Source organism: Gobio gobio (assembly GCF_949357685.1).
Source record: "Gobio gobio genome assembly, chromosome: 13".
NCBI lineage: Eukaryota > Metazoa > Chordata > Actinopteri > Cypriniformes > Gobionidae > Gobio > Gobio gobio.
Window position 1 is genome coordinate 43,320,547 of NC_137106.1, and position 225,895 is coordinate 43,546,441.

The 225,895-nt window shown below is 40.2% G+C and overlaps 2 protein-coding genes and 1 long non-coding RNA gene across 6 annotated transcripts; 1 reads left to right on the plus strand and 2 right to left on the minus strand.

Moving 5' to 3' along the window:
* Window positions 1-45,248: 45,248 nt before the first annotated feature.
* On the plus strand, window positions 45,249-46,145 carry LOC307136591. Its single transcript, XR_013817806.1, has 3 exons — window positions 45,249-45,353; window positions 45,442-45,963; window positions 46,046-46,145. It is a non-coding gene; the product is annotated as an uncharacterized lncRNA (long non-coding RNA).
* Window positions 46,146-78,219: 32,074 nt separating this feature from the next.
* On the minus strand, window positions 78,220-192,402 carry LOC307136522 (connector enhancer of kinase suppressor of ras 3-like). Of its 3 annotated transcripts, XM_079833636.1 has the most exons (26): window positions 192,123-192,375; window positions 165,948-166,111; window positions 149,450-149,652; window positions 146,749-146,836; window positions 143,761-143,800; window positions 137,347-137,388; window positions 134,870-134,989; window positions 131,764-131,823; window positions 129,200-129,268; window positions 128,750-128,896; window positions 125,784-125,908; window positions 123,718-123,899; window positions 123,042-123,128; window positions 119,086-119,339; window positions 115,428-115,465; window positions 112,327-112,372; window positions 101,603-101,656; window positions 101,425-101,464; window positions 95,949-96,118; window positions 95,645-95,718; window positions 95,378-95,449; window positions 93,476-93,537; window positions 93,261-93,379; window positions 91,079-91,430; window positions 90,684-90,880; window positions 78,220-78,893 (listed from the first exon to the last, which is right to left on the minus strand). In XM_079833636.1, the coding sequence occupies exons 5-26, from the start codon at window positions 143,764-143,766 to the stop codon at window positions 78,711-78,713; spliced, it is 2,499 nt and encodes an 832-aa protein (XP_079689762.1). In that variant the 5' UTR covers window positions 143,767-143,800; window positions 146,749-146,836; window positions 149,450-149,652; window positions 165,948-166,111; window positions 192,123-192,375; the 3' UTR covers window positions 78,220-78,710. The 3 variants fall into 3 exon arrangements, with proteins under 3 accessions (XP_079689762.1, XP_079689760.1, XP_079689761.1); XM_079833634.1 differs by lacking the exon at window positions 143,761-143,800 and having other exon boundaries at window positions 192,123-192,402; XM_079833635.1 differs by lacking the exons at window positions 90,684-90,880; window positions 143,761-143,800 and having other exon boundaries at window positions 78,221-78,893; window positions 192,123-192,402.
* Window positions 192,403-208,624: 16,222 nt separating this feature from the next.
* qpct (glutaminyl-peptide cyclotransferase) lies at window positions 208,625-225,679 on the minus strand. Of its 2 annotated transcripts, XR_013817778.1 has the most exons (9): window positions 225,536-225,679; window positions 215,945-216,091; window positions 215,575-215,856; window positions 212,113-212,280; window positions 211,767-211,866; window positions 210,362-210,478; window positions 209,831-209,999; window positions 208,949-209,152; window positions 208,625-208,886 (listed from the first exon to the last, which is right to left on the minus strand). XR_013817778.1 is itself a non-coding variant. In XM_079833390.1 (8 exons), exons 1-8 carry the CDS (start codon window positions 225,629-225,631, stop codon window positions 209,137-209,139), a joined length of 1,095 nt encoding a protein of 364 aa, XP_079689516.1. In that variant the 5' UTR covers window positions 225,632-225,679; the 3' UTR covers window positions 208,631-209,136. The 2 variants fall into 2 exon arrangements, 1 of the variants encoding a protein (XP_079689516.1); XM_079833390.1 differs by having other exon boundaries at window positions 208,631-209,152.
* Between the last annotated feature and the right edge of the window lie 216 nt (window positions 225,680-225,895).

Genomic DNA, 225,895 nt, shown 5'->3' on the forward strand with positions numbered 1-225,895 from the left:
CTTTACCAGACAAACTTTACACATTGCATTTTCAGTTAGACCCATTTTGTGCAGTTTTAATTCTGAAAATATGATATTATGCCTTATACAAAAGTCCAAATTTCCCATTCCTGCATCCATATACCATTTCCACAGATTTTTCCATAACATCTTCTTATCAAAATCGTTAAAAACTTTTTCCCAAAATTTTACTGCCGCTGGTTCTTTAAACACTGAATTCCTAAAAAACACATAAAATTCCTTCACTGAACTTTGATTAAAAGGAACATCTTCTCCTTTCTCTTTTATAAATACCTTCATTTTTCCCCTTTCATTTCCATTTTCTTTCTCAATCGTCTTAACCCATTGCCCAGGAATCGCTTCTTTCACCTGTTCATATTGTCTTTCCAAAATCTTTACATTTATGTCGTCATCAACCTCTTTCACCTCATCCACTATTGCTTGGAACGGAAAGAATCCTTCTTTTACCTCATATAATACATCCCTCACTCTCCTAAATCCAGCCTTAATCCATTTATTGAAGTACAACTCTTTTCCATTATATAATACATTGTCATTTAAGAACAATGGTTGATTTAACATTTCTTCTCTGCATCTAGGAATCATGCTTACATTTATTTTGAATTCCCCCCATGCTTCTAAAACCTCAATATAAAACTCTGGGATTCCAAACATCAAAGTTTGCTTCAATTTCATCCCTAAAATATCTGCCCCAATGTTCATATTTCCACATTTGTTTAAAAACAACTTCATTATCTCTGGCCATTGTGCCTGATTTCCTTCACTCAAAAACTTTTTCACTATTTTGACTCTAAAACTCTTTTTCTTTAATTCCGGATCCTGTAGCCCCAATCCTCCATCTTTCACATCCCCTATTATTGTTTCATATGCGATCTTAGATGGCTTTGAGTCCCATAGGAACTTCAAAACCACTGCTTTTATTCTTTTGCCTATCCACCTTGGCATCGGCGTAACTCCCAACACGTACCACATTTTCGCTAACATTAAGGCATTCAGTACTAACACCTTCCCTCTCAATGTTAGAGCCCTCGGTTTCCAAAAATTCAAAACTCTTTCCATCCTTCCAATCACCTCATCCCACATCATGTCCCTCATTACTCTTTCATTTTTCCCTATTCTAACTCCTAACACCTTTAAGCCCTCTTCTTCTTTAAAAGGAAACAAGCTTTGAATATTCTCCCCCCCTCCTATGTTCATATAAACTGTTTTCTGTATGTTTATTTTGGCCCCCGATCCTTTACAGTACTTTTCTAAAATTTCCATTGCCTTTTTAACACTGTTGACATCCCTCACTATTAGCGTTGTGTCATCTGCGTATTGATAAACTTTTTGTAATTCCTCATTTTGTCTTAGATCCACCCCTTTGATTTCCTTTTCTCCCATTATTGCTAACCCCAGGGATTCAGCTACCAAACTATATAGTAGGGCTGACAAAGGACAGCCTTGTCTTATTGACCTTGAAACACTAAAAGCTCCAGTTAAAAACCCATTGCATTTTATTTGGCTTTTCGCCCCTTTGTATAAAATCTTCAACCATTTTATAAAATTCTGTCCAAAATCAAACTTTTCTAAAATTTCAAACAAAAATTCATGCTCTACTCTGTCAAATGCCTTTTCTAGATCTAGGCTTATTACATATCCCTTTTTCTTTCCCTCTACCATATGACTCACCACATCCCTTATGCTACACACTGTGTCTGTAATATCCCTTCCTTCGACAGCGTACGCCTGATTTGTTTCAATAATATTTGGCATAATTTTCTTTAGTCGGTTTGCTAATATCTTCGCTAAAATTTTATAGTCTGTATTTAGCATGGTTATTGGTCTATAATTTTTCAATTCATTCTTATCTCCTCTTTTCTTGAAAATTAGCTTAATAACCCCAATCCCCATAAAATGACTCGTTTCTTCCCTTTTAAATATCTCATCATACACTTCCTTTAAAATTGGTGTCAACACATCCTTAAAATGTTTATAAAACTCACCCGACAGCCCATCCCTTCCAGGACTTTTCCCATTATTTAATTGCATTATAGCATTTTCGATTTCTTCCTTTCTTATCTCCTCATTACTCATTTTTTTATCATCTAAATCCAATTTTTTCCTTATTTTCCCAATTAAAAATTCTTTTTCTGTCTTTTCGATTTGTCCTTTGCTAAACAACTTCTTATAAAAATCTATTATTTCTTTTAAAATCTCTTCTGTTTCTTTCACTATCTCGCCACTTTCTCTTTTTATCTCTTTGATTATCCCTTCTCTCTGCCTACTTTTCTCCAAATTAAAGAAAAACTTTGTGCATTTTTCCCCTTCTATTTCATATTTTGCCCTGCTTCTTATCACCTCCCCTCTAAATTTCCTTTCTTCTATTTCTTTAAGTTTTTTTTCCAATATTAAATATCTTTCCACATTCCCACCTCCCTCATTCAGAATATCTTTTAATTCTTTTCTTATTTTATTTTCTTCACAATTCCTTACCCTCTTCAACATTTTACCAAAGTTTTTTGCGTATGCCCCAATTCTGTATTTAACATTATCCCACCAAATTCTTTTGTCTTCTTTGTACAATTGATCCTTCTGTTCTTCTTTTATCACCTCTTCTACTCCTTTCTTAAAACTAATTTCCTTTAAAAATTCTGTATTCAGAATCCATAACCCCGGCCCTCTCTTCATCCCACTTGAGTCAATCTGCACCCATACAACTTTATGATCACTTAGTGATGTTTTTTTATAATAAATATTATCAACCGTATTCATAAATTCACTCTTACACATTGCAAAGTCTATTCTGCTAGCACACATACAATTTTTAACCACCTGTTGTCTTGAAAATTCTCTAGCACCTTCATTTCTTTTCCTCCATATATCCACTAAATCATTTTCTTCCATTATACACTTCAGTTCTTTCCTCCCTCCGTCTGATTTAAAAACCATTCCCTCTGCTAAATCCATCTTGCTAAACACCGTATTAAAATCCCCAATTATTAAAAACCTTTTCCATTTTCCCATGCATACCTTCAGCTTTTTAAAGAAGTCCACTTTTTCTTTTTCGATAACCGGTGCATGTACATTACATAAAATAATTTTTTCTCCCCCCTCTTCTATTTCCACAGCCATACACTTCCCCTCCTGATCATTATACACCTCTTTTACATCCTCACACACCCCTTTTTTAATTAAGATTGCTACTCCTCTCCCTCTCCTCCCATCTCCATGGTTGCACAAAACATCCCCTTTCCATTTCTTTTTAACCTCACCCATTACATCGTCTCTCCAATTTGTTTCTTGAATCATTATAACATTTGCCATTTTACAACCTTCTTTCAGCCTTTCAAATTTTCCCATATCTAATAACCCACGAACATTAATGGTTGCAATACTCAGAACCATTGTACAAAAAAGAATCCACATTTCCTTCATCATTTCATTTCATCACCCCTCCCCAATAATACCCCAAATCTATTTTGAACCCCTCCCCCTCCCTTTATTCCTTCATCCTCCATTCCCCTTTTCATCAAATGTCTTCTTTTGGCTTTTTCATGCTTTTGCATTACCTTTAACAGACGACGTCTTGTTGTTTTCACCTTTTCCCAGTCTTTTTTACTGTCCTTCATTCTTTCCTCCTCCATCTCCTCCTCCTCCTCCTCCTCTTGGCTCTCCAATGAAACCTGCTCCCCTTCTTTACTCTCCGCACTCTCCCCTTCTTGTCCTTTTTCCCCATCGTTCTCCACCGTCTCTCCAACTTGTTCCCCTTCCTCTTGCTCCATTTCTTCCATTAGCTCCTGATCTTCCTCCTCTTCATTTTGTGTTTCCTCCGCTGCTGCGTTGTTTCCCTCCACATTCTCCACATTTTCCGCCTCCAACTGGCACTCACATTTAACGAGCACCTTCTTACAGTCAGGACATCTTGCCGCATCGCATTCTCTTGCAAAGTGCCCCAGCTCGTCACACTTATGGCACCTGAATTCGGGACAGTCTTTCATTACATGCCCGGGATCCATACACAGACGGCAAATCTTCACCTGTCTGTCATGTATCACTCTAAAATACTGTGCTCCTTCCGCAGTTTCAAACCTCGTGCTGTATGGAAGAGAGGGAACGTCCCTTGGGAATTTAACCCTCACATACCTAGTCCCATCCGTGATACTCATGCCCGGATAGTACCTCCTTCTGATCTCTGATGTTGTTGAGACGCCCCATGCATTAAGCTTGCTTTTAATCTCTTCATCCGTTATGTAGGAAGGCAGGTGCATAAAAGAAACAATGCACTCCCTTGTGCTCAACCTCCTCACCTCACAGCGGATCCCCTTGATCATTAAGCCATCCTCAAAATTTTCACAAATGTCCTCATTTTCCAAAGTTATTTCAAATTCATTGTTCAATCTTGGTCTCACCGCCAACACCTTTGTCACTCCCACCTTTGCTATCAGAGCAACGATCACATCCTCCGCTTTTCCTCCATCCACCTCAGCCATATTTACAATCAATGTTGCCTCCTTTGCATACTTCTTTTGTTGTTCTCGCTTGCTTCCTTCTTCCCTTCTCTCCACTCTTCCTCTTTGCACTCTCCCCTGCTCCTCCTCAATTCCTTGCGCTTGTTCCTTGTCCTTAGCCATTTCTTTGTCAATACCAGTTGATCCGTCCATAGTGAGCAAAATGCTCATTTTGCCCTCCCCCGAGCAGCTGTTTCTGCTCAGGGTAGCACAACCAAAAAACTAAATTAATTCCTACAAAAGAAATCCGGATAATATTCCACTAAAACTTAAATCAAAAAGTTTGGGAGAGCCTTTCTCTCCCTCCTGCTGCCAACTCACTTCCTGGATCGTACCAAGTGCTCAGAGTGGTATGGCCATAAGCGAAAGCTGCTGCCAAATTCTGGCTATTTAAGAGTTCAAGAACTCTTCTTCTTCTTCGTACTCTGATCGGGCTTGCTCAGGGTGGTATGGCCATAAGCGAAATCCGCAGCCAAATTCTGGCTATTGCACAGGCTCAGGCACTCTTTTTTTTTGTTTTTTTTTGTTTTTTTTTTTGGAATTCTTCTTCTTTCTAAAACAAAAATGCTTATAGCACCTGGTTTTCCCAGGCGGTCTCCCATCCAAGTACTAACCAGGCCCGACTCTGCTTAGCTTCCGAGATCAGACGAGATCGGGCGTGCTCAGAGTGGTATGGCCATAAGCGAAAGCTGCTGCCAAATTCTGGCTATTTAAGAGTTCAAGAACTCTTCTTCTTCTTCGTACTCTGATCGGGCTTGCTCAGGGTGGTATGGCCATAAGCGAAATCCGCAGCCAAATTCTGGCTATTGCACAGGCTCAGGCACTCTTTTTTTTTGTTTTTTTTTGTTTTTTTTTTTGGAATTCTTCTTCTTTCTAAAACAAAAATGCTTATAGCACCTGGTTTTCCCAGGCGGTCTCCCATCCAAGTACTAACCAGGCCCGACTCTGCTTAGCTTCCGAGATCAGACGAGATCGGGCGTGCTCAGAGTGGTATGGCCATAAGCGAAAGCTGCTGCCAAATTCTGGCTATTTAAGAGTTCAAGAACTCTTCTTCTTCTTCGTACTCTGATCGGGCTTGCTCAGGGTGGTATGGCCATAAGCGAAATCCGCAGCCAAATTCTGGCTATTGCACAGGCTCAGGCATTCTTTTTTTTTTTTTTTTTTTTTTTTTTTTTTTGGAATTCTTCTTCTTTCTAAAACAAAAATGCTTATAGCACCTGGTATTCCCAGGCGGTCTCCCATCCAAGTACTAACCAGGCCCGACTCTGCTTAGCTTCCGAGATCAGACGAGATCGGGCGTGCTTTTTTTTTTTTTTTTTTTTTTTTTTTTTTTTTTTTTTTATTATCAAAAATATGAAAATTTTACATTTCACATCTCATCACATTCATTAGCCTGTTACATTAGGTACATTGCTAACTGCTTAAAAGTTTACATGCATTTTTCCCCCGTCATCCACATTTATAAGATTGCAATCTTTTACAAAAGCTTTATCAAACACATCCTTATCCAAATATTTCCACATAAGACATACATTTTTCCTCAGTACGTTTTTGATCATTGCACAGATTTCTAAATTTTTCCCTTCATAAAACGCTAAGTTCCTCCTTGCCCATACTGCGTATCTTGCATGACTCAGTACATAATTGCAGAGATTTACTTTCTTATCTTTATAGTTTACACAATCTCCAAATAAAAACAGTTTCTTCCATTCATCTTTTTCAACATTTTTACCCCAGTTGTCCTTGATTAGCTCTTTTAGCTTTCCATGAAAGCCCTCAAGTTCTCTGCACTCTAAAAAAATATGCATCAACGTTTCTGGAGCAGATCTACACACATCACAATCCCTATTTATGTTCTTGTTTATCTGTTGGAGTACCACTTTCGTGTAGATTCTGTTGTGTCTTAATTTAAAATCCAGGTTCTCACATTCTATTGCATTGTACTTTACACATAGATTTCCCCAAATTTCCTTAACCTTTAAGCCAGGGAGCACCTTAGGCCACACATTTTCTGATGCCGGTACTTTGATCTCTTTTTTCAAAAGAAATTTGCACATCATACTTGTGGATACTCCTTCCAGCAGTCTTTTCCCATCACCTCCATCAAAATACAAAACTGGCAATCCCCATTCCCCAGGTTTAACAGTTTCATTTTCTATACTCTCTACCCAGGCTCTGGGCAGACTCGTCTTGATATTTTCACACATTGAGTCCACTTTTGACATCTTTATTTCATCATCCCACCCCGAAACACAATCATATATAGCTCTGTTAGGTAAGAACCCTCTTACATATTCATATGCTATATCTTTAACTTGTCTCACTCCTGCTTTCATATATAATTTATCATAAAACACTCTCTCCTTCATTCTGATTTTTGGATTTAAAAATATTGGTTGTTTTAAAACCTGATTTATATTTTCACATTCATACTGTATATTTCCTATGACCTCTGCCCACACACTAAGCACTTCCTGATAAAACAGCGGCATTTTGTCATACATCGGCTTTTTCATTGCCATAAAAAGTCCTTCCTCCCCACATCCACTACATTTGTCCAGCACATTCTTCATATAACCTTTCCACCCATACTCCACTTTATCACATAGATACTTTTTCATCGTTTTTACCCTTATGGCCTTCTTTTTAACCTCTAAATCAATCAACCCTAATCCTCCTTCTTTATAACTTGCAATTAATGTTTTCCTTGATATTTTAACTCCTTTCTCTCCCCAAATAAAATCATTTGTTATCTCAGTCATCTCGTTCATTACCCATTGTGGCAAATCAACTGCACCTAAAATATAGTTGCACTTGGAGAGCAACAAAGAGTTCACAACCACAACTTTCCCTCTTAACATTAGTTCCCTTAATTTCCAGAACTGTAGTACTTGTTTTATTTTATTTAAAATCCCTGTCCATGTGGCATCCCTTGCATCCTTTGCATTTCCTCCAATTTGAACTCCTAAAATATTAACATTGTCTTTTGCAATTTTAAAAGGTATATCGCACCCTCTCAAATCCACATCTCCTATGCACATTATTTCAGATTTTTCAATGTTTATTTTTGCCCCCGATGCTTTCCCATACACTTCTATGTGCTTCATTACTTTTTCTATGCTCTCTGCATCCTTAATCGTGAACGTTGTATCGTCCGCATACTGGTGTATAACACACTCAACACTATTTGGTATTTGGATACCCTTAATCTTTTTGTCTGCTCTAACCATTATGGCTAGAGGTTCAACCGAGATTGAATATAACAGAGCAGACATCGGACATCCCTGTCTCACTGACCTTTCAAGCGGAAAAGGGTCAGTCAAAACCCCATTTACTTTTACACAACTTTCCGCTTTACTGTATAGCAGATGTATCCACTCCAGCATTCTATTCCCAAACCCAAATTTCCTCATTGTTTGCTCCAAGTACTCATGTTCCACTCTATCAAAAGCTTTATTTAAATCTATACATAAAACTATCCCACCCTCTTGATCCTCCCCCATGCTGCCCACAACATCCCTTACTGTACAAATTGTATCCGTTATATCTCTTCCTGGAATACTATAAGCTTGGTTTGGCGCAATTATGGTCCCTATGACCTTTTTGATTCTATTCGCTAAAATTTTGGTTAAAATTTTATACTCTGTATTTAATAAACTTAGAGGCCTGTAGTTTTCTAATTTTAGCCGACTGCCCTTATTTTTAAAAAGAATCGTTATCATCCCCATACACATTGATTTTGGTACTTCCTTATTTTCCTCCATCTCCCTATACATTTTTAACAATATTGGTGACAAAATTTTAATAAATACCTTATAAAATTCATGTATTAATCCATCTGCTCCTGGGCTTTTATTTGGCTTTGTCTGCTTAATTGCTTCTTCAACTTCTCCTAGAGTTATGTCTCCTTCACACAACTCTCTATCTTCTTCAGTGAGGCTTATATTAACATTGTTTAAAACTCTATCTACATCCTCTTGTTTTATATTCCCTTTTTTATATAAATTCCTATAGAACATATCTACCCTTTCCACTATTTCTACATAGTCTGTAACTTTCTCCCCAACCTCGTTTTCCAACTCTGTAATGAATTTTTTCCCTTGTTTTCTCTTCTCCAAATTCAAAAAATATTTTGTACATCTTTCCCCTTCTAAAACATATTGTGCCCTGCTTCTTATTTTTGCACCTTCACATTTTTCTTTTTCGCACGCCTCTATTTCTGCTTTTATCTGACAATAATGTTCTTTCGTGTATTTAGGATCATTTTCAATTTTCCCGACTTCTTCCTCTAATAACCTATGCATAGCATCTAATTTGCATTTTTCCATGTGCTTTCTCTGTTTGGAGTACCTAATACTTACTCTTTTAATTTTCTTTTTTAATATACCCCACCATTTACATATATTTTCTCCATATAACGAATTTTCCATTTCGTCTTTAATACACTTCTCTATACTACATCTATACGCCTCTTCCTTTAATAAAGCAGAATTTAGACACCACGTTCCACCACCTTTCCCTTTAGAGTTTCCCCCTATACTCACTGTCATTACAGCATGATCACTTAAACCTGTGAAGTTATAACTCACATTCTTTATATATTGTAAAATATCCCTTTTAACCAGACATAGATCTATTCTACTCTGTTTGAGTTCACCCATCACTATTTGCCTCCTTGAAAATTCCCTCTTATAAGGATTTTCCTCCCTCCAGGCATCTGCCATATCCTTACTCACCATTAACAATTTTAAACATTTTCTAGAAGAATCCTCATTATACCTCATATTTTTTGCTATATCCAGTCTTGTGCATTTCACATTAAAATCTCCCACCACTATACAATTCTCGATACATAAAGATTTCAGCATCATAAAAACCTCTTTTCTTTCAGTTTCCACGTTTGGAGCATACATATTAATTAATCTATAACTATCTTTTTGCATCATGAAATCTATCCCTAATACCCTCCCATTTCCATCATTTTGTATTTGTTTTATGTTGTACATCCTCCCACCTCTAATCAAAATAGCTACTCCACGGGCTTTTTGGGTGCCGTGGTTTACATATATCTCCCCATCCCAAGCATTTTTTATTCCTTTCATTAAGTCCTCTGTCCAATTTGTCTCTTGCAGACATATCACTTGGGCCTTAAGCCCACTTATTGCCTGTTTAAATTTGTCCATGTCCCTCAGGCCATTACAATTCCAACAAGCAATGCTCAGTACTTCATCCATAATGAAAATAAAAAAGATAATAACATAAACATTAATGTACCTCATTAGTTGTTTTACTTTTTGGCACTGCCTTCTCCACCCTTTTCCATTTTCCTCTTGAGCTTCTTTGAGACAGCTTCATTTTCCCCAGTTTCGTCCATAAGGCTTATCAAAGTAACGTTAGTCTCTTGCACCATCATCCCCTCTTCTTCTTCCTCTTCTCCTCCTTGTATTCCTGTCGGCTCTCCTGCTCTTCCCCCTCTCATTTCTCGTTGATTCCTGTTATCATCCCTCTTATTTCCTCCATCGTTGGTTGTCATCTCCTTGTCCATCCTTCCACTCGCTCTCCTCTGCGTCCCGCTGCTTTTTCCAGACCCTCCTACCTCCATTACGCTCTCCAGCTCGCTCCATTCCTCACCTCCTTCTTCACCACTTGATAGTTTGGACTCTTCCACCTCACTGTACAGATCTAGGGAATCCCCCATCTCCTCTTTGTCTTCATCCTTCTCTACTTCGTTGCATACACACAATTCCTTACTCTTCCAACACACGGTGCAGCTCCCTTCGCTGCACTCGCGTGCATAATGTCCTTGCGCGCCACACTTAAAACATTTAAAATTCGGGCAGTCTTTAACAATATGCCCTGGCTGTATGCACAGGCGACATACCTTCACCTGCCTGTCATGTAACACCCGGAAGTACTCAGTTCCTCCCAGGACCTCAAACTTCGTTGAGTACGGGAGAGATTTTACTTTTTCAGTGAACTTGACTTTTAAGAACCTCGTCCCGTCAGCGATTCCAGTCCCTGGCCACATCCTTCTTTTCACTGTGGAAGCCGCTGTCACTCCCCAGTCTGTTAGTTTCTTTATTATTTCCTCATCTGTTATATATGTTGGCAGGTTCAGGAAAGAGACCACAGTCTCACTGTTGTGGATCTCCTTCGCCACTATACTCGCGTTTCTGATCTTTATTCCGTCCAATATCTTCCTTTTCCCTTTCTCTTCTCGCATGGTCAGTTCATACTCCCTTGGGTTCTTGAATCTACAGCCAATGACTTCACCGCACTCTTCCTTTACTTTCCTCAATAATTCCATCATCGTAATTCTTTCATTTCCAACAATTTCCACCAACACTGTTAGTGTCAGGGTTGCTGAATGACACAAACAAGTAAGTTGAAAGGATATTTATTTAACACAAACATATAATGGTCACGGCAGACAGGAAGAAGTGATGAGATAAACTGGAGCGGTAACTGATGAAGTGTTCTGAATGAGTCTCTTATCTGATGCAGGATGGAAGTCGGGATGGTGAAAGTTCAAGGCTGGTGATCTGAAGAAGGCAGGCTGGTTGAGGAAGGATCGTCGGATGAAGGAACACAGGTAAGTCTTCTGAAGGTAAGGATCGAGTGAGTGAGTCAGTATGGCGATGTAGTATCGACGAGACCTGACAATGACTGTAGGAACTGAAGGTGCTTATAACAGGAAGTGCAGTGATGGGGAAATAGGGACAGGTGATGAACACAGGTGCGATGAATCAGAACTCGGGTGAAGCGGAGCGGATGGGCGGAGTGTAGAGGTCTGACGCTGATGCATCTGTGACAGTACCCCCTCCTCCACGGCCAGCTCCTGAGGGCCGAAAGACCCGACGACGGGGCCGACCTCGACCTCTCGGCGCCGGACGATTGGGATGAGATGAGTGAAAGTCCTGTAGGAGCATAGGGTCTAGTATGTCATCACGATGAACCCAGCATCTCTCCTCAGGTCCAAAACCCTCCCAGTCCACGAGGTACTCCAGTTGATTGCCCCGTCGTCGGGAATCGAGAATGCCCTGGACCTGGTAGATGTTCTCGTCAGCGGGGTCCACGGGAGGAGGAGGTACCTCATCAGCGCCAGGCTCTGAGGAGTGAGGAAACAAAGGATCAGTATAGGGTTTGAGCAGGGAGACATGAAATGAAGGTGAGATGCGGTAGTGTGCAGGGAGTGATAACCGGTAGGTGACGTCGTTGATCTGCCTCTGTATTGCGAATGGACCTATATATCGGGGACTCAGCTTACGACAGGGCTGACGGAGACGGATGTCCCGGGTGGAGAGCCAGACCTTTTGCCCTGGTTGATACCTCGGAGTCGCAGATCTTCTAGCGTCGGCCTGACTCTTGTGTCTCCGAACAGCCCTTTGGAGATGAACATGAGCTGAGTCCCAGACCCTCTCGCTCTCCTGGAACCAATGATGGACTGCTGGAACATCTGAAGGCTCACCTGACCAGGGAAACAGGGGCGGCTGGAAGCCGAGTATGCACTGAAACGGTGTGAGACCAGTAGTAGACTGTTGAAGGGAATTCTGTGCATACTCGGCCCAGGGTAGATACCTGCTCCAGCAGTCTTGATGGTCATGGCAGTAGGATCGAAGATACCGTCCGACCTCTTGTATCTTCCGCTCAGTCTGGCCATTGGACTGGGGATGGTATCCTGACGTCAAGCTGACTGTGACTCCCAGAAGGTTGAAGAAGGCTCTCCATACCCTGGATATAAACTGAGGTCCGCGATCGGAGACGATATCTTCTGGTAACCCAAAGTGACGAAAGACTTGGTTAAATAATGCTTCTGCCGTTTCGAAGGCAGTGGGTAGACCTGGCATAGGGATGAGTTTACAGGCCTTCGAGAAACGGTCAACAACCACCAGTATACATGTTTGAGATTGAGAAGAAGGGAGATCGGTAACAAAGTCTATCCCCAGATGGGACCACGGCCTGGTTGGAATAGGCAAGGGTACTAATTTACCTTCTGGGAGCCGACGAGGGACCTTGGCCATGGCACAGACTGAGCAGCCCTTAACGTACTGGGACACATCCTGGCTCATACTGGGCCACCAGTACCGACGTTGAAGGAGCGAGAGGGTCTGTTGACTGCCTGGGTGTCCAGAGCCCAGCGAAGTATGGACCGAGTCCATGAGGGACGGACGTAGACGCGTGGGAACATAAGTCCGTCCCACTGGCCCTCCCGGCGGAGCAGGTTCGGTACGGGTGGCGTCGGCTATATGGTCATCTATACCCCACTGGATGGGACTAACAATCAAGGCTGGAGGGAGGACAGGTTCTGGTTCTGGAGTGAAGGTATCGGGTTGATGTATACGAGATAGTGAATCAGCCTTGACATTTTTGTCCCCTGGACGGTATGTTACCTTGAAGTTGAATCTTGTAAAGAAAAGGGACCAGCGAGCTTGACGAGTGTTGAGTCTTTTGGCCTCTCGAAGGTATTCCAGATTACGGTGGTCTGTGATGACTATAAAGGGATGTTTCGCTCCCTCCAGCCAGTGTCTCCATTCCTCCAGAGCTAGCTTGATAGCCAGCAGTTCCCGGTTGCCGATATCATAATTCTGCTCCGCCGGGGACATCTTCTTGGAGAAGAAGGCACATGGATGGAGTCGAGGAGGCTTCCCCTGCTGTTGAGAGAGGATCGCTCCTACCCCAGTGTTGGACGCATCCACTTCGACGGTGAAAGGAAGATCTGGATTGGGATGCACAAGGGTAGGAGCGGAACTGAATGATTGCTTCAACACATCAAACGCTTGGGTGGCTTCAGAGGTCCAGGACAGAGACTTGGCCCCTTTTTTCAGGAGTGAGGTGATAGGAGCACTGATTTGACTGTAACCTTGAATGAATCTACGGTAGAAGTTTGCGAAGCCCAGGAATCGTTGCAGCTCTTTGATGGTGATGGGTAATGGCCAGTTGGCAACGGCATCCACCTTCCTCTGGTCCATGGTGACTCCCTGAGGAGTGATCACATACCCTAGGAAGTGGAGGGTTTCTTGATGGAACTCACATTTCTCAAGTTTTAGATACAGCTGATGATCCCGAAGACGTTGGAGAACTGACTTGACATGAAGGCGGTGCTCAGACAGGCTGGTAGAATATATAAGGACATCATCGATGTAGATTATAACGAACTGGTTCAGATAATCTTTAAATATCTCATTCATAAACCCCTGGAAGACCGCTGGAGCATTGGACAGCCCGAAGGGCATGACGCGGTACTCATAGTGGCCTGCAGGAGTGATGAATCCGGTCTTCCACTCATCTCCCTTTCTAATTCTAATTAAATTATAAGCACTACGGAGATCAAGTTTAGTGAATACCTTAGCACCACGAAGCTGTTCCAAGGCGGCTGGGACCAGAGGAAGAGGATACCTATACTTGACGGTGGAATTATTGAGGGTCCGGTAATCTATACAGGGGCGCAAGCCTCCGTCCTTCTTACCGACGAAAAAGAAGCTTGAAGCAGCAGGGGAAGTAGAAGGTCGGATGTATCCTTGGTGAAGTGCCTCCTCGATGTACTCCTCCATGGCCTTCTGTTCTGGGATGGACAGTGGGTAGATTTTACCACGCGGTAGGACCGCCCCAGGCAGTAGGTCAATCGCACAGTCCCATGGCCGATGTGGTGGAAGTTTCGTGGCCAGCTGCTTATCGAAGACATCCTGGAACGCCCGGTAACTGTGAGGAATCTCATGATGGTCGTTAATAGCTGGGCTTTCAATGGAGGTAGTACACATGGAAATCTTTTGGACGGGTAATGAGTGATGGTGAGACACCCTTTTAACCTGAGATAAACAGCGTGAAAAGCAGTTACTTCCCCATTGACGAACCTCTCCCGTAGACCAGTTGATATCTGGAGAATGAAGTTCCAACCACGGGCGTCCCAGGATGATATCTGCCGTAGAACCCTCCAACACCAGAAAAGACAATTCCTCTTGATGAAGACAACCAACTTTCATTGTTACAGAGGGGCTGCGGTGACATATCCTCCCACGACCGAGCGGTCTGCCGAGGATGGAATGCACTTGAAGAGACTGCGGGATGGATTCATGGTGGACTTGTAGCTTTTGAAGAGTGGAACGGGAGATAAAGTTACCAGCGGACCCAGAGTCGATTAGCGCTTGTGCTGGAAGAGAGTGCTGACGATGTGAGATCTGAACAGTAGTGTATTTCAGTTGAGAAATGGGTGATGGAAGATGTACTGTACTCACCGCCGGTCGTGGGGGACGAACTAGACAAGAGACTAGCAGGTGGCCAGCGGATCCACAGTATAGACACAGGTTGTTAGAGATACGTCTCTGGCGTTCAACTGCTGATAAATGTGCAGAACTGAGGTCCATGGGTTCTGGTGTTAGAGGGTTGACTGTGGTGGAAGGACGAGGAGGAGGCAGTGCAGGTTGAGCGAGCAGACAGGCAGTGCGGCGTTGGTCCACTCTGATGGAACGCTGAATGAGACTTTCCAAACCAATGGCATCATCATGAATGGTGAGTTGTAACCGGATCTCATGATCTAACCCTTGCCGGTAGGCGGTGATTAAAGCCGGCTCATTCCATCCACTAGAGGCTGCTAGGGTTCGAAACTGAAGGGCATATGAAGAAACAGATGACTTGCCTTGTCGTAGATGAAATAATTGATCATGAACTGATAAAGCATTAGCGACTGGAGAAAATACAACCCGGAAGTGACTAATAAAGTTGTTCAGGGTCTCAGTCACAGCTCCTTTCGCTTCCCAAAGCGATTGTGCCCAAAGCAATGCTCTTCCAGTGAGAAGGGAAATGAAGAAAGCTACCTTAGATCTCTCGGAGGCGAATTGTGATGCGTTCATCTCCATGAACAGCTCGCACTGCAGGAGAAATCCGCTGCACTCCCCCTCCTCGCCAGAGAAGGGCGCTGGCCGGGCCATGGGACTGACAGAGGCAGACGAAGAAGAATTGATGGCGGGTGATGAAGTGACAGGTGAGGATCCAGTGGTGAAGATCGGCGTGGAAGCTTCTCCGTCGCCGTGACCAGATGGTTCGTGCATGTTTGGTCAGGTCTTCTGTCAGGGTTGCTGAATGACACAAACAGGTAAGTTGAAAGGATATTTATTTAACACAAACATATAATGGTCACGGCAGACAGGAAGAAGTGATGAGATAAACTGGAGCGGTAACTGATGAAGTGTTCTGAATGAGTCTCTTATCTGATGCAGGATGGAAGTCGGGATGGTGAAAGTTCAAGGCTGGTGATCTGAAGAAGGCAGGCTGGTTGAGGAAGGATCGTCGGATGAAGGAACACAGGTAAGTCTTCTGAAGGTAAGGATCGAGTGAGTGAGTGAGTATGGCGATGTAGTATCGACGAGACCTGACAATGACTGTAGGAACTGAAGGTGCTTATAACAGGAAGTGCAGTGATGGGGAAATAGGGACAGGTGATGAACACAGGTGCGATGAATCAGAACTCGGGTGAAGCGGAGCGGATGGGCGGAGTGTAGAGGTCTGACGCTGATGCATCTGTGACAGTTAGTTTCTTCTCATAACTTCGATCTGTTGCTGCATTTTCATCTCCCCTTCTCACCACACCCTTGTCCTTCTCCTTGTTAGCCTCCATGCTGTCCACCGCTCACCGTGGGTAACCCCACTCCCAGTGGCACCCCAAACAGCTGAGTGCTGTTTGGGGAGAGGAATTAATCCAACTTATAAACTTCTCTGTTTTTCTCCAATATTTTAAACAAGAAACAAAAGAAATAATCAAAAAAGTTCCTTCAAACAAACTTTCTGTCTGTTTACCTCGCTGAATCCACTCACTTCCTGTTTAGCTCAATAGCGCCGTTCAGGGTGGTATGGCCATAAGCGAAAGCTGCTGCCAAATTCTGGCTATTTAAGAGTTCAAGAACTCTTCTTCTTCTTCGTACTCTGATCGGGCTTGCTCAGGGTGGTATGGCCATAAGCGAAATCCGCAGCCAAATTCTGGCTATTGCACAGGCTCAGGCACTCTTTTTTTTTTTTTTTTTTTTTTTTTTTTTTTGGAATTCTTCTTCTTTCTAAAACAAAAATGCTTATAGCACCTGGTATTCCCAGGCGGTCTCCCATCCAAGTACTAACCAGGCCCGACTCTGCTTAGCTTCCGAGATCAGACGAGATCGGGCGTGCTCAGAGTGGTATGGCCATAAGCGAAAGCTGCTGCCAAATTCTGGCTATTTAAGAGTTCAAGAACTCTTCTTCTTCTTCGTACTCTGATCGGGCTTGCTCAGGGTGGTATGGCCATAAGCGAAATCCGCAGCCAAATTCTGGCTATTGCACAGGCTCAGGCACTCTTTTTTTTTTTTTTTTTTTTTTTTTTTTTTTGGAATTCTTCTTCTTTCTAAAACAAAAATGCTTATAGCACCTGGTATTCCCAGGCGGTCTCCCATCCAAGTACTAACCAGGCCCGACTCTGCTTAGCTTCCGAGATCAGACGAGATCGGGCGTGCTCAGAGTGGTATGGCCATAAGCGAAAGCTGCTGCCAAATTCTGGCTATTTAAGAGTTCAAGAACTCTTCTTCTTCTTCGTACTCTGATCGGGCTTGCTCAGGGTGGTATGGCCATAAGCGAAATCCGCAGCCAAATTCTGGCTATTGCACAGGCTCAGGCACTCTTTTTTTTTTTTTTTTTTTTTTTTTTTTTTGGAATTCTTCTTCTTTCTAAAACAAAAATGCTTATAGCACCTGGTATTCCCAGGCGGTCTCCCATCCAAGTACTAACCAGGCCCGACTCTGCTTAGCTTCCGAGATCAGACGAGATCGGGCGTGCTCAGAGTGGTATGGCCATAAGCGAAAGCTGCTGCCAAATTCTGGCTATTTAAGAGTTCAAGAACTCTTCTTCTTCTTCGTACTCTGATCGGGCTTGCTCAGGGTGGTATGGCCATAAGCGAAATCCGCAGCCAAATTCTGGCTATTGAACAGGCTCAGGCACTCTTTTTTTTTTTGGGGAATTCTTCTTCTTTCTAAAACAAAAATGCTTATAGCACCTGGTATTCCCCAAGCAAATTCTCCTCCAAGTACCTAAGCGATCGTCAGCCGTCCAATGGTTGAGCAATGCTGAGCAGAGCTCAGCGCTCAACAGACCATTCATTGAGCGAGGACCGGGAAATGTCATCTAGCTGTTATTGATGACCGAGTGGACTGTTTATTTACTCTCAGGTACGTTTGGTATAATTATGTGCTAAGTAATGAATGAAACTCGATATATTTTTGGATAATATGCCTGATGTTCAAGGATTTACATGATAATATCTCCTTAGCGCCGTACTGACGAGCTCCGCTTCTTTTCATTAAAATGGCTAGGTTTGATCTCTCTGAAATGAGTTTAAAATGCGACCAGACAATCGATTTTAAATGTAACATTAGAGACCTTGAAGAATGTACGACTACTGTGTGGACTCGAAATGTAAAGCTTAAATATGCTTTTGATGCGTTAGAATATCAACCGCGAGTACTCTAAATGCATTGAAAATGAATGAATGAGCTTCCAATCGCCGCTGTAATGACCTGACAATCTCTGGAAATTCTTCAAAAACATGATCAGACACTCTAGTTAACTTCTTAAGACCCTAGAGATGGTGTTACAACAGTGTGGAGTTGAAATTCAACGTGTAAATATGCTTTAGAAGTGTAAACATGTCAACGGCGATTTGCATGCTAAAAACAAAGTTATGAATGAATGGGCTGTTTTTGGATAACGTTACTACTTTTACGAGGGCTACACTTCTCTAAAAATGTATTTAAGCCCTCATCTGCTTTTAGTTTTACTTATTTATTCAGTAACACTTTACAATAAGTTTCATTAGATAACATTAGTTAACTACATTAGTTAACCTGAACTAGTAATGAACTCCACTTATAAAGCATTTATTTATCTTTGTATTTCCACTGTAATTTATGATTAATTCAGGTAGTTATAAAACATTTAGTAGTTGTCACTATTTCTGTGAGCTCATCTAAAGTGAGAACTATTTATGCCTTGTAAAGCTTTTACAAAGGAGATATAAAGTCTCAGTTCTCTTTTGACACTGCAAAACATCACAAAAATAGTTAACTGACAACTACTAAATGTTTTATAACTACCTGAATTAATCATAAATTACAGTAAGAATACATGTTAATAAAGTATTTATTAACACACTGAGCAACTATTACTATATTTCTAAATAAGAAGATGTATAAATGTACATTTAAATAGTTTATTAATCCTTTACTTACACTTTATACATGATCTGATGAACCACTGACAACTCCTAAATAACTGGTTTGTAAATAACGTAATACTTCATTTGGAAATGATAAATTGATAATTTATAAAGTATGAAAATACAATTATTAAACACATTATAGATATGCTTATAAATCAAGAATAAAGCATTTATAGCTGTTTTTATAAACTGCTTAGTAATGTCTATTAATGCGTTATAAATGATGAATTAACTATTTACTAATGCTTAACTAATGCTTCATAGCGTGTAGTTATTATAAAGTGTTCCAATTATGGTATTTACCTGTATGTAAGCACAGTGCAGTGTTAATGTACAAACTGTATTTACAATATTAAAGTGGACAACAATACAGATTCTTTAGGAATTAGAAATAGACTGCCTAGTTTTTTAACTGTGCAGAGCTGTAGCTGAATAGTTAGGCCTACTACGCCACTGTATTTTAATATTGGTCATTATGATGGTACTTGGAGAGCCAAATATTTTCTGAGGTGGTACATGGTATTAAAAGTTTGAGAACCACTGGCCTAGCCTATTTAAACATCACTCCAGCGTCAAGCCAAATAATGGTTAATCTGCAGACATTATTTATCCAACATTGTTTTAAACAGTATTATTGTCTTGTTTGCGCTATGGTTAGAGTTGCAAAACCATGGTTAATTTGTGGTTACCAACCATGGTTTAACTTTAACCATGGTTTTTTGGTTTTATTAGTAAAACCATGGTCCATTTTCGTAAGGGATGTCTTGCTTACAGGATTACTGGATTACTGCCCACCTGAAGTCTTCACAGAATCTCGATTCCACGCTGTCCCAACAAATGTCTGGGCTCTAGGAGTGTTGTTGTACGAGATGGTGAACGCATGTTCTCCCTTTGTCAGTAGAACGGAAATCACACGAGCCAAAGTTACATTTCAGAACTCCAAAGGTGAGTGAAAAATATTGATAACAATTGATAAACACACACATAAAGCAAAGGCTCTGTTTAGAAAATGGTAAAGGTGAAGTATGTAAGATTTTTCAAGTTTAAATACATTCAGTTTATTCTTCAGTTTATCACATTCCCAGTGAAATGCTCTCAGACAACAAATGCAGTGAGTTTGCTTCCTTCTTCTCCGAGAAAATCAATAATATCAGAAAGGCGATCAGCACACCCTTGAGTTGCTCTGGGGTCAGTCAGATCAGACCACAACCTCAGAAAGTCACTATGTCTGTTTTCGAAGCAATTGATGGGAAAATTTGAGAAGAAATGGTACAGCACCTTAAAACATCAACCTACACCCTTGACACACTCCCCACTTCTTTTTTCTAAAGTCTGTTTAACTGTTTAGAAGCAGATCTGCTAGAAGTGGTAAACGCCTTACTTCTTTCTGGGATTTTTCCAAAATCCCTTAAAACTGCAGTTGTTAAGCCTCTCCAGAAAAAGAGAAATCTGGATAACACCATATTGAGCAACTACAGACCAATCTCAAATCACCCCTTCATAGGCAAGATCGTTGAAAACGTTGTCTTCAATCAGCTGAACAAATTCTTAAACTCAAATGGATACTTTGACAATTTTCAATCTGGTTTCCGACCACATTACAGCACAGAGACAGCGCTCATAAAGATAATAAATGATATTCGCCTCAATACAGATACAGGTAAATTATCAGTGCTGGTGCTACTTGACCTCAGTGCTGCATTCGACACTGTTGACCACAACATACTTCTTGACAGGCTGGAAAACTGGGTCGGGCTTTCTGGGATGGTCCTTAAATGGTTCAGGTCATACTTAAAGGGAGAGGTTATTATGTGAGTATAGGTGACCATAAGTCTGAGTGGACATCCATGGCATGCGGAGTCCCACAAGGGTCAATTCTTGCACCACTCCTATTCAACCTGTATATGCTGCCACTGAGCAAATAACATGATAAACAACATAATGTAAAATAACAAAATTGCTTACCACAGCTATGCTGATGACACCCAGATCTACTTAGCCCTATCACCTAATGTCAAATCAAATCAAATCAAATCAAATCACTTTATTGTCACACAGCCATGTACACAAGTGCAACAGCAGGTGAAATTCTTGGTGCAGTTCCGAGCAACATAGCAGTCATGACATGTACAACATTTAAAGCAGCATCAGATTACACATCTGATGCGCCCACAATTACTCACAGCACAGTAAACACTACAATAAATAATTTACACAATGTGAGTGTAGTTCTCACAGCTTTAACCAATATACACATACTTACAATATACATATACTTTAAACAATATACACTAAACATACATTAAACAGTATACATTAAGCTATAATAGTAATAATAATATACAATGTACAGTATCCATTATTATTCACAGTAGAGATCCAATGTACAATAGGTGCTATATGATAAATGATAAATAATAAATTATAATAAATGTGTATATAATGTGTGTGTATCTACAGTGGGTTGTGCTGAGTGATATTCTGTCCGGTGTGTGTTATGATCCTGATGGGTCAAGAGTTAAGGAGTCTGATTGTTTGTGGGAAGAAGCTGTTCTGGAGTCGGCTGGTGCGTGTTCTGATGCTGCGGTACCGTCTGCCTGATGGCAGCAGTGAGAGCAGCCCATGGCTCGGGTGGCTAGAGTCTCTGATGATCCTCTGAGCTCTCTTCACACACCGCCTGGCGTAAATGTCCTGGAGGGAGGGAAGCTCACCTCCGATGATGCAGCTGGCCGTGCGCACTACCCTTTGCAGGGCTTTGCGGCTGCGGGCGGTACTGTTGCCGTACCAGGTGGTGATGCAGCCAGTCAGCAGGCTCTCTATGGTGCTGCTGTAGAACCGTGTGAGGATGTGGCGGCTCATTCCAAACCTCCTCAGCCGTCGCAGGAAGAAAAGGCGCTGATGAGCCTTCTTCACAACGGCCTCGGAGTGGACGGACCATGAGAGTTCCTCTGTGATGTGGACACCGAGGAACTTGAAGCTGCTGACTCTCTCCACCGGTGCTCCATCGATGGTGATGGGGCGGTGTTCTCTCTCATTCCTCCTGAAGTCGACCACCAGCTCCTTGGTCTTGCTGACGTTGAGGGAGAGGTTGTGCTCCTGACACCACCGTGTCAGAGTGTGCACCTCCTCTCTGTAGGCCGTTTCATCATTGTCAGTGATGAGACCTACCACCGTCGTATCGTCAGCAAACTTGATGATGGTGTTGGAGCTGTGGGTTGCCACACAGTCATGTGTGTACAAAGAGTACAGGAGTGGGCTGAGAACACAGCCCTGAGGGGCTCCAGTGTTGAGAGTCAGTGGTGAGGAGATGTTACTGCCCATTCTGACCACCTGGCGTCTGTTTGACAGGAAGTCCAGGATCCAGCTGCATAACAGGCTGTTTAAGCCGAGAGCCCGGAGTTTCATGTCAAGTATGGAGGGCACAATGGTGTTGAATGCTGAGCTGTAGTCTACAAACAGCATTCTCACATATGTGTTCCTCTTTTCCAGGTGGGAGAGAGCAGTGTGAATAGTGGATGAAATGGCATCATCGGTGGAGCGGTTTTTGCGGTATGCAAACTGCAGTGGGTCCAATGAGGGGGGGAGAACAGAGCAGATGTGGTCTCTGACTAGTCTCTCAAAGCATTTGCTGATGATGGGGGTCAGAGCAACAGGACGCCAGTCGTTTAAGCAGGTGGTTTTTGCTTGCTTCGGTACAGGAACAATGGTGGACAGCCCCATTGACTCCCTGTGCAAATGTATTGATGAAGTTAAAAACTGGATGTGCTAAAACTTTCTTCAGTTAAACAAAGACAGAATTGAAATCACTACATTTGGAAATAAAGATGAAATTCTCAAGGTGAACGCATATCTTGAGGCTAAAGTTCTAAAAACAAAAAAATCACGTCAGGAATCTTGGTGTGATTTTGGAGTCAGACCTGAGTTTCAGTTGTTGTGTAAAAAATAACTAAATCAGCTTACTATCATCTGAAAAATAATCGCAAGGATTAGAAGCTTTGTATCCAGACAAGACTTAGAGAAACTCGTCCATGCTTTCATTACCAGCAGGGTGGAATATTGTAATGGTCTGCTCACCGGCCTTCCCAAAAAGACCATTAGACAGCTGCAGCTCATACAGAACGCTGCTGCCAGGATTCTGAGCAGAACCAGAAAATATGACCATATCACACTAGTCCTCAGGTCTTTGCACTGGCTTGCTGTAATGATATAGAAGCAGGAACTATAGAATGTTGTCTTTAACAGGATTAGAACCCCTGTCTCCTGGACTCCGAGCTGATGTTCTTCCTGAGTGAGCTAACTCAAGGTTGAGGATTTTGAGACCCAAGTGCAGAGGAATAACAAAAATATCAAGGAGACGAGCGGTATAAACTCAAAGTAGCTTTTACTTTGTAGAATGATAAAGAAACAAAGTACAAACAAAAAAACTAGCATCAAAGCTTTCAATGGTCACAAAAAGGGAAACAAAACAAGCACAATGGCTCACAGGCAGGTTGTGAGTGCGTTGTTTGTGTTTTGAGCTCCGTCAAATTGATTCATAATCCTTGATTTTCTTCTTAACACTCGCTTACAAACGAATACTTTCTATTATTTAGAGCGTGTGAACATATCTCCGATACGATTCTCTATAAAAAAAACAATCGGATTGCTTTGACATCGCTACTTATATCCGAACTTCCGCTACTAGCTGTAGCCCGCTAGCATTGCACGCGTGGTAACTTGTTTACACCCAGTAACCACTGAAACCTACAATTCGCCATCGTAGCACATCTGCTACAATGGCGAATAACTCGGATGTGTGTCTAATGTTACCTTTGAGTGCAGGTGAGGACACGTTCGAGCTGCATTCGGTGGAGTTGGAGTTGGAGTCGTTGAAGAAGCAGATTCGCGGCCTACTAGACAGACAAGCCGTGCTGAGAGAGCGACAAACAGCGCTTGAAACATCGCGCGCCGATGCTCTCAAGTCAGTGGATAGTAACCTTTTGACTCCGACCTCGTCTACTCCGCGTGTTTCTCTGCACAGGACCCAAGCACCCAGGACGCAATCATCATCCCTGGTTTCGTTTACTCCGGCACGACACAGCACCATGGACCCTGGGTGTTTCCACAGCGGAAGACGCGAGCCAGGACCAGAGCTAGGACCTCTCCGCCCCTCCCGGTCTTCGAGATCTCCAGCCGGAACCGCTTCTCCCCTCTTCGCGAGACGGAACGCGACGCTGTGGTCATCGGTACTTCCATCGTCCGGCATGTCCACACTACCTCAGGTAAAGGCAAGGTTATCACTCACTGCTTTCCTGGTGCTCGTGTTCTCGATGTCGCTGCGCAGGTTCCCGAGATCCTGAACGGTGACGAGCGCATCGGAGCTGTCGTGCTGCAAGCGGGAACGAACGACACCAGGCTGCGGCAGACGGAGGTTCTGAAGAAGGACTACAGGAGTCTGGTCGAGACGGTGTCCAGAACATCGCCTGAAGCAACGATCATCGTATCTGGACCGCTTCCCACGTACCGACTAGGACATGAAAAGTTCAGTAGATTATTTGCTCTAAATTAATGGTTAATGTCATGGTGTAATGAACAGAAGCTGCTCTTTGTAAATAATTGGAATCTGTTTTGGGAGCGACCTAGGCTCTTCCGTCCTGATGGCCTTCACCCCAGCAGAATCGGAGCGGCTCTTCTGTCGGACAACATCTCCAGGGCGTTGAACACAATATGACTAGTAAGTCAAAGTCCAAATCACAGTCTTTGCGGTCCTAACTTAATTGACATAAGTACCAATGTAGAACATTATATAGAAACTGTGTCTATTCCTCGTTTAGTGAGGTCAAACATTAAATCTACTGTAGGATCTAGGAAAAATCTAATTGTGATTAAACCAGAAAATCTAAATATTAGTGAACAAAAACAATTTCTAAAACTAGGTCTTCTAAACATTAGATCGCTCACACCTAAGGCGGTTATTGTAAATTAAATGGTCACAGATAATAGTTTCGATGTACTTTGCCTTACTGAAACCTGGCTTAAGCCAAATGATTATTTCGGTCTTAATGAGTCTACTCCACCAGGATACGGTTATAAGCATGAGCCCCGTCTGATTGGTTGTGGCGGGGGTGTTGCAACAATCTATAGAGATATTCTTAATGTTACCCAGAAAACAGGTCACAGGTTTAATTCATTTGAAGTACTAGTGCTAAGTGTTACGCTCTTAGATGTAAGAAAGAAATCCGTATTATCTCTAGCCTTGGCTACTGTATATAGACCTCCAGGGCCCTATGCTGATTTCCTAAAAGAGTTTGCAGACTTTCTCTCAGATCTATTGGTCAACGTCGATAAAGCATTAATTGTTGGAGATTTTAACATACACGTAGATAACACAAATGATGCGCTAGGGGCTGCGTTTACAGATCTATTAAATTCCTTTGGGGTCAAGCAAAACGTCACTGGTCCCACTCATCGTCTTAATCACACACTAGATTTAATTATATCACATGGAACCAACCCAACTGATATAGATATTATACCGCAAAATGATGATTTCACTGACCATTACATGGTAACTTGCATACTGCGTACTCCTGTAATCTGTCATGTTGCGCCACGTTATCGGCCAGGCAGAACAATCCTTCCAACCACTATAGATAGATTCTCAAATACCTTACCTGATCTGTCTCAGCTGCTAAGTGAACCCAAACAAACAGATGAACTAGAGGAAATGACTAGCAGTATGAGCACCATTTTCTTTAGTACATTAGAAATTGTTGCACCAATTAGATTAAAAAAGGTTTGAGAGAAAACTAAAGCACCATGGTACAACAGTGCTACACATGTTATCAAGAGAGAAACTGTCTTATTAACTAATTAATAACTGTCTTATTATTCAACCGCAATTATCGCCCCTCAAGAACTACTACACCGCTTTACAACTATAGGACAGGAAGAGCTAAATAAACGTATCATTGCATCTAAACCAACAACATGTTTATTAGATCCAATACCCACTAAACTACTGAAAGAGTTGTTACCTGTAGTGGAAGAGCCTCTTCTCAATATTATTAACTCGTCTTTATCTTTAGGCCATGTTCCAAGAATATTCAAGTTGGCAGTCATAAAACCTCTCATTAAGAAGCCACAATTAGATCATAATAACATAGCAAATTACAGACCAATTTCAAATCTTCTATTCAGGTCTAAAATACTAGAAAAAGTTGTGTCCGCTCAATTGTGCTCTTTCTTGAAAGAAAATGATATCTATGAAAAATTTCAATCAGGATTCAGGCCGCATCACAGCACAGAAACCGCGCTCGTTAAAATTACAAATGATTTACTTCTAGCTTCTGACCAAGGCTGTATCTCAATACTAGTTCTACTCGATCTTAGTGCTGCGTTCGATACTATAGATCATAAAATACTATTAGATCGACTTCAAAATTACACTGGTGTTCAGGGACAGGCATTAAACTGGTTTAGATCGTACTTATCAGACCGCTACCATTTTGTCTGTCTAAATGGGGAAAAATCAAAGATAACGTCAGTAGACTATGGGGTGCCGCAAGGATCCGTGCTAGGCCCTCTGCTATTCTCTATATATATGCTGCCACTTGGTAATATTATAAGAAAACATGGAATAAATTTCCACTGTTATGCTGATGTCACGACCAGATGAAAACGCTAAATTATCTAAACTGACAGCGTGTGTTGAAGATATTAAATACTGGATGACGTGTAATTTTCTGCTATTTCAGATAAAACGGAGGTATTACTTATTGGTCCAAAAAACTGCCCACAAAACCTCTCACAATACAACTTTAACTTGGAAGGATGTCCTGTCACTTTATCCACTACAGTAAAAGACCTGGGTGTTATATTAGACCGCAACTTGTCTTTCGAAAATCATATTTCATATGTTACAAGAACGGCATTTTTCAAGAAACATTGCTAAGCTACGTAACATGCTATCTATTTCTGATGCAGAAAAGTTAGTTCATGCATTCATGACCTCGAGACTAGATTACTGTAATGCTTTATTAGCTGGTTGTCCTGCATCATCAATAAACAAGCTACAGTTAGTCCAAAACTCAGCTGCTAGAGTTCTTACTAGGTCAAGAAAATATGATCATATAACACCAATTTTATCATCTCTACACTACTTACCTATTAAGTTCCGTATCAATTACAAAGTATTGCTACTATAAAGCCCTGAATGGTTTAGCTCCAGTATATTTAACGGATCTTCTATCGCCCTACAATCCATCGCGCTCATTAAGATCACTAAACTCGAGGCTTCTGGTCATTCCTAGGATATCTAAGTCCACTAAAGGAGGGAGGGCATTTTCACATTTAGCTCCTAAACTCTGGAATAGTCTTCCTGATATTGTTCGAGGTTCAGAATCGCTGTCCCAGTTTAAAACTAGATTAAAGACGCATTTCTTTAGCCAAGCATTCACATTATAATTACCTTTTACACTACAGTTAAATCGGATCAAAAGCATTAATATTCTGAACAGCAGCTATGCTAATTATTTCCCATCTGCTTTTCTGTTGTTATCTCGGGACACTAATCCAGCCTCTCATGGAGACTTCAGATTCCCCGACACCTGTGATGAGACGACTCAACGCCAGCGTTGTTATGGCCTAAAATAATACATGATTGATAAACTTATTCTAACATTTTTCTGTAACATTCTCTTTCTAACATTTTTCAATGTACATTTATGAAATGCACTTTCTGTAAAGCTGCTTTGAAACAATGTGTATTGTGAAAAGCGCTATACAAATAAATTTGAATTGAATTTAATTGAATTGAACTGAACAAAAGACTCACGGAATGCACTGGGATACACAGGTAGGTAGGCAGGCTCAAGACTGAACAAAAAACAATGACTGAAGGCAAACTTAAATAGGGCCCAACACAGGTGAGTATCAGCAACACTGATTGTTAAGTACAACTAAGAGTCCTTGCCAATGGTTTCCCCCTGGCAACTGGGAGGAGGATTGCAGGCAAAAGACCTCCTGCGCCCCCTTGTGACTGGGAGCCATACCGCTGATCATGGCAGGAGTGTGACCCCTAGCGGTTGGAAGTAGTATTGCTGGGTGAAGTCTTACAGGAGCCCCCTCTTGATGAACGGCTCCTGACGTTCCTCTTAGTGCTGTTCGACTGTTGTCTGTGGAAGTCCCTGATGAGGTCCGGGTCCAGTATGTCTCTAGCTGGTACCCACGAGCGCTCTTCTGGACCATAGCCCTGCCAGTCGACCAAATACTGGACCCCTCCCCGTACATTATAATAATAATAATAATAATAATAAAAATTTATTTATAACGCGCCTTTCTAGACACTCAAGGTCGCCTTACAACAATAGTAAAAACACAATAGCACATAATTAAAATACTCAAGAATAACAAATAGAAACAACATATTAAAAAATAAAAAATAATAATAATAAATAAAATAAAATAAGATTATATTGATGACAGGACAGTGCAGTTATGGTGGTAGTGAGTAGGCCAGTCTGAACAAATGTGTTTTGAGTTTGGATATGAAATGTGGCAATGTGTCTGTGTTGCGGAGGTCAGCGGGGAGAGAGTTCCAAAGCTGGGGAGCAGAGTGGCTGAAGGCTCTACTCCCCATGGTGACAAGACGGGCAGGAGGGACTGAGAGCCGCAGAGAGGAGGAGGAGCGGAGGGAGCGGGCGGGTGTAGAGATGTGGAGGAGCTCAGAGAGATATGGAGGGGCAAGGTTGTGTATGCCTTTAAATGTGAGGAGCAATATTTTATAATTGATGCGATATGTGATGGGGAGCCAGTGGAGCTGTTGCAAAACGGGTGTGATGTGATTGGTGGAGGGGGTACGTGTGATGATGCGGGCTGCTGAGTTCTGGACCAATTGAAGTTTATGGAGGGTTTTTTGAGGGAGACCAAACAAAAGGGAGTTGCAGTAATCCAGGCGTGAGGTGATGAGGCTGTGCACAAGGACGGCAGTAGAATGAGGGGTGAGGGAGGGGCGGAGGCGGTGGATGTTGCGAAGGTGAAAGTAGGCAGAGCGAATTACATTATTGATGTGGGAGGTAAAGGAGAGTGTGCTGTCGAGGATGACACCCAGACTCTTTACCTGAGGGGAGGGGGTAATGGTAGAGTTTTCAAAAGTAATGGCGAAGTTATTCATTTTGTTTAAGGTGTTTTTGGTGCCTATTATGAGTAGTTCAGTTTTATCACTGTTCAGTTTAAGGAAGTTTGTGGTGAACCAGGATTTAATTTCAGAGAGGCAGTTGATTAGGGAGGAGGGTAAGAGTGAGGAATTTGGTTTGTTTGAGAGGTAGAGCTGGGTGTCATCAGCGTAGCAGTGAAAGTCAATGTGATGTTTCCGGAAAATGTGACCAAGGGGGAGAAGGTAGATGATGAACAGTAAGGGCCCTAGTACCGAGCCCTGAGGTACACCAGTGGTGACGGGGACAGGATGGGAGGTGAAGGATTTGAGCTGGATAAACTGAGTGCGTCCTGAGAGGTAGGAGTGGAACCAAGTGAGGGCTGTGTCTGTGATGCCGATAGAGGAGAGCCTGTGCAGAAGAATGGAGTGTGAGATGGTATCAAAAGCTGCAGTTAGATCCAGCAGAAGTAGGATGGAAAGTGAACCGGAGTCAGCAGAGAGGAGAAGGTCATTAGTTATTTTAAGGAGGGCAGTTTCAGTGCTATGGAGGGGTCTGAAGCCAGATTGGAATTTTTCATAGAGATTATTGGAAGATAAGTGAGTATGAATTTGAGCAGCGACTGTTTTTTCCAGAATTTTGGCAATGAAAGGAAGATTAGAAATAGGACGAAAGTTATTAAGATTGTTGGGGTCTGAACCAGGTTTTTTGAGTATTGGTGTGACAGCAGCAGTTTTGAGAGAGGAGGGAACAGATCCAGAAGAGAGGGAGGCGTGAATAATATTTGTGATGAGAGGGGACAGAGAAGGTAATGTGGCTTTGACGAGGACAGTTGGGGAGTGGGTCCATTTTGCAGGAGGAGGATTTAGATTTTTGAATTAGAGTTGAAATTTGGTTAACAGAGGGCAGGGAGAATGTGGAAAATGGATGGATAGAGGCAGATGGAATAGGGGTGTGTGAGTAAGGGGCAGAAGGGGGGGTGAGTTGCTGGTGAATGTGGTGAATTTTTGAATTGAAAAATGAGGCCAGTGTCTTACAAAAATCTGAGGAATAAAGGTGAGGGGGAAGTGAGTCAGGAGGCTTTGTAATTTTAGTAATGAGTGAGAAAAGAGCCTTGGAGTTACCTTGATTTGAATGTATTAAACCGGAGTAGTGTGTGGATTTGGCTTTGGAAATGCAGTCTCTGTAGTGGAGAGTGTGGTTTGAGTACATGTCCTTGTGCACAGTAAGTCCAGTTTTTCTGTATAATCTTTCCAGTTGTCGTCCTTTTGCTTTTAACTGTCTGAGTTCTGGAGTGAACCAGGGTGCAGAGTGAGTAAATGAGACAGATCTCGTTTTGAGTGGAGCAAGATTATTTAGGATGTTATGAAGGTGTGTATTGTAGTGTGAAAGTAATTGTTCCGGGGAATGAAGGTTGTCTATACAGGGAAGGTTATCAATGTGAAGTGATAAGTTGTCCAAGTCAATGTCCATAATTTTGCGAAAATTTATAGTGCGTAAAGGGTTGGATTTGGATAGTGACAGATTGACATTGAATGTGAGTAGTGAGTGATCAGAGAATGGGAGGTACTTTGCTTTACAGTCAGTAGGTGTAATGCCGGAGCAGCAGATGAGATCCAGAATATGTCCTTTTGTGTGTGTGGGAAAATTGACAAACTGCTGAATGCCAAAACTGTCCAAACAGGATGTAAAATCTTTAGTGAGAGTGTTATTGACAATGTCCATGTGAATATTGAAGTCCCCCAGGATTATTATGTTGGATGAGAGTGTAGATAAATGTGTGAGAAGTGTTGTGAAGTCAGTAATAAAATCCTTATTTAACTTTGGTGGTCGGTAGAGGATGGCCACAATAGTGGGAACAGATCCAGACAGTTCAAAAGCAGTGGCCTCGAATGAATGGTAGACATCTAGACGCACCGGCGCTGTCTTCCAGTTCTCGCGGTAAATTACCCCGGTGGAGTTGCGTCGTTGAGCGGTGTAAAATCCTTCGGCTGCTGCCACGTCTCCGTTAGACAGAGAAAGTCCAATTTATGGTCTGTCAGGAGATCTTGGACGAGTTGGCCCTTATTCGTGAGGGCACGGATGTTAAGAAGACCAAAGTTGACGGTGGTGGTGCTCTGACTGACAGCCGTAGCCGTCCTCGGGACACGGATCAGCACACTAGGATCAGCGCGTTGACCGGTGTTCTTCCGTGGGCGGCGAGATGCGGACCAGAAAGACTTGATGGGGTTGGAGTTGTCATATTGGAAATTCCGACGTGAGCCCCGGTGAGTACATCTCCGTCGGGGCACGTATAGGATGTCCGGTTGCTGGAGCAGTGCTGGCAATGGTGGATTATGAATCTTAAACTCAGTGGTAGGGTACTGGAACAGTGCAGCTGAAGGATGGTAGATTAAAGACAGTACGAACCAGAGTAACACAAGCCACGAATAGATATTCCACATAGTTGTCGCGGGTTTTAGCGGCAGGTAGGCTTGAATAATGTTGAGTAACGTACGTACAGCAGGTAAGCTAGTCGTAACTCATGCACACATAAACAGATGATAATCTGTATATGTCAGCAGGATGATGGATTCAAATAGATAGCCTACTCATAAACCACAAATACAGTATCCACAAACATATATATATTTCTTGGGGAAAGCTTAAAGAGCAGATCAGCGGCAGCCAAAAAAAAAAAAAACGCGCCAGCATGACATTGCGCATGTTCAATAATCTCTGCACGGAGTAAACACGTTGCCCCTGCACCATCCGAGGAACTGGAGGTAGTCTACCTACAGGAGACAAAGGAGAGTAGATGACAGGTTTGAGGCATGAGACATGGAATGTGGGGTGTATGCGCATGGACCTGGGCAATAGGAGTGGGTAAGAAACCGGGTTTATTTTCTTGAGAACTTTGAAAGGTCCAATGTATTTAGGACGAAGTTTCCGTGACTCGAGGCGCAATGGCAGATTCCTAGTTGAAAGCCACACTCTCTGTCCAGGATGGAATGATGGACCTATCCGTCTACGTCAATTGGCCTGTTTCTGTTGTTCCTGGGACGACTTTAACAGGGCTGCCCGAGCTCTCCGCCAGATCCCCCGGCACCTCTGGCCTAACTGGGCCGCTGCTGGAACCTGTGCTTGTACGTCCTGTTCAGAAAATAGAGAGGGAGGGAACCCAAACTGGCATTCAAATGGAGACATACCCAATGATGAGTGATGGAGAGTGTTATGGGCAAATTCCGCCCAGACCAGCTGGGAACTCCATGTGCTCGGGTTGTGCGAAATAAGACACCTGAGGGTCTTCTCAATCTCTTGGTTCACTCTCTCTGTCTGACCATTGGATTGGGGATGAAACCCTGAGGACAACCTGATGGTGGAACCGATTAGACGTCCAAAAGCCTTCCAGAATCTTTAGGTAAACTGGGAACCCTGATCAGAGACCATATCCTGAGGAAAACCATGAATTCTAAAGATATGTTGCATGAGAAGTTCTGCCGTCTGGCCTGCTGTAGGAATTTTAGAGGTGGGAATGAGATGACATGCCTTAGAAAATCTGTCGACTACTACAAGAATCACTGTGTTACCTTGAGAGTTGGGTAGGCCATTAACAAAATCCATGGATATGTGGGACCAAGGTCGTCTCGGGATAGGGAGGGGATGTAGTTTACCTTGAGGGAGGGCTCTAGGTTCCTTATTCTGGGCGCAAGTGGAACATGCAGCAACAAATCTCCGGATATCAGTCCCCATGTTGGGCCACCAGAACTTAGATTGGATCCGCTTCAGGGTTCGAAGGACTCCGGGATGTCCAGATTAAGGTGCGGCATGACCCCACTGCAGTACTTTGGACCTGATGGTGTTTGGCACAAAGAGGAGACCCGATGGGCCATTACCTGGGTCAGGTTGGCGATGTTGAGCCTTTCGTACTGCCGTCTCCAAGTCCCACTGGATGCCTGCCAGCACTCTGGACCTTGGTATGATGGGTTCCGACCTGTCCTTTTCTCCCTGTGACTCGAACTGCCTTGACAGAGCATCAGGCTTTATATTCTTGGAACCGGGTCTGTAAGAGAGGACAAAGTCGAAACGATTAAAGAAAAGGGCCCACCGAGCCTGGCGAGGATTCAACCTTTTGGCTCCCTGGATGTAGGTGAGGTTCTTGTGGTCTGTCCATATCAGAAATGGGTGTTTTGCCCCCACCAACCAGTGCCTCCATTCCTCCAATGCCATCTTAACCGCCAGCAGCTCCCGATACCCAATATCATAATTCTTCTCCGCTGCTGTCAGCCGACGTGAAAAGAAGGCACAAGGATGGAGTTTATTATCCCTAGTCACTCTCTGGGATAGAACGGCTCCCACACCAACATCTGATGCGTCCACCTCAACAATAAACGGTAACTCAGGATCTGGTAGAGTCAATGTGAGAGTTGAAGTAAATAGCCGTTTGAGTTGTTCAAATGACTGGTTAGCCTTCTCAGTCCACTGGAAGGGTGTGCCAGACTTCCTGGTGAGAGCTGTGAGAGGTTCTGCAATGGAACTGAAGCCTTGAATAAATCTCCTATAAAAGTTGGCAAAACCCAGGAAGCGTTGGACTTGTTTCAATGAATCAGGGCGGGGCCACTCCAGGACTGCACAAACCTTGCTGGGATCCATCTGCACACTGCCACATGAAAGGATGAAACCCAAGAAAGAGACAGTAGTGACATGAAACTCACTTTTCTCCAGCTTGACGAAGAGGTAGCAGACGAGATAGAACTTGCCGAACGTGTTGAATGTGGTCTTCGTAACTCTGGGAAAATATTAAGATATCATCGAGATAAACAAACACACATTGGTTCAACATCTCTCTCAGGACATCATTAATAAGGGCTTGGAAGACAGCCGGGGCATTAGCTAGCCCGAAGGGCATTACCTGATACTCGTAATGCCCAGTAGGGGTGTTGAAAGCCATCTTCCATTCATCCCCCTCCCGGATTCTCACCAGGTGGTACGCATTCCGGAGGTCCAACTTAGTGAAGATGGTAGTGCCCTGGAGGAGTTCGAAAGCTGTGGCCATCAGTGGCAGTGGATATCGATTCTTTACTGTGATGTTGTTTAGGCCACGATAGTCAATGCATGGCCGAAGACCTCCATCCTTTTTACCCACGAAAAAGAAGCCAGCCCCTGCAGGTGACGTGGAAGGCCGAATAAATCCATTCTCTAGTGCCTTCTGAATGTACTCATCCATTGCCGACCTCTCTGGAGCTGACAACGAGAAAAGTCTACCTCTTGGAGGGCAAGTTCCTGGCAGAAACTCAATGGCGCAATCATAGGGTCGGTGAGGAGGAAGAGTATCGGCCCGCGACTTACTAAACACATCCTGGAGATCAACATATTCCTGAGGAACTCGAGATAGGTCAGGAGAAGGAACAACCAGAGCAGGGGGTGTAAGTTTGACCTGAGGAACGGCTAGTACCTTAGTTCTTGGCATATTAGACTCATGCTGGATCCTGAGTTGTCGTTTAGGCCCCAAAATAGAATCAGGAGATGAACGAATTCCAGCAGTTGGACATGCACACCTCCATCTGGTGAAACGGCTAGTTGGCCAGTCAATCTGAGGATTGTGAGAAATTAGCCAAGGGTAACCAAGAATAACTGCGAACTCGGGTGTGTTAATGATAAAAAAAAAGTGATTCTTGATGAGAGTCTACTTCAACTGAAATGGGAATGGTACGGTGTGTTACCTGGCCAGACCCCAGAGGTCTGTTGTCTAAGGAGGTTATCGTGAGCCGATCCTGGAGAGTTATGAGTGGTACCTTCCAGCTCTTGGCCAGAGTACTGTCCATGAAATTGCCAGCAGCACCTGAGTCGATGAATGCAGAACTCGTGCCAACCATTACCCCAGGAGAAGTGAATCACCATCGAAAAGCCAGCTGAAGATCGGGGGTCAGTTATTTCTCTTGTCTCAGCCCCCCTCTCTCTGGACGAGAAATCTCTTTTCCCACAAGCTCAGGGCAATTTGTTCGAAAATGCCCCAGTTCTCCACAATACAGGCAGCGCCGCTCCCGCATACGTTTGTCCCGTTCAGATTGTGAGAAGCGGTTTTTGCCAAGCTGCATGGGTTCCTTTGTGCAAAGAGTTTGGAATGCAGGTTGAACTGGACTGACGTTGCTTTGGGCTGTGAGTCGGTCTGGTTTTTCAGACCTCCTATCCCTAATTTGGTTATCCACTCGGATGGCAACATCAATGAGAGAATCTAAGTTAGACGCAGGATCCCAGAAGACCAATTCATCTTTTAACTCCGGTGCAAGGGCCTGATGAAATGCTGCTTGAAGAGCCTGCTCATTCCAGCCACTCTCCACTGCCAGGGTACGGAACTCAATAGCCATTTCTGCTACACTGCGCGTTCCTTGAGTGATTTGAAGTAATCGTTGGTCATTTCCGACTCCTCCTCCTGGATGATGGAATACCCTCCTCATCTCTGCTAGGAATTGCTCAGAGTTAGAAGTAAATGGAGAACAACGTTCCAAGAGAGCTGTAGCCCATTCCAACGCTCTTCCAGTCAGTAAGGTGATGATATAAGCCGCTCGACTGCTGTCAGTAGGAAAACTACTGGGTTGAAGTTGGAAGGCAAGAGCGCACTGAGTGATAAAGCCCCGACAGCCCCTGGTATTTCCATCGTATTTCTCTCAGGAGGTGGAAGCCTGGGCTCGAGAAGAGGAACTGCCGGAATAGGTTGAAAAATTGGAGGTACCAGAGGTGGCGTGGGTAACTCAGAGACCTCCTGGGATGGAGGATTTTGAGGCAAAACTAGAAGGTTCAACCGCTGAAGAATCTCTGCGAGCATCTGTTCATGATGCTGAATAGCGGTTGCTTGATTGGTGAGCTCAGATAGTATTCTCTCCACATTTGATGAAGGGCCTTGACTCTATGCTGGGTCCATCGTTTGGTTCAGTCTTGCTGTAATGATACAGAAGCAGGAACTAAAGAATGTTGTCTTTAACAGGATTAGAACCCCGGTCTCCTGGACTCAGAGCTGATGTTCTTCCTGAGTGAGCTAACTCAAGGTTGAGGATTTTGAGACCCAAGTGCAGAGGAATAACAAAAATATCAAGGAGACGAGCGGTATAAACTCAAAGTAGCTTTTACTTTGTAGAATGATAAAGAAACAAAGTACAAACAAAAAAACTAGCTTCAAAGCTTTCAATGGTCACAAAAAGGAAAACAAAACAAGCAGAATGGCTCACAAAAGACTCACGGAATGCACTGGGATACACAGGTAGGTAGGCTCAAGACTGAACAAAAAACAATGACTGAAGGCAAACTTAAATAGGGCCCAACACAGGTGAGTATCATCAACACTGATTGTTAAGTACAACTGAGAGTCCTTGCCAATGGTTTCCCCCTGGCAACTGGGAGGAGGATTGCAGGCAAAAGACCTCCTGCACCCCCTTGTGACTGGGAGCCATACCGCTGATCATGGCAGGAGTGTGACCCCTAGCGGTTGGAAGTAGTATTGCTGGGTAAAGTCTTACACTTCCAGTTACATTTAGGATAGATTTTAAAGTATTATGACTTGTTTATAAATCACTCAATGACCTAGGACCTCAATACATTGCAGATATGCGGATTAAATACAAACCCAACAGATCACTCAGATCATCAGAATCAAGCCAGTTAGAAATGCCAAGGGTTCACTCAAAGCAAGGAGAGTCTGCGTTTAGCTATTATGCCAGCCGCAGCTGGAACCAGCTTCCTGAACAGATCAGATGTGCTCCAACATTAGCCACATTGAACATTTTCTAGTGACTGATCACATCTAAATTTTTCAGTTGGCCAAATTGAATTTCTGTGAATTGATGCAATTTAATTAACAGAAATTCAATTTGGCCAACTAAAACATTTAGATGTTATCAGTCACTAGAACATTTTCAATTGGAGACCTGATTTATTTTTTTACAGTGTAGGATTATTATAATTTATCTTCAATGCTGGATCATTTGTAGTGAGGTTTTCAAATTTGTGTTCATTGTTGTGTTCCTGTTATAGTCAAGTCAGCTTCATATACAGCATTTTATACAATACAGATGGTTTCAGAGCGGCTTCACAGTAGGCTAATGAACAGGAAAATAACACAATTAGTAATGGAATTGCAAAAATCAGTTGTAAAATCAGCTCTAAAAAACATTCATGAGTTCACATGTTTATATAATCTTTGTATTGTATAGGAAAAAACACTTGCTGTCCTTGGTGGAGGGCTTGACCTCGAGACTTGTCCAACCCCGACCTGACAGGAACCCAAGCCGCCGCACCAGAGATCAGAGCCGGCCCACGTCTGAGCAAGAACATGAGAGACTGAAGACTGGAAAGAAGTCATCAAGTCATCTCAGCCACATTTGCTTTGTTTTTAAAGTATTTTTTTGCTTTGTTTTTAAAAGTCAAGACAACTCATCTTTATTTATATAGTGTTTTATTTATGACCTGTATGATCTGTATATATGACCCCTTTGAATAAAAGTATAATTTGTTTGTTGAATGCACAGCCTTGCAAAGTACTACTTCTTTTGACTTGTACACTTACACAGGCGTTTGACACATGCACAGTTTTGAGCAATCTCTCGCCACGAGTTACAACCCATGTAAATATCTTCGTATTCTTCTTTAATGCTAGAGTTGTATAAATGAGGGAGCGTACTCCTAACCTCTTTGCACAATCTCTCGTCTGTTTAGGCCTCCATTGTCACTGTATCTTGCAAGCGTTCCGGTCTGTTCTGTTTATGCAGTTTTTCTTCGACTACCTTGTGAATCAACTCACCCAGGGCACGGTTGCCACATTGTGGATAAACTAATTACTAATAAAATTTGTGTCATGCGCACTGCACGCTGACCTTCCTGTATACATTGGCCTTAAGGCCGTGCGTCCAGCAAAACGTTTTTATCCAGCTGAAAATGCTAGGCGCTCTGCTGAAAATGTCTCGCCGTGAGCGCTTGAGAGCGCTTTGGCAGCACAGTGTTTTTTTCAGTTGAGACTCTTTGCTTGTTATGATACGGAATATCCGTGGAAGTGTTACTAGTATCTCATTTCACAGATAGTTTGTTTCTGTATTGATTCTATATAAAAATGCTGATACAATGTAAAGCATTTGCTCAGGCTCTTGTTTTTTTTTAATTATTTTGTTCTGTTATTATACTGCTTTTATCTGTTGACGTTGTACACACAGAATGTGGCGGTTGGTCTCTGTTTTATTTGTCCCACCCCTCCTCCACTGTGATTGGGCGGCTGGGTGAAAAGTGACAGTGATGAGCGCTGAATTTTGCTCAAAGTTGAACATTCTTCAACTCTCGGCGACCAGTAAAAAACGCTGAACGCTCAGTCCTTGAGTGTGAAATACTCGCTCAGCGCCTCGTTGCACTCACGGCGTTCTAAAAACCCGGGGCTCCCATTGAAAACAATTGAATACACCAGCCAGCTGCGTGAAAAAAAAACGCTTTGGTGGACACACGGCCTTAGAATGATTTAGGTCAAAGTTTCCCAAAAACAAATAAAAAGTTCTGTTCTGAAACTCTAGATGGGGCAGGCTGATAGTTCCTTAAAGGTGCAGTAAGGGTATATTCCATAGACTGTAAAAAAAATATGGACGTAGTGTCTGTGACGTCACCCATAGGATTCTGAAGAGCAGTTTTGAAGCGTAAAGTAGGGTCGAGTTGGCCGTTGCCATCTTGGCAACGCATCACAGCACGTCACTCCTCGATAACAGAAAATGGGAGGCGGGACGTGGCCGGAGCAGAGGTGACTTGATGACTAACAGACAGCAGACAATCATCCTGTCACTCAAAGTGGCCACGCCCTTAATTATGCAGAACTTTAAGGCTTTATATAATGTAAACGAATGAGTTATAAAAAAATTCACCCCCCTCACAGTTGTGATGAAGGGCAAAATTAGCTATATATACCAAAACCACAATTTGTACCAGGCTGTAAACATGTTTTTTCTGTAAAGTTGGGCATTTTAACATTGGGCTCAATGAGATTCTGCTCACTTCTGGAGCATGTCCCTAGCGGCCAGTTGATGAATTGCAGGTTAAGTCACTTCCGTATTGGCTTCAAGAGATACTGGGGGAGGTTGCCACTTGGTATGTTCTGAGAAACGCTGTTGAAAGTGGATCGGACCGAGCACTAAAACACACTTGTAGCCAACTAGCAGTGAGGTGCGTGTCCACTCATGAGGACCCAGTCAACACGTGAGATCATACGATGATCACAGTGACATCACACAATCCTCATACTGTGATCCTCAGCATGTGTGTAAAGCGTGAGCTCAAGGTGAGTTCATCTGATCCTCATACTGTGATCCTCAGCATGTGTGTAAAGCGTGAGCTCAAGGTGAGTTCATCTGATCCTCACACTGTGATCCTCAGCATGTGTGTAAAGCGTGAGCTCAAGGTGAGTTCATCTGATCCTCATACTGTGATCCTCAGCATGTGTGTAAAGCGTGAGCTCAAGGTGAGTTCATCTGATCCTCATACTGTGATCCTCAGCATGTGTGTAAAGCGTGAGCTCAAGGTGAGTTCATCTGATCCTCATACTGTGATCCTCAGCATGTGTGTAAAGCATGAGCTCAAGGTGAGATCATCTGATCCTCAAACCATGCACGGCGCCAGAATTTTTTCTCTACCGGTGCTAAGGGGGGGCTAGACCAATATGTGGGGGTGCTAAGAAAATAATCAGTATTCATGACGTCATAGTTAATTCATAAAGAAATTGTTGTTTTCTTTTCTTTTTTTTAAATAAAAGCAGCTATGGTACACACCACATTCATCAGAAGCGTAGTTTAAAATTATATTTGGTCAAAGAATAGGCATAATCAACAAAATAGATTTTTTAGGTGACCACAAGACAGACAAAAACCTTTTACATGCAAAGGTGAAAGACCATTGGCAGATAGTTTAGCTTGTTTTAAGCAAAAACAACATTTTGAAAAGAAGAAAAAATATATTTTGTCATTTTACTTATCTAGTAAATGCATCTTGATTTAAGAATGTTTAGATATTTAGATCAGAAAAAAGACAAAAATACTAAGTAAGAAGAACATTTTTTGCAGTGCGATTGCGTTTAGATGAATAGCCTATATAAGAAATGTAGGCTATTAAAAACAGAAAGGCATAGCCTATTGTTTCAGTCTTAAAGGCCGCGGAAACAGGCAGGTTTCGTTAAGCATGTCAATCCATTCCCGACATTCTTGGTTGGTTTGCTTCTTTATTGATTCAAGTAAAGATACAATTTAAACAAAACGAAATTCACTTAAAAAAATGGCTTTCTGCATAACAAAACGTAATGAAGTCAAAATCATGTCTGATCCATGTCCCCCGAAATATTGGGATTCTTAGTCTTATGATGTAGTGATCTTGCTCAAGCTGTTCACTTTTGTAACATAGATGAAATAATATATATTTTTTAATATAGTAGAGCCCTGCACGGGCCTCAAAACTAAGCCCTAGCCCGGCCCGTGTCCGACAGCTCATCAAAATTATCAGCCAGGGGTGCGTTTCCCGAAAGCATCGTTGGCCAACTATGGTCGCAAGTTCCGTCGTTATCAGCATAGTTCAACGATTTGGTGTTTCCCGAAACCATCGTTCCAACGAACGTTCGCAAACTGCATCGCAAACTTGTGTGGTTGGAACGACAGCTCTTGACCTGTGGTTAGAAGTAAAGTTCCTTGTTAGTTTGTCGTATCGACGTCATTGATTTCGCAGCAGCTGGGATGTGTTCTATTCAGAGCTATCGACCCTATAGCCTATTTCTTTCGAAGGTTTTACCATCTACTTTAAGTAATTTGGATGACTTAAAGTCGAGGTGCCTAGGTTTTACACAATTTGCTTTCTTCATTACAAATTATTTGAAACGATATAATAGCGTGACGATAGCAATTATTCTCCCTTCGATGTGCCCTCCGAAAGGATAATTTATGCTGGTTGGGACGCAGTCTTGGTTTCGTTTGTGCGAAGAAAGGAGTGTGCAAGTGAGTAACTTTGTTAAATTCCCAAAGACAAATAGTCATATAACAATATTTTACAAAAAGGGGTTTACCCTTAAATATTTAATTGTATATGTAGGCTACTGTAGCATTACACATATACGCAACACATGCAGTGCTTAGCGCTAAGGAAACGTAGGCAGATTCAGATTGGTTTTATTCTGACATTTAAACATTTAACAAATGATGACATAAATCAACATAAAGTCTGAAAAGGAATAGGCAGAAGCATTTATTTTTTGGGTGATTTCTGCCCAGGATTTTTTTTATCAGCATTTGTTACACAATTTTTCAGCTTTGAAAATAGCAGTTTTTTTTTTTATTCTCCACCTCCAAAAGAACTGTAACTTCATTTTTTGAAAATTGTGGTTTTCGCGTCATTTTCATAGGTCATATGAACACATAGCTGAATGGCAAGGGGACTTAAATAGGTAGGCTAATGATCTTAAGCAAAATATGCAACAACAGGTGTACACAATAGTATAACAATCACAGTGATCATTGATCAACAGTAAAACCCATCATTTATTTTCATTTTAATTGTGCTGATCTATCAATATTCAATAAGTAATTAATAAATATGAAATTGTGAAATTAATAGTTATAGATTTTTGGGATCAGAGAAGACAACATTGTGTTTATATTTTATTGTGCAAAGAATGAATGTTGAGTTGTTAACGTAATTACTCCACATCGTCACTAAGAAAGCGCAGTCGAAAAGAGAAAAGAACCAAATTTACAGCAGGTGGCGATATGTGCTCATAGCACCAGTCCGCCATTAGATCGAAGAAGAAGAAGAAGAAGAACGTCATAACGACAGCTCCAACCAATGTGGTTCAAACCATGGTTTTGCGACACAGGTACCATGGTTTCGGGAAACAGTAGTGACTAGCTAGTTGATTTCTTTAAAGATGCATCGTACTATGGTAGTTAAACCAGCGAGTTGCATCGTTGTACGGGAAACGCACCCCTGACTGGATCCCGTGTTTTTTTTTATCCTCCCTATTACACATTAGTTGCAGCCATTAAAATAGTTCAGTTTTGTTTTTAATGTCAAAGTAGTTATATTTCGTTTTGTTTCTTTATTAAGTTAATTTAGAAAAATATTTGAAGCATTTTGTTGCTTGTTAAATTAAAGTTTTTGTTATTTAAAGTGACGACCAAGCGGCCAGCGGCCGACAGTGAGTTAACCCAACGCTTTAGCCTCTGAAATCAACACTTGACTTGTCTTGCTTATAAAATCCATATAAACACTTAAAGCATCGTTTAAACATTTAGCCTACTATCACCACCATCACAGTAAAAATAATTTTTGACAAGATGAGGCAGGCAGATCGCAACGGCGCGCAAACGAAACGGGCTACACAATCTAAACATAATTAAAAAAAACATGGTTGTCTTGCCTTACACCTCTCCGCGAAATGAATATAAATCCGATCTTCAATTCCCGTGCTATATGCACATTTAATGGAGTTCATGTCAACGAAAGCAACAGATATGAGCTGCATTTATTCATCAGCTCATTTCAACATCAAAGACTGCATTATGAGAACGAGCGACCTAAACACTGGTAAGAGCCTTTAGTCTCATTAGTTTTAATGAAGATGGTTGTGTTTTTGAACATCTCAGACTTAGCTTATTTTCAGTAGGCCTATCACTTGTGGCAGTTTGCTTGTTGGCTTGTTTTACTCATTTGCGGATGCGTGTTGCATATGCCGTCCTCTAAACACTGCGCGAGTCAGTCTTGACAGCTGCAGACTCGCGATATCATGGTCTCATGTTGTTTCCACCAGCGCAGCATATCTCATTGTTTCTTTTAATTATTGAATGTCTAAAATATAAAATTAAGGAGAAGCCTAAAAAGGCCCGAAGCCTTTTTTTTATAAAAAAGTCGGGGCCGTCGGGCTTGGGCAGAAATGCAGGGCTCTATAATATAGGCTAGCCTACTATTTAAACATAAATATGAAAATAAATAGGCTATACGTTTTCTTTAACCCTCTGGTCGACGAAAGCGGCGGCACATTCTGATGGATTTTTTTCCTCATGACAGCGGGAAAAACTCACTTTAGCCTACTGCATAATTTTTAACCGGGGCTAAACCGGGGCTATTCAAAATTCTGACGGGGCTTTAGCCCCCCCTAGCCCCGGTGTAGCGCCGTCACTGCCTCAAACTGTGATTCTCAGCATATGTGTAAAGCGTGAGCTCAAGGTGAGTTCATCTGATCCTCATACTGTGATCCTCAGCATGTGTGTAAAGCGTGAGCTCAAGGTGAGTTCATCTGATCCTCATACTGTGATTCTCAGCATGTGTGTAAAGCGTGAGCTCAAGGTGAGTTCATCTGATCCTCAAACTTTGATCCTCAGCATGTGTGTGTAAAGCGTGAGCTCAAGGTGAGTTCATCTGATCCTCATACTGTGATCCTCAGCATGTGTGTAAAGCGTGAGCTCAAGGTGAGTTCATCTGATCCTCAGACTGTGATCCTCAGCATGTGTGTAAAGCGTGAGCTCATTGTGAGTTCATCTGATCCTCATACTGTTATTCTCAGCATGTGTGTAAAGCGTGAGCTCAAGGTGAGTTCATCTGATCCTCAAACTGTGATCCTCAGCATGTGTGTAAAGCGTGAGCTCATTGTGAATGCTTCACACTCCGGTCCAGTTGGCGGTGGTAAATGCACCATCTAAGCTGGTCTTCCAACCACCATAAAACATGTAAAGAAGAAGAAAAAGTTGTGCATGGTATTGTTACACCGCAGAAATGGTGAGTGGCCTATTTACATACTTTTAGATTTTAGAAAAAAAAAAAATTCTTCTGCATGATCTATCTTTAAAGATACTCTTCAGAGAAGTGGGAAAAAAGATGAGGATGATCCCAAGCCCACAAGCTCTGATGTCTCAGGTGATTTAAACATATACACACATATACAAAAGATAAATGAATGTATTAATGGTGTGTATAATGTGTTACTATGCAGAGTTTTTTACACTTTATATTGCCAAAACCCACCATATATGATGAACCTTTAGCGAAGGAGTAATGTTGGACATGTAAACCTGAAGATAAACATTTTTAGTTCAAATTTATTAGTTTTATAGAAGCTTTACAAAGAATTCTGTTTTACAAAGAAAAACAAATCCCATACTACAGATAAAAAAAACAAATATAAACACTTAAATGTCTCTATCAAGAACTTAAAAATGTGACTGTAACAATGTTTGAATATATTAATATTAATGTTTTTTATGAATTTTATGAAGACCCTTACAACCTTCTGGAGGCCTGTTGTGGGTCCCCTGACCCCGGTTAGAAAACCCATGCATTCATGTATTGATGTACATTAAGCCACTTACTTCTATATCTTCCTCTCAGAATTTCATGATCTTCAACAACATCACATGACTTATAAAGAAATTACAGTGCAAACCAGGATACCAGGTGTGTATACATTGTTTATTCATTGTGTATACAAGGTTTGTTATGGGAAAAGATTAGGTGATCATACTAATTTTAATGTGATAAACAGATGATGTGCATTTAAAGAAGTCAAGAAATGCAATGAAGCGAGTTGGTCTGAAGACAAAGAATGTTCAGCTGGCCATAACTCCCAGATACCATGGTAAGCTTGTGTTTTAACTTATCTAAGGAACTCAGCAGAATCAGCTTTATAATTTTATTTGCAGATTTTGAATGTCTTATGTCTTTTGTTGAAAGTAGTCAAGAGTCCACTTATTCAGAAAGCTCTGTGTGTCAAAAAATCTGGTGAGTATGAAACACTTTTTCTCTTAAATTGAATCTGGTTAAGCTAATTTGATCATTCTAATTCACATTGTTCAGGTGGCTGTCTGGATGATAACAATGGAAGCCCTGATGACAGTTATTTAAACTCAAGCCAGCCCAACCCAGTATTCTAAGGTGAGACAATAGATATTCCCTTTAACACATGCAAACACATCACAAGGTACCTTATAAGATAATTTTGTGTCATGACTCTCACAGATACTCTTCAGGGAAATGTGGCAATGCATGAGGATGATCATCCCGAAAGCTCTGCTTCTTCAGGTGAGTTATAATTTAATATAATTTATTGTGTGTGTGTGTGTGTGTGTGTGTGTGTGTGTGTGTGTGTGTGTGTGTGTGTGTGTGTGTGTGTGTGTGTGTGTGTGTGTGTGTGTGTGTGTGTGTGTGTGTGTGTGTGTGTGTGTGTGTGTGTGTGTGTGTGTGTGTGTGTGTGTGCGCGTGCGCGTGTGTGTTTTTTTTTTTTTTTTACATTGTACCAAATGTCCCCACAATAAAAGTGAACCACCTACATGTGCATTGTGGATAAAACGATCAGGGAAAAAATGGTTTAATTGATGTAGAAAAATAAATATAGAAACAATATAACTGATTTAGATAAATGCAATTTCACTGACCTTATGTATGTAATTTTGATAACAGGAAAGGAACCAAAGGAAACAAAATGCAAAGTCACCATGGAGAAATTGTTTGGTATGTGATATATCAATTAGACATTATTTATTTATACAGACATAAAACATCCTTTGCTATATAACAATCTAACTTTACAATTTTTCAGATCTGAATACTAAGATACTCCAACAAATTCAAATGCTGGAACAGAGACAAGCTGTCATCATGAATGACTTGGCAAAAGTTAAGTCTGTTCTCATGAAGCGGGCAGAAGAAGATGCCCATGAGGAACTTTTTAAACAACAACAGTGCTCCAGCTTTGAAACGTTTGAAGCCTTCTGTCAGAGGCTTGAAGAAGACAAAAATTATCGAGAGCTTTATGTTAGTACTACTATATAAATTTAGCGTTTATTTTTACAACAAAGCCACAGTTTTATTTTTTTATTTTTTTGCAGCAGATACCATGTAAAAGAAATGTTGAAGCCTGGTATATTTTAATCATGACAATATTATGTATGTTTTTGTCAGGTACACTATCTCATCCATACTCACGGCAGCTCCAATATAGGTGAGATGGTGAGACAGGCTTTAAAAAGCATAGCGTCAGACAATGTTCTCTGTCTGTATAACAGAACGGGGAAAGATGGGAAGAAGGTGTTGCCACCTGTGCTCCTGACATGTTTGAAAAGTAAGTGTTTAAGTTTTGGTTTGTGCATCTGGATGCTGCTATAGAAATTGTAATGTTAACACCTTGCTCTTTGTGTTTTTAGAATGTGTCAGGTGTTTTCACAAACAAAATGAAATAGAGGTGAAGAAGCTAAAAGTAACCACCAGAACAACACCAGACGCGGAATGTATTCGCCAAGTAGACTTTTTTTGTCCAACGCCAACACCAGGCTGAAAAGGAAACCAAATAAAGGAAAAAGCTGACTTTTTGTTTGATTGTTTTTATTGATGGAAATAAAGAATGTGGGTGTAAAAGTTTGAGTTAACTGAATCATTTTAGATAACAGTGAACTAACACAATTATTGCATAGTGGTGTTATATGGTGATCTCACAGTATGAGCACACAGTGAGCACAGTATGAGCACACAGTGACCACAGTATGAGCACACAGTGAGCACAGTATGAGCACACAGTGACCACAGTATGAGCACACAGTGACCACAGTATGAGCACACAGTGATCACAGTATGAGCACACAGTGAGCACAGTATGAGCACACAGTGACCACAGTATGAGCACACAGTGAGCACAGTATGAGCACACAGTGACCACAGTATGAGCACACAGTGAGCACAGTATGAGCACACAGTGAGTGTGATGTGACCTCATATTTCCACCACAGTATGAGCACACAGTGAGTGTGATGTGACCTCATATTTCCACCACAGTATGAGTGCACTGTGATTGTACAGTGACCTCATGTTGTGAACAAAGTATGAGCACACAGTGAGAGCTCTGTGTGGTTACACTTTTAGTTCACTGTGACACTCACATTATGACCGCACCATGAGAATATTGTGAGCTCATAGTGTCATCATTGTGAGATCAAATTGTTGACTGGGGAGGGAGGTGCCTGTGCAGCATAGCATGTTCGTGAATTTGGGGGTGGAGCTATCAATATTGGGATGTGATTCTTTTGGGTAGGGGCGAGCTTGTTTCGGTGATTTCAAATATCAACAGTGTTTCTCAAAAATTGCTTGCTAGCACCTTTAACTCAATCTGCTTGCAATCACATTCTCTTTAGAGCACATCTGATTGGTTCCTGCTGTATCAGTCGCCAATAAGCTGTCATGCTCAACATTCAAATGCTGTGTTAGCATTTGCTGTAGTTGTAGCGCGATTTTAGAAACCCTCCACCTTTCCCAGCTCCACCTGTATTAACTGAAACCAAAAAGAATAAGATTAAATCTGACATTTTTGGTAACTTTACATGCCAAATTACACATAAAATGTGTGATTTCTAGTAAATTGTTTAACTTTGTTAAACTTTGATTAATCAAGTAGTCTAGCAGGAGAAATAGTTTCCCACGTATCCGCTTGGCAGTATTTTGTAACCTGTTTTTTTTTGTAACCCTAATGGTTTCTTGATTTTTGATGTTGCCGAGGTCAACATATGTCCCATGGGGTTCGTTTTGCAGCCATCTTGAATTGATGTCAATGCGAGTGGTGAAAAACACAGATTTCTCCAAAACCACACAACATACAAAGACAAATGAACCCACTTGTTAATATAATTCTGACACCAGGATTCAAATGGAAAGGTCATTGACATGGTACAACCACTCTATTGGTGAAAAACAGGCAAATAACACATTTAAGGCTCATAATGATGTAACTTTTGCTATTTTGTTTTGCAAATTTAGCCACATAAAACTAATTTATTCTGTTATAACAACTGCAAGGTTTTTAAATTGATCACTATTAAATGGACCATCAATCATTATCGTTGTTTATCATCAATCTTCACCTCATCATCATCACTGGGGACACTAGCAGCAAACAGGTCGATGAGAGATGGGGCCAGAACTGGTCCACAAGACCAGACAGGCTCCAAAATCCCTCTGTCCATCTTCTTCCCTCCCTGACAGGGTTTAGGCCTCCAGAAGATCGGCTCAGCTGTAATGGTTGAACAAAGTTGGTAATAAGGAGGAAGGCGGGCTCAGCGTGACTGGGACTTGTGTTTATTCAGAACTCTCAGATACAAACAAAATAAACTTGTGCTGACAGCGCTCTCACAACTCAGTACAATATCACTTTGCTAGCAATCTCTCCGTTTCTGGTCCATTGATGTCCGGTTCGCGAACGAATCGTTCATTTGAACCGGTTATTTTTAGTGAACCGAACTAGTTCACTAAATCGGACTGAATTGTTCTAAACGGTTCGCGTCTCGAGTCAGCGCTGATCCATCATTTACTAAAGTTACTAACTTTCTGATATGAGTGACAGTCCCTCCGACTAGAAATAAACTAATAACCTGGAGTATATGCTAGTAACTACAACAGTTCACTGAACTGAGACGTGCTGAGAGAACTGATGAAAGGTGACATATGTCTCTCTGGCAGCAGGCTTGTGCCTCGTACACCTAGTTAAACCACGCCCCCTCCGCTCATTTCAAATGCAAAGATGTCAGCCAATCACAACAGTGGGCGTTTTTACTGAAGTCTCACAGCAGACATGCCCCTTGAAACAGGGCATTCAGCCAGAGGGCAAACATCAGTATAGAAAAAAATTCCTTTTATTTCTAAATTATGACATTTTATGATGTAAAAATCATACTAACAATATAAGTACACCTCAGAATACATTATAAAATAAAATAAAAAATCCATGCCATGGCACCTTTAAATATGGATATTTTTCTTACACAAACGCATCGATTCTCTTTAGAAGGCCTTTATTAACACCCCAGAATGCAGAGGTGTAAAAAGTACTCAAAAATGTTACTAAAGTGAAAGTACAAGTACAGAATGAAATTTTTACTCAATTAAAAGTAAAAGTATCTGGCCAGAATCATACTTGATTAAAAGTCAAAAAGTACCACATTAAAATTGTACTTGAGTTTAAAAAAAGTAAAAGTAGCATAAAAGTACAAAACTAGAGAAAGTATGAAATCTAGAGATTCTTCTTTAAGCTTTTAATCTCTAAAAACATGAAGTGAATGAACCACATACACGGTTTTATCCTGCTTTAGAACTGTTTGAATTGAATGGTATTTAATTATCAAAAAACTATAAGACTACTACCTAATGCCAGTATGCAACATGCTACTCAAAGTTGTAAAACCCCGGATTTAACTTAAAGGGATAGTTCACCCAAAAATGGAAATTTGATGTTTATCTGCTTATCTCCAGGGCATCCAAGATGTAGGTGTCTTTGTTTCTTCAGTAGAACACAAATGTGTCATGATCCTGGTTCTTCCTTCTTTTCCCCCCTCTGCTGGTCGTTCTCTGACTCACACTTTCCCTCTGGGTGCTTGCACGCACACATGTTGATCAGCTGTCGCTCGTTATCTGCTGACAGGCTGTTTCTCGCTACACCTGTTCCCTGTTCTCCTCTGATTGGGTTTTCTATTTCTAGTCCCTGCCTGTCCTTTGTTCTTTGCCAGATTATTATTTCTGTAGACGTATGTGTCGATCGTTATTCTTCCCGTTTGGTTCTGTCTTGTCTGGTAAACACTACCTTCGTATTGACCTGCGCTAATGCTTATGCTTAGTCTGTGCTCTGCCCAGCTCGCCTGCCGCTGAATGCTGATATCAGGACACTGAGTGCTACTATCGACGGCCGCCTGCCTGTCACCACTGTTTTCATCTAAGGACTGGTCTACCAACCCAGATCTCCGGCAGCTTTGGTTATCCTTTAAAGACTTTCTGTTTGATGGTGCCAGCGGCTGTTTAGCCTATTTTTCCATTAAAAGACTGAGTTACTTGCCTTCGTCTCTGGGGTTCTCTCTCTCACACCTGACAAAATGAAGATTTTTAACTCCAACAGTTGCAGGACAAATCCATATTAAACCCCGCAGCTCGTGACGACACATTGATGTCCTAAGACACGAAACGATCGGTTTGTGCGAGAAACCGAACAGTATTTGTACATTTTTTTCACCTCGAATACGTTCTATGTCCGACACCCGTTCTGCGTGTCATCACTTCCGGTAAGTGAGGTCAATGTACACAATCTGGCGTAGAGGTACGTGCGAGAGATTACTTCTGGAACTCTGTCTAATCATTTGCCAGCAGCCATATCACCCTTTTGCCCAAGACTTGTTTCCCACTGAAGCTAAGCAGGGCTGAGCATGGTCAGTACCCGGATGGGAGACCACCTGGAAACCAGGTGTCTGCTGGTAGATGTGTTAGTGAGGCCAGCAGGGGGTGCTCACCCTGTGGTCTGTGTGGGTCCTAACGCCCCAGTAGGGGACACTATACTGTCAAAGAGCACCGTCCATCAGATGAGACGTTGAGGAGATTTCCCCCTTCTATATGTAAAGCGATTTGAGTACCCAAAAAAGCGCTATATAAATGTAACAAATTATTATTATTATTATTATGTACATTGACCACACTTACCAGAAGTGATGCCGGGCTGAACAGGTGTTGGACATGGTCGATCGTTTTTGAGGTAAAAATATTATATAAATACTGTTCGGTTTCTCGCACAAACCGATCGTTTCATGTCTTAGGACATCAATGTGTCACGAGCTGCAGAGTTTAATATGGATTTGTCTGTGCAGGTTTTTTTACTCTCATAGATGATGCTAGTAGTCATGTACCATTCACATGCATTATACAACTGATAGACTGCAACGGTTGGAGTTAAAAATATTTATTTGTGTTCTACTGAAGAAAAAAAAACACCTACATGCAAGCAGATAAACATCACATTTTCATTTTTGGGGGAACTATCCCTTTAAGCAGAAGCTGATTTTCAAAATTGTGAGTGTCAAGTGTCTTTTGGGGCTGAAAAGCTCTCTTGCAGTGCTGAAAAGCCTCTCACTCTAATTTCCAGGGCTGCATTTCCCAAAACCATCGTAAGCTTACAATTGCCACCAATGGTCTCTATGATCAACTTAGGCTTATGATGGTTTTGGGAAACGCAGCCCAGGTCAAGGTGCTGCATTGTGGTAATTGATGCGACATGACGTCACTTCCAAAGGACCAATTAACATGTCTGACCAATTTCATGGAATGTGAAAATGAATCTCATTGGCAGAATAAATACATTTAAATTAAACTGGGCATCAGCGCAATTCAATTGGTTTGGTAATAGCAAGGGAAAATAGAATGAAGTGATCTCCAAAAAATAAGTACTTTTTGACTGTAAATAAAATTGTAAGGAGTAAAAAGTACTTTTTTTCTTAAAAAATTTAATTAAGTAAAAGTAAAAGTATTGATTTTTAATTGTACTCAAGTAAAGTAAAAATCCCCAAAAATAATACTTAAGTACAGTAATCAAGTAAAATTACTCAAGTACTTTACACCTCTGCCAGAATGGAGCATGTTATTTGATGGGCAGATGCACTTTTTATGGACTTCAAAAACAGAGCAACTATTAATCCAATTCTAATGCTTGGATTAGCCTGGACTTTTGTAATATAACTCCGATTTTATTCGTCTGAAGGAAGAATGTCATATACACCTAGGAGAGTAGCAATTATTGAAAGAGTAGCTATTGGAAATATTTGTGACTTTTTGAGTCTTATTTTGTCATCGATAAGTGATGCTCTGCTGCCCTCTTGCGTTTGGATCCCAACTTTCAACCTTTATATAAAGTAAATGGCTAAAGTGAAAACTGACGATGCTATTTTACATGGAGAGACACAAAAATGTGGTTGGTCTTTTACAACAGTGGACGCGCTGCAGGAATGACCATTCTAAACATGACGTCACAACACAGACTCGAACAATGTGCAGTATCTGTAGGCACATCTCTAGGCAATAGAAATACATAAGATAACCATTAACTGAAATGGTTATCTTATGGCTGGCTAATGGCTGGGTTTGGCCATTTTTTGCCAACATATTTTTTGTATTTTTAACCCAGCATTTATTCGAGTGTGGTTAAACATGTATTTGTCTTACAAAATACAATTAACCTGTTGTTATAAACACTGCTTTGTTCTTAGATTTTTAATTTTTGAGCCAAATCTCAAAATTGTCCTATGGTGTGACTGCCTCAAGCATGGTTCAATAAATTACAAAAGAAAGGTATAACAATGTTAATAAATAGCTCTGGTATAATTTTACAGAAGTGTCTATTTTAGTAAATGGCAATCTTTTTTTTTCATCCATATATTTCTAAAAGCATAGGATCTTGATACATTTTGTCACAGAAAATGCATGTCCTCTGGTGTGACACCATATACTCATTTTAAATCGGGCAATTCCACAGAAAGTTGACTGACCCAATTCAACGTCATGTTACTGAAGCCCCATGTGAAGCCCATGACATGTGCACATGGTTATTTTTTTGTCCCAGAATTGTTCAAATATTTAACTTATTTGGAACCGCTATAAAAGTGTTAAGTTTTGTTGTCCTTTGGTGTGACACCCCTAAATTATATATATTTTTTAATTAAAAAATGTATGTTAAACCACATAATCATGAAAAAATATACAAATGTGTCTTGCTAACTGCTAATGACAGGTTAGCTATAAATAGCAAGTTAATTAACTGCCTCAAAAGGCTGAAACTTCCTATTGTGTGACAGATAATGTCCACCGGTGTGACACTACTGTACACCGCAGGACAAAGATGTCCCACAAGAGGACAAGGTTTGTCCAACTCCTTTTTATTCTTTTTTTGAACATTTTCAGTGTTCTTAAATGCAATAATTACATTCAATAATTTTTTTTCTGATGTTTTGCAGAAACTTTTTTCTGTTATAAAGTGTCATGAAAATAAGCATAAAATGTGATAGTCTTTGTTTTTTAGATGAATTGAGGGAGAGAAATGAGTGGGAGGGAGAGGACATGGAAGTATAGAGAGATAGAGAGAAAATTAACAGGGGTCCATGCAGAAGGGAGGAGATCCTAAGAGAATGATGCAAAGTAAATCGAAATGATGCCTTAAAAAGAGCAGCCATATACAACCCCAAATTAGAAAAAGTTGGGACAGTATGGAAAACGCAAAAAAAAAAAAAAAAGAAGTGATTTCTAAATTTACTTTGACTTGTATTTCATTGCAGACAATATGAACACAAAATATTTCATGTTTTGTCTGGTCAACTTCATGTCATTTGTAAATATGCATCCTTTCCTGTCATTCAGACCTGCAACACATTTCAAAAAAAGTTGGGACAGGAGCAACTTAGGGCTAGTAATGAGTGTTATGTGGGAGTGTTTAATCTGTGTTTCATTGCAGTTTCCCTGATCCTCACCTGCAATCAACCGGCTAATTGGTGTCACCTGAAGGGAGCCTTTTTCAATCTAGGACACATGCTCTCTCGGTCTCTCTCTTGTCTTGCAGCAAGCACTGCAGTAGCAGTGGCACTGTTTTGTCTCTACAGTCCCTTTTTTCTTCTTATATTTAATAAATTTACTTTTGATTGACAGTTTTCTGTCTTTGTGTCCTTTATGTTGCATCCCTAGAGCCAGGGTTGTAACATAATGGGGGCTCGTCCAATTTGGTTGGTAAAAACATTTGTTTTTTTTATACTTTGGGACTGTAGGCTTATTTGTTTATTCCCTTTGGTTGAGATATTTTGGTGAGTATGGTTGTTTGAGTATTTTCGAATATATGCATGAGTTTTCCCGGTTGGGTAGGGTGAGAGTTCCAGCTGGGTTGAATATTCAATCCTTCCATCGGTTCACTCTTGTTATTTTTCATTTTTTGTTTTCGAGGTTATTCTGGGTGGAGACTTGTTCTCTGTTGGGGGTAAGCATTCAGAACTGTGACCATTTGGTTCAGTTGCTGAGCCCAGTACACCTCAGAAGATAGATAGGAGTTAGAAATGTTAGGCAGGTATCCGGGGGTGTCTCATGTGTTTTGTAATGTGTTTGGGCTCAGCAACCATGCTCACTTTTTTTTCTGATGGGAGTGAAAGGGGAATACTTAAGTTAGGTGAGTTAAATTTGATGTATTTTCATGTTTATTTGATCCATGATCCTAGCTTTAGTCTGTTAGCCATATTTGTGTGAAGTTCCTTAGTGGACTTTAGTGTAGACTAATGCCAGAATTGTCTACGGTGAGTAGTCTTCGGTGTTTGGGTTAGTTCTACTTCTGTGTTATAAATACTTCGTTTGAGGGTATTTTTGCCATTTTTGGTAGCTGTGCTTCTGGATCTGTTGTTTGGCTGAACTTCTGTGTAGGAAGTAGTGTTACTACTTAAGTGTAGTTAGTGTTGAGTTTAGTAATGGCTTCCTTAGATGATTTCTTAGAGGAACCTTCAGAAGAGTTACTTGAGGGTTTCACAAAGGATCAACTTTTGCAGTTGTGCTCACATTATGATATCCCTATCACGAGTAGTGAGAAGCGACTGAAGGATAGTGTAAAGGAAATCATTAAAAGTGTTTTGATTGACAATGGTACTTTGAAAGTTAAGCAGATTTCCTCAAAATTCATGACTGCTCCTTTGTCTGAAGCTGCAATTGAGCTTAGGCTCAAAGAGCTAGCGTTTCAGGAGAAACCGCTAGAGGTTGATAGAAAATTAAGAGAGAAACAAATGGATCTTGAACATGAACGGTCTCTTAAAGAGTTAGAATTGAAAGCTGCTGCTAGAACTCCAAGAGGTGACGTTTCTCTATTTGATGTTGGCAGATATATTAAGTTAGTTCCTCCCTTTTCTGAGAAAGATGTGGAGAGATATTTTTCTCATTTCGAACGGGTGGCAACCACATCAGAGTGGCCTAGGACTGTGTGGACTTTGCTTTTACAAAGTATCCTGGTAGGTAAAGCTCAAGAAGCTTATTCTGCTCTAAGCCTTGAGAAGAGTGCTAATTATGATGAGGTGAAATCCGCTATATTGAGGGCATATGAGCTGGTTCCTGAAGCTTACCGCCAGCGCTTTCGAAGTTGTACCAAATCTTATTTTGAGACACTTATGTTGAGTTTGCAAAACAGAAAGATCATCTGTTTGATCAATGGTGTACATCTCAGATGGTGGAAAGTAAGGAACATCTTAGACAGCTCATTTTGCTTGAATTTAAAAACTGTTTGCCTGATGTAGTGTCTGTTTATTTGAATGAGCAGAAGGCAGTGACTTTAGAACAAGCTGCAATCTTGGCAGATGAGTTTGTCTTAACCCATAAGGTAAAATTTGGTGACAGACCAACTGAGGTTCAGATCCAGAGTAGGCATAATAGGTCTCAGTTTGTAAAGTCTGTGCCCTTTGCCTCATCACCTGCCAATAAAACGAATATTGATGGTTTGATTACAGAGAGGGCTTGTTTTTATTGTAAGAGACCATGTCATCTTATCGCAGACTGTCCTGTTCTAAGTAAGAAACAGAAATCCGCAAAGACTTTAGCATTTGTAAGTCCTTTGCCAAGTCTTCCTCTAGCATCTTCAGTTGCTAATGTTTCATGCAAGAAAGATGAGTTGGCTGGCTCATCATCATTCTTGATGGATGGTTTTGTGTGTTTGTCTTCCGATCCTGAAAACAGGCAGGCTATCAAGATCTGGAGAGATACTGGAGCTTTTCAGTCTGTGATTCTACGTGATGTCTTGTCCTTCAATGAAAAGTCAGATCAAGGTTCAGAGGTAATTGTGAAAGGGTTTGGTGGAGGTTTTTTGTCTATGCCTTTGCACAGCATTCATTTCCAATCAGATTTAATCTCTGGGAATGTTGTTGTTGCACTTTGTTCCCAGATTCCCATAGATGGTGTGTCCTTTATTCTAGGGAATGATTTAGCTGGTGGGAAAGTTCTAACTGTTCCTGAAGTATCCTCTACTGTCCTCAAGTCAGATGGTCCAGATGAACTTGAGTTGGCATTTCCAGAAACTTTTCCTGTTTGTGCAATTACTCGTGCAATGTCGGCTAAGAGGCATGCTGATGATAAACCTTCCGACAGTAAATCTGTGATTCCACTTTGATACCTTCATGGCCCATGGTGACCTCAACTTGGCAGGGGGTGGAAAGATGTTTCCATCTCGGGAAGAGTTAATCCTTGAGCAGCAACAACAAGATCCCACTTTGTCACCGATGTTGGAAGATGTGGTGTCCGATGAAGTACTATTGAATGTTGCTTCTGGCTATTTTGTTAGTGATGGGGTTTTGATGAGGAAGTGGACAGATCCAAAAATCTCATGTGAGGATGACTGGAGTAGTGTTTTTCAAGTAGTGGTTCCAGAAGTTTATCGATCTGACATATTGTATCTTGCCCATGATCATTGCCTGTCTGGCCACTTGGGTGCCAGGAAGACTTTGGATCGTGTGTTAAAGCATTTTTTCTGATGTGGCTCAGTATTGTAGGTCATGTCATATTTGTCAGGTTGTAGGTAAACCTAACCAGTGTATTCCTGCAGCTCCACTGCATCCTATTCCTGCCATTGGAGAACCATTTGAGCATGTTGTGATTTATTGTGTTGGACCTCTTCCCCGTACTAAGTCAAGTAATAAGTATCTTCTAACAATTATGTGTGCTGCCACTAGATTTCCTGAAGCTGTCCCTTTGTGGAAGGTCACAGCCTCTGCCATTTCCAAGGCCCTTAAGTTTTTTACACTGTTTGGACTACCGAGAGTTGTTCAGTCTGATCAAGGGTCTAATTTTATGTCTCGCCTTTTCTCCCAGGTGATGAAGCAGTTGTCTATTCAGCATAACATTTCCTCTGCGTATCATCCAGAGTCTCAAGGGGTACTTGAGAGATTCCACCAAACTCTCAAGACTATGTTGAAGACCTACTGCAAAGAGTTTGAAAGAGACTGGGATGACGGCATTCCATTACTACTCTTCGCAGTTAGAGAGGTGGTTCAGGTTTCAGTCCTGCTGAGCTTGTGTTTGGCCATACTGTGAGGGGCCCTTGAAATTGGTAAAAGAGAAATGGTTAAATGTTGAGCATTCTACTCCTACTAACCTCTTGGACTATGTGTCTAACTTTGGTTTCAGGCTTAGTAGAGCCTGTGAACTGGCCAAAGAGAATTTGAAAGTGGCTCAGGAGAAAATTAAGACTTGGTATGATCGAAAGGCTAAACATCGTGTGTTTTGTTCAGGAGACCAAGTGCTTGTACTCTTACCAATACTGGGTTCTGCATTGCAGGCTCAATATAGTGGTCCATATATCATTGATCGGAAAGTTGGAGAGTGTAACTATTTGGTTAAGACTCCAGATCGTAAAAGGAAAACCCGCATGTGCCATGTGAATTTACTCAAGCCTTACTTTGACCGTAATCAAACAGCGTTTACAGAGGTCAAGGCCTTGGCTGTGCTGAATGCTCCATCTGAGACCGGAGAAGGAAGTGTAGCTGTTTCCAAGATTGCTCAGAGCAGATTGCCAAATTCTGAAATTCTGGCTGATTTAGACTTTCACTTGTCGTATCTAAATCTTTCGGAGCGCCTTGATGTTGTTCAGTTAATTGGTCAATATTTGGCCTTATTTTCTGATGTTCCTTCTTGCACCAATGTGCTTGAGCATGATATTGATGTAGGTCAAGCTAACCCCATTAAGCAACACTCATACAGGGTAAACCCTGTGAAACGCCAACTCCTGCGTAAAGAGGTAGAGTATATGTTAGAACATAACATCGCTGAACCAACTTCTAGTGCTTGGAGTTCGCCATGTTTATTAGTTGAGAAGTATGATGGTTCATTTCGGTTTTGTACCGATTTTCGTAAGGTATATGCCATCACTAAGCCTGACTCCTATCCTCTTCCACGCATAGATGACTGCATTGATCAAGTTGGTTCTGCATCCTTTGTTTCCAAGTTAGATTTTTTGAAAGGCTACTGGCAGGTTCCACTTAGCCAGCGAGCCCATGAGATCTCTGCTTTCGTGACACCGGATAACTTCTGCCATTATAACGTCATGGCCTTTGGAATGCGAAATGCACCTGCCTCTTTCCAGCGTCTAGTGAATAAGGTGTTGGAAGGAGTTGCAGTGTGTGAGGCTTATCTTGATGACTTAGTCATCTATAGTTCTACCTGGTCTCAGCACTTGGCCCAGCTTGAGGATGTGTTCAAGCGGTTAAAGGCTGCAAATTTGACCCTGAACCTTTCCAAGTGTGAGTTTGGGCAGGTCACAATAACTTACTTGGGCAAAGTTGTTGGCCATGGTCATGTATCTCCAGTAGGAGCAAAAGTGGAGGCCATTGTGAATTTTGCAGTACCATCTCGATGGGAACTAAAACGTTTCCTGGGTATGGCAGGATACTATAGGAGTTTTTGCGGAGGGAGTTTTAAGGGTGGGAGTGTTTAATCTGTGTTTCATTGCAGTTTCCCTGATCCTCACCTGCAATCAACCGGCTAATTGGTGTCACCTGAAGGGAGCCTTTTTCAATCTAGGACACATGCTCTCTCGGTCTCTCTCTCGTCTTGCAGCAAGCACTGCAGTAGCAGTGGCACTGTTTTGTCTCTACAGTCCCTTTTTTCTTATATTTAATAAATTTACTTTTGATTGACAGTTTTCTGTCTTTTGTGTCCTTTATGTTGCATCCCTAGAGCCAGGGTTGTAACAATGAGGTAAAATGGTTAAATGATGTGATTTGAAACAGGTGATGTCAACAGGTGATTGTAATTATGATTTGGTACAAAAGCAGCATCCAAGAAAAGTCTAATCCTTTAGGAGCAAAGATGGGCAGAGGATCGCCAGTTTGCCAACAAATACGTGAGAATTATTGAAATGTTTAAAAACAATGTTCCTCAAAGAAAGATAGGAAAATATTTGGATATTTCACATTCAACAGTGCATAACATAATTAAAAGATTCAAGGAATCTGGAGGAATTTCAGTGCGTTAAGGACAAGGGCACAAGCCTAAGCTGAATAACCGTGATCTCCGATCCCTCAGGCGGCACTGCATCAAGAATCGTCATTCATCTATAAGCGATATCACCACATGGGCTCAGGACTACCTTGGCAAACCTTTGTCAAGTACCACTGTTACGATCTTTAAAAGGCCTAGGGAATGTCGTAACATCAACATATTAAAATGCTGCTATGATGTGACGTAGGCTGGAAGAACATGACAGACAAATCTTTGCAAGACAAAATTACTGGATTTATTCACTTAAAAGCCGAAGCCACTAGTTCCAGTAATATAATGATGAGCTATGTACAATGCAATAATGAAGAAAAGATTGGGAAGACAAACAAAAAGTGGCGCCAAAGGAAAGAACATAATATAACAAAAATAATCCTTAAACTAACCCTAATCCTCCTCAAAGCAAAATGTGAAAAAGAAACCGAAATCTTCACGCACGCGGCGCTGACTAACCTAACTAAATAACAAAAGTACAAAGGGTGGCGCTCACCACTAACCTAGTGGGTTTAACAGAGAGAGACCTACGGGCAGTGTATACCGTGGCATATTGACCTACCATTCGTCTTCCCGTGATTTAGAACAAACACACTAACACAGCACACCACTCAGTTCGCTACACAGAGCTCAATACTCAATTCGCTACACAGAGCATTACACGCCACAGGAGAGAGAGAATGAATGAACGCGCCATCCTCTTAAAACCAGCTGAACGGCCTCTGATTGGTTCTGGAACGTCGCCTCAATGATGACTGATGTCCAGCTCAGCCAATCACAGCAATCCTACGAGCAGAGATAATGAGCTAGGGACGAAAGAGAAACAAATAAACATAATGGCCAACACGTGCAAATTACCCCACGTATACAGATAGTGAAAACAAAACAAAACACACGTGGAACGTAACAACCACAATACGTAGTTACATCCACAAATGCCAGTTAAAACTGTACTGTGCCAAAAGGAAGCCCTATGTTAACAGTGTCCAGAAGCACCGTCGACTTGTCTGGGCTCGGAGGCATCTGGGATGCACCATCACACAGTGGAAACGTGTACTGTGGTCAGATGAATCAGAATTTGAGGTATTTTTTGGGAGGAATGGACGCCGTGTGCTCCGGACCAAAGAAGAAAAGGATCATCCAGACTGTTACCAGCAACAAGTCCAAAAGCCAGGGTCTGTCATGGTATGGGGTTGTGTCAGTGCCCTTGGCAAAGGTAACTTGCACTTCTGTGAAGGCACCATTAATGCTGAAAAGTACATAGAGATTTTGGAGCATAATATGCTGCCTTCAAGAAGACATCTTCTCCAGGGACGTCCATGCATATTTCAACAAGACAATGCAAAACCACATTCTGCACACATTACAAAGTCCTGGCTGCGGAGGAAGAGGGTACGGGTACTTGACTGGCCTGCCTGCAGTCCCGACCTGTCTCCAATAGAGAATGTGTGGCGCACTTTGAAGCGCAAAATGCAACAACGTGGTACTGTTGCCCACCTTAAGACTTGTTTGCAGGAAGAATGGGACAAAATTACACCTGAAACACTTCATCACTTGGTGTCTTCAGTCCCTAAACGTATTTTAAGTGTTATGAAAAGGAATGGCAACATTACAAAGTGGTAAATGCTTTACTGTCCCAACTTTTTTTGAAATGTGTTACAGGTCTGAATGACAGGACAGGATGCATATTTACAAATGACATGAAGTTGACCAGACAAAACATGAAATATTTTGTGTTCATATTGTCTGCAATGAAATACAAGTCAAAGTAAATTTAGAAATCACTTCTTTTTTTTTTTTTTTTTTTTCGTTTTCCATACTGTCCCAACTTTTTCTAATTTGGGGTTGTACTTTAAAAACATGGTTTATGTTTTAACAAAATTAAATGTTATTTCCTATAATGTCCTATGGTGTGACACATAAAAGAACCGCAGATTTGGTTTTATAAAAATATCTTAAAAGAACAGTTGAAAATTACTATTTGGAAGATATAATCATCACTCATCTTTAATTTATTTATTGTAAATGTCCAACAAGTCCAACAAGTCATGGGGAAAATGTTATTCATAATTTCATATCATATAAATAGCACTATATGAAAATAAGTGTCTGACAATGAATTAATGAATATTGATATTAATGAATATTATTAAGATTTGTTTTATTTTATTTAAATTTTTGCTATATCACACCATTTACGGTACAGTTCAGTAAAAATGTTAAAAAAAAAAAAAAACTGTGAAAGAATTGATAGTTAGTGACCCCTTATCTTTTCTCAAACATCAGACTTCACACTACATAAATATATGTATTTTTCTTCAAAAAGGATGTTTTTACAAAAAAAGCATTTTTTACTGCCCAGATGTCAACTACCCATCAACAGTACGCTACTGTTTGAGACACCTCAGTGACAACGGGCAAGACAAGTCACTGATACATTAAGGTAGGTTCAATAATCCAAATTTTTACTCCATAATCTAAATGTTACATGTAAAAATGGGAACATTGAGAGGTATTTGATTAAAAGGTAACACTTTAGAATACTGTTCCGTCATTAATGAATAACTACACAGGAACAAATAACACACTATAAACATTATAGTAACTACTATTAACTAACAAGAAACTGATTAACAAATTAGTAAGTGCTCAGTTAAATGTGTTAGAGCACTATTAGCTAATCTGTAACTACTATCTTTTTCATATCTTCCAGAGGACTACAGAACTACTGTATACAGGTTCATGAATAATGCATAATATATAATTAATTCTAAAGTGAAGATCATGGTAACCCACTAACTCAAATATTACCAAATCCTTCAGAAGGAAATACTAATTACTTGGATCATTAAAATGAAAAGCATGATACCTCCCTAATATTGACTGAAGTCATTGTAGCTTTGGAGTGTTTTGTAAAGTTTTGTATGGTAATGACTCAAGTGTTACCACATCCTTTTAAACGAAATTACAAATTATTTGGATCAGTCTTCTAGTGAAGACCATTGTAACTTACAAGTAATGACAAGTGTTACCAAATCCATCAGAGGGAATTACATTTCAAAACTTTACAAAAACTTTACAATGATTTAAGTAATTTCTAGGGAGTTATCCTGCTGTTCACATTCTGATCCAAATAACTAGTAGTTCCTTTAGAAGGATTTAGTAATACTTGAGTCATTACTATCCAACACCTTACAAAAGACTCAAAAGCTTGCAATTATTTCAGTCATTTCTAGAGAGTTATCATGCATTTCACTTTAGAATACTAATCCAAATAATAAGTAATTCCTTCTGAAAGATTTGGTAATACTTGAGTCATTACTAGTGATCTTCACTTTAGAATTAATTATACATGATGATGCATTATGTTGACTATGAACCTGTATACAGTAATCCTTAGTACAGTGGCATGAAAAAGTATGTGAACCGCTTGCAGAATCTGTGAAAATGGGAATAATTTTAACTAAATAAGAGGGATCATACAAAATGCATGTTATTTATTTAGTACTGTCCTGAATAAGATATTTTAAATTTTTTTTTTTTTACATATAGTCCACAAGACAAAAAAATAGCTGAATTTATTAAAATAACCCTTATAAAAAGTTCATGAACCATTGATTCTCAGTGCTGTGTGTCGTTCCCTGGATGATCCACGGCTGTTTTTTTTGTTTTGTGATGGTTGTTCATGAGTCCCTTGTTTGTCATGAGCCGTTAAACTGCCCAATGTTCTTCAGAAAAATCCTCCAGGTCCTGCACATTCTTCAGTTTTCCAGCCTCTTTTTCATATTTGAACCCTCTCCAGCAATGACTGTATGATTTTAAGCTCCATCTTTTCACACTGAGGACAGTTGAGGGACTCAAACACAACTACTTAAAAAGGTTCAAACATTCACTGATGCTCCAGAAGGAAACACAATGCATTAAGAGCCTGGGGGTGAAAACTTTTGAACGTCCAAATTGTTCTTATTTTGTTTAAATATAATTTTTTTTCATTTAGTACTGCCCTTCAGAAGCAACAGAAGATACTTGCATGTTTCCCGGAAGACAAATTAAGTACAATTTACCTTGATTTTCAAATTCAATAGGATTTCACCCCCCGGCTCTTGACAGTGACTAGACAAAGTCCGTTTCTCAATAAGCGTTCTTGTGTTCTCGTGGACTTGTGAAACTTCATCGGTCGCTGCCCAAGTACTGTTCCAATTCAAAGTTCACATCTAGCCAAGTACAGTTCAAATCCCCGGATGTGTACTTGATTTGCCCCTTTTATTGAGGATGTATCGAGAGGTGACTTGTGGGGACTTCAGACAGACCGGTATCCCAGAATGCATCTTGCACCAACAAGCAAGCGTCAATAGCGGTTGAGAAAACCAGCATAATTTAAAAATACTACTGTTAATGTGTCACAAAATGTAGTTTTAAGACTTTTCAGGCTAGAATGTAGTTGTTTAAAGCTCAAATCTGTGGTTTATTTATAAAGAGAGCGCCTATTTGAAAATTTTATCTGCCGTTTTCGGATTTGTGAGATCCAGGCAATCACCGGGCGTTCAGCGCTCGTTAACCCCACCGAGAGCAGCCTTGCCTCGGCTTGTCCATCTGACGTTTGCCACTGCTCTGGTGTCTCTGTAGTGGTTAAACATGAGATTGTCTTGTGTAGATCTAACAGGCGATCTTTGGTCTCATGAATCTATAATTTGCTCCCTGCCAAATCGTTACCGCTGTAGCCTACTAGTGCTGACTTTGTGTGTTTGACTGAATTGTTTGCCTGAACCACATTTGTGTCTGGCTATTAATTTAAGATTTTTTTTAATGAAAATGAAAAGAGGTTTTATGCCATATTTTGTTTAATTGTTGCCTAAAATATACATACAGAGATCACCGGAGTGAGAGTGAGCTGAGTGACGCTATCGAGAACTCTGCTGTACCATTAGCAGAATTACCACAATTACTACAAGTTCGAAGTTTGTGTACTTGGTATTGAGAAATGACCTCTAGCTTTCTCTCCCATCACAGACCTCGCCAAAACCATGCCCCCGGAGAGCCACCCGGCCTGCAGCCCCCCCAAAATCACACGTACATAAGTATTCACAGACTTTGCCATGCCACTCAAAATTGAGCTAAGGTGCATCCTGTTTCCACTGCTCATCCTTGAGATGTTTCTACTGCTTCGAAAAAAGAATTAGTATGTCCCAAATCGTAGTATGTTGAAAAGAGTATTCCAAAGATTCCCAGATGGTCTACTATTTCCGGTCAGAATTCGAAGTGCAGATCGATGCGTACTCTAACGGCTGATATTGCCCACAACCCATTGCGAGATGGACGAGGATTCGATTAGAACTACAAACACGGATAAAAAGTGTAAAAAAAAAAACTTCAAACATGACAGATATGCGAGTCCGGTTAAGTAGAGAGGGTTAGATAAAGGGGTTTGAGTGAGCAATTATCAGTATTTAACCTGGCGAAAAGATATTTGGTTTCACTTTATTTTGATGGTCCCTTTAACACATTCTGTTGACTATAAATAACATTGCACCTACATGTCTACTAATTCTCATTAGAGTGTTAGTAGAGTATTAGTAGACTGGTAGGGTTAGGGTTAGAATAAGTTGACATGTACTTGCAAAGTTACTTATAGTCAGTAGAATGTCTGTTGGAGGACCATCACAATAAAGAGTTAGCAGACATTAAGCAGACAGTCTACTGATAATCTAATGAGAGTTAGTTGACATGTAGTTGCAAATTTATTTATAGTCAACATAATGTTCAAAAGGGACCATCAAAATAAAGTGTTACCAGATATTTATTCAATATTATCCACATTATATTTCACCTGCAGCAGCATTGAGAACTTTTGTAATGATACGTTTGGCCATTAACTTTTAAATGCATCATTATATTTAAACTGCAAACACGAGGGGAGTCTCTGCATTAAAGACCAACGAATGGCAGATCAACGTGCTACTACATTTCTCTCCAATACGGTAGGAAATTAAATTGAATGTGGAGGATTTGAACTGTGATGATGATTGACAGGGCAGTTTAAACGGTGACGGGATGAACGTAACTAAGCGACAGAGTCCGTTAAAGATGACGAAATAGTATGTCCCAAAGCTTGCATACTCTTCTGCTACACACTCAAAAGTATGTACTTTTTCTTCACAAAAAGAGTACATACTTTTAGGTCGTAGTATAAGTAGGCGAATTGGGACGCAGCATACAACTTGATTGGAGTCCACCTGTGGTAAATTCAGTGGATTGTACATTATTTGGAAAGGCACACACCTGTCCATACACAGTTAACAATGCATGTCAGAGCACAAACCAAGCCATGAAGTCCAAGGAAATGTTTGTAGATCTCCGAGACAGGATTGAATCGAGGCTCAGATCTGGGGAAGGGTACAGAAAAAATTCTGCAGCATTGACGGTCCCATTGAGCACAGTGGCCTCCATCATCCATAAATGGAAGAAGTTTGTAACCACCAGGTCTCTTCCTAGAGCTGGCCGCCCGGCCAAACTGAGCGATCAGGGGAGAAGGGCCTTAGTCAGGGAGGTGACCAAGAACCCGATGGTCACTCTGACAGAGCTCCAGCATTTCTTTGTGGAGAGAGGAGAACCTTCCAGAAGAACAACCATCTCTGCAGCACTCCACCAATCAGGCCTGCATGGTAGAGGGGCCAGACGGAAGCCAGTCCTCAGTAAAAGGCACATGACAGCCCGTCTGAAGGACTCTCAGACCATGAAAAACAAAATTCTCTGGTCTAATGAAACAAAGATTGAAATCGGTGGCCTAAACGGCAAGAGTCATGTCTGGCAATACCATCCCTACAGTGAAGCATGGTGGTGGCAGCTGTGAAGCTGTGAAAATTTTCCGGATGCACTGTACATGCACATGAGGCTTCATTCTTTATCCGTAGGTCTTAATATGGAGTTGGCCCACCCTTTGCAGCTATAACAGCTTTAACTCTTCTGGGAAGGCTTTCCACAAGGTTTAGGAGTGTGTTTATGGGAAGTTTTTACCATTCTTCTAGAAGCACATTTGTGATGTCAGGCACTGATGTTGGACGAGAAGGCCTGGCTCGCAGTCTCAGCTCTAATTCATCCCAAAGGTGTTCTATCGGGTTGAGGTCAGGACTTGCTTTGTGCACTGGTGCGCACTCATGTTGGAACAGGAAGGGGCCTTCCCCAAACTGTTTCCACAAAGTTGGGAGCATGAAATTGTCCAAAATGTCTTGGTATGCTGAAGCGTTAATTAGATTAGATTAGATTAGATTCAACTTTATTGTCATTACACAAGTACAAGTACAAGGCAACGAAATGCAGTTTAGGTCTAACCAGAAGTGCAATAGCAGCAAGTGCAGGATATACAATGGTTGCGTAAGTGCAGGACATAAAAATGTTCTGAATATATATAAATATGTATAAGTAGAGAGATGGTTATTACTATAAGTAGAACTGAATTTACAGATGAATATATACAGTGAATAAATATACAGATGGCTATTACTATAAACAGAATTTACAGGTGAATATGTACTAGAATATAATATACAGATGGCTATTACTATAAACAGAATTTACAGGTGAATATGTACTATGAATATAATATACAGATGGCTATTACTATAAACAGAATTTACAGGTGACTATGTACTATGAATAAATATACAGACGGTTATTACTTGAACAGAATTTTACAGTTAGAGGTATACAATAATATGTTAGGCTAATATGAGGAATATAGCAGTGGATTAAGTTAGTACAATAAATTATGGACAGAGCTATCCGAAAGAAAGTGTAAAAGTGCAGTGAAAAGTGGTTGCATATTCCAGTTAGAAGTACGGTGCAAAATGCAAATGTAAACATTGTTACTGTAAATACAGTCGGCAGTGCAAATGAGCATAATCCAGTTACGGTATGGTGGTGCAGAATGCATAAGTAAACAGTTGTTACTGTAATAAACAGTCGGTAGTGCAAATAACAAAGTGAATGTAGGTGTGAGGTAGGAGAGTTCGCAGTTTATGAGGGAAGTGGATCAACGGGGGTTTGAGTTCAGTAAAGAGACAGCTCTGGGGAAAAAACTGTTCTTTAGTCTGCTGGTCCTGGTCCGGTGGATCCTGAAACGCCTGCCGGAGGGCAGGAGAGAAAACAGTCTGTGGGCTGGGTGAGAGGAGTCCTTGAGGATGCTGCGAGCTCGATGCAGGCAGCGTTTCCTCTGGATGTGTTCGATGGCAGGCAGTGGAGTTCCTGTGATGCGCTGGGCAGTTTTCACCACCCGCTGCAGTGCCTTGCGCTCCGCAACAGAGCAGCTCCCATACCATACTGCAACACAGTTGGTCAGGATGCTTTCTATTGCGCAGCGGTAGAAGTTCACCAGGATAGCCGAGGAGAGCTGATTCTTCCTCAGTGTCCTCAGGAAGAAGAGGCGCTGGTGAGCCTTCTTGACCAGGCTGGAGGTGTTGGTCGTCCACGACATGTCCGCCGAGATGTGGGTCCCCAGGAACTTGAAACTGGAGACACGCTCAACAGCCATTCCATTGATGTGGATGGTGTCGTGTGTGCCTCTTGACTCCTTCCTGAAGTCCACGATGAGCTCCTTCGTTTTGGTGGTGTTGAGGAGCAGGTTATTATCAGCGCACCATGTGGCCAGGTGCTGGATCTCCTCCCTGTAGGCAGTCTCATCGTTGTTGCTGATGAGACCAATCACCGTAGTGTCGTCCGCAAACTTGACGATGGAATTAGTTCCATACACAGGCTTGCAGTCGGAGGTGAAGAGGGAGTAGAGAAACGGACTTAGCACACAGCCCTGTGGTACACCAGTGTTAAGAGTGATGGATGTGGAGCAGGTGGATCCTGATCGAACATTCTGGGGTCTGTCAGTTAGGAAGTCCAAAATCCAATTGCACATTGAAGTGTTGATGCCCAGGTCTCCAAGTTTGGCAATTAACTTGGATGGGATGACAGTGTTGAATGCTGAGCTGAAGTCAACAAACAGCATGCGTGCATACGTGTTCTTATGGTCCAGATGGGTGAGCACAGAGTGCAGTGCCATGGAAACGGCATCCTCTGTGCTCCTATTGCTGCGGTAGGCAAACTGGTGTGAGTCCAATGTGGATGGTATAGAGTCTTTTAGGTGTTCCAGGACCAGCCGCTCAAAGCACTTCATAATGATGGGTGTGAGTGCTACAGGGCGGTAGTCATTAGGGCACCTCGGGCTGGAGTGTTTCGGCACTGGCACAATGGAAGTGCGTTTAAAGCATGATGGTACAGCTGCTTGGGCGAGAGACAGGTTGAAAATGTCTGTAAAAACCCCAGCGAGCTGCTCCGCACATGCCCTGAGCACACGTCCAGGGATGTTGTCTGGTCCAGCAGCCTTGTGTGCGCTGATCCGGCTCAGTGCCTTGCAGACATCTGTGGAGGAGAGTGTGATTGGTGGGTGGTCAGCTGAGGGTTTGAGCTTGGTGGCAGTTTCTCTGTTGTCTCTTTCAAAACGAGCATAAAAGTAATTTAGCTCATTCAGGAAGTTGACATCAGTGGCTGCGGGGGTGGAGTGGGGGGGTTTGTAGTCACTGATGGCCTGGATGCCCTGCCACATGCGTCGAGGGTCAGAGTTGGAAAAGTGACCCTCTATCTTCAGCTTGTAGCAGTGCTTGGCCTTTTTGATGCCCCTCTTCAGGTTTGCCCTGGATGCGCTGTAGGCTTGTGCATCTCCTGATCTGAAGGCAGTGTTGCGTGACTTCAACAGGAGTCGTACTTCCCTGTTCATCCAAGGCTTCTGATTTGGGTATGTGGTGATCTGTTTCTGGGTTGTAACACTGTCGATGGTGGTATTGATATGATCCAATACTGAGGAGGTGTAGGAGTCAATGTCCGTGTGAGCGCCACTGGTGGCTTGAGAAGCAAACATACTCCAGTCTGTGTTTAGAAACCTTTCCTGGAGTGTGGAGTCTGCCCCCGCAGGCCACACCTTGATGGTTTTCATTGATGGCTTCACGCGGTTGATGAGGGGTGAATATTTGGGTCTGAGAAACAAAGAGAGGTGGTCTGACTGTCCCAGGTGGGGGAGGGGTGTCGCAACGTAAGCTCCCGCCATGTTTGTGTAAACATGGTCTAAGGTTTTGTTTCCTCTGGTGTGGCAGGAAACATGCTGGTGAAACTTGGGTAGCACTGACTTTAAGTTTAAGTTTAACTTTAAGACTTTAAGAGTGATTAAAGTCACCTGCAACAATAAAAGCAGCTTCCGGGTGATCAGTCTGTTGTTTACTGATGGCTGCGTGAAGTTCTTTCATAGCAAGCTTGGCATCAGCATCGGGTGGAATATAGGCTGCTGTGATAATGGTGGAGGTGAACTCCCGGGGTAGATAAAACGGTCTACATTTAACCATGAGAAACTCCAGGTTAGCTGAACAATGACTCCCAACAATAGCAGAGTTTGTGCACCAAGCTTTGTTAATATAAATGCACAATCCGCCCCCTCTGCTCTTCCCGGAGCCATCTAATGTTCTATCCGCCCGGAGTGTGTGGCGTCCCGCTAGCTCGATAGCGGTGTCCGGTATTCCGCTGTTTAACCAGGTTTCCGTGAATATTAGGACGTTACAGTTCAAAAGTTTCTTACTGTGTGTGATGCTGAGTCGAATCTCCTCCATTTTGTTCACTAGCGACCGTACATTGGCAAGGAAAATGCTGGGTAAAGAGAGCCGATGAGGAGTAAGCGTTAGCTTAGCACGCGTTCCTCCACGTCTCCCCCGCCTTTGTTTACGATCACGCCGCCGTCTGCGTGCACTTCCGCCCGGCCGGGTAGAGTGCAGAGTCACCGGTGTCTTAGCGATCTCGGGAAGGAGTTGTAGATTGTCCATAAAACTGTCGGAAATTCGCAAACCAATATCCAAAAGCTCAGCGCGGGTGTACGATGTAAAGGCACAACTGTTCTGTGCGAACAGACCCGAGAAGAACAGGAAAAATACCGCAAAATTGCAGAATCTGGAGAGAACCAGAGCCTCGCGATCTACTCGCGCCGCCATCTTGGTCAATGAATTGGTTAAGAGTTCCTTTCAATGGAACTAAGGGGCCATGCCCAACCCCTGAAAACAACCCCATACCATAATCCCCCCTCCACCAAACTTTACACATGGCACAATGCAGTTAGGCAAGTACTGTTCTCCGGGCAACTGCCAAACCTAGACTCATCCATCAGATTGCCAGACAGAGAAGTGTGATTGGTCACTACAGAGAACACGGCTCCACTGCTCTAGAGTCCAGTGGTGGTGTGCTTTACATCACTGCATCCGATGCTTTGCATTGCATTTGGTGATGTAAGGCTTAGATGCAGCTGCTCGGCCATGGAAACCTATTCCATTAAGCTCTCTACGCACTGTTCTTGAGCTAATCTGAAGGCCACACGCAGTTTGGAGGTCTGTAGCTATTGACTGAGTTGGCAACTTCTGCGCACTGTGCGCCTCAGTATGTGCTGACCGAGTTGCTGTTGTTCCCAATAGCTTCCACTGTGTTATAATACCAGTAACAGTTGACCGTAGAATATTTAGTAGTGAGGAAATTTCACTGTGGCGGAGGGGGCATGGTTTTGCGAGGTCTGTAGCGGGAGAGAGAGAGCGGAGCCAAGCGGTCGGTAAGTAGGTCAAGTGCGAATGACGAACACTGAAAAGTGTGAGCAATAAAGGTCGCAAGTCCCAGTCACGCCGACCCCACCTTCTTCCTTCCTGCACATTATAACAACGAACCCCTTTACAATGGTGCCAAAAACCCGGGAGGGAAGAAGATCGCCGCCGCCATGTAGACTCCGCCAAGAAAGCCACTTACGGAAATCGTCCAATCGCTCACCGGTCTTCACCAGGAGCGCCACCAAGACCAGCAGAAACGTTTCGAGGCCCTCCTTCACGCCCAGCATGAAGACCGCAAGCTGTTCCGGAGCTGGATGGACCGGGAGATTCGGGCCGTCCCCACCCCCGCCACAGACTCAACCGCCGCCGTGTCTCTCTCCAAAAAGGGTCCTCAGGATGACCCAGAGGCCTTCATTGACCTTTTTGAGCGGTCTGCCGAGGTCCGGGGATCGCCCCAGATGGACTGGTCAATGCGGCTCCTGCCGCTGTTATCCGGAGAGGCACAGGTAGCCGCACACCAACTACCAGTCCAGAATCTCCTGGTCTATGAAGACCTGAAGCGCGCCATCCTTCAGCGGAACAACACCGCCAACGCTTCCGGACCCTGGCACTCGACGAGTCCGGCCGGCCCTTTGCGTTCGCGCAACAGCTCCAGGACTCCTGCCGCAAGTGGACGGAAGCGACGGAAGCGACGTCGAGGGAATCATCGACCGTGTGGTGCTGGAGCAGGCCATCCAGTTGGCGGAGGACCAGATGGTGGCGTGCCACGGGGTCGGCGAGCCCCTTCCTTCGGCTTCTCTCTCTCTCTCTCTTGTTCTCCCCCCTCCTCTCTTCTCTCCAAACCTGTCCCCCTTCCGTGGAGGCCCCAAGGTGGAGGACGGGACATCCAGCCAAGGCTCCAACAGCTCCCAGACTGGCGCCTAGGGGAGGGGGAGTGACCAACGACCTGTTCTGCTCCACATCCGCACCGGCGCTCTCTCCACGCCAATGTGGAGAACCACTTCCAGCCACTAGGGCGGCGGGGAAGTCTGGGCCGTCTTGCTGGCGTTGCGGGGACCCAGGGCATTTCATCGATCAGTGTCCGGTGATGGAGGTGGGGACACTGATCCGGGTCCCCAACAGAGGTGTAAAGTAATTGAGTAATTTTACTTGATTACTGTACTTAAGTATTATTTTGGGGAATTTTTACTTTACTTGAGTACAATTAAGAATCAATACTTTTACTTTTACTTAATTACATTTTTTAAGAAAAAAAAGTACTTCTTTTTTGGAGATAACTTCATTCTATTTTCCCTTGCTATTACCAAACCAATTGAATTGCGCTGATGCCCAGTTTAATTAAATTTTTTTATTTAAATGTATTTATTCTTAGCCTGGATGCCAGCCGAATTTAGCCCCGCCCACATTTTTTTTTGCTCGGGCAATTCGGTCTGGACTCGCTCCATAGAGGAGTAATTATGCTCGAACAGAAACTGTTCGGACCAATGAAATTGTCAGGGCGGGCTTTAGACGATGATGGACAGATGATAAACAGTAACGTAATCATCCACGTCATCGAAGGCTCTTGGGTTGAATTTGCTCTTATCCTAAACGGAGAACTTGTTCGTATATGCATTCACCTTCACTATTTCTCTCAGAAACGATGATCATGTTGGTAAGTACTCTGTGTATCCTTAAATTATTTTATTACTGGCAAAGATCGTTTACACTCATATTTTTCTTGTAACGTTACTTAATCCAGCGTGCGTGCAGACAGGGTTTCCAAGTGTTTTTGCAATGTCGCGCACAATTGCTACTCAAAACTATAGCCCAAAACAATAACTTTCCGGGGTGTTCTCCGGAAAAAAATGGCATTTGGTTGGCAAAATATGTTATTTTGGCAAGGTTGCCTGCTAAAATTCGCATTCCTGGGTTTATATAATCACATAATTGGGGTCGCTTCAACCCGCGGACAAGGAGAAAAACACGGACTTGGCAACACAGTGCAGTTGAGTTCTGTTGACATTTGACAACTAACGTTACGCGTCGCTCCGTTGCTCTGATTGGTTGTGGGTCTATCCAATTGACGTCTTTCCTGGCTCGGTTGAAACACACCCCATAATCAAAGCTCAATGGAGCGGTACCAGACTCAAATTCTGACTAGAATTGAGTATGGCCACGCCAGGCTAATTTATTCTGCCAATGAGATTCATTTTCACATTCCATGAAATTGGTCAGACATGTTAATTGGTCCTTTGGAAGTGACGTCATGTCGCATCAATTACCACAATGCAGCACCTTGACCTGGGCTGCGTTTCCCAAAACCATCATAAGCCTAAGTTGATCATAGGGACCATTGATGGCAATTGTTCTACGATCAACTTAAGCTTACGGTGGTTTTGGGAAACGCAGCCCTGGAAATTAGAGTGAGAGGCTTTTCAGCACTGCAAGATAGCTTTTCAGCCCCAAAAGACGCTTGACACTCACAATTTTGAAAATCAGCTTCTGCTTAAAGGGATAGTTCCCCCAAAAATGAAAATGTGATGTTTATCTGCTTACATGTAGGTGTTTTTTCTTCAGTAGAACACAAATGAAGATTTTTAACTCCAACCGTTGCAGTCTATCAGTCGTATAATGCATGTGAATGGTACATGACAACTAGCATCATCTATGAGAGTAAAAAAACCTGCACAGACAAATCGATATTAAACTCTGCAGCTCGTGACAACACATTGATGTCCTAAGCCATGAAACGATCGGTTTGTGCGAGAAACCGAAAAGTATTTATATAATATTTTTACCTCAAAACGATCTATGTCCGACACCCGTTCAGCGCGCCATCACTTCCGGTAAGTGTGGTCAATGTACATAATAATAATAATAATTTGTTACATTTATATAGCGCTTTTCTGGGTACTCAAATCTCTTTACATATAGAAGGGGGAAATCTCCTCAACCAACACCAATGTGCAGCACCACCTGATGATGCGACAGCAGCCATATTGTGCCAGAACGCCCACCACACACCAGCTTATGGTGGAGAGGAGACGGAGTGATGAAGCCAATCGGTATATGGGGATGATTAGGAGGCCATAATGGACAGAGGCTAATTTGGCCAGGATGCCGGGGTTACACCCCTACTCTTTTTCTGAAGGACATCCTAGGATTTTTTTAAGACCACAGAAAGTCAGGACCTCGGTTTAACATCTCATCTGATGGACGGTGCTTTTTGACAGTATAGTGTCCCCTACTGGGGCGTTAGGACCCACACATACCACAGGGTGAGCACCCCCTGCTGGCCTCACTAACACATCTACCAGCAGACACCTGGTTTTCCCAGGAGGTCTCCCATCCTGCTTAGCTTCAGTGGGAAACAAGTTTTGGGCAAAAGGGTGATATGGCTGCTGGCAAATGATCAGACAGAGTGCCAGAAGTAATCTCTCGCACGTACCTCTACACAAGATTGTGTACATTGACCTCACTTACCGGAAGTGATGGCACGCTGAACGGGTGTCGGACATAGAACGTATTCGAGGTGAAAACAATTTTTACAAATACTGTTCTGTTTCTCGCACAAACCGATCGTTTCGTGTCTTAGGACATCAATGTGTCGTCACGAGCTGCAAGGTTTAATATGGATTTGTCTGTGCATGTTTTTTTTTACTCTCATAGATTTTGTTTCCATTAACATGCATTGTACGACTATCACACTGCAACTGTTGGAGTTAAAAATCTTAATTTGTGTTCTACTGAAGAAACAAAGACACCTACATCTTGGATGCCCTGGGGATAAGCAGATAAACATCAAATTTCCATTTTTGGGTGAACTATCCCTTTAAGTTAAATCCAGGGTTTTACAACTTTGAGTAGCATGTTGCATACTGGCATTAGGTAGTAGTCTTATAGTTTGATAATTAAATAACATTAAATTCAAACAGTTCTAAAGCAGGTTGAACCTTGTATGTGGTTCATTCACTTCATGTTTTTAGAAATTAAAAGCTTAAAGAAGAATCTCTAGTTTTCATACTTTCTCTAGTTTTCTACTTTTACGCTACTTTTACTTTTTTAATACTCAAGTACAATTTTAATGTGGTATTTTTTACTTTTACTCAAGTATGATTCTGGCCAGATACTTTTACTTTTAATTGAGTAAAAATTTCATTCATTACTTGTACTTTCACTTGAGTAACATTTTTGAGTACTTTTTACACCTCTGGTCCCCGATGCGCCACAAGCTGCCCCCGATCAAGCTGGCCTGTAACATATACCCGTGAGTATCAAGGGGGGTACTTATCAGGCTTTGGTGGATTCAGGTTGTAACCAGACCTCCATCCATCAAAGTCTGATTCAACCTAAGGCATTGGTTAATGGCCGCACGGTTAAGGTACGGTGTGTGCACGGGGAAGTGGTGAACTATTGTTGTTAACCGTGGATATTCAATTTCGGGGACAAACGCATAGTGTTGAAGTTGCAGTTAACCCGCACCTCCGGCATCCGCTAATTCTGGGTACCAATTGGCCAGCGTTTAATAAATTGTTGGGGCACTTGTGTGCGGATGCCTCTTGGGGAAAACGTGTAAAGAGGAAGGAGACGGTTGCTCACGTGGGAGAGGTGGATTCGGGACCCGGGAGCTGTTCCGGGGGAACAGAGCGGTCTGGAGGTGCCCATTCTCACAGACTGTGATGACTTCCCTTGATGACTACCCCTGGAGCAGTCCCAGGATGAAACGCTCAAACACGCGTTTAGTCAGGTCCGTTCCATCGACGGCCACCACCTCCACCCTGACCAGCCGCTCTCTTATCCGTATTTTTCTGTTATAAAAGATAGGTTGTATCGGGTGACCCAAGACGCCCAGTCAAAGCAAGATATAACACAGTTGTTGGTGCCTAAAAGCCGCCGGGAAATGCTTTTCCAGGCGGCTCATTCTAATCCAATGGCCGGGCATTTAGGACAAACGGCTACATTAAACCGTCTCATGGCCCGGTTTTTCTGGCCGGGCATTCACGAGAATGTACGCAAGTGGTGTGCGTCTTGTCGTGAATGTCAGTTGGTGAATCCACCGACCAACCCAAAAGCACCATTGTGCCCTCTTCCGTTGATGCAGGTCCCCTTCGAACGAATTGGTGTGGACCTTATCGGGCCATTAGAACGGTTGGCACGGGGACATCGCTTTGCGTTAGTCCTGGTGGACTACGCAACGCGATATCCTGAAGCAGTTCCGCTCCGCACTATTTCAGCGAATCCCAAAAGATAGTTCTCACCGATCAAGGCACGACGTTCATGTCACGGACGATCCGCGAGCTGTACGAGTTATTTGGCATTAAATCGATTCGCACCAGCGTCTATCACCCACAAACAGACGGTCTGGTGGAACGTTTTAATCGCACGTTGAAAGCCATGATTCGTAAGTTCGTTCACGAGGAAGGCAAAAATTGGGATAAATGGTTAGAGCCTCTGTTGTTCGCTGTCCGCGAGGTCCCCCAAGCCTCCACGGGGTTTTCCCCATTCAAGCTTCTCTTTGGTCGCCAGCCTCGGGGGGTGCTGGATGTCCTTAGAGAGGCTTTGGAGGACGGACCTTCTGCGAGTAAAAATGAAATTCAGTATGTCCTGGACCTCAGAACAAAACTCCACACTTTGGGGCGGCTGTCAATGGAGAATTTGTTACAGGCTCAGGACAAACAACGACAGTTGTACAACAGGGGCACTAGACTTAAAAAAAAATAAAATAAAAAAATAAAGTGCTTGTATTACTCCCTACTTCTAGCTCTAAGTTACTCGCAAAGTGGCAAGGGCCCTTTGAGGTCACACGGCGAATTGGCGATCTCAACTATGAGGTCATTCGATCAGATAGGGTCGGGGCACGTCAAATTTACCACCTCAACCTACTAAAGAAATGGTCTGAGGCGGAGTCAGTGATGCTAGCGACGGTAGTGAGCGGAGAGAAGGATCTCGGGACAGAGGCGGTCCAAAAGCCTCAATCTCTTGCTCTGGCCTCTGGGGGAGACCACCTTTCACCCTCGCAGCTCACTGACGTGAAACATTTACAAGCAGAGTTTGCTGATGTGTTCTCGCCCCTACCTGGTCGGACAAACCTCATTCAACACCACGTTGAGACGGAGCCGGGAGTGGTTGTTCGCAGCCGGCCTTATCGCTTGCCTGAACACACAAAAAAAGTGGTTCAGGCTGAATTAGAGGCTATGTTAGACATGGGGGTAATAGAAGAGTACAGCAGTGACTGGGCGAGCCCGATAGTTTTGGTACCTAAACCTGACAGCTCGGTCCGGTTCTGTGTGGACTATCGTAAGGTGAACGCGGTGTCAAAATTCGATGCTTATCCAATGCCGAGGGTTAACGAATTGCTTGATCGGCTAGGGACCGCTCGTTTTTATTCGACACTGGACTTAACAAAGGGATATTGGCAGATCCCCTTGTCTCCCATGTCCAAAGAAAAAACAGCTTTCACCACGCCATTTGGATTACGCCAATTTGTGGTGTATTCTTTTTGGCTTGTTCGGGGCTCCTGCGACCTTCCAGCGTCTGATGGACAGAATTCCCTGGCCGCATGCTGCATATGCCGCTGCCTACTTGGATGATATCATCCGGATGGCTCCCCGGCCTGAGTCGGGCAGTGGAGGTATGTGGCGGACGGGGCGTGGTTTTGCGAGGTCTATAGCGGGAGAGAGAGAGCAGAGCCGAGCGGTCGGTAAGTAGGTCAAGTGCAAATGACGAACACCTGTCTCTGATTGCAGTAATTGGCGTGGAGAGACCGCATATAAGCCGCTGCCGGGAGAGAGATGAGAGAGAGTTGGACTGGGACTGTGCGCACGCTTCCTGCCTGAGGAAAACCGAGTGGAACCAGAGAGATCGACAAGTTTTGAGTGATTTATTGATGTATTTATGCGCCCACGTGCGTTTGTTATGTTTGTATCTGAAAAGTGTGAGCAATAAAAGTCGCAAGTCCCAGTCACGACGACCCTGCCTTCTTCCTTCCTGCACATTATAACAACGAACCGCTTTACATTCACGAATGGACTTATTACACAGGTGGCAACCTATCACACTACCATGCTTGAATTCACTGAGCTCCTGAGAGCGACCCATTCTTTTACAAATGTGTATAGAAGCGTCTGTGTGCTTGATTTTATACACCTGTGGCCATGGAAGTGATTGGAACACCTGAATTCAATTACAAAAAACATGGTTTGGAAGATGGATTTGTGATATACTCGCTCATTATATAAATTAGTCACACTTTATATTTGGTGTCTTTAACTACTATGTACTTACATCAAAAATAAGCAAAACAACACTTTTTTTTCGCCATTGAGGTGTGATACGGGTAAGGTTAGGATATGTTATGGGTAGGTTTAACGGTGTAAGGGAAGGGTCAACAGTGTAATTATAGATGTAATAACAAATGAATTACAGCTGTAATTACATGCAGGTATTTAAAAATTATATAAGTACAATGTAAAAACATGTATGTACACAACAAGTGCATTGTCTCCAATTATTCATTTAAATGTTAGTACATAGTAGTTAATGACACCTAATATAAAGTGGGATGTATACATTTTGAACAAACGTTAGGTTAGTGTAGTTACATAGTGTAGTTACATAGTCTATAATGATTAATGTTTTGAGTTCAATATAAACACAAATTATATTCCTGTAGCTCAGTAGAGCATGAAACTAGCAATGTCAATCTCATGACAATAAAGCTAATAAATGTGATGTACAGTAAACGCAGACATCCTGTTCTGAATAAGTTGTGAATTATCAAGCAATCTTTGATTTATGGAAATAGATATTTTAAATTAATGAACGAATGTTTTGGTTATTCAACAGTCGTGACAATAACACAATAATGTGGATGTACGATAAGATTTGTTATGCTATGAACAGTCCTCAGATATTTGCAATTCAGAAATATGAAGCTGCTTACCAAAACAGTGGCATCATACTTTTAATCAATAAATATATCTAAACAGATGTATTTACAATAATATAAATGAAAGAAAAAACCTGACAAACTATACAGACTGCACATGAAGAGAACTTTCGATTAGTTAACTCATTGTTTGCACTGAATGCAGACTAACAAATATCAACAATAAAAATCACTTTTTGACATGTTTGGTTTTCCATGACATCTAAAATTATTTTAAAGAATGTATCTTAACATCAGTGAGAAACCACAGGTTTAGAAAAAGGTTTAGAAATCCTAAGGTTTAGGATTTTACAACAACTTTACATTTGTAACAAACTGCTTTGACATCAGTAAAAAAAAATAATAAAAAAATGATGACGAGTGAAAGTAATGGTAGTCTTCTCACAAGAGGTTTTTTAATTCTTAAATCAAGATATGGAAATGTACTCCATTTGTGCAATGTGTGTGTTCTGCTGTATACTCTTTCAGTGTGTGTAGAGACGGTTATGTTGAGGGAGGCACAGCTGAGGCACTAGGGGTGTTCAGGGGTTCAGTCTGTAGGGGGTGGTTTAAAGTAATGTCCTGCAGCAGAACTGTGTTGGTCTCTTTCCACTCCCTGAATTTACTTGCAGTGAGAGCGGAGTCAGCCAGTACCTGCTCCAAAGTCAGAAGATCTGCTTCTTTAGCCTAAATCAAAGACAATTGTTTTTTTGTTAAAAATTAGTGGTTAACAATATATTGTATGATATAAAACAGTGTATTGATAGCAAATTGGATGAACACAAAATTGGTAAAATTAATATGAATTACTTTTTACTAAATATTTACTAAAAATTACAAAACAGTGTTGGTAGATTCTAGAATTGACATAGTTCTGCCAAGTGTCAGTAACCTAGAATTTCAAATAATATCTGATTAATTTTCTACCATCATTAAAAACTGTAGGAACTAACGCATAAGACAGCTCTGTAAACAGCAAAGATATGGTGTCAGCAACTGCACTTTTTTCATCTCAAAAGGGCTGTTCACACCAAGCATAAATAATATTTGTTAAATAAAACCTATTCAGATCAAGTTTAGTTGGAAAAGAAATTTGACCAATCAATGAAAGAACCAGCAAGAATCACTACTGAAGATGGAGCTGCTGTTGTTTTTGCATACCATCTTCTTTTAGCACAAGCCTGAAAACGATACTGTACATACAAATTTGCAGTTCATTATCCCTTTTTAGCCTACTACTGGCATAACTCTGGTCTCTTAGTCCTCTAACAATATATGTGCATATTAAATAAAATGGATGGATATAAATAATATAATCACTCCATAAACAAGAAAGAGGTTTATTCCTGCAACAGTACTCTTATATGTGTCCCATGCGCATAAATATTTCTCAAATTGCATCATGTGTATCAAATGTAATTTGATACTTATGACTGATTATGCCCAAACGCCAGTTGCGTTTAGTCTGTGTTTACGGTCAGCATTTAAAATTATATTGTGTTCAGTTCAGTCTTAGAATGTTTCAGCTAGTCCCCGGCTTAAATTGCAAATTCCAATGCTTTCTTTTTAAAATAGGTCTGTAATTATGTTGTATTATGTGATATGTTTTATTTTGTATTATAATACAGTATGTATTATAATTTTATACATATTTTATGTAATATAATATGTTTTATTTGCTTAAACAATTGCGTAAGTAGTGAAACAATACAAACGCAAACGGGGCAAAAAAAGTTTAGAAACATTTTGAGTCCCCCCTCTCTTGACTCACAGTGGTTTGTTCCACCACTCACCTCACCTACACACAAATCCAGTGGAAGTGTACAAAGTTCTTCAGTAATTGTTGAACTCCGGTAAGTAGGCTGTTAAAGTCCTCATGAAATCAAAATCTTCTTATTTAATCGATCTTTGTTAGCACACATTACAGGTCTTAGGGTGAACAGTTAGTCAGTGCAAGTTAATACACAGAAAAAAAATAGTTTGTCGTGGTAATCTTTAATCAAAATCTGATAGTAACTTCCGGTCTGGAATGGCGTTCCCTTTCCGATGACGGCAGTTTGACGGCTTGGGTTTGAATATCCTTAACCACTCCCCTCCAACTGTTATTCTGCTATAAGCGAGAGATGAAGAGGAGGAGTGCTGAAGTAAAACCCTGCCCTCTATTCAATATTCCGTTTCACTTGGAAATACGTCTCAGCACTGAAATAAAATCAGTTGCAACTTCCGGTTCACTGGGACTTTAAGGCATAGGATGATGTTTTTATTTTCTCTTTAATACAGATGATGCTGAGTTATTAATAAATTAGCAATGACAAAAAAATTATGATAACCGATTTATTTTTCCATGAGTCTGATCGATTATAGTTTGGTAGCTTGTTGTAAGTCCCCCACTACAACGATAAGCCTATGTAAACTGATAATAAAATAATATTGTAGAGAGGGTTTTGCTAAATACTATGTGGAAGAAGCAAGATAATTTAATAGTGTGGTAAACCTATGATAACCCACATTTAATATGATAACTGTGTTGTTGGCCAGATAAAAATGACACAAAAAAGGCATAAGATAATTTTTCAGTGCACCAGAACGCCACACATACTGTATCCTTACAAGTAAAATTTTGGCTGTATTATTTGTGTCCCCTTCAAAAATTGCCATTGAGAAATGTAATGTTAATTGTGCCCACTGTTAGATGAAATTTACGCCCATGATAAGTATAAGTATAAGTATAAGTAGGTGAATTGGGACGTATCAAAGGTCTTACTAGGCACACTACAAACTTCCAGGCAGGTGTGTAGAGGCAAGTTGGAGCCAAACTCTTAGGACAGTGTTTGGACACCTGGTATAAAGGGAGCTGTCTTTGCGCGCTTTCTAGGCTATATAAAATACATTCAAAATTTGAATAAAAGTCGACACATAACGCTAATGGATATGATTAGCATTTGGCTTGACTATGTTACCAAACAGCTAATAATGTGTTGCTAATATTACACAAACCCTGTTCCCTTTCGCTATCTCAGGCCCTGTCCACACAAACACGGGTATTTTCAAAACATTCATCCACACGTAAACGCAATATTTCGATACTGAAACCAAACTTTTTTGAAAACTCCTGCAAGTGGTGTCGTGTGGACGGTGAAACCGGAGATTTTGGCTTGTTGCGTCAGAACCGGAACCGGCAAAAAACTTTTTCCAGGCTTCTAATTGGCCAACATGGCTTTATGGTTAGGGTTATTGTAACGATCACCAGCTGGAGTGCCCTTGAGAGCCACCAGAGGGCACTCCACACATAAGACTATATTCACTCACCTACTACATTTCCCATAACTCACTGCCCGGACTCATCATCACTTATCACTGATCACATTCACCTGTACTTCATTTACTGATTGCATTTCACCTGTGTCTCACCATCCTGTTATTTCCTGTCTATTTAAACCTTGGTCATTCATTTACTCACCGCGAAGTCTTGTTTAGTGTTACGCTGCAATTCCGAGCATTCTCCTGTTTTTCTTGTCTGTTGGTTTTGGATATCTTGCCCTGTTCCCTGGATTACTCTCTTGCCTCTGGTCCCTGCCTGTTTTGTTTTTGTTTGTTTGTTTCTTTGTTTGGACTGCCTGTCTGTGTATGACCCCTGCCTGTACTTTGGATTACGCCTCTGGATTGTCCTGTAATAAAGCTGCATTTGGATCCACCTTCTGTCTCGGAGCAGTTCGTAACAGAAGACTTCGCCACTATGAATCCAGCAGCACAGTTAATGCGTCTCCGTCAGGGAGATCGCCCCATCGAGGACTATGTAGAGGACTTCATTGAGCTGGCCCATTTGACTTCAATGGACGAGGTATGCCTCATGATATTTTTCAGAGGAGGACTATCTGAGCCACTCAGTTCTATCATGCCTTTGCATGATCCTAATTGCTCTCTAAAAAAGTATATTGACATTGCATTGCAACTGAGCGGTTCTGCTTTTACAGTGGGTATAATGGAGAAGGATAGTGACATACCCACTGCATCTGCTATGCATGTGTCTTCGGACGACATGGCCACCAGTCCAGTCGGGCCTGCAATTCACGCCAGTCCAGCCGAGCCCGCACTTCACGTCACGTCTGCCGATCCAGAGACAGAGCTCCACGTCACGTCTGCCGATCCAGAGACAGAGCTCCACGTCACTTCTGCCGATCCAGAGACTGAGCTTCACGTCACTTCTGCCGATCCAGAGACAGAGCTTCACGTCACTTCTGTCGATCCAGAGACAGAGCTTCACGTCACTTCTGTCGATCCAGAGACAGAGCTTCACGTCACTTCTGCCGATCCAGAGACAGAGCTTCACGTCACTTCTGCCGATCCAGAGACTGAGCTTCACGTCACTTCTGCCGATCCAGAGACTGAGCTTCACGTCACTTCTGCCGATCCAGAGACAGAGCTTCACGTCACTTCTGCCGATCCAGAGACAGAGCTTCACGTCACTTCTGCCGATCCAGAGACTGAGCTTCACGTCACTTCTGCCGATCCAGAGACAGAGCTTCACGTCACTTCTGCCGATCCAGAGACAGAGCTTCACGTCACTTCTGCCGATCCAGAGACAGAGCTTCACGTCACTTCTGCCGATCCAGAGACAGAGCTTCACGTCACTTCTGCCGATCCAGAGACAGAGCTTCACGTCACTTCTGCCGATCCAGAGACAGAGCTTCACGTCACTTCTGCCGATCCAGAGACTGAGCTTCACGTCACTTCTGCCGATCCAGAGACAGAGCTTCACGTCACTTCTGCCGATCCAGAGACAGAGCTTCACGTCACTTCTGCCGATCCAGAGACAGAGCTTCACGTCACTTCTGCCGATCCAGAGACAGAGCTTCACGTCACTTCTGCCGATCCAGAGACAGAGCTTCACGTCACTTCTGCCGATCCAGAGACAGAGCTTCACGTCACTTCTGCCGATCCAGAGACAGAGCTTCACGTCACTTCTGCCGATCCAGAGACAGAGCTTCACGTCACTTCTGCCGATCCAGAGACAGAGCTTCACGTCACTTCTGCCGATCCAGAGACAGAGCTTCACGTCACTTCTGCCGATCCAGAGACAGAGCTTCACGTCACTTCTGCCGATCCAGAGACAGAGCTTCACGTCACTTCTGCCGATCCAGAGACAGAGCTTCACGTCACTTCTGCCGATCCAGAGACTGAGCTTCACGTCACTTCTGCCGATCCAGAGACTGAGCTTCACGTCACTTCCGCCGAGCCAGTGTCTCCGGACAAGATGGCCGCCGCCGAGCCTGTGTCTTCGGACAAGATGGCCGACTCCACGCCTGTGTCTTCGGACAAGATGGCCGACTCCACGCCTGTGTCTTCGGACAAGATGGCCGACTCCACGCCTGTGTCTCAGGACAAGATGGTCTTCACGGAGCCGGTATCTGTTCCTGAGCCGGTGTCTGTTCCTGACACGGTGTCTGTTCCTGTTCCCGAGCCGGTGTCTGTTCCTGTTTCTGAGCCGGTGTCTGTTCCTGTGCCATGGTCTCCTCCCTGGCCGCCTGAAGGGTCGTCTCCGCCCTGGTCGCCTGCACAGCCTGATCCGCCCTGGTCGCCTGCACAGCCTGATCCGCCCTGGTCGCCTGCACAGCCTGATCCGCCCTGGTCGCCTGCACAGCCTGATCCGCCGTGGCCTCCCAGCTTGCCGCAGTCTCCAGGTCGTCATCCGCTCCACGGGCCTGGCCCTCCATCCCGCCCCCGGGTCCGCCTCCGCTCCTCCTCCCTCCGTGACAGTTTTAGGAGCGACTGAAATCCGCTCCTTAGAGGGGGGGCTATGTAACGATCACCAGCTGGAGTGCCCTTGAGAGCCACCAGAGGGCACTCCACACATAAGACTATATTCACTCACCTACTACATTTCCCATAACTCACTGCCCGGACTCATCATCACTTATCACTGATCACATTCACCTGTACTTCATTTACTGATTGCATTTCACCTGTGTCTCACCATCCTGTTATTTCCTGTCTATTTAAACCTTGGTCATTCATTTACTCACCGCGAAGTTTAGTGTTACGCTGCAATTCCGAGCATTCTCCTGTTTTTCTTGTCTGTTGGTTTTGGATATCTTGCCCTGTTCCCTGGATTACTCTCTTGCCTCTGGTCCCTGCCTGTTTTGTTTTTGTTTCTTTGTTTGGACTGCCTGTCTGTGTATGACCCCTGCCTGTACTTTGGATTACGCCTCTGGATTGTCCTGTAATAAAGCTGCATTTGGATCCACCTTCTGTCTCTGAGCAGTTCGTAACAGTTATATTGCAACCTGTTGATTTGGCATGCTCTTGACAGCGCTTCATAGCGTGGTTTGCCTTTAAATGTGGATTTTTTTAAACGGAGGAGGGGAAATCTCAGTCTATAAAAATACCCGTGTACGTGTGGACTAAGCCTCAGAGTCAGATGGCTGCCTTCTAATAAAATAAGTGAAGTTCACAACGTAATTTCGGGAGGAGTGAATCCATTTAATCTTTCAATTAACTGCCAAAGAATATAAGCAGCCACCTACCTCCTTCTGGCATCAGCTGTTTTTGCATCCCTCCACCTCCCCAACTCCACCAATATAAATTTAGGCATCTCGTTTACCATACTCCTCTTCCTAGCACTAGTGGTCCCTGGGGGGTAAATCTAAGCTTGAGTTGAAGCTGCTTCCTCGAGCCCCTTCACTGCGAACAGCAAGCCAAATACACTTAACCTTATAAGCTAATGAGTATACGGGTAAACGAACATGTGAATGATAAGAAAAGTCCTGCGCCGGACATCGACAGGACCAGTGGCGGCTCCAGACAATTTTGATTGGGGGGCAATGGGGGGTCCTGGTCATTTCAAGGGGGGTCTCATGAAAACCAACAAAAAATACAGTGGACACTGCTAATAACTGCATATTACTGTTACTAAACAACAATAATATAAATTGAACCAAATAACTTTTTCGATTTGGTTGACTGCATTTTTAGTTTGATAATGAATAGACTGTGAAGTTTGGATTTTCCCCTTAGGTCTATAGCAGCGTAACAACTTATAGCCTACTCCTTCATTTATGCCATGGTATTGTAGCTTGTCTATAGGCTACGTGTTGTAGACCTAGCATATTTGAGGTATTTTTTTTATTATAAGTTGTGTATTTGTTTATTATTATTATTAGGCTATATATTACGGTGACGCATTGCTGCCACATACATATCATTTTTTTCACTCAATTATGTCGTAATAACGAGATCTTATGTCGTTAAAACAACATATTTTTCTCGTTAAAACAACATATTTTTCTTGTTAAAACGACATGTGTTGTACAGTGATGTCTACAACATATGCCTGTATCCACATTAGAGAATTCATATAGCCCATGTGCATTTGTCACACTTCCATGTCTGAAAAGCAGAAGCAAGCTCAGCGTAAAATAGGCTCTTCCGCTGCCTGTATCAGTGGCAATGCCCACAGCACGAAAGTGTTGTCATTTATTGATGTAGCCTACAGTTCTTAACAGCCACGGGTAACAGGTGCCATGGACCGCTCATGTTCGCATCAGTGGCATAACTTTAACCTAGAAATCACGGACCCCGGTGCACAAATATCATAGCCTAACTATCTATAATAGGTATACTGTTATATATTGATTGTATGTTATACTGTAATACATATATTTTAGAAATGTATTAAAAAGAGAGACGCTTTCAGCAATACTCAAAGGCCGCGGAAACAGGCCATTTTGCTTTTTATTTATTAAATATAGGCTACAGGCATTTAGTTTATGAAACCTTGATCAAAATTAAAATACAATTTATAGAAAATGAAATTCACTTTAAAGAAATGATTTCTGCAAAACAACACTCATGTCACTCATGTCACTTATGTCAAACAAAAATCATGTCTGACCCCATGTCTCCAGGCATATTGCAGGTCTATATCTCAGGCTACTCATGCCGACGAAAGCGCCCGCGAATTCTTTAATATTTATCATTTTTGCAGGGTTTTTTTACCACTTCGTTATTTTGGCTCGGAATTTCGTTTGTTGGAAATATGAACTGAATAAAAAGTAAATTTGAAATTAAAACCTTTGGGTTTAATAAACAAAATACATTTTTGAAGCGTTTGGAGTGGAGTAGGCTACATGCAAAACGTAGCCTATTTAGATTCATAGTTAAGCTATATGTTTAAATATTAGCCTATTATATTATTGTTTTAATTTCAAATGTTGATGATGAAAAGCGAGCAGCATGAGTAAGATAGGCTATAAGACGCGCAATATGTCTGGAGACATGGAGTGGGGTCAGACTTGATTTTTATAGAGTGTTTTTTTGCAGAAATAATTTCTTTAAAGTGAATTTCGTTTTCTATAAATTGTATTTTAATTTTGATCAAGGTTTCATCCACTAAATGGCTGTATATTTAATAAATAAGAAGCAAACCAAGATCGTCGGGAATGTATTGACGTGTACGAACCCACTGGCCTGTTTCCGCGGCTTTTGAGTAGTCTAAGCCCGTCTTTCTGTTTTTAATACATTTTTTGAATATATGTCTTAATTACAGTAGGCCTATAGATAGGCTGGTTATGATTTTTGTGGCTGCACCAGGATCCGCCATAAGTTACGGCTCTCTGCAAGGCGCAGCGACGTTCATGGGGCGTCGCAGTGAATCTTATGTTTATAAATATTTTTATATGTCAAATAAATTATTAATTATTATTTTTCTGCGTAGTTTGAAGAGAGACGTTTTTAAATCTTTATCCCGGATATATATTTTTTAATCAGGAGGAGGGTGGGGGGGTCAAATGGGGGGTCAAGCTGTTTTTTAGTAGGGTCTTGAGACTCCCCAAGACTGTCCGCCGCCGGTGGACAAGACTGGTTGGTTACCAGTTTGTGAAGGTAGGAGAGTTTCTAGCAGCATTTTTAAGAGGCATTTTTCTTTTTCTTTGATGCACTGCAGTTTTAAGGAGCAAATACTCAGCAATGGTGTTGACTTCTGAATTTGCACATGATTTGTCTTAAAGCATATTAAAAACACCACATATAAACAACATAAAAAACTTTCATATCTTTTAAAATGTAATTTATTCCTGTGATCAAAGCTGCACTTTCAGCATCATTACTCTTGACTTCAGTGTCACATGATCCTTCAGAAATCATTCTAATATGCAGATTTGTATTTCAGTTATTACTGTTGCTCAATTAGTGTCGATGTTGAAAACAGTTTTTGCTGCTTCGTACTGGAACTAGAAACGAAGCATGCAAGGCTTCACCGTCACACAAACAAAAGGGTTAACCCATTTGCTCAGCAACTGTGTTTTTTTGGTGTTTGTTGTGGTAGTGTGAAATGCATGGCCTAGAAGTCAGAAATGTTAGATGGATGATAATACTGCTTTACAGATCAGGTCAAGGTAAATTTAATGCGACCTCATGCTTAGTACACACGCTTGGTGCTATATGTTTCGGTCTTGGTCAGGGCTAGCCTGGCTCCGCCCTCCTACGTACTTCCGCTCAATTTTCATTTTCCTTCAGTACTACGTCTGGGACTGCGGTGTATCCTTAGGTTTTCCCCCGAACAATTTTTTACCGGTCCAATCAGCGAACAGAGGGAGTGGCTGAGAGCGATGACGTTGATGTTGTGCGCTAGTTTGAGTTGTAGTTCAGTAATGGCGGCGGTGAAAGATGCGAGTGTGTGGCAGCGCTGACGAATGTCCAGAAGTTAAAAGTGTGGCGAGGTGGACGAGCGAGCGACACCGGTGTGCGTGATTGAGACACACCGATCTCGAGTCCTCTCATGGGGGAGCACGGAGGCATATAAGGACGAGCGACACCGGTGAGAGAGGACCAGGCCTGGATTTTAAGTTGGGTTTTGTTATGTTTGTGCGCGGCAGTCGTCCGTGAGGGGCTGCCGCTTTTACTTTCATTTTGTGTTTATTATTTGATTAAAAGTTGTTAAACGTTCGCCGGTTACCGCCTCCTTCTTCCCTGAACAAACGAACTCCCGTTACACGGAGCAAGAACAATCACTGCTGTACTGCTGATGTTGTGGTCCGGGAAAAGTCTTTTCCAGCTCGCTCCGTTAGTGGTGAAGGAGTTGCTGAAGCCGTCCGTCTCCCACCACCCGCGAGAAAAACCCAGGCTGAATTATCGACTTTTGACAAACACCAAGGTCGTGTGGTAATGTAATTGCTGTCCGAATCCACATCTGAGTTTTCAAGAATATATCACTTCAAAACTCACTGTTTATATCCTTTATAGACCCTTTCAGAGCACTGCGCGATTGCGTGAGCTGTAATTTGCATTTCTAGACTTGTATTTCTTTAAATACTGGCAAGTGTTTACAAGAGCAAAATATTTCACCACCACTCAAAAAATAAAAGAAGAAAAGCACGTAAACATTTGAATTGGGCTGTTATTCACGGCAGCATTTATTCTTATCATACTAAGCATATGACATTTTATTGACAGCATACAATCATGTTATGATTGCACGAGATATGCACCACGAGAGCAGCGCGTTCAGATCACAAAACTCTCCTCTCCACCGTGAATAAATAACAATCCGAATGTACTAATGCACGAGGTTTTATCACTGACACTGAGGTGGTGTGCTCAGTTAATGTGAGAATCAAAGGCGAACGGCGCGTGACATACGTCACGACCAAACGTTAGTGATTGGTTAGGCAGATCCAGAGTGACTCTTGGCAGATCCAATAGTTTTAAACTTCAACAGAGAACCCGCCTTCAAGGAAGTAAACGCTTGTCAATGGAGAGTGGCCAGACTCTATGTACAAATGAAATGTACAAGAGTCTGGTAAAACCAGGCTAGGTCAGGGCTGGACTGGGGCTAAAATTCGGCCCTGGCAAATCCAGCCCATCCGGCCCATGAGTCCCTCTTGAATGTTTTAACTGGGGGTTAGGGCCTTAAATTGGAGTAATTAAATAAATCTAGGACAGGGACAACTAATGATGGATATTATCGAATTTACTGCAAATGCAGATAACAAACGTAATATTGCACTTTTGTCACACAGAAATGCACTTGACAGTAAACCACTGATTTTGAGCTAGGATACATTAAAGTGAATTTACTGCTTTTAAAATCTGTCATAATTTACTCACTCTCATGTCGTTCCAAACCTGTATGACTTTCTCTCTTCCGTGAAACATAAAAGAAGATATTTTGAAGATGGTTTGTAACAAAGCAGATAGAGCAACTATTGACTACCATAGTATTTTTTTTCCTACTATGCTAGTCAATGGTTGCTCTATCTGCTTTGTTACAAACATTCTTCAAAATATCTTCTTTTGTGTTCAGCAGAACAAAGAAACTCATACAGGTTTGGAACAACTTGAGGGTGAGTAAATGATGACAGAATTTTCATTTTTGGGTGAACTATCCCTTTAATGCATGGGATCCAGGCTTTAAAGCTGTTTTGTTGAATTATAATTTAATTACTCTACACTCTAAAAAAAAAAAAAAGGTTCTATATGGCACCAAAAATGGTTCTTGGCTCGTAATCATAAGGGAACCTTTTTTAGTGCTATAGCACCAATTTTGGTGCTTCAGTGGTTCTTCAGCGGTTCTTCACTGGTTCTATATAGCACCTTAGTCAAAGAACTGGTGAATAACCGCTGAAGAACCACTGAAGAACCACTCAAGCACCAAAATTGGTGCTATATAGCACTAAAAAAGGTTCCCTTATGATTACGAGCCAAGAACCATTTTTGGTGCCACATAGAACCTTTTTTTTTTTTTAGCGTGTAATGACATTTTAACTGAGTTTAACTGTAGGTCAGTTTCATTCAACTGTATGGTAGTCACAGGTAAAACCATGCTCCTCATTGCCATAGGTAAATAAATAAATAAATGATAAAAAACTATTGAATTTGGTTGTGCTAGAGTGACAAGTTTGTAGTTGTGTGTATTGCTGTTTTCCAATATACCTCGTGATGTATTTACATGGTCGCGGCTGTTTTCAGCTGATTCACCACAGAACCTTTAATGTTCCCATATCACACGATTGTATAAAACAACATTCGGAGTCAAAGTGCCGGTTCATCACTTCATAGAGCAGCAGAAACGCAGCGCACGTTCGTCGGCAGCAGCGCTGTTGCGCGGATATTCGCCTTTTGCAGTTTCATGCGCCTAATATGGACACAGTCTATGGAGGAGGGAAGGTCTCTCTCGCTTTGGCCTGTCAATTCAGAAGACAAACCAATGGGCTGCTGTCCCTGCATGATGGGCCAGTCCATGGCAAAAAATTAAATAAATAAATAACCTTGTAGGCTATCGGCCCCAAAGTGCGTCGGCCCACCGGGAAAATGCCCGGTATGCCAGATTACCAGTCCAGCCCTGGTCTTGGTGTGCATAGACCTTTCATTGCTGATTTGTTTAACAGTTGATGTGAATATGCCTTAATACTTACAGATAAAATTGTAAGATTTGAAGAAGAAGGTTTTTCATCTTAGAAAAGGTTTATCTGAACGTCTAACCTTTAGAGTGCTGTTGAGGGTTCTGATGAGATGTATCTTCTCATTGAGCATCTGGTTTTTGCAACGCTTTATAAAGGAGGTTCGTAATTCCCATTTTGACGATGGCTTCCGCTCGCCCGTTGGAGACAGGCTTGCTCTTTTCAAATGCAAGTACAATCTTTCCATCTCATCATCAGTTCCTTCCTGTCCATCTAGAGCTATTAAAACAATTATAACTTTTATAGCAAGAATTATGTTTAAACCTGAGCAATTAAACTTCTGTGAACGTTTTTATTATTGATAAAAAAAACTAACAATTCTAATATGCTGATCAATAGTCATGACACTGGCTGAACAATGTCATTTCCTATCATAAATCTATTTATGATGTTAAATTGGTTCCCCAACTTGCTTACTTTCAGGTCTGGTGTCATTTGAGGTCAGCAGTGTTTCTGGTTCCTCTGGCTCTGTGGATATTGCCGTAGGTGTTGTTCTTGATGAGCATCCAAAGAGGCCTTGAGATGAAGCAGTGATTTCACTGCATTGCGAGGTTTCCTTTATTGTGGGGTTCACTGTATGGACCACAGCAGAGCAGACCACTGTTTCCCCAGCAGTAGGTGTGGCCTGGGAGACAAGGTCTAGCCAAGAGCGTCTATGCTTTGCCAGAGAGGAGGCAGAGCTGTTGGAGTTCATTGTGCTGACGGGAGAGGATAGGGTTCCAGTGGCTTCACTAGGAACGGGGGAGGAATATGGAGGAGGGAGGCTTTCCTAAATGCAAAAGTGAGACAGGGTGATGCAGAGTGAGACAGGGACAGTGGCATACTCTATTATAATAAATGTCTGGTGCAAATGTCTTCAAACATAGTTCTTCTAGATCAGGGGTGTCCAATCCTGCTCCTGGAGGGCCACTTAACTGCAGAGTTTAGCTCCAACACACCTGCCTGGGGGTTGGTGATCCTAAAGACCTTCACATGTGTTTAATTAGAGCTATAGCTAAACTCTGGGTGCTTCTCAATAGAGGGTATGCATGTGACATCACCGCCACTCGGAGTGACTGCGTTAACACCCACTGAGTGGCAAAAAGTGTGCAATTCGTTTTCAGTATGAATGCCGCAAGAAACACACAAAACACAACTAAAACAGGAAAGAGCTTTGAGATTGACTGTACAAATAGATTTGACAAGATATCTGAGGTATATTTTTTACAGACTGCCAAAAGCTACAGAAAAGAGAAGCAAATGGATTGCAGCAATTCACAGAAACAACTGAACTCCAGGCAGCAAAACATGGATTTGCAGTTATCATTTTGTGTCAAGATGTTGAATTTTGGGGTAAAATCATACCCTATATATAGTATTGTTATATATTGAATTGACAACTCATCAGTTAAATATTTACCATCTTATACTCTGGGCTGGACGAAATGACTAACGTTAAAGATCCACTTTTGCGACACGACCTCAAGTTTACCGCTATGGGTGTGGTTTTGAGTCAGTGGGGAATGGTGTGTCAAAGGACCTACGAGATACTTCCCCCAGTCTCCATGTGCTCCACTTCTATTGGATAGTCACGTCGCATTCAATGGATTAATTTGCATAAAGATGGGCATCGGCCAGCTTTTTGACGCACAGCATTTTTTCAAATGCAGCGTCACCTTCCTGGGATGCTTTGCGGGCGCGTTAAAGTTGCTTGACATCTCTGGCTTGGCGTGCTCAGTTGGGGACACTCAATTTTTCAACTAAACATTGAAATAAATTAATAAACTAAATTAACCATATAAACTAAATTACTGATCTAATTATTGATCTAAAACCCACACTGTCACTGTATGATAATTGAAATGAACTGATGACATCAGCGTTTTCTCCAGAATGGCTATACAGCTGAATAAAATTATGCTGCATTATTTTCCTGTTTAACACTGTAAAGCTGCTTTGAAACAATCTACATTGTTAAAAGCACTATATAAATAAAGTTGACTTGACTTGACTTGACTTGACATCACCCATAGGAATAAAGTGGTGTGCGGCGCGACAGAAGTATTGCACGGACAAGTGGATCCGTACCGTTAGATTTAGACCTACCTATATTGTATTTATGTAAAGAGTTCACAAGTAAATTTGCTTTATGTATTTCCGTTGAAATTAAGCTCATGTAAATGTCAGGAAACACGGTTCCTGGCTTCTTGCCAATATCCATGGGTCACTGTCGAACACAACACAATCGAGGAACACAATCAAGTCCAACCTTTAGTTTAAACTGATAAGTGTTTGTTTTACTCACATTTTCCCTTATTAAATCCAGTCATGCAACAGCACTTTTGCCACTCAGTCTGGCTGAGGGGGTGTTTTCCATCAGGGATGTCAATGCATACCCTCTATACTCAAATTGATGTTTCCTCGTTTCCTCGCGCCTACGTCCTCCAGCCTGTGACTTAGTTTTATAATGCCCCTTTTCTATTCTCATAATAGTAGTGAATATTACCTTTAACCACAGTGATGGTGACTAAAGTAAATATTATAGATGGTGAATTTCATTACACAAGTCTTATCACAAGTGATATTATTTAATGAACAAGTCCAATCGAGGTAAACTTGCCTGGTTTGCAGTAGCCGAGGGACTATTCACAATTGCTACAGCTCGGGTGTGGTGCTCAGAATATGGTGGAGGTGGTGTGTCGGTGGACTCCTCATGATCACTGGCCTCACTGTAGCATTCTGTGCAGGAGAAAAACAGAGATGCAAAAAATACATGTAAATAAATAGATTAATATTCTAAGGAATACTTGTAACACTAGTAGACCTACAACTTACCAGCTGTATGACCCTCTGTGGGTTCATACTGAATAGATGCCAAACCAAGTTTATTTAACCATCTGAAATAAAACAATACAATAAATCACCAACAATGACACACAGAACAGTCAAAATGAATGTGTTTTTCCAAGCAATTAATAAAATCTAACACAATTCTTTTAATAAATTAAACATTTGATTTGAAGTTTCCTTCAGTTTTAACCTCCTTCATCTTCCTTCACCTTCAACCACATGCCTTCTCTGGAAAAAAACAACAACAACCCCCAAAGACAGGTCTGCCAACTCAATGTCAGCAAACCCAAACACGCAAAATGACTGAGAGTAGCTTTAGCTTCTGGTAGGGTCTTACTTGGTAAATTGGTCCCAGGTGAGAGGCCAGACAAAGAGTTATTCAATGTCCCTTGAAAGTGATTTGATAAAAGAGAAAAAGACCATGACCAGAAGTGGGACACCGGGGCCTTCTCCTGGAGCCAGATATGGGAAAGGAGCTCACAGGCGAGCACCTGGCGGCCGGGCTCTGACACATGGGGCCAAGTCAGGCTCAGTGGGACGTTCTGCTTGTGGGCTCACCACCTGCAAGGAGAATCTTAGTGGTCCCATGCACACAGGAAACTGTAACATCAGCTAGATATAGTCAGCCTCACCTCCACACAAAGCTCAAATTCCTATAAAGAGTTTGGACTCTATAGAGTCACCCAGGGTGAGAAACAAGACCCGGACTCATGGTTTCATGTGCCAACTTTGTGATGATATAGTGAAAGACTCTGGCTGTGTTCTGTGTTTACATTATGTTCTTCTAGAGGAAGTATGGCGACACAGAGTCTGAGTGGGTCCTGTTCAAAACTTCCATAAAGGAATAGGCTGCTTTGAGCTGTGATTGGAAGGTTGTTAATCTGGCAGCAACCCAAGGAGAAGCCATGGAGAAGGACTTTCGGTTGGCCTCAAAGATGTTGTAGCAAATTGCTTAGTTGAGGGAAGCATTGCCTGATGCAGGCAGTTGTAAATCGGGTAGTGAACTTGGTAACCTTACCTGGTGATAAATTCTGGAGGTGGAAGGAACACATTTGAGGATCTTCTGACCCTGAGGACATGCCCTCAAAAGAAGGCAGAGTCATCACCCATTTTTTCTAGTGGAAGCCACTGAGATAGTCAAAAAGTTCAGAAGTGGCCAGGAGTGGACGAGATTCAATATACTGAAGATACTGAAAGCCCTGGCTGGGGTCAGGGCAGTGCCTGGAGATTGGAAGACAGGTGTGGTGGTTCCCGTATTTAAGAAAGGAAACCGGAGGGTGTGTTCTAACTATGAGGCATCACACTTCTCAGCCAACCTGTGAAAGCCTGGTTGCAAGCAGAGTGCTAGAAAGGAGAATCCATCCAATCGTCAAACCTCACATGGAGGAGGAACAATGCGGATTCCATCCTGGACATGGAACCACGGACCAGCTTTTTACCCTAGCAAGGAATCTGGAGGGGGCATGGAAGTTTGCTTATTGACTCTACATGTTTTTTGGACTTTAAGGCCATGTTTTAAGGGTGTTTTGTGGGGGCCAATAAGGGAGTATGGTGTACCAGGGCCACTTATGGGTACCATCTGGCCCTACTAAAACTACTGCCACTGCGACCCTATCCCGGATAAGTGGCTGGAGAATGGATGGATCAGAGCATGCTACACATTTAACAAACATGGTAATAATATAACACATTTATTCTTGAGACATCTACACAAATTGAAAAACTGAATAATTACACCTATCATTGTTTTTTCCTTAAAAGGGAACTGAATGTGTTAATCTATATCAGTAGTTTATACAAAACATTACTGTAACACTATAAATACCACCATGGATGTTACTAAAATAATAGTTTTTTTTTTCCAAACTGTTGTGTCAATGGGCTTACAATTTCATGTCCTCATTGCTGTCAGCTGCAAAGTAAAACATCATGACTTTGGGGTGACAAGCTTTGATCGCACTGTGAGAAACAAACAACAAAAAAGAATGTAAAGGGTTGTTCAGTTGAAACATATATTATAATCATCATGATGATGAAACAGTGGAGGAAAGAAGCATATTATATTCTACTTAGAGGTCCTTTCATTTGGAAAACAAATTTTCAGCAATTAAAGAGATGCAGTTGAAAATGAACAGAAATGACAATGCCACTTACTATTTTTTCTTACACTCCATTGCTCTGTCAATTACAAAATCAGTCAAATTTATGAAGCCTTCTGCTTTTTCAGCCTTTGAAAAAACACAAAACAAAATGTGCTTGTATTTGCTTGCTTGCATTATTATCAAGGCAGAGAAAAACAATTACATTTAAATGCTGTTTATTTATTTATTTTTTACCAAGATCAATCCTAAAATATCTAAGAAAATATGCAGTGGGACCTTAATAAATAATGTACAATTAATAGAGAAAACAATAGCGTGATAAGAGAAAGGCACATCAATGGCATTCAAATACTCACCACTGGATTTGTGTACCAGTACAGAGAGGTTTTCTTTAGCACAAACCAATACTTTTTCCACTTAATACCAAGAAATCCTTTCCCCTCTTTCTTCCTATAGAGCCAGCCCTCATAGTCCACTGGGTCCAGATCTTTCACTGAAACTCTCCTTCTGCTCATTCTTAGACTGCCTATTATAACACATGTACAAATGCCACAATAAAACAGAAATGATGACACAGGAAAACACTTGGGGTTACTTGACTGTAACCCTGTTCCCTGATAAAGCGGAACGAGATGCTGCATAAGCTTATGCAAATGGGGATGTCTTTGACATAACCAGTAGTGAAAATAGTGTGAAAACACGTCAATGAAATTGACCCGGGAGGTATTTATAGCCTCGGCTGGTGACGTCATAGGCGCACCTGCTGCACGAGGCTATAAATAGATGAGCTTCAGCTGGAGCAAACCAGATCTTCTTTGTTTGAAGACCAGTCCTGAAGCATCATCAGCACGGCCTAGCAATGCAGCATCTCGTTCCGCTTTATCAGGGAACAGGGTTACAGTCAAGTAACCCCAAGTGTTCCCTTTCAAAAGCTACACTCAATGCTGCATAAGCTTATGCAAATGGGAACGAGAATACCCACGCCGCCGTGCTTGATGGTGCCTGGACCCCTTACGGTTGTGTAGGTGTGCACAAGAACGCAAGAAGCCTCGGCATTAGCCTGTGATATCGACTCAAGGACATGAGAGCCCGGAGTGGCATGAGCATCCAAGCTATAAAGTCTTATGAATGTGTGCGGAGAGGACCAACCTGCCGCATCACAAACACTTTGTAAGGGAGCACCCCTTGCTAACACAGTAGAAGAGGCGACTCCCCTGGTGGAGTGAGCCCTTAATCCTATAGGCGAAGCTTGACCACGCGCCTCATAGGCAAGAGCAGTAGCATCCCTGACCCAATGTGACATTGTTTGGTGGAGGCAGAACCTCTGTTACGGCCCCCATGGCAAACAAACAGTTGCTCTGACTTACGCCACTGGCTAGTGCGGTGGACGTAGGCCTGAAGAGCATGGACTGGACACAGTCCAGTGATCCGGCGTTGTGAACGGCAGAGGGCAGAAGGTTTCAAGAGTGACAGAATGTACAGTCGACAAAGGAACCATAGGCAGGTAGTCAGGGTGGGGATGCAAAATCACTTTCACCAAACCTGGGGCAAAATCTAAGCAGAATGGCGATATTGACAGAGCCTGCATGTCCCCAATTCTTTACAGAGAAGTTATAGCCATAAGAAAAACCATCTTTAGAGTCAGAAGTTTGTCAGACGCTGATTCTAGAGGTTAAAAGGGGGTCTCAACCAGACCCTCGAGGGCTAAAACTAAGTCCCATGAAGGGATCTTGGCTCTTAATGGAGGCCACAACTGCCTGGCACAACAAAGTGAGCAGTCAGAAGATGCCTCCCAAGCGGCACCCCATCCACCAGGGCATGGCAAGCCAAAAGAGCGGCCACATAAACCCTGAGTGGAGGGGCAAGCTAATGTTTCAAAGGGGGTCTCAACCAGACCCTCGAGGACTAAAGCTAAGTCCCATGAAGGGATCTTGGTTCTAACAGGTGGCCTCAACCGCCTACCCCACGAATGAAGCGAGCGAGTAGAGGATGTCTCCCGAGCGGCACCCCATCCACCAAGCCGTGGCAAGCCAAAAGAGCGGCCACATGAACCCTGAGAGTGGAGGGGCAGGTGCCTGATGACAACTTTTCTTGCAGAAAATCCAGAACTGAAGTAACCTGGCAGTTGACTGAATCTACATTGTGTCGTACACCACCTTTCAAAGACACCCCATTTATTAGCATAAACTTTCCGAGTGGAGGAAGCTCTAGCACTTAGGATGGTCTCAATAACTGCAGGCGAAAGCCCCGTGTCCCTCAGTTGGTGCCCTTCAGGGGCCAAACATGAAGGTTCCACAAGTCGGGCCTGGAATGGAATATCGTACCCTCTGCCTGAGACAGAAGGTCCCTCTCTTCGCCGGAATCGCCCAAGGCGAGCCGTTGAGGAGAGACACTATCTCCGAGAACCAAACCCTGTTCGACCAACGCAGCGCTATCGATAAGAAGCAAGACCCTTGTTGGCGAACCCCGGCTAGAACTCCCAGGAGCAGAGCGACTGGAAGGAGGGCATACAGATGCATTTTGGGCCATGTATGAACCATCACATCCAGACCCAGCGGGGGTGGGTGACAGAGAGAAGCAGGGACATTGCGCTGTCTGAGAAGAGGCGAAGAGGTCCAATCCCTGTGGTCAGCTCTGTAAAATCTGATCCAGATCTGCTTGACTACTTCTGGGTTGAGTTTCCACCCCCCCATCTGTAACTCTGTCTGGACAGTAAATCTGTTCCCACATTCAACCGCCCTTGAATGTACACTGCTCGAGTGACAGGAACTTGTTCTGAGCCCAGAGAAAAATCTGTCTCGCTATTCTGATAGCGTGAGCACAGACCCCCCTGGTGATTATATATGAGATATTTAGCTGGACATGTTGGACATGACAGCCCCTCAATTGGGGGAGAAAGTATTTCAGGGCCAGAAATACAGCCGTCAACTCGAGGCAGTTAATGTGCCAACTTAGTTGATGACCCTCCCATTCCCGTTGGGCTGGACGACCACTTAAGGCCGCACCCCAGCCCGTCAGGGAAGCGTCCGTCGTTAGCAACTTTCGACGACAAGGTACGCCTAGAGTGGGACCCAAGGCAAAAACCGGGGTCTGAACCACATAGTTAGTGTACGAAGCCACATGGCGCGCCACTTTATTTGCCTGAGGATTGGCCCTAAGCCCTCTGGCTTTGAGCCACAACTGAAACGGTCTTATGTGCAACAACCCCAAAGGGAAACCCGTGGATGCTGATGCCATTAGACCTAACACTCTGGTGCTGATGATCAGTAAGATCTTGGTCTAGCCTGACTTTGCTCAGGGAATACTGAATGGTCTTGATTCAAGCCACCTTGGTGACCAAAAACCGAACAAACCCTAGATAAGTCGTTCTCTGGGCAGGAGAAAGAACACTTTTCTTGGTGTTGAGTCTCAACCCTAGAGAAACTAGATGAGCTAACACACTGTGTTGAAGCACCATCTCATGTGATTGTGCTAATTTTAGCAATCGCCTCTGTAATTCAAAATTTGAATGCCCCGGAATCCCAATGGAGCCGGTAATACATCCATACATTTCGTATACGTGCGGTTACAGAAGACCCGAAATTGGTAAGCTTTTGCCCCCAAGAGCGAAACTCAGGAACTTCCTGTGTTGTGGCAGTCTTTATATGCGAATACATGCGTCCTTCGGATCAATCGTGCCGAATCCAATCACAATGTTGAATATGCGACACGACCGCCTTCACTGTAACATCTTAACCTTGAGTACTTTAACTGCTTCACGGTTTAAGACTCGAAGATCTAAGATTGGACACCCCCCCACCCTACTGGGGACCAGGAAGTAACTGCTGTCACTTGTGACAGTATGAACGCCAACTCCGCCTTCACGGAAGTGGAGACCACGCCGTTTAAACACGGAGGACGACAAATAAATTAGTTTACTAATTTTTACTGTGCTTAACACCCATGCAGAAACGCCTGGCAGAAGTTCACACGCTGCCTGAGACTCTGAGAGTGACAATTTTAACACTTCCTGTTGAGGGGATGTTAGACGTTCTATGTCCTGGATGATAGCAGGATTTAAACACTGAACGTCTAACATTTCACTGGAAACCACTGCCCCCCCGAAATCACCAGAGGCGGCGGGGATGGAGTGGTTTTGCGGATAACGGGGTGGGGCAAGCAAACGTTTGACATGCCCTGTCCTGTGGGGGCAGACTGGGCACCAGACCACCGGACTTCTTATATTGATGACAGTCCCGAGGTCTGCCCTGAGAGGTTGTTGAGGATGACGAGCTGGTCCCCAGTCTTTACGAGGGAGAGCATGACTCGCCACACTCTGCTTATTACCCCCCTAAATCTTGAAGGACCGAAGAGAGGTTATGTGGATGACAGCCCCTCCCCTTGAGTGCACTGAGGAAGAAACTGAGTGAACACTTCCTCATGTTTCTTCCACTCCTTTAAATCTGGCCACTACAGAGTTAACTGAGTCACCAAATGAACCACTCAAATCCTTCAGAAGGTCAGCCTGATATGCCTGCAAGACAGCCATTGTGTGCAGCGCAGCACCAGCCTGTCCCCTTATATTTATAATTCTTATATAAATCATATACAATATATATTATATATATATATTCCATATAAAATAATATACAATATATAATTCATACATATATAAGCTTTGCCCACGACAGCCGACGTTTATTTTCTACATGGCTTCGTGGGGAGGTATGTCTCTTTAAGGAAAATGCAGACCCAGGCGAGAGATAGCTTGTGAGCGTCTCCCACCTGGGGTATTCTCACATATCCACGCGATTTCGCACCCATGATAGTCGAAAATGTCGACGTCAAGGGTACAAAAACACGTGAAGTAAATGTTTTTTCTAGACAGAAACCTCAAGCTCACTGCGTTCGGGGATCTCTCATTCACGGTACCAGACAAACTGTCCTGGCCACCGCGCAAACAACCACCTCGATAAATTCCTCGTATGGATTCACTATCATGTGAGGAACGATCGCAGGCCGGCTGCTCGAGGTCCGCGGACCCAGAGATTCATCATCATTCCCCGCGCGAGCCGAAGAAACGCTGGAGCGCGCTTCGGGATCACGCGGGGAAACATGCATTTGTTGAGCGAGCAAGCGAAAGGGACGGACCCATCTCTTGCTCGTCAACAAACCCATTCGAGAGCTCCGAAAACTGGTGCGGACTGAAAGTAGCCCAGACGAGCATAAAGCATTCTAACTGCAAAGGCTTGCAATGCTCGCACTCGTCTGACTCAATGCAGCCACCGCATGCTCTTCCCCAAACACACACAGCAATAAACGTGTGCATCCAGTTCTGTTATTTGAAAGAGAACATGGATATACAGCGTTTTACTCTGCTGACTCGTTTCCAACTGATCAGATTTAACTAGAACTCTTTCCACTAATGTTTCTTTGTAACAGAGATGAGAAAGAGAGAGAAATCTGCACACTGCCATGTTGAAAACTAACTCCTAACAAAGATCTCGAGTTGAGTCTTGAAAGAGAGAGAGAATTTTTTTTTTCCAGAGACTTTGTAACACACCATAACACAGAGTTGGTCTGAAAACAAAAAGACCTGGTTTGCTCCAGCTGAAGCTCATCTATTTATAGCCTCGTGCAGCAGGTGCGCCTATGACGTCACCAGCCGAGGCTATAAATACCTCCCGGGTCAATTTCATTGACGTGTTTTCACACTATTTTCACAGCTGGTTATGTCAAAGACATCCCCATTTGCATAAGCTTATGCAGCATTGAGTGTAGCTTTTGAAAGGGAACATCAAATACATCATATTTGATCATAACTTTGAGTTGTTTGTGCAGTGCAACACACACCTCCACAATCCTTCTTTTTTGACTTCTGTCTGAGAGACACCTGAAGACAAATGCATGTGAAATATATTGATATTATCATGACCACACCATGTCTTGTAATCATGATTTCTGGCACTTTCAGTTTCACAATGCAGACAACAATAATAACATAAATGTACAATAAGTTCACAAGAATTACCGGATTGTACTCATCAGTAGCCATACGGGGAGCCAGAGAAATGGGGAAAGAGGCCTGGAAAGAAATCAAAGCAGACACATTCAAAGTGTTCATTAGGATCAGTTTCACTTTATTTTACAGTCCTGTTCAGCAACATACTATGTATTTACAATAGTAAGTTCAATAACTGCTAATAACTAGGTATTAACCTGATCCCTAAACCAAACCTTAACCCATTTTAAGTCCAAGTAGTTACCTCAGTACCTTCTTGGGTAAGTACACTGCACATACTTAAAAATGAGACCCTTCTTCCACAATTGCTCAGTTTGGCCAGATGGACATTTATTCCAAATTTCTTCTATTAAAGAATTATGGACGGCCACTGTGCTCTTGGTAACCTTTAAAGCAGCAGAATTATTTGAAGCTTTCCCCCAGATCTATGTCTCAACACAATCCAGTCCCTGAGCTCTCCTTTGACCACATGGTTTGGTTTATACTCTAGTGTATTTTCAGCTGTTAGACCTTGTACATCCAGGTGTGTGTCTATTCAGATTTTGTCCAATCAATTGAATTTGCCACAGATGAACTCCAGTCAAAGTGTAGAAACATCTAGAAGATGACCTAGAGAAATGTAAATAATGCACCTGAGCTAAATTCTAGGTGTCATAGAAAAGGGTCCGGATACTTTCAGTTGTGGTCAGAATTATTGGCACCTCTGGTAAATATGATCAAAGATGGCTGTAAAAAAAAATACATCTGCATGGTTTATCCATTTAATCTTTCATTCAAAAAATTCACATTAAAATCTAACCTTTCATTGAAGAAAAATAATTGAAAGGAGGGGGGTCACATTATGAAACAAATGTTTTTCTCCAAAACACGGACACAATTAATGGACAAAAATTTTTATGAGTAAAATATCTCTGAAGTATATTCCCATTAATATTTAAATATTTTGCACACCAGGGTGACTAGGAACATGAAATTATCTAGCAATGACGTCTTGTTTCACAGAATATGAGGAAACACAAAGGCCAAATTCCCTTAATCATTTAAAGTTTGAGTGGCCAAAGACTCTCCAAGGATCACAAAAGGACAATTGTAGAGATCAGTTAAGTCTTGGGGTCAGAAACACCTACATCACCACATATTGTTTGGGAGGGTTTCAAGAAAAATCCTCCTCGCTCATCCAAAAACAAACTCCAGCATATTCAATTGTCAGATACGTCTGGAACTTCAAACGGGACCTGGTTCTGTGGTCAGATAAAACTAAAAAAGTGATTTTTGGCAGAAAACCCACCAGATGGCCCACAGTTAAAAATACCGCTGGATCTTTAATGTTGTGGGCCTATTTTTTTGCTGGAGGTCCTGGACATCTTGTTCAGATACATGGTATCATGGATTCTAGCAAATACCAACAGATAAAAAATCAATACCTGACGGCCTCTGCTAGAAATCTTATAATGGGCCGTGGTTGGATCAGAACAATCATCCAAAACAAACATCAAAATCAACAAATGTGTCACGGAGCACAAAATGAAGCTGCTGCCATGACCATCCCAGTTTCCTGACCTGAATCCTATAGAAAATGAGTGGGGTGAACTGAAGAGAAGAAGCACCAACATGGAGCTGCAAATCTGAAGGATCTGGAGAGATTCTGTATGGAGGAATAGTCAGGTGTTCTCCAAATACACCAGGCATTATAGGAGAGGACTCAGAGCTGTTATCTTGGCAAAAGTAGGTTGCAAAAAGTATTTAATAAAAGGGCCAACGTGTTGTGGAGAAAAGCATTTATTTCATAATGTGATTTACCCCCCACTTTCAATTCTTTTAATTCAATGAAAGGTTCGATTTTGGCGATATTTTTAATGAAAGATCAAAAGGATAAACAATGCAGATTTACTTTTACATCTTTGATCATATTTACAAGAGGTGCCAATAATTCTGACCACAACTGTATGTCAATGTGATATTTTCAGTTTACATATTTTTAGTGATATACACTCACCTAAAGGATTATAAGGAACACCTGTTCAATTTCTCATTAATGCAATTATCTAATTAACCAATCACATGGCAGTTGCTTCAATGCATTTAGGGGTGTGGTCCTGGTCAAGACAATCTCCTGAACTCCAAACTGAATGTCGGAATGGGAAAGAAAAGTGATTTAAGCAATTTTGAGCGTGGCATGGTTGTTGGTGGAGTATTTCACAATCTGCAAAGTTACTGGGATTTTCACGCACCGCCATTTCTAGGGTTTACAAAGAATGGTGTGAAAAGGGAAAAACATCCAGTATGCGGCAGTCCTGTGGGCGAAAATGCCTTGTTGATGCTAGAGGTCAGAGGAGAATGGGCCGACTGATTCAAGCTGATAGAAGAGCAACTTTGACTGAAATAACCACTCGTTACAACCGAGGTATGCAGCAAAGCATTTGTGAAGCCACAACACGCACAACCTTGAGGCGGATGGGCTACAACAGCAGAAGACCCCACCGGGTACCACTCATCTCCACTACAAATAGGAAAAAGAGGCTACAATTTGCACGAGCTCACCAAAATTGGACAGTTGAAGACTGGGAAAATGTTGACTGGTCTGATGAGTCGCGATTTCAGTTGAGACATTCAGATGGTAGAGTCATAATTTGCCGTAAACAGAATGAGAACATGGATCCATCATGCCTTGTTACCACTGTGCAGGCTGGTGGTGGTGGTGTAATGGTGTGGGGGATGTTTTCTTGGCACGCTTTAGGCCCCTTAGTGCCAATTGGGCATCGTTTAAATGCCACGGCCTACCTGAGCATTGTTTCTGACCATGTCCATCCCTTTATGACCACCATGTACCCATCCTCTGATGGCTACTTCCAGCAGGATAATGCAACATGTCACAAAGCTCGAATCATTTCAAATTGGTTTATTGAACATGACAATGAGTTCACTGTACTAAAATGGCCCCCACAGTCACCAGATCTCAACCCAATAGAGCATCTTTGGGATGTGGTGGAACGGGAGCTTCGTGCCCTGGATGTGCATCCCACAAATCTCCATCAACTGCAAGATGCTATCCTATCAATATGGGCCAACATTTCTAAAGAATGCTTTCAGCACCTTGTTGAATCAATGCCACGTAGAATTAAGGCAGTTCTGAAGGCGAAAGGGGGTCAAACACAGTATTTTTATGGTGTTCCTAATAATCCTTTAGGTGAGTGTATGTTCAATGTCATATATTTCTTTCTAATAAAATGTGCAATATAAAGTATACATTTAGATTTTTCTTTGTTATTATGGTGTATGGAGTGTAGATTGATGTGGGATGAAAAACAATAAAAATTGTATCAAAATATGGCCACTAAACACCTAACATCATAAACAACAGTGGCATGGAAAACTCTTCAGAATGTCACAACCTTTATATTATTTCATTAATAGGCAAATTATCCATGCTTTATCAATCTGAAAAAAATTTATTCACAATAAAGAAGCCATGAAAAAAGTAGAAGATTTTAATGACCTAACAATAAAACTGAGGGTGGAAAAAGATGCAAGCTAAATGAAACATATTGCTCAATTTCCTCAAACGTTTCAAGTTCCTCTTTCAGGTATAACAGAATAGCAGACTATGTGAAAGAGCATTTTCTTCACATGCAAATATATTATTCAGTTTTAGACGTTTCAGATCTGATAATCATCCAAAAAAGGTTTTCTGCCATAGAACATGCATAAATTGTACCTATTCAATTTGTCTTTATTGTAACCATAATAAACAAGAATATAGGCTACAATAGTGGGTCTTATAAAGTGACACTATATGATTAAAGTGTCAAAATCTGATATATCTAAAAAAAAAAAAAAAATTATTATTAGATGTTTATGATTAGATGAGAGCATTTAGAAGAGACATTTTAAGCTCTCCAGCCTGCAGTTGATAATAATACTTTGTTACAGTACATATATATAATATATTAATACATTATCTGATTTACCTGTTCACCAGACTTGGAGTGTTTGACCGCCTGTTTTTACACTCTGAAATGGCATGAAACTGTCCTCCTACCCCGATTAAAATTAAGTGGCCGAGCACACAGCCGGATCATTTTAGAAAAAAGAACTTCTGCTTGCGCAAGAAACATTTCAAAACATTCTCCACTTCTTATTCTCCACAAAAAAGGGCAGTAAACATGATCACATGAACGCTGATTATGTATTTCTATAACATTAAACTGTTACTGGTGTTCAATGTTAATGGTTTTCACATGAAATAGAAGTGAACTTCTGCAACAGTCAGAAAATGTGTGTAGTCTGCCACCACTGATTATAATATTCATGAATGAACCAAAACATCACCTTATGTAACAACCAAGAACAGTTACTGTGTGAACTCTGATTACTGTGTTGATATACAGTAGTGCAGTAATTGTTCATTGAAAAAAGCAATGCACATCACAATCTTCATCTACATGTCCTCAATCTAAGCTCATGCTTCACTCCTCAGCACAATGGTAAGGCCAAAATTACAACAACAGAAACTCTTTTAAATCCAACATAACAGAACATTAATCATCCCAATTTACATTTAACAGAACATTTACTCTCCCAATGCAAAGCCATTACCAAGACAATACCATTTTACAATTTCAAATAGAATGTTCAACAGCTTTTTTGCCTTGACAAAACATAAGCAAAATGAATAAACAGCAAAAACATAAACGGTGACTGTTTCTGGCTTTTTAAATTAAATGAACCCTTATTTCCAGGGTTTGCAGAAGCAACCTTCTATTGTGGGGAACAGAAGACTGCAGCAGATTTAATTTTTGCATTCCTATTGGCTCCACTTCTTTCCAACACAAATAAATAAGAGATAAATTAAATCAGTCAAGCAAGCTGCCAAAACTATCATCCTGTGTAATATAACAAAAAAAAGTCATAAATATAGATGATTGTCTTTTGGACCTTTCTGGATTACAATCCGCCATCAAAATTATGTTTAATTATTCCAGCTGCTGTGTAAAATGCTATAAATGATCCGCCACCTGCAGCATCCTCACATGTGATAGCCTACTGGCCGAACTCCTTTACAGGGAGTGCAGAATTATTAGGCACGTTGATTTTCTGATCATATTTTTTTTCCAGGCACATTTGACCAATTCCAAACCACAGTAATCCTAATAACTACTATTGATTTAGTATTTAATAATGTATAAGTGATATATAATTGTTCATGAAGGCTGGAAATGAAAATCACCTTATATTCAGGTGTGCAGAATTATTAGGCATGTTTTCTTTTACAGATAAATTGAGCCAAAAAAGAGATTTAACTCAGACTGAAAAGTCAAAAAGTATTAAATGCCCATGAGAAGGATGCAATACTAATGCAATACTAGACATTGCAGTTAAGGCGTGACCATTGGACAGTGAAATGCTCGTTGGGTCAGCAGGATCAGACAAAAACATGTGGCGGAGAAAAGACATCTGTTAACTGCAAAAGAATTAAGAATTAAGGTGAAGAATTAAGGGTGAAACCATCAGGAACCCTTTAGTCTCCAGCGCCACCATTTTCCAAAGCTGCAACCTACCTGGAGTCTCCAGAAGTGCAAGGTGTCAGGATCTCAGAGACTTCAGTTAGGTAAAGAATCCTAAAAAATGACCCCCACTAAATAAGAATCATAAGCTGAAGTGTTGTAAAATACATGAAGAAGGTTTTTTTATAGGCTTTATGGACAGATAGGTTGAGAATGACTCTTGAAGGACCAGCACCACATCCTCTAGTACCACTGTTTGAAGAATTCATCTTCCAGAATCTGGCAGTACTTTTTGGGAGTTCATTTTAGTCCATCCTGAAGTCCGTTTTGCAGAGATGGACTAAAAATGAACTCCCAAAACGTACTGCCAGATTCTGGAAGATGAGTTTTTCTTCAGGTGCGTGATGTTCTCTTTTAATATGATGTCATTATGTTGCTGTCTTGCCGCCAGCCAATGGACCCCTGTCTGCCTGTGTTCCCGATCCTTGTTTGTTTCTATGGTTACTGATTATGTTAAGCACCTGTCTCTAGTTCTGTTGATTGTGTATTTAAGTCCTGAGTTTTCCTTAGTTCCTTGTCTAGTGTTAATGTTATGTTTAAGTGTGTAATGCTTTGTTTTCCCTGGTGGTCAATAGAGGTGAGTTTAAGCGTCTTCTTGGATTCTCCCTTGGATTAACACAGTTTAGCTACTTGTAACACCTGGTGACATTCGAATTTTGGAGGCATAGAATTCACAAAAAGTATTATTTTTATTTTGTTTGATTAGGTGTTTGATACAGAAAAAACACTATAGAGAATATAATTCTCTGTCATTATCAGTGTTGGGAGTAACGCATTACAAAAGTAAAGCATTACAGTAACATAGGCCTATTAGCCTACTTTTTGCTGTAACGCAGCAGTGTAAGGCATTACTAATCAATTTTCAGTAATAATTTACTCGGTAGATATTTAGTTGTCTAGCATTATACTACACACTTTAAGCCCATAATTCAATTTGTTTAAAATTAAACAAACAAACAAAAAAAAAGAAAAACAGCAAGACCGCGAGACAACGAATGAAAAATGCAAGTAAGTTATTACCTGTTCGTGGTCAGTCAATATCCGCGTGTGGTGTCCAAGTTTGTAAATAAACACTAAATGATAGCTCGCGCTGGCCAGTAGAAAAGCCATAGGTATGTATACGTATACATATCTATGAGAAAAGCGGCTAAAGAAGGCTTTTCAAAGAATAGCACAACAACGGCGAGCGCATTGAGTACAAACACCTCCGCAAACGGACGAGGCGCGCGCGCGCAGTCAGCAAAACAAAAGTAAACAAGGCTTAATGGATGAAGATGGCAGAAGACGACTGTACATTCGCGAGATGGACGTATGCGCATTACTTCGAAATCAGAGATAAGGACAAGAAGAACGTAATAGTCAAATGCAAATGCAGTCAAATGCAACCTTTGTCTAAAACCGAAAGAACCATCGACGTCGCGAAATAGCACTAGCAATTAAAAATTAAAAACATCTCTTGCACTTTGAGCATGATGGTTTTGTGTTGTGAACCTCTAGAATTCAAAGAGAATAAAATAATGACAACAATAAGAAAATAACAAATGTGCATCTTGTCATGGCATAGAGTTTACATAGTACAGTTCTGTTGTGTCTAATATGAACAGACCCAAGCTTTTTCCAAATATTGCCAGATAATCACTTTACCTCTACCATACTTTTAACAGACTTGGATCGTTTAATTCTGTCTGTCATCCTTTCTTGCATTGTCTTGAGCCTTCACTTCACTTTGCCAATGCTATATTGTTATAGCCTAGGATAGCCAACAGTCATTATGCTACATCATATCGCCTTCTACTGGATGTAAAATTCTCTAGTAACCTACATTTTGTAATTTTAGAATGTTAAGTTCTACTTCTGTAGTTATTTTGGTGAAAGTAACTCAAAAGTAATACAGGAGTAATGTAACGCATTACAATTATGAGACAGTAATATTGTAACATAACAAATTACTTTTAAATAACAGTAACAAGTAATCTATAATGTATTACAGTTTGTAAGTAACTTGCACAACACTGGTCATTATTCATAATTCTCTGTCATATTATTGTATTTCTGTGCCATGTTGTTTGCAATGTTGACTGGGCAAGCTCAGTTCAAATAATCTAAAGTTTTAGCTGCACTGTAATCATATGGCACATGGCCATAGACTTTAATAAACATAATATATATTTGAATGAAGCGTATATTTTTTCATCCAAAGTCAACTTGTTTTTGCTGTATTAAAGAGTTCAGTTACCGGAACTAACCACCAGAGGTCGCCAAGGTCCGCAAACTGCAGAGGTTCAGATGTGGATGTTTTAATCTACCAAGAAAACAATATCACCCATAATAGGCTACTCTGTTATTGTCGGTGCTTTGAAATGTGCAATTTTTAAAGCCACGTCTTTCTCCCACAAAGCCCCTTTTTCAGTCTTTGTAATTAACATTTATGTCTCAGCTGAAATGATGAAACTTCATGCGATTAACTCAGGATTTAACTAAGGACCACCTCACCACCTAAATAAATATCCCCCTGAGAGAAAGCAATGTCGCTGCCCGGCACAGAGGGTCCATTCTTCTGCTCAGTCTGTGTACTGTTTCTCAAAGCAAGAGTGGCTTCTATAACTGTTTCTCTCTCTGAGTATTCAAGAGGAGGCTGGCACCAGCATGACCATAAGTCATTGTCTAGAAAAAGCCTTGTTTCCTTTATATGCCCACTTTAAGAACTTTGGAGAACACACATTCACACTCAAAATACATTTGATATTTTGATTTGCTGGTCTCCGTTCACATTATATTATTTGGGTTTGAACCATGGTACGCTTGCGTCATCAAGCTGCAGCCGTGTATACTAGGTTTGAAGGAAATGATGCTTGCATCATTTTTTGTTTTTTGAACCTTTGGATTTGTTTCCAAAGCTCTGCTGAAGAATGTACTGCAGATTTCGAAAGAATGCAGGAGTTAATTTCTTTTGAAGGCAAGCAGAAATTAGATATACACCCTGTTGAAAAGCATATGCTGGTTAGGTATGTTATGAAGCATGGCAGCTGGTTTGAGATGGTTTAAGCTGGTCAAGTGTGGTCTTAAGTTGGTCCTAAGAAACTAGCTCTAGCTCAGGAACAGCTTAAACCAGCTCAAACCAGCTGCCATGCTTCAAAACATAACTAACCAGCATATGCTGTTATTTTTTCAACGGGGCATTCTCTCTGCTTGCAGAGCGTCAGTCACACTTGTCAGGAAAGATAGTGAGAACACAGAAATAAACGCAGTTTTATCAAATCATACTTCATCAATAGCAGTTCACTTCCACGATTTAGTATGATTGCATGCATATCAGCAGAAGACCGCCTGAGTCTGAGTTCACATGAGACCACCCTTTTATGTGGACTAGGGATCGGTTCGAGAATGAACCACATTGGTTCTTGTGGAAGCTCAAACGTGATGCGTAACACGAGAATGAACCTCATTGGTTCTTGCGGAAGCTCAAACGTGCTGCGTGACACATTTACATTTATGCATTTGGCAGACGCTTTTATCCAAAGCGACTTACAGTGCCCTTATTACAGGGACAGTCCCCCTGGAGCAACATAGAGTAAAGTGCCTTGCTCAAGGACACACTGGTGGTGACCGCTGGGATTGAACCAGCAACCTTCTGTGTATCAGTTCCATGGTTTAACCCACTGGACCACCATCTCACAAGAATGAACCTCATTGGTTCTTGCGGAAGCTCAAACGTGCTGCGTGACACGAGAATGAACCTCATTGGTTCTTGCGGAAGCTCAAACGTGATGCATAACACGAGAATGAACCTCATTGGTTCTTGCGGAAGCTCAAACGTGCTGCGTGACACGAGAATGAACCTCATTGGTTCTTGCAGAAGCTCAAACGTGCTGCGTGACACGAGAATGAACCTCATTGGTTCTTGCGGAAGCTCAAACGTGATGTTTGACACAAGAATGAACCTGATTGGTTCTTGCGGAAGCTCAAACGTGATGCGTAACACGAGAATGAACCTCATTGGTTCTTGCGGAAGCTCAAACGTGCTGCGTAACACGAGAATGAACCTCATTGGTTCTTGCGGAAGCTCAAACGTGCTGTGTGACACGAGAATGAACCTCATTGGTTCTTGCGGAAGCTCAAACGTGCTGCGTGACACGAGAATGAACCTCATTGGTTCTTGCGGAAGCTCAAACGTGCTGCGTGACACGAGAATGAACCTCATTGGTTCTTGCGGAAGCTCAAACGTGCTGCGTGACACGAGAATGAACCTCATTGGTTCTTGCGGAAGCTCAAACGTGCTGCGTGACACGAGAATGAACCTCATTGGTTCTTGCGGAAGCTCAAACTTGATGCGTGACACGAGAATGAACCTCATTGGTTCTTGCGGAAGCTCAAACGTGATGCGTAACACGAGAATGAACCTCATTGGTTCTTGCTGAAGCTCAAACGTGATGCGTAACACGAGAATGAACCTCATTGGTTCTTGCGGAAGCTTAAACGTGATGCGTAACACGAAAATGAACCTCATTGGTTCTTGCGGAAGCTCAAACGTGATGCGTAACACGAGAATGAACCTCACTGGTTCTTCATTTGTGTTCTGAAGATGAACGAAAGTCTCAAATTATGACAACATTTTCATTTTTGGGTGAACTATTCCTTTAACATCCACGGAACCTTTCCATTGCACAAAAGGTTCTTTATAGTGGAAAGAGATTCTTAGATTATTAAAATATTTTTTACACCAAAGTTTTCTTTCTTTTTTTTTTAAGTGTGAATATACTACAGCTTAATATCTGCCAGTGTTCAGAAAAACGAAAGTTCACTGTGTGAGTTCAGGATAAAATATGGGTTGGAGAATGAAAATGAAATAATAATGGCTGTCCTACAATATGTTTTGTATGCGAATTAGAGGACAGTTTGGATAAACATGTATTGTGCATGGATATTTGGAAAACCATGACTGCATGAGTTTATATTAGCCAGAGTGAGTTTGGACATGTTTAATATAAACCCAGATACAAATATTTCGCAAACTGTAGTGTTCATAATATATTCCCACATAAAATGAAGTCAAAATAATTCACTTGTCTGCACACATTTTCAGCTCACTATCTGCAAAAAGCTACAAAGATTCTGGAAAACTGTTAAAATTGCTCTAAAAAGAGAAGCATGTTCAGATGTGGTTCTTACCGCTTGAGAGAACGACCAGGATCGCATGGCACTGTTGCTGTACCTGCTGGGGAGACGATGATGGATTTAATACAGGAACAGGCATGGCAAAATAAACTGTATGTCTGAAGCTAAAATAACAGAACACTTTTGTCAAGTAAAAATCACGTGGCATGAAATCCATTTGCACACAGAGTTTCCTTAACCTCATATATTTTCATATGTTGCTATATACTGTACGATGTGGTTTATGAGATTTGTGTGTGTGTTTTGTGTCTGTATAATTATATGTATTCAATGAAAACATAAAATACACACATTTTCAGTCTTACATACAGTTCATTTAGATTGTCTGTTCTGTTTTCTAAGGATTCATGCATTATGCAAGTCTTTTTAAACTGTCTATTGCTTTTACATAGGCTAAAGTGCAACAATTAATTACATAAAAAGCCCACAAATTGATATCATTCAAAGGCATTTTCTTATAATATTGTGGCAGAATAAATCATTGAATATACATAAGTAGCTCGATCAGGCATAACATTATGACCTAATATTGTTTTGGTCCCCCTTTTGCTGCCAAAACATCCCTGACCTGTTGAGGCATGGACTCCACTAGACCCCTGAAGGTGTGCTGTGGTACCTGGCACCAAGATGTTAGCAGCAGATCCTTTAAGTCCCGTAAGTTGTGAGGTGGGGCCTCCATGGATCCGACTTGTTTGTTCAGCACATCCCACAGATGCTCGATTGGATTGGAATTTGGAGGCCAAGTCAACACCTCAAACTCGTTGTGCCCCTCAGAACCATTCCTGAACCATTTTTCCTTTTTGGCAGGCGCATTATCCTGTTGAAAGAGCCACAGCCACCAGGGAATACCGTTTCCATGAAAGGGTATACATGGTCTGCAACAATGCTTGGGTAGGTGGTACGTGTCAAAGTAACAGGACCCAAGGTTTCCCAGCAGAACATTGCCCAAAGCATCACACTGCCTCCGCCGGCTTGACTTCTTCCCATAGTGAATCCTGGTGCCATGTGTTCTCCAGGTAATCGACAGACACGCACCCGGCCATCCACGTGATGTAAAAGAAAACATGATTCATCAGACCAGGCTACCTTCTTCAATTGCTCCATGGTCCAGGTCTGATGCTCACGTGCCAACTGTTGGCACTTTCGGCGGTGAACAGGGGTCAGCATGGTCACCCTGACTGGTCTGCGGCTATGCAGCTCCATACACAAAACTGTGATGCACTGTGTATTCGGACACCTTTCTATCAGAACCAGCATTAACTTCTTGAGCAATTTGAGCTCCAGTAGCTCGTCTGTTTGATCGGATCACATGGGCCAGCCTTCGCTCCCCACGTGCATCAATGAGCCTTGGCCGCCCATAACCCTGTCGCCCGTTCACCACTGTTCCTTCCTTGGAGCACTTTTGATAGATCCTGACCACTGCAGACCGGGAACACCCCACAAGAGCTGCAGTTTTGGAGATGCTCTGACCCAGTCGTCTTGCCATCGCAATTTGGCCCTTGTCAAACTCGCTCAAATCCTTACGCTTGCTCATTTTTCCTGCTTCTAACACATAAACTTTGAGGACAAAATGTTCACTTGCTGCCTAATATATCCCACCCACTAACAGGGGCCGTGATGAAGAGATAAATCAGTGTTATGTCATTGGTCATAATGTTATGCCTGATCGGTGTATATATATATATATATATATATATATATATATATATATATATATATATATATATATATATATATATATATATATATATATATATATATATATATATATATATATATTTTATTACCATGTTGTCACATGTCTGTTTGGTCCTTCTGTTGTGTTTTGATTCTGTCACATGTTGTCTTAGTTTACCGCCCGCAGTCTGTTTCCTTGGTTACCCTTGTTAGTTAAGTTCTGTTCAGCTGCATCTGCTATTTAAGTTCCTCTTGTTCACTCAGTCTTTGTCCGGTCACCGTTATGATAGATGTGTTGTGCTGTTGCCTGTCTTTAGTTTAGTTGTATTAAACCACATTTGGAATTGTATCTGCCTGCCTGTCTTCGTCTTCCTGCACACACCCGTGACACATATTGAGTTATTTTGCAATCAAGGTCTATCGTGCATTCTGTCTGCAGTATTTCTAATTAGTGGTCTATGACCACATGCGTCTCATTGATGATTGCATTGTGTCTCGCCATGAGTGAAACTTAGGTGCTTCTTCAAATTCTAATAGCTTCAATTATATTGAAATCCCCTGTATGTATGTATTGGTCAAGGGGTATGATTAATAGACACAAACTAAAGAGCTAAATGACTGAAAGTATTAAAAGTCTTGCAAATGCTACTTGGGAATTTTTTTTGGTTTCACAAAAAGATAATGATGAATATGAAATATTATTATTAAACAGCAGAAACATTGAAAGGATTAGCCATTTCTAATTATGTGCAGGTTTCAGCAGTAGCCTTCACTCATCAGATCTAGGCTGCCAAGACTAAGCCATGTAACTAAAAATCCACTGCCCAGTTTTCAAAGTTATCCAGACAATTTAATTAAGTTACTTTTCTTTTTTTATACACATTACAAATTGTTCTTTCTAAAATAATAAATCACTCAATGTTTACATGAAAATGTAGTTTCAAACACACACAATATTAAGTTGCTTTTTAACTTTTCAACCATGAATTTATGTAAGATGTGGTAAAAGGTCCACTGATTTTATTTTATAGTGTGTACTACTAAGTTTCATCCTGGCTGGTTCATTTGGCCTAGAGACATTTAAAGGTATGCCAAAAATGTAACCATTGTGAAATAAATCATATACTGTCTGAGAAAATGTATAATAATCAACCTCCACATGTAATGGTTAATGTTCCAGTACTTGGGGTTGTCTCGTTTTGGTCCATGGGGAATTTAAACCATGTCACCACACTATTGCATGCTAAAAATACACATGGTGCAGCAAGGCCACAGAGCATCTCGCATCCTGGCAGGAAGAGCACATTCCTGATAACTGAGCTTAAACTATTTGAGCTAAGATTCTTCCTGTGCTTTTGTTTTGGCTCACAGTGACTGTGAAGCCGGGATGGACGCTGCTCATTTAGTTCTGCACCCACCTGTTGATGAACGCGTTGTTGGAGACCCAGTCAGGATCCTGTGGCAGGACATAAAGAACAGTTAATATATGTTTCAACATGGAAAGGGCTGACTGATCCTTATTGACTTTTCTGTGCATTTATAACTTTTCAACATTTTAAACATTCAGCTTTTGCTGTTCTTGTAGATGCGGATGGCCACCCTTTATAAGCTACAGTTTTTGCTGACTAATTACATATAAGACAAGGTTCTAGGCAAAAGGTGTTATATACACACATGCATCACTCGCAAAACATGCCTCATATTTATCCGTGCATTATATAATATAATACAATATTAATAATTCAATATAATTTATACTATAATTCAAAGAGTGGATTCACATTCCATGCAGAGGCCATTGCTTGTTACTTTGCTCAGCAGAGATCAATGCATTTCGTCCATAAAATACATTTCATTGAGCGTTTTGCCAACAATCAATTTTTGTTTTTGTGAAATAGGGTAATGCAGTAAATATGGAACCATTCAAAAGGTCAGTATGAAAATATTAGGGTAAGTTGGATTGATAGATAAAGGCAGAGAAAACAGAAAAAGTTAGACGGACTGTAAAACCTTAACGTAAAAGGAAAGGAGCAGAGAAAATGTGCATGAAGTTGCACACAATTAGTATGTTTGATTATCATGCACACCTGTCATTCATTTCTTTAATTGGTTTTGTTTGTATTTAAGTTTTTCTTTCAGTTCATTGTGTTCTCGTCATGTTTGTTGTGTTCGAGGGTTCTGTCATGTGTTTTGTTTTGAGTTTTGTTATTAATGAATCTTTAAACTGCTGCGATTATGTCCATTTATCACCGTTATTTGCAACCGTTTTGACCGTGCTTTGGTCTTCTTTTCTTATGGAGTTAAATCTGTACTCAATGTCAAAGTATTAGCCGTTACTGACCTAACAGACAAACGATGCATCTTTTTAAAATAAAGACAACTAAAAAATTCAATGAAGACAATACAAAAACATCTGGAATAGCAGCTTTAATGGGCAGAAGCAAATAACGTGGCACAAAATGTAAATGTGGTTCAAAACACCATTTGCTTAGTTAATCGTTATAGTTAATAGTGCAGAATAAAAAAGACTGTTGTTGCAGTTGAACGGTATCTTATTTTTTATTTAAGTTCAATCTTATTTGTAATTGTGGCGGGCAGCGAGGCCGAGGGACCGTGAGGGCGGGACGAGGCGGCGCTCATCAGGGAGGATGAGCGCCAGCTGCGCGCCGCAGCGATCTCGGCCCTTGCGGAGGAGTGAGGGACTATAAAGGAGGAGCGACAACAGTGGTGCCGAAACCCGGGAGGAAGGAGGGACGCGCTGTCGAAGAGCCCTCGCAGCTGAGGGGGATCGCGGTGCCGCGGAGTTCGGGCAGCGCGGAGGAGAGAAGTCCGCGAGCGGCTGCCCGAAGCGGTGGTGCTGGAGCGGATGAAGGTCGGTGGGACGGAGAGCTCGCTGCCGTGCCCCTGGGTCGAGGTGGGGTGGCTGCCGTCCTAGAGGGAGCGCGGAGGAGTCACCGGCGTTCGCCGTGGGCCGGAGCCTGTATCCCTCCGCCGTGTAGGGGAGGGGCAGGGAGCGCGCGGGACTCGCTGCCGGCTGCCCTCGACAGGAGGAGCCACCGCCGGCCGCCAGGGGGCGGAGGACCGTCGAGCCGTCCACCGGCCGTCCAGTACCACCGCATGGCACCGCGAAGAAGAACCTCTTGGCTGGCTGAGGACCGAGCGGCAGTGTGTCTGGGAACCGGACCAGAATTTTTTTTTTTTTTTCTCTCTTTTCTCCTCTCTCCACTCTCTCGTCCCTGTCGCTCCTCAGGTTCCTCGCTCCGTTCTCTCACCTCGCTGTTCTTACCCCCAGGTCCCGCGGCCGCCGTGATCGGCCCCCCCGGGGAGGGGGGGGGGGGGGGAGTAGAGCGCAGACTCGGGAGTACCCCCCGGCCTGCGAAGGGCGTTGGGGGTATGTGGCGGGCAGCGAGGCCGAGGGACCGTGAGGGCGGGACGAGGCGGCGCTCATCAGGGAGGATGAGCGCCAGCTGCGCGCCGCAGCGATCTCGGCCCTTGCGGAGGAGTGAGGGACTATAAAGGAGGAGCGACAACAGTGAGGGACGAGAGAGGACCAGGCCTGGATTTTATGTTATGTTTTATTTTGTGTTCGCTGCAGTCGTCCGTGAGGGGCTGCAGCTTTTTATTTTCATTTTGTGTTTGTTTGTATGTAGGCGGCAGTCGACCGTGAGGGGCTGTCGCCGCCATTTTATTTTGTGTTTATTTGATTAAAAGTTTGTTTAATGTCCGCCGGTTCCCGCCTCCTTCTTCCCGTACAAACAACGTTTTACTACAGTAATATTTGTTTTGTTTTATTTTGATCATTTTCTCTCTATTGTTTGAACGTGCTACCATTTTTCAATTACAATTTAATATCTAGATTGGCTAAAAAGCATAGATTTTACAGTGACAAGCTAAGAATGCTGTCATAATTGATTCACCATTAATTCAAAACTTTATTATTAACCTTATAATTTTCTTTATTCTAACACAAAATGAGATTTTTTTTTCATAATGTCTGAGCTGCTCTTTTCAATACCACAAAAAAGGTCATACATTTTTTTATAAAAACCATGTGCACTATATGTATCTTCTAAAGCCAAAGCTTGTAGATCTGTGAAATTTTAATCAACCTGCAAAACATTCATTTTTGTTAACAAAGAAAGAATATAATACAGATTTGTAACGACACAGGGTGAGTAAATGACATCAGAATTTTTACTTTTTGAGTGAACTGTCCCTTTAATAAAAAATAAGAAAAAATGTTTTTACAAAAATCATCGTTTTCAATATGCAATAAGCATTTGAAAAAAAATATATACTGTTAATATACCCATGTTATATACCCAGCAAAGCACAACACCACAAATTCAAAAAAGATCAAAAACTGATTTATACTTTGGTGTAATGTAATGATTAAATTAAAAAAATTCAAAATAATTTACTCACAACTCATACTCCTAGCACATAAAGGAGACAACACAATTGAACCATGATGAAACTCATAGAAACTTTGGAAAAAAAAGTTTGCTCAACCCTCCAATTACATGAATTGAAGGTTACACAAAGCAAGAGAAACAACATGGTGCTTTTGTTTCACTGATTAGATATTAGTGGACTAAACTGTTTGGAAAGACACATGGGTTTAACAGAAATGGAAAAACTTTTTCATTTCTTTTCTTTTTACCAGATTCATTTTTTCCAACCATAAGCTATGTAAAAGTACTACTGTTACATAAACACTTTAAATTTCATGGATAGCACTGTGGAAATAGCTGAGGTAGATGCACATTTTCAAATGGCTTCATATACAAATTAATACTGTGGCGTACAAGACCATTTTTCTGAAAAGCAAACCCGAGATAATGTATCTCATTTTCCCCACATGTGTTTCCAAACCTACAATTCTGAGGTTAAATTCTAGTCGTTTTAGACACATTAAGGCAATCTAGTCAAGTAGTAAAATAAGAGGCACAAAGAAATATCCCGAGAAAAGGAGAGTGAAAGCATGAGAAAAGAGTCACCGCACACAGCTGGACAAAGGGAGAAGGCAAGCTGACATTAGTGAGTCAATAGCTTAAGCCGTGTGATCCAACTGACCAGTAGCGAGGGCTCCGCGGGCGGCCGTTTGGGGCTGGATGTCATGGGGGTCTTTTTGACTAAGTCCTCTTGATATGGTATGGTGGCACTGTTGTGTAGATCTGAACTGCAGAGGAATCGGCTGTTCCGTGAGTAGTCGATCCCGTAAGCGGGTCTTTCGGCTGTGAACTTGTACGACGAGCCTGGGCCCGAGGCCTCCTCAGCGATAGTTGGTATGCGCTCGTTGCTAAGGTATCTGTACAGGAGATCTTCACCTACACCAGAAGATTAAAAGATGCATGAAATGTACAGATGCTTTAAATTCCCTTGAACAAATTCATGTTTCAACAATCATATGGTGTGTAAACATTTGTAATATTTGATCTGCAAATGTGTAATCCACTATTTGCAGTGGGTATATTTTTCTTGCGATTTCTTGCGATCTTGGTTATGCGATACCAACATAATTCTTGTGAGTAGAGTTTAGCTTTATGAAAAGTGATTTTCATAAACACTACTGTTCAAAATGTGGGGTTGGCAGTGGTGTAAAGTAACGAATTACAAATACTCTCGTTACTGTAATTGAGTAGTTTTTCTCAGGAATTGCACTTTTACTTTTACTTGAGTACATTTTAAGTGCTGTATCTGTACTTTTACTGCGCTATTTTCCCTAAACCTGCAGTCGCTCGTTTATTTTTGTCCTGTCAATATGATTGGCCAAGGCGAATAATAAGTCCTGTCTCCATGCGTCACGCGTGTGACTCCCGTCATATCAACCATAGCGTTAGGGAGTCGCGACCAGCCTAGAGTGAGAGGCACGCGCGCTTTATGAAAGGGGGTTGTTGCTGGTTACTGTATGATGACTTAAATCATGAAATTGCTCCGTGAGCCAACATACATCCACATCTCAGCGTAGTTTATCAACTGAGCGAGGAGAGAACGCGTCCAAAGTTAAGTGTTTCTTAAAGGGGCGGTACACTTCATTACAAATCATTTATAAAACTCCAAAAATATACATACCAGCATAATTAAATCAAAAGACAATCCAATGAAAATCAAAAAATATATTCAAAATAAGAGAATCAGAGTTTTTAATAATAAAGAAAAGATTTTGAGTGAAAATTATAATGTTGATTTTACACTCATTACAAGTGCATATTTTAATGTAATGTGTTCTCACATGGCGATTTAAATTGTAGATTGTAGTCCATGTATAAAGCAAATAACTTTCATAAAACATCAGATTTATATTTAAATCAGGTTTATGTTTTTAATTACAAGCAAAAATAATCAGTGGTGAAAATTGTGAGTTACTCGATTCTGATTTCTGAAGTGTATTCTTTTAACAGAGAAAACATCCATTGAAATTAAAGCATTACAATGTATGCGTCTTGAAAAGAAAGAACTGCTTTTTTAACATAAAATTGTTAATGTACAATGCTTTGCAACCTTTTTTAATTAACCGCAAGAAAACCTCTAAAGAATGGTTGTCATAAATTTTACCAGATTATTGGTTGCTTTCTCAAATATTACATGGCTGTATTTTTAGTGCTAACAGTCAAAAATAAAACTTGGAGAAATATTGAAATACTGTTGATCTCATGTTTTTTTGTTCTTACTGAGAATCATCCATAAAAGAGTAAGCAACATTTTTTATTTGCAGGGTATAAAGTGGAATAACATTCATAGCATAATACTCACTACTCACTACTCTTGAGTACTTTTACAAGGGCTACTTTTTACTCCTACTATGAGTAGTATTTAGGACAGGTACTTTTACTCTACTTTTTGACAAGTAACAGTACTTTTACTTGAGTATGCTTTTTCAGTACTCTTTCCACCACTGGGGGTTGGTATGATTTTTAAAATGTTTTTGAAAGAAGTCACTTATGCTCACAAAGGCTGCATTTATTTGATAAATATACAGTAAAAATGACTAAGAAACATCTTTTTACAGATGTTACAGTCTATATGCCAGATTTACTAACAGCTTGCACCAGTGCAAACCCTCTTTTGCCGTTAAAAACTAGTCAGGATTTACTAATGACAGGGTTATTTTTGCGGCTGACCTTATTGCATATGCATGTGTAGGGGTTTCCCTTTCAGATTTAACATTTATGAAAGGAGATTATTTAAATATTTAGTCAATCATTTTATCACTTAAAACTCATCTTTGATCACCAAAATTACACATTTAAATGTTTTTTTCCTGTGCATGTCTTCATGCCTTAAAATAGCTTGATTGTAACTCTACAACCTTGCTTCATTTAGTATATGCGAGCCATGAATATGCAAATTAGCCCCGCCTCTATGACGTATTGACAAGCGCTGAGGCGCAGAGGATAGAGCAAAACAAAACATTGGTCACAAAATAGAAGTCTAAAACTTTAAATGTAAAATAGAAATGTGGGAGGAGCTTGAGTTTGTTGTCCAGCCCAATTTGTTTGAACTGTGAGATTACTCTCACCTAAGCTTACACTACTTCTACATCCTACGTCATGCGTCAGGTCAAATGTCACTCTTCCACCGGAACTAGACTTTTTACAAACGGATGGACAAGTCTAAATTAGTTTTTAGAGGAACAATAATATTGATTCTTACAGTGTGTTCACACTCGTAGTTTGATACTCTTGGTTCTTTTTTCTGTCCTTGGTTCTCTTTGTCACTCATATGTGTGCATATGGTGGTATTTTTACCAGCTGAGAACTCATAGAGAGTTTATAAAATGTGTAAATCCAGGAATTCCTCCATTACACACAAATGAAGCTCTGCTGCAAGAAGACGGCGGCTCTGATGCCTATACCGAACAGTATTGGACAACATTGCACCTATTATGAGAACCATGTATGCTTAAAGGAACATGGCACTATTTTTGAAAATAGGCTCATTTTCATCCCCCCTAGAGATAAACAGTTGAGTTTTACCGTTTTCGAATCCATTCAGCTGATCTCCGGGTCTGGCGGTAGCACTTTTAGCATAGCTTAGCATTGATCATTGAATCTGACCAGAGCGTTAGCATCTCACTCAAAACAATGACCAAAGAGTTTCAATATTTTTCCTATTTAAAACTTGACTCTTCATCTTGACTAAAACTTGACAAGTTACATTGTGTACCGACGCTGCGTAATATCATTGTGCCGCTGCACCCGTGGTACGGCAGCAAAGTTCCTTGATTATAACGCAGGAATGAGAGAATAGTTCCTAGCCATATCGGCCTAGAAAATCACAACTTTTCATTTTTTCATTCTTAGTACACTATGTAGCTACAGAAGAGTCAAGTTTTAAATAGGAAAAATATCGAAATTCTTTGGTAATTTTTTGAGCTATGCTAAAAGTGCTACCGACAGACCCGGAGATTGGCTGAATGGATTCGAAAATGGTAAAATTCAACCATTTAACTCTAGGGGAGTTGGAAAATGAGTGTTTTTTCGAAAAAGTGTCGTGTTCCTTTAAGCATTTGGTCCTTTTTAGGTTCGCATCTTGTGAAATCATATCCTGTTTTTATGTTCGGATGGCAGCGTTCAGACTTGTTCAAATGAACCAAACAAACAGAAGATAACAAAGGTAATGCGTATTTGGCGTGCTGTCCGAGGCGTGGGCTCCGAATTTGGCCCGTACCCAGAGAACTATAGGAATAGTTAGAAATGAGGAGATGGGGTGGAGGAGGGATGCTGGAAAACTGTCATAGAACATACAGTAATTCTGCTGTATATATATACCTCTTGTCTCATGAATTGAGTTGATTAACTGAATGTGCTTCTCCTGTGTCACAAAGTTCGGGAGGAGCAAGTTCAGATAATTAACCTAATTAATTATCTGAACTTGCTCCTCCCGAACTTTGTGAATAAAACATTGTGTGAACAAGTTCTCAAGTAAAAAACCCTCAAATTCTCCATGTGAAATCCTCCTCCGAGGCCTGTGACGTGGCTAAAAACAGACTAGTTAATGTGGCACGTTTTTGTGAAGGTGTTCTGTACCTTTCCGTCCCTGTGTCCAGGGCTTCGCATACAGGTCTGCCACGCTCAAACATGTATCCACTGGCATAGACAGAGGTCGCTGTTTACCTGTGTGCACATTCATGAGAAACAGACAATTAGTCACACTTAATAAAAACGTACAAGAGGACCTGGCATGCCAAAGGAGTTGTTTGATTTAAGATACACTGCAATGATACCATTACCATTATCTATTAGAACAGCATCCACTCTATGGATGTTAAATAAAAAAAACATATTTATTTTCTTTGGCCTTTGAAGTTTTATAAATCAGGTAATTTTTTTCCAGGAAGGTCCCGTTGAGATTATCTAAAGAAATCTCTTCTTCCAGGGAGTCCTGGCCAAGATGGCCGTAATAAAATTTCACATAAACATATAACACACATGATACATTCTAAATAGTCAAAACTAAAACATTTATCATAAATCAACTAATTAAAACAGAAACAAGATTCATTCATTTTACACTGCAAAATTTTTTTTTGCTATTGCTATTTTTGTAATTCTCAGTATACTATAATACAGTATGTGACGTTATACTGCTTTGTCTTAGTCCCATAAAGCACATTGATTAGCATCATATATGGTTCTATATAAATACAATTTGACATTTGACAGTGATAAAAGAAATTGTTGAATGTAAATCTGAAATATTGACCATGTGATGAGGATCTTCCTCTTGGACGCATCTGCACGTTGACCTCAACTGGGTGAACAGACAGTTTGTCGTAGTCTGTGATTGTGAAGCGCCGGTGGCTCTCCAGGTCCAGGAAGGAGTTTGGGGACTCGGAGCCTTTAGGTCTGGCATTGAGGCTGCTGTATGAGCCATTCCGTACTTCCCTATAACAGCGGACAAAAGTTTATTTAATCAGCAGGAACAATTAAATAATATAGTTACTGTAATTTCAGAAATACAGAGCTTGGAAAAGTACTGCATTGGGTACCAAGTGATGGAATCCAATGGTAATGTATGGCTCTTTGATTAAATTTGAGTACTTGATTTAAAAAAAAATAAAAAATCCGATGCAACCCGTGTTGCGTAACCAACAAAATACCAGAAGTGGCACATTCCTGGACAAGAATCTATGAACCACGTTATTAGACCGTTTTCTAAGGCTGCACAATAGATTAAAACCATTTAAAAATTATAATATAGCATTGTGCTATATGCATACAGTTTATGTGCGTCTCAGAGTGGTTCCACTCACAGTAAACGCTGCTCCCCAGTCATGAACTCAGTCTCTGCCTGTGTCAATGGGCGTGCTGGTCTGAAGACAAGGTGTGTTCAAGCGCATTGTTGGCGCGTTGCTATTTTGAGGCAATTGAAAACGACTGAACAAAAACCTGGTCTAAAGTCAATAGCGCAGTATTTTTTGTGTTATTTAACACCGTGGGCGCGTTGGTAATGTGCTTCTATAGGCAAGTGCACAACCGCGTACACTCTGCTTATTACACACAGGGATGCGTAGCAGCATACAAACATTTTTAAATATAAAAAATACAAGAAATCCTCTCTGGTGAAGCATTCAGTCTTTCCACTTGTAAATTCCACCACGTAAATAGCAAATCCGCCATGGTGCAAGCGCAACTGGCTTTTAAAGGGAATGGGAGATGAGACTCTGATTGGTTTATTGCAAGTTATACCCATATATGACTCATTAAAAGACTAGGTACAACCCTTTTGGACCATGTGACTGGTGAGCCAACATTTTTTTCAGTTTTTAAATTTGCAAAAGTGGATCCAGACATGCCCTAAGTGCACCTGTGGTGTGCGCTTCAGACCATGCACATTTAGATCGTTAAAATAGAGCCCAAAGTCTGATGTGCTTTGTGTTTCATATCTAAGTGTTGCACTGTTATCATTTACATGCATGAAGTGTCTCAGCAGCTCAGTTGACAAACTCTGCATATGCAGTGAGTTTAGGTTGTTTGTAATGTCCATCTGAACACAATGTGTGCCATTCCACCAGATTTGTAATGTAAATCATTTATAAAAACCTACACAAACACAGTAGAATGCACTAATATGTTTCTAAATACGTGAACTGTTGTTCATTGCAATTTCAAAATAAAAGTCTCACTCTGAGTTTGTGTTTTGATTTCATATTCTTGTTCAAGAATTTACACTGGCTGTAGCACTATCCTAAAGAATATTAAAGATTAATTGGAAATTTGAATTAAATGTTGTTTGTCTAAAATTAAACAAGGATTTGATCATGCTGTAAACAAGAGATGGGCAACTTCGATCCTGGACTGCCACTGTGCTGCAGAGTTTATGCTGCGTTCATGCCACGTCGTAATTACCGTAAATAGGAGATGACAACACATGACACTGTACTTGGAGCTGTATATGTTTCTATTGCATTATTAACGGCCAAATATATCTGCAGTGGTCACGTGGTACAAGTCATAGCTCTCAGAAAATTAAGAATCTTAAGCGGTAATTACAAGTTCTATGATCTGATTTAAAAGTCAGAATAGTTACGTAATTACGACATGGCGTGAACGCACCTTTAACGCCAACCCTAATCAATCGTCAAAAATAATCGACTCATTACTCGATTACCAAAATAACAATTAGTGACAGCCCCAAATATCATTATATTTTGATATATCCGATGTATGGAATGTTTAGCATAATCAAAATACCATGATATTTACAAGGTATTTGAATGCTCTATGTTACAAGAGAACATTCCTGGGTGTTTCAGCTTCCAGGCTCACCGTGGAGTGTAAGGCACTGAGGGAGGAGGAGGGATGTACAGGTCCAGTATGGCAGGCTTGTCCTTCCTACTGCAGAGTTTGACAGATTCGTCTGGTGACTGACTCTTACTAGGAGAGGTGGAGCTCTGATGAAACATGATGAAAACCTTTAGTAAGACATCTCTTCACAAATAAAAAGGCACATCATCAAGGTATCACTAAATGGAGTAACAAATAATAGACTGATACTGTATATCAATGCAGCAACATTTGTTCAAACAAAATACTTGATATGATGTGTGTTAGGAAATAAATTAATTATACATACACAGTATAATATATTACTCAATTATATATTTTCAAATAATATAATAATAGATCTATTGTTCAAACGATTTAGACATTAAAGTGTGACTGAAGTATCCAAATACTTTTTGAGGCCGCTGTATAAACCAAAACATGGCACATACACCTAATTTTTCATTTTCAATTTGATTTGAAGATTTATAAACTATGGAGCTCCCCCACATGACATGCAAACAAAAATATATAGCGTGGCCATAATTTTCTAATTCATTCACTTGTTTTAGTTAAATTGTGGCCATAAGTTAAGAATTAATTCCCACAACTTATGAATTTGTTTTCTTTTTTTTGGTAAATCATTAAATCATGGCCATGTTGAACTTATTCGTTCCCTCGTTTTGATTCAACTAAATCAAGGTAATGAATTATTACAACAAGGCCAAGTTTTAGCAAAACGATAGAACTAATTAGTGAAACGTGCTGATATATTAGTAAATCGTGGAAATTAATTGTTAATTTGTGGCCACAACATACATATTTTTCTCCTGCATGCCATGTGTGGGGCTCTGTAATAAACCACAGCCTTTTGTGCAAATAATATTGCTGACATTCCCTTGGTGCAACTAGAGGCCTAGAGATTAGAATGATTTCTGAAGGATCATGTGAAGACTGGGGTAATGTCTGGTGAAAATTCAGCTTTGTCATCACAAGAATACATTACATTTTAACATATATTCAAATAGAACGCAGTTCCTTTCAATTGTAATAATAGTTCACAATGTTCCTGTTTTTACTGTATTTTTGAGCAAATAAATACAGTCCTGGGGCCAGATTTACTAAACAGGGCAAATTAGCGTGAAAGCTAGGGTAGTCATTTCCATAACACCAAAAAGGAGGACACTTTGCAGCATTTAGTGAAGCAAGAATAATTGCATAGGACTCTGGTGTTCTCGCAACTACAATACAATTTTGTCCATTATATCGATGGTATCATGATACAGTGATTCTGAAATAGCCTACTCTATTCATTGCCAGACCATTTGATCTACGATATATCTTGAAGTAGACCTATGTGTAAGAGGCAAAAAAGTGTTTGTTCACAGTATTTGTATTTATTCACAATGTGATGTCTGTTTCAAAAACTGACCACTGAGATGAACCTGTCTTGCAAAGGGCACAGTGCCTAAAAACCAGAGTTGGACGAAGTACACAACTCCTTTACTTGAGGGAAAGTAAAAGTACTACTGGTCAAATATTACTCCGTTACAAGTCAAAGTTGTAAAAAACTATTTTTACTTAAAGGGTTAGTTCACCCAAAAATGAAAATTCTGTCATTAATTACTTACCCTCATGTCGTTCGACACCCGTAAGACCTCCGTTCATCTTCGGAACAGAAATGAAGATATTTTAGTTGAAATCTGATTGCTCTGAAAGGCCTCCATTGGCACAATGGCACTTTACACTCTCAAGACCCTTAAAAGGTACTAAAGACGTCGTTACAAAGTCCATCTCACTACAGTGGTTCTAAAATAACTTTATGAATCGGCGAGAATAGTTTTTGTGCGCAAAAAAACCCTAAATAACGACTTACATAGTGATGACGATTTCAAAACAAGGCATCATGAAGCTTCGAAGCGTTATGAATCAGCGAGTCGATTCAGTGGTTTGAATCGCCAAATTTCAGCAGTTTCATGATTCGGCTCACTGATTCATAACGCTTCGAAGCTTAATGATGCCTTGTTTTGAAATCGTCATCACTATGTAAGTCGTTATTTTGGGTTTTTTTGCGCAAAAAATCTATTCTCGCCGATTCATAAAGTTATTTTAGAACCACTGTAGTGAGATGGACTTTGTAACGACGTCTTTAGAACCTTTTAAGGGTCTTGAGAGTGTAAAGTGCCATTGTGCCAATGGAGGCCTTTCAGAGCCATCAGATTTCAACTAAAATATCTTCATTTCTGTTCCGGTCTTACGGGTGTCGAACGACATGAGGGTAAGTAATTAATCACAGAATTTTCATTTTTTGGTGAACTAACCCTTTAAGTAAAAGTACAGAAGTACTTGTTTTTAAAAGTAGAGGAGAAGAGGAGAAGGAGAAGAGCGAGCTCGGAAAAAGGCGGATTCGAACCCAGGTTGATCGCGTCAAAACCAAGATCCTTAAGCCTTATGCTTAACTGAATGCGCCTCTGAAGAGGTGGAAATACACACCTTTTTTAAATCTTGTTTGGCCCAACCAGGCATTGTTAGGCGGAGCTAGTGCAAATAGCGCTTGCCAACAAGGCACGCTATTTGCACTTGGTGTAAATAAGACACTCCGATAAATTTTTCGTCTGAAAGGGAAACTCCTACAAATGCATATGCAATAAGGCCAGCCGCAAAAATAACCCTGTCCACACCTTATCAGTGCTAATTTATCTCTGCGTGTCTTTAGTAAATCCTGACAGTAGCTTTTTAACGGCAAAAGAGGGTTTGCTCTGACGCAAGCTGTTAGTAATTCTGGCCCTTTGTGAGCATAAGAGACTTTAAAAAAACATTAAACTTTGACCACTAGTGTATATTTGGCCATATAGTATAAATATTTCATGTATGTTGTCTTTGATTAATAGTTTTAAAATCAGAAAACACAATTCCGTTGACTTCTATGCTGAGGGTTGATGGCAGTTAAACCATTATGAAAGACACACCTGAGGCATGGCTGGTTTCCAGCGCATGTTTTTGAGAGGTGCTGGGGTAAATCCTGAGGTTCCTGTGGGTCTTTTCTTTAAAAGAAGTACTACACGTTTAGGGTCTTCTCTCAGCTTGGCCACCAGGTTCTTCAGCTGCCAGCCCACCTGGAGCAAACAAGCACAAGCCCTTAAGCACTATTGAAAAGAATTCTGCTCAGGCTTTTTAGATTAACAGAGACATGATCATAGCATGATCACAGTCCCGCAGAGAAAGCACCTCTGAACATAAATTCTTCACAGATACGTCAAATCATGAAAAAAATTTATCCAATATAGCAGACGGGGTGGAGAGAAATTAAATATAACAAGCATTTCATTAAGTACTAAAAATGTATAGATGAAAAAGTTAATTTTAATAGAAAATACCATTGCGCAACATGATAAACGTGTATATAAAGAAATGCTTACCACTGTCTGCTGGTTGACCTGGATGACCTCATCTCCAGCGTGGATCTTGCGCGTCATATCTGCTGGAGACTAGAGGGGACTTTCTATGAGTATTTGGTTTCCTTTAAACATTCATATTTTCTGTCAAAACCATTTGTACATTTTGTGAACAAGACGCCATCCCTAGTCCTCTCACTAAATATATAAATAATTTAAGTATAAAACAAAAAAATGGGTAAAATTGCTTTTTATTACTAGTGAATCAAATCTAAATTGATTTGTTAAGTTCATGTTGTGGGTTCATACATAGGCATCATCACTGTAGCTCAACTATAATGTTTGGGATTGTGGTTGCTGAATAAACGCGAATTTACGCGGTTCAGTCCAAATTTTCTGAAGAGACAAGATTGCCTTATATGATATAACACACGAGAATGAACCGCATTGGTTCTTGAGGAACCTTAAACATGCTGCGTAACACGAGAATGAACCTCATTGGTTCTTGCTGAAGCTCAAACGTGCTGCGTAACACAAGAATGAACCTCATTGGTTCTCACACATCAAGTGAACTCGCTTGAGCTTCCGTTTACCACAACTGATGTGTGAGTTGATGCATGTTTATATGTGAATAAAAGCCTAAATTCAATCTGTTCATCATTTAAAGCAAGGGTGCTCAACCAGTCAATCGCGGTCGACCAGTCGATCGCAGACTGCTTTACAGTCGATCGCGAGAGTAAATTGCACTCTGGTTTGCCCTTTCTCTCTCTTCAACATTCCCATATCTCAGACCTCAAATACATAACATATTACTCTTTATAGACATAGTATTTCTTGAGTAAAGAAAACGCTGTACTTATTTTAAGAAAGTTATTTATTTACCCTTACAAGATCACTGATTACGTTCAGCTCTGCGTTGCGCTGTGTGTGTGCCGGCTGCCTGCCGGAGGAGGAGGGGCGGAGCTATGAGCTGTGAGGATTTGTTTGCCAGTCCAATGAAGTAACGAGATTTAACACCAGCTCTTTTAATGCTTTTCATTGGTTTCATATTTGCAAAATCCACTGAAAGACGTAAAGGGTGACCAATAGCATTGCTTTATGAAAAAAACAAAAACAAAATGGTAACACTAATAATAACGTTCAGTTATATGTCACTTAAGTTATTAGTTAATGATGAACTAATAATTTATAAAACATGACTAAACATTCATAAATGATTAATAAGTAATATGCTAACATTTTATGACCATTTACTAATGGTTTGTTCACCATTTGTTCAAGATTAACCATTGTTTATTGAGATGATACTAAAACAATTTTGACATACTTCAATGATTTATAAATGATAAATAGTGCATCAACTAATAACTCAAACATCTACTACTGATTTATTTCAAGATTTACTATTATTTTATAAAGATAACTTACAGCACATTTGTAAATTGTTAACATACCACTGATTATTAAGTTATAAAAATATAGTCATGTTTTGTAAATGATTAGTTCATCATTAACTAATAATTTATAAATGTATTTTTTTCACGTGGGATCATGTACCTGTGCTTTTATTTGATAATTTTGTTCCTATTTTTGCTGTTTCTTTTTTCGCTCTCATTTTTCTCTTTTGTGTGTGTTGTATTTGATGCTCTGTTCTTGTTTTTAGGTCTGCAGATTAAAAATAGCCCTTTGGGCCAATTCTGTCACATTTACATTCATGTTTATTAATGTGCACAGCCCCTGTAAACAAAATAAAATAAACTAAACTAAACTAATTACTTATAAGTGACTTATAGCTGAACGTTATTGACAACGACGAAATTAGGGGCTGAATTCGAAATCGCATATTAACATACTACTCATACTATTTCATATAAATATATGGCAGGAATAGCAAGAGTAGTATGCTAGTACGCTAATCTGAATTCAGCCAGGGTAGATCTCGGCACACTGACAAATTTAAAAGTAGATTTTTGTTCAAAAAAGGTTTGGCACCCCTGATTTAAAGCAATCGCCACTCTTTAGAAAATTTGGACTAAACCAATCAATTCAAAAGGATTAGCTTTACGATCTCAAAGTGGTAGTTCCATAGCGGTCAATGGAGGGACAGAAAGCTCTCAGATTTTATCAAAAAAGATCTTCATTTGTGTTTCAAAGACGAACAAATGTCTTGACATGAGGGTGAGTAAATGATGACAATTTTCATTTTTGAGTGAACTACCGCTTTAACATGGTCATGCTCAAGATGTACTACTTTTAATCTTCAATGATGGCTAGCATATATCTATGTATGTATCATTTCATGCATTCCCTGGGAATGCAATCTAATTAAAAAAGAATAAGCAAACTTCACATGTATGGCAACATTCTTACTGAGATTCCCGCAACTCCCACAACATCCTGTGTGCCATCTGTAGACCTAACAAACACTGTTCAGTCTGCAAACTAAATGAAGCCCCATGTATTCTCTATGAGTTTGTTCATCTAGACTGAACATTACATGCACAAAGGCTAAATTTATCTCAGCCACTGGCATATAAAAAGCGAAATGTGATGAATCAAAGGCTTTCGTCATTGGAGCCCTTACTCACATGTTCAGTGGTGCCAGTGATGACATGAAGCCCATCGTAGGTGGATTTGATGTACATGCCCTGAGTAACAGGAAGACAGGGAGAGAAAACATAAAAAACAACAGAAAAAGAGAGAGAACAGCACTATATACAGTTGGCAGACAGGAACCTGCAAACATACAGAGAAAGTCTGATTCATATCCTACGTGCTGATTTCATTTTCTGACGACAACTGCTTTTACTTAGTCCAAGCTGGTCATTTGTAATCAAACCGTTAGGGCCGAGGTTGACCATCTTGGTTATGCTGGTAGACCATCATGGACCAGCAATAAAAAAGTTCCAAAAACCAGCTTGATCACTGTGCAGAACCTTCAAAAATATGTATTACCATTTACAGTCAATTATTGCTCTTGATATTGTAATACTGATTATTAATGTTGATTAATAGAATACATTTTTGTGTTTGGGGAAATTACGTATTTTCCAGCTCTGCAGGCAAAACAAGCTTAGAACTGTTTATAAATTAGTTTATTGCTTTTTAAGACTTCACATTGGTTATTTTAGTAGCATGAAAAACATATATTCATTCCCATTGCTGGCCGTATTGGTGCCCTAAGCGTAATTACTTTATGGTGCCCGCGATGGAGGCGTTCGCTATTTTGTAGAGCTGAGCGGGGGGGGGGGGGGGGGGGGGTATGAGGGTGGCTTTGGTGGATGGGTCTTCTTTTGGTGCCCCCCTCAGCACTTGGTGCCCTACGCACAGCGCATGATGCGCGTGGTGGGAGCGGCGGCACTGCATATATTTAAACTGGGAATAAATTATACAGAAACCAAGCAAAGATAGTTTCCGATCACTGAAGGGGTCCGTGACTTCAGTGTAGTCTAGTTCTGTACTCTTGCAAAAACTCCTTTGTAGAAAATGTGAAACTGTGAAATGAATCTCTTACTTGCATCGTTTGTGCACTTTTTGTTTATGATGAGAGAATCTGCAGACTGCAGAATTCAGTCAGTGAGTATGTGTATTGAACAAAACTCTGGCTTTTTGAGCGGTGAGTAATCTGAATGCCTCTGATTGGCCATTGCATTCATGAGTTCAATAGAAAAGTGTGTGATTGGTTAGAATGCTCAATGATGCAAAAGCACTTAAAAAATAATCTGCAGCAACATGAGCAGCTCTAATGTAAGGCCCCCTCAGGTTTGAAAACGCGAGGCGCAACACACTGCCTTTTTTGGGTTTACTTTTTTTATTTAGAAAAAAGCAGTGTGCTGCGTTTTTTATGTTGCTAGACAACCACCAAATCAGCTGTCCTGTCAGTCTAACTGTAAACGTCTGTCACCACAATGGAAGGCCTGCCTCTATTCATTCAATTGGACAATGGAAAAAATATGCGAATGACTTGGCCACTTTTCTGCTCAGAGTTTTTTGTTTTTTTTTACTTCAGGCGGTCAGAGGCACAACAGACGGCTAAAACGCGAAGCACCCGGGGGTGCATACACATCGCGCAAATCGCTCACTGCCAATAGAAAACAATTTAAAAAAGGCACCTCTCACAGCAAAAAACGTGCTCTGTCTGATCAGGGCCTAGTGCTGCAATCCACACTTTCATTTATTTTTCACATTTCACTTAATTTGCAGCAGCCGTAATAGTTTTAGTTTAATTGTGCAGGCTAAGTTTTTTCGTTTCATTTTGCAAGCGTTTTTGCCCCAAGCCCCCGTTAATTTCAGACCGTTTGACACCCATATCATCTTTTTTTTCCTTGCATGGAACACAAAAGGAAACATTCAGAAGAATTTTTTCATGCAATAAATTAACAAATGCAAAAACACCATAAAAGAGTCATAAAAGCAGTCCACATAACATATTCTATGACTTCTGAATTCATAATTTTATTTATTGATAAAATTGTCCATTAATAGCAATAGAATTTACATTTAAGTTAGAATGTAAACAAATTTGAAGTAAGTACATTCTAGGAATTGGAACAAGTGCTTGAGTTATTGGAAGTGAATTTTACTATATTCTGATTGGTTATGATGGCATTTTGGGCGGGACTGTGAGGTCTGATTAGTTAGTTTTGGGACGACATGCTTTCCATAACAGACAACTGAAGGGCAACTATGGCTTCGAAAGTTCAGTGATGCCTGGAATCACTTTGATAATTAAAATATAGTTAAGTGCAAGATGTACAGAGCCAATCTATTGTATACATGACATTATAATGTGAACGGTATTGTTTTTCAAATTATTTTCGCTCTAGTTGCCCTTGTTTTAGCCTGCTGTTACTAGAAAAATGCACCCACAACCGGAGTTGCACGTTCTAACTAGCAAAGTCCATGGCACTAGTGTACTTTTGTGCACATGAAAATGTTAATATTAAGTTCATAAAAATTATATCATCATTTAATCACCCTCAAGTTGTTCCAAACATGAATAAAGTTCTTTCTGCTGAACACAAAAGAAGATATTTTGAAGAATATGGGTAATCAAACAGTTGATGGACCCCACTGACTTCAATAGAAATTAATTCATACATGTTTGGAACAATTTAAGGGTGAGTAAATTATGACAGAATATAATTTTTGGTGAACTATTCCTATACAGTAAGTTGTTTAAGTTATATGTATGTATTTGACTGGAATGTAACAGTTCAAGTTCACTTATGCATTTGTGTTATTTTGTGTAGATAGATAGAATTTGTAATATGGTTATGTTTTGAATATATATCTGAATAATCGTATTATATTAGATAATCTAGAATACTTTGTTTGATTGAATTAAAAGAAACATATTATTGAACTATTTAAAAATGTCAATTTAAAACGATCGTATTCCTAGAAACACTGATGATAATCTAGCAGTGTTATTTTTTTCTTGTCATATTATTGTCAATAATATGTTTTAATTAAAATTGAGCACTAATTTTTTTTATCTTTTGAGTACTTGAAACTGACTAAAATGCCCAAAGCTAATACTCTCTTTAAATGTTCTCTTTTTGTGTTTGAATGGTATGGCTGAGAGTAAATTCTACTTTTTGTCATTATGACCTGTTTTGAGATGTCCTCTTAGGAATGACATTATGAATGTAAATATAAAAATAATGATTATAAATTTATTATAAACCTCACCAGTCCCTCTCCTGGTTTGATGTTGGTCAGTTGAACTTCCTCCAGACAAGCTGACTGGCTCATGAGAGGATCAGAGGTGGTTCTCACAGTTTGGTCACAGATACTGTTCAACACCTTTGACTGTAATTTAGAAGAACAGAGTGCTTAGAAAAATAGTGATTTTCACATGATTTTCTGTGCATAATGACCAAGCATTAGAAATACAGATAATTCTGCGTATACATCTGAGAGTTGATGTCCATGTTTGCCCCATGACAAAGTATTGGGTGGAGGGAGAAGATTACAGAAGTAAAGGAGTTGAGATAATTATCTGAATTTTCAGTTATGAACAGTTTTTTTTTTTTAAACTGTGGGATTTCCAGAGTCTAAATGGACTAACATGTTGATTGTAACAATAATATAAACACTTAACTTACTTTTACTTTTACACGCTTAAAATAAACTTTTAATTTAATCTAATGCAATCTTTGATGTGTGCCTGGAAAAACTGATATCTTAGGTTTACTTAAAAATTCCACATGAATTCACCCAAGCCAAGCACATAAATAAGCCCAACAAACCATAGGGCCCGCATAAACAAACTGAATGCTATCTGAGCTTTGATTTAATTTTCCGCTCAGTGCACAAGGACAGGAGTGTAAACAAACCGAACAGTAACATTCTGGATGAAACACTGGAGAGAACAGCATTAAAACAACATGGTTTAATTTGATTTATTAATAAGTCACTGCTGGAATCATTTCAAAATGTAACCTATGTTGCAATCTGAAGAGTTGAATGTTCAGCCAGATAGTCTTGATGAGTGTCACTTTTTCTTTTCTATATAAATAGCTAGAGAACAACATAAAGTAAGATACAAATCACCTACACTCCCGGTCAAAAATAAATAAGAAGTATCTTCTGCTCACCAAGACTGCATTTATTTGATCAAAAATACAGTAAAAACAGTAATATTGTGAAATATTATGATTTAGAATAATGGTTTTGCTACTTAATATTTTTGTGGAAACATTGATGCATTTTTTCAAGATACTTCGATAAAGTCCAACAAAACATATTTATTTGAAATAGAAATCTTTTGTAACATTATAAATGTCTTTATTGAAAATGTTGATTAATTGAATGCATCCTTTTTTAAATAAAAGTATTAATTTCTTTAATACACTCACTTACCCCAAACTTTTAAATGTTAAACTGTGAAAAGTGGTAACCTGTAATTATTACAGTAAATAGCTATTTCTACGTGATTTAACCTATACAAATTAGTTTAGCTGGTATAAATTGAAGTGTATAGGTTGGTTAACCTTTTTTTTCTTCAGTGTATGTTTCACCACAGTTTCAAATAAAAACTTAAAAATAAAAGAAAATATGCCAAACTTTTTTAGTTTTTATTTTCTTAATTATTCCAAACTTTTGACCAGTAGTGTATATTAGTCTTGTATTGCAGACAGCCCAATTATACTATCAGCTTCTTATGAATGGACTGCCTTTCTTTCCATCACAGATGCTTGACAGGGTAGGAATAAATAAACCCAACCCATTCATGCTTTGTGTGTGTGCCTATTATTATAGATGCCAAGCTATTATGCCTAGACTTAGCGTGTGCTTGCATGTCAATTCCACACTTCCTTCACCCTTCTCAGTGCCAAATACTGGGCACATATAACTGCATGTGTTCACATTTTACAGCACTTTTTAATTGAAAGTGTTTGGCAAATTAATTAAAATCTGTTACTTAGAAGTCTTTTAAATTGCACATTTTAGGTAATGTATTCTGACTACTTTTCGGTTACTTTTACATTACTTTTGAACCAAATCCTGTCACAAATATTTGAGTAGAATAATCTTACAAATTTTTTTTATCAATCTATGCAAGAGACCAAATGTATTCCATTCTTTATTATCAATAACATTAAGTGCATAAAAGTTGGCATAAAATGGAAATTGAATCATCTTTCTGAATGCATCTTATTGATCTTATTGGGCCTTGGCCGGCCCATGACCCTGTCACCGGTTCACCACTGTTGCTTCCTTGGAGCACTTTTGATAGACACTGACCACTGCAGACCGGGAACACCCCACAAGAGCTGCAGTTTTGGAGATGCTCTGACCCAGTCGTCTAGCCATCACAATTTGGCCCTTGTCAAACTCGCTCAAATGCCCATTTTTCCTGCTTCTAACACATCAACTTTGAGGACAAAATGTTCACTTGCTGCCTAATATATCCCACCCATTAACAGGTGCCAGGATGAAGAGATAATCAGTGTTATTCACTTCACCTATCATAATGTTATGCATGATCGGTGTATATACTGTACGTATATCACATTTTACCCAGATGCCTGAGAACCTGAGAAATATAAAACTAACTAAAACTAGACATATGATCGCCATTTACACAAGTGAAATAAAAAAAAACCTATTTGAACTATTTGAGTATGTTATAATTAATAATGGAAATGTAAAAAGATACTTACAACATCCAAAACCTTCTCTTCCATGTCATACACAGTGCAGTCCTGTGCAAGAAAGAAAGAAAAATGGTAGATCATGTTTGAAACCACTGTGAATAATAAAAACTAAAAGTTCAGATTCAGGAATGTTGTATAATTACAGAGCCTCAAATAAACAGCTTTCAGCCTTGAATTACATCTCCATGTCCACGCCAAGACAAGATAATTACACAACACATTGTGGGAGTGCACCAAAGTGAGGAAGATGAGAAAAGACAAGACTAGAAAACCTGGAATTTTGTGTATTAAAGGAAGACGGGAAAGAAACCTTCAATAAAGTCATTTATTTTTTGTGATCAACTGTTTTTTTATTGGTTTTGTATAAAGCAGGTCACTTACAGATTGCCCAGATTCTTCACAAGACATAAAAACCTGTCCCTCCAACCCCCCACAGCGGCCCACCTAGTCTAAGCCAATAATACAATCAAAACAAATTATTTATTTTATCACATCTGGTAAAGATAAAAAAAATAAAAAAAAAATAAAAAAAAAAGATAAATTAATAAAATAAGAAGTTGTAAAGGTTACATAAATGTATGTTACATAAACCTCATTGGTTCTCGCATGTCACATGACCAAACATCATAATGTTTGAGGTTTGTGTCAGCATTTAGTCTGCGTATGCATGTGTTAATTAAAGTTTTTATTTGATTTGAGAGTGAAAAGCTTATATCTCCGTCTGTTTGTCTGAAGCTGCATGAATATATAGGCTATAAGATTACTATGGCTCAGAGTAAACTTACTTGAAACCACTCAAAGTTACCAGTTCACTACAATAGTTAATGTCTGGAATGTGTTTTTGTTCTTATTTCTGAGCTCCACGTGACTGGGAATCAGAGGGAAATGTCAGAAGCACTTGTGTTAATCAGTCACACTTCTGCATTCCTGTTCTCCAGTAAGAGGCTAAGCAATCTAATGCTTTTTATCCTACATCATTAAACTCCTGACTGGGCTGGAAACTCAACATTAATATAGAGTACCAGACACTGTTGAAAACACCCATGCCGTTTCTGACCATTTTGGATCCAAGGCGAGATCCCTATTGGCTCCAGTTTACTCTCTATTGAAACTCTTGGAATCCACTTGCTTTCCCATCACTAATACAACACCTTACTCTATTTACTCCTTATCAATCATATGCGCTCAGTTATTGATCCATGATAAAAATGTTTTATTGTTTTAAACTCATAGCACAAGTATTAAGTAAGGAATAACTAATGGGCCATTGAATTCATCAAAAATATACTGTAGCCACTAACAGGCAATTATTAAACTTATACTATGGTTACCATGTAACTGAGAGAAATTTAGGAAAGCATGTGTGAATTACCCAAGTTTGTGCAGTCTCTCAATAGGGTGGCAGCGCTTCTACTACTAGTGAAACTGTACATTTAACTGCTTGAAGAATGGTGACGTTACTACCTCACTCTACCAACTGAGAATTGTTGTGTAGCTTTTCAGTTGCAAAACTATTTTACTAATAAAGTCGCGGGGCATCGCAAGTGTCTGTGCACGTGTATGTGAGAGAAAGAGAGTGTGCTTTCCATAGATGATTAAAAGTAATTTAACAGGAAAACATGGAAAAGTTTTTTTTTCTTCATATTTGTTGTTATATATTTATTTGCTTGGTCAATGTCATTGTGGGTTTTGGTTCTATTGAACAGAGGTTATATTAAAACAGAGGTTTTAATTCTAGGTTGTCCTGCAAATTCCTCCCCTGGTCTGGAAGCCCAGTTAGGTCCTCTTTCAACACAAACAAATAAAAAATCTTGGGAGTGATCTTTGACTCTTCATTATTTTTTGATAAACAAATTAGTGCTGTTATTAGAGGAAGCGTTTTCCATTTAAGATCTATTGAAAAATGTAAGCATCTCCTTTCAAGCAAAGATTTAGAAATTGTGATTCATGCTCTTGTAACATCACGACTAGATTATTGCAACTCTCTATTATTCCGGTCTCCCTCAGTCTTCATTATCACGATTGCAAGTTGTTCAAAATGCGGCTGCCAGACTGCCAGACTGCGTCTAAAAAGAGGGACCACATCTCCCCTATTTTAACATCTCTTCACTGGCTTCCCATTAAATTTAGAGTTGATTTTAAAATCCTTATGTTTGTATATAAGGCGTTGTCTGGCCGTGCACCAAGTTATATAAGTGATCTTCTTCTGCAATACTGTCCTGCTAGGGCACTAAGATCTTCTACTCACTTGCTCTTAACTGTGCCTCGGTGTCGCTATAAATCAAAGGGTGATCAGGCCTTTTCTGTGGCTGCGCCCAAGATTTGGAATGGTCTCCCCTAGCATGTGAGGTCTGCTCCTTCATTGGACATTTTTATATATACTCTTAAATCGTATTTTTATTCTTTAGCGTTTGGAAACCTGTAATTAATTTTGTTTAGATCTGCTTTGTACTCTTGTACTTTTGATCAACCTATATTGTGTTTAAATGTGCTTTATAAATAAATTATGTTGTTGTCGTCGGCGGTAAAGACCTTTTGAAATAACTGAAATAATTTGGTGAAGTGATATGGAACTGTAATGCGGTCAAGACCTGTCTGCTTTAGCCGCACGTTTCCTTTAAAATAATTGCACACATTAGAACATTTGTCAACCAATCAGAATCAAGCATTCAACAGCCCTGTAGTATAAATAAAAAATAAATAAAAAAGTATCCCCACTATCATTTCCCCTACTATTTTTTTCCAAAATCTGTTTTTTTTGTTGTTGTTTTTTTTTTTCAATTTGAATTCTTCTGGACCTTTTAAATAAAATTTTAGTACTCAAAAAGCAAAAAATATTATTTGTCTAATTATTTTGAAATCATGAAACTTATACAATATACAATAAAAAATTCTCAAATTCCATAAAAAAATTTCAGAATTTTGTGTTTTCCAGTTTAATTTTTTCTGTATTCAATTTAAATGGTTTAATTAAATAATGTAAATGTTTAAAAAAGTATGTCTATTCCAATAAATTCATAAAACTTCAACAACCTAATTATTTATAACTTTTTTACCGGAGTGTCTATTTACACTAAGTGCAAATCCCGTCTTGTTGGCAAACGCTGTTTGCACCAACTCTACCCACTGACGCCTGGTTGGGACAGACAAAATGGCGGAAGACACTGATGTGTATACAGCAGCAGTAAAGGCAGTAAAGTGCGCAGCAGAAAGTTTTGACGTTAATTGACCCGAGGTTCAAAACCACCTTTTGCCGAACTCGCTCTAATCCCTTTTCCCATCACAAATCAGATCGGAAAGGCATTTATTTTCAATAAAAATGAAGAAAATATTTGAAAAGTGGAAATAGTGTCTAACGTGTGTTCATCGGTTAGGGGTAGGTTAAGGGAGGGCTTTTTAATCCCCAAAAAGCAGCATTCCTAATGCTAAAATAATTTTAACAAATATAATCATTTACACACTGTTATTATTGCATACTGTTTAATGTACAACAACACTAAGGTGCAAATAGTATCTGCCACTATTTATAAGTATAAATATCAAACTAGTGTAAATAGCAGATCGCTAAGAAAATATGCTATTTTCACTTAGTGTAAATAGAATCTAGTTGCTATTTACATGGTGTAATAATCAAAAGAAAATTAAACAATTCCTTTTATTGGCAAACAATATGGCAAACAAAGTGCTGTAAGCAGAAGTTTACTTTTAAAATTAAAACATGGAAGAAAAATTTTGATTATTCCTTTAAAAAAACTTTAAATTATATTATTAGGGGTTCAAGCATGAAATGCTGAAACCCTATTGTAATTGTAAGGATTCGTAAAACGCATCGTGCAGGCCAAACCGTAAGGCCTAGAGACATGAAACCTGGCCAGATGGTAGGCCTCAGTTTGGGGACAATCTATCAGAGTATGACCCCGAATGGCCCATAGGTGGCGCTACAGCAACCAAAAGTTCAAAATTGCTCATAACTCTTAGACTGTTTGTCCCAGGATCAAGTTATATCGTTGGAATCCTTGGCTCAAGGCAGACAAAATGGCTATCTCCGATTTGGATGTAGGCAGGGAAAATTTTCTGCTATGTCGAATTTTGTCCAAAACCTACTCATGCGAACTAGTCCCTGGTTTTTCGCCCGATCGGAACCGAACCAGTCTAGGACAATTCTCTGGACTCTCTCGATCAATAATTATCAAAAAAGTTGAACTTTTGCATTTGGATGGCTATAACAGGGTCATTAAGAAAAGAGGCGTGGCAAAATACACTCAAAAGCCTATAAATTCTAAGGGAAAGCTCAAAACTTCACGAAAATTGGTGGCCATATGTGACATCATATCCTTAACAAGCATTAAACGTTTTATAGAGATTGGACCATAGATGGCGCTATAACTGTTAAAAACCTTTTAAAACCATGTTTCCTATGGTAAATTGACTGTAAATTGACTTTTCCATCTATTATTTCAGTTTAAAATCTTGCTAAATAAAACTTAATGTCTTTTGATGCTTGTGTGCTTAAAGGCCTTAAAGGCTTGAACCCCGCTAAATGCTGCTTGCAGCTTTAATTATTATTATTATTATAATTACTTTGAGAGGTACATTCTAATGTACAATAATAATATATTTCTGTCACACTTTCTTCGAGTTAAACCCAACTTTTATTTTGATGGGTTGTCGTGAAGATGATGTGTATATGATGATACATTTATCAAATTAAATGGTAAAATGCTGGTGAAGTGACTCTCCAAGCAGCTTTGGAAATTAAGTTAATGTGTTCTTGTCCTCGTATAGTGAGATGGCAGACAGCGTAAACACAACCAACATCACGTGTGCTTGAGTACGTGTAGTAAACGAAACCATGCCATTCATTCACAAAGAGACACGTCATAATGTTAAAAGTCTCTCAAATTCTCAAAAGAAATCCTACAGTGTGAAAACACCAAAACAACTTCATGAAAGAAAATTTGGAATTTCTACAATTTGACATCTGTCAATATCAAAAACTCAAACTTAACAATATTGAAACACTATTTAACCATCTAAACATAATTACTAGCCGAGATAGAATGTGACAGGAGAGAGTATGTACTTCTCTGATTATGGCAGCTATGAAAGCTCACAGAACTCCAACTGAGAACATCTTGCAGAAGGCAACCAAAAGCAAGGAAGATAACATGGAGGAATGTTGGCAGCCATGTTAAAAGAGCATCCTGGCTTGTTTTAAAGAAATTGTAAACTCAGAAGCTGTGACTGATGTGTTGGGGGTCTGCTTATTACGGTCAGAAGTAAATCCCCCAAAGCAAACACAGCAAGACGACACATGGTCAGATAACTAGCTTCAGGCTTGGATTGAATCCAGTTTTCCAGCTTTAAATCCCCCACTGGGAAATGCATGAGAGCTTAAAATGAACGTTCTAGTGTGTCTCCTCAGGGTTTCTGCAGGTTTCATCAAGTCAAATGTAAGACTTTTTAAGACCATTATGAATTAAATTTAAGACCTTTATCACACAATAAAAAAACATTTATTAAAAAATAATATATATATATATATATATATATATATATATATATATATATATATATATGCAATTATTTAATATAAGTTCTCAAATAATTAAGTAATCAAGTAAAAAATCTGTAATAAAATAAGGACTTATAAACAAATGACAATACTGCCCTACAAAGGCAAAAGGCCTGGAGTTACGGTATTCTGCCTTTGTTTTACTGTCCATTAAAGTTCGCTCTGTTTAAATTACAGTGTAGCCTGTGTCATACATCTGTCACTGAAGCACTTCTGACACACACGATACCTGAATAAAAGTGTAGGTAAAACAAACAGTTGAGTGGATATTTTTACTAATAGCGTTTAAGGATGGTTGAGATGGCTTTGAAACGCAGTCATCAAGGTCAAGGTAAGAAATTATGTAACACAAAAGATGCATTTTAGACTAACAAATTAGATAGATCACAATCTAATTCATTTAGCTAGCTAGCAGCCTATAGCATAAATAATTGAGTCAGCTGTCCAATGAATAGGCTACCAAACTACTCCATATACAATTTGTTTTTGTAAATCATCCAAAACAACCATGGTCACTAGATTTTATACAGGTGTTACTATAATGATTTTGTAAATGGTGATCATCAACCAAATATTGGTAATGTATCAAATAAACAAATATTGATGAGTAAAAAAGATATGCCTAAAGAATAAAAGCATTATAAACTCAAGCAGCGCGAGCAGAAAAATCGCTAATAAAGCAGAGCGCATCAGTTATCATGCAGAACATCGGTATGGTTATCGTGTTTATATTGTTTATGTATTTCCAAACATCGAGAGGCAGACGACAACATTATGTGATCAAATACAATAAACTTAAAGGGTTAGTTCACACAAAAATTAAAATTCTGTCATTAATTACTTACCCTCATGTCGTTCGACACCCATGAGACCTTTGTTCATCTTCTGAACACAAATTAAGATATTTTAGTTGAAATCCGATGGCTCAGATAGGCCTCCATTGGCAGCAATGTAACTTGCACTCACAAGACCCATAAAAGGTACTAAAGACGTTGTTACAAAGTCCATTTCACTACAGTGGTTCTACAATAATTTTATAAAGCGACGAGAATAGTTTTTTGTGCGCAAACAAAAAAATCAAAATAGAGACTTTATTCAACTTTATTCTGGGCCTCAGACATGAACTCATGAAGCACCACATGCATGCACGAGAGTAGAGCCGGCGTTCTGACACATGACTCGGAAGAGAGGAGCTTTGTTTACAAGCAGAGGAAGACGCGCCGTATCTAAGCTGTTGAATTCTACATTGATTGTGCTTTAGGTCTTGGCGTAGTGCTCAAAATGGTGCTAAAGTGTGCATTTCATGGATGCCTGAACTGTGCTCAAAGTCATATTCTTGTGCATGCATCATGGTGCTTCATGAGTTCACGTCTGAGGCCCAGAATAAAGTTGAATAAAGTCGCTATTTTGATTTTTTGTTTGCACACAAAAACTATTCGTCGCTTCATAAAATTATTGTAGAACCCCTGAAATTGCCTCATCTACACGGCATCCTCAGTAAACCCTTCTCTGGCGTGATGACTCCGATCTTTCGAATATTCCTATTTTATAATTGTTTAATCGACACGTCATCCTCAATAAACCCGTCTCCGGCGTGATGACTCTGATCTTTCGAATATTCCTATTTAATAATTGTTTAATCGACACGTCATCCTCAATAAACCTGACTCCGGCATGATGACTCCGATCTTTCGAATATTCCTATTTAATAATTGTTTAATCGACACATCATCCTCAATAAACCCGTCTCCGGCGTGATGACGCAGATCTTTCGAATATTCCGATCTAATATGACCTCTGACTAGTAAAGTTGCCAGAATAATAATCATACACTGTTTGTTAATTGGCCAGAGGAGAACTGGCACCCCGACTGACCCTGGTTTCTCCCAAGGTTTATTTTTCTCCATTTTGCCACCTGATGGAGTTTTGGTTCCTTGCCACTATCGCCTTTGGCTTGGCTTGCTCAGTTGGGGACACTAAATGTTAAACTAAATATCCAAATAAATTTAATTACTAAACTAAATTAAATACATCAACTAAATTACTGATCTAACCACATTGTCACTGTATGATAATTGAAATGAGCAAGATGACATCACCATTTTCTCCAGAGCGGCTGTACAGCCGAATCAAATTTTGTTGCATTATTTTCCTGTTTAACACTGTGAAGCTGCTTTGAAACAATCTGCATTGTTAAAAGCACTATATAAATAAATTTGACTTCACTTGACTAGTGAGATGGACTTTGTAACTACGTCTTTAGTACCTTTTATGGGTCTTGAGAGTGCAAAATACATCGCTGCCAATGGAGGCCTTTCTGAGCCATCGGATTTCAACAAAAATATCCTAATTTGTGTTCCGAAGATGAACAAAGGTCTTACGGGTGTTGAACGACATGAGAGTAAGTAATTAATTAACCATTTAACATGCTCAACAGTGAGATGGTGATCCAGTGGGTTAAACCATGGAACTGATACGCAGAAGGTTGCTGGTTTGATCCCAGCGGTCACCACCAGTGTGTCCTTGAGCAAGGCACTTTACTCCATGTTGCTCCAGGGGGATTGTCCCTGTAATAAGGGCACTGTAAGTCGCTTTGGATAAAAGCGTCTGCCAAAATGCATAAAAAAAAACAGCTGTTTTCAACAGCAATAACAGCAATTTTTTGTGGGATTTATCATGGATTCACTGCATTTACGGCCAGCAAAGCAACGTAGTAAAATTCTAATAGTATTTTTGTTTTTCGATTATTAATTACAGCTCGAATATTCGTGCACACCCCTAATTAAGACCTGTTTAAAATGATTTAAGACCTAGAACTCAATACATAAGCGAATTTAAGACTTTTTTTGATTTTGAAATGTTAGACTTTTTGGTAACACTTTAGAATAATGGTCATTAGTTAACATTAGTTAAAGGTCCCGTTTTTCCTGTTTTTTTTTAAGCTTTGATTGTGTTTACAGTGTGCAATATAACGTGTTCATGTTTCGCGTGTAAAAAAACACAGTATTTTTCACACAATTTACTTATCTGTATACCACTGTTTTCACTGTCCTAAAAACGGCTTGAGGATTTCCCTGTTCTATAAAGTCCCTCCTTCAGAAATACATAACGAGTTCTGATTGTGCCAGCGGTTCCCGTGTTGTGATTCGACAGCAGCTTAGCGCACGTTGCCCAAAAAGGTCACGCCTCTTACCATAATGGGGATTATGCATGTGCTCAAAGTACAGCGTCCCTGAAGGCCAAACAAAGGTGATTTGACTCCGGGATGAAAATAACAGCGTCTCGACAACATGGCGACAAACACACTCTACAAACCGCTACAAACGCAACACTTCCTCTTCTCCACGTGGGAGAGCAACAAGACCACGCCCCCTTTTTTGCGTACTCTTGTGGGTGGAGGTTAGTCAACAAACTGTTCTACTGACGTCATTAAAGCAGGAAGTACAGGGATGTAGTCCAAACTGGCCGTTCGCTGTAGGCTTTGAAAGGGAACTTCTGTTCTCGCTTGGCATTGAACTTTGAGCTTTATAATTTTACAGGTATTATTTATGCTCTAACAGCAACATTACACACTAACTAAATCCAGCTGTTCATGGTTTGTTCATGTTAGTTCACACTGCACTAACTAATGTTAACAAGATTTTAATAAAGCATTAGTTAACAAACATTAACAAAGATAAATAAATGCTTTATAACTGCAGTTCATTATTAGTTCATGTTAACTAATGTAGTTATCTAATGTTAACTAATGACCATTATTCTAAAGTGTTACTGACTTTTTTTTTACTTTTTAAAACCCCGCGGAAACCCTGGTCCTAAAAAGTCATACTGACCTGTTGAACTGTAGTGGTCAGTTCCAGACACAACTGAATGATTTTGTTCTTGGTTGTGGTAAAATCACTGATTCCCGTCAATGGAGTTCTGCAGACAGAGGAAATTAAGGTTAAAAGACGTTATAACATGCACACTGTGTAAAAGATCAAATTAATACCAGGACAGGACAACAAACTTCTTGCGTAGGATTTTCTGATGTGGCCGTACAATAGCAAAGAATATGGAATCGGTGGTCATAAAAACTGGAGCTGGGATTAAACACATTACCATGTCAGCTCCCTAGAAATCCATTAAGTGTAGTCAAACAGTTTCCATTTCTGTTTTCCAGACAGATTAGACACTATATAACATGAGAAAATATCACTGAATTTCTGTGGTTAAAATATTATAATAATAGTAATAATAGTACCAGTGGCTTTCTACTTTAAAGGAATGTTCTGAGTTTAAAGTCAACATCTTTTGTATCATAATATCCAAAAAAATTGTGGTTACAATAAGGCACATGAAAATCAGAGTAAAACAGGCCTTGCTCTTCAAGGATTTAAAAGCAGAAAAATTAAGCTTTGTTAAAACACTTGTATAAATTCTTACTTAAATTTTTTTCATTTTTTTCCTTTTTGTGGTTGGAGATTTTTAGGGGGGTGGACAAACTTGTAGAAAGAAACTAGATGAAACTAGACAAAAATAAATCTCACTCATACCCAGCATAATTCCTGTATTGGGAGTTTTTCCCTTTTTGCCAGAATATGTGGCGACAAGCTCAGTTAAAAAAAAAGATCAGTATCTTAGTTTTACGACATGCTACGTCAAAACAAAATTCCTTTAAGGCAATTCAGCTCACTCCGTGGCCATATTTATATCGCCCATGACTTTCTAGTCATGCAAGTACTACAGCTATTTACTTGAATGGGGACCATGACTCTGTTAAAGGGTAAGTTCACTCAAAAATTAAAATTCTGTCTAGCCAGATAAGCCAGACCTACATCAAGATGTTGGGTCTGGGAACACACCATTGGCAGGGCTCTATCTGAGGGGCGGGATAAACGGTTGTCTTTCAAACTCCCTTGCACGCAATAGGATAGCGCTACAACCAACCAGAGCACTATCAGTGGTGAGACAACAATCACAAGCGGGTTGCGGCTGAGTCCCATACGTTTTCCCACCAGCAGAGTTAGTTGATAGATTAAACTTTTGCCGTATCCGTTCGGCAAAACTCTGAACACATCCTTTTTTTTTAATACTTCAGTGTCGTTCTTTGTTAGTAGGGAAGTAGCAGGGAACTGTCGCAACTCTGCGTCATTATGTTAAGCCCGCCGACCGACTCTATACGCGATGTGATTGGACTGACTAGAGTTTGGTTTTTCAAGCTCACAAGTCAATGGAGAGAATTACATTTGTTGCCACTAGGGTGCGTCTAGATTTCAAGGCTAAATTCTGTCATTAACGTAGAACTAACATACAAATAGGAAGAGCTATACTGTGGTAACAACATACTGCATAGGAGACTGGCACAAACGAGAAGAAATAGTTGAATAAAGTCGTTATTTTTGTTTGTTTTTTGCACACAAAAATATTCTCGTCACTTCATAACATTAAGGTTGAACCACTGGAGTCACATGGACTATATTAACAATGTTTTTACTACCTTTCTGGACCTTGAAATTGGTAATTAAATTGCTGTCTATAGAGGGGTCAGAGAGCTCTTAGATTTCATCAAACATATCTTCATTTGTGTTCCGAAGATGAACGACATGAGGGTGAGTAATTAATGATAGAATTATCATTTTTGTGTGAACTAATCCTTTAAATGTTTGTCGAAATGGAGAAAAGCAATACTACATTTTGTCTGTTGATTAGAGTCTGCATCGCCACACCAAATGAACTCTCAATGTACTGTACTATAGCCGTGTTGAGCCATGCTTCTATGAAAAACATTATTGACTCTTTTAAGTTTAAGGTAGGAAAACAGCTGCAATTTTGTTTTTCCCCGTTTATATGTATTTACAAGTGGGCAATCCTTATTGAATCGTGAAAGGAACTTTTGTGTGGTTTTTGGAGTAGCTGCACTGTAAAACTATGATTTTACGAAGTAATAAAACAAAGATTATACTATTTCAGTCTTTCTACTCCAAAATTACATATTTAATCCAATGTGTTACTAGCCGTTTCTTTGTGAAATTTACTAACAATTTCTGAGTGGAAAAAGTAAATCCTACAACACATTCTTTCATTGTATGCAGAGCGTTGCAAATCAGTCACTTATCAGGTTCCACTGTAGGGAGGATATAGCAAGTCGGCTAACTAGGATCTGGAACAGAGCTTTTGTGTTCACAAAAACCTCACCCTTCACGAGAAAGATGTGGTTAGCCTTGTACAGACTGGTTAAGAAAGAAAGGAGGATTGTATCTGGTTACAACTTTCTACCCTGTCTGGAAAAATATCTAAATGTAAGTGCTGCTCATGCAAGTCTAAGTTCTGACTCTGCAGTGAATTATATGACCTTCCAGAGGATTGCCATCAGTTTTAAGAGTAAAAGCTCCTTATAAATCATCTGTGCGCAACACAAGATAGCCCTTTACATGCTTAAATTCCCAGAAAACTCTGTCCATATGCCTCCTTTACATAAGTAAAGGAGCAATAGAAATAGAAATAACCAATAGAAATAATATGTAAAGAAATGACGAATAGGGATGTTTGTACCTGTCCAGCCATGCCAGGAGGCTTTTGGCTGCTCCAATAAGTTCAACCACAGAGGAGAGGAATTCATTTGGGAGCTTGCTAGACGTGCTGCTTTCATACGTAGGACTTTTCCTGCGTTCTGACGTTGCATTGTGAAGGCTGTTTGTCACAGCTCTCATCTTCAGCACTAGAGTCTTCAAGTTATCCGTCTCCACGCCATAGTTCTGAGGAAGAGGCAGAAAATGATATATTACTGTAAAGCCCAGAGTATACTTGTTTTTTTATGTGTATGCTAGGGAATGCATACAGTATCATATCCTATACTGATGACAATTTTTACATCATGTACTCTGTACACACAGCCAGATTTTTCTTCACAATTAATCAAAATAAAATCTAAACCGCGTTTTTGGCTTTTGCAAAGACTGCGATGTAATTAAATGTATGCGCTGCATGTTTCAGAGTGTAGTGTGGCACTGTGTTCTTGCATGTGAGCAGCTCATGACCCGCCAGTGTTTTCAGCGCCTCAGAGAGGCTTGTTTCACAGTAAATGCTGCTCCACACAAACTCAATCTCTGCCTCTGCTCTGAGTTCGGGTCACTCTAACTTCTATTTGTGAATCATATTCCCATATTTGTAATGAGCAGTGCTTATAAACAGGGCTCCCTGTGGTTATTCGTCAAAATAAAAGTTTGATGGTTTAAAGGGATAGTTCACCCAAAAATGAAAATTACCCCATGATTTACTCACCCTCAAGCCATCATAGGTGTATATGACTTTCTTCTTTCAGACAAATACAATAGGAGTTATGTTAAAAAAAAAATCTGGCTCTTCCAAGCTTTATAATGGCAGTGAATGAGGTAATCCGGGGGTTTAATAAAGGCCTTCTGAAGCGAAGCGATGCATTTGTATAAGAGAAATATCCATATTTAGAACTTTATAAACAAAAATAACTAGCTTTCGACAGACGACAGTATGCATAGATTTATGGTGAAAGAGTAAGCTGACGCATGACATATTGATGAACACAGAAGGGCAGAGCATAGAGCAAAACAAAACACTGGTCACGAATTAGAAGTCTAAAGCGAGAATTTATAAAGAGAAATGTCTGAGGATTTCAATATAAGAGAAGAGGAGCTTGAGTTTTTTTCAGCACTATTTGTTTGAACCATGAGAGTTCAAAACTCAAACGCTTACTCTATTCCTACATCCTTCATTGTGTCAGGGGTTACTCTTTTGGCGCAAGTCGACTTGCGTAGGCTATCTGCTGGAAGCTAGTTATTTTAGTTTATAAAGTTCTAAATATGGATATTTTTCTTACAATAACCCATGACTTCGCTACAGAAGGCTTTTATTAACCCCCTGGACTCGTATGGATTACTTTTATGATGGATGGATGCACTTTTTTGGACTTCAAAATCAGGACCGCCATTCACTCCTATTATGGAGCTTGGAAGAGCAATAATATTTTTTGTGTTTGTTCTTTGTTTGTGTTAGATTTAAAAAGAAACGGAGACGACAGAACAAATATATATATATATATGTCTGCATCAATGAATGAACAGATACACCCAACTCTAGTTTAAACAAGTACAAAGACATTATTATTGTTTATGGAGAGAAATAGTGCAGACACAGGACAAAGATGAAACTGTCTAGTGCTTGTGTTCGAGCATGCTATCAAATGGAGTATACTTTGAAAGGCTTCATGTTCAGCTATAAGCATATGCTATCAGCTATACAGGTATGAGCAATTGACCAAACTACACAGAAGTAGAAACTCTTGAACTAAAAACCTGTTCATTATTGTGATTGGTTACAATGGCATATTGGGTGATGCCTTATAATTCGACTGGATAGAATCGAGAACTGTATGTGGAAGTTTGCAGAGGATTAGGTACAAATGTTGTCTGGCTATCACCAGACCAAGCTCAATTTAAGATTGAACATTGGTCTGGGGAGTCTGCTATGTATTTTCTACTGCACAAGAGGGATGATAAATTAAATGACTCTGTACACAATTGGATAGTCCTTCAACCAATCAGACCACAAGAGGCGTGATCAACGGGCAACGACCCATTGATTCTCTATCCGTCATCGTGTTAAACCCACCAATAGCGATCCAGGTGGATAAGCCAGTCTGTGATTTGTTCCCGCAAAAGTGTAACAGAAGTAGTAGAAATGAATGTACAGGTTTCCAGACTGAGTTGCAGGGGAAAATCAAATCGCCGGCAGATCAGGCTGGGTTTACCCAGTCTAGTACAAATGTGGTCATGCATTCAAAAACATTAGAAACAACACAACTGACAGAATGGAACAGAACACAATAGTCTTGAGATATGTTTTTGAAAGCTAAACAGCTTTTTCACTTGACACTCTGGGCCCTATTTTAATGATCTGAACGCATGGTCTGAAGCGCATGGTCGCAGGTGCACTTAGGGCGTGTCCGAATCCACTTTTGCTAGTTTAGCGACAGAAAAAATGGTTAGCACGCCAGGCGCATGGTCCAAGGTTGTGCCTAGTCTCTTAATGAGTCGTGGGTGTGTTTTGGGTGTCACAGTCTCATCTCCCATTCCCTTTAAAAGCCAGTTGCGCTTGCACCATGGCGGATTCGCTATTTACATGGTGGAATTTGTGAGTGGAAAGACTGAATGCTTCTCCAGAGAGGAATCCTTTTATTTTTAATATTTAAAAATGTTTGTGTGCTGCTGTGTGTCCCTGTGTGTATAATAAGCAGAGTGTACGTGTGTTGTGCACCCACCTATAGGAGGATATTACTAACGCGCCCTTTAAATAGCACAAAAAATACTGCGACTATTGATACTATTGACTTTAGACCAGGTTTTTGTTGGTCAATGGCGCAGTCGTTTTCAGTTCCTCAAAATAGCAACACACCAACAATGCGCCGGAACACACCTGGTTTTCAGACCTATATATATATACCTATATATACCTTTAACTGTCCTTTAACTCATATAAAAAAATATTAACACTTGAATGTGGGTAAGTTTCATAAATAAAGGCAACATTTTAAACAAAAAGTTGAGAAAAACACATTTTTGTAAAAGACTACGCCTTGATAAGATTCAGAACGATGATCAAAACATAGATGGAGTAGATTGAGTACATCAACACACCCAAAGCTTCACAGTTGTTTCCTCTTCATGGGTTCGACATTTCATTGGGTAACGTTAGGCAGTTTTGATTTACATGCTGTTTAATGTTTGATGATCGCGTTATTTTACATTTGCGTGTGTAATCTTCTATCACTTGTTTCAGCTTCTTCTCCTGTGTTTTGATCCGGAGATTCTGTACCAGAAGATGTGTCATAGCGCCCCCTACTAGAGCCCTGCGCGGGACTGTTTTCTTCATCCCGCTCCCGCCCGCACCCGCCGAATTTCTGACCATTACCGCCCGCTCCCGCAACGTATGTGTTACACTCCCGCCCGCTCCCGCAATATGTATGTCCACTCCCGCCCGCACCCGCAAAACTCTGAGAATTTATTCCCGCACAATAATAGAGATGCATTGATTTTGTGTCTTCTCCCGTCCCGCAGGAGAAAAAAAAACACGTATTTGTATTGATATTATTAAAGAGATTAATGGGGTTGTTTGTTTCGTTTCCCTGGCCTGCATGTAAAAAAATGTAAAAAAAAGACATACATTCAAATATAATTTCGTTTTTATCAAAAACTTTGCACATAAAAATAGACTGCTTTGCAAAACAGAAAACAGAAAACCAGATTGAGAAACAAAAAACAGATCCCAATTCGTCGGTCAGTTCCGACGTACGTCGAACGTGACCGACTGAAAGGAAACCTGAGAAAACATGCTTCAACAGAACGTAATGTGAACACAAAATAGCAAACGGACATTTAGAAACAATCCATTTCCACTCACTAAACTTCTATGTATTGTTTGTCAAAAACACCAAACAGTCAACTTGACCTGCAGGGAGTGCTGAGCGTTTTTGGTGAGGTATGATCAAGTAGCAATGTATTTGCCAGCTGCGCAATATGTGGATACATAACGTTATACCGCATGATTTTGCCTACCAAAACAATTGAGAAACTTCTCCAAATGTCAGACTTTACTTGCTTAGCTTTTGTGCTGTAAATACCTCGTTTGAGGTTCTTTTCTACATCATCTATTGACATCTTCTCCATCATGTCGTTAGGCAACCTCCCTATCCCTCCGATTCCCGCTGTGTTTTTTTTAGCCGCCCATTCCCGCCCGCAGCAAAATTCAAACCGCCCGCTCCCGCGAGATTTACGTTGGGTCCCGCGGGACCCGGCGGGACTCAATCCCAATGCAGCCCTCTACCCCCTACCGTATAACAGTGAAGAACATGGATAGCTGGAAAATTCAATGGTGGAGTAAAGTAGATTTTAAGTAAATTCCTATGTACATCTGTTTTATATCAATATTCTAATCAATATTTTCAAACAATGTAACTTTATTAAGACATAAAACTATGTTAAAAAGAAGGAAAAAAGTATATTTAATAGGCTACTCAATCAAAAGATTAAACACAATTGCAAGCCAAGTATACTATGAACACTTAATTATACTTTTAAGTATGTCACAATCCAAAGATTGAGTACAAGTATAGGCCAAATATTCTTAGACTTTTCTGTCAGTATAAGTTAAGTATACTTAAATGCAATTTGAAGTAAATTTCTGAGAAGTACATAAAGTATATTTCTGAGAACTATATAAAAAGTACACTGAAAGTATACTTTCTTATTTTTAGTTTAAAAGAAGTATACTAATAGAACACTTGAATACATTTCTTTTTCGTAAGGGTGGTTTAGCTCGGAGCTCGAGCCAAGCTCTGTGTTCGAGCCTCCTTCGAGGACAGCAAGCCCAGTTCATTTGCCCTTAACTATTAAGACTGAATGGGCAGGCAAACTCGTGAACCATTCTTCAGGTTGCATTCCACGCCAATGAGATGTGCACATTACACCACCTAATGGATATAAACAAGTTTGCATTTCACTTCTGTTGTTATGGTGTCCTTGTACTATGTCATGGATTTAAAACACGATTGATTTGTATAAAAACATTTTTTTTTTTTTTTAAACCTAGATGCTTGACTTGCCTAATACTATATATTTAGTTGACAATTTCTATCCACTTCTGGAATGCAATGTATGTAGGCTTGTTCAGCAGATGCAGCAAAAAGCAAAGAGACTGTATTGCATACAGTGCAATTTAATCCACACTAAGAAGGCATCATCGTTGGTGTATTAAATTCAACACCCTATGCTCAACTGTTACATGATGTAAAGCAATTGGACTGTTTAAAATTTCACATCCCTATTTAGACTCTAAAAATTGTTTGGCAATTGTGTGATACTTAATTTAGCTACTAAACCTGGCATCCCCTGTGCTCTACTTTTAATATCTTGGAAAGCACAAGAGCGTTCCTCCTGGTCTGGCAAATCTCAGTTTGCAAAAGTACTGCATCTAAACCAGTCTTCATCTCTCTGCACTGGCTACCACTCGCTGCTCGCATACAAGTTGAAGGTGCTTACGCTCGCTTACAGATCCACCACAAGCTCAAATCCTGCATACTTTGACTCGCTCCTACAAGTCTACACCCCCCTACAGAAGCCTTCGCTCAGCTAAGGAGCAACGGCTTGTGGTACCATCACAGAGAGGCAGAAAATCCCTCTCCAGAACATTCACCGTTCCCTGCTGATGGAACGATCTTTCGCAGCTCCATCCGAATTGCAGAATCACTGACAACATTCAAACGACAGCTGAAAACTTCCGCAAGCACTTAACCTCATCTTAAAAAATAAAAAAAAATCCTTTTCCTTATTTTCCTTCTATTTTCCTCTACTTCTTCCCTGACCTAGTGTGTGATGCTCTGTGCAATGTCCAAAACGTAGTACTTCAGGCACTTTCTGTGTTTCGCTGCCTCCTAATGACGGATTGCTTCCTGTACTCCTCAGTTGTAAGTCGCTTTGGATAAAAGCGTCTGCTAAAAATGCATAAATGCAAATGTAAGCCAAAAACCCTTGCTCATCTCTGAAATAAAAAAAAATCTACTTCAGGTTTATCTGCTATGGTCTAGAAAAGGATAGATCACTCATAAATAAAAAAATCTATCATCATTTCCTCACCCTTATCACATTGGAAAACAAGTTTGTGACCATTTTTGCCTTCATGTGTAGCGCCTCAGAAAGTGTTGTGACAGGTTCACATGTCTTGCATCCCATCATAACAGATGTAAAAACAAAAGCCAGGCTTTTGAGGTAAAATAACAAAGATGTAAAAGAGTAAATAACCAATTTTGGTCATATGGCTTCTGACAATTTTGGATATAGTACATGAACAAATGTTAGGCCTAGTTTCACAGACAGGGCTTAGATTAAGCCAGGATTAGGCCTTAATTCAATTAGGACATGTAAGTAGCTTTTACAAATGTGCCTTAAAAAAAAACTTTACTGTTGTGCATCTTGAGACAAAACAATGGTTGCTTTTAGTTAAGACAGATCAAACATGCATTTTAGACTGGACTATAGGCTTAAGCCTCATCCGGGCAACATAGTGCTATTATAGCTCCGAACAACCACTGGTCTCTGTCTGCTTTAACTAATAAATGTTGATAGTAAATGCTGATAGAACTATTTTGGGTGAACCATTCCTTTAAACAGAACCTATTACACTACTGGTCAAAAGTTTAGAATAATCTATTTATAATAATAATTTTTATGTTTCTGATCAATGTTAAAAACTATTTTGCATTGCATTTTTAGGATTCTTTGATTAATAGAATGTCCAAAAGAACAGAACAGAAGTAAAATTATAATATCATCTTTTGTAAGATTATAAATGTCTTTACTGACCCTTTTGATCAATTTAATGCGTTCTTGCAAAATAAAAGTATTAATTTATTTAAAATGGGAGTGTATCACAAACATTTCCACAAAATATTAAGCACCAAAAACTGGTTTCATCCTTCATCTTGCAAATCAGAATTTTAGAATGATTTCTGAAGGATCGTGTTACACTGAAGACAGGAGTAAATTCAGCTTTGATCACAGGAATAAATTACATTTTAAAATATATTTAAAATAGAAAAAAATAAATATTGTACTGACTGGCAGTGTAGATGTGCATTTAATAATAGCTGCCCTGTGAATCTCAGAAGCTTCAGATTGAGAAACAGATCTTCTATGGCTTCATAAGAACCTTTCAGCAGCTTTAATAGTTGCCTGATTGTAAAGATGTGAATGTGAAAGAAAGTCTAATATACCTAAGGATAACTAGCCTAGAAATCTAGACGCACCCTAGCGGCAGAAAATGTATTTTGCCGCGAGTGTAGTCTAGCAATTCTTGGTAGACCTGAGAGCTGGAAAAACCAAACTCTGATCAGGACAATCACAGCGTGTGTAGAGTCGGTGGGCGGGCTTAACATAACAACGGCACGTCACGGCAGAGTTGCGGAGGTTCTGCGTGCTACTTGTAAACAAAGAAGCTGACGAACAGCTGTCTTTTGAATTGGCTTTGGCCGAGACCAGCTGACGCTACGGGGAACGATATACCAACACCGCCATGCTGAGGGGAGTGTCTGCCTATTGGCAGTGACAACTGTCAACACAAGTAAATTCAACTGAAAAACCTGAGCGACTCCCCCTCAGGTCACACTGGGCTGTCAGCGACAGCACTCCCTACGGTCATAGCCAAAGCTATGCGACTAAATGGAACCCTAACGCCACTGCGTGAGGTTTTATCTAGACAGCTCAAAGGCCCGGGACCACTACACTACCCGAAGGCGCCCCAGCCAGTCACTGCTCGGAAAACAAGTTCTTCCGAGTGCCACCAGGGAGGCCTGACCTGGTGCCCTAAGTGTTATGAACACTTTGGTTTAGCCAACCCTGTCTGTTCAGAAACAGAGCCTCTGGATGGTGCCAAGGAGGCATCCAAACTAAGGGACTGAAAAACTGGCAGTCCTACTTAGCCCGGAACTCAGAGACGGGTTATCCAAGAGAGCAATACTCAGCGTAGCGCTTTACAACCCTTGCTAGCGAGGGGAGTCTGCCTGCTCAAATCAAGGATCTATCAGGTGCTTGTGTTTCAAAGCAGTAAAGAGGCCGGAGAGGCCTACAGACTGATCTAACAGGGAGGCCTCACGAGAGGCCTACGACTGTCTGACCAGGCTCAGGCGGCTGTATGCTCATAGACGACCCTCAGTGAGGGGAGCAGGTGAACCTGCCTGGCGGGTAACCCCCAGCTGTAGGCCCAACTAACACAAGTTCTAACACAGAGAACTGTTAACCAAGAAGTGCCTACTTTGGGAACTTCGCCTTCAAGGAGGCCCCGTGGGCCTACTACCTGATAGCGAGTTCTTCCCCCAGGGAGGCCTATAGAGGCCTACTACCTAACAGCACGCCATGCTGGCTACCCGACCATCCTGGCTCGGGAATCCACCCTCAGGGAGGCCTAGTTAGGCCTACTACCTGACAGCAATATATGCCAACTTTAAGAGCGTTCAAGCTCACCTTCAGGGAGGCCTACCACCTGCCAGCGAAGCATGCTAACTGCTGAGGTTACGTCTAGGGAGGTCCCTTGAGGCCACCTGATAACAGTTGAAGCTGTCTGTCAAGGTAACTGGAAAACTGTTTTTTCTTAACTTGTTTTCTCAAGGAGGCCTAATGGAGGCCTACTACCTGACAGTCGAGCTACGCAGGCTAGCCGAGCATCCTAATTCAGGAACTCGCCCTCAAGGGAGGCCTATTGAGGCCTACTACCTGATAGCCAGCCTTTAGGGAGGCCTGGAGAGGCCTGCTATCTGTTTGCGCCTCGTGCTAACTGTTTCTCAAGTGACTGGGCCCCAGGAACGCCTTAGGGAGGCCTGACGAGGCCTACTACCTGCCTCTGGGTAAACCCGGTGCGGGCCTACTGTCAGATAGCAATTTATGCTACTGTTCTAGTGACCACAACCTGGGAACTCACCTTCAGGGAGGCCTTAGTAAGGCCTTCCACCTGATAACCTGCTAGGCCGCAGACCCGGACGGCGTGCGCCGGTGCTCGCATTTGGAGAGACCTGGTTAAGGCCTTCCAACTACAACAGGCCTACCCCGATAGCAAGTCATGCTAGTTGCCCGGGAAACCTACTCTGGAAGCTCACCCTCAAAAAGAAGCCTGATGAGGCCTTCTATCTGATCGCAAGCCTACTAGGGAGGCCTAGTGAGGCCTACCACCTGCTAGCACTAACTCAACCGTGCTAACCGTCAAGTGACTGAGACTCAGAGCATTCCTCCAGTGAGGCCTAGCTTTAGAGGCCTGCCAACTGATAACAAACATTTTGCTTTCACAATGTGAGAGTAACAAAGAAGACCCTAGGGGCTCGTCTCCACGGAGGCCTGATTAGGCCTACCACTTGATAGACCGTCAGGCTAGCCATACCGATGCCAACCATCGGCCCTGGCCTTCAAGGAGGCCTGATGAGGCCTACTACCTGATAGCAAGCCCTGCTAGCTCCCCTAGTACCTGACTCAGGAACGCGTTTCCAGGGAGGCCTGGTGAGGCCTACCACCTGGTAGCAAGCTCACCCTGACTGATACGAAAACCTTGACAGTTAGACCACTGGCTGACTAATAGCTACCAGCACTGCTATGGGGACCCGTTCCCAGGGAGGCTTGTAAGCCTACAAGCTGTACGAGTCTTACAATAGGCGAAAAGCAACTGCTTTTTTGAAAACAATAATGTAAATATTATTATTATAAGTGTGAATGAAAAAATTAAAAGCGCATTTAAAAAAACAAAAACAAGCATGATTTCATCTCGTAAATGTCTTAGTGTGTGTTTTGGTCATAATTTACTTTTTTTTAAATCTAATTTCATCCTTTTTATCTCATAATTAGGATTTTTAATCCTAATTTAGATTTTTAAATCATAATTAGGATTTTTAATCCAAAATTCTGAATTTTTATCTCCTTCAACCTTTCATCTCACAATGACTTAGCATGTTAGAGTGAGTGAGTGAGTGAAGTGACATGTGGCCAAGTATGGTGACCCATACTTGGAATTTGTGCTCTGCATTTAACCCATCCAAGTGCACACACACAGTAGTGAACAAACACACACACACACACACACACAGTGAACACACACCCGGAGCAGTGGGCAGCCATATTGCTGCGGCGCCCGGGGAGCAGTTGGGGGTTCGGTGCCTTGCTCAAGGGTCTCACCTCAGTCGTGGTATTGAGGGTGGAGGAGAGCGCTTATTACCTAGATGTTCTAGTGGCCAGTGATCGGAGTCGCCGTCCTGACGGTAACAGTTCAAACAGGAGGTGTCCAGGGTGAGCGGAGTCTGTGATGATTTTCCCTGCTCTCTTCCTCACTCTGGAAGAGTACAGTTCCTGGAGGATTGGCAGGGGAGCACCAATAATCCTCTCCGCAGTCCGGATTGTGCGTTGTAGTCTCTTGATGTCAGATTTGGTAGCTGAACCAAACCAGACAGTGATGGAAGTGCATAACACAGACTCAATGACAGCCGAGTAGAACTGAATCAACAGTTCCTGTGGGAGGTTGAACTTCCTCAGCTGACGAAGGAAGTAGAGTCTCTGCTGGGCCTTTTTCACAATGGAGTCAATGTGATTGTCCCACTTCAGGTCCTGAGAGATGGTAGTGCCCAGAAACCTGAATAACTCCACTGCTTCCACAGTGCTGTTCATGATGGTGAGTGGGGGAGAGCTGGGCTGTTCCTCCTGAAGTCCACTATCATCTCCACCAGTCTGTAAGCAGACTCGTCACCGTTTTGGATGAGGCCGATGACAGTGGTGTCATCTGCAAATTTTAGGAGCTTCACAGAGGGGTCTTTAGAAGTGCAGTCATTGGTGTACAGGGAGAAGAGCAGTGGGGAGAGAACACACCCCTGGGGGGCGCCAGTGCTGGTAGTGAGACTCCTGGATGTGAGTTTCCCCAGTCCCACGAGCTGCTGCCGGTCTGTCAGGAAGCTGGAGATCCACTGACAGATTGAGGATGGCATGGAGAGCTGGGTCAGTTTAGCTGAGAGAAGATCAGGCATAATGTATTGAAGGCCGAACTGAAGTCCACAAATAAGATCCTTGCATAAGTCCCAGGTCTGTCGAGATGTTGCAGGATATAATGCAGTCCCATGTTGACTGCATCATCAACAGACCTGTTTGCTCTGTAGGCAGATTGAAGAGGATCCAGCAAGGGACCAGTGATGTCCTTCAGGTGGGCCAGAACCAGTCTTTCAAACGACTTCATGACCACAGATGTGAGAGCGACAGGTCTGTAGTCATTAAGTCCAGTGATTTGGGGTTTTTTGGGGACGGAATGATAGTGGACTGTTTGAAGCAGCAGGGAACTTCACACTGCTCCAATGATCTGTTGAAGATCTGCGTGAAGACTGGGGCCAGTTGGTCAGCGCAGGTTTTCAAACAGGCAGATGAGATGCCGTCTGGGCCTGAAGCTTTCCTAGTCTTCTGTTTTTTGAAGACTCGGCTCACATCCTTTACACAGACCTTAAGCTCGGGTTGGATGACAGGGGGGGAGTAAAGGGGGAGCAGGAGGTAATGGGGGACGTGTGAATTGCAGATCAGAGCGGGTGTGTGGTGTGAGACTGAGGTTTTCAAATCTGCAGTAAAAAGCATTCAGCTCATCGGCCAGTTGTTGATTCTGAGCAGATCGGGGGGAGTTTGAAAAATCCATGTTAATGCGGGTGAGGAGAAAAAGTTTGTCCGTTTTGTTAGGAAGTGATCAGAGATTCGCAAGATGAATACTAGGGAGTGCAGTGCGGAGGCCGCGCACACAGAGTTTAACCAGCACGCCTGCTCGCGTCCCCCGCTTGTGTCTGGCCGCGCATTTTAAACACACAGCTGCGGCTCCGACGAGAAAATCAAACAAAACGTCCGAATAATCAAAAACTGCAGAAATGTTGTCTGGTGTGTGTTTCCTAATGTCCAGTAGTTCGTCTTTGGTGAAACTGATCGGAAAAGAATGACTAAACGCAGAACAAACGAACAAAAACAACACAATAGCTGAAGAGCTCCATACCGAGGCTGCCATCCGCGGTGCCATCTTGTGCATCTCAATGTTTGAAATATCATTTCAAACATTTGATCTTATAATTTTGACTCAGCATGTCATATTTTCTTTTTATCTCACTATTATGACTTCTAAAATCATATTTTTGACTTTTTATCTAATAATGAGGACATTTAAAATCATATTTTCAAAATTGTATCTTTTAATTATGACTTTATGATAATTGAAATGAGCTGAACATAATATAGTTGAATATTTAGTAACAGTATTGCTTTCTGTGTATTTTAAACTGCTCACATTGCCAACTCACGAGGATGTTCATTTGAGAACATATGGAGTTTTTATGGGAACTTTAGAGTCACATAACGCTGCACAAAGACAAAGCTAACCAGCGTAATTAGCTTCCTGTTTAATTCTTGTCTGCTGACTAGAAGTACTTGATTCAACATTAATATCAGCATGGCAATGTTACAAGTTAGCGTTCATCAAATAATTTAAATTGAATGAAGGCGCCAAGGTGCTTTGAGGGTTTTTATTTATAAAATTATAGGGTTACCTACACCTGATAGGGTTTGTAGGAAATGAGAGATTGGTTTCGTCCATCAGGGCACAGACAGAGTTCATAGACGCTCTCACATATGGGGGCAGGAATTTGTTTCCTGTTCAGCATGAAATAGACTTCAGGACATCCCATCAGGGAGAGATCTGGAGCCCTACTAACACGTAGCACTTTCTGCATCCAATACTTGGCCTGAGTGCCTTTAATATCATTTCCAGTGCTATGAGACAATAGGAGCCTCTTTCCATCGTGATTTAAGGACAAAACAGATGTATGAGGTTTGGGGAGACGATCTGAAAAAATCATTATGAGTTTCATTCTGTATCATTAATTCTACTTAGACAATGATGCATTTCACAAAATGTGTTAATTGACATCTAAGGAAATTCCTGAGATTCTATCTGTATATTACTACATTATTTTATCTGAAGATTTATTGCATGGCTCTCTGGGATGCTTGATTACAATTGGTCAATCTGCATTCTGTGGTCAAGTATTTGGAATAATGAGTGTGAAATTGCACACTCTTAAATATAAAAGGTCTTTATTGGCATCTGTGGTTCCATGAAGAAACTTTAACATCAATGGAATCTTTCCTTTGCAAAAAAGGTTCTTTAAAGTGGAAAATGATTCTTTATATTATTAAAACATTCTAAGAAAAAAAAGTTATTTTTAACAACTGTTGACTAAAAGGTTCTTTGGGGAACCCAAAATGGATTTGTGGCCATCGTCTGCTTTTGATGCTAGGGGTCTGGGCACAATTATAGCATTCAGCGCTGGACACTGGGATGTACGGTATCTTTAACCAGTACTGACATGACCATCAGTCAAAGCCACCAAGACCTTCTTCCTAAGCATTTCCATGTGTCCATTATAAGGTCCTTGAATTTTCTACCCCATGCACAGAACACAGCCATAGAAACCAACGTCTGTCTGAGCCAGTCATTTCTCATGTAATGATGTCCTTGTTTCCTTTTTTCAAAATCATACTGTCCTGTAAAACAGTGTTGAAATGTACTTTACATTCATTATGTTATGAGTCCCAGAGATCCTAATACTGCATGTATAAAATAACAATAGTATGGCAAGACTGATCAATTATTTTCCCTTTTAAATTATTTATGTTTCTCTTACCAAACAAGGTTATTATTGTTAACTAAAACCATAAAAAAAAAACATTTAGAAACATTAGGCAAAATAAAATGAAGGAATTTAAAAATAGTTTTGAGACCCCTTCATTCTGGTCCATTCTTATGCATTTCATCCAGTAGAATTTGACAGCAAAAACATGTCCTGTGTGAACGGCTTCTCATTCTGTGCTTCCAGCTCTCAGTAAGTGTACTTTGGCAAAATAGTTTAGATTAGAAGGGTTTGTGCTGGCTGGGGACTTGCTGAAAACAAGCTAGTATTTTTTTTATCTTGTTATGATGTAGTCCCTCTATATATTAGCTATATTTAACTACTACATATATTAAAATATTAAGCTTTTGATAAAAATGCTTTTGATAAAATGCTAAAATATTAAATATTAAAATAAAATATTGGGTACATACTTATTGTGTATAAAACTTTTGCAAGGTTTTACTGAGGTTGAGACATTTATTATAACATCCTGATGCAATTACATGGTCCTTTACATTTAAGTGCCATAAAAAAACACAGCATATTGTATCAAATCACGTCTATTGCAATCCCAAAATTCTGACCAGTGATAATACCTAGAATATCAAAATCAACTGCTGGCGGTCGATCCTCTTCCTATTTAGCACCTAAACTCTGGAACAGACTTCCTAGCACTGTTCGGGAAGCAGACACACTCTGTCAGTTTAAATCTAGACTAAAAACACATCTCTTTACTATGGCATACACATGAAACATTATCAATTTCTATTATTCAAATCAGTTAAATGATTGTTTTAGGCTGCGTTAATTAGGTCTGCCGGAACCGGGAACACTTCCCATAACACCTGATGTACTCGTTACATCATAAAAAGAATGGCATCTATGCTAATGTTAGTCTCTCTGTTTATCCCGAGGTCTACTGCAGTCAGCCGGATCCAGATCAGATGGTGGACCTGCTCCTAGACAAGACCACAATGCAGCCCTGAAGTGTCGGCAGAGACTGTGTCAACTAGACTCTCCCCTGTGAAGGCCTCCTTACCTTCCCTTCCCTTCCCTTCCACTCTATACAGATAAAAACACATATGCACACATACGTATTCAAACACGGTTGCCTATAGACTAAACATGTAATGCTTGCGTACATGCCGTCGCTGTTTTGGCCGATTAGCCCTTTTTGTGGTTTACGTGGGGATGGTGGTGGTATAGTTTTAAAACTATTTTAAACCTATTTCATGGTTTGCGTTCTCCGGCCACCAATTGCTGTTGCTGTGCGGATGGGGTCCGGAACGCATTGGTTGAGGATTAAATAACTAATCAGTTTTTACAACAGAAATTAATCAATCAAAATCTTACTTAACAAAATTAATTTCCTAATATCACTGTAAAGCCGCTTTGAAGTAGCCTGACAAGCCAGACCCACATCAAGATGTTGAGTCTGGAAACTCACCATTGACAGGGCTCAATCGGAGGGGCGGGATAAACGGTTGTCTTTCAAATTCCCTCTGTACACAATTGGATAGCGCCATGAGCGCCACAACCAACCAGAGCAAAGAAGAAGGTGAAGTGCCGTTCTTTGTTCTTTTCTCAAAGAAAAGCTTAACTCCAAGTCTTCCAGAGTCGCGGCCAAAGCCGTTTCCAAAGACCGCTGTTCGACAGCTGCTTTGTTTTTACGAGTAGCACGCAGAACCTCCGCAACTCTGCCATGACGTGCCGTCATTATGTTAAGCCCGCCCACCGACTCTACACATGCTGTGATTGGCCTGACCAGAGTTTGGTTTTTCCAGCTCTCAGGTCTACTGAGAGTTGCTAGACTACACTCGCGGCAAAATACATTTTCTGCCGCTAGGGTGCGTCTAGATTTCTAGGCTAGCGTTGAAGCATTCTGTGTTGTAAAAAAACGCTATATAAATGAAGGTGGAGGTGACTTATTTTTATGTATGTACAGTACAGTAAAACAAATTATGTTTTTGAAAGAAGTCTTTTATGCTCACCAAGGTTGTATTTATATAGTCCAAAACACAGTAAAACAGTAATATTGCGAAATATTATCAGAAATGAAAAGAACTGTTATATGTAATTTATTCCTGTGATCAAAGCTGAATTTTCAGCATCATTACTCCAGTCTTCAGTGTCACATGATCCTTCAGAAATCATTCTAATATGATGATTTAATGCTCAAAAAACATTTTTTTTGTGGAAATGATAATACTTTTTTTTCAGGATTCTTTGATGAACAGAAAGTACAATGAACAGCATTTATTTTTTAATTTATTACATTTATTTATTAAATAGAAATCTTTTGTAACATTATAAATGTCTTCACAGTCACTTTTGATCAGTTTAAACGAGCATCACTGATGAATAAAAGTATTAATTTCTCTATTTTTATCTTACCACAAATGTTTTAATAGTATCATTGTTTACACGAAAATGTTAAGCAGCAAAAACAGTTTTCAACATAGAAAATAATTATAATATATGTTACCTGAGCATCAAATCAGCATATTAGAATGATCTATGAAGACTGGAGTAATGATGCTGAAAATACAGCTTTGTCATCACAAGAATAAATAAAATGTTTAAAGTTTACAATATTACAGTATTACTTCACAATATTTCACAATATCAGTGTTTTACTATATTTTTGATTAAATAAATGCAGCCTTGGTGAGCAGAAGCGACTTATTTCAAAAACATTAAATAATTGCTTGACTTAAAGGCAGTCCTTAAATATATTTTTACTACAGTAAATATGTCATAAATATGTCATAAGTTAGAGGCACAACAAATGTGAATGAGAACACTAACCAGAGCACAGAGGAGATCTACGGCCTCTAAAACCAGTTCCTGGTGGCCAATGCGGGCAACGGCCAGTTCCTCAAGGTCCTGATGGGAGATCTTCAGTAGCTGTTCTCCATTAATCTTCTCTCTCTCAAAGTTGTGCACATATTGTTGTAAGCTGTCATCGAGACCTTCACATGAAGAAGAGGAAAGAGAAAGAAAACTTAAAAAAAGGATAAAGAATGTAATTTCTGCATCACAAACAAACAGATCAATGTTCTTATAGCGCCAAACGTTTTAGAGAACCAGCCAAGTGCCAACACAAGATTTTCTTAAAGCAGAAGGGTTTCTGCAGAATTCTGAATCTAAATAAGCTTTCCATAATGTATGGTTTGTTAGGATAGGACAATACTTGGCCGAGATACAACTATTTGAAAATCTGGAAACTGAGAGTGCGAGAAAATCGCCTTAGCAACGCATATTACTACTAATAATACATTTTTGATATATGTATGGTAGGAAATTTACAAAATATCTTCTTGGAACATGATCTTTACTTAATATCCTAATGATTTTTGGCATAAAAGAAAAATCGATAATTTTGACCCATTTTTGACCCATACTACTGCCACAAATATAGTCAAGTCAAGTCAAGTCAACTTTATTTATATAGCGCTTTTAACAATGTAGATTGTTTCAAAGCAGCTTTACAGTGTTAAACAGGAAAATAATGCAGCATAATTTTATTCAGCTGTATAGCCATTCTGGAAAAATTTCAAGTATCATACAGTGACAGTGTGGGCTTTAGATCAATAATTTGATCAGTAATTTAGTTTAAATGGTTAATTTAGTTTATTATTTAGATGTATTTCGATGTTTAGTTGAAAAATTTAGTGTCCCCAACTGAGCACGCCAAGCCAGAGGCAACAGTGGCAAGGAAACCAAAACCCCATTAGGTGACCTAATGGAGAAAAATAAACCTTGGGAGAAACCAGGCTCAGTCAGGGTGCCAGTTCTCCTCTGGCCAATTAACAAACAGCGTATTATTATTATTATTCTGGCAGTTTTACAGCTCGGAGGTCATAATAGATCAGAATATTCGAGGGACCGGGGGCAACATGCTGGAGACGGGTTTATTGAGGATGATGTTGATTAAATAATTATTAAAGTGCAATATTCGAATGATCGGAGGCAACACGCTGGAGACGGGTTTATTGAGGATGACATATCGATTTAAGTATTATTTAATTGTAATATTCTAACAATCTGAGTCAACACGCCGGAGACGGGTTTATTGAGATGCCGTATATACCCACACGACTTATGACATATAGTAAGCAGCACACCTGTATAATACGTGTTACAATGAAAAGTGTTTCTGAAACAGCAAATCAGAATATTAGAATGATTTCTGAAGGATCATGTGACACTGAAGATTGTAGAGTAATGATGATGAAAATTCAGCTTTGGTCACAGGAATAATGAATAACATAATATAGCACTATATGCAGCATTGGTGAGCATTAGAGACTTCTTGAGTAAGATAGCTACGTAAGGCATTTCTCTAGAAAAATGCTTTCATTCCTTGACACTGCAACAGGTGTGTATATAGCTTTCCGACACCATAAACATCACGTTGTTTCCACCTGCTTGTGTGTGTACATGTGTGTCAAGCTGGTTAAACAATTGACAGGTTTTGTTGTTTTTACAAAGGGTCAACTATAATTACAGCAGCAAGCCTACTAACTCACAGAACGTACAGCTCAAAGGAAACTAATGTCAGCAGACTGGTTTAGCTGGATTCTTCAGGGCTTTGTTATGCCTTGTTCCGTATCTTTACGCATAGATCTCTTTGGAAATGTTGGTGTGTATATCCTGCTTCTGTTTCCTTTTGATATAAATCACATGGAACTCGGTTACAAGTAGGATTTAGCTAAGATAGAAAAGTAACTTATGTCTGATTCTTGACATGTTGACAAGAGCATCCAACACCCCCCCCGGACACACAATGCACTCAGTCACCCAGGCTGCAGCACCAGTGAAGGACGGTGAAGGATGTTCCTGTGGGACGAGAGGGGGATGGGTGTTCACTGTTCACCCCGTCAAAGGCACTACAGACAGAGCAGCTGCAAAGGTCTGGCCCTGTGCCCTCGGACTCAACGGCTTGACAGCCCAGACAAAATCACTGACCTTAATATTCAATACACAGTCCACCTCCATTTATCTTTGGAACTCTCAAACAAAGTTGAGGCTCTGCTATATCAGTGAATGTTCCCTTGTAAAAAAGAAAAAAGAAGTAAACTTCAGTTTACTTCCAAAAAGAGTACTCATTACGGAGATAATATACTTTAAAAGGATATACTTAAGTGTGAATGTTTTCGGACACTTAATTGCATATTTGTTGCATTTAAATGAAAATGAATTATAGTATATATTTATATCAAATGTAAATACTTGGACTTTGAGTGTTTTTTGACCCAATTAAGTAGGACTTCAGTACATACTTGTGTGTCAATTCATAATTACTTCTATTGTATTTGAAATATGGTTAAAATGTGCCGCGGAATGTACTGAGAAGCATTTGTGATCAACTAAAATATACTTTTGTAAAGAAGTCACTTACAACGTTTAATTTGTTACCCTGCACTAACAATGAACTTCTACAGTATTTATTCATCTTACTTTATGTTAACCTCAACATTTACCAACAAATTTTTTTAATCAAAAGTTAATGCAATGTGAACTAACATGAAAATGTAACAAATGTTCATAAATGCTATAAAATATATATATTGGGTCCCAATTTATATTAGGTGGCCTTAACTACATCAAAAAATACAATCAAACTACAATGTACAATGTACTTATTGTGTTCATATTGTATTGTAAAACACTTTTGCTGATATTGAGGTGGGAAACTGGTAAATGTTAGTACACAGTAGTTAAGGCCACCTAATATAAAGTGGGTCCATATATTGCTAAATGTTAGTTCATGTTAGTGATTGCATTAATTCATGTTAACAAATGAGACCTTGTATGTGTAATTACATATTTGTTATAATGTATTATTTGTTGTAATAACTTCAGTACATTTAAAATACATTAACTTTAATTGTAATATTGAATAACACACTAGAGTTAAAATTATAATCAAGCACTTCACATGTGCTTTAGTCAACATTAAAATAAGTGCGCTTCTTTAAACAGCAAAATATATATATAAAAAAGTACTTTAAAATAAAACATATTTTTTTTAAAACATTATTGCAAAGAGCACTTTTTAAAAGCACACTTAAGTGTGTTAAAAACAGTCATGAAATTGTACTCTTAAGTATTTCATGTATTTTTAATATTATATTACCTGTAAGAAAACTTTTAAGACTGGAAGTACACAGTGGATATTCAATACAGTTCAGCACACTTATTTGTCATAAGGGTTAACAATGACAACAGACATGAATTGTCAGCGTTCCAGGGTTATTGATACCAATACCACAGTCAATTAAGCAATCACATTTACACGTTAAGTTTTTCAAGTAATTACAGACATTAATTAAGAACAAAGAAGCTCAAGCTAATTATAAATTACACACATTAGAGAATTTAAAAAGAGAAATTAAAATACTAGAATATCAGTGTATAACCTTAGGTGAGCAAAGAGAGTCTGTTAAATTGTCTTCAACGAATTACGCCATGTGTTACACTGCCATTATAAAGAGCAGTTACTAACTGAGGATACATCCTAAAATGCTTGTAACCCAATACTGCTATTCCAACAGTTAAACCTGAGTGCAGCATTGAAAAAACTTGGTGCTGGGAGGTTGTTCTTCTTGTTCTAGATAATCAATATAGTTTAAAGGGGCTAGTTTTGCTTCATTTTGCCTCTATGTAAGTGCATTATTGATTTAGAATCATACAATCCAGTCGGAATTTACAGTATAAAACAGGATGTCAGAGAATTTGGCACATTTTGGATTAATAAATCAAAAAGTTGGGCTGTACACTTCGCAATACGAAATATTGCAAAGAATATTGCGCAAAAAGATCTTTATTTTCGACCAAGATGGCGGCGCGAGTAGATCGCGAGGCTCAGCGTCTCTCCAGATTCTGCAATTTTGCGGTATTTTTCTTGTTCATCTCGGGTCTGTTCGTACAGAACAGTTGTGCTTTTACATCGTACACCCGCTGTGAGCTTTTGGATATTGGTTTGCGAATTTCCGACAGTTTTATGGACAATCTTCAACTCCTTCCTGAGATCGCTAGGACGCCCGAGGCGATGCGCTCTGCCCGGCCGGAGGCGGAAGGCGGCGCTGTGATCGTAAACAAAGGCGGGGTAAGCGTGGAGGTCTAAGAGCTAAGCTAAGGCTAACTCCTTACCGGCTCTCTTTACCCAACATTTTCCTTGCCAATGTACGATCGCTAGTGAACAAAATGGAGGAGATTCGACTCAGCATTACACACAGTAAGAAACTTTTGAACTGTAACGTCCTAATCTTCACTGAAACCTGGTTAAACAGCGGAATACCGGACACCGCTATTGAGCTAGCGGGACGCCACACACTCCGGGCGGATAGAACACTAGATGGCTCCGGGAAGAGCAGAGGGGGTGGATTGTGCATTTATATTAACAAAGCTTGGTGCACAAACTCTGCTATTGTTGGGAGTCATTGTTCAGCTAACCTGGAGTTTCTCATGGTTAAATGTAGACCGTTTTATCTACCGCGGGAGTTCACCTCCACTATTATCACTGCAGCCTATATTCCCCCGGATGCTGATGCCAAGCTTGCTATGAAAGAACTTCACGCAGCCATCAGTAAACAACAGACTGATCACCCGGAAGCTGCGTTTATTGTTGCAGGTGACTTTAATCATTCAAACCTAAAGTCAGTGCTACCCAAGTTTCACCAGCATGTTTCCTGCCACACCAGAGGAAACAAAACCTTAGACCATGTTTACACGAACATGGCTGGAGCTTACGTTGCGACACCCCTCCCCCACCTGGGACAGTCAGACCACCTCTCTTTGTTTCTATCACCCAAATATTCACCCCTCATCAACCGTGTGAAGCCATCAGTAAAGACCATCAAGGTGTGGCCTGCGGGGGCAGACTCCACACTCCAGGAAAGGTTTCTAAACACAGACTGGAGTATGTTTGCTTCTCAAGCCACCAGTGGCGCTCACACGGACATTGACTCATTCACTTCCTCTGTATTGGATCATATCAATACCACCATCGACAGTGTTACAACCCAGAAACAGATCACCACATACCCTAATCAGAAGCCTTGGATGAACAGGGAAGTTCGACTCCTGCTGAAGTCACGCAATACTGCCTTCAGATCAGGTGATGCACAAGCCTACAGTACGTCCAGGGCAAACCTGAAGAGGGGCATCAAAAAGGCCAAGCACTGCTACAAGCTAAAGATAGAGGGTCACTTTTCCAACTCTGACCCTCGACGCATGTGGCAGGGCATCCAGGCCATCAGTGACTACAAACCCCCCCACTCCACCCCCGCAGCCACTGATGTCAACTTCCTGAACGAGCTAAATTACTTTTATGCTCGTTTTGAAAGAGACAACAGAGAAACTGCCACCAAGCTCAAACCCTCAGCTGACCACCCACCAATCACACTCTCCTCCACAGATGTCTGCAAGGCACTGAGCCAGATCAGCGCACACAAGGCTGCTGGACCAGACAACATCCCTGGACGTGTGCTCAGGGCATGTGCGGAGCAGCTCGCTGGGGTTTTTACAGACATTTTCAACCTGTCTCTTGCCCAAGCAGCTGTACCGACATGCTTTAAACGCACTTCCATTGTGCCAGTGCCAAAACACTCTAACCCGAGGTGCCCTAATGACTACCGCCCTGTAGCACTCACACCCATCGTTATGAAGTGCTTTGAGCGGCTGGTCCTGGAACACCTAAAAGACTCTCTACCATCCACATTGGACTCACACCAGTTTGCCTACCGCAGCAATAGGAGCACAGAGGATGCCGTTTCCATGGCACTGCACTCTGTGCTCACCCATCTGGACCATAAGAACACGTATGCACGCATGCTGTTTGTTGACTTCAGCTCCGCATTCAACACTGTAATCCCATCCAAGTTAATAGCTAAACTTGGAGACCTGGGCATCAACACTTCAATGTGTAACTGGATTTTGGACTTCCTAACTGACAGACCCCAGAATGTTCGTTCAGGATTCACCTGCTCCACATCCATCACACTCAACACTGGTGTACCACAAGGCTGTGTGCTAAGCCCGTTTCTCTACTCCCTCTTCACCGCCGACTGCAAGCCTGTGTATGGATCTAATTCTATCGTCAAGTTTGCGGACGACACTACGGTGATCGGGCTCATCAGCAACAACGATGAGACTGCCTACAGGGAAGAGATCCAGCACCTGGCCACATGGTGCGCTGATAATAACCTGCTCCTCAACACCACCAAAACGAAGGAGCTCATCGTGGACTTCAGGAAAGAGTCAAGAGGCACACACGACACCATCCACATCAATGGAATGGCTGTTGAACGTGTCTCCAGTTTCAAGTTCCTGGGGATCCACATCTCGGCGGACATGTCGTGGACGACCAACACCTCCAGCCTGGTCAAGAAGGCTCACCAGCGCCTCTTCTTCCTGAGGACACTGAGGAAGAATCAGCTCTCCTGGGCTATCCTGGTGAACTTCTATCGCTGCGCAATAGAAAGCATCCTGACCAACTGTGTGGCAGTGTGGTATGGGAGCTGCTCTGTTGCGGAGCGCAAGGCACTGCAGCGGGTGATGAAAACTGCCCAGCGTATCACAGGGACTCCACTACCTGCCATCGAACACATCCAGAGGAAACGCTGCCTGCATCGAGCTCGCAGCATCCTCAAGGACTCCTCTCACCCAGCCCACAGACTGTTTTCTCTCCTGCCCTCCGGCAGGCGTTTCAGGATCCACCGGACCAGGACCAGCAGACTAAAGAACAGTTTTTTCCCCAGAGCTGTCTCTTTATTGAACTCAAACCCCCGTTGATCCACTTCCCTCATAAACTGATAACTCTCCTACCTCACATCTTCCTTCACTTTGTTATTTGCACTACCGACTGTTTATCACAGTGACAACTGTTTACATATGCATCTTACACTGCCATATCTTAACTGGATTATGCTCATTTGCACTGCCGACTGTATTTATAGTACCAATGTTTACATTTGCATTTTTGCACTGTACTTCTAAATGTAATATGCAACCACTTTCCACTGCACTTTACACTTTTTTTTCCGGATAGCTCTGTCCATAATTTATTGCACTACCCTAATCCACTGCTATTCCTCATATTAGCCTAACATATTATTGTATACCTCTATCTGTAAAATTCTGTTTATAGTAATAGCCATCTGTATATTGTATTCATAGTACATATTCACCTGTAAATTCTGTTTATAGTAATAGCCATCTGTATATTTATTCACTGTACATATTCACCTGTAAATTCAGTTCTGTTTATAGTAATAACGTCTCTCTATTTATACATATTTATACATATTCAGTACATATCCATGTCCTGCACTTACGCATCCATTGTATATCCTGCACTTGCTGCTATTGCACTTCTGGTTAGACCTAAACTGCATTTCGTTGCCTTGTACTTGTACTTGTGTAATGACAATAAAGTTGAATCTAATCTAATCTAATCTAAATTTAATTATGAAGTCTGCATGTTCTGTGTGACTGTGATTTTTGTGTTTATTATTTACTGTCAAATGATTTTAAAATAATCATAACATCAACACATTATATATTTTATAATATACAATATTTGAAGATTTTTGCAAAATGATTGAATTTTGAAGAAAAATCAACACCTAACCTATCTAATCCATGTATAATTTCCTACCTGATGATGTGCATATGCAAGGTACAGTAGTGTTGATTCTGTGATTTATGATTTAATAAAAATGTATAATCAAAACGAGTTTGTTTGCCAATATAATCTTAACATATTAGGTTAAACTTATTTGGCTTGCTGTGCACTGATGAGGGGCTCGATGAAGCAGCTTCAACTCAAGCTCTGATATACCCCCACATACCCCTTTTCCACCAAGGAAGTGCTAGAGCTAATTCAGAGCCAGAGCTAGTCCCAGTTCATAGTTGGTTCGACTGAGGAGCCTTCTAAGAACCGGTTTGCTTTTCCACCTGCTGAGAGCCACAACAGAGCCAGGTCTTACGTCACTGTTTACGTCTCATCTCTCTCAGCAACGCTAGCGAGGCAGCGGCAGTGTTGCCAAGTATGTTGTTTTGCCGCGGGCTGTTTTTTCATGTCCGCGGGATGAAGCGACCCCAGTTATGTGATGTTTAGCCCCATATTGCGAATTTTAGTAGGCAACCATGCCAAAAAACACATATTTTACCCCCAAATGTGATTTTTACTGGGGAATCCCCCCTGGAACGCGATTGGGCTTGTTTTGAGTAGCAATTGGGCGGGTTTGTTGTGAAAACCTGGCAACCCTGGGCAGCCAGCGGGAAACACACACACACACACACCAGGCTTGTTCGAGACGCATCGTCACTGTGCAGACCGATCCACGTATGATATAAAAAAAACGCATGAGTGAATCAAAAGCATATGGAGTCATATGCTCTCGCTAGACTCGTTATCATGCGGCGATCGGTCTCTGCACAGCACCGCTGCGAACAAGCCTTCCATCAACAATGCAAACGTTGCGTTACTATTCATTTACATGGCTTTGCGATCCTACATCGGCATCAAAACACAACGCAAACACAGCGAATCCAACGCATTCATGTAGTTCGCCGTAATTTGTATAGACGGAGATTACAAACGAACAGCAGCTGTTAGCTCCATTAGCTGCTATTTCAAACATGGCGGATCTCAAGTTTGTGTTCGTCTTGTTGACCCCGCCCCCAGCGCCTGACGTAATCGGTTCTTACTTCTAGCCCTGTTCTAGCCCAGCAATGTTTTGGTGCTACTTAAGAACCACTTTTCCTGGCTCGGAGCTGGGGCTTTGTGTGTGGAAACACAAAGAACCGATTTGAAACTAGGCTCTGGCTCCGATCTAGCTCTGGCTCTGCTTTGGGGGAAAAGGGGTAACATTGACTAAATTTAGGATATGATTATGTAGGGCAAGGTACCCAAGATGAAGGTGGAGTTTTGGGAGGTGGTTGGATGCTGAAACAGCTGAGACTGAGTAGAGGTAGAGGAGTTGATTAAAAGATTAGATGGGCTCGCCTCCTTCCTAAATTATGTTTAGGGAACTTCACTAATAATGACAGCAGGTCAATTTGGATGCTGTCACTTTAAGAGTCCGGCTGCACGGATCCAATATACTTGTGTGTTTTTGTTCTCAACTGTTAACATTCAATTAACACATGACTAACTGTTTACTTGCAAATACATGGTCATTTTGACACATAGGTATGTATATTTAACCATTCAAGTCCAATTAGGTGGCAAAAAAAGAATCATGCAAACGATAGTTTTCTTTACCGTGCCACACAGCAACGTCACATGAGCAATGCCACAGCAACGCCACCCACCACTCAAAGAGCAGGCTCTTTGCAAATGCAGGCTCGCAAAAAAACTCTCATTAACAAACAAAGTGTAGACATGATGAAAGTAAGAGATGTATTGTGCATTGTTGGCACTTGGCAGCATAATTTATTATAACAGAACTTTGTGAGATCACGATGAACTGACAAAGCAAAAGCATTTTAGTGATTGTAGCAGTCTTTGCTCGCTTTCGAGGCTACAGCATATATAATTCATTGAATAAATCTATTGTTTTTCATGCTGCTAAGAGGACCGACGGCCAATTGTATGCTGCAAAGTCTCGGAAGTGACATCTACATATAAATGCTGGATTCACTCTGCATGGGACAGAAATATGACATGCAGACTAATAGATTGATGGAAAAACATTCGTAGCAAAATATTTTTGAAATGATATTCCAATTATTGGTAAGTGATGACTTGTAAGTAATCTTAAAGGTCTCATTGTACAGTGCTATGGTGAGGTTGTTGCTTAGCCTACATCTGCACTTTACTAGAGCACCCTCAGTAATTTCAGACGCACCCTCAGTGATTTGATTCTGGAACCGAGCCTGCCCTGCACTAGTCCATATCGTGATTTAATTAATTTTACAGCCCTACTTTTGATTTATTCATCCCAAATTCTGTAACATTCCACGTTATACAGTCAATTCCATTTTGTTACGACTGGATTGCACGATTCCATCTGTTTTCTGTGTCACTGAAATCACAGGGCTCTACTATTAAAGGATATGTTCCCATTGCTTCGCCCACACGGCACACCAGAACCGTTTTCGGAACCAAAAGTTAAGAGTTTATTTATCAAAAAACAGAAACATTTCAGAAATGGGAGCTCCAGCGTAAGTTCTACATGGAAGACTCAAATGTCACGTCACTCATTACCCATAGATCTAGTTAATCATCACTCAACATTTGGAGTATATAAGTTCTATTCCCACCCATTATTACGTTCGCAGATACTGACGCCGGCGTACACCCCCATCCTCCCCAACACCACCAGGTCAGTCCCTGTCCATCAAATAGGGGTAGGCTCTGCCCTTGCCTTCATCCTCAGACAGGAACTGCTAGCTTCGGCTACCCTCCGGATTTGATCTACGCCAAAGAACCTTATCATTTCATCTATTGGATACTAATTTGTATACTAACTGTTAAATAAATCTTATTCAAACGTGCTCTTGCTCCTGATTCTTCCAGGTAGAACTGATAATCCTGGTGAAAATCACGCTGCAGAGCAAATGAGGGCCTGCGTGTTTTTTCCGCCTTAGCCCTTCCTAAGGCTATGTTCACAGCAACGACAACCGCAACACAGAGGGGTTTGCAATACATATGTTGTCTTAATTGCAATGTGACATTGTGTAGCTGCCGCCTCGCTGGACTATTGCGTCTTCTGAGGCAGCAGCAGACCTGTAGGAGGCTGGTATGAGCGGTTTTATTCTATTAGTTACACCATTTTATTTTATTCAATGCTGTCGTTTCCGCCGGTTTCAAAAACATGTTTGCGTTGTATTGTCATTTTCTGCTAAACCGGAACTTTTGCAACAGCACAACCTGGTTTCTGTAGCATCTTTCATCATGTTTCCTACAACAACGTCTGACATTTATGCTTTACATGGCGTGAGAAAGTCACATAAACCATGCAAAATCCGATCAGAGCAATCAGACGGATTTCCAGAAATGCAATTTGAATAGGATTTCAAACCACATATGAATGTAGCTTGAAAACGCATTTCATGTGATTTTTAGCATTTCACACTAGCTAAATCTGATCGGATTTCAATCAGACATGCACAAAAACCAGATATGGACTGACAGTCTGAACAAAGCCTGAGTCTTGTTAAAGTATCATGCTTCTGATCAAAATCGGGTAACTACACAGTTGGATCAGTTAAAGTCATGTTTTTGCAAACCTTGCTCTTGCTCTAACAGACTTTGATGTGATCACTGATAAACCCAAAACCTTGTGCTCTGAAACTAAAACCTGCACATCTGTTCTGACGGGATGTGCCCCCAGAGCCAACCCTTCTCTGAGAGTCTCACGGTGTAAGACTCGCTCACACAGGCCCCATGTCAACAGAATGGCAGGCTGTGGTTCTCAGGGGTTTGATTACATGAGAGAGAAAGCCCTTCCACCATCCAGAATGAAGGGCCTCCCGGTGGGAGTCTGACCTCCCTCTCCACACAAACTCAGCGCCTTCATAAGCAGCGTGTACAATAGCCACTGCCACTGGAACTCTCTCTCTCTCTCTCTCTCTCTCTCTATTGAGATTTCCAGTAAACCTGAGGGGAATGAAGGAATGTCCATTGTTTTTTGCCGTTGACCCTTTGTGGGAATTCCACAATGGTGCTATCTCCATAGACATTTGTTATTGTGAAGGCAATAATTAGAAAAAAATCCTTTGTGTGCAAAACCTCTCATTAGATGCAACAACCAAATGAGTAAACAAAGCACAGCAGAGATATGGTTAGTGTAAAAAGGCAACAAAACAGGCAAGTGCTGTGTGGTAAATTCTATTGTATGTACCAAGGTTTGTTACCTCCTGAAAAATTGAAGGATCTAGAAATTCTCAGTACGCAACTAAGATTATTCAATAAACCCTGCTAATTTTTTTTATAATCATTGCTTCAGTTCCTGCTTTCTGCTCTTCCTTGGCTTCTTCTGTCAACCTCTCAAGCGGATAAGAAGTCTTTCACACTGAAAAAAATATTTGTTGTACTATTTCCTTTTCACTCAGAAATTTCAAACATTAATTACAACTAATTAACTAATTACAAAGAACAAGTAACTGTAACAAATAACACATTGAATTCAGCATTACATTTTTTAAGTAGAAAGGTTGAAAGAGTATTTTATTGTAAAAATTTACCCAAGTAATCTTTGCTTTAGGGTGCTTTCACACATGAGAGTCTGTTTCGGAACCTAGTGTGTTTTCTCCTTTGGTTCGAAACAAACTCAGGACGGTTCACTTGAGGTGTGAAAGTAATCCGACCCAACGGACCAACGAACCAAATGGTACTATAATTCATAACGTGAAATGTGCTATATAAATAGCAGTAGTGTCTGATTCTGTGAGTCAGCACATTAGTTATCACAGTTGAAAACCAAAAGAGCACCTCTTCATCTTAAAATGTTGTGGAATTGCACTTCTCAGTCCGAGAATGCTGTCCTGATGAAACCTTAATTCCTGCTCTAGATGCATTATAATATTCATACAGTGTTTACATGTCTTGACAGTTACAAATAAAGCCACAATCTGCTCATGGAGAGAACTTGTCAATCATCTTGATGGATGACGCAGAGGAAATTCTGAACAATAAGAGGACAGTTGTACTCACATGTGACTTGCGTGAACACATTTTGGTACGCTTGAACACAACTTGGTACATTTGAAACTAAAGCAAACCGAATCAAGAAGAAAATGCAATATTTTAACAAATTAAGTCCCTTTTCTTGAACTAAACAAACAATCTATATGTGTGAAAACAGCCTTACAATGTCAAAAAATCTTTGTGTAAAGTGTATAGTGTAGTTAATATAGTCTTGTGTATCAGACAAAACTCTGCTGACTGGATATCAGACAAAATGGATATCTTCTGATGGGATCTGGTAAAGATACCAGATCCAATATTCCTGGCGTGGAGATTCAATCTAACAACAAGTCATTTGTATTGATTGTAAGCAGCTCATATAACAATCAATACTGTTAATCTGATTTGCAAATTTGCTTGCAAAAATCCAAATCCCAACAGAAAAGAAACTCAGTTGGATAGGGTTTTTAAGCCCCTCATTCTTGAAATGAGAGATAAAAGAGATAAAGACTAAAGAGAGACAAAAAGCTTCTAGAATGACAGGCATAAGAAGATGCTCTGGGGCAGATGGCTGCTATTGCTATCATGTTTGCCATTTTAGATGAAAAGACAGGGTGGATGAGAAGCAAAAAAGACCTTAAGGACAAACTGACACAGGTTTGCTGAGGGTTACAATCATTAACTGACAAGGAGGAGGACTAGTTTGGGGTCAGAGAGTTTAAGAATTACCTCCTGACCAAGTCCTTTAATTCATCACATTTTTAAAGACTCCTTCTTTCTCATTATTCTGTAAATATGAAAAATCTGTTACAAAAAATTGTGAGCTGCCTTGATGTCTTATCGCTTCCATGAACTGTACCTTCAAATCTAACTGAAATAGGCTTGAAAAATGTGCCTCTACCTACATTTTTGAACAACTACAAAAATCTACATACAATTCACTGCAGTTTCCAGCTGAAATGAACACAGTAGAGGCAGTAAAACAGCAACTTTTATTGTTATTTATTCAAGTTATGATAAGAGGGGCAAATTATCAATTAATAAAGACATACTTTCATATGATTCCTTGTCATCATCACCAAGTAATATTTGCTCATGGTTTAACTGAATCATCGAAAGGTCAGCAGCAAGACATTGAATAAAGTGAGATTAAATGCATACAAATATTTGTTTTATTTAACATTTAATTAATGGAGGATAATCAGATTTTGCATTTGACTGATTTTATTCATTTTGACTGAATCTTTTTTGTGCAAGTGAGATGAGAAAATGCACACATTGCACTTTAATTATATTCCCTATACTTTACTTCCATTTTGAGAACGGTAATTCCTGATTTCATTTCATCACTTCTTTAAAGGTCCCCTTCTTCGCGATTCCATTGTTCAAACTTTAGTTAGTGTGTAATGTTGCTGTTAGAGCATAAATAATACCTGTAAAATTATAAAGCTCAAAGTTCAATGCCAAGCGAGATATTTTATTTAACAGAAGTTCCCTTTCAAAGCCTACAGCGAACGGCTGGCTTGGACTACATCCTGGTACTTCCTTCTTTAATTACGTCAGTAGAGCAGTAGAACAGACTAACCTCCGCCCACAAAGAAACGCGAAAAAGGGGGCGCGGTCTTGTTGCTGTCCCACGTGGAGAAGCGGACGGTCGCGTGGAGAAAAGGAACTGTTGCGTTGAGTGTGTTTATCGCCATGTCATCGAGACGCTGTTATTTTCATCCAGGAGTCAAATCACCTTTGTTTGGCTTTCCCAGGGACGCTGTAGAGATTATTGAACACATACATCTCCCCGTTAAGAGGCGTGACCTTTCCAACGTGCGCTAAGCTGCTGTCAAATTACAACACAGGAACCGCTTTCACGTGCGCTAAGCTGTGGTCGAATCACAGCACAGGAACCGCTTGCACAATCAGAACTCGTTACGTATTTCTGAAGGAGGGACTTCATAGCACAAGGAAATCACCAGCCGTTTTTAGGACGGTGAGAACAGCGGTATACAGATAAGTAAATTGTGTGAAAAATACTGTGTTTTTTTACACGCGAAACATGAACACATGTTATATTGCACACTGTAAACACAATCAAAGCTTCAAAAAAACACGAAGAACGGGACCTTTAAAAATGATTGTATGAATTTGCATACTAATACAATGCAGGTGGTTTCACACACTTGTCTGCACACAAGAACTGGGTTTCTGCCCGCCAGCCCTTCATAGACAGGCCTGTAAGAGCCGCTCAGTGATCTCACACTTGCCAAAATCTCATTAACTCCTTAAACAGTAATTGTTGTGGCTGAACAGTGCAGACACTAGGGGATGAAAGTCAGTCTGAGAGACCTGTAATCAGAAGTAGCTTTGAAAACAAAAAGGCATCTGTGACTGGATCTACCCTTACCAAACTCCGCCACATTGCCTTCTGCCAAACCATAATTACAGAGACAAACCTTCCCATATCTTAACAACTTTGTCACACCCTTATTTTAGCATAAAATATGCACTGGACCAATGGAAAATATCGTAATTATGAAATTCCGGCATCATATTTCAACTTGCTTGTTTTAAACAGACCCAATATAGTGTAATCAGAGCCAGAAGACACCATAAACCTTTCCTCTGAGGAGAGAGGAATATGTTGTGGATCTTCCTGCTGAAAGGGACCAAGATGCAGTAATGAATCTTAAAGGAATACTTCAATTTCTATGGGAAGAGACTTCCTGTAGGATTCCTATGGAAGTTCAGCTTCATGCTCATCCACTCACTCCGCGCCAGTGGACAAGCCCCGTCATCATGTCCGTGTGGCCGCGCGCATTTTACTTTCACTTTCAAATTAGCGGCAATTTGGGGGCAGCAATTAGAGCTGGGCAGTATGACCAAACGTTTATATCACGGCACTTTTTTTCCCCTATGCATGACCGGGTGTTAACCACATTTTCTACTGATTGAGAGAGGAAATACTGCAGTAGACTGTTTTAATGCCCTGTTTTACTGTCATGAGGAGTGAATATTGTAGAAAAATTCCACCCTAGAATTAATTACACTGTGGGAAGACAACAACCAATAAAACACAGAACAGAATCGCCCCCTATACCCTCAAATAGGGCATTATTTGAGGGGAGAGCCATTTGTAGTGGTGTCCGAAACCATAATGGACGTTATTGAGTGCACTCATTCAATCTCACATTGCACCTCAATAATGAGTGTACAGCCGATGTACACACAATGATGTTATTTCACTCACTCATTTTCATTCACTCCTTCAAGTGATATATTAGTGGACTAACATAGGGAATAGTGAATGAGGGTTTAGGGGGCGATTTCGGATTCAGCCATAAGCTGTAATGCGATCTCAGCTGTGTCCTCACTACAGTATAACAGTGAAACGGGACCCCTCTCAAACAGTGGCTGCATTCTGAACATTGCTTAAGCGACATATACCGGTATTGTGGTATAATCAAAATTCATATCATAACAAAAATAAATACCGGTATTCGATATGAACCGGTATACTGGCCAGCACTAGCGACAATTGTTTGAATGGTGGGTTAATTTTTCTTCAAGGATTAGTTCACTCCAGAATTAAAATGTCCAGAATTTCCTGATAGTTTACTCACCCCCATGCCATCCAAGATGTTCATGTGTTTCTTTCTTCAGTCCAATTTTTTTTTAAAGGTTTTTGAGGAAAACATTCTAGGATTTTTCTCCATATAGTGGACAACGGGGTCCAAGGGGTTGAAGGTCCAAATTGCAGTTTTAATGCAGCTTCAAAGGGCTCAACGCAATCCCAGCCGAAGAATAAGGGTTTTATCTAGTGAAACAATTAGTAATTTTCTTCCCAAAAAACAAACAAAAACTTTTTAACAACAAATGCTCGTCTTGCACTAGCTCTGCAATGCACGTCCACGGCTTCACGCTTTACGTAATCACATCGAAAAGGCCACGCGTGATGTAGGCGGAAGGGCAAAAAACCATCTCATTTTCTCCTCCAACTTCAAAATCGTCCAACCTTTTTTTTTCCACATAATGCGTAAAGTCGTGGACTTTTATTAACAAAACAAATAGGATGGTTTTATTAAAGGCACTGTAGGTTTTCATGCTTGAAAGGTTTTTTCCCCCATATTTTACATTGTTGCAGCTCCTCTCTTTCCAGTCTGTCAGTAAAGCTCTGTTTCGTTCCTGTCTCTATGAAGCCTTGTGAAAAGCACAACGTGCTCTGATTGGTCGGCTGGACCAGTGTGTTGTGATTGGTGAACCGCTTCGAGCTGTAACAAACAGCTCAGGCAGGAAGGTAAGGACAGGTAAATACTTTACTCAAACGTTTACTGGTGAAGGTATCTAAAAACAAGCAATACACAGTGGAACATATGCACCATACATAACTGTGACCAGACAAAGAGTGAGAGAACAAGAGGAACTTAAATACAAACACAGAAGACTGAATAAATGAAGGACAGGTGATACAGGTGATGATTAACTAAACACAGCTGAACAGAACTAGACTAATGACGGTAATCAAGGAAACGGAGTGGCGGGAAAAAGAACAAAGAAACGTGACAAATGCAAAAATACAACAGAGACAGACTAGACATGTGACACGAGCGTGTTTGGGAAATGTCATGTCCCTTACTAAAACCTTGAGTTTCATACTAATGCAACACAACCATGCCTCGCCCCCTTTATTCTGCATATGCCTTGGGCGGGAAATATTTAAATGAGGAACATGGTGAAAAAACCTCAAGACTGCAACTTAGGCATTTCAGGGAGTTCACAAACAGTGCACACTGCTATAGAGAATTACTCCCTTTGGAGTGACTGTGCTTTGTAACTTTACAGACCTTTTCATGCTCAAACAGCAACATTACACAATAAAGAAAGATGAAAATGTAAAAAAAAAAAAAAACTGCTCTTTAAGTTCTTTAATGTCTGTTATTTTAGCTCTCTCCCATGAAAAATTTACTTTAGACACAACAATGTCACAAAGGAAAGATGTCTTCATTTACTAATCAATTGTAGTGCATAAATGAAGCACTCTAGGGGCATATTCAATTTCACTGAAGTTATGCAATTTAACTCCTTGTACTTAAGTATGAAAATACAGTAAATCAATACGGTATGAAGTCTGAATAGATCCTGAATGAATACTGAGAGAATGGATATTATGGCTGGTGTCTTTCAAAGCGTGTGAAAGTTGTTGCTGTAGATGAGTCACATCCACCAAGCTGTTCGCTCTCAATGACAGCACGCTGACTAAACCCTGTGATGCTGTTACTCTCAGATCTCACACAAACACAAACCCCTCTGACTGACGCACAGGAGACTGATGTCAAGCATCGACATGCATTGATTGTCAAATGTAAATATGACATGTTGGGCTGGTCTTTCTGCAATATGTATGTTGATTTTTCCGTGATAAAAGCTGTTTAAATAAAAAGCAAATACATTTGAAACTTGTCCGGATACAAGCGTTCGAATGATTATGTTCAAGTAGGCAATGAACAAAGACCCTATAAATGAAGGTATGTTTTTTAGACCAGGATTTCCCATGATGCCCTGATATAGTTCAGGCTCTTTGTCTGTGCGCGCACAGTAACACCCTTCCTCTGTTTACCCAATTGCAGGTGCTGGATGAGGGGTATTATAATGTGACCTTTACACCGTGCAATGGGAGGCCCAATTCTTTTGTGTTAATGCGAGCAGTGGAAACACAGGAACATAAGCACTGTAAATCTCCGGTGCAGTCAACTGAACTTTTTAAAAACTGTTCTCAGATTTATGTATAATTGTTATAATACATTGATTTAAAATTTATGAACATACACTTTGCATTCTATGTCTATTGCTCATTTGTGCTACAGACAGGAAAAATTGTTAGAGATGCACCGATTGCAATTTTCTTGGCCGATTCCGATTTCCGATTTTTTGTTAGTGAGATTGGCCGATACCGATTTTTGCCGATTCCGATTTTAATTAAAAAATAAATTATTAAACATTACAACAGGATCTTCTCGCACTTGAACAACTCTCAAAAAATAAGTGTTCTGTGCCTGGAAAGAAGTAGAAATAACAAATAACTGAAAATCAGTTGCTTTATGAAACAAAACATTATAAATTGACCTTTTTATCTTTTTTACTTGTCTTACAAAAGTGAAAAGATCCTATGAATGAACAAACCTGAAGTGTACAGTACTCCTCCAAATAATAGTTCAATAATTGAGTAATAAATGTTGCCAGCTAGGGATGTCACGGTACCAAAATTCCAGTAGTCGGTACCAATACCATAAAACTTTTACAGTACTCTGTACCAATTTGGGTACCACAGCTAAATGTTTTTTATATATTTTTTTATATTTATTTAACCATTTAAAAAAAAAAATTAAATGTATTATTTATGATGATAATCATTATAAGTAAATAATACATAAACATTTAAAAGCTGTATGCTGTTTACAAGTAAACATTGTGTATAAAAAAAAATCAAGTGAAAAATAATCAACCATCTAGGCATAATTATTATTATTAGTAGACGTATTATTATTACATAAAGACGTAGCTAAATCTACTGTAGGCTACAACAGTAGCCTAATATATTTCTGTCAATTTCATTTTTTTTAAAGTGAACTTTTATTTTGACGGGTTGCCGTGAAGAGCTTTGAGTGTCTGTGTTCACAGTTTTCTCAAATGAAACAGTAAATTCTCATGAAGTGACGGTTTCATTCCATAGTTTTCTTCTTTTCTTTGGGCTTTTCGCTGCTTATACCCAGGAAAGATAGGAGAGGCTGCTGACCTGTGGCTGGCTCTGAGCTCTGGCTAGCTTTAGCCGTTTTACCTTTACTACCTTCTTCAAACTGGCCAGTTCCAATGGGGGGATGGAGTTTTAAGTGTATAATTAGGTTTGTCGTGTTGTGTGCTTTCCTGGTGGTTCCCCCGTGGTTTATTTTAACCTTACAAGTTTTACAAATGGCATAATTAGTGTCTTCTTCACTCACAGTAAAAAACTTCCAAGGTAACGACATGTTTGCTGTTAGCGCGGACGTGGCTGTGACGTCAACGTCGCGGCCGCTCTCGTGCTCACAGCCGCATGTAGATGGATCGGCTCAAAATCAGAGACACGTGAGACTGATCGGCCGATCACGATCATGCAGAAAATCGGCCAATTCCGATCCCTGGCCGATCAATCGGTGCATCTCTAAAAATTGTGTGACTTGCTGAAGAAAAGTAAAATCGAGGAAAACTTTGTTTGAAACAGTTTGGCAAAGAAAACTTTCTGGAAAAGTTCAGTCTGTCTGGTAAACACCTTCGAACTATCACTGTATGTAGGTGTGGCTCTGAGGCTCCACCTTCTTTGATGTGAATATCTCCTGCGGTTCATTTCTTCTGATCAGTCTGTCGAAGTCAGACGTGAGTATAGTATAGCAGTAGTAATAGAAGTCATTCTAAATGAATGAGACACTGACTGATTTTTCATGTTTGATACTGTAAAGCTGCTGCTTTAAATCAATCTATTGAATAAAGTGCTATATAAATAAAAGTGACAAGACTTGACTGGAGTGCCGAATTGCAGAGCTTGTGCAAACATATCCACTTCGCTATGATCAAATGCTTTCTTAACTGCTGTTCTCATTGCTATTGTTCCATAGTCATGCACACGTAGACTACTCTTAAAGAAGAACTGACACTGTGCAACTCTTTAGAGAAAGCCATTCTAACTTTAAAAATGCAAGAACAAGCATTGGTTCTGGTGGAAGTTCAAACATAAGCTTTATAATGGCCATTCACTGCCATTATAATGCTTGGAAAACCCAGGAGATTTGTTTTATATAACTCATTTTGGGGTGAACCATCCTTTTAATAGTGCATTGATCAATGTTTATATGAAATCTTAAAATTAAATGTTTATTTTTTTTCTTCCATATTGTCACGGTCGTATCGTGCTGCAGTGAAGAGGCGATACGGGACTTCAACAAAGACAGGTATTTATTCAAAAGAACGCTGGACAGAACACAAAGCTGCATCAACACGACATGTCAACATAATTGAGACCAGACCAGGAATGAATGAACACGAGGGAACTAAATACAAACACTGATGACTTCCTAACGAGGGGCACAGGTGATACAGATAAGGATAACTAAACACAGCTGAACAGAACTAGACTAACAAGGGTAACCAAGGAAACAGAGAAAGTGGCGGGAAACATAGACAAAAAGAACATGTGACTAAAGCAAACAACATGACAGAAACACAGATATGTGACACATATAAAGCGACTTGGATTAAACTGCTCGATTCATATGGATTACTTCTGCCATGTCATTATCAAAGTTTTGGTTGGACTTCCAAATGGAAAGACCGAAATCTCTCAAGTTTCCATAAAATATCTTAATTTGTGTTTCGAAGATGAACAAAAGTCTTATAGGATTTGGAACTACATGAGGGAGAATTTTCATTTTTGTGGAACTAACCCTTTAAAGATATCCTCAAACTATTGCAATTATTTGACATTTAAAAGAACACCTAGTTTCCCCATAATAAAAGGATTATCTAAACAAGAAAATAAGATGATCATCAAAATCTAACGTTGCCCAGAGCTTACTTCTATGCCTTTCATTGGTGAACTTGTGTGTTTAATAGGCATTCCATTTGTTCCTGAGGATTAGGCCTTTTGCAGCAACGAGCCCAGAGTGTCTCGTCCAACTTTCTGCCTGGCTAGGCACTCATGGAGGGGCAGCGAACTGTGTGTGATGTGCTACCTGAGGTTGCATTTCCCACGTTGCGTTAAGCTACATGTTTGTAGAGATCACTGCTCTTATTCTGGCACTACTAAGCTAATGTGATCTGGGAGATTTGCATTGGGTTGTTCAGTTCTGAATGCAAAAGCCAGCAGGATCCTGCCTTGTCACCTCAGTCTCAGTGCTGTTATAAACGGAGCATGGATTCATGCAAATATCAACGGCAACATGCCTTTCGTGGAAACGTAGAGTGTACTGGAATGGAAATGTCTCAGAAAAGATCAATGCCTCAAATTTTGTATTGTATTTGTGTCTGCAACTCTACGTTGTCTTTAAGAAAAACAAAACACTTCTATACTGCACGCTACAAAAATGCAGTCCCATAAAATTAAAGAAGAGAACAGGAAATACCAGGCACCTCTCCCATTTAAACTTCAACAGAGTCTCCATTAAATATTTACGAGAATCTCATGAAGATGCCATATGGGCGATATCAAGATCTAAGGGTTGACATATGGTGTTGTGGTTACATTGATGGAAGCCATTGGATTAAAGCATTAATATAATTAACAGAACCTATGGAAAAGGTACACTTGTTGGTTCAGTGGTTCCTCATCATAGGTAGCCCTGGAACAAAATGTTCTTCAACTAATATAATTCTTGCCATTCAAGCTTACAGATCTGGCAATATTTGAAATAGTCACTGTAGAGTGATGTGCTGTTGGGGTTAGCATGGTTAGCATGATAACAGTGTAGGAAGTAATCACACTTACAGCAATGAAAATATTAACAATTTCAACCAGGCACAGGTTGAAGTATCTTAACTGTTAACAAAATATGACTGACACATCAATTAGATGTCATGCCTTGGAAATCTACAAAAACTTTACCACAGGCTTTTTGGACAATGAGATCATTGTTCGAAGTTCCCCTTCATTAATGATATAAAAACAACAACACACAATACAGATGTATGGTTCAGAAACTTTCAGAAGCTTCCGCAATCATGTGATTACATTTCTGCTACAACAGTGTTCTACATTTAGCATTTAGCATCATTGCAGTGTATCATTTCAGCACCACACCAAAAATAATTTGGCCCCCTTTATATTAGGTGTTTAACTACTATGTACTTACGTCAAAAAAGGTACAATGTATCTATAGTTGTTTATGTTGTAGTGCAAAACATATTTGCTGCTATTGAGGTGGGATACGGGCAGGGTTAGGGACATGTTTGGTGGTTTGGTTTAAGCATTGGTTAAGGAGTAAGATAAGGGTCAACAGCATAATTGACCTATCGGTAAGCCCCTCCCCTCGAACGCAGATGAGCCAATAGCAGTTGAGTATCAGTTGCCCTGCGACCGGAACTCGGACATCTTTAGGTGTCAGCGCGATAGAGAAACATCGGAAAATCCGAAGCTCTCATCAGTTTGATGGTGTTTATGCTACAAAAAAAGAGTTGTTTTGCAGATACAACGTTTACCAGTTATTAACTGCACCCCTGAAAAGGCATACGCTCTGTGTATATGTTTGTTTACTGTTAGTTGTATGAGTGTTTTTGTGTAATTTGCTGTTTATGTTAATGGTATTGCAGAGAGCTAGTTTGTGAATGAGACGTTAATGCGCACTTCTTATGCTTTGTTTGTTCAGCTCTTTCAATGATTTTTTGAAGTGAAAAAGGACATAATAAACTTGATAAACCAACACTAAAGTTTGGCCATCATTCGGACGGGGTATCCGCTACATTCTGTGTCCAAAAACATCTCGGGATAAGGTTTTCACACTGACAGCTGTCATTGTAAGATATAGCATCTCCGTTTGTTTGTCCGAGTTAGCAACAGTAACTAAGGGGGGCGGGACTTACCGATAGGTCAATTATAGACGTGATTACAGACATTGATTACAATTTTAATATATGTACAATGTAAAAACAAGTGTGTACAAATTAAGTGCATTGTAATAAATAACTCTCATTAAAATCGAATTATTCCATTCAAATAATTAATTTAAATGTTAGTACATGAAGTGGGTCCAAGGATTATGTTTGAGACTATGGAAGACTACCGGTACTTACTACTAGCCAATTATTTTTGCAATTCCAATTGGTGCTGCTAGTAACAAAAAATACACACTTTATAAATAAAATCCACATCTGCATTCCACAGTTTTAGTAATTGGATAAACAATTTAATACAGTTTAGTCCTACAATAATCAGCATCTTGGGTAATGGTCAAAATGAGTGTAGACCTTGAACGACTAGTTACTAAAAAATGAAAATTTTATTGTCGTTTACACACCCACGTCATGTTAAAACTGTACCAACAGAATTTCTGATGGATGTTTTTTCATGCAATTGGGTTTTGGACCTTTCAATAAAAAATGCATTTGTAGATGAATCGCTTTGAATAGAATCATTGCAATGAATAAGCTAGACTGGATTAAAAAACGATTATTGAAAAAAAGATTCATTCACAAATCAAAACTGGATCAGGTTTTCAAATTCAGCTCATTCGTACTGGTACAGTTAACAGCTCAGTAAAAGTAAAGGTTCAATTTAGTTTAAATTGAGTCTGTTCCTTACACAAATGAATATAGTGCCCATGAAGTGGACTACTTTTGTGACATTTTTAGGATACTTTTGTGGTGCTATTGCATCATTTATGTCATTTTGAGGTTTTGTAACTAAATCACCTAACATAGTTTGAGAACTTTGAGAATTTTTTTGGATGCTTCTGTTCTGAAGACTTGAAAAAGAATGTAAGGCACCCAGCTGTCCCTCGACAAGTGTGGGAGTAGAAGGGAAGGAATTAAAATTCACAAGTGTGACATTATTCACTGTAGTTTTGTCAGAGCATTCCATGAATATACTCCAAACCAGCAAAAGTTTTAAATGCTTGGCATTCAACTTTTACTGTCTGTTCATGCACATTTGTTTACAAGAAAGTGTGAAAAGTCCTAGGCTACTTTTCCTGCAAGAATTCAATGCACTCTTGTAAGCACAAAGAAATTCAATAATTAATAAATGAAGCAGCGCTGATAAACAAGAGCCCCCACATGAACATGCCTTCAGGCATTTCATTCAACAGAGAACTGATGTGCAATAGCAGTTAACACCTAGGCTGGTTGGTATCTAAATGTTGTTGGTTCAAACCCTGCAACGGTTGATCAATTAACTGTCACCATTGTGCCCTTGAGCAAGTTATAACTCCAGGATACTGAGTCAGTAGTGCACTGTCAGATAAAGGACAAATGAACTTGTGTAATTAATGATAATATTACCATATTAATGCAGTAATATTAATGATAAAGTAATGCTACAGGATTGTTTTTAAGTAGTTTGAGAGGCAAAAACATCTCTTTTTACTCAGCCGTAAGTTGTGACAGAAAAAAAATGACCTGTCTTAAAATCTAAAAACTATATTTTATTTAAAGAAACTTTAGAGACAAGTGAGCCAATTGAACAAATAAACAAAAAATGTTCCCCCTATGAAGCGTCTTTTAAGACAGTAAAACCCACTGATATAATGCAAGCTGCTTTTAATTTGAGTTCAACACAATAACAATTATTATTCATTGAAAGAGATTTTTTTTTTAGCTATTCTTGGGACAGCTATATTTCAATATTTCCAAAACGATCTCATGAGAAATTCTTAATTACGTCGTTTGTGCAATTTAATTACAAAACAGGTCCACACCTAACATCCCAACACGACATATACATACAAATAGGTTTGCCACCAATTCACCAAAACATAAGTAATAGTAGTTATTGCCATGAGTATTGCATTTTTATCCCAATATTACATGATGAAATTGAGAGAGCCAGGAATGTATAATGCAATTATACATTATTATTTACCATGACATTTCAGATAGGCTATACTTAAATATTTGAATATGTCACTCACATCAACTGTCCACACAGATTCCAAATAGACACTAACAGACACAGACACATAATAATAATAATAATAATAATAATAATAATACTTTATGAATAATACTTTTGTTTTTACTCCAGTTCATGCATGGACAGGTGGCCCAATTAACATTTGAATCTTACATTATTATGCCTTTACATAATTATTACATACACTGATCTTTCGATTAAACATGGACAAATACCACGACTGGTACGAATTAATTTTACTGGCATTCACTTTCAATTCCAATTGGTCTGTAATTCATAGCTACAGAAGAACAAGTTCTCAACACTGAAGAATAGGTTGTTATGTGTCATTCATTTACAAAGGTGGCAGGGTATAATTATATTCTGGGAGTGATGAACGGTTTGATAAATCTGCCTAAAACAATAATAAGAACTGTGGGAGTAAAATGCTCCTGCATAACAATCAAAACCGCGCAGTACAGAGGGATGTTTTTTTCATAATGTATTTGTTTTTATGCCACGCGATAGAATGCGTTTCTTAAAACGTATGAGTTTGTTTTGTTGGTGCTCGAACACTGCTGACACACTAATCTTGGTTTCGTCGAAAGTACAGGTAAACAAAGCACACGTCCTACTGGCTATCTAGAGAGAGAGGCCCATTTATATTTAAAATTAAACGACCAGCATATTATGCAAGAAATACAATTCTTAAACTCACCTCTCATCCAGTCAACAACCTGTTTTGGTGTCCACCTCGTTACGGGATCCATTGCTTTAAAATGTGAGTCCATCCAGTCCTTCTCAAGAGCTGGAGATTAATAATAAAGTACGTAAAGCACCAGTGTGTGATATGAGAAATGATGTGAACTGTGAAATGCGATCATTCTTTCAGTCTGTCCTCTGGACATCCAGTAGAAAGCAGCGCTCGCGAGATATCTCCATTTGAACCATCCGAATCTCTCACATGGACTGAGCGATAGGGATAAACTCACGAGGAAGCACATGTATCAGATTTCAGTGAGTGATCCTCCCCTCAGCCGAACGGAGGAGGAGCAGCAAGGAGGAGATCTGCTACTGCGGAGACCCCCTGTTATTACCGTATTACTTGTGGCTCCAGAGTTTGCTTTTATATATAAATTTAGGCTATAACCTTTCAGTTAATCATTAGCTTTCGAATTAGAAATGCATGAGTCACAGGTAGGCTATGATGATCCACGCAAAGGAATTTATTTGGGAGATCCCTTTGTAAAGTAGCCTACCAAACGTAATCAAGTTTTAGATAAAATTGCATACATACTTTAAAGTTGTATAAAACAAAAAACATTCTGGTTATCAAATGTTTGTGCACTTTTACTTTTTACGTTAATTACTTCTTCCTTTAAAAGTATTACATTATTTATTGTATTATTAATACACATAAACTTGTTTTTGTTTATTCGCTTTGTACTATTTTCACAAGTATAAGGTGTACATTTTCAAAACTCAGTGTTAATATCACAACAGATCATCAAAAGTGCACTTTTTTCAAACATTTCAGCATATTTTCAATTGTGTTAGTACAATACACAAAACCACAAAGTACCCTTTTCACTACACAAAATAAGTGTTTCATCTTTATAAATGTTTCATTCAAATCAGAAGAAGGGAGACAGATGGCATCAAATACAGCATTTTACATTACAGTATGTATGACATGTGATACTGTACACAGATTACCATGGTAGAGACTGTCACATTACTGTAACTCACCCTTATAAAGCTCAACTGCAGTAGATTCAGTCATGTGGTACAGTGAGAACATTTACTGTGTATGTGTACAAACTGCACAGAACCTCATGGCTGTGTCATAACTTTATCACACCTTTTGATAACACTGAATTTTAAAGTTTTTCTCAATCGATTTGGTACATTTCTCCAAACTCAGGTAACTGCTCTCAAAACATTTAACACTGTTCTGTATACTTTGTAATTGTCCTAAACAGATAGTAAATTATCCTTCATTTCATACAAATTACAAATCAAAAGCATCATTTTCTCAAAACACTGTGCACAAAATTCCCTAATGTTATCACAGCAGTTCATACAGCCAACCAAATCTTTTATATATCAGGAAAAATATTTGTAGCTTTTTCATTGGTCTTCACAAAGATCACAAACATTTTTGTACCATTTTCAAAACACAACAAACAAAACTCTGTGAATTGTAAAATAGTCAGTTGCACACCTTATGTCGTCAATTAAACCCACATTGATATCTGTTAGTAATCCACTCAACCAGGGCTCTGAACCGGTTCAAGGAACGAAAACGAAAACCGGAAACGAACGAAATTTTAAGAGGAACAGAAACGAAAACGAAATCAAAATCAATTTGAATCGTTCTGAACAGAAACGTTAATTTGAAAAGACCATTAACCGGTTAATAACGTTATTTTATCGTTCTTTTAATATTTTAATTTGGCAGTGACCAATCATGAATTGAGTAGTCCAGCATGTGACGTTGACGGATCAAGCGTGAGTGAAACGCCCGCGCACCAGTCTTCAATGAATCTACCGGTACGCAAGTCAGTGTAGAGCGCGCGCATTTTCATGCCTCAAGTACATTTCTTTCCCCGCTGAGGTCTACAATGAATGTGCAGGTATTGGAGGACATTCTTTTCGAACGTTTAAATAAGCAGTACGGACTTTAAGCTCAAATAGACATATTTAGGTTTATGGATTCCGTTTAAGCCTATAGGCTATAGCATCTATCAAACATTTTTCTTATAGTCTTTCAGATTGCCAATACAGGACAGGTCAATGTTTTCTATATAGAAGGTTGATGCTTCGTATTAAATGGTATGTTATATTGCATTAAATGATCAAGCTTTATTAGCTGACTGAATTTGATTATGTGATGCAAGTTTTTGCTTTGAAATTAGCAGTTGACGGTGCATTAAAAGAGCAATGGTTATCCAGTTTATTTATTCTTTATTCATGCAATTTTTAAAACAAGTCGTGTTGAAAAAAAAGTTATGTATAAAGAATGTTATCACTCTTCTGAAAAGAATTAGGCATAAGAGGGCCACTTTAGATTGTCTAACGCTCCATTAAAACAGGTCCGCTATGCTTTGTAATTAACAGAGCCGGCTCTCCCTATAAGCGAACTAAGCGGCTGCTTAGGGCCCCGCCGCCACTAGGGGGCCCCCTAACTACAGATTGCACTCGCCAGCGTCGCCGCAGTTTATCACGCAAGACGCTCAATTCGCGTCATTCGCACCGCGCGAAAAGCGCCTTCCGCGCCGCGGGACCTCTAGACGCGCGTCAACGCGCCTTTCCATTGACTTAACGTTGAAATCAAATCACTCGCGCCAGACACTCTATTTGCGTTCGGTGTGAACGCAGCATAACGTTAGCTGTCCGTCGATTATGCTGAATCAACATTGCTTGCGCTATGGTCCAGCCGTCGGCCCCAGCTCTGGGCTACAGACCGCTTAGAGACAGACCCACCTCCTTTGAATGTATTTTCTTTTTAACAGTTAACGTTACATGACCTACACTAGTTCTGGGAAAGAAAAAAACGAAAAATCTTTGTCTCAATAGACGCTTATTACAATAAAAAAATAGTTTAAGAACATTCGAGAGAAAGAAAGTAATAGGAAGAGAAAGAGCAATCATTTGACAGTCAAAATCAAAATGAAGTTTAAAATAAAGCGGTTAAATACAAGCTTTTTCTTATGGTCTTAATTGAATAGGCAATTAAAGATTATTAATAAATATTAATCTATATACTATTATTAAATATTTTATATATTGTTAAGCTAAATCGCCCAGACCATTTAAACCTAAAGAAAACACAGTGTCCTCTCTTAAACATTATTGAATGATGATCGATACAAGACACCTAAAAGCAAAATGGATTTGTGGTAAATTTTAGTAAAGAACACTGTAAAAAAAATCAGGTCCCCAATTGAAAATGTTCTAGTGAGCGATCACATCTAAATTTTTCAGTTGGCCAAATTGAATTAATGTGAATTGATGCATTTTAATTCAATTAAAATTCAAGAAATTAAATTTGGCCAACTGAAAATTTTAGATGTGATCGCTCACTAGAAAATTTTCAATTGGGCTCCTGATTTTTTTTTTACAGTGAATGTATTACTGTATGTAATCATAAAAGGTAAAAAATATCTCACTCCATGCTGTGAAGGTTTAAAATATGAACAGTATGTAAGAGTTAATCAACCAATAATTAAATAATATAATTTAACATTGGATTTCTTTTAATTTACCCTTAACATAATTGTAAAAAACTAAATGTCACTTTCTCAGGAGGAGCCATTCTTAAATATTTTGGTGGTCGTGGAGAAACATTTCAGGAGGCTGACACCAGAGATGACACAAGTAAATATTTCCCACTGCCTTTCTTTTGAATAGTTTTGTGCGCAACTTCAACATAGCTAATTTTCCTCTTGCCAATAAAAAATTTAGTTTTATAAACATAATTCGGTTTCACTTTATTTTGATGGTCCCTTTAACACATTCTGTTGACTATAAATAACATTGCACCTACATGTCTACTAATTCTCATTAGAGTGTTAGTAGAGTATTAGTAGACTGGTAGGGTTAGGGTTAGAATAAGTTGACATATACTTGCAAAGTTACTTATAGTCAGTAGAATGTCTGTTGGAGGACCATCACAATAAAGAGTTAGCAGACACTAAGCAGACAGTCTACTGATAATCTAATGAGAGTTAGTTGACATGTAGTTGCAAATTTACTTATAGTCAACATAATGTTCAAAAGGGACCATCAAAATAAAGTGTTACCCATAATTCACTATGTTGTCTAATTGTACTTTAATATTAATTTAAAATTAATGTGTTTTATCTACTCTGCATACTGTATTTATTATTAATTATATTGTAATCTCAACAGCTGGAGGAGGTGACTCTACTGCTGCTTCAGTAGAGCATAGCGAGCCGCATACCACTATGGCTAATGTTGTAAGTTAGCTATATATTGTTAATGCTAAATTATTAATATTTATTTGTTTACAACAAATTGACCTTAAATTTGCAAATCTATAATCTTTACTTTTACTGTTTCAGTGAGTGTACTTTAATAAGCAGTAAAATAATTGTAGGCAATCATGTTAAAAGATATACAGATTAAATATGTAAGTGTTAGATTGTATACAGTTGCTGGTTTGCAGTGCAATACTCCATTATTCACTGCAAGGCAGGGCCCCAAAATTATCCTGCTTAGGGCCCCCAGATTTACAGAGCCGGCCCTGGTAATTAATGCATGTATTTCTGTTGTGGTTTTAAAAATGTTATGAAATAAATATTCAAGTTTAATTACCATGCGTTATATTATTATTGAGTGAAAAATAAGTATATTTATACATATTTGTTTAAAGTATAGGCTAAATTAAAATAACGTTATTAACCGGTATTTTTTCAAATCAAACCGTTTTCGGAACAGTAATGTTTAATGAGGAACGCAAAAACGGAAACTCTATAATATCGATTCTGCACGGAGTGAACCGATTGATATTTTTTTCTGTTTTTAAGCCCTGCACTCAACACAGAAAAAGCCAATTTCCTAATTGTTCACACAGCTGTCTTAATTACAACAACTACAAAAGGGGAAGAGAAAAACAACAAAGAAGACAAATTAGGAGAAAAGACAATAAAAAGAAGAAGAATGAGCAGTGGAAAATGAAGAGGTGTAATAGTGAGAGGTGGTGGACAGGGTAGAGGAAGAGGAGATGGAGAAATGACAAGAAGAGCAAAAGATGAGAAGGAGAAAGAAGAGCTGAGGATGAAGGCGAAAGAGAAAGAAGAGCTGAGGATGTAGGAGCAAGAGAAAGAAGAGCTGAGGATGTAGGAGCAAGAGAAAGAAGAGCTGAGAATGTAGGAGCAAGAGAAAGAAGAGCTGAGGATGTAGGAGCAAGAGAAAGAAGAGCTGAGGATGTAGGAGCAAGAGAAAGAAGAGCTGAGGATGTAGGAGCAAGAGAAAGAAAAGCTGAGGATGTAGGAGCAAGAGAAATAAGAGCTGAGGATGTAGGAGCAAGAGAAAGAAGAGCTGAGGATGTAGGAGCAAGAGAAAGAAGAGCTGAGGATGTAGGAGCAAGAGAAAGAAAGAAAGAAAGAAAGCTGAGGATGTAGGAGCAAGAGAAATAAGAGCTGAGGATGTATGAGCAAGAGAAAGAAGAGCTGAGGATGTAGGAGCAAGAGAAAGAAGAGCTGAGGATGTAGGAACAAGAGAAAGAAGAGCTGAGGATTTAGGAGCAAGAGAAATAAGAGCTGAGGATGTATGAGCAAGAGAAAGAAGAGCTGAGGATGTAGGAACAAGAGAAAGAAGAGCTGAGGACGTAGGAGCAAGAGAAATAAGAGCTGAGGACGTATGAGCAAGAGAAAGAAGAGCTGAGGATGTAGGAGCAAGAGAAAGAAGAGCTGAGGATGTAGGAACAAGAGAAAGAAGAGCTGAGGATGTAGGAGCAAGAGAAATAAGAGCTGAGGATGTATGAGCAAGAGAAAGAAGAGCTGAGGATGTAGGAGCAAGAGAAAGAAGAGCTGAGGATGTAGGAGCAAGAGAAAGAAGAGCTGAGAATGTAGGAGCAAGAGAAAGAAGAGCTGAGGATGTAGGAGCAAGAGAAAGAAGAGCTGAGGATGTAGGAGAAAGAGAAAGAAGAGCTGAGGATGTAGGAGCAAGAGAAAGAAGAGCTGAGGATGTAGGAGCAAGAGAAAGAAGAGCTGAGGATGTAGGAGAAAGAGAAAGAAGAGCTGAGGATGTAGGAGCAAGAGAAAGAAAGAAAGAAAGCTGAGGATGTAGGAGCAAGAGAAATAAGAGCTGAGGATGTATGAGCAAGAGAAAGAAGAGCTGAGGATGTAGGAGCAAGAGAAAGAAGAGCTGAGGATGTAGGAGCAAGAGAAAGAAGAGCTGAGGATGTAGGAGCAAGAGAAATAAGAGCTGAGGATGTAGGAGCAAGAGAAAGAAGAGCTGAGGATGTAGGAGCAAGAGAAAGAAAGAAAGCTGAGGATGTAGGAGCAAGAGAAATAAGAGCTGAGGATGTATGAGCAAGAGAAAGAAGAGCTGAGGATGTAGGAGCAAGAGAAAGAAGAGCTGAGGATGTAGGAACAAGAGAAAGAAGAGCTGAGGATGTAGGAGCAAGAGAAATAAGAGCTGAGGATGTATGAGCAAGAGAAAGAAGAGCTGAGGATGTAGGAGAAAGAGAAAGAAGAGATGAGGATGTAGGAACAAGAGAAAGAAGAGCTGAGGATGTAGGAGCAAGAGAAAGAAGAGCTGAGGATGTAGGAGCAAGAGAAAGAAGAGCTGAGGATGTAGGAACAAGAGAAAGAAGAGCTGAGGACGTAGGAGCAAGAGAAATAAGAGCTGAGGATGTATGAGCAAGAGAAAGAAGAGCTGAGGATGTAGGAGCAAGAGAAAGAAGAGCTGAGGATGTAGGAACAAGAGAAATAAGAGCTGAGGATGTAGGAGCAAGATAAATAAGAGCTGAGGATGTACGAGCAAGAGAAAGAAGAGCTGAGGATGTAGGAGAAAGAGAAAGAAGAGCTGAGGATGTAGGAGCAAGAGAAAGAAGAGCTGAGGATGTATGAGCAAGAGAAATAAGAGCTGAGGGTGTATGAGCAAGAGAAATAAGAGCTGAGGATGTAGGAGAAAGACAGAGAAAGAAGAGCTGAGGATGTAGGAGCAAGAGAAAGAAGAGCTGAGGATATAGGAGCAAGAGAAAGAAGAGCTGAGGATGTATGAGCAAGAGAAAGAAGAGCTGAGGATATAGGAGCAAGAGAAAGAAGAGCTGAGGATGTAGGAGAAAGACAGAGAAAGAAGAGCTGAGGATGTAGGAGCAAGAGAAAGAAGAGCTGAGGATATAGGAGCAAGAGAAAGAAGAGCTGAGGATGTATGAGCAAGAGAAAGAAGAGCTGAGGATATAGGAGCAAGAGAAAGAAGGGCTGAGGATGTAGGAGAAAGAGAAAGAAGAGCTGAGGATGTAGGAGCAAGAGAAAGAAGAGCTGATGATGTAGGAGCAAGAGAAAGAAGAGCTGATGATGTAGGAGCAAGAGAAAGAAGAGCTGAGGATGTATGAGCAAGAGAAAGAAGAGCTGAGGATATAGGAGCAAGAGAAAGAAGGGCTGAGGATGTAGGAGAAAGAAAGAAGAGCTGAGGATGTAGGAAGGGGAGAAGATAGAGGAGAATTTTAATAAATGCATTACTAGAATAAAATGCTGTGCTTCATTGTGCAGTGAATACTTAACTGTTTCGTCAACATAAGAGTGTGTTTAGTTTGCTGTTTTAACTGTTTTGAGAGCTGTTACCGGAGTTTGGAGAAATGTACCCAATCTTGATTGTTAAAAGTACTAAACTGAAAGAAGATCACACTATTGTGTTTCGGTGATTAAACCAAATGTTCTCATTACATATTATAATAATCTTGAGTTTGAAACAATGATTATGTGGACTGAAAATATGTGCAACTGAATGAAAGCATGAGATCAGGTTTTGAAAGAATGACTAGCTGTGTTACAAGTGTGATCAGTTTGGATTTGAAAATGTACAACTTGCTTATGAAAATAGTACCAAAGCGAATAAAAAAAAACTGTATTATAAAAGTTTTATCTGTGCACATCATTATGTTTTTAAAAGCAATGTGCCTAGTAATCAAAATAACTTCCCCTCCCTCTTACAGCAACATCTTTTCTCTTGATGACGTGTATATTGGCACGAGGGTGAGACAACCTGTCACACATGAGATTGACCAGTAGCATACCTCAACCAATCCAAACAATTCCCCATGGACCAAAAAAGTCCTATCCAATTATATTTTTTTTTTTCTTGTTTGAGAAGTCGTTTCATTCAAAATACGTCACAGTGAAGAAAAGACTATCGCAACTTCTGTTCCATGACAAACAGACGGACGATTCCAAACAGAGTTATTGCGCCCTTGAAGAACACCTTGAGAAACAAAAGTGAACAACTGAATCCCTTCAGAAGTTTGTTAGCAAAGGGTTAGTCTCAGCCTCAGACGTCACGCCCACGGACTGTTGGCTGAACATCTGATGCATATGGTACACTTATCTGGAAACAGGAGTTTCAAAGTCATCATCTGATTGGTTGAATTCTACAGGATGTCATGTCTAGCCACGTTTCCACAGCAGGAACTTTCCCCAGGAACTAGGAACTTTGGGGTGGTACCCGGTGTGTTTCGCCCGCAGGAACCAGGGTCTAAATGAAGTTCCGGGTAAATATTTCCCCCTCCAAACGGCCCTGCTCGCGAAGTGGTACTTTTTCAAAGTTCCGGAACTTTCGGGGGTGGGACTATGGGCGCTGAACATGCTGATCGGTTGAGCTCAAGCAGCATTTTGTTTCAACTGGTATTTTTAAAAGACTTTTGCGAGGTTCGTTCTCCGTTCAGTAAATATCAGTCTTGCTCTTTCGGTCCGATGGCGCGCGTTGTCTCAGCAATCGCACGGTCAATGTCCGTAATAGCTGATAATAACATTAAATCTAGCTTTACGAGCTTTCAGAATACGCTTTAGTATCAGTGCTCGTCTCTTTTACGCTGTTTTGTTAATGACCTCTTTAGTAAACCACATAACTAGCAAAAGCAGCGTTGCTTGCATCTCCTCCATACTTTTTATGTTGCAGATATTATCGCACAAAAATGATTACTGTCCGTCGCTGACTTGGAGGAGCAGCCGCGCGCAGTCCCACGTCTCTGGACTAATTTGCCTAATCTTCACGGTACTTTAGACCGCGGTGGAAACGCAGACAGTAGCAGGTCTGGGGGGAAAAAAGTTTCTGTATAAAAAGTTCCTGGTACAAATTGTTCCGGGTAATTTCGGTGGAAACGGGGCTTGTGTTGCATTCTTTAAGGGTCCGCCTGGAAACAAATGATGTGTCGCCAAACTCCCTCATGGAAGAATATAACTCCTCTTGATGTGAAAATTGTTATTTACAACTGTGACAATGAGTGCTTACCAGGATCAACTAAATGCTGGATTTTCAAAAGTATGTGAAGTTCACGGCTCCATTGTTGCAGTAAACTTGCACAACATTCTTGAATGAATAATTTATAGATACACGCCACTCTGTGGGTGTTTCTCAATGTCAAGGATACTTCCTTGGTAGGACTGGTCCTTCCAAGTCACTTCCTTCAGAGGCTAGGCGAGGCTCCTCTTCAGCATTCGGAAAACACATAAATGGAACAGGCTAGCAAGTGCACATCATTGCGTCCTTCGACGGATGTCGATGACGTAGCATCCTTGAAATTCTGGTTTCCGAGGATCCTTCCTTGACATTGAGAAACGCCTTGTTATTGTAGGGACATCGACTTTATATTTTCATGCCCTTAGACATGACGCGGAACAAAACAAACTGATTGGTTGCGTTACATGTCAGTTAAACGTCCTCCTGGGCGGTCCTTGACCAATAAAAGCTGCGATAGAGTCCAGATCTTCTGCCGTCAGTCTGAAGGTCTGGCTACGCGAGACTAGCGAAAGGTTAATAAACGTATATGCGATGGACACTTCAAGAAAGTAATTGTATTGTTTATGGTCATGTGACCCGGGGTGGCGAATTGTCTCGTTGCGACTGTAACCCTGGTTCTCTGCGAATGGAGCAAGACGCTGCATCAGAATGTTGACACTATGGGACTCTATTCTATAGACACCAATCTCATTTGTGGAACATAGTCCCGTTTCAGATGACGGCACAACTGGAAGCTATAAAGGACACCCGGATCAAACATTGTCAGATTCATTGGCTGAAATAAGTCGCTCTCAGGCAAGCAGGAAGTATGGCAAAGCGACGCAGTGTCTCATTCCCTTCTCAGTGAAGCATGGTTCCAGTTACATCTGAGACGTTCGCTTTAGAGGGAATGTTGACGCTATGGGAATGTTCATATCCACTGTGCAATTCTGAACAAATGCCAGCCCAAAAGTTGTGAATCGTAACAACCATTTGACAAAGGTTTAGAGGAAATTAAATTAATATTATTAATATTAAAATTAAAGTTAATATTAATACTATAAAAATGTATATTTCTCATAAATAAACAGTTAATATTACTCATAAATATTGTTTTTTTTAAATATATTTCTCCCCAATTATTTCAACTCTATTTTATTTGTTAATGTACCAAATGCAGTTACTCAGATCTACTTTTTTTTAAAACTTACAATTACTCATTTCATACGGTGTAAGTAATTGATTTCACCGCTTGTAAATTTAATAATTTTTTTGTGTAAATATGTTTTAAAAAATTGAGTGAATCATAGTTAAAGTTTTTAGCGTGTATTCTACATCCCTTAATCCTATCCAATACACTTAAACGCTTCAAAAAGTACCTTACTTACTATTAATAAACAGTAGGAGTTTATTGAGGAAAAAGGCATAGTTAATAGTGAATATGTTCCAACTTTTAAAAATGTTGAGTATGTTCCCCCATACTAAAGTGTTAGCTATATAACTAATGCTAAAATAACACTGTTCTGGAGCAAACAAATAAAGGGTAGAGTGTATACTGTTTGCAATCAAATTGATTTATGTTCACTTCAGTTTTTAGGGCAGGACTGACTGTAATTATTTGAATGTTTTAGTGGTTCATTTAGAAGGAAGTGTGAGTCTCCATCTGAAAACGTCTATAAGCAGGAAGCTCTTGGTGTCTATGTTTGTCTATGAACTGTAGCATAGACTGGTTTCCCCGCTAGAACTGGGTGTTCCCAGGCAATAAGAACTTACAGACCACATGATCATGATGCTGCCATGAATTCCAATGTCAAAAGTCCCCTGATTTATTGCACCCTCACAAATATGGGTTTTCATGAGCTGGGTGTAGTTATGGTATTCTTTTTGAAAATGTAGTCACTGCACTGTGGTACAATTAAAAATGTACTTGTGTAGTACCAAGTCTACAATGTTCAGTCCAGTGTTATTTTAGTAATCACATTTTAAGGTGCAATATACTTTTTAACATATAATGTGACTACTTTTAGATTATTATTAATTTAGTGTTATATATTTAATTTTTTAATTTTATGGTTCTTATGGTCTTTTGTTATGTGTTTGTGTGTGTTTTTTTTGGCAGATGGGGCACTATAATTTGGTTGTACTGCAATGACAATAAAGCTTCTATTCTATTCAACTGGAATCTGCACTGAACATACAACCTCATGAGTAAAGTGACATTTGATGGGATGAAACATATGTCATCGTAAGAGTATTCATTACAGTTAACATGATACAATCAGTGAATCAGTGAATAGCTCAAAGGCTTTGAATACTTTAACCACACTTAAAATATAGTCTATGCATTTCATTGCATTAAATAGCGACATATAAAACTAAGGGCCAATTGAAAACAATTGATGCTATGGCTTTTTTCAGGCCTGACTTTACTTTTCTTAGCCATTTTTTCCTGAGCAATTTTACCTTAAGTAATACATAAAAAATACAATATAATTAGTTTTAACTAACTATGCACTTACATTTAAATGAATCTGCACTTATTGTGTACATACATGCTTTTACATTATACCTACGTTTAAAAAAATAGATCTGTATTATGATGTTATTACATCTGTAATTAATTTCTATTTCTATAATCACAATTCTTATGACCCTTTCCGGTTACACATTTTAAGGTGTCTTTGTTACACTGTAATTATATATTTAAGTACTGAGTAATATTAAGTAATTATTAAGTAATACTTAAGTAATATTAAGTAACTTGTGTACTTACTATAGAGTTAGGATTTGGTTTGTTTTAGGGTTAGTTGCATGTAATTATGCATAATTTATGGTTATTACTATGTAACATATGTAACAGACAGTAACACTGTAAAAACACTGTGTTTCCCCCTTTCCTAAATCACCCCTAAACCTACCAATACCACCAAACATGTCCCTAAACTCACCCTCATCCCAGCTCAATAGCAGCAAAAGTGTTTAGCAATACAACATAAACACTATGGATGAATTCCAATCAGAAGTGAGCATCCATGCCTTACCCAAGCCGAAGAACAGAGCCCTTGAAGTAGGGTCTTTGAAGGGAGCAGTGCACTTGTGTCATAATGTACCAGTTTAAAACGCACTTGGTGAAGGGATCAATGAAATACAAAGGCCGTTTCTCAATATGCGTTCTTGTCTGTACTTGTGTTCTCGTGAAACTTCATCAGTCGCTGCCCAAGTACAGTTACAATTCAAAGTTCACATCTAACCAAGTACAGTTCAAACACGTGTCCTTGATCCGCCCCTTTTATCAAGGATGCATCAGGAGGTGACTTGAGCAGGCTTGAGACAGACAGGTATCCCAAAATGCATCTCGCACCAACCAGAAAGTGTCAATAGCGGATGAGGAACCCTGCGTAATTTAAAAGTTTTAAAACTTCAGCGCCTGAAGTTGAAAAAAATCAACTCTGAGCGGAAAAGCGCCCAACGTCATCGCGTTTTTTTCCTATTGTCCAATCGAATTAATGGAGAGGTGGGCCTTCCATTGTGGTGACCGGACAGGACAGCTGATTCGGGGGTTTCCTAGCAACATAAAAAAAACCCACAGCGCACTGCTATTTTCTAAATTGAAAAAACATTGACCAATAAAAGGCAGCGCAGTGCGCCTCGCGTTTTCGAACTTGAAAAGCGCGTTCTGTCTGATCGGGCCTTAATGTGTCACAAAATGTAGTTTTAAAACTTTTTCAGGTGAGAATGTATTTGTTTAAAGCTCAAATATATGGTTTAGGCTATTTATAAAGAGAGCGCCAATTTGAAAATTGTATCTGCCGTTTTCAGAGTTGTGAGATGCCGGCGATCAGCGGGCGCTCAGCGCTCATTAACCCCGATGAGAGCAGCCTTTCCTTGGCTAGTCCTTCTGACGTTTTCCACCGGCTCTGATGTCTCTGTAGTGGTTAAACACGAGATATAATTTGTCTTGTGTAGATCTAACAGTAGATCTTTGGTCTCATGAATCTATAATATGTTCCCAGGCAAATCGTTTTAGCTGAGGGCAAAGTGAAATTTCGTAACTTTATATTTTTAGGCTATTTAACTTTACGTTACGTGCTTTACATAACGTTATGTAGTGTAAATGATAAATCCTGTTTGACATTTGTGTTGGCTACTGTATACAGGCCACCAGGGCACCATACAGACTTTACAAGAGAATTTGCGGATTTTCTATCAGAGTTAGTACTGGCTGCAGATAAAGTCCTAATTGTTGTTGATTTTAATATCCATGCGGACAATGAAAAAGACACATTGGGATTGGCATTTAGAGACATTCTAAACTCTATTGGAGTTAAGCAACACTCGTTGTAATCATACTTTAGACCTAATATTGTCACATGGAATAAATGTTGATGCCGTCGAAATTCTGCAGCAGAGCGATGACATCTCAGATCATTATAGTATCGTTTATACTTAATTTAGCCAAGGCTGGAAAGCAGCCCCCTCACATCAAATATGGCAGGACTATCACTGCAGCCACTAAAGATTGCTTTGTAAATAATCTTCCTCATCAGTTTCATCTTCTCAGCATCTCAGATAGGCTAGAGGAACTCGATGTTGCAACAGAAACTATTGACTCTCTCTTTTCCAGCACTTTAGACACAGTTGCTCTTCTGTGCTTAAAGAAGATTAAAGAAAATAGTCCAACGGCGCGGTACAATGAGCACACTTGAACCCTTAAAAGAGCAGCCAGAAAAATGTCGCATTTTGTGGAGCGCATGATTGCATAGAAAGGCCGTTCAAATTGCTAGATTTGCTTATTTTCGACTTTCATAGAAGAAAACAAACACAACCCAAGGTATTTATTTTATACAGTGGCTAAATTAACAAGAAATAAAGCTTCAACTTCCGACAGAACAGCTGTAATAACTTTGTGAACTTCTTTGCATGCAATATTTATAATATTACAGTGTAAAAAATGTCATGTGCTATAAAAATGATGGTAACAATATTGCACATAATATTTTTGAGTAGTTTTTAAGGGTTGTTTTTAGTGAAATGTGCTTATTTATTTTAAGTTTACTTTAAAAAAAGGGTCTAAATTAGAGTGAAGGGAAATTACTTGTTTATATTTGACTTTGAGATTCGTTATACAATTAATAGACTGCATGCTGCTATAGCACAGCACAAGCAGAAACAAACGTGTTACTGCACTGACATTAGCCAAGTCATTGCTCATTGAACAAAGCAACATGCTTTATAATATTAGTATACATGCATGCAGTTCTCCACAACCTAACCATAAAAGATCAACGCTTCTGCACAATGGTAACGGTCAAAACTTCAACATAAAGAAACTCTTTCAAATGTCAAACATAACTAAACATTAAACATTAACAGATGTTTCCCTTCACTCTAAAACACATAAAATAACACTTAATTTCAATATTAACTCTCCATATCCAGCCATATGCAAAGCATGTTGGGAACTAACAATGGTGCCTCTAAATAAAACTGCACAATTTAGCTAATTCTCTTAAAATAAATAGGTAACCTTTTTCCCTTAATCGGTTCCTCAATTCAAGCCTCAAAACTGTTTACATTTCCTTAAAAATTTCTTAAAATTAGGAAAATGTATCTCTTGGTTGTTTTTAGTGAAATATTATTAATCTCAATATCTTCTATACAACACTGAACCACAATTTTATTAAGAAAATATACACCATTTATTTTGTGAAAAATGAAAAGACTGTCAAGATGCATTGTAGTGTCACTGAGAAAAAAATCAATTCATCCACTGCTATAGGAGAGGAAGATTTGGCTAAACTCTTTAAATCATCTAAATCAACAACATGTATGCGCGACCCCATACCGACTAAACTACTGAAAGAGATGCTTCCAGAGGTCATAGACCCTCTTCTTAATACCCTTATTTCATCTTTGTCATTAGGATATGTACCGAAATCCTTTAAGCTGGCTATTATTAAACCCTTATTTAAAAAATGCAACTTGATCCTACAGAATTAGTCAATTACAGGCCAATTTCAAATCTACCCTTTCTGTCAAAAATACTAGAAAAGGCAGTGTCTTCACAATTATGTTCCTTTTTAGAAAGAAATTATATCTGAGAGGATTTCCAGTCAGGATTTAGACCGTATCATAGTACTGAGACTGCTCTCATTAGAGTTACAAATGATTTGCTCTTATCCGATCGTGGTTGTATCTCTCTATTAGTTTTACATTCGATCTTAGCGCTGCATTTGATACTATCGACCACAACATTCTTTTGAATACTCTCAAATTATGTTGTCATTAGTGGAATTGCATTGGCATGGTTCAAATCATACTTATCTGCCCCTGCCCTGACGAAACTTACCAATTAACGCAATGCATAGCTGATATTAAAAAATCGGATGACTAGTAATTTACAACTACTGATAATAATGAAACTAATAAATTTCATCCTAAAGTAATTTAAACTATTAAAATGTGTTTTTAGTCTAGATTTAAACTGAAAGAGCGTGTCTGCTTCCTGTACAATGCTAGGAAGACATTTAGGTGCTAAATAGGAAAAGGATTGACCGCCTGCAGTTGATTTTGATATTCTAGGTATTATCAACTGGCCAGAATTTTGAGATCGCAATAGACATGAAGGACTAAAATGCGTTAAGAGCTCGCTCAAGTACTGGGGAGCTAAGCCATTTAGTGCTTTGTAAGTAATAAGCAAGATTAAAAATGTATTTGATGTTTAATAGGGACTCTAGCTGCTTTGTTTGTTTATTAAGCATGCAAGGCAACCACCCAGTAGAGCATTACAATAATCTAGCCTTGAGGTCATGAGCGCATTAACTAACTGTTCAGCATTTTGCATTGAGAGCATATGTTTTAATTGAGATATTTTTAAGATGGACGAATTCGGTTTTACAGATGCTAGAAACATGGCTTTCAAGTGAAAGATTGGTATCAAAGAGCACTCCCAGGTTCCTAACTGACGACGAGGACTTAACAGAACATCCATCAAGTGTTAGACAGTATTCTATGTGTGGAAACTATGTTACTACTTAAGCATTTGCCTTTTTAAATCCAAAAAGCAACTTTTTTTTGGCTGGGCAGTGTATATTACAGTATATGCGTTAACAATACAATTTTAGGGCAAAAATCTATTAAAAGCTTTAAGATTTACATAAATGCATGAATGTAGCCCAACACATATGCCCAAATTCTCAACAAATCAGTACTGAAACTAGAGCTATGAATGAACACTCAGAAGCCAAGAATGGTTTTACCACTGCTTTGTCAACTGTTTATTAGCTATTTAAAATAGATACATGTTTAAAGTAACATTTCAGAGCTCACCAAACAGTGAGGAACACATTGGCACCTGGAACACATGACAATAGCAGCAGCTCGCAGAATCACACAGGCATCATGAAACACTGTGATTCTTTATACATACTATGTTTGATGATTCATAAAACAATTTACATTTAAAGTCAGAAAGGCTACACAGTATACAGCTCTGGAAAAAATTAAGAGACCACTTAACATTGATTTCTCAATGTTAAGTGGTCTCTTAATTTTTTTCCAAAGCTGTAAGGCTACTATAAATTCTATTATTTATGCATATAACCAGCAAAAATAAGATATACTGAGTACCAACATTTTATTTGTAAGTATTTGTTTTGCGTCATGTCCTGGTCTTCTGTTGCACAGGGACAGGGACATGAAAACGGGGGAAAAACTGTTGCTGACACAGTGAACCCTGTATACCGAGTCAGATCCTAAATCACTTAAGGACCAGATTTACTAACAGCTTACGCTGGCGCAAACCCTCTTTTGGCTCTAAAAAACTACTGTCAGAATTTACTAAAGATACGCAGTGAAAAATGAGTGCTGAAAGGGCGTGGACAGGGTATTTTTGCGGCTGACCTTATTGCATGTGTATATGTAGGAGTTTCCATTTCAAACGCAAAATTTATGGGAGGAGAGTATTTAAATGAATCATGCAAGGTGATTTACTAAGGTTTACGCTAGTCAATTTACTGGTATTTGCTCCATTATTTACCGCCCCCAAAAAAGCAAGTCTTAAACCAGATGCTAATTTGCGCTGCTCTTGGTAGATTTTGTTCTTTCATTATGGAAATGATCCAGCTGCGTCTGTGTTCTTTAATTTCTTGTCAGTAGATCACCTGCAGATCTTTCCACTCCAATCGGCGCTTTTTTGGTTTGGCGCTCTCGCGCTAATTTGCCCTGTTTAGTAAATCTGGCCCTAAAAGTCTTCTGAATTTTAACAGTCCAAAAACAGTTGCAGTAATGTGCATCCGGTTGGAACTCACAGAAGAACATACTGACTGTGTGACCAAAACTGATTGTGTGACAAAAATTGTGTCAAAAAACAACCTGGAATTGGTGAAACTGGCTACATTGGAAAGCTTGTCAGTATGAGAAATGTCATAGGATGGTCTAGTTTGGGAATATTAGGACCTTTCAGCGATAGGATTCTGACTTTTCTTGTTGAGGTACTCAAGAACAAAGACCTGCAGGATCTTGTTGAGATTACCGATGGAAGTACGATCCAGGTTATCTTCGTTGTCATCAAAAGTGTGCCACACCGCAGGGAAAGGAGTCGAAATGAGATGAAGAATCCGGACCCCTGCGAGGGCAGAGAAATGGTGAACGTGATTTCACTAAGTACAACATGTCCCTGGACCAAGATCCTTGAGCAACATTTCAATCAACCAATCAGATTTAAGGAACAAGTTTAGTTTGTCAAGTTACAACCAGGTTTAGGTGCATCTACATCAATGTTATCCACCTATCATTTGCCTCTGATTTTAGGAATAAGTTATGGGTAGAGTTAGGGATAAGATTAGGACTATATTTTCGGACAGAAATATTGTTCTAGGATCAACAAAATATGTTGATCCAGTAACATGTCTTGGCAAAATCACAGTGATCTTAAAGGAATACATAAGGCTTAATATAAACATTCATATTAATCAAAGGAAGTTTTACCTTGGTTGAGAAATGGTATGTGGTCGTCCAGAATTAGACCCACATGCAGGCCAGGCCAGAAGTACTGAACCTCATTAGGGTGATTCTTTAGGTGACCGAGCGCATGCAGCCGACGCTCTAGACAACAGTAAAGAGAGTTTTCCTGTCAATATCAGTTCATTTGGAATATTTAATTTATTATTTTATAAAGGTTAAAAGTGCATTCGGTAGTCTTTTTATGTTGTGCTTGTCAACATGACAGCCGTCTTTGATTATACTGACACCTAGTGGTGTAGATGCAAAAGCACTATGTGAGAGGAGTGAGTGATTCCCCCATAAAGGGGTTACAGAGATAAATCCTTGTTAATAATACGGGAAATTCATACTGAGTAACTTAGATTTTAGATATAATATTACGAGTTACATTATAAAACATTACTAGAATAAAAATCCACTTAAGTGCACTCATTATTAAGTGTACTTTTGTGACTAATAAAAAACATGTACTTTGTAATAATGTCAAATTATTATTTTATTTATTTACCATATTTTAATGTTTAATCGTGCTTCAAAGAAATGCACTTATTTTTGATATGTTGACTATAGTAGCAGTTGGTTGATTATAATTTCAATTGTAATGTGTTAAATATTAATTTACATTATACTTTTATTAATTTATAAAATTGTATGTTTTATATTATGTGCGTTCAAAATTAAATAGTACATTTATAGTTTATATATTTTCAAATGTAGTAAATTGCAACTTCATCATTACAAATGAATTACAAATATATTTAAATACAAATTTCAATAAAAGTGACATAAAAGTATTTTAGTTAGCATAACTGTTGGTCAGTACATCGGCAGTACCCTCCAACCAAAACAATAAGTCATTATGAAATTACACATAATAAGCCCCATTTAGGTGGGTCAAAAAGCACTTTTAAATTCAACTAACTGCATTTAATATAAATTTAAACCACTATGCATGTTCATTAAATTGCAAATAACATGCAGATAAGTGTCTGAAAACATTAAGTTCAGATCGTAAATAAGCATATTCTTTTTTCTGTAATAAGTACTCTTTTTAAAAGTATGCTAAAATGTACTTTTTTCCACAAGGCTCTGCTAATGAAAATAGCTCTGAATGAAGGCAAATAAAAATCAACTGCACAAAAGCAACACACTGCAGCATATTTTAGTTTCTAAACGAATCAATGTTTTTGGTAAAACAACAACAACTCAGTGAATGATTCACTGACTCACATATATGAGGAACATTTGAACTGAACCATTCAAATATTTGCAACAATTATTTTCTGACATTTGTTTAGACTTATTGTTATCCATAATCAAACCTAACTCAATTTCTCAGAGGAGAAAGAAAACAGACTGAGAAAGAAAATGGAACATAAAAAATACTAACCAATTCTTTGTAGTTTGGAAAGCCATCGGGTTGTACTAGAGAACTGATTACCAAAGCGAGGATTAGGACCTCCTATCAAATCCAGTAGAACAAACAGATCCTGGGGAGAAATTGAATGAATGACTTGAATCTTTTTTTCTTTTTTTTGCTTTCATTAATTTTCTTTAGCTGTATATTAACAATTTATAATACAGCACATAACTCATATAGACAACTTTAATGGTTCTTTTTGTATTTGGAGAAGCTAAATATCAAGATATCTCATTTTGTAATCCATGGAGGAATGTAAGTTTGGCTGTATGTCAACTATTTTTTGTTTTAATCCTTGTTTATGAGAGAACTTTACAATGCTGTCGAGTTGGTTGGTGTTGTTGGCTTCTGGTGGATGTGCTGTTGTAGCCATTTTGTGGGCTAGGTGACGAGATCCGTACAGAGAGTCTTCAGACGTCCACTGATACAGAGCCTCCTCCCCATCAAAGAAGAATAGCTGCAGAGACAGATCTGACCCAGAGTCCTGTGGGGAAAAAAACATATATATACTGCAATCTACTTGTGACACTACAGAATAGGCCTACAGCACAAATAATAATATCATTTAATATGTAAATTCATAATCAATCCCATGATTCCAATCAAATTAATATGGAACAAAATAGTTTTTCACAAAATAAAGCTAAGCTACCCACTGACAAAAAGGATTCTGTACTGGACCACTGAAAACAAATACAAGCCACCACACAAAACATCCTATCGCAGCAGTTCGGAAATAAAATGCCTGGTGAGTGGCGCTAAAAGGTTAATTAATCCTCTATTGCGTTTGAAAATAACGTTCCACCTACTCTAACCCTGCCCTAAAGATAAAAATGCATATGCTGAAGCAACAGTGCCATTTTAGCTTGGACTTGTACCTAAGCGCTCTGAATCATTGCACCAGATGAGCTAAAGAGCAAGTTTACTACATAAAGCCATGCATACAGTATGGAGCTGGTAATGTGATGAAAACATCAACATGTATTAGTCTACAAATCATGCACTATGGTCAAAGTGTTTTGAGGTCATCATAACATAGTATTGTGTAGAAGGGGTTGACGACTTAAGATTTTTTATGTCCACATTTATGTGATGAAAGTCGAGTCGACGTCGACTAGTCGCTGGTGATAATGAACAAATAGGCCTGAACCTCGAGCTGAGACTGAACGTGTGTTTTCTTGCACACAGCTGTGGCATCTGACACAGCGCTGGCCACAAGGCTATTGCTCATACATAACAGCTTATATTTATCAGTTCTTTTGTCTTTGGGTCGTTATATTTCTCACAGATTTCTGCTTGTTCTAAATCAGATACAGATGAAGTATCACAGTAAAGATTACATTTATATGAATGCATTAGTGAGAAAGATATTGCGTGTGAATTAATTCTACCTGGCAGTCTTTCTACTTACGTATAGTGAAGCTGTGGGTTTTGGTTGCTAAGAAATTTATGCTAGAACTTTTCGGTTTCTAAGCTATATTATTGATAAATCACATAACAGTGTTGACAATACATTTCTGCGCCACTGAATGATTCTGTGTGCGCGCGATCTGTGAGTTATGTGCAAGCTACTGTCTGTAAGTGTGTGTGTTACAATCAGATTACTTTTTTCAATTAGTAAAGTAACGCATTACTTTTAATTTTACAACAAAATATATTTTTTCAAATAAGTAATGCAAGTTAGAGTGCAGAGGTGTTGTGTGCACTGTGTGTGAACATAATGGTTATTGTAGTTTTAGATAGATGCAAGCAGGCATTTACTCACCTCACTCAAAACCCATTCAGTTTTATTCAAAATGAATTAAAACAGTGGAATGTAATCTCAGAATATTATGCAAACCTGCAATAATTAAATCTATTAAAATACGCAAATATACTTTATTTATTTAATCTCACTTTATTCTTTCTTTGCTGCTAACCTTCGATGATAAACTTCAACCATACTAAAAAGCAAAAACGACATTAGACAAATATCACATTTGTGTTTCTTTTTCTTTTGTTTTATTGCTAAAGCAATCGTGTTGAACTTTCTTCTCCTGCATCCTATTCTACTTCCAGAATCCAGAATGGCAGCACAGCTGAAAGGTTTTTTTAACAGTGCCCTCTACTATACAGGCATCAATTTACATTTCTTTTAGCCTGAGATTTATTCATTTCACTTTGGTGTGAGAGGGCCTTTACATCGATCAAAATAGAACTTTTTTGTTGTTATTAAAAAACAAAAAAGCAAGCCAAGCCCAGGTAACGCAAAAGTAATGTAACGCATTACTTTCCATAAAAAGTAACTAAGTAACGCAATTAGTAATTCATTATTGTAATTCTTTACTTTTAAAAGTAGTTTTCCCAAAACTGGTTCAAATGCAGCAGTGCATTATAACGGCAATTAACTGTCCAATAAGCTGTTTAAACCCATTCACCCAATCAATTTTGAGCATCCAGATGGTATAATCAAACATACACTATATTGCCAAAATTATTGGGACACCCCTCCAAATCATTGAATTCAGGTCCCAATCACTTCAATGGCCACAGATGTATAAAATCAAGCACCTAAGCATGCAGACGCTTCTACAAACATGAAAGAATGGGTCACTATCAGGAGCTCAGTGAATTCAAGCATGATACCGTGATAGGTTGCCACCCGTGTAAGTCCATTCGAGAAATGTCCTCACTACTAAATACATAATATTTAGTAGTGACTACTAAATAATAAAACACATTGCTAAACCTTGTGGAAAGCCATCCCAGAAGAGTTGAAGATATTATAGCTGCAAAGGGTGGGTCAACTACATATTAAACCCTATGAATTAAGAATGAGATGTCACTAAAGTTCATGTGCATGTAAAGGCAGACATCCCAAAACGTTTGTCAATATAGTGTCTCTTATGGAGCGCTCTCAGAGTATGCATTTATTTGTCATTTTAGCTGTTGGAAACGGAGCATGAAAGTGGACTTCAAAGATTTCTTATCCTGTTGCACCCTCTAAAGTGACCAGTCAACGTCAAGCTTAAAGCGTCATGGCAGAGCATTCAATTCGTAGTCGACTATTTTGTGCAATCCCTATTGTGCAGTGAACCACAAAATAAGTCTTCATTAATCGATAATCTGTAATTTGTTGGTTTTCCTGACATAATGTAGGTAGAGATGTATTTCCATCCAATGTTGCTCCTTAATTTATTCAACAAAATCTCTTTAATTTCTTTTCTCATCAAGGTTATGTTTTTGTATTGGCAGTGCTTTAAAGGGGGATGAATGTCAAGTCACCTTCATTTATATAGCACTTTTTACAACACTGATTACAGTGATAAATGGCATGAGAATGCAAACCACGAAAAAGGTTTCAAATAGTTTTGAAACTATACCATCATCATCATCACCGCGCAAACCCCCTAAAAAGGTGATTCCATGAAAACGGTGACGGCATGTACGCAAGCATTACGTGTTTAGCCTACAGGCAAGCATGTTTGAATATGTATGTGTGGAACGTGGATATGTGTTTTTATCTGTATAGAGGGGAAGGGACGGAGGCCTTTACAGGGGAGAGTCTAGTTGACATGTCTAGGTCTCTGAATGTACAAAACTTCCCCCAGGAAAATTTACCGTAAATACAAGTGGCAGTGCTTTTTGCTGTCATCAAAGCTAATTTGCTAAAAAATATTCCAACTAAAAATAAATATGAGAAAAAAATCCAGATACATTAGATGATGACCTTACTAATCGACAAGTCAGTTGTTCAACCACAGTGACCCATCTCTAATTTCTGTGTACATTGCCATACCTTCAGAGTCTTTAGTTCATCATCTTGTGCTCTTGCCAGTTCCAAAATCATTGAGCAGGGCACAGCAGAATCTGTTGCTCCGAGAAACTCGCGGCCATCCCATTGTGGAGGGTAGTATTTGGAGTCAAAGTGGCAGGCCAATACCAACTGACGTTTTGCAGCAGGGTTGAGAGTAGCAATTATGTTGGTAAAGGGAAGTTGGCCGTAAGGAGTATGAGAATAGAAGGCATTCTCTGTCACTTCCCATCCCGCGGTCATCGAGCCGAGGGTTGATTTAATATGCTGAAGAGAGAGAAACTCAGACATTGATTACACTGTCAAATTGAATATGAGCTTTCAAACAAACACACATACACACACATATTCTGACCTGCTGAACTTGTTGGCTTCCAGTTGAACCAGGGTACCGCACAACAAGCATGGGCTTCAGGTCTTTCTGCCACATTCGGTCCAGATCAGTATGAGCAATGACACTGCTCAGTTCACTGGAGCTCAGTGTGGTTGCTTCATGTTTTAGCTGGAGAGAAAAGGAATACACAAATATTTTCCTTGATTTATTCCACAGTGGGTTTTTGCAGATGCTGCTCATTAATCTTCATCCATCTGAGCTTGTGGTGTGTATCTACTTTCACTGTTTCTGTGTTGTGTGTATTCGTACCTTTGCGCAGTGTTGTGGTAGAGACCAACATATTCAAGAGTAAAGGTTGAGACTAGAAGAGCATTGAGATGAAGTTAGGACAAACTGCAAAACAGCTATTTTGTCAGACTGGTTCTTAAAGGCACAATATGCAAGATTTTTCGATTAAAATATCCAAAAACCACTAGAAAAATTTTATATATTTTGTTGACTTGTGTACTTACATTATCCCAAATGTTTAAATCCAGAGAAATAAGCAATTTTAACCAGGACACCGACCGTGTGTGTGCGTCGCCTATTAATGACATCATACCTGCTTTACCCTCAATTTCCGATTTAATAAAAAAATGTATTAAAAAAAAAAACATTTATTCGACAAAGGAACAACTTATTGGATACATTTATACAAATCGGCTGAGTGAATCATTCAATGACTCATTCATAAAGTAACTTTCTGCCACCTACTTGCGTAAAATCCCCACTACTATACTTTTGTCACAATTCACCAGTATGAGTGCCCGTGATCAGCACCAGAGGGCACTCCAACCCGGACTGTCATTCTATCATAGACTACATTACCCATAATCCTTTGCCCGGACTCATTATCACTCATTGTTTACACCTGTGTCTCATTTACCTCATTACCTCAGCCTATATAAACCATGTTCACTCTGTCATTCATTGCGAAGTCTTGTTTGTTGTAAACTGCATTTCTGAGCGTTTTCCCTGGTTTCATGTCTCTGGTTTTGGATTTCTTGCCTGTTCTGTGGATTACCCGTTTGCCTGTCTCTCCTGTCTTGTTTGCTTGTTTGGACTCTTTACCTGTTATGACCTCTTGCCTGTTTGTTGACTACGAGTGTGGATTACCCTTTAATAAAGCTGCGTTTGGATCCTCAACCTGTTAAGTCTCGGAGCAGTACGTTACAACTTGACAGGCTAAATTGATTAAACAGTGAAAACATTGCACTGCCAATCAAATTTAAAGACCAGAGATAACTAACAAACTAATTTATGTAATTTGACATAATATTTGAGGATTAAGGAGCTCTGCTGCAATAAATCACACCTATGCAAATTGATGAACCAAAGACCAATTATTTAGTTTTCAGTTAATGCATTTATTAAACCTTAAACAACTATTATAACATTTGTGTTATTAAATATTTTAAAAGACTTAGAGTGCAGGCTGTATTGTCTTCTATTCCAGTTTAATGTGAAGTTACTACAGTTAGAACAATGGAAGACAACAGGCAGAGTGGAATAAGTTGTGTGGGGAAAAGTAACTTCACGTGCCAAAATGAATACCTCAACTCTTTCTAATTCTTAAATGTATGCATGCCATACATAAAATCTCAATAAACAATAAACAAAACATTTTCTTCAAAAAATAAGTACAGTAGAATTATTTAAAGAGCACCTATCATGGAATTTTGAAATTTACCTTTCTTGTAGTGTGTAACATAGATCTAAGTGAACAAAAACATCCTGCAAAGTTTGAAATATGACAGTGCACCGTATATATAGTTATTTTCTTTCAAAAGTAAGAGTCGACTCTGAGTCATTTTTAAGAATCGTTAGAAGACCGAAGCTTTTTCTCTGACTAGATGACGTCAACTTGTCAAGTTATTTGATTACGATACGCCCACTTATTGCGCTCCAAGACGCCAGTGAAAACTAGAAAACATCATGGCGACGAGACGCTGTGTTCTGAAGTGCGACTCAAAAGCAAACTTTTTTCATCTGCCCAAGGATGAGCATTTGAAGACTAAGTGGCTTGAAGACAAACCATGCATCGTCGCAATCGTGTGTTTATTAATCTTCAAATGTCTCTATTTGCATGTTTCGCGATCTCAGGAAGCTTTTATTATGGACTTCTATTATGGCACATGGTATCTTCTTCGTCTGTCTGTACCATATATGGACTACATGTGCACAGAGCGCCCTCCGGCTGCCAGTATGAATTGAAAACAACACATAAGAGACTAAATCGCTCATGATTAGGCTACATCTGCGCATTTTGAGGAAGTATTGAATAAAAAATACTCCTCTGTTTAGAAATTTGACACATACATATGAGAATCTATCAATATGTCTCCTCATCTGCACACTTTTGAACTAAAAGCCCTGAGGGATGTTGATTTGTCGCGAGTCTTCGTGAGGAGAATAGAGGAGTTTTTTTATGAATGAGATCAGCTGAGGCTCATATTACAATCAAACGGTACCGACGCGGTTTTCATATTCATAACTCCTGACTCCTAACTCCTGACATATTAACAAATTACTGTCACTATAAGACTTTGATGGGCGTTCCGTTTCCGAAAATATCTGCACAGACTATTCCAATCACAACTGACTGGGTCATCGGACCAATCACCACAGATTAGCGTCACGTAAAGGCGGGGTTTTGAAAAGTGAATCACTAAAGGAATCATTTGAGAATCGCTGTCAAAACAGGTAAAAATAAATGCATATTATAAGAAAACTAAAGTCTTTTTTGTCATTGCATGCATGCAAAACTGTTGTTGGGGACTTCTAAAACAATATTTGGAACATTTTAAATGCCATAATAGGTGCTCTTTAAGCTCACGCAACTAGTAATGTCCTCTGCGCTTCCATGTCACTTCTTGTGGTAGCTTTACAACATGCTTACAAACTGACATTTAGATATTTTTAATATTATCTCATAATTTGGTATTTGGTATATTAGGCTGCTGTCTTTAAGACCTGACGTATGGATCCATTATACTGTTACACATGCGTTTTCTTTCTCAACTGTTTATGTTCACTTAAAACTAGTGCTGGGGAAAAATGAATCGTGATTAATCGCATCCAAAATAAAAATTTGTGTTTACATAATATATGTGTGTGTACTGTGTATAATTATTATGTATATATAAATACACATACATGCATGTATATATTTAAAGGTCCTGTTCTTCGTGATCCCATTTTTCAAACTTTAGTTAGTGTGTAATGTTGCTGTTAGAGCATTTAAAATACCTGTAAAATTATAAAGCTCAAAGTTCAATGCCAAGCGAGATATCAAGATTCAAGATTCAAGATTCAAGAGTTTTATTTGTCACATACACAGTTATATACACAATATACAACTGGCAGTGAAATGTAAACAGGTCCGCTCCATGGACAGTGCAAATAACAGTTACAAGAAATTAAAATAGAAATAGAATAAAATTAGAATAAAAAGTATTAACATAAGTAGAATTATAAATAAATCAAGTAAAAGATAAAAATAGGAAATAAGATAAATAAAAATATAAAAAATATGTGGATATGATAAGTGAGATAAACTGTAGACTTAAAAATAAGTGGTTAACATAAAATATATATATATGTATATATAAAGAAGTATAATGTGCAAGGTTTATTACAGGTGTTACGCAGTAACAATAGGAAAGTAAAGTGCAGTGCAATGGCAGTATGTGGATGTTAATGTTTAAACTGGATGTTTATGTGTGTGCGGGGGTGAAGTGAAGTCACGTGACTGAGTTCAGGAGTCTGATGGCCTGGGGGAAGAAACTCCTCCTGAGTCTTTCAGTCTTTGCCATCAGGCTACGGAAGCGCTTACCAGATGGCAGCAGGGTGAAGTGAGAGTTTGCAGGGTGATTAATGTCTCTGATGATTTTGGTAGCTCTACCTCTGCAGCGTTTGGTGTAGATGTCCTGCAGAGACGGGAGAGCTGAGCCTGAGATGCGCTCGGATAAGCGCACCACTCTTTGCAGGGCTTTGCCATCATGACTGGTGCTGTTCCCGTACCACGCTGTGATGCACTGAGTCAGGACACTTTCTATCGCCCCTCGATAGAAAGTTTTCAGGATGGCTGGTGAAACCCTGAATTTCCTCAGCTGGCGCAGGTGGTACAGTCTTTGCCTGGCTTTTTTCACCTGTGTCTGGATGTGTGTAGTCCAGGTCAGATCCTCGGAGATGTTCACACCCAGGTATTTGAAGCTGCTCACTCTCTCTACCGGTGTCCCGCTGATCATGAGAGGGGAGTATGACCGATGCTGTCTCTTCCTGAAGTCCACAATCAGTTCTTTGGTCTTGTTAACATTCAGAGAGAGACAGTTGTCCTGGCACCATGATGTCAGTTGCTCCACTTCGTCCAAGTATGCCGTCTCATTGTTGTTGGAGATGAGACCCAGGACAACAGTATCATCAGCAAACTTGATGATAGAGGTGGAGCTGTGTGTGGACAAACAGTCATGGGTGTAGAGAGAGTAGAGCAGGGGACTCAGCACACAGCCCTGTGGAGCTCCAACACTCAGGGTGATGGAGGTGGAGGTGAACTGGCCTACTCTCACCGCCTGGGGTCTGCCAGTGAGGAAATCTTCAATCCAGAGGCAGAGAGAAGAATTCAGGCCTAGATCCAGGAGTTTGTGTGTTAGCTTAATGGGAACTATGGTGTTAAAGGCTGAGCTATAGTCAATAAATAGCAACCTGACATAGTTCCCACTTTTGCTGTCGATGTGAGTGAGGCAGGAGTGAAGGACGTGAGAAATGGCATCTTCAGTCGATCTATTGGGACGATAGGCAAACTGAAGAGGGTCCAAAGTGTCAGGAATGGAGGAGCAAATGTTGTTTTTAATGAGTCTCTCAAAGACCTTCATGACTAAAGATGTGAGAGCCACTGGACGATAGTCATTTAGGCAAGAGGGTTTACTGATCTTAGGTACAGGGATGATGGAGGATCGTTTGAAGGAGGTGGGGACAACAGATGTAGCAAGGGACTCGTTGAATATGGATGTAAAGAGCCCTGCGAGCTGATCAGCACAGGACCGCAGAACACGACCTGAAATACCATCCGGCCCAGCAGCTTTCCTGACATCCACCCGTTTGAGTGCCCTCCGAACCTCGTCCTCCGAGACAGAGATCACGTGACCGTTGCTGCTCTGAGGGACTCTCTCTGACGCGTCACTCGCCGGAGTCGCGCTGCCGCGATTACCATCAAAGCGAGCGTAGAAAGAGTTTAACTCGTTCACCAGCAACGGATCAGCTCTCACCTCTGCAGAGGATTTAGTTCCAAAAGCACAGATGGTTCTCAGTCCCTGCCACATCCGCCGGGAGTCGTTGAGTTGGAAATGAGATTCCACTCTGTCTTTATAGCGGAGTTTAGCGGCTTTAACGGCGCGCCGGAGGGCGTAACATGAAGCTTTGTACTCCCTCATATCCCCCGTTAGGAGACCGGCATTGTAAGCGGTGGTGCGCGAGTTTACTGCAGTGCGAATTGAACTGTCCACCCACGGTTTCTGATTAGGGAAGGACGTTATAGTTAATGTTTGTGTGGCTTGCTCTGTCAGTGTGTTAATAAAGCAGAGCGCCACTTCTGTGAACTCGCTGACGTCTTCAGAACTCGCGCGGAACATGTCCCAGTCGACGTCATCAAGAGCTGCCTGTAGCGTGATCTCTGAATGGGATGACCAGCGTTTGACTTCCCTCCTCACCGGGGGCTCTTGAACGAGCCTTTGTTTATATTCCGGTGTGAGGAAAATGGCGGCATGGTCCGATTTGCCAAAAGCTGGCTGTGAACGAGCTTTGTAGGCGTTCTTAAACGGAGAGTAGCAATGATCCAGTGTGTTTGCTCCTCGTGTGGGACAGGAGACATGCTGGTGAAAGTTTGGCAATACTTTCTTTAGGTTTGCTTTGTTAAAATCACCCGCGACGATGAAAGCAGCGTCGGGGTGTTTGTTTATGAAGCCGCTGGTCACATCATGGAGGGCAGATAAAGCCAGCCCCGTGTCTGCTTGTGGTGGAATATAAACGGCAGTAGCGATGACCGAGGAAAACTCCCTCGGCAGGTAGAAAGGCCGGCACATGAGAGTTAAATGTTCCAAGTGAGGCGAGCAGGATCGCGAAAGAATGGAGATGTTCCTAGGATCGCACCATTTCTTGTTTATCATGAAACACACTCCACCGCCTTTAGATTTCCCGGCCTCGGCTGTTCTGTCCATCCGAAAAACAGAGAAGTTCTCGGACGGCGTCACGGCTGTATCCGGGACCGCTGGCGTGAGCCATGTTTCGGACAGACAATAGATGTTGCAGTCTCTCATGTCCCGTTGAAAACTTATCCTGGCTCTAAGATCGTCCATCTTATTCTCCAAGGATTGGACATTTGCGAGCAAAATGCTCGGGAGAGGAGGACTGAATGCTCTTTTTCTCAGTCTGTTGCGGATCCCAGCGCGTTTCCCGCGGTGTTTTTTGAATCTTCGCCGTCGACTCGAGTGGCCATTGTTCAACTCGGCGTCCCGGCGAATCTCAGATGGAAGATTGGAGAAAGTGTCCTGAAACAGGTCAGTGTAGCGGTAACCAATTTCCAGAAGTGTTTTGCTGTCGTAACAGATCAAAGCAGATGATCCGTTGGAAAAAATAGAGAGTAAAAGAGAGTAGAATAATAAATAAAAGCAAAGTCTTAGCGGAGCGACCTGAACGGCGACCGAGCACGGCGGCGCCATCTTGCTTGAGATATTTTATTTAACAGAAGTTCCCTTTCAAAGCCTACAGCGAACGGCTGGTTAGGACTACATCCTGGTATTTCCTGCTTTAATTACGTCAGTAGAGCAGTATGTCGACTAACCTCCGCCCACAAGAACATGCGAAAAAGGGGGCGTGGTCTTGTTGCTCCCGCGAGGAGAATAGGAAGTGTTGCGTTCGGTTGCGTTTGTATAGTTTGTTTGTTGCCATGTCGTCGAGACGCTGTTATTTTCATCCCGGAGCCAAGTCACCTTTGTTTGGCTTTCCCAGGGACGCTGTACTTAGAGATCATTGAGCGCATGCATCCCCGTTATGGTAAGAGGCGTGACCTTTCCGGTAACGTGCGCTCTGCGTGCCCTAAGCTGCTGTCGAATCACAACATGGGAACCGCTGGCACAATCAGAACTCGTTACGTATTTCTGAAGGAGGGACTTCATAGAACAGGGAAATCTTTCAAGCCGTTTTGAGGACAGTGAAAACAGCGGTATACAGATAAGTAAATTGTGCGAAAAATACTGTGTTTTTTTACACGCGAAACATGAACACATGTTATATTGCACACTGTAAACACAATCAAAGCTTCAAAAAAACACGAAAAACGGGACCTTTAAGAAATATTTGCATTTATATATTGTATATATAATTGATGTTATATATAAATATACTTTTTTTTTATAAAAATTTTCTTAAATATATACATGCATGTGTGTGTATTTATATATACATAATAATTACACATACACAGTATACACACCCCTATATTATGTAAACACAAACTTTTATTTTGGATGCGATTAATCACGATTAATTTTTCCCCAGCACTACTTAAAACATATCTGACTGTGCTTACGTGAATACTCGCTAAGACCGGTATTCAGACATTATTTTGTGTGTATTTGACTGTTTAAGCGCAATAAGCAGCGAAAAAAAAGTAAATTTAGTAATGAGAGGCAGCTTTATGTGCACGCACTTTGGGTGTGAGCACAACATCTACAGGAATGAGTAAAATGATGCGCAATACACACAATCCCACAACGAAATTCAAACCCTGTAACACCAACAATATTCATCCAGAGCAAATGAAACGAGTGAGTGAGGAGAGGAAGGTTTGTGTGTAACTCGCTGTCGGAGAGATGAGAGAGCGAGAAAGAGCAGCTGGTATTGTGTATCTGCAGAAAATTAGTATTGGAAGCGTTTCAGATATTTTTGTATCAATATGTATTGAAAAATCTATATTTTTGACAACACTACATTGCACTTAGTTTATTATTTCAGATGCCAATTTAAAAGACTACAATTGCAAAATGTATTTATTATATATATAAAATTCAACCCGCCAAAGTGGCTAGTAGAAGTGACTGCGTTAAACTCCACTACTGAAATGTACTGTATGTCAAGCCCTGCATACAACTATCATTTTGTTTCAAAAGACCGTGGATCGAAAGGGATCGTATGGATTACCATAATGATGGCATAACAAGGAAATTCATATACATCTGGAATGACATGAAGGTGAAGAAATAATGAGAGAATGTTTACTTTTGGGGCGGACTACCCTTTAAGGTGGTTGAGACATCTTCAATGAAATGCATCTGCAATGTTCTTAACTTATAATGAATCATACATTAAAAAGTCTCCTCTTACTCAATTTACAAAGAAAAAAATACCCAACTTACAATACAATCTAATTCAGTCAGTGACTATTACAGTCAAAAAAACATGATGATTATACTCTTGCTTAATGGTAATGTTGCAACCAAACTAGTATAGTCTTGCTTGTAGGAGAAATTATACACTGCATATGTCTAGAGGATAATTATGTGTTGAAACTACACTATGCATGGCAATAGAAGGGTTCTGAAATGATGCAGCTGGAAGTCTGAAAGGCTTCTGATTATATGATCTTTCTTGAACAACAATGTTAAGATGGAAAGAAACACCAAATCAAACTGATTTAAGCATGATATTGATCTGCTGATGCCAAACACATTTGGTTTTGTTTGGTCTCAAAGTCCAATTGTTCTTGCGCTGTGATTATTGATTCTACATGGGTTATTTGAGCCATTTAATGAATAAACAACATAGAAGTAAGAAAAGACGTCTGGCAGATCAGATATGTTTTATACATTGTAGTCATTTGAGAAACAAAAACTCTACAGAGTTATGTATCAAGGTGAGAAAAATAAGATTATAAAAAATGATATTCCACCTTAGAATTTGTCCTTTTCAGTTATCTGCTCCTATGCTGAAAAGCAATATTAGTGCAACAGTACTTACAAATATGGATAAGAAATTTCCCTAAAATACTCTGAGATCTTTAGAACTGAAAAAAAGAAGAGTTAGAAAGTCTATGTTAAGATCTCCTGCTGGTGGATCAATGATGGGGATCTTGCTCCCATAGCAACTAGACAATGAGAGACAGACTGAGCAACATGAACTGAAGTCTAAAGATGCAATGCAAGTGACCAGATCATTTATAGGCTCCTTGTAAAGCCATGAAGCAAATTAACCTTACTTTCCTCTGTCAGTTTATGTGATCACTGTCACATCTATTTGAGATTTGAAATAAAAAAATAAGACACACAACAAATGAATGAATGGATAATGAATAAAACAGAATTTAGGCTACATAATTTAACTGCTTTTTGGTATGCATTAAATACAGACAGATATTCCCTAAGGACCTTTTAATACATTTAAAGGCATTATTAATGAGAAGAATATCTAGAATTCGACTCTGAAAAATAATCAATTTTATTCAACATTGTTTAGATAGCTACTACACGCCAATTCTAAGGAATGGTTAAGAGGATGCATCAGTTGTGTAAAGATTGATACCTTTTTCTCCTGCCACGGAACAGTGTCACAGCTCGTCAGTGTCGATAGGATGCCAATCAAAGCCAACAGTCTCGTGGTCCAGCGTCGTTCGGCCATCTCCTCCGTTCTGTCCGCGCGACGCTCTCCCAGACCCCACACAACTCGGATCATGTGAGAAAACAGTTTACAAACCCTACTATGGCGAAAGTCTTACTCATGAATATTAATGACGACAAACTGATTTGCTGAAAGACAAACATTGCCGAATGGAAAGGCTTGGCTCATGAATATTAACCAACAGGAGGTTCGCTCAAAGAAGGTTACCAAGCAACGTCAGCGAGGCTTTATTAATATTCATGAGTTTCCACGTCTTCGATTCGG

Excerpts from the sequence above, each read along its gene's own strand:
- LOC307136522 (XM_079833634.1), bottom strand. The coding sequence starts at position 192,195 with ATGGACTCACATTTTAAAGCAATGGATCCCGTAACGAGGTGGACACCA. Across the intron at positions 125,909-128,749 it reads GGAAACCAGCCATGCCTCAG|AGCTCCACCTCTCCTAGTAA; the intron begins GTGTGTCTTTCA and ends ATGTTTCATCAG. Across the intron at positions 123,129-123,717 it reads AGGAAGATCCTCATCACATG|GTAAACAGCGACCTCTGTCT; the intron begins GTCAATATTTCA and ends ATGTGCACACAG.
- qpct (XM_079833390.1), bottom strand. The coding sequence starts at position 225,631 with ATGGCCGAACGACGCTGGACCACGAGACTGTTGGCTTTGATTGGCATC. Across the intron at positions 210,479-211,766 it reads TTCCAAACTACAAAGAATTG|AGCGTCGGCTGCATGCGCTC; the intron begins GTTAGTATTTTT and ends ACTGTTGTCTAG. Across the intron at positions 210,000-210,361 it reads CATACCATTTCTCAACCAAG|GGGTCCGGATTCTTCATCTC; the intron begins GTAAAACTTCCT and ends CTGCCCTCGCAG.